Source organism: Myotis nattereri (assembly GCF_964212035.1).
Source record: "Myotis nattereri genome assembly, chromosome: 20".
NCBI lineage: Eukaryota > Metazoa > Chordata > Mammalia > Chiroptera > Vespertilionidae > Myotis > Myotis nattereri.
Window position 1 is genome coordinate 2,625,635 of NC_138096.1, and position 288,358 is coordinate 2,913,992.

Sequence of the window (288,358 nt, forward strand, 5' to 3'; positions counted from 1 at the left end):
GTGCGCCCTGCCCTTTGTAAACAGGAGGGGACGTTCACAGCGCCAGCCATAAAGATAAACATCCGGGTGCGGAGGGACTTTCTGGAAAGGCGGTGATGCCCGTTCTCTGGGGACGAGCTCTCTGACTCCAGGGCGTGTCCAGGCTCCAAGCCAAGAGCAGCCACAGCAGGTGTGAGCGCCTCCCCCCAGCGACTCCCCGCTGGCCACGTGCCGGGTCGTGCTGTCCATCAGCCACTGATCCGAACTGGAAGCAGATCTGACTCCCGATCCTGGACTCTTCCCACCGTCCTGCTCATCTTCTTGCTGCCGCCCACAAACATAAGGCCCGGCCGGCGGGGCTCAGGGCTTGAGCGTCGACCTATGAACCAGGAGGTCACCGTTCGGTTCCCGGTCAGGGCCCAGGCCCGGGTTGTGGGCTCCATCCCCAGTGTGGGGCATGGAGGAGGCAGCCGATCCATGATCCTCTCTCATCACTGACGTTTCTAGCTCTCTCTCCCTTCCTCACTGAAATCAATAAAAATATATTTTAAAAAAATATTCCTATAAGGATGTCACCTTCTCCCGAGCTGAAGACGAGCCCCTGCGCGAGCTCCTCGCTCTCCTCCGCCCGCGTCTGAGAGGCAGTCCTGTTGCTAGTCACACCCTACAATCTGGCCTCCATCCTCAACCTCGAGAAATTGTCCTGAAAATCACCAGTACTGCTAAGTCCACTTCCCTTCCCTGGCCGCACCTTCCCACCCTCCTTGGGGTTGGGCCCTGCGAACTACATTTCTTTTTTCCCCTGAAAACTCAAACCCGCTGGGTCAGCACAGATGAAGGCTCCGGAAAATTAAAGGATCCAGAGACTCTCAGGCTCGAACAGCATGGCCAGCTATGGTCGAGATGCTTTACCGCCGTCTTGTTTCCTAAGCGAGGCCGGATGACTCTGCGTGTTCGGTCCCCTCCTATTTCACCATAATCCTGGGAGGCGGACCCTGCCATCTCTATTTTATACCTGAGAGAAGCTCGAGTCAGAAAATTGAAAAGCTGCAGCCAATGTAACAAAGTTATAGGCAGCCCTCGTCCTGATCACGGTGTGTCCCCCCCACATCCCAGCTACACCCCCTCTGTAACCAGGGAAAGAGATGCTTTATAGAAATTTATTTTCCAGCGAACAGAAGTTTACCAGGAAAACAGACATTTTAAACAGGCTTTTTAAAGTCAGTTTTTCACAGCTACCTTTCCTAAACCGTGTTCTTGTTGAACAATCGAGAATATAATTTTCCTTCCCCTGACGCCACACTGCACTCTGAGAGCCACTGGAACACACAAGTGAAAGCCTGTCTGGGCGAGGCGGTCGGGTGCTGTTTGCTTTGGTTGGGAGCTGCTCTGAGATGCGTGTTCTGGGGTGATTGGGGTTGGATTGGGTTGGGCTGGGTTGGTATTTGGGGAGATGTTTTGCCATCTGGCGTTCCTGGGGCACTAGTGGGTATTCCGCTACCAAAGAATTGCACGTGCAGATACATCTGACAGTGCTGCCTGCTCTTCCTTGGCCTTAGCTATTCTCGAGAGAGCTGATCTTTCTTTAAACTGTGAAGAATAGCCCAGTATTCCCCAAACATACGGAGCAGCAGGGCCCTGTCCCATCTCCCAAGAATCGCCTAGAAACTGCTCTCCTACGAAGGAGTCTGAAGCTGTGGGGAGACCAAGTTCTGGATACAAAGGATATAAGCCGTTCAAGTAATAAAGAATATTGTTAATGGTATGTTCTTTCTAAGGGGAAAAAATTTTAAAAATATCTTTCAAGCTCAAGTAACGTTTTCTTACTATAATCAGAAAGTTTTATAAGATTTTGTTCCTATTCTGTCCATTCTCTTGGTCTTTACATGTGTAGTTGTATATGACTATCTATCTAGCTTGTTAATAGCCAAATAGACGATGGATGCGGATCTAAATGCAGGTATAGTTGTAGTTATCAGGGTTCCTGTCCGACTCTGGCTTGGGAAGGGTGTCTTACACGTATTTTTAGTCAACGGGTGTGAGTTATGAATTCATATTCCATCACCACTGAACGACAAATAGTTAGACAAACTGGTGTGTTTTTTTTTTAGAAAACAGCGAGAACAAGATGAAAACATGCTCTGGCCATCAAATGTTACCAGCTCACAGCACTCCCATCATCTCCTTCAATACTCGCCATTATCGTAACGATGTGTGAGGACTGCTACATTCAGGCTTCAGTGACCAGAATAACCATCATCATCATCATCGTAGGAGTAATAACACCAAATGAATCAGAGTATTGACTTCCCACAAGCCAGCTTTTTAGATCTGATCTGATGAAGTTCATGATTTTTTTAATTAAAATTAAAACACACACAGTAGACAGGAGGCAGAGAGGAGTTGGGGCGGGAGGGGGGGATGTACTCTTTATCCAGAAAGATTTTGGTGCCAAAAATTCCCTAAGCAAGGAGGCCAATTCCAGGTAAAGGAAACTGAGGCTCAAGAAGCTGAGAATTCCCTAAAGTTAAACCACGAACGAAGAGCGAAGCCGGGACTAAGACCCACACTGCCGGAAGGAGCCGACAAGCAGAGAGTGGAATGAGGCCGAACCCCGGCCCACAGCAGGCTCTACCCGCGTCCCCTCTGGCACTTCCTGCCCGTCAGCACTCGGTGACGAAGATCCTCCTTTCTGCCCTAAACCTGCAGATCCAGGTAGAACATTGAACTGTGAGGAGAGTTGCTGGTATCGAGGGTTTACAACAAAAGGAAAAAAAGACAAATACAGGATCAGACATGAATTGTTCTTAGTCCAATTGATGTGAAAACCTTGCAAAACAATGTTTTTGCAAAGAACATGAATCAAAAAGAAACATCCTATTTGCACTTCAAAAGGCATTTGATCCTTTCTCTTAATTTTTCCCGGTGAGATCAATGTTGGACTTGCTTTCATCTCCTTCCACGCAGCCTTGTGAGTAAAAGCAATTCCATGTCCCATGAACGAGAGTGCCTCAGACTGAAGGGACTGTATTTATTAGCTTTCTTTACTGAGGGGGGCAATTGGAAAATTTCAGGTTTCAGAAAATTCCAAGGTTAGTCTCCGAGGATGGGCCAGAGTTCAACCGAACGCTCATGAGTCCGCTCCTAGTTTTCTTTCTCCCCCCGCCCTCACGGGTGTTTGCGGCCCAATCCCGGTGCCAGCCCTTTCTTTTCCCAGAATCTGCACAAGGAGGGAGGAGTGTGGTAGAACAGTGGTCGGCAAACAGCGGCTCGGGAGCCACATGCGGCTCTTTGGCCCCTTGAGTGTGGCTCTTCCACAAAATACCACGTGCGGGTGCGCATGTACAGTGCAAATGAAACTTCGTGGCCCCTGCGCAGAAGTCGATATTTTGTGGAAGAGCCACACTCAGGGGGCCAAAGAGCCGCATGTGGCTCGTAAGCTGCAGTTTGCCGACCACTGTGGTAGAACCCAGAGGCAGGTGATGTTTAGGAACTGGTAACACCCACGTGGTGGCCACGGCTGCAGCCTGGGTCCCATCCATGGAGAATCTGATGGGGGTCTTTTTTTATTTTTAAGTATATATTTTTATTGATTTCAGAGATGAAGGGAGAGGGAGAGAGAGGTAGAAACATCCAAGATGAGAGGGAATCATGGATCAGTTGCCTCCTGCACACCTCACACTGGGGATCGAGCCTGCAACCCGGGCCTGTGCCCTGACCTGGAATCGAACCGTGACCCAAGTTGACACTCAACCACTGAGCCACGCCGGCCGGGCTGGAGCGGGTCTTTGTAAGACAGTCAGTGACTTCCCAGGAGGGAGACGTGGTGAACACGCCACTTTCCAGATGGGGAATGAGGTGGCTGCAGGTCTTGGAGGCGGCATCAAAGGTGGCCTTGGCCAGGCTACCCCGGGTGACAGGGCAGTGCCCTGGGCAAGGCGGCGCTCTCATCAGTAGTAGAAATAAGAGGAGTCTCCAACTCAATCCCAACTCCCCAGAGAGTTCTTTAAAAGTTAAGTCAGGATCAGATGAAATGTAGTTCGCATTGTTGACAGACACAAGAAACAAGTCAGCCACCTCCACAGTAGTTTTAGCTCAGACTTAAACCATGAAGAGCAACCTTCCCTGTGTCTAAGCATTTTGCTTAACTTTTCTGGGCAGAATGTCAGGATTGTGTAGCACATATAAAACTCCCCTGACACCAACTTCATTTTCTTTTAGTTACTTCACTTTTTAAAAATGTGATGCAGTTCTCACTTGACAGAGTCTATATATCACTCCCAGCCAATTCTTCATCTCCAAGTTTTCTTGGGATTGGTGTTCCGACAGCCAGATGTATCAGAAGCCCCGTTAAATTAGAATCTCAGATGAACAACAAATGATTGTTTAGGATAAGTATGTCCCATGCAATCCCTGGGAGGTACTTATCCTAACAATGTCCTCAGGTGGCTTCAAACAATAGAAATGTATTCTCCCCCAGCTCCAGAGGCCGGAAGTATGATTAGGGAGGACGGGGCCTCACCCCTCCAAGGCCCCCGGGGAGGGTCCCCCTTGCCTCCTGCAGCTTCGGGGACTCCAACCCCTCCCTGCCTGTCTTCACTCGCCATCCCCCTGTGTCTCCCTCCCTACTTCCAGGGACATTAGTTAATGGACTTAGGGGTCCCCAGTTCACCCAGGATGATCTTGTCTCGAGACCCTGAACTTACAGACATCTGCAAAGACTCTTCCTCAGACACGGTCACGTTCACGGGTCCAGGCACTGGGACACAGAGTCACTGGGGAGAGGATGGCCACACCGAGAAACACCAGCTGCGGCTGAGAACTTCGCGACTCAGATGCAACAGATACCGAGTCAGAAGCAAGTGGAGGGGGACCTACATGAGGCTCTTTCACCCCGTCTCCCCCCCCGTCCCCCGACCTTTGCAGCCACCACATGCTTATCTGTAAGAAGCACGTGAAACCCACCCAATTCATCCAGTCGCCCGCTCAGCAGTGACTGGGCTCAGGACTGGGCCCTTCTGAAGTGCCAGAATCTGAGAATCCGGTAGACCAGCAGGCGGCTCTCCTAAGGATTATACTTTCTAATGAGAGGAGACAACTGATCGATGGATCAATAAGCAAGCAAACAGGGTTGTTATATAATCCAATTCGTGCTATGAAGGAAATAAACAAGGTGTGTGAGAAGGAACAACTGGGAGCACGGCCCGCTGCTCAGAAAGGGGGTCCGGAGACCGTCTCAGGACGGACCCGTTTGCGCTGAGCAGCGGGGGGCGGGGGCGGGAGGAAGCCATGCAGAGACCCAGGAGGAGTGGCCCTAAGGGCTGAGGCTGGAAGAGGTCACGGTGCCCCAGAAAGAGGTGGGGCAAATGGGCAGGGCCCAGTGACCAGGCTAAAGCACAGAAACGAAGCCGGACCTATCTTCGCAGGTAGGATGTTCCTCAAAGGACAGCGCTGTGCCTGATGAATATTGGTGAACATTACCTAAGAGTCCAACCTCACAGGTGGCAAGAGCCCTCGTACATTCAGCTGATCCTTACACTGGTCCTGAATCCCACCATCACTCATGCTCGTTAGGTAGGAGTCGAATGAGGTTACATGAATGGCCCACATTCACTTGTGTAGCAACTAGAAAGGCCTGGGCTTAGACTCAGATCTAAGTCCAAGTTCATGCTGTTAGCACGTCCCCCTGCTCAGAGCCTAGGACCCGGCGATGGTGCAGTGAGGTTAGGATGCAAAATGACGAAGACAGGCCCGTTCTGGAAACATCCACAGCCTCCTTTTCCCACCAACAAAGTCTTTGGAAAATCTCCCAAGTTTGAGTCTACTGTTCACTCCCATTATCTATCTGAGTCCCATTTTACCAAAAATACTGACATCACTAGCCTCAACATCTTCTAAACCCTCCCACCCCGTACGGATTCTCTGTATGTGTCAGGGTTCTCCAGAGAAATCGGACCAGGAAAATATGTAGAGAAAGAGCAAGGGGTTTATTTTAAAATGTTGGGGCTGATGAGTCCAAACTCTGCAGGGCAGGCCGGCAGGCAGGAGACCCAGGGAAGAGCTGATGCTGCTCAAGTCTAATAGGGAAACCCCTTCTTTACGGGGAACCTCAGGCTTTGCTCTGAGGCCTGCAACAGGTTAGATGAGGCCCACCCACTTTGTGGAGAAAAAGCTGCCTTACTCAGAGTCTGCTGGTTCAGTGTTCATCACATCCAAAGGAAACCCTTCATAGCACATTCTAGACCAGCGGTTCTCACCCTGTGGGTCGCGAACAATGAAAATACATCCTGCAGATCAGATATTTGCATGACGATTTATAACAGTAGCAACGTTACAGTTATGAAGTACAACGAAAATAATGTTATGGTTGGGGGTCAGCACAACATGAGGAACTGTATGAAAGGGTCGCGGCGTGAGGAAGGTTGAGAACCACTGGTTGAGGTCAGGAAGGCCTGACCTCATCTGAGTCTCTCCAGAGGTGCTCTGCCTCCCTGCCCCATGGGTTCTTCATCTCCCCTTCTATCGCCTGCAAGCATTTTTAACAATTCTTCTTCTCTTTGGGATCATCATTTTCACTGGCTGCTTCTTCCCGGTCAACTTGCTCAGATCGGCACTGGCTTTCAATAACCTTTCCTCACTCTAATCCACTCTTCCATCTCCTCAACAGCTGGGCGATCTGCATCTGCTGCTTCTCCTCACCACCTGCTCATGCCCCTTGCTTTGCTCGCTGGCTTCCCATCACCTCTTGAGCCTGCTTCCTCTTCCTGGTGGGGTGCCCTCAGGCCAATCTCACGGACATTCTGTCCTGTGCTCTGATTTTACACCCCCGTCTGTCTCCAAGTTTCATTTACCACAAGTCAATCAAGGGTGGTAGAATCTGCCATCAACTGACTTTGCACATGGACGGGGAAGGATCAGGAAAAGATAAATAAATGGCTCCGAGCTTGAAACCCAGTAAAGCCTGACTATATCGCACTAAGTAGCACCACGTGTACTAAATAATACTTCAGGAAGAGAGGCAATCTTTCGGTCACTGAGTTAATCTTTCAAAGAGATTACACAACACATGTTTCACGGAATTATTTACAAGTCGTAGTTATGACTACTCATTGAAGGTCTTTGCATTAGGCTTTTCCAAAGCATAACCAAGGAGGGTTAGCTGCGAGCTGAGCATCTGCGGCCTGTGATGGAGAGGGTTGCTTCAGACTAAGGGAAATCTCCCCAGAAAACACCTTCCTAAGAGATACTCCTCCGTAAGGGAGAGTCCTCCCTAGCTGGGACAGAAATACACAAACAAGAGCATCTCCGGGCAAAAGCCGATTACAACCAAATCGATATACATAGAACAAGAACAAAACACCCATTTCTTCTCCTGGAAGATCACGAATAAATACGGTCACGAATGTGAAGGGAACGGCTGGCTTGCTGACGTTCCCAGGCATGCAGTTAGTTTTTCTGTCAGTTTTGCAGTCAGTGTGACAGACAGAATGAAAAAAGGTTGGCCCCCGAATTGTCCCAGATGGTTCTGGAAAGGGGAGCTACTGGAGGAGAAAACCAAGTTCGGGGAGACAAGTGTCCCTTCGCCAGCAGACCCCCAAGGGACACTCACGAATGCTTCAGCCACAGGAAGCCACTGGACTCCACCCCATTCCGTTTCGGGGGATGTGGCTTGAAATGGCTAGATCTTTGCAAATGAATAATTTATAAAAGCTCCCGTAGCCTCTGAATAACATGATTTAAACCAAAGTCATTACTGACTAAAAGCAGAAAGAGCTCCCTCTGAGTCCTTCTCACTGCAACCTGAATTATCACACGGTTCTGATGGAAGGTAACCTGAGAGCCGCTGGCTCGCTGCACAAACCCCCGATAAACCCCGCGATGCGGCCAACAGGCCTCACAGAAGTCGGAGTTCACAGGAGCTTAGTGTGAACAAGCTAAGCCGAGCCAAGACCTGGTGCAAGTCCATTTATAAAATGAGTTTCATCCTATGTTGATCCTTTTTTTTTTTCTAGGACACATTCTGGTTTCAGAACAAAAGAGAAGGCTTAAGTGCAAACAAGAATGAAAGCTGACAAACCAAGGAAAAAAATAAAATAAAATAAATAAAGACACACTCACATAAAAACAATGGCCTACCATTTCTACTTATTCTCTCAGAAAGAACCCCTTTATGTCACTGACTTTCCTAGTGAGATCTCTACCAGAACTCCACAGGTACGACGGTATTAGCATTGGGTGAGAATTTTCTCTACGGGGCCTGGCCAAGAAATGACTAGAACAGAGCTGGACTCAGCAGGCTCCCGACCCCCTGATAAACAGAGGAAACCAGGCCCAAAATAGAATCAATCGGTCCAGGCCAGCGCGTCGACAGCCCTCCTCCCAAATGCATCTAAACATCCCTTTTAACACCTCACACGGTTCAAGCGTTTTCCCCATCCATGCTCTCTCTGCCCCTTGAACATACTGAAATCATTCTACTGAAATGCTGCAGACAATTACAGTGCTGACATGGACAGTTACCTGCCTAGAATACTTAACTATCTTGAGGTACACGGTGTGTGCACCCAAAACCGTGTGTGAACTGGAGAGCTTTCTCATCTTTCCGGGGGGGGGGGGGGGGGAGGCGTGGGAAGGCAGCGCGCGCGGGGCGATCCTGAAGAGGCAGAGGTGCCCGTGCAGATGTGAGTAATAAACTCCCTTCTAGACCGTCGCTCACTAGCCTAGCTCACAGCTGGCCGCCGTGTCCAGGCCTGGGCTCCAGCCTCCATTCAGACCCTTTCTCAGTCGCAGGAAGGACCACGCAGGCAGGGCCCTGGTCCTGGAGGGAGAAAGCCGGGCAGGCAGCCTCCCTCCCGCTGGAATGATCTGGAAATACAGGCCGTGGCCGGGGGTGGGCCCTGAGCGTGACCTCCCCAACCCTCCTGCCTCTCCAGCGCTGGCCGCGGAGGGAGCGGGCTTTCTCCTTCCAGGCCTCACTGGGGCTCTCCCTGCACTTAATCCTCCCCGGGGGCCGAACTCTGATTAAACCAACACATATGGCTTCTAGGATTCTGAAACTGAGCCCCCTGGGCAAGAAGCTACTCACGGAGTAAACCAGCCAGCCCCCCACCGGCCCCGTTTTCCGCGCCTGAAATAGAGAGGGCAGTGCCCGCCGGCACTCAGGGGCCCAGACTCCCTTGCACTTTGTGTCCTGAGCAAAGACAAGCCAAACCCCTCTGGCGACTGCAGGCTGGGTGTCACCTTACAGCGGCTCAGCACATTCCCAGCTAATGCACTGAGCTTTTCGGGGGTGCGGTGCTGAGCTATTATTTACAGCTCAGCGATCACCTTGCTTGTTCAAACTGAACTGAAACTTGCACTTCTTTTAAAGAAAAGGCACTGGTTGCCACTAAGTAAGAGTTATGAAAAGTGGCCTTTCCAAGCCGATACCCTAACGTCTCGGGTCTGGGAGAAACGGCAGCGGCAGGAAGGCCGGACGCGGAGCCTCGCTGGTTCATAGGAACAACCCTCGCACCTGGCGCCCCTTCTCCTCGAGTCCCGGACGCACAGAAGGCGCCCCCCTCGGCCTTGCTCCCAGTGCGCCCAGAGCTCGAGACGCCATCCGTCTCCTTTCTTGTCTTCCGGGCCACTGGGTAGTTTGAGCAAATGGAAATGGAAGGTGAAGAAAAGTAGGCAGACAGAGGAATTCCCTCAGAGGTAGAGCTCTTTGGCCTAATGGCGGACTGCACACAAGGAGTGGAGGAAAGAAGAAAACGGGCATCAGGTAACCACGTAGGTGAGATGAGATGCCCAAGGCGAGGGTTTGACTGAGAGCGGATTAGGTTTAAGGAACTGAAGGTGTGTTGGAGACATGTTAAATCTGAGACTCCGGCCCGGCCGGCGTGGCTCAGTGGTTGAGTGTCAACCTATGAACCAGGTCAGGGTTCCATTCCCGGTCAGGGCACAGGCCCAGGTTGCGGGCTCGATCCCCAGTGTGGGGTGTGCAGGAGGCAGCCGATCCATGATTCTCTCTCATCACTGATGTTTCTCTCTCTCTCTCTCTCTCCCTTCCTCTCTCTCTCTCTAAAAAGTTAAAAAAAACAAAAAACACACACACATTATTTTTAAAAGTTATCATTTGATGGGAGGACACATAAAAACAAACAAGAGCATACCGTGAAAAATGTCATGATAAAAATAAGCCATAGTGCTAGCCCACCTCACGATGCCTCGTGCGCATGCTCCTTCATGCGAATGCCCGAAAGGGGGGGGGGGGGGGGGCGGGGCGTGGAAAGGGCTGATGTCTGCACAGCAAACGCAGCGGCGAGCTCTTCGGGCACCTGGTGTGGACCTTCAGGTGAAACACGGGGGCTTCAAACGCAGAGACACTTAGAAGGGCGTTTACAAGTAGAAGAAGTAAAACGAGGAAAGGCACCTGCAAAGCAACTAGATTCGGCCTAACGAGGCCGTCAGAGCCCGTTTCGGCGAAGGCGTCATGGTCCCATCTCTGCCTTGGGCTTCCAGACAGAGAAGCTAACACGCTGCGACATTCTTCCTGCTGCCACAGCGACTGTGTGTGACACCTACGGGCAGCCCTCCCCGTCTCTGCCTGGGGCCCTGGGCATCGCTTCTCCCTCGTTTCCCTCTCCTGCTCCTTCAGGTTCAAGTTCCTTCGCAGGGGGGGGTAGTGTGGAGCCTTCCCTGTCCCTGCGAGAAGGACAAAGGCCAACGCTAACACAGCTGGGGCTGTGAGTGAGAAGAGCCATAGAAGGTCTCGGAGTCAAAGAACAAGAGGAAACCGGTAACGCGGAGGCTGCCGCACAAGCGACGCTCCCATTCCATCCCCCTGCCCGTCCGCCTCCCGCGGGGACAGCGGGGCTCAGGCCTGCAGCAGGACGCCCGCCACATGGACACTGTCGGCTTCCCATCCGAGGGCTGTCCCGCAGCCATCATGCAGAAAGCTGATGGCGACGCCCATTCCATCTGTGAAATCATGTTGTTCTAATAAAAAACTTCCACATAAAAAAGGTGAGTGATGCTCACCCGCCCCCAGGGTTGGGTACAAGGGCCCTTTGATCTCGGGCTGCGACGTGCCTCACGCCACGAAGTCAGAAATAAGACTCCTCCAACCTGAGGGAACCTCGGCAAACCACCTTCCCGGTAACACAGGCACCACCCCTGGGGCCACGCAAATACAACGACCGTTTACCCGCAAACCACCGTCACCAAAAGTGACCTTTCTGGTCACAAGTTCAAGTTGACGGTAGTGAACAGCTCCTACCCCAGATCCCACACCAACTCACCCTCTTGAAACAGTCGGAGACACATCCCCCTTGGGAACAGAGACGTGGACTTTAAGTCAGAACCAGATCTCGATTATCACAGAGACGGTTCTCGCAACTCGCTTGGAAGGGAAGTGATGACGAGTACATCGAGGAACTAAACGAAGCTAGTGTCCCCTGAACTAAGATCAGCATCTTGGAAAAGTAACATTTACTCCTGAGGATGTGTATCCATCGTTCCACTGTAAAGTTTAGATTTACTTAAAAAGTCAACAGGATCCATTCTCAAGATATTTTGCAAATTTCTCCATTTTCTTAATATTCCCAGATAGAATCAGAAAATAAGAAAATTTCCTTCTACGAAATATTGTCCTTTGGCAAACAATCTGTATGCGCTCATTTCTCAGCTTCGTCGACTGAAGCGATTGTCTTCTTTCGTTTGCTTCTGGGCGAAGCGGACCGGCCTTAGAGCAGCGGTTCTCAACCTGTGGGTCGCGACCCCTTTGGCGGGCGAACGACCCTCTCACAGGGGTCGCCTCAGACCATCCTGCCTATCAGATATTTACATGACGAGTCATCGCAGTCGCAACATGACAGTGATGAAGTCGCCACGAAAACAGTCTTATGGTTGGGTCACCACAGGAGGAGCTGTATTAAAGGGCCAGGAGGCTGAGAGCCGCTGCCTCAGAGGAACACGACACGCTGCTCCAGAACACGCGCATGCCTCAGCTGCGGCTGCAGGAACATGAAACGCAATCTGCCTAATTGATAACCGAGTACGGAGCAGCGACAGGCATTCTGAAGGGCCATTCATCTGCCGCGTCACGATATTAACCAACTTGGAAACCAAGATGTTCACCATCAGCCGACACTAAGTAGATCAGAACATCATTAGTTTCTGTATCTCCTTTCCTTTCATTGAAAAGGCCGGGATCCTGCCCTGGCCAGATGCTCAGTGGTTAGAGCGCTGGCACATACCTGGGTTGCAGGTTTGAGCCCTGGTCCTGGTCAGGGCACGTGCAGGAGGCAACCCATCAATGTCTCCCTCTCACATCACTGCGGCCCTTTGCCCGGCACCGTGGCCGTCAGCTGCGCCATCATGGAGAATGTGGGCGGAGTGCACACAGTACCTGTCACACGAAAGCACCCTGATTTACAGGGGAGTCGGGAGCACTTACACCTGCAGTGCGATGGAACGCGATACCAACAGATGGCGTGTTTTGTGGTTATTGCCACAGAGAAAAAGAAGTTGAGAAAAGAAGTAACTATGTGAGAGCAATCAGCGGCACAGCACAGACCCTCCCAGCTCGGGACGTGCAGTGGGTTGGTCAGTCTGACCAGCAGAGCCTGGGGCTGTGCCAGGCGCAGGCTGCCGCCCGCGGAGGGAAGCGGCCTCTGACGCTGTGCTCGCAGCCAGGCTCCTGCCACCTGAGCCCAGGCGAAGGCCGCACGCAGGCAGGAGCCTCCATCATGTCGTCTGTCTGTCTGTCTGTCTGTCTGCAGGTCTCGCCTACAGGACAGCAGCTCCCTGTTTAGGACTAGACCCCCAGGACTAGGAGAGCTCCCGGAGCACAAAAAGGGGAGGCAAATATTTGTTGAAAAAACTTGGTCGAGCCTGGCTGGTGTGGCGCAGTGGTTGGGCACCGACCCATGAACCAGGTCACGGTTTGATTCCGGACAGGGCACGTGCCTAGGTTGCAGGCTCGGTCCCCAGGAGGGGCGTGCAGGAGGCAGCCTATCGATGTTCCTCTCTCATCACTGATGCTTCGATCTCTCTCTCCCCCCCTCCCTTCCTCTCTCTGAAATAAAAGGAAACACATGTGCCTGTCTGCTCTGCCTCCTCCACTAACACGAACGCAGGCGGACAGGGCTCGCTCCCAGGCCCCCCCATTACACATCGGAGTGCGTTCTCCCGCCCATCAGAACCACGTTCTCCCCGTGGCTGCTCGGCCTGTGAGTGACAGACGACACTGTCATCTCATTGGACCAGAAACACACTGCAACCCTCCTGTGAGCTCAGCAGCAGAGGCTGTGTGTGTGGCTGTGCTGAATCTGTGCTGCTACGGCTGTTGTCCCATACGTTTAAGCCCAAAAAATATGAGCGCGTTCCATGTACACTCGCTGAGTCCCACCTGAGGTGCGTGAACATCTGACAAGGATCAGTCTGCTGGGTGAGCATGTTGGCGTCAGCCCGATATACATATTAATCTTGTAATTCTATAGAGTAAAGGCTGGGGTGTTCAGTGGCACTTTAGCACTTCGTTCAGCAACACAGAAAAGATAACCTGTGGAAAGGGTACATTTTATACTGCAGCACAGAAACGACACCTGAGTTCAACAAACCCGACAGGCCAGAGGCCTGCCCTCCTGCTAGGTCCGGGTTCACACCACCATCTTGGGCGACGGGTTCGCGGGACGAGAGTAACAGGGCAGCTGTGTAGAGCTGACCATCTACACAGACCAACCCACACGCGCCTGTGGGCGTAGTTCCACTCTCCCGTGGAAAGGGACCGCACGAGGGCCTTTCCTTAGGGGCAGATTGTGGTCACCACCCGCGGGGGGTAGCCTGGTAACAGGCACTAGCTGGGGAGCAATGGCCAGTCACACCTGTGCACAGTCACCTTTCCCCGTCACCTCGACGTCAGTGTCGGCTGGTGATCGCCTTTCCCACGTGCAACATGCTGACTGCGTCTGCCCTGCCGGTGCTGCCAGAATCCCTCGCTGTCAGAGAGAGAGATGCCGGCAGGGCTGCTGAGGGGCTCGGCCCGGGGTCTCTCCTCAGACTCAGATGATCCCAAATATAACTGAAATCCGAAGTTCGCTAAAAAAGTCATTTCCCTTAACGAGACAAAACCCTAAGGCCTAGGTCCGCGAAGCAGTGTTTTACAGACACACAGCTTTCTGAAGATACGCTTTACACGCTGCTGTTTCTTGGGTTAGGAAATGAGGAGCTGACCCCTGCTACAGTCGTGAATGAGTTTTTCCTGCATGTATTTGAGTTGTTTGGGTGAATTATCACCGATAAGGGAGGCAATGGGAGACACTTCTGAACAGTATAATTCCACATTTGATCGTCACATTGTATACTTGAAATATTACAATGTACTTGTCGATTCCACCTCAATAAATCTAGGGGACGAAAGAGAGAAAACAGCCCAGGATCGTTAAAAAAATTCCATGTTGAAATGCCACCCAAAACACCAGCGACCTCGTTGTACAGTGCACCCTCGGCGGCGGTCATCACGAGGTGAGTGTCGGGTAACACTGAAGGCCAGGACCCGGGACAGCGCTGCAGCCTGGGGCCGCCCTGGCTGCCCTTTGGTTTCTGTCTGTCTGTGCTGCCCTCTGATTCACTGGGACACAGCCACTCCCTGCGCCCCCTGATTAGACCTGCTTCCTGCCACCAGGGCAGAGTGGAGTAGATTCGACAGACACTGCGTGATACTCAAAGCCAACACTAGTTACTATCTGGCCTTTTTCAGGAAAAAAACAAAATGCCGACCCCTGCTCAGGAAATACAGCAATGCTCTGGCTAAGAAAAGAGGCCATCTCTCAGGGCTCTTCAGAAAATAGACACTTCGTGGTGACCTCGAAAGCCAAGTCAAATTGAAGGGCGATCGAGTGTAGGCGCAATATTCAAGCTTTTAGCTGTCAGAGACGTCAGTCAACGCACCCACTGACAATTACAGTGGCTACTGGCTGTGCCCCCACCATGCTGCAGGTACCCCTGGCATCACCTCTGCTGTCCACAGCAGCCTCCACCACTACCGGGCGTGTCCGTTTCACAGACAAGGAAGGTGAGGCAGAGCACTTACTGAAGGTCACGCAGGCCCATCCAGCCCAAGGCTGCCTTCCGTCCGGGAGTGTCCTCGGCTCTTACAGAAAGCTCATCGGGAGCAGGGCCGGGCACGACCGGACGCCACAATTCTCTCCAACCAGCTTCTGCACCTGCACCTAAAAATATATATATTTAAAAGGACTTCTGGTTAAAAACAGACAGAAGTCAAGTCATTTCTGCCCCGCCCTTCCCTGTGAAGCCATTGAAAAAGGAGACGCGTAATGAACCACAAAGAGAAGACACAAGGCCACACCGCAATTCCCGAGGGAGCGGTGCCCACGGCATGACACTCACTTGTGTCTGGGTGGGACCCTAAGAGCACATGCGGGGGGAGCCGCTGCCAGACAGCCCCTGGCTCACCCATCTGTTCGTTTGACTCCCTTGGAGTTGTCTTTGCAGACGGGCTCATCTTCCCCATGACCTAACCCGCTGAGTGGATCGCATGGGTCTACGCAGCAGGGGAAGGGGGGACGGGTAAAGAAGGTGAAAGGGAATAGGAGGCACAGGCTTGCGTCGGTGAAGTAAGTCTCGGGGCTGTAACATACAGCGCAGGGAACGCAGTCGATACCGCAGTGACTTTGTGCAGCGACAGACGGTGGAGAGACTGCTGGTGGCCGTCACACCCTAGGTGTACAGATGCCAGCTCACCGTGCTGCAACCCGGACACTAATATAAAAACGCAGGTAACTGTAATTTTAAGAGGCAAGAAATAAACTAGCTGATCTTAGCTCCTAATTCCCTTCCATACTCAGCTCCCTGCCAGCTTCAATCCCTGCCCCGTTAAGATGACCTCGCTCCGCCTCCGCCTCCGATAGGAGAAGAATGTAGCAATAAACACCGCCTGCATGCCCTTCGCTACAATTATACTGAAATCACGGGGCTGCCGTCGGCCCAAAGCTGAACTCCAATGTTTTTTATACAAGCAGCACTTTATCGCGGTGTAATCCAGGGTGTAATCCAGAGATGGAAAAGGCGTAAGCGCCCCGTGGACTTTGACTAGCCCTCACCCGGGTGAGACATGGGCCCTGCCACCGCCCCGCGTCCTCCCACCCCGTGCCAGAGAACTGGCGCCCGGCCTCGGGCAGCGGCCATTCTGAGCCCTGCCTTCCCGCCGACAGGCTGGCTCCGTCCCTCCTAGAACTTCATTCGAGCAGCACCACTCCGCACGCTCTCGTGCCTGACTCACCCATAGACCTCCCAGGTATCAGCAGCGCCTTTACACTGATCTGTCCATACAGACTCTCCTCCTCACCAGCTGGGCCGGTGATTAACAAGCCAACAGGAATGTGCTCGAGTCTTCTTGCGAACACAGGTGTTTCTGCCTTACACGCTGAGTGGGGGTGGGGAAGGGATCCGTTTATCGTTGTTAGAAACGGACCAACAGGTTGTCGAAGGGATTCCGGACGAACTGGACTCCTCACCCACCACACACCTGCCTGCCCTCGCCCTCGCCCTCGCCCAGTGACTGCGTCCCCCTCGCACTCCGGGAGGGTGGGTGCCTCCACCCCTATGGCTGCAATTCACTGAGCTCATCTTCCATCAAGTTTTTCTACCCCAACTATTGTCCTAAACAACCGAAATTCCTTCCTTCATTTTCCTGCTTAATCTCTCAGCATTTCCTACGGCCTTTTCCACTCAGCTCTCTCTACATGGCACCTGGGAAAGCAAGATCACACTGCGGGCAAGGTGCTACGCTGCAGCCGCAGGCCGCGCTCCCAGACAACGCCGAGCACCGCACGTTCAGGCCAAGGCCTTGGAACGAACGGACCCACGGTTACTTCACGTGGATTCCTTCACGGCAAACCCATGTTTCGTTCATGTCTCCAACACCCAGAATTCCGCACTGAAATAACCCAACACGTATCTGCACATCGGATGTTTGCTCATAATTTGTGGAAATTATAATTAGAGTTGGTGGATATGCAAAATAACCGGTTAATTTAAACCTTATCACATTATCCTAACAATCTGAGTTCCTCATCTGATTGAAGAGCTGGCTTTTGTTACAAGGGGGACGCGGAGGCACAGAAAGGCTCCCCCCCAAATGTCCACTTGGAACCAGAGCTGACCTCATGCAGTGTCTTCAGGACGCACGCGGTACGCGAATGTCTTCCCTGGGTTTCTTAAATATTATTAATCAAGATGAATTAGGCGTTTGGTTGTTCCAACTGATTCTTCATTGGATAGGAAATTTAATTATTTTGAAAAGGCTGTTGAATTCCATATTAGAGTCGTATTAACGTTCTTAATTTTAAATTGCCAGGCATTTATTAAATGCCAACAATGAAGTGAGTGTGAAACTGGGTGAAGGCGACTACATTTTAAAGTAAAAGATTTCTTTCAACGTCACCTCGCCGCAGGCACTGAACCTCCCGGAGGGCGGCTTCCGGGGGAAGAGGGGGCACGGCGACCGGCGGGATCGTGGCTCCGAGACCCGGGGCAGCACCGCCCCGCCCGGCTCGGGGGGGGGGGGGGGCCGGGACCCCTCGCTGAGGCTGCCGCCCTCGGGCCGCTTCCTTTCCCTCCGCGCCCGCACCCACGGGCAACGCCGTCCATCCTCGCCGCCGCCCCGTCCCCCCCGGCGACCGGCCCGCTCGTCCCCGACCCGCAGGCCACGCGCAAGAGCGGGTGCAACGTGCCTGCTGCCCAGCTCCCCGCACGGCGCCTGGGCCCGGGGGAGCCCCTGGGACGGGGGGGTGGGGGGAGCCCCTGGAACCGGGGAGGAGCCCCTGGAACCCGGGAGGAGCCCCTGGGACAGGGGGCGGGGGGGGGGGCGGGCTGGGACCCGGGGAGCCCCCTGGCAGCGGGGAGCGGCCCCCCTGGTCTTGGCAGCTGCGACTCCGGCCGCTCGCTGTCCTCCTGGGGCCTCCCTCGCTTTTCTGGAGCCACCACCGCACGGCGCCAGGCCACCTCCCTCTCCTTCCACCCGTTTTTTTTCTTTTCTTTAAAAAACACTTTCACAGATTTCAGAGGAAGGGGGAGGTGGGGGGGACATCCGAGGTGCGAGGGACGAGCTGCCCCGTCGAGCTGTCCCCACCGGGAGCGGCCTGGCAGGTGCGGCCCGACCCGCAGGCGATCCCGGCGATGGACGGAACCTCGATGGACGGAACCCGGGCGGCCCGCTCCCTGCGGCCGCGGCCCTGCCTCCATCGCGCGGACACGCGGACACCCGTCCTGTCCGGCCGGCCGAGGGCGAGGCGCTCACGGCATCCAGGGCGGCCTCACCCCGCGGCCTCCGCGGCCTGCAGGGCGCCCTCCGGGGGTGTCGCTAAAATCCAGAGGGGCCTCCAGCCCGGACCCTGCACCATGGAGACCCAGCCTCCCAGAAACCTAAGAGGGAGACGCTTCTGCGGCCGCGCGCTGGGATTTATATCCTAGCACCTTCTAATGTGTGTGCATACACATACACATGCACATACGCATGCACATACACATGCACATACACATACACATGCACATACACATGAACATACACATGCACATACACATACATGTTGTTACTGATTTCAGAGAGGAAGGGAGCGGGAGATAAAACAGCCATCAGCCCCCCATCCTGGACCGCCTGCCTCCTGCGCCCCCCCCACCCCACCCCCTACCCCGCTCACCTGGGCGGCCACGTGCTGCAGGACCCGAGGCGCGGCCGCACCCGCGGGGGGACCGAGGCCGCTGTTCCCCTCGGAGGGAGCCTCGGCTCTGAGGGCGCTGAGCTCGCTCGTTTTGGGGTGAAAACGTCCTCTGCGTCGGAGGGGACCGCGCAGCGCCCGCACCCACCTTCCCGGCTCCGGGGGCCCCGCGGGCTCTGCCTGCGCACAGCACCGCCGCCGCCCGAACCGCTGCGCTGCCCAACCGCCCAGCCCAACCGCGGGCGCGCGTGGCCACTGTGTCCACGTGCTCAGCACGCATCCGCTCAGCGTGCACGTCCACGTGCGCTGGCGTGTCCACGTGCTCAGCGCTCATGTCCACGTGCTCAGCGTAACCACGTGCTCAGCGTGTCCACGTGCTCAGCGCGCGTCCGCTCAGCGTGCATATCCACATGCTCAGCACGTGTCCACCTGCTCAGCACGCATGTCCACGTGCTCAGTGTGTGTCCGCTCAGCGTGTATGTCCACCTGCTCGCGGCGCGTGTCCGCTCAGCGTGTATGTCCACATGCTCAGCACGTGTGTCCACCTGCTTAGCGTGCGTGTCCACGTGCTCAGCGCTGGTGTGCACGTGCTCAGCGCACGCGGGGGATGTGCAGATGCGTGAGGGCGACCAACCGGCCGTTAGGAGCGCCCCGCCCACCTCCATCCCACCCCCGCCCCAAGTTCAGTAACAACTGTCTCCAAAGCAGAGGCCTGTGAGCCTGAGGAGCGCGTCACCCAGGCCCCGCCCACAGCGCAGCTCCCGTCCTGGGGCTGCATGTGGGTTTCACAGCCCGGGACTCAGGAAGGACCAAGTGCTGTAGGCACAACGCCGCCCCGAGCGTAAAAGGCCACTCAGGGGTCAGAGCAGGCCCGCGGCCCAGACCTCCCCTCCGCTCAGGAACCACGTGGCTCCTGCCCGGCCGGGCGGCTCAGTGGTTGAGCGTCTGCTCGGTTCCGGTCAAGGGCACGCGCCCGGGGTGTGGGCTCCATCCCTAGTTTGGAGGCAGCCGATCCATGATTCTCTCTCAGCATTTATGTTTCTCTCTCTCCCGCTTCCTTGCCCTGAAATAAAATATGTGCATTAAAAAGAAAAAAGCACTTTTCTCAAGAGAACAAACTGGAAGCCAAGTAGTCACTTACGGTGCCCACACCACGGACACGCGAAGCTCTCGATCAAACGTGGAGGTTTAGTAGTTTCTTAGTCAATTTAAAGTGGATAAAAAAGGAGTGCCATGGCAAAAATCATTTAAGTTTGACTATCACCCCCACTTTAAATTTTGGTAATAAATGTAGTTCCTTTCATTCGCTTTCCTCATTTAAATGGCACATATCTGTAACTCCCAAGATACCGTTAAAAACACTACCGAAAACGCTACATATGAACCCACAGATGAAAACCCTGGAAGTATGTGCATTTACTAGAGCAGCGGTTCCCAACCTCCTGGCCCTTTAATACAGCTCCTCATGCTGTGACCCAACCATAACATTATTTTCGTGGCGACTGCATCACTGTCATGTGGCTGCTGTGATGAATCGTCATGTAAATATCTGATCTGCAGGGTGGTCTGAGGCGACGCCTGTGAAAGGGCCGTTCGCCCGCCAAAGGGCCGCGACCCACAGGCTGAGAACCGCTGGCCTAGACAGACCTCTTTACACACCTGTTGTATGGCCTCAATTTTTCCTTATTACCACCGCAGTGTATTGATCCAAAGTCCACGCTGGGGTCCATGGGCACCCAAAGGCACCAGGGAACAGGTCAGGATATGGCATTTCAAAATCCGTAACCCACATCTTGATTTTAAGTCGGTCATTTCCCCTTTTTACTTCTACAGCCAATGTAATGGAGTAACCAGTTGAGTATCGAATCTGGGTGAATAAGAAAAATTCAGTCCAATCACATTAAGGCTAACATGATTAAACTTGTTCATGTTTTTATCCTGACCAGCCTCTGTAACTGTGGTCACTGTAATGCTGTCACACACCCACTGGTCACAAAGCACCTTATGGACGGACTAGCTTTACCTAAGGCTCAGGTCCCAGGCCGCTGGCAAAGTGGCCCTTCTTTCCGGCCACACGTGCGTGTCCTGCCATCGCTGTGCCCAGTAAGAGGGCATTGTCACAGAGTAAGGAATACAAGCCCCCCTCCCCGCCCTCCAAAAAAGGACAATGGCGTCGCTTTACGTTTGTTAGGAGTCACAAAAGTTTTTATTTAGGAAAAATATTTCCTTCAATGTTTATTAGATAATGAATTTTATTTAAATAATTTACTTTTACTTTTTACTGTGCAGACCAATCAAAAAGTATGCCTCTTTCCTTTCATAAGCAAACTCTAATTCTGCATGGCAGATAAGAAATTAACACTCTGCTTCCTTCTACCTTAAAAATTACCACGCTTTCCTCGTCATGAATTTGTTATTTCTGCATGGGTTGTTGTCATGCTGCTGGTAAAAAAAAAAAAAAAAAAAAAAAAAAGCCAGTGAAAGATAGGGACACATGGGAAACAAATCAGAAACTATAATACTAGTTTATCATGAAATATATTAAACATTGTTTTGTTTAAATATTAAACAGCAAAATACTCCTATATTAAATAAATAAAACTTGAATTTGTCATGGGGAACCAGAGGCCAATACCACCAAGATGGGATAGAGTGCAAAGGGTAATCCAAAAAAAGAAGAAAAAAAGCAAACAACATTTAATACTGGTATCGTTTTCAGTAACAAATTAAACCAGTGATTCTCAATCCTTTCTGAAAAATGTTTAAGAAATACTGATGAGCAGGTCTCATCCCAGACTAATTAAATCAGAACCAGAACTTAGGCAGCGGTGTTTCTAAGAAGGTCCCCAACCGAGTCCCCCCTGGGGTCCGGGCTGAGCGCTCCGGCGGAACCCTACATGCTTCTCGCTACAAGTGCCCCCCGAATAGTGAGACGGAGCTTGCTTTTACCGGTGGGACAAGACAAGGGGGGCTCCTGCTGACGGTAGCTTATGGGTAAGTCAGGTTTATTAATGGGCTATTTCATGTCCATTAAAATATTTTCCTGCGCCTCTTCTTTCCCTGCAATTCTGTATTTTTAAACTCTACGACGAAGTACAAAGTTCTTTTTTGGATACATCAGTTACACTGAAAATACATCACTGATTCGTGTATGTGAATGCTGACTGAATGCCTACTGCGTGCAAGGCACTGTGGCAGGTGCTGCTGGACTGAAGTCGTGAGAGAATGAGTAATGATTGGCTATGAGGTGGGTGTGGTGTTTTTTGTTTTGTTTTTTAGAATTAATGGCTACAAATTAATTATATGGACCTAAACAAGGGACTGAGCTGCGGAAAAAAGAAAAAGGCAAAGGAAATAAGTACATACTATGAGTCTGATTTTAAAATACACGGCAGAGCACATTCGTGCTTTTCCTAATATTCCTTACAGTATTTCCAGAAGCCTTCCAATACATATAAGGCAGATGCAAGATAGAAAAATAAGTCCTGTTTAAAGGAGATGTTCCCAATTTTAACCACACTCTATCAAGTATATTTCACACATAAGTATAAATACTAAAAATCTTTATAGAAAGGTAGTTCATGGCCACTTGTAGTAGTCTCAATAGGTAACCTTAAAATATTACAGACTCTAGACCTTGACTATTTGACCATGGAGGAAGGTGATGCAATACATAATTTAGTCTGGAAACAGACTTCTATGCTGATAGTCTAATGTGAACAAATTTAAGTTTTCTTTTATTTCCAAGAAGGGAGGATGCAGAGAAGAAAAAGCAAGGGGGAGGAGAATCTGTTCAAACTTCATCGAAACCCTAAAATCCAGTCATTTTAAACATGGACGCTTTTCTCCTGAAAAGCCCAGTGAATTCCATATGGATAAGTACGTTCCCATTCCCTGTTGGTATGGATTTTCATGGTTATTTAGAGAATAAATAAGTGCTTTCTCATTTTTATGACAGCGTTCAACTTCAAAATGAGGTTCGGTAATGGCATCTGAACATGAGGGGGGAGTTAAATGTTTACAAAAAAAAATACGTCAACCTAAGAGAGATGACGGGGGGGGGGGGGCGGGGGGGAATAGAGGCGGGGTGAGATGATACAAATGATCGGCAACGATTCTAATGGTAAAAACTCTCTAGGGGAATAAAGGGTCCAAGTTACTTTAAGTAGCAAAAACGGGGAAGTTAAGACTCAAGGGAAATGCTCATTCATTGTACACGGATACAGCACTGTCTGAAGTAGAGAAGTAGTAAAATATCTTACTTACTAAGTTAAAATATAGGCTTTATATTTCATACGATATCGAATGCGCACATAAAAATACCAGTGTTTTTATCTTGTTTCTGTTCAGACACTTCTTAAGCAACTGTGTTCTTTGGTGCCGGGAGAATTCATCGGCATTTAGGGCTAATGGAACAGAAGACTCAAAATCCCACACCTCTAAGGGGAGAACCAGAGTGGGCGCAGGAGAGCAGTAAGGAAGCGGAAATGGCACTGCAGGAGGCGAATGCACTTCTTCCCCGAGTCACACTCTGGCTCCCAGCTAGAAAGTCCTGCAGCCTACTGGGCTTTCATCGGTTTTGAGATTTTCCTAGTGGGAAGGTATCCCAGAGAGAAATAGATCCTCCTAAGTTGTAAAATCAGCAAAGTCAGTGAGAAGAACGTACATTCACTCAATGTATTCGATATAAGTAAGGAAGTCTCGAAAAGGCTAAGCAGTTCCACCAGAGCTGAAGAAGTGTTTTGATTTTTCATTCTTCCTTGTTAAGTAAAGACTAAGTATAGATACGGTCTGCATACAGGCTGACATTCTGAGTCATTCACAATAGTCACATCCCTTGGCTTGGCTTTGCAAGTTCCAGAAACTACTATTTAATACCATCCATAACACAGCATTTCCAGTGAGTGGAATTATAGAGCAATGAAAAATCAGAAGATGGCTCCTGGAGCCTCAGAACCTCTAAATATACACACATTAACAACCTCGGTTTTCTAAAGAAACAAGTTTTAAGTAATGCTAGTTTAACCAATGGAGAAAAAACTTCTATCAAAATATACAATTTCCATTACAGACTAGAAGGCTAACATTAAAAAAATAGTTGTAGGCCAAAAAGTTTGCTTCTATGAATGACAGGCGTCATATGATCCCTTTGAAGACAAAAGCATCGGATGAGATCGGCCGCTCCCTGTGACCTTCTTCCTTGGTGAGTGTTTGATGAATTCATAGACACTCAGTCTTTAGATGAAGGTGCATCCACGCTTCCTCACCCAGATTTCCAGCCGGGAGACCACGCACTTCAGAACCTCAAGTGGGATTTATGCTTTACCATGTACCTGAAAAATAATATGACAACACGTTATAATGACTAAGGATGTTAGAACTTTTAGAAGTTACATGTAAAGACACTTAAAATCAACAGCGAGAGGCTGTCTGTCTCCTGGAAGCTTGCTGCCTTCACCTTGGGGAGAGGGGCTGCTGTCACCTTGGGGAGAGGGGCTGCTGGAGGAAGCGAGCAGCAGCGTTCCTCGTACTGAGTCTGTAAGACGGCCGGGCGAGGATGCTAAATGTCTCTCCGCACTACATTATACATTATAATCATCGGGTTACTTCAATCACCTGACTTTGAGGAAACCCGTAATAATCAGTGGGGGACTTAAGACCAAGGAAGTTAGATTCTAAAGGGCGCCTCAAAGAAAATACCAGGTTCAGGGGTATTAACTGTGACTGTAGCTGTTCTTACAGTTCCCAGCTGTAAAACTCCTATTGCTGTAAAGGACCTTAACTCCTCTACACTCGGAATGAAATACATTCAGCAACTAAGCTCCTTTCCCCGGCTGCCCACAACTCGAACACAGCCAGAGACCCCTCTGTGCTGCCAGAAAACACAGGGCTCTGGTCGTCCGCACTCCCTAGGTGGACAGACACCAGGGTCAGAGGTCACCCAGCCCCCCAGCCAGACCAGGGGGTCGAGACAGATCAGGTCTTCGGGCTCGGGGGCTGGTGCGCTTTCTAGCGTTTAAGAAGCCCCTTCTCCCCCGGAATCAGCATCAGAGGCAGCTGCAAGTTACCGGCTGGAGACCCGCACCCAGGCAGACGAGGTGTGAGAAGAGGACACGGGGAGAAACGGCCCACAACTCTAAGGAACTTAGACTCTGACGAGCCAGGAGTCCCTACAATACAGCAGAAGGAGTGCATCTGAGGAGCAGGAATACCTGTCCAGTGTTTCCCAGAAGCGTAAGAAAACCGGCCTGTCCAAGTGGCGCTTGTGGTAGCTGAGCTCCAGCACTGTCACGTCCCACTTCTGCACGTTGGGGTCTAGACGAACTTCATCGTATTTGAGGTGGAAGGCTTTAACTATTTGGGGGAAATAACATTCTTTACTCAAAATGCAATCAAATGAAAGTACTTTAGAAAATAAATTAAAATACCCAACACAGACATCAGCAAAAAACAAAAAAAACCTAAACTAAAACATAAAGCAATTTTTCTTCCACCAACCGAAGCTATTATAACCAAAGTGATCTTTGCAATAGATGCTAAAACTGTGGCATCCTCAAAAACATTCAACGGACAAATATTTCCTAAGGGTTCATACATGCCAGCCACCCGGGACTGACAAGAGGACTGAGGCACAATGCAATGGGCCCCTGGAAAGTAAGGCTGTTAAATACAATACGATAAATGATAAATGCAGGGCAGCAGAGAAACACAAAAGCGTACCTTACCCAACCATGGAATTCAGAAAAGGCTTGCATAGGCAGTGGTGTCTAATCTAAGACCTAAAGGTGGAGTAAGAATTAGGCTAACACAGAACCAAAGTGACCCAGTTAGCAGTAAGAGCATGCGCACAGAGACAACGGTTCACTCTGGGGCCGAAGAGAACCGAATGGACCCACACGTGCCACGTCGCTCATGGGGGAGCGAGGAAGCGGTGAGACCACAGGGGCCTGGAGCGATGCTGGCTCCGGCCGCAGGGAGGAGTCTGGACTTTCCCCCACGCAGACTCCTGCCAAGTGCTGAGCACAGCGATGGCACCACACACGCATCCAGAGGAGACAGGCGTGGTCAGCTGGGGAGAAGGCATGCGTGGCAAGAAAGACATCCAGAATCAGAAAATTAAGGAGGGAGAACTCATGGGACTTGTAAGAAATGACGGCAAGGAGGAGACACACGAAGGCCTGTCGAGGTTCCCTGGAAGGAGATGAAATGCTGCCCCCTCAGTGCGGCTGCCCTTTCACAGGTGCACGTGACATGGAAGGTGTTTAGCTTTTCTTTCCATTTTTCTAACATAGGATGTGACTGCTGCTCTCACCAATACTGTCTAGTATGAGGGGTCTTGAGAGAATCTGATTAACTGTTAATTTCTGATAGCTACTTTATGGATTGTACAATATTGCTTGCTCAAGGCCCAATTTTCTATGGAAATCCCAAGTGAATCATCTGAGCCCACAGAAAAACAAACTATTTATAAATTATTTGCTTTTATATATAAAGGACCTTTCATTGGACACATTACTTATTTTGAATTGAATTCAAGTTAATGAATTTGAACCAATTCATTATAGGAGCTTCAGGAAACCCATTTGCAAAATGGTTTTTATGGGTAAAAAATATTTTATTAAGTTTTAAAATTAAATAAATCAACATCTCAAGACCTCCTTATGTTTCACTTTCTAATTTTCTCAGCATGATTGCTTTAAGTCATTCTTAAAGATACAGTTTATATTTTTTAAAATAATTTGCCTAAAGCCACAAAGGCATACAGTATATAGTTCCCTTTGATAATTTCAATGGATTTAGTTTATACAAGACTTATTTTTTCAACAGAAGAGACAACTTAGTAAATTAATACTGAAATTTCAGAGTCAAAAAAGTTTAAGCCGCAATGAAGAAACATAAGGTTTCTCTCATCATACAAAATGTTCTATTAGCACAAAGCAATTGTGGTGAGAAAACGTACACCACGACATGACCACAAACAGCTTTCTTATTCCGAAAAAGGCTGAAAGGATTAAGCCTCAGCAAAAAGTGAAGAGACTCTCTACACAGAGCCAGGTGCCTGGTGGCACAAGGACCACCAGAGCGAGACCCTGCACACAGTGCAGAGCGGCTCCTTTCTGCAACTGCATGAATCTTGTCAACTGTTTTTTGTGGGAACAAAGAAGCAAAAAAATTAAAGAGGTGCCCTTGAATAATATTTAGTAGGTAGCATGATGGCATGTCAAGTGACAAAGGGACAACATAATACAAACATTTATTAAATTTTTTAAATTAACTAGAAAAAATTTGAAGAAATCCTCATTTAAAAATCTTGATTACAAATGTACGCATATGCAGCCAACTCAAACATAAAGAAAATAACAATTTAGAGAAGTGATATCCAGTTATAAGTTCAAATTTCTCATAATTCTGAAAAGGTTTTATTATACAATCCAGTATTTAATATCTCCTCCAAAACTTTGTATTTTATTATTATGCAATATACAGAAAATATAATTTTTGCCAAGGCCCATACAGATGCTCCCAAATACCCCGTTTCCTCCCCCTACCCTATACAGGTATGATCATTTTCAGTGTGTGTGTGTGTGGGGGGGGGGGGGGGGTGCAAAAGCAGCAAGAACAAAATCAGCAAGGAGACAAATTAAAAGCTAAGAGGTAATATGTCCTTAAGTTTCTGGCTTTAGGCAAATTATTTAAAAACCTAACTGAGGAAGAAACGTTTGGGGCTCCGCTCGGAATAGGTTGAGCCTGATGTCCCAATGGGACCTCCCTGGAGTCACCTGGTCACCAGTGAGCTGTGAGGCCCAGGCCACCAGGCTAGAGGCGTGGCTCCGGAGCGCCATCAGCTCCCTGAGAGAGTATATCGGTAAAGGAGACAGGAGACGAACAGAAATAGGGGCTGAGCGCCAGAGGAAGAGGAGCCAGGGAGCCTGGGAGGCCTAACAGGTCACAGGAAGATGACTTTAAAAAAAATGAATTTATTGATTTGAGAGAGTAAGAGAGAGAGAAAGGAAGGGAAAAAGAGAGAGGGAGAGGGAGGGAGGGAAGGATGGAAAAAGAGAGAATGAGACAGAGGGAGGGAGGGAAGGAGGGACATCGATTTGTCCCACTTATGTATGCATTCACTGGTGGATTCTTGTGTGTGTCATGACCAGGGATGGAACCTGCACCCTGACATCAGGATGGTGCGCCAACCTACGGAGCTACCCAGCCAGGGTGAAAAAGAACATTGTAACAAAGAGAACATTTGACTCAAGGAGTCCAATTCTGATAAGGGGGTCCAAAGCATCCAGTATCTGGGTCACTAGTGAGTTTGGTGGGAACAGTTTCGTGGAAGGCAAGAAAAGTGAGGCTACAGTAGACTGAGAATGGGATGGAAGACAGTGAGTTAGCAGAGAGAACTCCTTCAGAAGCCTGGCTGTAAAAGCTGAAAGGCAGGAGCCAGAAGGACAGGCAAGGTCAAGGGAAGGGTTTATTTTGTTCTGTTGGTTTTAGGACAGAAGGGGCAAGAGGCTTTCACTTTAAACGCTAACAGAAAGGAGTCAGTAAAGGATGACGAGAAAGAGATCAATTCGTGGAATTGCTCATTACTAAGCTCGCACCTAAATTTCAGAAACTAAACCTGAACAAAATGACAATGAAACCCTTATTCTTTAACCCTTTGTGGTCCAATGTTATTTTTGGAATTCAAACAGCCTGGTCCAAATTAATTGACGGGATTGAATGTTGAACTTTTTAATGTTCTTATTGCTTGACGTTGGACCTGCTCCTAGCACCTGGTCTGTCGAGTCAGCCTCGAGGTTGGACCAAAAAGGGTTCATGAAATTGAGAGGGCACTGACATCTGGACACATTCTAATAACTTTTTACAATACTATTCCCTGAGCACGCAAGCCGTAAAGTAAAGCACAGCGTTCCTGTTCACTGACGTCCTTTCACTAAAATTCTCCCCCTCTCTGTACCTTTTAGCTTTACTTATCAACTCTGCACATGACTCAAGTTTCAGGAATAGCAGAGAAAGCCACCTTCGTGGTGGAAATGCTAGAATTCATCACGTGAGTACGTCTCCCCCGGGTGCCACTTTAGCCTGGAAGAATGGTGGACCCACCAACAAAAGCAGAGGCTGCTGACAATAAGCTGATTGCACAGCAGCACAATCTACACTCATGCAAAAGTTGTCATTTCTAATAAACATCTGTTTCGTGAGAATGCTTTTTATAAAGTAGTTCTAGTACGCCACTAACTTCACTGGGTACTCGGATTTAAATAATTGAAATATCCCTACCAGCAAAAAAAGCCAGCTCAACTCATCTACTTCTTAAGGGCCAATGCCCGGTCTCTGAGGGGAGAAGCCCATATTTAACTGACGTGTGGAATGCCTCCCCCTCACGCTCTGTCCTGTGCGGCCCACAGTGACCCAGCAGAGGAGGCCCCTCCACCAGGGAGCGCGCACTCTGTCCTGTGCGGCCCACAGTGACCCGGCAGAGGAGGCCCCTCCACCAGGGAGCGCGCACTCCAGGCAGGGAGCCCTACAACACAGATATAAACTGGCCGTCGGTTTTCATTAAAACGTACGGACCAGCAACAATACGACTGATTTTAAAGCAGCCTAGAAAGTAATTATTAATGTCGGAGGACATGTGTGATGTTCAAAAAAAGGCTTTAAAAATATTCCACAGGTGCTTAAACATTAACATTATGTATGTGACTTGATAAGGATCATTTGACAGACAATTCTCATCTGCAGAGACACAGATGGCTCTTCCTCCTACATAAAGCCAGACCATTCCTATGCTAGATTCGCAGTACAAAGCAGAATCTTACTTTTAGCAAATATGTCAACTGGTGATCCATCAGGCAAGAGCCATGGCCACCCTTTGAACTGCCACGCAGGACCCTGCACGAAAACGGCCACGACCCGGTCCCTGTAAACAGAAGAGGGGATGGGGGGAGTCAGAGAACAGGCGGCCACGAGCTGTCATTGCTGTGCATCTGAGGCTCACAGCACACGGCCACAGCCTTTCACCGGAGTACTTCCGCCCCTACTGGTACCCTGCCTGGGTCCTGCACCCAAGTCCCTTACATATAATTACATGCACAACCTCAGGGGATCTCTTAGCCTTTTATCTCGGCCCTTCTCGTAAGGACAGAAAGGGCCACTTTTCCAATGCAGCAGGAAACAGTAGCTGATCTATTACTCAAAAAAGCTGGTTTTAAAAGGAAAACATTTAACATTCAAACAAACATTATTCACTTTATATACAAACACCAGACATTATAGTAATTCACCAACCATTTCATAAAGCTCCAAGGCCTTATTTTTAAATTCTGATTATGTGAAAGTAACCTCAGTACAGAAACCAGCTAGACTTTTCTTACACTTTGCAATTGTTTTAAAACTGTTTCACTCACCACACATCTGTAAGTTTTCCTTAAAGCAACTTGTTTTACGAACCATTTAAGTTTCTTTTCCCAAAAAAAGAACAAATCTCCTTCTAGGCCCTCACATTCCATTACTTTAAACAGTAATTAGCCCGGCTGGCATGGCTCAGTGGTTAAGCATCGATTTATGAACTAGGAGGTCCCAGTTTGATTCCCGGTCAGGGAACATGCCCCGGGTTGTGGGCTCAAGCCCCAGCAGCCGATCAGTAAGTCTCTCTCATCACTGATGCTTCTTTCTCTCTCTCTTCCTCTCCCTCCCTCCACCCCTCGTCTCTAAAATCAATAAAAATATATTTAAAAATAAAAACAATGTAATTAAATTAAGAAATTATAATAAATACAACTGCCATAAACCGTTTAAGCCCACCACTAAGAGGCGGGAACAAAGTCCTAACGCTCACATTGGTGAGGTTTCCTCGTGCCTTTACCCTGTGCAGTGCTGGTCTCGGCAGCTGACACGTGACTTACGTTAACACACTGCATCTTCTAAACAGCCCCCCAGGTGAGTGCCACCATCCTTGCCCATTTAGGGAGGAGGAAACACAAGTGTGGGGGCAGGCCAGAAGCAGGGAGAGGGAGAGGGAGGAGGAGCGCGGGAGAGAGATGATTAATCTTGTGTACTGAGTGTGCTCCTGTCCCGTGTGAGGACTGATAAGTCATGAGAACGGCATTCAGTGTCATCACGTGACCTCACGCCTCCTGGAGAGGGTCCTGGGAATGCCCTGAGGCCCACAGATCACTCTATACATCCACGGAAACAGCAAACTTTCGATTCAAGTAAGAAACCTACAAGAAGGATCCGTTATTGTGAAAAACCACAGCTAACAATTCTTAACCTGCTCAAAATCTCCAAGACTGAAATTATATCTTAAATGGAAAATGCCCGCTTTCAAGGGGCCTGAGCTGCATCGGCCACACCCACCCACTCACGGAGCACCACACACGGCCCTTGCTCTGACCAGGCGACGTGCCCCTGCAGCAGCTGGGAGCTCCGGCGCCTGCCACCTCAGGGAGTCTGCTGGCCAGAGCCCCCGACCCCTGCCAGGTCCCCCTGGGCCACAGGACAAGAGGAAGACTCGCCCCAGGGAACTCCTGGAAGGACAGGTGGAAGGGGGAAGGGATGCTACCCCCAGGCTACGGCGCCAATGGCGAGGAACCCAGTGAACAGTCACACGCGGGAGGCGTTCTGTGCCGCAGACCTGGCACCTGTGCACGCTGCTGGCTTCCCTCCCTGCAATAGCTCCACACATATATGCAAACAGGTAACATTCCTACTTCCTGCACGCCTTAGCCTTGATACACATGAAACCTCTTCTCCTTCCCTTCCTGTGTGCTCGGTGTGCCTGGCTGGCTATGGGGAGAACTGTCACACAGGAACGCTCTGTGCTTTAGTAGATGGTGCACACACTGACACTGCCAGCAGCCGACCTCCTATGTCTGAGACCAGCAAACACTCTGAAGGGAGAGTTCATCCACTGCACCGATGCAGTAAGGGCTCCATGTCACAGAGATGAGATGCACTCTTGGACTTTGTATTTTCACTCCAGCTTAGATTAACAAAGTAATTTAAGATTAATTCCTGTATCTTCAGTTATAGTCTCTTTATATTACACATAGCTCAGTATTTTATTAAAGAACACTTCAACATAATAAAAGAGCTAAACCAGGGTGATCGCGTTATTCTTTTTATTAAATTATTCCCTTGTAATAAATGTAGCAATGCCTTCACTTACCGTTTCTTACCAGGAAATCTGAATTTTCCAAATCTAAAATCTAAAACATAGGCCCTCACAACATTAGTCTGCTTACAGTTCTACTCTAAAAGCTGATCCAGAACCAATGGACGGGTGGAAAGAATTTTTACTAAGTTTTCCAGAAGTTAGTGTTTCTTCTTTTAAGTGAAATAAAGTGTAGCTACCTAAAACATAGGTTTGATTAAGTATCACTAGACTATATATTTTTTAAATATATTTTTATTAATCTCAGAGAAGAAGGGAAAGGGAAAGAGAGATAGAAACATCAATGAAAAAAGAGAATCATTGATGGGCTGCCTCCTGTTCGCCCCTTACTGGTGATCAAGCCCACAACCCAGGCATGTGCCCTGACAGGGAATCCAATCCTGAACTCCTGGTTTACTGGCCAACACTCAACCACTGAGCCACACCAGCCGGGCACTGGACTATATTAATGATGACCAAATTAGGCATTAGCAATGGCTTCACAAACAGGTTCTATTTATACCTCATGATAAAATCCACGATCCCAGGAATGACGGGCCAGGTAGGAAATACAGATATCTCACCAGTCCTGAGGCATGAGTTTCAGGGGCTGGTCTACGACTCTGTAGGGAACCGTGACGCTGAGCGCGGTGCCCCCCGGCTGCATCTGGTCTTTCCTTCTCTGTATCAGCGTCTCGTTTTCTCGCTGGCAGCCCTGTTTCTTCTTCTCGTCTGATGGGACAAATCTTTGAAAACACAGAGAAAAGGCCAAAAGGTTCAATGTGATAAAAATAAAAAATAAAAAAAGAAGTTCTATTTTGAAGTGATTTTTTAAATACTGAGCTTTAAACCAAAAACATTGGTTTTTAAAATACACCTGTTCTGCATGTCCAGGTGATGCTTGAAGAGCAAGGGTCTTTCTTCCCCCTGCATGTCGAGTGGAGTGAAAGCTGGCTTCAGCCATAAGTCAGCATGGGTGTGCCTCTCACACACACAATGTCTGTTCACCCGCACCCAGCATCTTCCAGGCTACACAGAAAACCGCACTGATCCTGATTTCCCAGGCGTCATTAGGGAGATTGAATTGTAAACGGAAAGGTGGCTTCAACTGAAGGTGACGTGGCTGGCGAGGCTGCCTCCCAGACAGGTGACTCAGCCCAGCCAAGAACTTCACAAACCACCCGTCACGGTGTATGCCTCCGCAAAATCAGGGAACTGCCACCCAGTTTCAGGGCTGCTTTGCAAATTTTAAAGAAAGAAAATTCAATCTGTGTATGCCCGTTGTCTGTTTTAGTAAACACTGCTGCTGGAGTAAAGGAGCAAATCTGTGTAGGTCAATGCTCTACTGTTCCACCAACCCTGTTCTCCAAAGTACCGCAGCGTCTGCAGCGCTGCTGCCAGCTCTAGGCTTGGTAGTGATCGCCAAGCGCTTCACAACAATCTTTTAAAAATATACACACATCTCCTAAGTCTATCGGCACATTTTCCTCGCTCTGGTGCGCCCCGCCACTGTAGGGGGTGGTGCCATCAGCGCACTCAGGGTGGGTGCTTCTGCTTCTACAGTTCAGGGAGACACGGGGAGGGGACACACGAGAACTTGCACTTGCTAGAATCCTCTGAAAATGTTAACCCCACACACTGGCTTCGCCATCCAGCGATGCTACTGTTGTGACCTGAAGGCTGTCGGTACGTGGTGACTGACAGTGCTGAGCTGCACTGGTGAGCTGGCTGTTCCACATCACGTCACATCTGCTGGGAAAGTCAAGAATGCCGCGTCATCTAAAACTGTCGCCCAGATAGTCACTTTACGGCCTATGGATTCCTTTGGGAAACTATGTTTTCCGACCTATGGGCACATTTATTCGTGTACAGACAAATATGGGAGTGAGGTTACTGCACCGGCGGGAAAGCAGTGAGCCCAGGAAGTTAAAACAGTGCAGATTCTCTCCACTGAAGGTGCTGGTAAATAGTTAGACTCAAGCTCTGCTTTCTACTGCACTTCACCAGGTTCCTGGAATAGGGAACAAAGCCCAGCTTCTGCGGGCAGGGCACCTCACAGAAGTTTCTCCCCCATAAAGCCAGGGCGCTCAGGAGGGAAGTTTGACTTTAGGGTAAACCAGCAATAAGCCCACCGCCCGCCCTTTCCCCCCGCCCCTCACCCCCAGTCGTAACCAACACCATGGCCATTGCCAGGAGAGGCAATCTCACCATTTCCCACTAGACCCCTCTTGGACCGAATCAAGAGTAACAGCCCCGAGCACAGTGATGGCTCAGAATAAACGTTCTCCCAGCCCCGCCTGCGAGCCCTAACCCCGGGGTTTGGGGGAATTACTGGGAAACACACTGTCTTCGCACAGTGATTGCTGGCCTCAAGCTTCTGCTAATCATGTGTCCCTGAGGGGGAGGGACCAGCTCCTGATGACATCGCTCCAGCGCTGAGCCAGCTGTGCCCAGAGCCACGCTTTCAGTGACGTTGCGCCAATGAATTATTCTTTGGTAACGCTACTTTGAGTTGGTTTTTACCACTTACAACTAAAAAGCATTCTAACGAATACAACCAGAACTGCACAACCAAGGCGGTGGATGGATACACATCATTTGGAGAAATACTTTGATGTCCACTGATTCACCCATTTCGTGCTGCAAGGATCGACAAGTAATATTGTCAAAGAATGAAATGCACCTGCAGAGGATTATGCTCCGTGAGATACGGCAGGCAGAGAAGGACTGGTGCCATATGAGCCTGCTGACGGGGAGCTAATGAACAACTGAACTCACACAGTGGACAGACTGACGGCTATCAGAGGGGACAGGGTTGGGGTTGGGGGCTGGGTGAGGAGGGTGAAGGGATTAAAGAAAAAACAGAAAGACAGGCTCATGGACAACAGTATGGGGACTGGCGGAGGGGGGACGGTGAGGGGAGGTAGAGGGTAAGGAGGGGAGGCGGTAAACAGAGATGGAAGGAGACTTGACTTGGGGTGTGAACACACAATACAATATACACATGATATATTATAGCATGAAACCAATACATTATTAGCCAATGTCACCCCAATAAACTCAACAAAAAAATAAAATAAAGAATATAATGCAAGTGAGATATAACTAGGTAAGTTAGGTTATTTTTCCTTTCTCTTAAATAACAAAAGTTGAAATTTAAAAAATGCGATAAACGAATGTCTGGATGTGAAGCCCTCACCCGAAGTGTAAAGTGGTGCCTCGCAGACGCCAGGTGCAAACCTTCCCCGAGTGCCCACCCTCCTTTGTCAGTCAGAGAAACTCCAGAGAAACAGTTCCCAGGAAATGAGCAAGTGAAAGCAATGAAAAACATTAAATAAACCCTAAAAAACACACAAGGAAATGAGGTGTCATGAATGAAACAACCATCAAAAGACAATGAAGGACTTCTTTGATGCACTGACCAAAGATCATTGCTTAATTTTTAAAAAATGAAAAAAAAAGTATCGATGTTTCTATTTTTCCCTCTTCCTTCCTCTCTAAAATGAATAAAACATTTCTGAAAAAAGAGACATGGTAAATGAGAGGTCTGAAGTAGAGCTAACGTAAGTCCCAGAAGGAAGAGGACAAAACAGGGGAAAGGCAATATCTAAGAAGAACCAGAACCGATGACAAGCCTCCGATTTAAGTCTAATGACTCCCAGAGCAGGATATAAAGAAATCTATGGCGAGGGAGAGCAGATGAACAACTGTAAACTGATCTTTAAAACCACCAGATAAAGCCGCCTTCCTTCGAGGACGAACAGCTGACTTGCCGTCATCAACAGTGGAAGCTGGAGGCAGTGGGATGTCTTCCAGGGAAAGAGAAACCAGCACCTCCGGCCGGCTCCACAGCGGCTGAGTCACGCTGCGTGCTGCTGGGCCTGGACCACTCCACCTTTCTGCCTGGTTTCTTCCCCCACAACCCACGTGCTGAGCCAGGCGAGCCCCTGGGGCCCCTCCCCAGCCATCGCTCCTCTCTGGAACTCTGCCCTGAGAAGCTACATCTCGGCCAGAATCGTGAATGCCTTCCAATCAGATTATTTTGAACACAGTTCCAGTCCCACCCAAGCATTTCTCAAAATCATGTTGATCAATGTACAATGTGCTACAGCATTAATTTTGCTATTTAGGGTGTTAAAGTTATGGTGGATTTTACTTTGTTTTGTCTCTTTTACTTACTGTAGGGCTAAAAATTGAAGAATCCGTGCCAACATGAGCTATGGGTTACAGCCAGTCCTGTAATTGTGTGGAGGAGGTTTCAATTATGCATTAATTACACAGCCAAGCCTCCAGCTGACTCACGCTGTAGGGGACATGTCAGCTGCAATGAGGTGTTAAACAATGAAGGGAGTGTTCCAAACTTGGGAGGACCATTAGGCCTGGTCAGCCCTGGGAATGTGGCTGTTGGACTGTGGGCTTCTTTGCAACACGACGAAGGAGAAAGATACTAAAATTCACTGTGTGGTTTTCTTTGCACTATTCGCTGCCGTCTATTATAAAATAATATGTAAGTATTAGATCTGTAATATATGCAGAGAGGCACCACAAAGACTCAGAAAATGAAAAATTAAAGGCAGAATTTCCTTTGTAACATTCCAAAAACTTACTGTAAATTTTCTGTAACCATGCAGACACATTTATGAAAGTACAGTTGTCAATTACTAAAAATTATGAGAACTGTAAATACCAAATTCACAAATCATAAAAACAAAAGAGCTAGAAAAGACTGTAAAGAGCCAAATACAGTAAGTGCAAAAAGCCCACCCCAAGTATGACGACACCTGCTGGGAACTGATCCAGTCACAGGTGCAGGCGTGACTGACAGGTACTGAGAAGGAGCTTAAACCCAGAGATGAGTCCGCTAATAAATTCACAGCAAGCACAGTGTCAGATGCGGAGTCTACCACGCTCCCATGTTCTCGGTGCGTCTCCCTCCTTCCTTAACACTTACTCAGCGCCCGTGGTTAGGCAACAACTGTTTCAAACAGTAGAGACACACAGAAGAACAAGACAACGAGTCCCTTTCTCTGAGGAAATCACAACATCGCTGGAAAGACTGGGTGCCGGACGGCAAGACACGGAGCCCGCACCAAACAGAACCAAGAAATAGAGGCGTTTCCTATTTCACAGAGAATAGACGATGCACGACCCATTCTCGCACACTGATTAGAAGGTGAAAAGCAGACGCATACTCAAATAAAAACAACACATTTTTAAAAGGTAGTTAATCAAAACCATGTTCACGTGGGTCTAACCGTCTCATACTATCAGAGCTATGTCAAGAGGTGGACGAAAATGATTCTATTTCTTATTCACCCAACTGTCGATAATGTGAGGGATGGTAGATTACCAGAGTAATCCACACACGGTCAGAACAGCCAACTTCACTATACAAGCCCAATAAAATATAAAATACAAAACATAAATGTTCCTTCTGTACCCTTAAAACCTGTAATTTTATTAACCAATGTTGCCCCAATAAATTCAATTCAAAAACTCCTTTATTCCATACTGTTAATGGAAAGATCATTGAAAATTTCATTCAAAGGTATAAGGAAAAAATACTTAATGAATGGGTAAATTTGTAATGCCAGGTTACACGGATTGTTGTACGTCTAATTTAAGTCGCAGGCATATAAAAGTCAATTCTGCAGTTGGTAAAACCTAAAATCAGCAAGTACCTCAGCTCATTTTGCTTCTGGCTTTTAATTAGAAGCAGTCTGAATTCTGTTTTGGAGGTGAGGTTACTTCTTTTTCCTTCTCTAAGAACTGTCATTCATCGTTATTTTACTAAGAAAGATAGAGCATTCACTCACACTCCTCCCATAGATATGTGACTGAGTGAATATATTTTCCTAGTTACAACTAAAAATATTTAACAAGAATTTTAAACGTAACACCATTCAAATTATAAAATATTACTGTCATTCTCACAGTGAATGGAAGGATCCTGATATGAAAGACTATATCATGTTTTGAAAATTATATTTCAGACTACCGGTAGAGCAGAAATTGAAATTTGGTATTCTCCAAATAAGAACTACCGAATGGTAACTGCTAATTCACAGTGTCTGCACACTCGGTGGACAGAGAGCTGAACAAATCCCTTACTTCAGGTCCTGCAGCAGGTCCTTCGCGTTCAGCATGGTTATTAAAGAGGTGGTGGCGGCAGGGATTATGATAATGGGTGTGCGAGAACCTGCAAAGACAACATTTTTAAAGGTAGTAAACATGTTATTACTATGAAAAGGAATTATAATTGCTTTCCCAATCAAAAGCTTGTAAATGTATAATTTTCGCTCTTTTGACCTAAAAGTCACTTAAGTCAGCAGCAATATTCAAAATATTTAACAATCAGCCGGCCGGCATGGCTCAGTGGGTGAGCGTCAACCTATGAACCAGGAGGTCACGGTTAGACTTCTGGTCAGGGCACATGCCCGTGTTGCGGGCTCAATCTCCAGTGTGGGGCGTGCAGGAGGCAGCCGATCCATGATTCATTCTTTCATTCATTCTCTCTCTCTCTCTCTCTCTCTCTCTCTCTCTCTCTCTCCCCCCTTCCTCTCTGAAATCAATAAAAAAAATTAACAGTCAGTATGACCTATGCACCTACTAACCCGAATAGATACCGAACACATTCGATACAAGTGCGCAGGCAGAATACCAGCCCAGCTTTGTCATCTCGCTTATTCACAGTCACTTTATAAAATACATTTAGAATCATTTGCAGAATCTTACCTTTCTTCTGATTAGGAGGAGGTCTTGCTTGAGAAACTGTTGAAAGAGAAATAAAAAGCAAACTTTTGAATGTTATAAAAATCACATTATTTTCAAGCTTAAAAGGCAAGTAAAGCCTGAGAATTATTTGTGATTATAGATGACTAGCTCAGTCGCGGCTGTTAACCAGCCTGCACTGCTGCTACTTCAAGTGGGGGGGGGGGGGGGGGCAGGATGAGGGCTGGTTCTGAAATTCCCCGTCCAGGGTCCTCTGAGTAAATGCCGAAGCCACACCCGGGGAGGCCGAGCAGCACTGCCCGCTCCGCCTGCACATGCTCTGTGGGGACCAGAAATCCCAGCCACAGACGAATCCCGGAGGCACACTGCTGAGAGGCAGCGGGGGACAGCCAGCCGGGGGCCCTGGGAGGCCCAAGGAATCATGTGGTCTGGCCCTGCCAAGGCTTAGAGGGGTGAGTTCATTAAATGTCTGACCAGATATCGCAGCTAATGTTTAAGTGGATCATTCTGTGTGGCCAGCGAATGAGGTAATAAATATCCAATGGCCCTTGGCAGAGCAGCCGATGTGAGGAATGAATACCTCCTAAGAAGGTTCTGGCTTAAGAAACAGAGTTGATGGTGGTGCCCTTTATGCACGAAGCAGGAAGGGTGAAGTCAGCCATCGGGGGAAAATATAAGGGAACAAAGGTTTTCCATCAGTTTTAAGACGCCTGTGCAAACCCAAATGTTAGCCAGTTAATGTAGGATGCCAGACCTCGGAAGAGATGTCTAAACTGGAGACACAAACTGGAAAATCACCAGAACATCAACTTAAAACTACGGTGAGGTACTGCGGCCCACATGTAGGTGATGAAGTGGATGCCTGCGCCGCGTGGGAATCTGACACACACAGAGGGCTGTCAGTCTCCCACGAGCAATGAGAGGTAAACGAGCCAGAGGCGGCCGGCCCATCTCCGAGACCCTGGGAGTGAAGGCAGGAGGGACAGCTGGGGCCGGGACTGCGGTGTGCACCACAAAGGGGGCGAGGGACAGTGGTATGTGCGAGAGTTTCCCCTGGTGAACAGGGAAGGGCTGGCCGGGTGCAAGCTCAGCTGAGCAAAGGCCTGTGCCTCTGTGTCCACTGGAACACGTGGGCCTCGCCAGGTACAGTCCCTACCTTTCCTTAACACATTTTTAAAAAATGATTACAGAACCTTATGTGCTAAATAACGCAGACATCTGAAGTCCTAAGCATCAAAGCTGTGTACACCAATCTATTAAAATTATGGTTTTCTGCTCTATGACTAGGGGAGGTGGGAAATCGCATCCACATGCACCATCACGGAACTCAAACAAGGAACTGGTGAGGGGTGCCACGTATACTCTGCTTTTTAAAACATTTTTCTGAAACATTTAAAATCATTTACTTAAAATTTTCTTTAACTCCTCAACTATCCTACTGTCAAGTAAATGCTCTGTAAGATGGCTTTAGAAGGATCTGAAGTAAAGTTTCAGGCCCTGGAAAGCATGGTCACTCTTGTGATCATCTGGGGGAGGACCTTGTTTTTACCTGGTCTCGGCACTGGCTGTGCCGCAGGAGTCTGAGTCTTACGGGCCGACGCCCCCTCCTTTAAAACAATAAAACATGATATATGACGTTAAAGTTTCTTTATAAATTTCACATCTATTTGTCTTTCAATCAGTCACTCTACCAAACATGCTCTGATCAATCCTAAGAATGTAAAAACAAAACACCTTTCCTGATTTTTTATACTGTTGGTCATGATGTGGGAAATAGAAATCTTAGGTGGAAAATGAATTAAAAATTCTTACCATACAGCAGTTATGAGCATGTGGTATTTCTCAAATATCCAATGATTTGTGTAATTGCTGACAATTTTAACATCTCAGAAATGTCATCATTTTTAAATCAAGTCAATCTTTTTCCCCTTAAACAGTCTCAAAATGAGTAACACATAACCTCAGGTTAGAAAGATGTAAACAACATAACTTTGCATTAAAAACCACAAATACTTGACATTAATTGCCTTTAAAATATTCAGGGAAAATAAATAATCCCATTTACAAAGATGAGATTTTTTTATTTAAGAGTGATTAAAATATCTTAAAAATTGAATAACAAATCTCAACTCATTACCAAGCTTGTGATATATACAAGAAAATGTGCTGAATGTTGAATTTTATCAACTATTTACTCAGTAGATGACACTGAAATACTTAAGACACTTTAAAAGTTATCTATCTTTAGTGCATTGGTTTTGATAATTTTCATGCTAAATTTTTTTTTTTTTAAATGTACACAATCCATTCTTTCTTTCTTTATTTTTTTTAAATATATTTTATTGATTTTTTACAGAGAGGAAGGGAGAGAGATAGAGAGTTAGAAACATCAATGAGAGAGAAACATCGATCAGCTGCCTCCTGCACATCTCCTACTGGGGATGTGCCCGCAACCCAGGTACACGCCCTGACCGGAATCGAACCTGGGACCTTTCAGTCCACAGGCCGATGCTCTATCCACTGAGCCAAACCGGTTTCGGCTAAATTTTTTTTTATTAAAGCATTTCCTTTAAATAAATTGTTGAGGGAAGGGGGAAAGAGACCAACCAAAGGACTTGTATGCATATATGCATGACCCAAGGACACAGACAACGGGGTGGTGAGGACCTGGAGTGGGGGGTGGTGCTACACAGGGGGATGGGGGGAAGAAGAGGACATAAGTAATACTTTCAACAATAAAGATTTTTTTTAATTTATGATAGCAATATGTATTTCCACCTGATCCTCAGACCTGATTATTCCAGGAGACTAATGAGGTAATCAGCTACTAGCACCTGCACTTAAACCAACGTGGATGTGTCAACTGCAAGTGCCCGCAGACAGGTATGCTGTGCTGGCGCCTGAAACGGCCATGCTACTGGGAAGCCAAAGACTCCTGCAAGCTTGCTAGCAAAGTAGGGGCCACATTACTGCTGGTTTTAAATGCTGGCAACTCCCCTTAGGATCATGGGTAGCTTCTATGAACTAAAACAGATAAACGTGTCTGCCCTTCATTAGTCCTGGAAGAGACACTGAAACTGAGTTCCGCTTTCAAGTCAAGAAACTTCACTTGCGGCGCACGGCGGGCAAAGCGAAGGAGAAGGCCAGGCAGGCGCGCTGGCACCCGCATTCTGAGATCGCTCCTTGGAGGTGGGGAAAGCGAAGGAGAAGGCCAGGCAGGCGCGCTGGCACCCGCATTCTGAGATCGCTCCTTGGAGCCGGGCTAACTCCCGCGTTGGGAGCTCAAAGGAAAGTAAAACGGGTTCCTAATCACCTGCTCCTCAAAGGAAAACGAAATTCTGAGCAAACAATAACCTTCCTTCAAAAAGGGAACACTAGTGACTGAATTTAAATAACCAAAACACAGGCCATTCATCCAAATATTTTAATTTAATAAAGAAGATTTCATCTAATTTTAAGTCAGAACAGTCCAGAGATATAAACCACAAGCAAAATTGTTGATGGAGAGCAATGAGACTAGAATCTGGCCTCTAAAGAACCGTCAAATGGCACTGTTCAGAGACTAGGGGAAGTCACATGTGATCCAGAACCGCAGGGTGTGTCTCCAGCACAGGGAAAGACAGCTGGCCCTTCGGGGAGCAGAAGTGGAAATAAATGCCGTGCATTTACGGGGCCAACCACTCACGCTGAAGCACAGAGAGGGATAGAGACCAACGCAGGGAGGACCGGACCCCACTCCCTCCTCCAGGGATGCGAAGACATGCGACAGGTGCAAACCACCACCAGGGCTGAGGTGCTCTCCCCGCACCCCGTTCTCCCTCGTTCTTCCTACCAAGGACATGTAGCTGAATGTACCTACATAGATAAGCAGGCAGTATACTAGTAAGTCCATAAAATGACTTATCTCTACTATCAGATAACGAATCAAGTTACACCTGACTCATCACATAATGATCACTCAAGAGCTGAATAAACCCATTACTTCTGAACCAGGAGAAACTAAAGGTTAGGAGGTGTGAAACGCTAAAGGCCCTACCTTTAGCCCTGGGGAGGGGCCCTCTCCCACTGCCACCCACATGCTCTCCCCGGGGCTTGTGCTGAAAGCGCTCCCGCCCAGCCCCCCGCCCCCCTTTCTCGGTAAAGGCTCCTCTCCTTGTCCTCTGGACATGCCTGTGGTTCGTCACAGCTGCCGTGTCCCAAATGCCACTCCGCTGCCATTCCTGAAGACGCCCATTTCTGCTGATGAAATAACTCCTGCTTCATGTTGAAGGTTGTCAGGGGCTTGGCAAACCCGGCTTTAGATTCTGACTCCTGGAGGGCTATTCTAGACAAGCCCAGGGAAAACCCGAAAAACAGCGGGACAGCTCTGCTCTTCCCTTCAGGGTGTGTGACAGATGTGAACGCAGACCCATGCAAGTAGTGTTGCAGTGTACCCCGCAAATCACACAAGGACGCCTCAAGAAGTCGAATTAAGGAGCCACATTTATTTCAAAGCCGGGACTACGAGGGGGCAAATGCTCTCCAAATCTCGTAGTGCCTGAGTGAGAGCAGCAGCCATCTTATAAAGGCCAAAACCACATCCTGCTAGACCAGTGGTTCTCAACCTTCCTAATGCCGTGACCCTTTAATACATGTTGTGGTGACCCCCAATTTCACGGTTACAAATTGAACATAACTAAAGCATCGTGATTAATCACAAAAACAATATGTAATTAGATCTGTGTTTTCCAATGATCTTAGGCGACCCCTGTGAAAGGGTCGTTCGACCCCCAAAGAGGTCACGACCCACAGGTTGAGAACCGCTGTGCTAGACACTGGAATGTGGAATTATCTTGGGAAAGCAGTTTTACAGAAGCAGAATTGAGCCAAGTTAACAATCTTTAAAGGTTCTATAGTTTCAGTTCCCGGAGCCACTGAGTTAAGGAAAGTAATTTTGTGGTTCTGGTCCTCGGACACAGGAGAAGAGCCTCTGTGATGTGGGCTGGTGACATAATGGGGGGGGGGGGGGTGAGTTTCCAGGTCCCGCTCTAATCTGGAAACTGAGGCAACTGCCCTATTGTGTAAGCAAGCGGGCGCACAGAAGCCAGGACAGCAGGGTTAAAATCCAAACAGCAGTTTTTACCCGAGATGAAAGATACTACGCTCCATGCTTCAGTAGAAATTACCAGACAGTTATGCAGAACTATAAAACTTCACAAAACAGCTGCCAGTTGCTGAGTCTGACAAAAAACTTGTCACATTTCCTGAGAAAGTTTAAGCATCGAATTCAGATGTTAAAAGACACGAAACTAAAGGGAGAACGTCTACAAGCCTGCCTGTCAGGATTTCTACAGATTCCCGTGGCTGGGAACATGAAGGTGCTAGAAAGAGCCACTGGGGGAGCTTTCATCTCTGCCTGCTCATCTTCTCCACCAGCGTCACTTGAACTTAGGACAGAACGCGGGTGTGGCCTGAAAGCGGAAAGTTAATTCCGACGATGTGCACAGGCCCGTGAGGAGTCTGCAGGAGGCTCTGCTTACAAACACGGGCCCCACTGCAGAGGGATCGACAAGCCTCTGGAAACTTCGGGGCTGCGGACAGTACCGAAGGCTCCCTCCTGGAGCGCTCTTCATCATCCAGATCCAAAGTAAATCCAAGGGCCCATCAGAGTCCAACCAAAAGAACTGGCCCAAAACGGTGGATCTCTGTGCCCTAAGGTGTAACAAGCTGCGCCCGCCTGCAGATGTTGGCGCGCAGTGGTTGGTCCATACCTATTTGCTGGACAAATGAATAAAGTGAAAATATAAACAGCCACTCATGCTTCTGTGAGTGACTTCTGGGTATGCTGCCCCAGGGGCAGAAAGAGCGCCATTTCCCCGGCTGCGCCACGCACGCCATGGCCGAGAACAGAGCGCAAGGACTGAGAGAACCTTGCTTTCATCCCTCGACACAGCTTAGCTACCAGTGCGGACAATCATTTTACGACTCTAAGCATGGTTCCTCCTCTTCCGATGGGCACTGCAATGAAACTGATGCGCAAAAAGGCCGTTTACGGAATATCTCAGGCAGCATCCACGCCGACCGGGTTAATCCTCGGCAGTGGCCACTGCTGCTGGCTACATAGTCAAAGCAAGGAGCTCCTGATAAATATGATCTACTAAATCCAACTTCTCCTTCTGTCAGCGGAGTGATTTTAAGTAGACGCTGAAGCATTACTCCCAATTAAACAAGAAAACGGAGCAGGGAGCATGTATATGGGTGGACAGAGAACTAAATGCCCCAAAAAACGGGTTGAGCCTGGCCGGTGTGGCTCAGTTGGTTGGGCGTCCCTCCCATGTACCGAAAGGTTGGTTTCACTGCCAGTCAGGACACATAACAGTCATAAGCTCCTAAAATGCACTAAAAATCTAATGGACAAAAATAAAAAATGTTAGAGGGCCTGGCACTAAATTTAAAAGTTAACACGAGCAGCTGGCTAGCTTGGGATACAAAACCAAATCTGTCCCTCAGGCTGCCTCCTGGGCCCCGACTCCACGGGCTCTGGCCTGGGCGAAGGCAGGCGGTGTGGACAGCGGGCTGCGTGAAGGGCAGGGAAGGCGGGTGACCCAGCAGCACGTTTCCCAGTGGGGTTATGTTAGTAACATTGGTTAACCCAGGTTCAGGGGAAGGAGCCCTTGTTACAAGTTGGAAAGATTGAAACTGTGAAAATGAAATCTACACCAGGGCTGGTGTTGCTCAGTGGGTGGAGCATCATCCTGTGCATGGAAGGGTCTTGGGTTCGATTCCCTATTGGGGTTTGAAAAGGAGGCAACTGATCAATGTTTCTCTCTCACATGGATGTCTCTCTCTCTCCCCGCCCCGCCTCCAATCTAAAAAAATCAATAAAAGCATATCCTTGGGTTAGGATTTTAAAAAAGAAGAAAATGAAATGTAGCGAAAGCAGGCTTTTTCATGTCCCATTGTCCTTCCTCCATGTCCGCACTTCCCGACCACTAATCACCACCCTCTGATGTGAAATTCACAAGAACAGTTTTCAGATTCACTTGGACATTTCTCTGTATTTGAGTTTTATGTTCATGAACAACATATGGGAAAGTAATTGTGTAAATAAATAGCGTGCGGACTCTGGATCCTTCTATGATCCTGGAAAGTAAACAAGTGACTAGAGTTAATCTCTAGCATCTCTATTTCCTCCATAAACTGACATGTGATAATCAGAAACTATTATAGGAAATGAAAGGCTATATTTGATATAATAGACATTACTGGGGATATAGGACCGTGAACATATAGCTTAAGTCCCAAAACTATACATTTCTGGGAGTCAGTGTCCCTAAAGTCTGGGAGGGAAACTGATAATTCAAGCTATTTTTAAAAAACACAATGCCCCAATACTCTGCAGAAAAAAAGAAGGTGCCCAGGAGACTAAATATACCAAGAAATATCCAAGCATCTAGTGCTTACTAAAAAGCTTGCTTGACAGCAAGTTACCATCCCATCCCGAAACACTGGGACAAGTGAGTCTGATCAGAAAAACCTAACTGCCCAAAAGCAAGATCCTCTGCATGTGTGCTGTGTGTACTCTATCATTTTGCTGAATTTTATCATACATGGAATTTTAAACAAAGGGAAAATAAATAAAAATGCAAAAGTGGTTAAAAATAAAGTTTTACTGCCTTCGAGAACATCAGACACCACACAGAGAACAAAGCAGGTGCGCTGTAGCACGCTGTGTCAGTAAAGCCCAGGCAGCTGGCTTACATAAGCCCCAGAAATTGGGGGTGGGGTCTAAGTTACAGATCAAAGAAAAGGGCCCTCGAGCCTGAACCAGGTGTTCGTAAAAGGGAGGCAACTTGAGAAAAAAAAAGAAAAACTTCAAAGGAAGGGGTGCATTGAAGGGATGGAGTCGGATCAAGTTACATATAAAAGCTTATATTGTAGAACCCTATAAAACCATGTCTCTCTCACACACACACAGGAAAAGCAACATCTAACCCTGAAAACATTTAGAAAGCCTGTGCTCAAGCATAAAGTAAAAAAAAAAAAAAAGAAAGAAAAAGGGCGCAAGATAAAGAAAATAAAATTATAGCCCTTCATTTCCTAAGCATCCCTTTTCTTATTCTTCACCCATCACCACACTGGGACTGAGTATCACACAGAAGCACAATCGCTAAGCTTCTCCCTACCTTCGGCTTTTAGTCCAAATTAATGCACACGATCACGTGGGCTCGAGCCAAGCAGTGACGTGCGATTCTGCTCTGTCAGAGGGAACATCTGTCAAGCCCACATTCACAGTGCTGCCTGCCTGTGCGGCAGGAGGAGCGGACCTCACATTCCACACGAGCCCGCCCCCGGGACGCTGCCGGAGCCTCCCTGCAGCTGCCAGGCACCCGAGAGGCCCGGCCTCCTCCCAGCGAGGCTCTCCCCCTGCAGCTCGGCCGGGAACATGGATCCTGAGCAGGGAGGACAGCGCTGCATTGTCCGGCCGGGAGCGCAGATGTAGGGCTTCCCCGCAGCAGCCGCCGGGCCGAGGCGGCCCCGCTGCACACGGAGCGGCGGCCACAGCTCTTTTGTTCCGGAGCAGAGGAGATGCCGGCAGGGAAGAGCCCCCGGAGCCCGGCGCCCCCATGAAGGAGGAGGCGCCTGGAGGCAGGAGACAGGTGGACACCGGGGGCCCGTGCACAGCAGGCGCAGGAGGCAGACCGTGGGGGATGTGCGCATGTTCCGTGGCACCTTTTTGCTGAAGGGCTGGAGCCGAAAGTCTGCTCCGTGGGCATGATCCTCCGCACACCAATGGCCTGACCCGGGAAGGTATGTCGTGTCTCGTGTGTGATGTGCTTTTAAATGTCTCTCCCGGGCTGCGCGGCCCCGGGCCGCTCTGTCTGATAAACAAGTGCAGCCGGCTTACTGCCCTTGAAGCTGGGGCAGGGTCCGAATGGGGGATTTACGTGTCATTGTTTGGAAGGCACTGTCCCCGCTCTCTTCCCGGGAAGCTGTAGCTCGGAGTAAGGACGGGTTACGGGAGAGAAAAGGCAGCCAGGACAGGGTGTGCTTAAAGGATTCTCTGAGAAATTAAAACTTACAAAGAAAATCTGTCGCCCTCTGAAGAGAACATGGCAATCCTCTGCCAAATTAGGTCAAATGGAAGCCCGTCTCCTGAACTACAGGCTCCCTCTAAAATGGCCATCGAGAGACAATGCAGGGAAGTTACATTCTAGAGTGTCAGCAATCTCTCACACCAAGAGCTTTCCCAAAGTCCTTTGAGAACAGAACCTTCATCTGTAGCAGCTTTAGTAGCGCAGCCTTCCCTCCAAAACCCATCTGCCCAGATAGAGATAATGAGCTGAGAGCACGGGCGGTGTTAAGCATCGCCATGCGATGGAGACTACGGGGAGCATTCGCACAGATCACATGGGCGTGCGAGTTTGTGCACCGCACACACAGCAGATTAGCATGTTCCCGTGCCCATGAAAACAACTCTGAAACAAAGAAATCGCAATGGTGGCTGCAAATCCCCCATCTAAATTAGTGAGCTTAAATTTCAGGCAACAGACTGGTTCTCAGCGACCAAATACGTGAGGCTGCTCTTGGTGGTCATTTTTAAAGTGAAATTCAAAAACATAATATGAAAACACTTTGATAGAAACATATCCTTAAGTAGCACTACAAGGTCAAAAATTAAATATAATTCTAGCCACTGTGCCCTCAGGCTACCATACACAGGTAACAAACTACTGCCAAGCAGGTGTGGGCAGGGCGAGATACATCTAATAGACGATCTTAGCAACAATCCTAGTGGTCGTAACAGCTCATGACTCAGGAACTCAAGGATATTTCTAAAAATTTTTAGAGGTCTAGCAAAGATCTTAATTTTTGCTCATTTTCACAGCAAAAGTCAATAACCTATTATTTCATCATCATCAAAGGCAAACATTTTGAAGACATGGAAGCATGCCATTCTAAAATTAAGATTTAACAATTTATTGGGACCTATTCTTCTTACATCCCAACATCAACTCTCATTCATACCATTAATTTTTACTCCACTTAAGAATAAAATCAGATGGTATTAAAAAAAATATGGTTGTGAAAATCTCAAGTCTCGCTTAGGGGCTTTATCTCTCAATGTTAAAAGCACCAACTAAACATTTTTATAAGCTAGATGTCTCAAAAGTGTAGAATTTTTTACTCAAGCACCACTTAAATCTAGAACTGTTTCAACAGACTACAGATACCAATACTTTTAAAAGACCAATGATAAGAACAGTGTGTGTGTGTGTGTGTGTGTATACGTGTGTGTACGTGTGTGTGTGTGTGTGTGTGCGCGCGCCAACTGAACATTAGACAGTAACATTCTCTCCAAGAACTTCAACCCATAAGAGGCGCACACACAGTCACAGCTCGGCAGTAGCACCCCAACACTGGGGGTGAATCAAAGCTCTCTCTGCTGGGGCCGAAGCGCACAGCTATTCACATGCCGAACCATTTCAACTTTCTTGTCTCATTCCCACTTTTTAAGAAATAAAATCCAACAGGCAGTCATTCAAGAATAATTGTACTATGTAATAAAAGGGGGTAATTCTACTTTTTTTTTTTAGTGGAAAAATTTTAATCAGAGAAACTTTTAATAAATGATTCTTAAGACTAGACACATACGCTTTTATCAATAAGAGACTAACAAATGGGTGTCTGATTTCAAGCCTGACCAGCTTAATATTTATAAACATACAGACACCATGAATTTAAATTCGGATGCACCTCCATCACCCACTGCTACAAAGCCATAGAGAACCAGAAGCCACATATTTATGCTGGGTCACAACACGTAATACTTTGCGTTTTCTGTAACACTGAAATACTTCAGAGATACCACTTCAGGTGTATTTTCATAAAAACACCACAATTTATTACTCTATCTTCAGTCACTCCTTCAGTCCTTTATTCAAACATTCCTTCAAACAGCTGGCCTTGTATTTATTGCTTCTTAAGCTACCAAATCTAAACTTGTAAAGAGCTCTGTGATGGGGACTTCAATCACAATCCCATCATTGTTATGGCAACAGGAAGCTGACATGTTTCATCTAGCTGTGCAATATGTAAAATCCATTACCAAATAAATTTTAAAGGCAACTTTTGTTTCTTCTACATTTAAACCCACACCACTTCTAGCTACTGGCTTCTCTGTGGGATGGAGGAGGAATCGTGACTGCTTATCAAACACTCCACTTGGAAAGAAAGCTTAGGAGGAGTTGCCCAGTGGGTACAGGAAAGGAAGCGTGATTTCTAAGTCGGAACACTCAGCTCTGTTCCTTCCAGCTGAGCTCACCGCAGAACTGTTCTACAGGTAAAATGAAGAGCCCTGGTCTTCACTGTAGCCATGTAACATTCAAATTCATGTCAATAAACTCCAACAAATAGCACACTAGATTGTTTTTACACACCCCAAACTTAAAAAAATCACCATCTCACAAAATGATTAATTTTCCACATTTGAGAAACACTGTAACTCCTCAAAGTACCACCTAATTTCAGATCACTGAACTCATCCAAAGCTGGTGCCTATACTAGATCCCATTACACTTTATTCAAATTCCCAGCTACTTGCACCCTCTAGTGGTTGTTACTAGAATAGAAATACTTTCATTCACATATACGCGTGCCTAACACTTTCAATCAGTGTTTTCAAATACTTCACATTATATATGCTAATTCTGCTCTATAATTATTCAGTTATATAAGAACTTTGTTTTCCCCAAAATAATTACATTTCATGTCAGAGCTAAGCAAACTTGGTATTAATCACGAATCTCTCAACATCACAGGCTAATGACCGCACATGTATCTATGTATACAGATACATGTGTGTTCATTTCAAATAAAACTAATGGTCCTACTAGACTGTTTTTAATACATTAAATTTTTAATTGATTAGTTTTATTTTTCTTAAAGAAGTAATTTGCAAAATAAAAACTTGAAGAAAATTAAAATGACATATTAGTCTTCTACTGAAAGTTTTTTCTTTTACTAGAATTCAAGCTACAGCAGCTTTATCTACCTCCACCCCCACGCCCTGATCCAGAAAGACTAAGAGCAAGCTGAAAGCATGAACTAATCTGTGCTTTCACGGAAACACCTTGATTGAAGATAACACAGCCAGTTCTTAAGATGCGGTGTCAGGAACCTCCCGCAGTGATACCCAGGATCGTATTAAAAATCTCTAAATGTGGTCCTAGCAAGAGTCCTAAAAATGTAACAAATACTCAACATACAAATTTAGAACACAGAGTGACCTGAGGATCTCGAAAATGCATTTTGTGACGTTTGAAATTTTGAGTATTTGGATAAGATAGTAAGTAGTACCTATATTTTGTAAGAAATCTGAAAAGACTGTTCAAAGTAGTTGTTTGATTCTAACATGGAGACTGACTGGGACATGTGATAGTCTGCCAAGGCCACAGATAATTAAAGACAACTGGTTGCTGCTTTTTTTTTAAGTCAATCTTAAGTCTCAGTAAGGAAAATCATCTCCTAATACCTCATATTTGAAGTGCAAGGTTAAAATTAGGAAAGAGTGCTTGAAACTGCTCATCATTTAGTCCTTAAAATCCTGCACTGAAGTTACTGGAGCCTGAAAATTGATTCTGACAGGTGCATCTTCTCATTGAGTTTCTCAACACAGTGGGGGCGATGGACACATGCCAGGCAGCTCTGTGACTAACAGACTCGGCCATAACCGCGCCGTCTGCCCCACGAAATGATGCCTGGCCGTTTGACACCGAAGGCCGCTGACAGTGCACAGCCCAATAGCGTGTCAAGCCAATGCTAACGCACGCCAACACCTCCCCACCTGCCCCGAGGCTCACACGGCCTGGCAGCACTCTGACACTGCCTTCCCTGCATGCACACACTGTTCAACCTTCCACTTGGGCCCAAGTGCACCTGGCCAGAGCCCCCGAGACAGTGAGGGAAGTGACGCGTCCCCTTTCAGGTGCTCACGGCTACCAAGGTGTGCTGCTAAGGACGTTACTGAGGGAAAACAAGGCATGAGCTTTGTTCCGGGCGATCTCTCCCCAGCGCCTCGGCTCCCAGCTGCCCTGGTCTCAGTAGCCTCTCAGCCTCTTTCAGGCAGTTCGGGGACAGTGAGCATGTTGTAAACCCGTGCTTTCCCTCCACAGAATGACTGCACGGAGACGCCGAGCCCGAACCGGAAGATGGTGACCAGGGAACAGCGCTGACTCCAGAGGAAGCGTCCAGCCGCCTCCTCCCGGGGTGTCCAACATGCTCCAGTGGCGGCGGCGGCACTGCTGCTGGGCCAAGCGCTCCCTGTTCCGGGCCCCCCTCGTCGGGGCGCTCTCCCTGGCCTTCCTCTTTGCCATGTTCTTGTTCTTCCACCACCACGACTGGCTGCCAGGCAGAGCTGGATTAAAAGAGAACCCTGTGATCTACACTTTCCGAGGATTTCGTTCTACGAAAAGCGAGACCAACCACAGCTCTCTGCGGAACATCTGGAAAGAAACGGTCCCTCAAACGCTGAGGCCTCAAGCGGCCACCAACTCCAACGACACAGATCTGTCGCCGCAAGGAGTGACGGGGCTGGAGAACACGCTCAGTGCCAACGGGAGCCTTTACAGTGACAAGGGCACTGGACACCCACATTCTCACCACTTCAAGTATCTCATCAACGAGCCTGCCAAGTGCCAGGAGAAGAGCCCGTTTCTCATCCTGCTAATAGCTGCGGAGCCTGAGCAAGCAGAGGCCAGGAGAGCGATTCGGCAAACGTGGGGCAACGAGAGTCTAGCCCCCGGCATCCACATCACACGGATTTTTCTGTTGGGCATAGTACGTACTCACTTAAATGGCTACTTTCAACGCGCGCTACTGGAAGAGAGCAGACAACATCACGACATAATCCAACAGGACTATTTAGATACCTACTACAACCTGACCATTAAAACGCTAATGGGCATGAACTGGGTTGCCACGTACTGCCCACACGCTTCGTATGTGATGAAAACGGACAGTGACATGTTTGTCAACACTGAATACCTAATACACAAGCTACTGAAGCCAGACCTGCCGCCCAGACATAACTACTTCACTGGCTACCTAATGAGAGGCTACGCGCCCAATCGCAACAAAGACAGCAAGTGGTACATGCCCCCAGACCTCTACCCAAGCGAGCGCTACCCTGTCTTCTGCTCGGGGACGGGCTACGTGCTCTCGGGAGACCTGGCCGAGAAGATATTTAAAGTCTCTCTCAGCATCCGCCGTTTGCACTTGGAGGATGTGTATGTCGGGATCTGTCTTGCCAAGCTGAGGATTGATCCTGTGCCCCCGCCCAATGAATTTGTGTTCAACCACTGGCGAGTTTCTTATTCCAGCTGTAAATACAGCCACCTAATTACCTCTCATCAGTTCCAGCCCAGTGAGCTGATAAAATACTGGAACCATTTACAACAAAATAAGCACAACGCGTGTGCCAACGCGGCCAAGGAAAAGGCAGGCAGGTATCGCCACCGGAAACTACACTAGAAAACACGAGATTTTTCTGTTCAAACGTGCAATCTGTAAAATAGTGCTAAAAGCATGTATAGTTAAAACGGATGATACCATAGGACAAGTTTTAGTTAAAACTCATCACATACAAGAATTCCAAAAATATTTTTTTAATTTATGAAGATGGTAATTCTTAAAAGTACATTATATAACAAAAAAGGTCTCCCGAGGGGATCTATAAAGAACTGTTTAAGGGGATTCTGTGTATTAACATGCAATAACAAGCATGCATATGTCAATGACTCAAGTCTCATGTTAGGGGCCAGTAAGATGTATTTGCCTATATTTTCCTCATGAATTTTGATTTAAGAAATGGAGACAGTCCAAAGACCCTTCATTTTGGATTCAGCATATAATTAAATGTAAATAAAACATCACTGTTAATTTTAAGAAGACTTCGTAATTGTGCAAACGACAAATTTTGTGACCTGACTACTCTAGGGATCTAAAAACTGTATTCCATGCAATAAGATTCAGTTGAGTTATTCCAGAAACACATTTATAAAGTTCAGATGATTCATCAATGCAGTTCTCATCTAAGTACTTATTTTAAAAAACAACAACAATGGAGATACTCATTTTCTTTTACTAAGACTCACATATATCGGGGGAAAGTCTTTTGACATGACGTGATAAAATGTGAAAAATCAATGTGTCTCAGGCTCAAGTTTTTATAAAAAGTAAAGGTTTCAAAGTCGACAGATGTGTTCTCTGGGTGGTGTGAGGGCCACGCTGGTACCTGAGTGAGCCACTCCACCAGCCGGCGACTGCGCTCTGCAGGAGTGCTTGCACTTCGCGCACGCACATCTATAAAAATAGATCATGTCCCTCTCGCTGAGGCAGAGGTGATTACTTACAGGCACAAAGAGAATGTGCTGCTGGAAGCAGATAAAAGGTAAAGAGCGCACAGCCGCCCCATTCAATCCTTTTCTAAGATGCGTGCCTGCCAAGCGGCAGCATCTGGGACTTTACTTCCTGACAGCAGGTGTACACACGCCAACTCTTAATCACTCCATGGCACCACTTCTCGCCGAGCGCCAAGTTTACAAACCTGCAGTTTTTAATCCGCTAGATGACAAACAGTGTGCATTACCTGTGAAAAGCCTTCTAGGGGAAGAGGGGGAAAACTACCCATGTTGGATGAAGACTTGATTCTAGGATGAACAATGTATACGATGCACTTTTATCAGGTTTTTAATAAAAAGGGTTAAAACATCTTTACTGAGTGTTGTGGTGCAAATATTTTTCACAGTGATTTTGGTTGGTTCCATTATACATTTTAAAATCAGGAAATACTAAACCTACTAGCTCTAAAACAGTGTTTCTATTTCACACAAGTAATTAAACTTATTAATCTTAATTTCGTCAGGATGTTAGTTATCCTTATTCTAATAACGATCATTTTTACCTTCAATTCTGAAGATATTATATCGAAACAGAATTGTAACATTTGTAAATTTCAGAATCACAGAAACTGCACTTAGTATTTAAGATGCTAAGTACTTAGTATTTAAGATGAATTCTGTTTATAAACAATTTACTGCTCATTTTCAATTCAGTACTCGTTCCTATTCTACACAGAGTAATTCTGAATGCTGAGCTAGCTAATTCCACGGGCTCTTAGCAAAATCTGTTTTTAATTTAATTTCATTTCCATGTTACACAAAGACTACCAGAGCACTAAGTAAAAGTCACACATAATAGGACAGGAATGCCAAAGTAGGTAAGTTTGATGAAAGGCAAAAGGAATCCTTCCATGAACATATGATTCCACTGATTTGGATATGGGCTCATCCACCTTGAGAGTAAATCTCTGCTTTCTACTCCTAAAGTTAAAAAAAGGTGTATGTGCACGTGCGCGCAGTTGTGTGCATGCGCACAGGTATACGCGTGCAGTGTGTACAGAAACAGACACCAGCACCATCTGCCTAGTGTCTTCTAGGGTCCAAGTGCAGGATCTTTAAATTCTTAACAGAACATCTAAATTCTTACCACAAGCATCAATTTAAAATTATTTCTATATCAATGTGATCTTGAAAACTAATGGTAACCGGACGACACTCTGAGGTCGCACAGAGCGCTGGACTAAATGATAAGGTTTCTGAGGGCTGCTCACATCCTTATTTTAAAGTTAACATCCTACTCTTCATTTATATTTGACCTTCCACTGTCAACAATATGCAAGCTGGTTTCCTCAGCAAAATATGAATTTCTACATTATAATATTTTAAAATATTTAAACATTTCACCAAGTACTGTGCCTTACTCATGCCCAGCACTATGTAATTTTTAGTATACATGAGAATATAATTTTAAATAACAAAGCTGCATCAGGCCAAAGAAAAAAATTATAAAATAATCTTTATGCTCAGTGTTAATAGATACTTTAGAAGATAAAATACCAAAATCTTCAATATTTACACTAGTTTATTTTGATCAAGATTGTAAGTAATGAAATTCTAATTCAAATACATCATTTAAACTTGTCACCTCTTACTATACAGCACACTCATCTATAATCTCAACTGGAACATTACTAATATCTATTACCGAAAACCCCTATGAAACAGGGACAGGGCAGCAGGAGCTGTTTCCTGACGAGCATACAGCATATGCCTGGTACTGTGTTAAAGCACTTCACATGCATGATCTTCTCTGAACATCCACCACACTGAGAAATAGTAACGTTTCTTTGTGGTGTAAGACTCCACTGATTTGGATATGGGCTCATCCACCTTGTAAGTAAAGCAACGACGAAGTATTATGGAAATATGACCACCATCAGGGACAGACTCTAACCCCGCTCCGTCATCTTGGACTGTAGGAACATGGGCTCACACACCACCTCTGAGAACTGCACCATGAACAGGGAAGCCATGGTCACAGCGCTGACGGCAAACTCATCAAAAGCCACCTCTGCTGTAAGGCCCTTGCTATCACAGCGCAGTCTAAGCAGGCGGATGCTGAAGAGGAAGCAGGGAGGTCTAACTTTCCTCGCTGCGTTCAATGCAGGTGAAACTGCGGGCACCATTCCCAAAAGACCAGGCTCACCGGGTTCCACTCCAGGGCCTCGCATCAGGCTGCAGGAACCCTGAGCCCGGGCCTGCTCAGAGCCGAAGGAGCAGCCGGAGGCACTCACTTCGTAAGCATGTACCGAGCTCCCCAAGCCCTGAGGTATGAACTGCAGACACAACCAGGAGCGAGAATAAGCACACGCTGTGGAGATAACACTCCTTCCACAGAGCGCCCAGATCCCACCTTCGCGGACACAGAAAGGGCAGCGGTGATGCCTGCATGAAGGCGTGGGGCAGGGGATCTCACCCAACCGTGTTCCCGGGGTCAGAAAAGCCCTGCCTGGGGTAATGCTCAAGCCAACATCTAGGAGATGCTCACTGGCAAAATGGGAGCAATCCAGGAAGAAGGAACCGGTACAATAACCCTGAGGTGGGAAAACCACGGCACAAGATCAGAGGGGAAGACTGGTATGAACTGATGCCAAAAGGTAAGAAGAGAGAGGGGCAGGTAAAACCCCATGAGACTTGCAGCACGTGGTAAGAACGATGGTTTTTAACCCCAAGACTAATGGGGAGCCATTAAAAAACAGAAGGACTCGGAAAACAGAAAAAGGCAGAGGCTGGTTCACGCCTATGGCTTCCATCCCCCTAGGTTTGAGGCAAAGCCGCATGCAGAACAGATGAGGAGACATGAGTGGCGTGAGAAGGCGAGTTCTGAGAGCGCTGCGCAACCAGGGAAGATGTGAGAAGTCTGGGCCGGGAAGGGGGCAGTGGCAGAGAGAGAAGGAATTCCAGAGATGGTGGGAAGGCCACCGGGAGGGTGACATCCAGACAGTGCAGGGGAGGGGAGGGAAGTAGTGGCAGGAATGACGCCGAGGACCCTGGCCGGCACTGAGGGGAGGGTGGTACCATTTACCAAGAGAGAAAACCTGGAAGAACCTGACTCACTAGGGGCGATGTAATGAAGAGCCACCAGAAACACAGAAAAGGACTGTCCGGTGGCACTGAGAACCGATAGATTATTCAGCACCAATAACAATAGCAATTTTAACTACTCTCTGCACATATCAAAGTATGGCAAGCAACGGGAAATATAACATATAATACGGGCTTAAGAGCCAGCCATTTGGCCCGGCCAATGTGGCTCAGTTGGTTGAGCGACTTCCATGCACTAGGACAGTGATGGCGAGCCTATGACACGCGAACTCATTTTTTTGGTTGATTTTTCTTTGTTAAATGGCATTTAAATATATAAAATAAATATCAAAAATCTAAGTCTTTGTTTTACTATGGTTGCAAATATCAAAAAATTTCTATATGTGACACAACATCAGAGTTAAGTTAGGGTTTTTCAAAATGCTGGCACGCCGAGCTCAAAAGGTTCGCCATCACTGCACTAGGAGGTCCCAGGTTTGATTCCCAGTCAAGGCATATGCCCAGGTTGCGGGCTCAATTCCCACTAGGGGGCATGCAGGAGGAGTAGATCGATGTTTCTCCCTCACATCGATCTTTCTCTCCCTCTCTCTTCCTCCTCTGAAATAAATAAAAACGTATTTTTTGCCCTGGCTGGTTTGGCTCAGTGGATAGAGTGTTGGCCTGCAGACTGAAGGGTCCCAAGTTCGATTCCGGTCAAGGGCACATGCTCAGGTTGCAGGCTCGATTCCCAGTGTGAGGCGTGCCAGAGGCAGCCAATCAATGATTCTCTCTCATCACTGATGTTTCTCTCTCCCTTTCCCTCTCCCTTTCTCTCTGAAATCAATAAAGAACATATTTTAAAAAATAAAATAAAACATTTTTTAAAAAAGAACCATTCATTTGATAAACACTTTTCAAGCAATGTGCCAAGTACTCTGTCCCCAGCGCTGGGCATACAGTGGGGGAAAGATGGAGTTCTTGCCTTCAGAGCCTCATAGTCAAAGGAACTCGTCAACGTAAATCAACAGACAAGAAGATCACCAGAAGGAAAAGCTGGGAGGCCTTGCCAAGAAAGTGACCTCTGAACTGAGATGCGAATGAGGAGGAGCCAGTCTTATTAAAAGAGAACGGATCCAGGCAAACAGACCTGCGAGGGCAAAGGCCAGGAGGCTGAGAAGAACCTGACAAGCTGGTAGGAAACAGGAAAGGCCACTGAGACAGAACGGTGGCAATAGCCTCTCCTAAGCCTTCACCTACAGCCGGGCGCTGTGGACAGAGTTCAGAGGGTCCCTGGTTTGATGTGAAATTTAATTTCACCAAGAAGTGAGCATTTCCATCCTTCGTGAATATAGGCAACAAATCGCAGAACTAGTAACAATGGCTGTGACTTTGTCATCAACAGACATCAGATATTTCCGTGTCACATTACAACTGTCACACAGGTCTTGAAATACTGTACATGCTCATGCTGTAAATTTCTGGCAATTATTAGATTTGACACTGGGTGTTGTTATATAATGCATTAGTAAAGAAGTATAAACTACCATGTCATAAATTGGCATTTTTAAAATACCTTGGTAATATTATTTCATCACAGTTAGTTTTCTTTGCCATCTTTTGTACTTCGTGCGTTAAAAACACTCAGCGAGAGGATCATGGGAGTGACCAGTCTCCCAATGGACCCATGACCTGAGAAGAGATTATGAACGTCTACCCACAGCAGAGGACACTGAAGAATGCTAACAACTGAACGCAACTTCTGGTGCCTGTTTGGATCCTATTTCCAACAAATGAACTACAACAGACACTTTTCAGAAATATCAGAGACACTGGACAATGAACAGAGTATTAGATGATACCAAAATGTGATTATCTATGCCAGGGGTCCTCAAACTTTTTAAACAGGGGGCCAGTTCACTGTCCCTCAGACCGTTGGAGGGCCGGACTATACTTCAAAAAAAAACCTATGAACAAATTCCTATGCACACTGCACGTATCTTATTTTGAAGTAAAAAAACAAAACGGGAACAAATACAATATTTGTATTTGCATGTGGCCCGCGGGCCGTAGTTTGAGGACCCCTGACCTATGCTGTCCTGTGCAAGAACCTCTGTGGCTGGGTTAAAAAAAGCCCAGGATTTTTAGGCACAAAACGCCAGTGTCTGGGTTTTGCTTTACAATACGTCGGGGGGAAAAGCAGATGAAGAGTGATTTAAAAAAATGACAGAATCTGTGTGACAGACAGAAAATCACACTAATTATAATTCTCTCATTATGTTTATGTCTGAAATTTTTCCAATTTAAGAAAAAAGGGGGGGAATAAAAGGCATTCAGTAGTTGCTTTGCAGAAAGCAGCCCCTCAGAGAAACGTCAATTCCAGGAGGGCTGCCTGCTGTGGAACAGATGGGAGAAAGACGCCCCCTTCTCCAGGCGGATGAGGTCCTCGAACAGGTCGCCTGACCTAAAAGGCTCACCAGGGAGTCTCCTCTTTCCCACCCTCACGTCAGGGAAGACAGTGGCATCATTAAAACCTGCTCTGGTGTTACTCACATCTTGCTGAGTATGCACTCCCTAAAGAACAGCACTCATTGCAAAGGGAAAAGAAACTATTTCTCATTATTCAGCCGTCTGGGCCTAAAAAATTAGTCTTTGATCAAACTCTCCTGGCATTAGAAGTAGCAGCAGTTTAGGAGAAATGCTAAGTCTTAAGGAAGCCTGTGCAAGCAGTGACCATGGGGAGAGGCTGCGTGGCCTTGCACCAGGTCTGTCTGTATTGAAGAGATGCAAGTATCAAGCCATCTTACTCCAATTAGACAATTGAAGGATATAATGTAACATAGGCTCACCTTGCAACCATATCATTATAACGTGATTTCCCAGGTAGCTTTTTTACAGAGAACACATATGTGCTAAACCAGCCGTGGGCAAACTACGGCCCGCGGGCCGGATCCGGCCCGTTTGAAATGAATAAAACTAAAAAAAAAAAAGACCGTACCCTTTTATGTAATGATGTTTACTTTGAATTTATATCAGTTCACACAAACACTCCATCCATGCTTTTGTTCCGGCCCTCCGGTCCAGTTTAAGAACCCATTGTGGCCCTCGAGTCACAAAGTTTGCCCACCCCTGGGCTAGACAGAGGATGAGCTCAGTGGCTCTGGCAATCATACTTCTCACGGGCATTTAGCCCTTCAAATGCTCCTCTCTCAGACTGAGCATGAGCCACAGCCTCCTGCCCTGTGCTCACAGCAGCAGGGCCGTGTGCTCTGACCTGCTCCGTACAGAGGGTGCTGAGGACTCGCAGGCACCTAGAAGCAGGCAGTACGTCTATGCTTTGGTCCTCAGGGAGCTACAGGAGGTCCCAATACAAGATATAAACGTAATGCTACCTGTATGCCACACAGAGCATGTTTATGTCACATCTACTGTCCTATGATCTTTATGCTGGTGTCTAGAGCTTTAGAAAAAAATTATACAAACTTTTTAAAATCACTAATGACTCTGAAAGTTTAAAAATAAATCAAATGTATATCACATGCCTCCCAAAAATTGATATTAATTTATTAGAAGGTATTAGATCAATTATATCTATTATGTTTAATCCAGATAAAGAAAAAAATGTTCCCCAAATCAATTTAATGGTAAAGTTTTTAATATTTTTCTATTAAAGCAACTCTTATAGGGAGAAATACATCTGATAATATATATCCACAGTTTTTGGTAAATTATAATGTACCCACAAATTTACTATCAGAATGATTGGTTATTATAATATAGCTCTATCTATGTTAAAACTCAACAGTTCCTAAGGACACTATGAAGTATTTTGTACAGCATTTTAAGATAAATGATAATATTCTAATTAAATTAGAAGCTGAATTTGGGGATTTTCTAATAAAGAAAACTAAAAGGCTTCTACATAACAGAAGGCTAAAGACCTGATTAATTTGAATTCTCAAGTTTAGTATATTAAAATATACATGAATTCAATTCCAGAATGTTTCTGACAACACATACATGACAAAAAGACATTGTAAGAAAATTGAAGCTTCTATCTAAAAATACCAAATTTAGAGAAGTCAATAACTAGATTGATAGTGTCCAAAATTCATTCAGCTTGTAGATAAAAAATTGAATAAACTTGAGTTAAATTATAATATGGAAAATGTGTAATTGATTTAATATCAAAATAATTACATATTAGATCTTATATGCCACGGCAAAAACCTAAATGTAAAGACTTTTAATGACAACGTAAACTATGACAAGCTCAATAGTGAGACAATTATCTGAGTCTATGGTTGCTGTGACCTTTGTTTTCAATAAAAATAAAAATCTTTAAAGTTTTAATTCCTAAACATTAGAAATAAATATATCTTCAACTTGCCAGTAAAACAGTATTCTAAAGTCTTAAATAAGAACTTAGTTTTATCCAGACCAGAAGCACTAAGAGTTTAAAAACAGATATTTTCAAAATAAAAGTGGGAACAGTCACTCACAGAGGAACATGAGAAGCAGCAAAGACAAGAAGAACAACACAAAAGAAACATCCATCAAGAAAGAGACCTGGAAAAAAACCAAAACTTAGAATTAAAGGTCAAATGAGGTTTGGCACAGCGGGGGAAGGGGCAGGGATGAACTAGCTAGACAATCCACTGAGTAAGATGGAAACACTAAGACAGCTAAGAAAATAAAATCTGAATGTTGGATTTATATAACAGATTGGAAATTCGTTTAAGATTTAAACCAATCTATGAAGACCTAGGAATTGATACAGCAAACTAACTCTGCCAAGAGCCAGCAGAGAAGTACCCAAGGAAATATCTAAGCACCCAATTACAGTATGTTATTAAATATACTACGTTTTCATATGAATGAATTCAAGTAATTTATCAATAAGTAAAAGGAAATAGAATCCTTTTTCCCTCTAAGTAATATCTATGCCTCAGTGACCAGCCGACCAGTCAACCGGCTGGTAGCTATGACACATAATGACCACCGGCAGATGCTCAACGCACAGGCATGGAAACATGGAACAGACTGATGAATCTCAGAAGGAAAGAAGGAGAGGGGAGGGCAGAAAGAGATGAACCAAAGATCTTATATGCATACTAGAGGCTCAGTGCACGAATTCGTGCACCAGTGGGGTCCCTCGGCCTGGCCTGCGGGGATCGGGCTGAAAGCAGCTCTCTGACATCCCCCTAAGATTCCAGGATTGTGAGAGGGCACAGTGCACCAGGCCTCTAGTATAAAATAAGCCCTACAGGCTGGGCTCAGAGGCTGAGCGTCGACCTAGGAACCAGGAGGTCACACAGTTCGATTCCCGGTCAGGGCACATGCCCAGGTTGCGGGCTTGATCCCCAGCGTGGGACATGCATGAGGGAACCAATCCATGATTCCCTCTCATCGTTGATGTTTCTATCTCTCTCTCCCTCTCCCTTCCTCTCTGAAATCAATAAAAATATATTAAATATATATATATATACACACAATAAAATCATATCTGTGTTAAAAACATGGTGGATGGTTAGTCTACAAAGACACTGAGAAAGAGTTAAAATTTAGAAGTGGTAAAACATGCTCAATACTGATAATAATTTTGTTAAAATTGAAGGGATTCAAGTTGTATTGATGAAGGTAAGTATAATTATAATAAGGAGCTGTACTGCATTATGCTTTTGGAATGTCAAATTACCTGCACTGTGACTCCTGGTACCAAGAGTGTCTACCACAGTGGTGGCCTGGAGGAATTATGGATCTGACAGTGATGCTGGCCACTGCCTCAGGAGCACCGTGAGAGGTGTGCCAACCTCCCCCAGACTTGGCAGAACTCAGCAATAGCCTTTATGCATCTACCTACCCACTTCCCACCTCCCACCTGGGTGACCCTGTTGGACGGAACTGGAAGATTACCTCTCACTGGGACAGGTGAATGTGCAAATGTTTCTGAAACATGGGAGATTATTTAATGAAGAGCTAGGGAATCCTTTTATCATAATTCACAGTATCTCACTGCTGAGAGCTGAAGAACATTCTACAGTTACCCTACTTCTTCAAACAGAGGAAGAATTAGACAAGAAAGGAAGTGGTTTCTTTGTTTCCTTGGAGTGGGCCACTCTCAGTAAGAAAAATAAAGATAATAAAACTATGAAGTTCTTAAGTGTGATACTCTCCGTGCAAAGTCAGGGCCACCTTATGCTGCTAGTGAGCCCGGCGGGAATGGTCTCATGACTGTCTCCCATCCTCCACATCACTGCCGCTTGGTCAGATAGAGAAGAAAATAAGGATGAAGAGATGTCAGAGAAACCAGAGCCTCTGCATCGCGGCGAACAGACCGGAGATGCCTGGACAGTCACATACGGCTTCCAGGAGACAGTGCTAAGAGGACCTTCAAGGACAGGTTTTGCCTGATCACGTCAACACTGTGCTGAAGGGTCAGAGGTTTTTGGAAGGAAATCTCTATTCACTGGATAATAACGAGATCAGCAGCCTGAAGATTTCCTGGTTAAGAAGAATGAAGGACTGGCCTGGCCAGTGCTGCTAGTCGGTGATAAACAAGGGGAACTTGCAGACTCAGCCCGATGTGGTGCAATAGCGGAACATTCGCTGCATTTGACCCCTGAAACTCTGAGCTTATCTCTCTCTCTCTCTAGTCCTGCTAAGTTCCTTGCTGCTACCCAACTAACAAAGAAAGCTCTTCATCACCTCCTCTTACTCACTATATATCGAAAAACATAACCCAGTGGCATTTTCTTAGTCTAATGTGGCCCCTTTCACAGAAGGAATCCATGACAATGTATTCAAGTGTTCCTGTACTGAACAGTTTCTACTCTCAACCCACAACCCCTATGATGGTCACATGAACGGATCGAGTGCCACACTAAGTCTACCAGTGCATCACAGGAGGGCGGAAAGGCAAACGCAGACAGATCAGCTTGGACACAGTGCGCACTCCTGATTCAACTATTAAAAACGATGAGATTCCTGTACCACAAAATCTGTTTAATCCAGTATTTCTTAAAAATTATAGAACCCAAGTAACACACTTTGGGGAAAGGCTCCCAACTCAAAAAAGACCCTAACAACCTACAACACTCACGCCTTTGGCCTCTGGAGCCTTCACCAGGAAATGCATTCCATGGCCTAAGTCAAAATTAATTAGCAACCCAACTATTCAAAGTTGTAATTCACTGACTTCCCCATTTGCACAGAAGCTCAGTAATGAAACCCATTTAAGGGCATTTCAGATGAGACCAAAGTAAAAAGGACAATAACCATAAAAGACTCACTCTGACAGCGACCAGAGGAAAACCAAGTCAGTCCCACAATAATGGGACTGGGGAGTGGCCAGTAGGCAAGTTCTGTTGCCAAGGAAACGTCAATAATAATGAATTTTGATGTCTTTTGAGTGTAAGGGATTTCACTTGAAAGAGCATAAGACACCATAGCAAGAAACTCCCAGTTGACCTTGCGACCCCTTTGTTGTCTTTAAATCCTCTCACCAGGTAGCACCCCACCTCCTTGCAGTGAATCGCAACAGGCTCACACACACTCAACTCAGTTAAAAAAGGTGACAAGGACACCTGTGAATCAAATCCCCTGCATACACATCTAGCAGCACAACTGGTCATGACAGACAAATGTGTGAAACAGGAAATACACAGAGTAAAGGTTTCCTCGGAGAGCGGCGGGAGCAAGGGAAGCTCTGTGCTCAGAGAACTTACCGTCACGGACTTCAGCGTCATCCCGTGGTAGGTGCCCATCGTGTCAATTTTGAAGCCTTCCGTTTCTATAAAGAAAGAGGGTTTTCTATTAGACGTCATGTATTTCATGATCAATCACAAATCTAAAGTAATAATCCATAATATATCTTAACAGGTCAACAGTATAATAAAACCTTGAATCTACCGTACACATAAAGTTAAATCACACACTTCCGAAGATAAAAATTTATAAGGGTATTAGTCTCAAAAATATATTCAATACACACCCTGTGTGCAGAAGCTGGTTAACACTGTGTCTACAACTGTGTTCAAAACTCATATTGGTTGAAAGTATCAAAAATTGAGATTGAGCCCGCTGGCATGGCTCAGTGGTTGAGCATCAACCTATGAACCAGGAGGTCATGGTTTGATTCCTAGTCAGGGCACACGCCCAGGTTGCCAGCTCAATCCTCAGTAGGGGGTGTACAGGAGGCAGCCAATCATTGATTCTCTCTCATCATTGATGCTTCTCTCTTTCTCTCTCTCAAATCAATAAAAATATATTTTTTAAAAATTAGATTGAATAAAATACTTCATAATTTAACCCCCAAGTTATTTACATCTAACACTCAATTACAGCACCACTAAAAGCACCTACTATCATAAGAAATCCTTAACATAAAGAAAAAGGCATGTTCAAAGATGACAATGATTAGGTATGTACACTGTGGAAAAGCAATGCTGTAAACAGATAAGGGTTCCAGGGCAGGGTCTCAATATGCCTTTCTGTAAAGCGCCACATGTTACACACTGCAAGCCAAACAGTCGCTGTCACACCAGTGACTTCTGCAGTGTGGTGGCAGAAGCGAGATAAACGAGGGTCAGGGTTGGTCTGTGGGCGGTAACCTGCCAACCCCTAGAGCGCACATTATTCATTCCACAAGAAAAGCATCGCAGTGAATACAAGAACGGACCGGTCTGCACCCTGTACTTAGTACATGCCTTTGTCCAGTAAAGGAAGTCAACACACAAAATTCACTGCATCAAGGTAACACATCCTTTAATGAAACTTAGAGGTTTCAGATTATGCAGAAAAAAAATGACAAATGTTAAACTTCCAGTTGCTACTACCTCGTTTTTTCATGTATCAAGTCAAGATAAATGAGAAGTTACACCGACATTAGTCCCACTTACTACCCACCTCACTAGCGCAGCACTGACCCTACCGAGTTAGTCAGTACCCCACGTGGGCTTCCACAAAACACAACCGCAGACGCTGACCAATCCCCGCCTCCCAAGCGCTCATTGCACACATTCATAATCCGGGGAACATGACTGATGGAGAACCTCCCTCTAAAATCAACTTCTGAGAAGCAGCACTAGCCTTAATAGCCAATGTAATATATACAGCATGGTTAATTACATACCAGTCATGGACTCCATGGACTTTATATTACCTAGTTCAATCCTCTTTCTCTCTCTTTCTCTCTCTCTCTCTAACCCTAACCCTGAGAGGCAGGCACTGCACTGCCACTGCTATCAGTACTGCAATGTCACAACGGGGGAAACCGACACACAACGCAGTTAAAGTCACTTCTCAAAATTCACACACAAAGTGACTGTGACAGAAGTAATCTGGGTCCAGAATCCATGCACTGAAGCAGGGGAGGCAAACACAGTCTGTAAAAACCAGATGGTGTCTCTAGGCTTTGCAGACCACGCAAACCCTGTCACAACTCAATGCCGCTGCCACAGCACCCAGGGAGCCATGAGAAGCACAGAATGGGGGAGCGTGGCCACTGCAGATGGGGCCTGCCAACTGCGGCTCCAGCGTCAGGCCACCTGCCTCTCACGTGGAGCACAACCCAGGAAAAGAAAGATAAAAACCAAGTCACTTGCCTTCTTTTCCTTTGAATCTTTCCTGGTCGTATCTGTTGTAGGCCGCTGGGATAGGCTGTTTGGTACGCAATGTGGGGTCCTGCAGAAAAATTAACCATGATTTACATGTTAATAGTCTATTGTTACTTAATACTCATCATAAAAACCACAATAATATTGTTTTCTAAGCTTTTATTCTTACCATGGCCAACAAGACAAAAGTGGGGAGGAGACAAAATGAACCATCGATGCTTATTTTCAAGATACTGTTTATGACCAGAAAACCGCCACCCTGTCAGGGCAAAGGACTCCAAGTAACCATGCACCAGGGCAGCCGTAACCGGTTTGGCTCAGTGGATAGAGCGTCAGCCTGCGGACTGAAGGGTCCCAGGTTCGATTCCGGTCAAGGGCATGTACCTGGGTTGCGGGCACATCCCCAGTAGGGAGTGTGCAGGAGGCAGCTGATCCATGTTTCTCTCTCATCGATGTTTCTAACTCTCTATCTCTCTCTCTTCCTCTCTATAAAAAATCAATAAAATATATTAAAAAAAAAAAAAAACGTGCACCAGGGCAGAAAGCAAAGCTTCTTAGAGATGCAGAAACAAGACGGCGTGTGCTAGGACTTTCCTCCCAACTCCTTACATCTCTTTATGAAGTAGTAAGCTTCCTCCAATTATGAACTTTTTCTTTAACAAAAAAACCCCCACACACCCTTTTAATTCAAAGTTTATGGAGCTGGCATTTTAGAGCCTCTTAACTGAATTATTCTCCAAATTGTTAATCTTTAAATGAATATAATGACAATGACAACTGTAACAATAATCCTATATAATAAAAGGCTATATAATAATATGCAAATTGAGTGACCGGTCATTCTGTTGTTCAGTCGATTGGCACATTAGCCTTTTATTATATAGCAGCAGTTCTCAACCTGTGGGTCGCGACCCCTTTGGCAGTTGAACAACCCTTTCATAGGGATCACCTAAGACCATCCTGCATATCAGATATTTACATTACAATTCATAACAGTAGCAACATTACAGTTAAGTAGCAACGAAAATAACTTACGGTTGGGTCACAACATGAGGAACTGTATTTAAAGGGCCAGAAGGTTGAGAACCACTGTTATATAGGATTATGGACTTGGGCAATTTCAACCTATGTCTCAGTTTTCTCACCTATCAAATGGGAATAATATTTTTGCCTCACAGGATTCTTGGGAAGACTAAGTGACAAAAAAGCTGGTATAGCTCTTAATAGCTGGTTATGGAAATAAAATATTGCTATAAGTACATTTATTATATTGTAACATTAAGCATTTATGTAATTAATAAAATATTATTATGGAACACTCTTCACAGGATAAAGATGATCTCTGTGATATTCTAATGGAGGCCTCTTTCCAGGTAGGCACATGACTGTTTATTATTCATTGACCTATCAACCAATTTCAAAGCCCAACCAGGAAGAAATAAGATTACTCTGTTACGAGAGTCAACACAGGTATGTCTCCAGGCAAGAATTACTGCTCAAGTAACTTCTAATGGTGAGAAGGACTTTCACATCCTTTAGATATGTTGAAGCTGCATAAGGTTTAGAAACTACTAACTGAAAACCTCTGATTACATGTCTTCAAAATTATAATCCTGGAAACCAAGCGTCATTTTCCATAAAACTACAGCGTAGGCAGTAAACCATTCTTACCACAGGTGCTGCATTGGGGGCCGGTCGCTGCTCAGGTGCACGCCCTTCTTCTCTGGCTTTCACAGACTGAAGAATTGCAAAAATATTCTTGGAAAAGTTCTAAAATAAAACAAGACAGATGTGTTGTCAAGAGAGGATTAATTCTGAATCAACTACTACAACAATCCCCTCATCCTCAGGGGACATGTTTCAAACTCCAGTGGATGCCTGAAACCGCAGAGTGTAAAAACCCTAATCATCTCTTCACCTCACTGGCAGGCACAGCTTCTCCGGGACTTTAAAAAAAAAAACACTTTATTGTTGCCGAAGCCGGTTTGGCTCAGTGGATGGAGCGTCAGCCTGCGGACTGAAGGGTCCCGGGTTCGATTACGGTCAAGGGCATATGCCTGGGTTGCGGGCACATCCCCAGTGGGAGATGTGCAGGAGGCAGCTGACCGATGTTTCTCTCTCATCGATGTTTCTAGCTCTCTCTCTCTCTCCCTTCCTCTCTGTGGAAGATCAATAAAATATATTTAAAAAAAAAAAAACTTTATTGTTGAAAGCATTACATATGCCCCTCCCCCATTTTTTCTTAAATATAGCTTTCATTAATTCTTATTTTTTACTTTCCTAATTTTAATTATTTTTTTAAGCTCCAGTAATTTTTATATTTTTCAGTCCAAACCTATTCTTGGACTGTGTAACCATCCCTTACTCGCAGTAAATGGCTTGACGTCATTCATTCCAGGGGATCCCTGGCTAAAACCTTAATGCTTTCTGGAGCAGCCCTTTGTTTGAAAAACTATCTTCCAAAATGCACAAAAGGTAAGGACAAGGAAGAGTGGCACTGTTTAAAATTTTTGCAAGGCTCAATGTCTGGCTTAATAGAAGAGAGCTGTATTTCTACAGTTAATAGTTGGTTTATCTTGTTTGGTTTTGGTCTAAGTATATGAAAGAAAATCTGGCCTCACACGGACAACTGGAGGAGGAGTATTACAAGAGCTTTTCAAGGGACTGGATTTTCTCTGACATCACACCAAACCATATAAATATCTCATCACAGCCATCATCAGTGGCAAAGAAAACACGGCTGGCCGCGAGCAGAGCGGCGCCAGTGCCTGTTCATGCCAAGAGGCCAGCAGTGCACCAGGCCCCCCATTCACACTGACAGTGCAAAGGTCAACACAGAGACACATGCAAATGAAGTCTTAATCCAAACTTATTATCACGTGATGAAAATCCATTCTCGCTACTGTAAATATTACATAGTACTGTGTGAGACACACAGAGTCTGGAAAAATCGGTCAAAATGTTATCAGCTATTTTTGTATGGCGGAAATAATCTCTCTTTGTCAATTTTTCAGCAATGAACACATACCAATTTACACACGTTTAAAAGTGTGTTTTTAATGGCATTATAAAATCTGGTTGCTTTATGTGGCCTGAAATGACCGTAAGAGTACATACTTACAATTTCCTATGGACTCTTCAACCTATCTTTTATTCCAAAAACCCAGAAAAAAAGGTCTGTCTAAAATCTTAGGATCTTGTACGGCTATGAGTACCTAGAACAGGGGTGGGCAAACTTTTTGACTAGAGGGCCACAATGGGTTCTTAAACTGGACCAGAGGGCCGGACCAAAAGCATGGATGGAGTGTTTGTGTGAACGAATATAAATTCAAAGTAAACATCATTACATAAAAGGGTACGGTCTTTTTTTTTTTTTTTTTTAGTTTTACTCATTTCAAATCGGCCGGATCCGGCCCGCGGGCCGTAGTTTGCCGACGGCTGACCTAGAAAGTTTTTGGGTTTAGCAGGAAAAAAAACAGTATATAGAGGAAAAAAGTCAAAATAGTTCTTATTTTAAAAATGGTAAAACAGAAGCAAACCTAGCTACCAAGCAATTCTTCAATTAACCTATTTTTCAAACTGTAACAGTGGTACCGACACTAAATTAAAACTCTACGTTTTCAAATGATGGTACAATCCTGCCACCTAGAGCTCAAAAAAATTGTTCATCTCAGTTATCTGAAAACGTAATGTTTGGTCTAAAAGGAAGGTGGGGCATATCACCTATGTTTCGTTCCATTCCTGTAAGATTCAGATTTTTCAGCAGTTATAATAAATGTTGGTAGAACAATGCAAGTCACAATATTCAACTATGAGCCCCACCTTAGGCAGTAAGAAGGAGTGTTAAACAGATCATTTACTGTACACACACAAGTAGAAGTTTACTCCCGTTGGATTATGGATTACTTCTCCATAATCCAAGGTCTGGGGAACGCGTCCTAGTCCTGAGTTCAAGTGCTCTGCACAAGTCAGAGCACAAGTCCTTCCTTCCCATTCTCTTTTCTAGCAGCTGTATTCCTGCTCCAATGGTGGAGGGAAAGTGAGGCCAGAACCCAACATCTGCAAATGAAACTCCTATGAAAGTCAGTAATCTCACACTTCTACAAACCTTACCACTCAGGGTTATTAACAACTGGGCATCAGTGGAGAATGAACATTTAGGAGAACACTGGGCGGTGGGGGAGGAAATGACAGCTGAAACTATGGAGCCCCTTAAGATACGGACACACCCAGCGTCTTCCAAAGTGTAAAGCACGCATCTCCTCAACCAGCAATTTGCTTCTGAAGTTTAACTTGTGCTGTATGCACATGAATGCAGAGGTTCATGTACAGGGTGTTTTTTAATGCATTATTTGTAATCATGAACAGGAAAGAGGAAAAGAAGGGAGAAGAGAGGGAAGAAAATCCCACAATCCAGCAGCAAAACAAACAAAGCAAACAAAAAAAAAGCCAAAGGAAATAGCCCTTGCCAGTTTGGCTCCATGAATAGAGCTCTGTCTGAGGACTGAAGAGTCCCAGGTTCGATTCCAGTAAAGGGAACGTACCTGGGTTGCAGGCTCCCAGTCCTGGTCGGGAGCATGTGGGAGGCAACCAATCGATGTCTCTCTCTCACATCAGTGTTTCTCTGTCTCTCCCTCTCCCTTCCACTCTCTCTAAAAAGCAATAGAAAAAAATATCCTCAGGTGACGATTAAAAAACAAAATGACTCCATTAATAAGGAACAAATAAATATTGGTATATCCAAACCAGAATATAATATATAAAATACATGCAATAAATGTTCACTGACTGATTTTCCCAAGTTCTCTACTTTGTGGAGACAAAAATTAATAAACAACCAGAGAGCTTGACATCAATATTCCCTGTTCACTGGGTTTACCCAAAAATCTGGTCAACAGGAAAAGTGGACCCCTACTGGGATTGACAAATTAGGGCAAATCAAGACAACTTTCTCATCAGCTTCTTTGGTGGCCACCAACCCACCCCAGGGTAGACTACAATGACTAATACGCCACCTAGAAACCCACCTTATCCTGATCCTTCAGAGGTAAGCGTGAATCTCCCAGAGTGAACTTGAACCACTTTTATAAGCAATCACAGGTTCAATCCGCACTCAGTGCACAAACACGTCAAACCTCTCACCTTGCCCGTGCTCTGCAGGATAGTTGTCCGAGTCCTCCACACTCTCTCTCTGCTGACAATATCCCGGGTCACATCTACCTCAGCATCCACAAAACTCCTCTGTTTAAGAGCAGTTATGTCATCATCTAAGTCAGTCTTGATGGTAGATCTTTTCTTGGCCATAATTTTGGCTTTGATTGCCGCAATTTTTTCCACCGACATAGCTTCAGACAAAGACCTGAAAGCAATTCATTTTTTAAAATTTTCACAGTAAGGATCTCTTGAGCACATCAAAATACACTGGGTTACATTTGTAAGTTCATGGCAAAAATACTTTAAGTGGCAATAATTAGGTTTTCTTCTTATCTATAAAAATGACATACTTCATATTTTATGATCACCTAAGATTTTACGGAGCCCCTGTAGAAATATTACTAATATCTTAGAAGGACCAATGCAACAGAAATCTTCACATTTTTTCATGTCTTCCCCACCCAAAATAGAACTCATTACTATGGGTGCTTTAATTTGTTTTCCTGATACTTTCATTTGTTTACATCCCTCTACCTATGCAAAGTGTATAAACACACACACACACACACACACACACACTTGGAAGAGACTGGGGGTGAAAAATTCATTCTGTAAAGAATTCAAAACTTAGGTTTTCCCTGAAATTTACTTCAAAGGTTTCAAACCTGTATGTCATCATGCATAATATATTGTAACGGGGCTTTTATGTACCACATAAACATACATTCCTTTTCATGTCTGGAAGATGAAACAATATTTTGATGCTTCCTTTTCTTTACTTGATTTTCAAATAATAGGCAAAACAGTAGAGACTTTCAGAACCATAAAAAAAAGACAACACCGAGTGCAGATTTCATTAAGATAACCATCTTAACCTTGGTGTCGTTTTCACAATGTAAAATGAGAGAAAGTTAAAAAGTGTTTGGGTACCTTAACAGCTGATACAGTAACTGGTTTATTTCTATTAGGATGCAGGTGCTTTACAGCAGATGCTGAAGATGCTTCTAGTACTTGACTCATTTTCCATAATACTGTGCAACTTTCCCTAAAACCCTAAGGCATACCAGCATACCTTCAGCCAAATCAAATACTTTGCCAAATTATAATGAAACGTGCATTAAACTGACTTTCCCATCCACTCACACACCCACACTGCCTTCTTTCTGCTAAAGGAATTCTTACCTGATCTGCTCCGTCTGCACAATCCCTTCTTTGTGGCCCTCCAAGCGAGCAGCCAGTCTCTCCTTGTCAAGGCGCACACACTCTTCATCCTGGAAAGTCGCAGCTCAGTGAGTATTTTAAAGCTTTAATATTTAGAACAAAAAACACTACACGTAACTTTCCCTCACAGATACTTCTGCCTACAAAGTTCCAGGCATCCCTAGTCCTCTGTCAACTTCAAGATTACTTTCACTTACATAAAGACAATAATAATAAATGTATGTTGGGTCACATAAGAGCAGAACTGACTAAACACTTATCAAAAACCTTCAGTTACCTTTTCCTATGACTAAGAGGTCTTCGCATGAGATATCATAGCTACCTTCATTCAGAAAGATAGCATACAACAGGTAAATTCCTATTCTTTGGGAAAGTTTATAACTACATTCATAAAAACTTTCACCACAGTCAAAATCTCATTTTGGATCTAGATTGTTTGCATCCGTTGCCACAGGTCCTGACTCCACCAGGACAGGTCAAAACACTAGAAGTGAACCTTCAATGGCTTTCTAGCCTGTTCCTCCGAACATTAGGAGTTGCCTACAAAGTGCCCTTGGGCCACTACTTGTCTGAATTCAACCTTTTACCTAATTTGCATATTAGATTTTCAGATAAAATTTCGTCTGAAAATGTTTGGTTACTTAAACACCTTTCGTACCGCTCACGAGTTTTCTCGTGTTTCGCGCGCCATCTGTTAAGGACCTTAGATGTCAACACACTGTCTTGTCCACATCGAATGAAGCGATCTCACTGGTGGAAACCGTGCAGGTCAATCTACGAAAAACTATGTAATTGCACGAACCCATAAAGCATTGCAGTTACATTGTATTTTGGTCATTCGAATAGTCTTCATCTTCAAGTTCCTGGCGCTTTTAGAAAATGTTTTACGCAGTACCATACATTAAAAAAGTACTAGGAGCCGAAACCGGTTTGGCTCAGTGGATAGAGCGTCGGCCTGCGGACTGAAAGGTCCCGGGTTCGATTCCGGTCAAGGGCATGTACCTGGGTTGTGGGCACATCCCCAGTAGGAGATGTGCGGGAGGCAGCCGATCGATGTTTCTCTCTCATCGATGTTTCTGACTCTCTATCTCTCTCCCTTTCTCTCTGTAAAAAAAAATCAATAAAATATATTTAAAAAAAAAAAAAAAAAAAAAAAAAAGTACTAGGAACTTTAATTGTTTGGTTTTGTAAATAAAAATGTTATAATTACTGAAAAACAACACCTAAAGTGCATTATGATCTGTAGTTATGATTTAGGTAACGTGCAGTTTGCCCAAAAACGTGCGGTCCCTGGCGTATGTCTTAGAGATTTCTATGCGGTACGCAATGTGTTAAAAAACAAAACTGAGTAACTCCGACCTAATTTAATCTCCTCAATCAACAAATGGAAACCTGAGGACCAGAGTCAGTGTATATGACCAATGGGATAGGAAACTGCATAAAAACCGTCAATGCATTTGAGGTCTGAAACGATGCCATGCTCCAATTCAGCTCTAATATTAATCTTTCACGTGAAACTCGTAAAACAGACAGGCTGCTGACATGACTGCAAGGATAGTATTTTAGGAAATGCAATAAATGTTTGCCATTTGTAACGAAGGCATAAACATACTACCACTCAAGTTCCACAGGAGACTCCTCGCAGATTTTAAAAACAACTGCAGCCCAATTTTACTCAGACCAGAACCCACCTCAAGGTTTTTCTCTCCCAGAATAGGGCCTTGCAGGCTCTCAATCTATAGCCGCTCAGTGAAAACTGCATATGCAGTGGAGCTGTGTAGATATTAACTCTATAAATGCTCTGGAAGAAATTTTGTTATGCTATTTCCTGCTGATTTTTCAAATTACCAGAATCCTAGAAAATTAGCATTTCTGACTTGTTCAATTCTTTTGATATTTATACTGTGGTTTTAAGGTTTTTCTAAATAAATAGTATCCTTAAATTCATTCATTTTGCATAGAGTGTCACCGCCTCCTTTCATACAGAGAAATTTGGGGAAATTTCAGTTTTCGTGCCACAAAATCTGTAACCAGTGAAGAGGTACAGGTATGAATCTGTACCCAGAGTCCTAACAAGGAGCTAATGACCACTGTTATCGGTCCTAAAATACAGAGCCATGTCTCAGAGTAAGCTAATTAAAATTATATTGTTTTACCATCAAATATTGCCCATAATTTTGTTTATACTTACCACCCAACCCTATTCCTTTAACAGTCACCTTTCTTATCCTTACTACAGACGTTCTGCTATATAGCTGGCAAAAGGTACAACCAGTTGGCAAGTGGGAAATAAAATATCGGGTTCCTAATGATGCTAACACTAGTGATGGCTACGGTATCATTCCTGTATTTTTCATTGATATACAACCAGCTTAGTCATTTTTCAGATCTTCTGTGTAGCCCTGCTGTACAATCCTCCATTTTCAGTGGGATTTACACGTGACTGATCTGGAGCTTGTGACAACTTTAAATAAATAGTATCATAAAATTCCCAGTCGTAGGCAGTACACTAGCTAGTCAACAACTGCTCTTCCCGAGGGTAACCACCTTTCTTAGGTGACCTCTGTTGCAGGCGAAGAACTACCTTATTTACCAATATTAACCGTCCACTTAGTGGCTGTAACATGCCAACCTGAAGTGTCGATACTTCAAGAAATAACTGTAATAAGCGCTTTATAGTCACAGCTCCTGAGAGTGAAGCCAATTGCCACAGCATCTTACCCAGGTTAGGCAAACTCCAACCCGAAGGCCCAATGTGGCCCCCCATCTGTTTTGTAAAATTGTATTAGAACATAGGGAGTGGCTGAACAGAAACTAAATGACCCAAAAAGGCTAAAATATTTCCTGTCTGACTCTTCATAAATTTGCCAACCCCTGATCTATTCCAACACTTTCATCAATAAGGAATATAAAGTCATTTGTCCACCACGTAGCTTTATTCTAAATCCCAATTTCTTTAACAATACGAATCGTCTTTACAATAAAACTCTACTACCTCAATTCGGGGTTTCTTTGCTTCTGCTAAAACTTCATCTGCAGCTCGTTTGACTGTAAGAAAAAGAAGCAATAAATGTATAGTTTGGGAATAGGTTCTTAAAAGTTCAAGATAAACGTTCAAAAGACATACCTTGAGTAGATCGCTGAAGACCGATTTCTAGAGGGGCACTTCGGTCTATACTTGCCGACGTTGCTGAAGATTTAAAAAGATTTGTGTGAGGTCAATATCTGAACATATATAGTGGATGTTATTACAAATGAAAAGCTCAAGGAGTTTTGGGGTATTTTTTGTTATATTTATATAAAATGATTTCCTAAGTAAAATATAAGTTTTAAAGCAGCCTTGTAAATGCATTTTATTTTATTTTTATGATCTTAGAGGGATGCAGGGAGGAGGAGGAGAGGGAGGGAGGGAGGGAGGGTGAGTGAGTGAAAGAGAGAGAGAGAGAGAGAGAGAGAGAGAGGGGGGAACATAGATCGGTTGCCTCTGGCATGCACCATGACTAGAAAGCAAACCTGCCACCTTTTGGTGAACAGGACAACACTCCAGGCTCATGAATAGAGCGGTGGCCAGTGGACTGAAGGGTCTCGGGTTCAAGTCCGGTCAAGGGCACATGCCCGGGTTGTGGGCTCGATCCCCAGTAGGGGGCGTGCAGGAGGCAGCCGATCAATGATTCTCTCTCATCATTGATGTTTCTCTCTCTCCTTCCCCCCTCCTCTCCGAAATCAATGAAAACGTATTTTTTTTAAAAATTTGTATTAGAAAGCCTATTAGTAGGACCATCTATAGTTAACAATTTAACTTACAAATGATTGATATAATCTGACTAAAATCAATTGGTCAAAGCACACACTCCAGTATCACAGCACGTGCACGTAGCAGCAGTCAGTCAATAGTAAATACACATACATACACATATGAGAAGTGTTAGTTAACATTCACTTTGTAATGCAATGTTTACTCATAATTGGTAAACAAGTTATTTTAAACTAAACTAAGCCATTTTATTTTGAATGGTTAAAAATAAAGGCAGGATAACCCAGGGGTGTACCTGTCCCTTCACCTAGTCCTACCCCCTCATGTGGCTACTGCTAATCTCCTAGGCAGCTTTCTAGAGTTTCTTCTGTAGACACAAGAAATACACAATCATACCTTTTTTTTCCCTGTTTTTACACAAAAGATAGCATACTACACATTGTTCAGAGCTTGCTTTATGTGGAGCATTTAACTTTTTTTATAGCTGCACAGTGTTCTACTGTATGGATTAATTGTAATTTCAAGTTCCCTGTCAATGGGTAGTTCAATTCTCTTTTGCCAATACAAGCAAGGGCACAATGAAAACTTTATAAATACCCTGCTTCCTCCATTTCCAAATACAGCTCAGAATAACGCCCCAGATGCAGGATTTCAATGTCGTTTTGGAAAGATTACTGCAAAATTTCTTCAGTGGGGATTGTATCAATTCACATTAAAACCAACACTGTTTGAAAATATATATTTCCTCACAGCTTCAGAGTGTATTATCAAGCTTCCATATTTTAATCGATTAAAAAAATGCTTCTCTGTATAGTTTAAGTTTGCAATTCTATTATTATGAGTGAAATGAAGCATTTTTCACATTATTTTATTTCCTTTTCTGTGAACTGTGTGCACATAATCCACTGGGGTTATGTTCTAAGACCACTTCAGAGCATTAGTGAGATTGGCCCTTTTACTTTAATATGAGTTGAAATACCTTTTCCCAGTTGGTCATTTTTGTATAATGCCACAACTTTTACTTTTTACCAACATACTAACTGAATACTCCCACCTTTTGCCACTAATTGGAAATGTCTTTTTAATCACATTAAACTCACACACCTTAACATCTAACAAAGAAGTTGTTCTATCAGCTGATTCTTTCACGTTTGAACTTATTAGGGCTTTATTGTAAGTTCTAAACTCTGAAACGGCAGGTATTTGCTTATTGCTCTTTTTCAAATTTGTGTGACATTTTATCAAGTGAATTTTAGAATCATCTTTGCTAGTTCCACCCAGCCCTCCGGATTTTTATTGGGATCACATTAAATACGCAAATATGTCAAGAACTGATATCTTTCAGCTGTTATGTGGTCCTCTGAGAACATGGAATGTCTTAAGATCAGGTCAACTTTTTCATTAAACCACAAAATTAGCTTCTTTTTTTTAAAATTAGCAATGCACTTGAAGACCAAAATTCTCTCCCACAGAAACGGCAGGAAGCGAAGAGGATGGATAAAGGGCAATTCTGTTCTGGAAAACAACACCATTTGCTCGAAAGCACTGCCCCGAACGAGCCTGTTCATCCGACGGCGCCCTCGGTGAGAGCCCGCCGGGCCCAGTGAGGACAGTCCGGGAGGCCCACGCTCCCGATGATGGTCTTTCCACAACACGGGGGACTGTGCAGAGCCACCCACTGGCACGGCCGTGGAGCAGGACGGGTGACAAGACACCGACTAAGGACTTCAAGAGCAAACCACAGCGCGGGAAAGGTAAGACCAAACATTTCCCAATCACTTTATTCATGCTCTGCAGGATGCAAATGAAAACGGACTCACTTTTCCAGGTGAGCACTTCCTATTAAGCATGTTCTAAATGCTGGGTATTAACTGCCTGCCCCCTAGAGTTACCCTCACGTGGGGAGACAGACAATATCTAAGTGAACAAATAAAGGCATAACTTCAGGTCAACCTAAGGGGTGTGATGAGAAGTAAGTCAGGGAGGTGCGTACACAGACGAGGGGAGGAGGGAAAGCAGGGCTATATTCAGTGTAATCAGGTGAGTGCCCTGACAGACCACAGATCGGAACGGAGTGGGAGAAAGGGAGAAAGTGTCACAACTGAGCAACAGAACGGAACGCAGAGGCAGCACGTGCAAAGGCTCTCGGGTTAGAACAGCTGGCAGAGCCGGCAGCACTGGGCCAAGATGAGGTTAGCTTGAGGCGGAAGCAAGATGGTGTCGGGCAGGGTAGGTGTGAAGCGAAACCACAGGGTGGCCTTGAACAGGGGAGTGACAGAAACAGGTCACTAACAGCAGGCAGAGCAGGGGGGGGGGGGGGGGGGAAGAAAACAAACAAAGTGGGGGGACCCGGGAGGGCCAGGCAGAGGTCCGGAGACAAAGCGTGGAACCGGGTGGGAGGAGGCCAGCCAGAGGCTGTCAGCCTGTCAAGATGGAATGGAGGAGCAACTACATGAACAGGCAACCCCTGCCCGGGGGGACCCTGCGAGTGAAGGTGCTGTGTTAGTTCTGTTTCCAGGAGACGGAGGAGGGTCACACTGCATCAGGATACATTAAATTCCAGATGCCGGCCCTGGCTGGCTTGGCTCAGTGGATAGAGCGTCGGTCTGCGGTTCAGGGTTCAATTCCAGTCAAGGGCACATGCCCGGGTATGGGCTCGATCCCCAGTAGGGGCCATGCAGGAGGCAGCCAATCCATGATGCTATCTCATCACTGATGTTTCTCTCTCCCTCTCCCTCTGCCTTCTTCTCGGAAATAAAATAAAAAATAAAATTTCCCAGACATCTGCCTAGAAATCTCGGAGGGAAGGTGCTGAGAGTGGCCCCGACCCTGGCGGGGAGGAAGTGTGCAAAACAAAGAGGTGGACGGTGAGCAGAAAGACACCAGCAGCCCCGATGCCGAGGAACACGGGCTCGGAGCGGAGCGGGCAGCAGCACCAGGTGTGCGGAGGGGAGCGCTGTGGGGAGAGAGACCAGGGGCTTGGCCGTCCCTCGGGCAGCGCTGCCCTTTGGCGGGGTGGCGGGGAGGAAAGCCAGGCTGGAGTGGACTCAGCGAAGCAGAGGTAGAGCAGCAGCAGCAGGGCTACCGCACATGCTGGCAAAGGTCTCTGCGGCAAAAAGGGTCAGACCAATGGAGCAGCAGAGAGTAGGAATGTAGGGGTCAAATTCATTTTCACCTGAGCCCTTACTGTCTGTATTCTAAAGGGAACGATGCAGAAGAGAAAACTGATGATACAAGAGGAAAGCAAGAATTTTCAAAGGCAGCCCTGGCCGGTTTGGCTCCGTGGATATAGCGTCAGCTGCTGACGGAAGGGTCACGGGTTCGATTCCAGTCAAGGGCACGAACCTCAGTTGCTGGCTCAATCCCCGGCCCCGGCTGGAGCGTGTGCAGGAGGCAACCAATCGATGTGTCTCTTTCACATGGGTGTCTCTCTCTGTCTCTCCTCCTCCCTTCCACTCTCTCTAAGAATCAATGGAAAAATACCTTTGGCTGAGGATTAACAAAGAAAAATAAATAAATAAAAGGAGAATTTTTTAAAAAGGATTTTCAAAGGCAGAGCCTGTGAGAGTGCGCGAGGTGATGGAGCCCGTTCCCGTGGGTGCCTGGCCTCGGGAGCCGGGACCACGCACTCGCTCTCCCGGGAGGGAAAGGGAGCCGATGCACACAGTGCAGGTAGGTCAGGCAATGTAAAAAGGACTCACATGCTTCACCATTGAGATAGCCAAGCAGATCTTTTCGGTCGGGTCTTCTAACCACAGGAATGTTTTCAGTCTGAAATCAAAAGTTTAAGTTAGAAATCAAATCAGTAACTATGATAAGAAACTTGGTAAAGATACATGCCATGCCCTAGCTGGTGTGGCTCATCGGATAGAGCGTCGGCTGCGGACTGAAGGATCCTGGGTTCGATTCCAGTCAAGGGCACATGCCTGGGTTGTGGGCTCGATCCCCAGTGGGGGGCATGCAGGAGGCAGCCAATCATTGATTCTCTCACCATTAATGTTTCTCTCTCTCTCTCCCTCTTGCTTCCTCTCCGAAATTAATAAAAATATATTTTTAAAAGAAATTGAAACTAGGTATGTATTTCTTGTTCAGAAAACCAGTGTTCAAACACTGAAATGCAGAAATCAGGCAAAACTGAAAACAAATTAATGTATCAATAAGTGTGAAAAGTTTGATTAAACATTCATTTTAAAGTTGTCTGTTACTTTTAATTCTTTCTAATGTCAAAAACGTTTTCTAAAGATTAAACTAGAGTTCCGAATACCAGGGTTCTTCCACAGACAAGTTGTTTTTTAAAAACATCCCTACAAATAACCTCAAAACTGCTGTTGTCGTAACCACCACCCCCACTTTACATGTAAAAAAATCGACATCAATCACCATGTTGTCATGAGGACACGCTAGGAGCCCTTCGTCCTTTGGATCTGAAACCCACGCCCAGTGGTAGCCACCAATTAAATAAAAACGTTTTAAAACGAATTCTACTCACGGCTGCGCGTCGGACATACACAGGATGAGAAAGGTGCACATTATTGAGGAGGAACAAGATGGAATCCAAGGTGTAGTACTCCCGGGGCTGGCCTTCCTTTCCCGTCCTGAAACACGACAGCAAGAGTTTACTCAACTCGAACTCGGTTCTGTGCACTTCGCTCTGCGTGCACCCGCAGAGACCGTTAGCTCTCCCACAGTGGATTTCACACGGCCAAGGAAGACAGCATGAAGCACCTCGTAAGTGGCCCTGTCATTTGGGCCAAAGGAACCAAAGGCAGGCAATGACAAAAAGCCAGACGGAGGGAAGCACACAGGTGCACCCTAAGGTGCCTGCGCTTTTAGGATGTGGCCCAGTTAGGTTCTGGGCTTTGCCAGTGGAGATGCGCTCAGTCAGGCACTGAGGACCCCGAGAATGAGTGGCACTGACTCCCAGCACACTGTCACCAGGTGCCAAATACAAGACACTGGCTCCACGTCCCCTAAGCGACATGCTCACAGCAAGCACCACAATGAGCTTCGAGGTGCCGCTCTTAGGACCGCCCTCACAGGAAAGCCATGATGTAAAAGCCCAAGGAATTCTACCTGTGATGAAACATCGCCATCACCTTCCAGAGCCGGGGGCGCAAGCTCTTTACCGCCCAACGTCAGCAACCAACCCCGGCCTCCTGCGCCTCTCCCATCCACACCAGGGTCTGAGCACGCCAGTACCGTCAGCCCAAACCCAGTTTCCTAGCCACACATCACCCTCACTCACTGCGCTGGAACCTAACGTGTGGGTAACCCAGAGGCTCGCTCCGGACACAGAAAAACCAAGTCCAGAAGGCCCGCCTGCACCAAGGTGGGAACGCCATGGAGACGCGCAAGTTTACACGCGCACGTGGGGACCGGCAGGAACTGGGCGAGTCCCTGCTGTGCGAGTGCGAGTCGCTGTGCGAGGCGCCCCCTGGCACTCCCCCCACCCCCGCCCCCGCCCCCGCCCCCGCCCCCGCCCCCGCCCCCCGAGTTGCTGTCAAACATTTCCGCTCGGCTCGGCTCTCAGCCTTTTCGGCGTCCAGCTCCTTGGTCCTGGAAGAGCCGCCCCATCCTCTCGCCCTCAGCATGCCCACCCGTTCCTTCCGGCGTATTCGTGTGTCCGTTCGTTTACTCAGGAAAAAGCCTGCAGCCCAGCGTGTCTACAGCCAAACGGAACTCCTGAGACCCCTCCTGGCCCCCCAAGATCTTGGTGACCGAGGAGGGCACCCTCCTCCAGCAGGCACCAGGGCCCTGAGAACTTCCCCATCTCCCAGGTGGAACCCGAGGACTCTAACCACTAAAAGAAAGAAAACTTCAAGCAAACGTGATCATCACTCATTCTCTTTCTGAGAAGAGAAAACGCGCGCAGGGGGTGGGAAGAGCCGCTCCCGTCACAGGTCACACAGCCCCGGGGCCACCAAGGCGAAAACCAGAAACCAGCCGCACACGCCCGTCACCCCGCCCCCCCGCTGCTCCGCGACTCCCCCCAAAGCCCACGGCTCCCTCCCACCCGAACCCCACGAGCCTGCAAGCTCCGGCCGCGGGCCCCTAGGACCCCAAGTGGACCCTCCAACGGGAGCGACAGACGCCCCCGAAAAGACCCGGGCGACGGCCAGGCCGGGGCCTCCGCGCTTTCCGCACGACTTCAACCAGGACGCCCCACGTGGACCGCCCCCACCAGCCCCCCAACCCGGAGGCCCCCGCCCCTCCCTTCGGAAGCCCCTGCCTCCACCCGCAGCCGCACCACCTGCAGCCGCACCACCTGCGGGGCCCCCCGAAGGGGCCCGGTCCCGACCCCAGTCCCGACCCCTCCTCTCTCCAGGGAACCCCGAAAGCGCAGGAGCCGGGCCGGGCGCCGCGAGGGCAGCAGTCACACTCGCGACGCGGAGCGAGGGAACCGAGGTCAAGAACAGACCGGGGGCGTCCCGGAGGCGCCCCCGCAGCACCCCCGCGCCTCGCCAGCGCTCCGTGCAGGGAGCTCCGGGGAGCGGGGCAGGAACGCGCCGCCCGAGCACCCACAGGGGTGCACGGCGCCCCCCTCCCCCCCGCAACCCCCGCGAAAAGTGCAAGTTTGGCCCCGGAGAAACTTTTCACACACCCCCGCCCGCAGCCCCCCGGGCCCCCACCCCCAGGGGCCCGGGGGGAGGGGCCGGCACCCAGGTGCCCCGAGCGCCCGACTCGGCCCGGCCCCCCGCACACGTACCCCCACACCACGTAGTTGGTCTTCACGTTCTTGGGCCAGGAGAACTCGCCGAAGATGACTTCGTCCCCCTTCACCACAATCTCCTTCTTCTGGATGTTGTACTGTCGCAGGACGCTGAGCACGTCCGCCATCTTCCGCCCCTTCGCCGCCGCCGCCGCCGCCGCCGGCCCCGCGCACCGCCGCCGCCCTCGCCTCGCCCGCCTCCGGCCGCGCCCGTCGCCTCGCTCGGCTGCCGCTCCCCCTCCGCCGCCGCCGCCTCCGTCACCGCCGCCGCCGCCGCGCACCCACTGAGGCCGCCGCGCTCGCCGTCGCCAGTAAAAGGGGCAGGAGCCGCCCAGGCCGCCGAGGACCCCGCGCTAGGAGGCGAGGCCCCGCCCCCGGCTGCCCGCGGAGAACGCCTGACTGCGTGCCGCCAGCGCCACGCCGCTCCGCCGCCGCCGCCAGGGGGCGTGCCCGTCGCCCAGCAACACGCCCCTCAAAGACTTCCGCTCCGCCAGGTGCCGACTCCCAGCGCGAAATTCGCGGCGCAGGGGACGCCGGCGCGCACGTATGACGCACAGACGGGGAGCGCGGGCGCGCACGTACGGTGGGCGTACAGGGAAGTCACCGTCGGGCGCACGCGCAGAGCAGTACCTCATGCCCCTGTCCGGCTCCACGCCCCCCTCTCCCGCCCCCACACGGTTTTTGCTCCAGGTTTGGGTCCTGGCACAGCGCTCCTAAAAGCCTTGGAATTTACTGGGTGGCTGACGTCTTCTGCTGCTCATAACAAGGCCCTTCCTGGTACACATGAGTGCAGGTTAATAGGGTGACTCCTGGGAGGTCCTATTGCATAGGCCATCTCTACTAGAGTGAACTTAGGACATGATTGTTTTGCCTCCTAATGGTCTCTATCTTGTAAAACAGTTTGAGGCCAATGAGGTGAAATTCGACTTCAAAACCTAAGAAAACAGTAAATTTCCATAAGAGATATATTTTTAAAAAAATTTTTTTTTTATTATTTCAGAAAAGAAGATAGAAGTATCAATGATGAGACTCATTGATCAGCTGCCTCCTGCAGGCCCCTCACTGGGGATCGAGCCCGCAGCCGGGCATGTGCCCTGATGGGGAATCGAACCGTGACCCCCTGGTTCATAGGTCGATGCTCAACCCCTGAGCCACACTGGCCCAGCCTAAACAACTACCTTTTTATAAAAACAAAACAAACCCCACAGCACTGTCAGCAGCATGCCTTCATGTTTAAAGGTAATTGTGGATTTAGGAAGATGACGTCACGCCTTTGGGGATAATGGTTTTTGCAGCTCACTTCCACCCTTTTATGAAGTCATGATGCATAGCCCACTTGCAAAAGTAGAAAGAGAACTGTCAAAAGTTCTAATTTTTTTTACCTTTGTAACTTGAATCTTAAACTTAGCTAGTGGAGCATGGAGGATCAAAAAAGGCCTGGATTGCTCTAATAATTGGTCAGAGATTTAGGCAGGCCAGTGGACCTTTGAATTTAGCAGGTTTCCATGTCCACAGTCAATTAAAATAAAGGCCCACCGTGTCCGCTTACATAGCCGCACCCAGGGCCATTATGACCATGACTGTGCAGCAGGCTTGTCATTAGAGCGCTGGCCTACTTTTAAAGCCATGGCAACACGCCGCTGGGCTCTCTTAAGTTTTACCTTCTCGTGACTTTTATTTTGAAGCCTTTGGAATGAACGTCCCACAATTTTTCATTGTGAATGTAAAGCCCAGCATGCCCATGACTGTGATGGGTGGGTTCCCAGGGAAGGGCCTTATCTTTAGATGACGCGTGCAGGCTGTGATGTCACCGACTCGGAGACCTGTCCGACAGGAAGCGGTGGCGCCGCTGCCACCCTTAGGCAGGCACCCAGACACTGTGTGGGACAGTCCTTCTTCTCCCTCTCTGCTCACCGGGATGCCGGCCACAGCCCCACGCGCTGCGCCCACCTGCCTGTGAGCCTGCAAGAGCCGCGCCCACCCTGACAGAACCAGGTGCGGGGCTGGGATCATCGGGGCTGAGACCACACATGGAGGCCGACAGGTGAGAAGCTGGCCGGCAACCAGGCGGCTGCGTACAGGTGGGAGGGCGCGCCCGGCGTCCGCGCTCCCGGCCGCCTCACGCGGGCCACTCGGGAGGGAGAAGCCTCCCTGGGGCGCCCACCACACCTGCGGCGGGGCTGTCAGACCTGGGGGGCGGGGCCCGGAGTGCGGGGGCGGGGCCTGCAGGCAGAGGCGTGACGGACGGCGTGGGGGCGTGGCCTTGAGCGGGGAACGTGGTCGAGTGTGCGGGGGCGGGGCCTGCAGGCAGAGGCGTGACGGAGCGTGCGGGGGCGGGGCCTTGAGCGGGGAAAGTGGTCGAGCGTGCGGGGGCGAGGCCAGCTAGCGGAGGCGTCGCGGAGCGTGCATGGGCGGTGTCTTGCGCGAGGGGGCGGGGCCGGGCGTACGGAGGCGGGGCCAGCCGGCGGGGGCGGACTCTCCTGGGTCGCGTTTTCCTGTGTCCCCTCCGTTCGCTGCGGCCCCGCTCTCTGACCATGATCTGGCGCCCCGCGGTCCTTGCGAGGACGCGACTCGCCTGGAGCGGGAGCGGCTCGGAGGGGCGGATCGGGGGGGCGGCCTCAAGGTACGGAGCGCGGCCGACAGGGCGGGCTCAGCGAGGGGAGACCTGGCGCCTCTTCCACGGCGCCACCTGGGCCCCAGTCCCATCCAGCCGGGCCCCCAAAGGGTGCGGAGAGGTGGGGCCCTGAGCGCCTGAGGGTCCTGGAACTCAGGTGGAAAACACTGCAGTCGCGTCCGCTTGGACACTCCCTCCCCCAGTGGTTGCGTTGGGATTTCAGACATTTTCAGACCGACAGGGGATAGCTGTCCCGCTACGTATGTCCCAGACGCTGCACGGGACGACCTCGGGCTGAGTTACTGGCTGGTGCGTCTGCTTGTCTGTTTGCTGGCGCTGCAGGGAGGGAGGGGCGCTTCCTGCTCAGTGGCCTCGGCTTGGAGATCGGGGCTGCACCGGAGATCGGGGCTGCACCGGGGACAGTGCTTGCCCTGCGCCGCTTCCCATAACCACTGGCTACCGGCTGGCGTGGAGGCCCGCCCCGCGGTCCTGGCCGTCCCTCCCGCTGGCACATCTGTGCGGCCGCTGTGCCTCCTCCATCCGCCTGGGATCCCTTCCCACCTGCTTCCTCCAGTGGCTTTTACCGGTTTTGCAAGACAGGGAGCCCTGGAGCTTTCTGTGCGGAGCTAGAAGGTGCTGGTCACCCGGTAACTAGGTGGCTGGCTGGTCCCCGAGGCCCCTGGCCCTGTGTTTTCCCAGCTCCATGGATCCCTGGGGCATTTCGCCTTTGGCCTGCTCAGCTCGTACTGGGCGCTCCACGCCGGGGGCGTGACTCCAGGGCGCTTGGGGGGCTGTTGTCGGAGTGAATCTCACCTGCAGCATTGCCCTTACTGTCTGATGAACCGGCCCCTTTAACAATTCCTCGTAGGATGGGCAACAGCACGTCGTCGACTTGGGGGAAGCCGGCAGCTGCTCCCGTGAATCAGATCCAGGTGAGTGGTGTGGGGCCGGGGTCGGGGTGCTGTGCACAGCCAGGTCCAGGGAGTGCCCTTAGGAGACCCCTCTGGTCTGCATGTTCTCCCTCGCAGGCAGCTGCGAGACAGCCCTGTTTCTCCTTCCCTGTCCACCACTGACCACGGCCACATCCATCACGGTTCTGCCTGCATGCCTTTGGCTGAAACAGTATTCACGCACAGCTGTAGGAACGCAATGGCAGAACCTACTGTGAGGGAGCTGCCTCCTAAAATAAGGACAGAGTCACAGCTGTTCAGCAAGCACGGACTTGAGGAAAGGGGAGGAGAGTTCCGGAATGTTTGGCCCTGTCCTGTTTCTTTTCACTCTGGAATCTCCTCATCCACATTTCTTTGTGTTTGTTTTTTTTAATTTTTTAATTGATTTGAGAGAGGGGGAGTAGAGATAGAAATATCAATGATGAGAATCATTGATCGACTGCCTGCTGCACACACCACACTGGGAATCGAGCCCACAATCACTCATGTGCCCTGACCAGGAATCGAACCGTGACCTCCTGGTCCATAGGGCGATGCTCAACCACTGAGCCACACTGGCCGGGCCAAAGCCTTCCGTTTAAGAGAAATGTGCATCAGTCCTCACCACTGACAGTTGAGGCAGGTGAGGCGTTACCTCCTGAACATGCACTGAATGTCTGAGAAGTAGAACAACAGGGTGAAGTGCCCGGACGGTGGAGCCAGACTCCCTTGGATCAAATCCCGGCTCTGCCGCTGAGTAGCTGAGGGCCAGGAGTAAGTTATTTCCCTTCCCCGGCCTCACTCTCCTCGGCGTGGAGTGCAGAGGGCGGCAGGACGTCTCTCAGGACTGAGGGGAGGCTTCCCGGAGCTGGTCAAGGTCACGTGTTGAGCGTTGTGTCCCGCACACAGGTGTTTGCTGTCTATGAATTGGCTGCCGCTGTTAGGACTCCATGCCAGCATTTCCCATCTGTTGCACCCTTGGTTCCTAATAGTGTTCCCTGGAAATGAATACTATTACCCTCAAGCCCCGATGAGAAGGGAGGCGATGGAGACTTAGTTCCAGCCCTGAGTCAATCCTGAGACGCCAACATTCATATCCTTCCGCGGTATCATGATTTCTTTCCAAAAGATAACGTCTGGCATTAAGATGATTTGTTTGCTCGACTCCAGGAAACCATTTCCGATAACTGTGTGGTGATTTACTCAAAGACATCCTGTTCCTACTGTAACATGGCAAAGAAGCTGTTCCACGACATGAACGTAAACTACAAAGCGGTGGAACTGGACCTGCTCGAATATGGAAGCCAGTTTCAGGACGCGCTTGCCAAGATGACTGGCGAGAGAACCGTGAGTCCTGCTCTGTGGTGCTTCCCCCCCAAAGTGGGTGCTGGCCTGGGGGGGAGGGGGCACCCTCGTGTTAGGAAAGAGGACCCGGGCATTCTCCGAAAATCTTCATTGATAAAGAAATGGCAGATCCAGGAACCAGATTCATAGACTAGGAAAGAGGGGAGTTAATTCGTTTTATTTTTATCCTTCATCATGGGTGCGTGTGTGTGTGCGTGCATGCGTGTGTGTGGACAGTACAGACTGTTTCAGCAGGAGTGCTTTAGTGCTCCATGTGCTTAGAGTCTTTTTTTTTTTTTAACTCTATTTCAGAGACAGGAAGAGGGAGATAGAAACATCAATGATGAGAGAGGGTCATTGATGGGCTGCTTCCTGCACGCCCCACACTGGGGATCGAGCCCACAACCCAGACATGTGCTCTGACCGGGAATCGAACCATGACCTGGTTCATTGGTCAGTGCTCAACCACTGAGCAATACCAGCTGGGCAGATTCTTTAAATTTGTGGATTTTTCCGTAATATGCATTATCAGAAAAATACCCAATGTTGCCACTTTCCTTCTTATGTGCATGGAAGAAACCTGTGTACTCTTCCCCTTTAGTCAACAACTGTAAGAAAGTTAAACATTAGTAATAATTAGAGACTTTTATGTGTCAGGTGATTAGGAGGAAGGGCTTGGAGAGTCCAATGGCCCCTAAATTTAAATCCCAGCTCTGTCATTTACTGATCACTAAAGAGCTTCCGTAGTGTTGTGCCCGGCCCATAACGGTACCCAGACGTGAGCATCTCCATCCTTATTACTCGAAGTGCTGTTCTGCTGCTGACACTCGGTGACACCTGATCTTCTGTGTATCCGACAGGTGCCAAGGATATTTGTCAATGGGACTTTTATTGGAGGTGCCACCGACACCCACAGGCTCCACCAGGAAGGGAAACTGCTTCCACTGGTTCATCAGTGTTACTTGAAAAAAAGCAGCAAGCATGTTGGCGACAGTGTTTGAGGATGTCTCACTATGTGACCAGTCTTCATGAAAATGTTGTTAAAATGATGAACAATAAATCGCAGTGGAAACCTCATCTTCCTGCTTGCCATTTTTTGAGCAAAAGAGATGGTGTTTAGAACTGGAGGAAGGGAGTTGTGTCAAAAGGAAAGGAAAAGATGTGTTTTATTGGGAATGTATATGTGAATTCTACAGACTTGGTGTTCTTTATTATGTATACTGTTCTGAAGGAGTTAACACCTTACCTTTTACAGGGTTTAGTGATGAGGACTGATGTGTAATTTCTCTTTAAAATGTAAGGCTCTCACTGATATGGCTGTGAATGTGGCCAGGGACGTGTCCTTGTCCTGTATTGGGACAACAGGCCCTCCCACTTTGTACTCCTGGAGTCAGAGAAGTATATGACATTGGTAGGATGGAACGAAACTTATTCCAGAAAAACAAAATCAGAACTGTACCTGTGGGCAGTGTAAAAAAGAGAAAGCAGGCCCACAATGGAGTCGCATGTGCTAAACCTAACACCTAAGACCTAAACTAACTGCAGCTTCTGCCCCTCCCAGGAATGCAAAGGTAGCCGGTCAGTCTGGAATCTCCTCTCAGCACATGGGGAGGTCCCCCCTGGAGACCCTGCTCCCCCAACTCTCCGCTGTAAGCTTCCTTTCTCACCCCTTCTGCCCATCAAAGGCTTTCATTTTGTGCAGCTCTTCAACAGAAATGAGGAGGAAACATCAGCCTCCTGTGAAACAATTCAGAAACGTCCTGGAGTTACTATTGGTGCCTAGGAAGCGTGTTCCCAGACGATCCCACAGTCCTAGGGACCGATGACCAGATGCTGGGACGAGAGAAGCTACCCAGAGAGAGGAAAAGGGATTTTAAGAGAAGTGGGGTGCTTCTGCCCTGGGGTCAACGTGGACCAGGGGACCTTGGGTCAGCCCGGAGGGAGATAGCTGGGGGCAGCTTGGGCTCCCTACGCGGGTTTATGAAATTGCCGCTGGGGGACCCCGATGAAGCAGGAACTGGGACTGTTTCATTCTCACGTGGTACCTTCTAACACTGGAATGCAACGGAGGGGAACCAAAGTCTGGCCACCATGGAGCTGCCTTTGGGGTATTGATTTTCAGCTGCTTATTAGGAAACAAAAGGCTCAGAACTTTCGACTCTCCCCCACTTTCCTGCTCAAGAGATTCAGGGAGACATGAGCATGCCACCTTCGCCGAATCTGCATTAAGTGTGGACGCAGAACAGGGCTTCGCGGGTGCCTGTCAGCCAGATGCCCCAGGTCCCACCGTTTCCCAGTCGCCAAGCGGGGATTTTCCCGCCACGTGTGTGCAGCTCTGCCTCAACTCGTGGAAACGCCCATCCTCGCTTCTGAAATCTAAGACCCCATTCTTCTCTGTGCAAATGTCCGGCACACACAGCGAACGGTGCCTGTTGGGGGGTAGGGGTTCATGCCTACGTGAGTCCCCGCGCGGGGGTATTAAACTCTGATGCTCTCCCGTGGACCAGTCCCTGTGCATTTGCACGGTGTGGAGGAGGTGATTTCTGCAAAGCCAGGAAGGATGGGGGGCGGCCAGGGGAACCAAGCAAGTGGGATTGGGCTGGACCTTTGCGCCCCATCCCCACCTTCAGGGAGGGGGAAGGGCTGGACGAGGGACTTCAGGGATGACTTACGTCTGTGGGGTGAATCCCCCATAAAAACCCTAAACAACGGGTGTGCAGCTTCCGGCTGGTGCACCCCGGAGGCACCAGGCTTCCTCCTGCACATGCGCACTGTGCTCGCTGAGGAATCGGCACAGGGAGGCAGGAACAAGTATGACAAAGCCCCGTATTAACAACACACGGGGGGCTGGGCCCGCTCTCAGGCTCAGGGCCTCACCGCCCTCACTCACCTCGTCACACACGAGCACGAGCGGCACTTCCCGGCTCCTCTCGGGCGCACCCCCATTCCCAGCATCACTGCTCCCGCCCATGGGGCCGCTAGTGACTGAAACAAGGGGGACCGGCAGCAGCACCGAGCCTCCGCCACAGTCCACCTGCCCACGGCGCGGCCACGACTTGACGCACGGGCAGGAGCGTGCGTAGGGGAGGACCTCGCGAGACTTCACCACGAGACTTCACCACGTGAGACTTCCTCACGCGAGAGTTCACCATGCGAAGAGCTTTCATCGCACGCCCCAGACCAGCGCGCAGGTGGCCCGGTGCCTGCGTTCTTCCTGGGGTTTTACCATTGGATGTTTCCGGGTGCGAGGTGACCGTGGGTAAGTGGAGCTGCAGGTGAGCGTGGGGCTGTCGCAGGGCCCAGTGGTGGACCCGGCCCGGGTTTGCCCAGGTCCCCGCTCGCATTGTATGGGCGACTTCCGTTTCTTCTCCCTCCCCGTGCCTTTGCACGCTGCTAGACGTTACGTCCACAGGACGGGGGAGACAACAGATGCTTATTCCCCGCTCTTCTGGAGGCTGGGAAGTCCGAGATCGAGGTGCCGGCTGATTGGGTTCTTGCCAAGGCCTTGCTGTGTCTTCGCGGCAGAGAGAACGCAAGCTCTCAGCCACCCATCACCAGGGCTAAGGCCCGGTTACCTCCCAAAGCCCTTCTCCTCTAACACCATAGCATTGGGGGTGAGGGTTTCAACAGTAAATGTTGGGGAGACACATTCAGTCCGTAACACCTTCCAGCTTGATGAAAGTATAGAATGTAAGGAAAACAATGGGTGTGAACCTTTTTTTTTCTTTTCAGAACCCGAGGCTAGAAAGAATGACCAGTTTAAGAAAAGTGTTAACTTTTTTTCTCAGTCCTCTTATGTGTAATGGTAAGATCTACAAGGTAAACTGTCTACTGAGGCCCACTAATAATTGTTTAAAAAATAGGCCATTTGTTTTCTCATTGTATCACGAATCAGTTTACACTTAAACTTCCAATTTTCTAATTGGGAAGCTCGAAATCTGTTGAGCTCAGAAGTTGTCTTTGGTGTAAGTGTACCTGGGTTTTATTGTGTTCTAACGAATGTATATCATAAAAGACACCAGATAAGCAATATTTTTAAAGTCAAGGGTTCCTCAGAAGGTTTAAAATGGTTACAATGTTTTAAGTCATTTTTTTTTTCACCTATGGAGAAATGTGTGGTTTTTTATCTCCCTTTCTCCATGCAACTGTTGACTATCATCTCTAAATAGAGAACCTAATGTTCAAAGGTTTGGTGGGTATATTCCGATGTTACGATTTCACCCTCTGCCTCGATTCCAGACATTAAATGCAACTAATAAACGGCTTAACTTATTTTTTTTTCTACTTGTTCCTCGGGCATGTTTACATTGAGGCTATATGACATTCTCTAGAGAAGATATTGCCTTACGTCAGTCCAAACCTGTGGTATTCAAGAGTAGAGTTTTTCATTTTTGCGTACATTCTGTAAGAATATCACTTCTCGAGAAATTTGTACTTGTGGGTACAGTATACTTAGGTACCATCCCTCCGTGGTTGACCCTGATTTTCTTTGATCATTTCGATGTGGCTTTATTGTGCTTTTTGAATGATGCTTCCCACTTGTCAAGATCCTCAAATTCATTCAGGGGTTCTGCCTTAACATTTCCAAAATAATTGTATAGTTTTTGCAAAATCTCGGAAAATGAGGGGGGAGGGAAGTCTCATGAAATGGTATTAGGTCATTTGTAATGTCCCGCTTATTTTAAAGGATTAAGGTTTGTTTGTAGCATCTTAGCATTTAGAGTTTGAGTTTGTTTTTCTGGGTCCATCTACCCGTGGAGGAGGGGTGTTGGGGCGGGGCCCGGAGTGCGGAGGCGGGGCCTTGAGCGGGAGGCGGGGCCTTGAGCGTGCGGGGGCGGGGCCTTGAGCGGGGAACGCGGTCCAGCGTGCGGGGCGGGGCCTGCTGGCGGAGGCGTCGCGGAGCGTGCATGGGCGGTGTCGTGCGCGAGGGGGCGTGACCGGGCGTGCGGAAGTGGGGCCTGCAGGCGGAGGCGGGCTCTCCCGGGTCGCGTTTTCCCGTGTCCCCTCCGTTCGGACCGTGATCGGGCGCCGCGCGGTCCTTGCGGGGACGCGGCTCTCCCGGAGCGAGAGCGGCTCGGCGGGGAGGCCTCGAGGTACGGGGTGCGGCCGACAGGGCGGGCTCAGCGAGGTGCGGAGACGTGGCGCCACCTGGGCCCCGAACCCATCCAGCCGGGCCCCCTAAGGGTGCGGAGAGGTGGGGCCCTGAGCGCCTGAGGGTCCTGGAACTCAGGTGGAAAACACTGCAGTCGCGTCCGCTTGGACACTCCCTCCCCCAGTGGTTGCGTTGGGATTTCAGACATTTTCAGACCGACAGGGGATAGCTGTCCCGCTACGTATGTCCCAGACGCTGCACGGGACGCCCTCGGGCTGAGTTACAGGCTGGTCGTCTGCTTGTCTGTTTGCTGGCGCTGCAGGGAGGGAGGGGCGCTTCCTGCTCAGTGGCCTCGGCTCGGAGATCGGGGCTGCACCGGGGACAGTGCTTGCCCTGCGCCGCTTCCCATAACCACTGGCTACCGGCTGGCGTGGAGGCCCGCCCCGCGGTCCTGCCATCCCGCCCGCTGGCACATCTGTGCGGCCGCTGTGCCTCCTCCATCCGCCTGGGATCCCTTCCCACCCGCTTCCTCCGGTGGCTTTTACCGGTTTTGCAAGACAGGGAGCCCTGGAGCTTTCTGTGCGGAGCTAGAAGGTGCTGGTCACCCGGTAACTAGGTGGCTGGCTGGTCCCCGAGGCCCCTGGCCCTGTGTTTTCCCAGCTCCATGGATCCCTGGGGCATTTCGCCTTTGGCCTGCTCAGCTCGCACTGGGCGCTCCACGCCGGGGGCGTGACTGGAGGGCGCTTGGAGGGCTGTTGTCGGAGTGAATCTCACCTGCAGCATTGCCCTTACTGTCTGATGAACCGGCCCCTTTAACAATTCCTCGTAGGATGGGCAACAGCACGTCGTCGACTTGGGGGGAGTCAGCAGCTGCTCCCGTGAATCAGATCCAGGTGAGTGGTGTGGGGGCGGGGCCGGGGTGCTGTGCACAGCCAGGTCCAGGGAGTGCCCTTAGGACACCCCTCTGGTCTGCATGTTCTCCCTCGCTGGCAGCTGCGAGACAGCCCTGTTTCTCCTTCCCTGTCCACCACTGACCACGGTCACATCCATCACAGTTCTGCCTGCATGCCTTTGGCTGAAACAGTATTCACGCACAGCTGTAGACGGAACGCAGGCTGGGGAAAATTGTTCTGGCAAAGATTAGGGAAAATACAGGCTCTCTCTAGCTCTGTTAGAAAGAATACAATATGAGGAATTTTGTGGGGGTTTTGGCGGGAGACTTCACATTGCTTAGCTCCATTAAAAATGTATAAATTCTTTGTCTTAGAAATTTTAGAGGTTACTACTCCAGGAAAATATTGGTATACTTTGATAAAGACAGATCCGCTGTTTGTAGCATAGGTTTGATCTACTTTGAATTAATTTATATATATATGCATATGGATATCCAGTTTTCCCAGCACCATTTATTGAAAAAGCTGTCCTTTCACCATTGAATCTTGGCCCTTGAAAATGCACCTATTCCAATGTTAGAAGTGTTATTTATGTAAATACATTTTAACATATGCGCCCAGGAATTTTCTTTCTTAACTTATTCCTAAAAAAACACACATGCATATGTACATTCATGTAAAGATTTGTTATAAATACATTTTCCCTTCAGTAGACTTATTCTTTTTGCACTTAAATATTTTAGAATGCCAGGTGTTTTACTGAATCAGTGCTTTTATAACAATCTGGTTGATTCGGTTGAAATAGTCTCATGTTTCCACCATGAGACTTTGAGGGTGGGTGGGTATGGAAAAGTCTCTGTCCAGCTGTCCTAGAATCACCCACACACTGTATTGGGCCTGGGAATATTCCTTGTGGCAATGTGCTCATCTTCTCCGGTCTGTTTCCATAAACACAGTGGAGCACACATTTCTTAACGTCTAAGCTCACAGTCGCGTATAGTTTCATTCAAATACTAGTTGTCTTAAAAACAGGAGTTATACAGTTGTATTCTGTTCATTATTTTGTGGGACATTATTATACCCATTTTTCATTATTGAATTTTCTGATTGGGGGAATATATATCTATTGTTCGTTTCCAAGAAATTAGAAAATATGTGAGAAAGCATTTAATGACTTGCTTTAGTAGAGGCTTGTGTCCTAATAACAAGTCAGGCTCCACTGGATTGTAATTACTGTTGCATGAAATTACTTTCCTCTTAATATTGTTTACACTTGTATTTCTTGAATTTTCTTGCACAGAAGAGTTCCAGTCACAAATGCATGTGTGATGCACTTTGACGCGTACTGCTAAGATGAAATGCAGAAATGAAAGCCACACGTCCGTGTTAGTACTCTCAGATGCGATTAGATGTACTTTATCGTGTTTTTATGCTACTGACCTAGAAAAAAATTAAAAAGGGTAACAGCCATCTAAGACCTGCGGCCTGGATTCTTCTGGAACGACCTGGGACTTCACAAGGAGAGATTTTATCACAGCCCATTCACACCTCGTCTGAGCCCTTGCCTGGATTCATACTCATTTCCTTCATTGGCACTTGTCACCACTTTACTCCCAGGATGGCGGACAGTCTCCCTACAGAGTTTGACGTAATTATCATAGGGACAGGTTTGCCTGAATCCATCCTTGCGGCTGCATGTTCAAGAAGTGGGCAGAGAGTGCTACATGTTGATTCGAGAAGTTACTATGGAGGAAACTGGGCTAGTTTCACCTTTTCGGGATTGCTCTCCTGGTTGAAGGAGTGTGAGCAAGACAGTGATGCTGGGGACAAAAGCAGTGCTGCCTGGCAAAACCTGATCCAGGACACAGAAGAAGCCATCGCTCTGCGTCGGAAGGATGACACCATTCAACACGTAGAAGTGTTCTGTTACGCCAGTGAGGACACAGGTGACAGTGCCGAAGAGATTGATGCTTTGCAGAAAAATCCTTCCTTGGTAGCGTCTAGTACCCTCACCAAACCTCTGGATCCTGCATGTCTGTCTGAAGAAACACACTCAGACAGTACTAGCCCCGAAATGCCTGCCAAAGACACTCCACAACACGATGGAGAAATTTTACCAGAAGTAACCGATAGAGAGGAAACTGAGGTGAAAGAAAAGGATTGTGGAGAGAAAACTTGTGTACACACAGTTTCAGACAGAGCTGAGGATGAAAATAAACCTGTGGTAGAAGACAACGTGGGTCAACCAAAGAGAAATAGGATTACTTACTCTCAGATAGTTAAAGAAGGCAGGAGGTTTAATATCGACTTGGTCTCAAAGCTGCTGTATTCTCAAGGCTCGCTGATCGATCTTTTGATCAAATCCAATGTTAGTCGTTACGCTGAATTTAAAAATGTCACCAGGATTCTGGCATTTCGAGAGGGGAAAGTAGAGCAGGTGCCTTGTTCCCGAGCAGATGTCTTTAACAGCAAAGAGCTCACCATGGTGGAAAAGAGGATGCTGATGAAGTTTCTGACGTTCTGCTTAGACTATGAGCAGCATCCTGGGGAATACCAGGATTTCACACAGCGCCCCTTTTCCGAGTACTTAAAGACTCAAAAGTTAACCCCCAGCCTACAGCACTTTATACTACACTCGATCGCAATGACAGAGCCATCCTGCTTGACTGTAGACGGCCTTAAAGCCACAAAGCACTTCCTTCAGTGTCTTGGACGGTACGGCAACACTCCCTTCTTATTCCCCTTGTACGGCCAAGGGGAAATCCCCCAGTGTTTCTGCAGGATGTGTGCTGTTTTCGGTGGAATCTATTGTCTTCGCCACAGAGTGCAGTGCCTCGTGGTTGACAAGGAATCTGGAAGGTGTGAAGCAGCGATAGATCATTTTGGTCAGAGAATCCGTGCGAAGTATTTCATAGTGGAGGACAGCTACCTTTCCGAGGACACCTGCGCAGGCGTGCAGTATGAGCAGATCTCCAGGGCCGTGCTCATCACGGACCAGTCCGTGCTCAAGGCAGATTCCGACCAGCAGATCTCCATGTTGACGGTCCCTCCAGCGGAGCTAGGTGCGCGTGCCGTTCGGGTCGCGGAGTTATGTTCTTCAACCATGACGTGCATGAAAGACACCTACCTGGTGCATCTGACCTGCTCATCCGCCGGCACAGCAAGAGAAGACTTGGAGCCCGTGGTGCAGAAGTTATTCACCCCCTACGCGGAGGCAGAAACAGACGAGGGAGACCCCCCCAAGCCGCGGCTCTTGTGGGCTCTGTATTTTAACATGAGGGATTCCTCAGGGGTCAGCAGAAGCTCTTACCATGGCTTACCCTCCAACGTGTATGTCTGCTCCGGGCCTGACTGTGGACTAGGAAACGAGCACGCAGTCAAGCTCGCCGAAACCCTTTTCCAGCAGATCTTCCCAGGAGAAGACTTCTGCCCGCCACCGCCCAATCCAGAAGACATTATCTTCGATGGGGATGACAAGCAACCAGAGGCTCCTGGGACCAATACTCTCATCGTGGCCAAACTAGAATCCTCCGAAGGAAGCCAAAACCTAGACGGCCCAGGACAGCATCTTCAAAATTAGGAAAAAAGAAAAGAAGGCTGGAAATGCTACTGTGGGCCTTCATCCTAGCGTCCGAATATTCTCATTTAAAGGACAGTTTCCTATCTGAGGAAGTTGAAGTGGTTATGTGATGCGTGCTATCAGTCACTGGATGTCTGTTAACCTGTCAGTAACTGATTCATTAGTTATTGGACTGTTTTTTGTTTGTTTCAGAATGTACTCCGTGATCCAGAATCTTAAACAGGGTTAGCTTTATTTTAGTATTGGGTGTATAAGTGAGGGTTCCATATTAGCGACTGTGCTTAAAGGAGGATTATATTGTATCTGCTAATGACTTTCAGATTTTATTCTTGTCTACAATGACAGTGTCTAAAGGGTATTTTACTTTGCAGCTAAGATAGTTGCTACCACCTCTGAGTTAAACACACACACAGTAAATTATGTGGGTCTTTTGTATATAATATAAACATTTATGGTAGCAATAGCAACTAATGCAAGTGCCAATATAAAATTGTCTAATTAAAAGACTAGCTTTGCATGATCCTTTATTTGTGAAGGTCTGATGTTTACAAATGTCTCACTATTGAGTTCTCCTAAGCTACCCTTGTAACCCAGAAGGCAACATCACCACCACAATCTTCTAACATTAGAACAAGTGCCAGAAAGTCCAGTTACTTGTTGAAGAGCTCATTCTTGGGAGGTTCCATCAGAGAAAATGTAGGGGAGAAGATTCGTTCTGATTCAGTATTTCAGAAAATGTCTGCAGAACCCTGGCACCGAAAAGAATTTCCAACCAGTAACTCAGGCAAAAATAAAAAACAAATGACTCTAGACTTTAGAAGGACTGTTTTCAAATCCCCAAGGAGGAACCAAGTGAGTCCGTTTGAACCAGGGGTTCCCTTGCCCCGCCTTCTCGGTGAGGGTGAGCCTTCCTCCACTTTGGCTCGAGCACTGTAATTCACAGCATGAACTGCAGCTGACAGGAGTGAATCTAAGCAGGACTTCCCACATCCCTTTGGTGTGTCCCACCCCACAAATAGAGACCCACCTTCATCATCGCTCTGCCTCTTGGCTGGTATCTATGTAGGGGATAGAAATACACAGTTTCCCAGACCCACCAGGAGTCGTGAAGCTGTTAGTCCAGTGATGCATCCAGCTGTGGAGCCGTAACAAGAGGTGAACCTCTCCCTTCCAGTCCCCTTTGCATTCCTCAGTGAGAATGAGCTTCCCGTAGGGAGAGAGGCCATCAGGAGAGTTTCTGTTCCGGAAATGAGCCTTGACTATGTGCTGGCCACTTACCGTGCTCTCTCATTACGGCTCCTCGACCCTGAGAGGCAGATGTTGAATACATTTTCAAAGCAGAAATCAAGACTTCGTTCATCCTTTTCTCCGAGTCTGGTAGGTAAAGAGCCAGCGTTGGGATCCAGGCTTTCGTGATTTCAAAAAACTTCCACGAACGTTAACGTAGAAGAATGCAGATTCCGGAGGAGGAGGGAAAATGCCCCCAAAAAGTCAGTCTGTTGTTGCTGGTGAAGGAAAGGAGATAGAAATTGGTCTCCGCTCATTACCGAATTGGAGAAATGGGAAGATTAGGAGTAAAAATAAAGATAGCTTAGAACTGTGGACCTCATTGAGACAGAATTTGGCTAAGTTTTAACAAAAGAATGCTTTCTAATCATGTATCTTTTGATCTGAACACCATGTCATGAGAAAACAGATGTACTAAGCCAAAAGATGTTCTGAGTAGTCTTTTGTTGCTGTTCTATGTGCGGAAAACGAAACAAGAAAGATGAAGTCATTTATGCCTTCCTGAACATAGAGAAGTCATAAATTGGTTTTATATGGTTTTTGAATATAGCAAAGTAATATTATTGGATGGATCCTAAAGTTTAAATCCAGCCAAAATGCCTGAAATAGATCTAAAAATTAGTCATTAAAACGAGAAAGAATTTAAGATGATAAATAAGATGGAGGTGAAGGTAATCCAGACCTATTGAAAAAAAATTTTCAATTTCAATAAGAATATTCATAAGAATTTGAGAAAAGGAACCGTGAGAAGTTGCAAAAAATGTAGAGCCAAACATAATGGAAACAGAAGAAAAGTGTTAAGCTAGTCCAAAATAGGGATGGTTTTGAAAACTAACAATGAATACATTACTTTCTACTGGAATGCAAAATAAATCAGAAATGAGAAAAGTTATGACCAATACAAAGCCTTAAAAAATTAGGGAATATTATAACATAGTATAATTTTTGGATGACTTGGAATCTTACTCTAATGGACTTATTGGTGTAGTTTTTCAAATGTTCAAAGAATAAATAATATCTGTATCATGAAAGATGATATGCTGATATTTGCATTTTGAGGCAATTGTGGCCTCCATACTAGAAGTCAAACATTTTGAAAAGGGTCTCATTCTGAACAGATGTGAAATATTGTCAAATAATACACAACAAATGAAATACAGGCATACCTCATTTTATTGTACTTCGCTTTATGGCACTTTGTGGATGTTGGGATTTTTTTTACAAATCGAAAGTAAGACCCTCCACCAGCGAAAAGATTATGACTTGCATTATTTTAGCAATAAAGTATTTTTGTAGACATAATGCTGTTCACACTTAATTGTGTGAACATAGTGTAAACATAGCTTTTATATGCACTGGGAAACCAAAAAAATTCATGTGACTTCACTTCATTGTCATTTACGCTATATCACCAATCCCACAACATTCTCAGAGGTATGCCTGCAACTAGTTACTATGACTCAGGATTATAACAGAGCAAATTAGTAAAAAATTCAAGCTATTAACTACAGATAACTTTAAAAATCTGGACATTTATCATGCATATTTGATTTAATTATCTCTGGTAATGATTTTGTTGGTTTCTCATAGTGTGATAAATAAAATCAAGAACTAACATCTTCCCTATTGGGGCAATTTATAGGAAATATTTCTCAAGCAGAAATCAAACAATCTTGACACAGTTTTTATGTACCTATGATTTAAGGAGCTTGTAATGAGCATTCACAAAATGAGAGACAACAGAAAGCAGCACAATATTTTCTGGAACATGGCTTTGAAACTAGTGAAACTTACGTAAACATACTGACAATAGAAGACTAATTCAGGAAGATGCGGGATGTGCATTCATTTAAAACGAATCTCATTGCTAGATTCCCACAGTGACGAACTAAAATGTAAAAAGTTTGAATATTAATATATATGAACCATTTAAGGAATATTCTACAACTATATTGGGATAAATTAAGACCGACGCTTATATAGAAGCAGGTGGAAGGAACTGCACCCTAGTGCAGTGGAAAAGAAGGAATAGGGCATCCAAAAACCAAAATTCCAGTCCTCCCCTCACTACTTGCCAGTGGTATAATCTTGGAGAAATCACTCCTGGCTTCTATTTCATCATCTATAAAATAGCTACTTTGCAGCAGCATTCTGAGGATTACATTATATGTGAAATGTCCATAGGAATGGCAGTAGGTGGCTTTCATATGTAGCTTTACCATACTGCCACTTCACACTCCTAGTGGATGCCTTATAATTTGACAGAATTGTGATAAATTATTTAGGAAAATAAGCACGCCAGGATAAGTTTTTTTAATTTAGGGGAAAAAACGGGAGTCTCATACTTCAAATTCTTAAAACATGCTATTAAGCAACCTTTCTAAATATACTATGTACTGAGTAGAAAGTTTAAGACTAATAAGCCAGTTGGAAAGAAGTAAATACTAAGTGCTGTTGGAAAGACTAGCTGGATGCTAGAATGGAAAGAAATTAGATCAGGTGAATTAAAATGTTAAATATCAAGATAAAAATAAAAACACTGCATTTCTCATCCCAATAATGGCACAAAGGAAACTTGATGGCAATGAAAATCATTATTGACAGGTAGATGAGATTAAGTAAATGAAAAATGTACTAAATAGAAGAGGAAGACAAGATGGGTTTTTAAAAAGCTACTTGCATTTTATATATATATATTTATATATATATATATAGATAGATAGATAGATCAAGGGCTTAATATTTCTTAAAGGGGAGATGCAAATCCATAAGGTTTTCTACTCTACCAGGCAAATTCATTGAAAGGATTGGTACAGATGAAAAAATACAAATAAATTCTAAGGATGATATTCAGATTTCCTGGTATTAAAAATGAAAATTGAAACAACTTTGACCTAATTTCTACTAGTTCATGCTAGTAGCAAAAGTTTTCAACTGCATGTTCCACATACCAGTAGTAGTATTCTATTAGTAGATTTTAAAAGAACTATTTAGAAAAACATAATAAGAGCTCTATAACCAATATCTTTTGATAGATCTCATTTTGAGAAGCATATATCCAGGAAAATAAAATTAAAGGATTAATTGTTTAAAGATATTTCTAGTAATTCCATTCATTTGAGTTTTTTTAAAGCCCAATAATTGGGAAATGTATAAATAAGATTTTGTGTATTGCTATTGCTATCAAAAACTGTTATGTAGACATTAAATAATATTTATATATGTAAAATTGTATGGGAAAATGTTTAAATGAGACTCAAAAGTGTTAGAACATAAGTTATATTTACTGATTATATTCATGTACATTGAGAATCAGAATAAAACATGATTAATTGGAATTTAACATTAAGAGGTCGTTATTTTCTGTAAAATATTGATGTGTGCAATGAAAAAAGATTATGGTATACTGATTTGGTGAGAAATTATTGATTCCTTGGAAAGTTCTAAAATTCTCCTTTAGATGAAAAAAATATATATTTAAATATTAAATTCAAAGGATAATCTCCAAAAATGTTGATGTCAGGTTTTACAACTCTTGTTGTAAATACCTGTTTGAAGTTCACTCGGAAGGAAATGCATCTTTAAGCATTTTGCAGTGTTTTTTTAAAAAATACATTTTTATTGATTTTATGGTTTTAAAGAACTAGGCATCCTTGGGGACATTCATGCAGTGGGTTTATGCCAAAAGTTTTAAAAAACATATTTTTATTGGTTTCAAAGGGGAAGGGAGAGAGAGAGAAACATCAGTGATGAGAGAGAATCATGGATCGGCTGCCTCCTGCACGCCCCACACCGGAGATCGAGCCCACAACCTGGGCATGTGCCCCCACCAGGGAATTGACCCTGACCACCTGGTTCTTAGGTTGATGCTCAACTATTGAGCCACGCTGGCTGGCCTGTGCCAAATTTTTTTGTAGGTCGTAACTAAAGGCCTTGAGCACCCCATTTCTGCTTGAGACTTTTATTCCTCTATTCACCCCCATACTTAAAAGTAAGAACAAAGGTATTATATTCCTGCTCCCCTTGGATTCATCCTTCCCAGACACCAGGGTTATAGCTTCCACTGCCACCCTCTCCTTGTTGAGTAACTGTAAGTGCTGCTCCGCGAGGGCACAGCCAGTACCCCTTAGCCCTCTGAGACCTTCCAGAACCATCTCCCATCCCCCGTCTGGCCCAAACCCAACCCAGGGATGTGGGAAGCAGACCAGACAGCACTGCCTTTTTGTGTTTTCTCGTCTCATTGATTTTCTTCCTGGCTGCTCTTTTGAACTCTCTATCCTTTAGATCACAGCCTTCCATGACTTTGAACTCGGTTTCTGGAGAATCGTCGCTTCCTTTCCGTGTTATCATGTTACCTTGGTTGTTCCTAGTGCTTGATGGGCTGTTCCTCGGTTGGCGCCTTTGAAGTAGTGAGCACTCTTCCTCTTTAGGTCCTGTTTCGGTTTTAATAATTCAGCCCTTTGATGAGATGTTTTTCTTCTGCTTCCCAGCAGATGGTGATAGAACGCAAGTTTTCGTTTCCTTTAAATAATTTTAAAAAGCAAATGTTCAGTTACCGTTCACACTCAACATGATTCTGTGTTCGTTTCGGATGTACAGCATAGTGGTTAGAGACAGGCATGTCCTTTAAGTACCCACCTGGCCCCGTACACCGTTATCACAATATCATTGACTCTATTCCCCATGCTGTAATCTACATCTCCGTCACTGGTCTGATACTTCTCATTCTTCCCCTTTTTCACCCCCCTCCCCTAACCCCCCTCCCCCCAGCCTCCCTCACCTCTGTCAACTGTCAGTCTATTCTCTGGGCCTGTGGTCGTGGGCATCACTTCCTGGGTGACCAGGGTGGTGGGTGCCCCTATGGTGTCTGAATCGCCTGGCTCTAGAGCAGCGGTTCTCAACCTGTGGGTCACGACCCCTTTGGGGGTCAAACGACTCCTTCACAGGGGTCGCCTAAGACCATCAGAAAAACACATATATAATTACATATTGTTTTTGTGATCAATCACTATGCTTTAATTATGTTCAATTTGTAACAATGAAATTGGGGGTCACCACAACGTGAGGAACTGTACTAAAGGGTCGTGGCGTTAGTAAGGTTGAGAACCGCTGCTCTAGAGGCACCGCCTGCTTCCCTGTGGCCTCTGGTGCTGCCTGAGGCTGTGATTGGTCATTCCCAGCTCCCCAGCCATTGGAGAGTAATCTGTCCTTCATCCTTGTTCCGCCCCCCCCCCCCCCCCCATCCAATTATCAGTCTTTATCTCTTCAACCTCAAAGATGTTTCCATGTATCGTTTCCCCCCTCACCTCCTGCCACGGACACAATTCCTAAGGACCTTCGTTTTCCTTCCTTGATTCTTGTTTTCCTCCGGTCCATTTTCTTCACGCTGCCACCAGCGTAATTGTCCCCAAATATAAACACTCTCATGTCACTGCCTCGCTTAAACTCCTGGAGCCGTCCCATTGCCTGCATGATCGAAAACAAGGTCCCCGGGTGTGACTGCCAGGGCCCGCATGGCCATCCCTCGTCCTCCTCGCCAGCATCCTCTCCTGACACGCCCACTTTCTCGCCACTTGAGGGTTCAGCCAGCTGCAATGTTTCTTGTTCCTAGATCTTGCCACCACGTGTCCTTTGCTTTAATGCTCTTCTTTTCCCTGGAACATTCTTCTGTCTTTCCTGCGACTCACCTCGGAAGGCTAAGCTCAGGATCTCCTGCTGGTCTGAACTGATCACCCATCCTGTGCATTCCCGTAGCCCTCCCTCCTCCCCTCCCCCATGGCATGAATCCCTCATGGAAGCAGTCCGTGTGCGTGTCACCCTCACCAAACAGTGAATTAATTCCTCAGGGCAGAGACCCAGGCTTATTTTCTCACCCACAGCTGAACAGCACGTGCGAGTACTAGGTCACTGGTCGGCAAACTCATTCGTCAACAGAGCCAAATATCAACAGTACAACAACTGACATTTCTTTTGAGAGCCACATTTTTTAAACTTAAACTGTATAGGTAGGTACATTGTTATTCACTTAATTAGGGTCCTCCTAAGGCTTAGGAAGAGCCACACTCAAGGAGCCAAAGAGCCGCATGTGGCTGGTGAGCCGCAGTTTGCCGACCACGGCACTAGGTGATCAGCGACTGTTTGGAGTGAGAAACCAAGGGCAAAGGAAGGGGAGGTGGTGACTGTGGGAAGTGGGCCTGTCTGGTAGCTTGGGTTTTCTGTGGGTTCAAGTTCAAAGTCTCTAGGGGGCGCTAGAGATTGTCATGCGCCTAGGCAAGCTGAGGGTATTTGCAAACCTCAGAGATCCAATCTGAGCATGGAGACCTCCTAATCCTAGTCTAAGAGGAGTTATCTGGGTCGTGAGAGGTTCTGGTCAATAGGCAATAGACCAGTGGTTCTCAACCTTCTGGCCCTTTAAATACAGTTCCTCATGTTGTGACCCAACCATACAATTATTTTCGTTGCTACTTCATCACTGTCATGTTGCTACTGCTATGAATCGTCATGTAAATATCTGATATGCAGGATGGTCTGAGGCGACCCCTGTGAAAGGGTCGTTCGACCGCCAAAGGGGTCGCGACCCACAGGTTGAGAACCGCTGCAATAGACCCTTGGTTGGTATCCTTGTTGGAGTCGTGATCTGTGTAATGTTCGGGAAAATTACGTGTGAGAAAACGTGCCAAGTGTAAGTGTTTAGGTGATGATTGTTTATGTGATTAGAAGATTTTTAGATTCCACAAACTCAAGGGAGAAGAAAAAACCCCAAGAGAAATTATCTTTTGTATCTACGTGTCTGGTCCCTCTACTCTAAAAAAACAAAAACAAAAAAATCAAATGTTTTAATTATTCATGTTACTTTCTATTCTTTGTCCATATGAATACATGATTTTAATAAGCATCTAGTTTCTTAAATATAACTTTAGATAGTATCAATAATTTAGATATGTTAGTTCAAATATATTTTTAAATACTATAAGCACATGCTCTAATTTATTTGGTAATTTTTCCTTAATTTTCATAATAATGCTAGAAATAAAAGGAACCCTTAGAGTTTGTTGAACTGCAATACATTTTCCAGTTTAAACTTACATACTAAGTATCAACAGTATGCCAGGTACCTTTTTTAAAATCAGTATTTAAAGCATTTGTATTTTTGTAGCATAATGAGCTTAGTATAGTCAGAAATAACCAGTTTATTTAAGAGCATATTTTTGATATACGGGAATCTTTTCCCTCACCTTAATAAAACATGTATAATAATAATAGGAGGAACTTCTAAGGAGCATTTTATCTGAGGAACTTTGTCAAAGAACTTTACAATGTAAGCCCTTACTCCTTAATAACTCTACTGGGAACAAAGTAGGAGCAAATATGCTGATTTTATTTATTTTTGTTTTTAAATATATTTTTATTGATTTCAGAGAGTAAGGGGGAGAGAGAGAGAGAGGAGAGAAACACCAGTGATGAGAGAGAATCACTGATCAGCTGCCTCCTGCATGCCCCACACTGGGCATCAAGCCTGCAGCCCAGGCATGTGCCCTGCCCTGGAATTGAACTGTGACCTCCTGGTTCATAGGTGGATGCTCAACCACTGAGCCACGCCGGCCGGGTGAGATACGCTGGTTTTAACGGACTGGAACCACTTAGATTTCACCAAGTGCTCTTACCAGCAACCAAGCCCCTAATGAAACCAATCACAGATTCCTCATCAAACCCCACTTCACAGTCATTAGCTGTGAATTGGAAGTCACAGCAGTTTCCGGCAAGAGTTCCTTTGGGAAATCAGTTCTCATTCAAGAGCAGCTGTGGGCTTAGCCGTGCAGAACTCTGCACATCACATGTTTGCTGCCTGCTCTGAGAATCTGAGGGTTATAATCTGAATAAAAGAGTTTCCAGGATCGTGGAGAAATGGTCCCAATTTATCATGATTCTCTCAGGCTGTCTTAGCGATTTGACGATCTAGGTAAAATAATCCATTTTATACTTCTTTAAGTAAATTAGAAAACATTAAACACCATTAAAGGTTCTACGAGACTACACAGGTCAATGGACTGTATTAAAGATGAGGGGACTGAGGCTCCTAGTGATTAAGGGCTGAGCCCAGAGGCAAGTCCTGGGTTAGAACTTAGCCTTCTGGATTGTGGGCTCGATCCCCAGTGGGAGGCGTGCAGGAAGCAGCTAGTCAATAATTCTCTCCCATCACCGATGTTTCTCTCTCTCCCTCCCTCTCCCTTCCTCTCTGAAATACATAAACTTAAAACAATTTTTTTAAAGTCAGTTTATTCTGGTTCTGCCGCAGCATGCAGTTCAAAAATAAGTCAGTACATTGCTTCTAAAAGTCTGAAATGGAATAAAATACGGCTTCGTGTTTATATGAATACCATCTCCCTTGGTTTCCTTTCTATCCTCTTGTACATGCAGATATTTAATTTATAAACACAACCCTTCCCATCCTTCACTCGGCATGGCATCCATAGACTTTGCTGGTCTTCAGAAGGTAATACTGACCTTTGAAGACTGGAAAAGAATATCGATTCATTGTGATGAGGCACAAATCCACTAGCAAGCCCCTAAATTCCTCATTTACACTTCTAGTTTCAAGTGCGTCTGAGCCCTGTGCTTAGGTCAGTTGCATCTAAGCGATGAAAAGTGCCCTGAACGTGTTAGGCAAATGGTGATCTTTAGTCCCAGGTGTTGACTAAATCCTCTATTCTGCCCTTTAAAGAAAGAGTGTGTTCAGTGTCTTCCTAGACACCCCACAGCCTTCCTCTTCGAGAAGTGAAAGAGGTATCAGTTCACTTTTATATTTACAAGGACATGACGTGAGCATAGCGTTGTAGGAAGCTACTCATGGCAACTTGAAATGGTGGCCTTAAAAACATTCTCAGTGAACACACGGAAATTCCACATTGGATTTAATTCTAAGCCGACAAACATCTTCCATGAGTGACTTAAATATGATGATGAGAGCCATGGCTTGGATCCTGAGATTTGGTTACAGAGAAATCAAGTGTATTTGTTACTTCAGGACCTTTCTGTCACCTGCTGATGACAGTGGAGATTTGTTCTAGTGACTCCAGGGAGTTTTCAGGGAAACGTGTCCTGTATTCTGGAGGTTAGTGACCCAATCCCATGGTCTTCTGAAGTAGTCCAGGGGCCTCGGGGCCATGGAGCGTATAAGGAAGTAGGTACTGCCGGTGGCTATCAGTGTTCCGAAGATGAAGAACCCTTTGTTTATCACCTGTAAACACAGCAAGAATTCTCATGTTATTCGTCCAGAGATTCAAATCTTTTTTTAAAATAGATTTTTATAGATTTCAGACAGGAGGGGAGAGGGAAACATCAATGATGAGAAAGAGTCAGACTCACAGCTCAGCCCCTGCACAGTGTCCATGAGAAGAGCATGGTGATCGCGTTGCAGTATATACAAACATTGAATCATGTTGTACACTTGAAATCAGTGTAATGTTATATGTCAACTAGAGGCCCGGTGCACGAAAATTAGTGCACTCAGGGTGGTCCCTCAGCCCAGCCTGTGCCCTCTTACAGTCCCTCGGGGGATGTCCACCTGCCAGCTTAGGCCTGCTCCCCGGGGGGATTGGGCCTAAGCTGGCAGTGAGACATCCCTCTGACAGCCTGGACAGCCTTAGCGCTGCCGAGGAGGCGGGACAGGCTCCCGCCACTGCACTGACCACCAGGGGGCAGCTCCTGCATTGAGCGTCTTCCCCCTGGTGGTCAGTGCATGTCATAGCGACTGATCTTTCTGCCGTTAGGGTCAATTTGCATGTTACCCTTTTATTATATAGGATTACACCTTACTCATTCAAAAAAAGATGTTGAAGACTGCTTACCATTCTGGCTCCTCCTCTAGCCACTTTCACATGGATTTGCTACCTTCCAGCTCCCCTGAAATCCTTGCCATTTCCACTTGGGCCATGTGGGGGGCGGGGGTCTTCAGCTTCCAGTTGCCTGGGCCCACCCCCATTCTCTCCAGGGGCAGTTTATGTCTTTCCGCGACATTTCCCCCACTCGTCTCTGAGCTCTGTGAAGGGCAGGGGCTAGTTCTTGTTCACCACCAGGCCCAGCTCAGTCTCTACACTAAACAAAACCATTTGTTGGGTGAATGAAGTTGTAAGATTTCCAAAGTGGAAGATGTGGAATCTGAATGTCCGTTTATTGGCTTCTCTAGGTCCATTGCCCAAAATGAGTGTGGCATAGCCATGCATTGGACTTAGACTATGTTTTATAGGTGATTAATTTTTGCCCAGTTTTACAAATGAAATCCCCAAGAGTATTACATGAAGCAGAACTCCATTGCTTTTAAAAAAGTCAAAAGTCACTTCGCTAAAATAGTCAAAAGTGTAGAGTTAGCACCAAATTCTCTTTTTGTTTTTTAATATCTTCCCTTCCAAAGTGTGCTCGCTCGCTCTCTCTCTCTCTCTCTCTCTCTCTCTACCTTTGGCACATTGCATTCTGTGTACCCAGGGCACTTTTTCATTATTTGGAAGGCAAACATTTCATGTAGCACAGCATTTCTGCGCTTGCCTAAAGTATGCAGAACCAAAACACTACCCATCTGGACACAGCCAATTAAGAACAAACCAAAAAAAAGTCTTTCCCGACCTTTTTTTGCCAACGCCAGCGCAACATCGCCTCATGGTACCTTATTCTGGAAAATGTGACCTGTAAGAAAGTTTAAAGAGCATTCTGTGTATTTTTGTTTTTAAATAGATTGTTATTGATTTCAGAGACGAAGGGAGAGGGGGTATGAAAGAGAACCATCAACGATGAGAGCAATTCACTGATCGGCTGTCTCCTGCACACCCCCCACTGGGGTTGGAGCCCTCAACCTGGGCATGTGCCCTTGACCGGAATCAAATCTGAGACCCTTCAGTCCGTAGGCCGTTGCTCTATCCACTGAGCCACACCAACTAGGGCTGTGTAATTCTTTAATGGCTGAACAGAAGCTTAAAGTGAGGCAAAGTCTCACATTCAGACCTTACCATGGTGTAGAGGGGGATGAAGGTCGATGGCATGATCGCATGAAGAAATCGCTCCACGTTCTTATGGAAGATGAACCATCTTGAGTTGACATGTGCTCGCATCTGCAATAACGCAAGAGTTCTAAAGAATACCTTGAACCATGCACCCTTACTCCTTTCCTACAACTTACTACTCTCTTCGTCTTCATCACAAAGCCAGACACAAAGTAGTCAAATCAATTCTTGTTTCCCAACCCCTTTTAGTCATTCTCAACAGTGCAGGGAGGACATGACCTTGAAGAGGTCAAGCATTGGGATAAGGGCACATATGTAATAACTTAATCAATAAAGAGATTTTTTTAAAAAAGCGGTCGACCATTGACACCAACCTGTTGGAGAACTCTGTTTTGCTCAGGGGTCAATATGGGAACTGTGTGGAGTTTGTTCAACTGCATCTGTTGGGTAATCTGGAAGCCTGGTGATCTGACTAATTTCTGTTGCTTCCTGGTTGGTTTGGAATATTGTTGATGGTAGGAAGTGATAAGATTAAACCTACTCTATATTCAGGACAAATACTGGATTGTAGCTGCCTGGTTTTGAAAGACACAGGGAAGATAGTCATGAGCCTTTGGGTATTTTTTTTTTTAAAATATATTTTTATTGATTTTTTACGGAGAGGAAGGGAGAGAGATAGTCAGAAACATCGATGAGAGAGAAACATCGATCAGCCGCCCCCTGCACATCTCCCACTGGGATGCGCCCGCAACCCAGGTACATGCCCCTGACCGGAATCGAACCCGGGACCCTTGAGTCCGCAGGCCGACGCTCTATCCACTGAGCCAAACCGGTTTCGGCGAGCCTTTGGGTATTTTTGTAGAACTTCCTTCATTGCATATGGAACCACTCTGCTCAAGGTGGAGGCCACGTGACTACTCTCTGTCTTATGAAGCCAGGGAAAAACAGCTACACTCTCTTTACATTTGTCTTGTAAATTTTTTCTTTGGCTTATTTTTAAACTAGAACCACAATAAATGGTTGTGAGCTTTTCATGTGATTGACTCAATATGGAATTACGTTTTCCTTCAGATGATTCATCTTCTGACCATGAATTGTTTTGGTGTTGCCTTTTTTTTTTTTTTTTTGAAAGGCATAATAGCCCCAAGGGTATTCAATGCTACCCTAAGGGTGGAGATTATAAGGTTAAGAGTAGAAAGGCGATTTCTTAGATTTTTCAAATGTATTAACACATATCAAAGTTCTGTGTTCATTAAAATAGCATGTTACTAACTCTAGTAAACGTCTAAGGTTTGAGTCTGTGAATGATCCGAGTTTGAACTGGCATTTGGTACTTTATCGTCTTCGTCGCCTCCTAAATGTCACTGAAGCGTAGATGGAGATGAGGTGCAGGGATGATTATCACCGTCTACATAGTCACAAACCACCGATGTGTAAGGAAAGGTGTGTGTGTGTGTGTGTATTCTTTTGTTACCTATTTTCTTTAATTGTTTACAGTTTTACAGATGTCTCCCATATTTTCCCATTTCGCCCCCTTCGACCCAACCCCTGCCCCACCCCAGGCCTTCCCCATACTATTGTCTGTGTCCATGGGTTATGCATATATGTCTTTGTTTAATCTCTTCCTGTCCCCTCCCACCCCACACCCCACTGAGGTCTGTTATTCTGTCTCACGCACCCATACCTCTGGTCATATTTTCTTTATCTGCAAATTTTTAATAAAAGTTTGTTAGAGTGTCAGCGAATGACCTCATAGAATAGAACCAAACCCTCTCACTAACCTCCACATAATTGTACATGGACAGGTCTGAAACCGCATGGTCATCTGGAATTCTAAATCTTGAGAATTCAGGAAGACACATACCTAGAAGCCAAATTAAAGAATACATCGTTTTTGAGACAGTCTATAAAAATGAGCTGGACTCTGCATGGATAAAATTATTCTCTGACCTTTTATTCTCTCTAACCTTTTATTTTTTAATATACTTTTATTGATTTCAGAGAGGCGACTATTGGCGACTTCTTTTACAGATAAAAATTATGTACATTTCATTTTAGAATTGCGTATAAAATGTTTAAACTTTCATACTTGTAAAATTGGCATATTGGTGGAATCAGTTTTAATCAAAAGGCAAATGGAAGTATCAGATTGAAACCTTCGATGGGGCAAAAAGTGAGAAGCCACCAGAACTGCTGCCAGTGTTTCTGGGGCCGCTGTCGGGGCACAGGCAGGGTGGCACCCAGGTTGAACGGGAGAGAAAGGAGCATACGCCACCAGATTTTGGTCTCAGAACTTTATCTTATCTTAAAGCAAACTAGGTTTCCCTCTCTGGCTGCTCCTCATCTGATACGGTCAACGAGCGTGGCAGGATCTATGAGCAGAAACATTTATCATCCTGAACAGGAACTGGGCAGAGGGGGCCTGTGGTCATACAGGATTAGAAATAGGCCCACCGTCAATCAGCAGGGCTGGTCCGCGTCCACCTGAGAAATTGTACTTACTGAGGTCATTATTGAATTTCTCCATTAGCTCATCAAATACCAGGCAGTCTTCAAACCCCTAAAATAAGAAACAAATGGGGAAAAATGAACTGGAAATCACCAACGCTTCTTAGCAATTTTGAAGAGACCTCCCATGGGTAGGTCATAGGATATTTACCCTCAACCAGCACACAACACTGAAGAGCCACACCCGGCATTATATGAATCTTCCAAGAGTATTAGAATTATATTGGAACTCTCCAGGTCTTTAAGATTCACATTTAATGACAGGATAGAACTCTCATATAAATTTAGTTCCTATAAGCCAAGAGCACAGCGAATTTCCAATATGAAGAACTCCACAAAATTAGGAAGGTGCTATGCTAACTACAGTGGGAAAGAAGAAAATCAAAAGCTATATTTCCCGCTTTCTAAAAATTCAGACTACAGTTTTAGAGGCGATCTAAAATATGTAAAAGTTAAAAGATAAGTTTTCACATCAAATATAGAAATTACATCTGAAACAAATAGACTTGCCAGTTATATAGACTGTTCATTTCAATGTGACAGAAACCCTCTATGGCAGAGATAATAACACTTTTAAACTCTTAATTCATTTGCTTCCCAAGGATCTCTATGAGGTAGTTACTAATAAAATCCCAATTTTACAGATAAGGAAATAAAGATAAGTTAGCTGTGCAAAGTGTAATTGTAGAGTGAGGGTTTGAACCCACGCCTTTTGATGCCAGAGCCTTGGGTACTTATCCACTAAAATTGGTGTGTTCTTAGGTTTTCATAAAACAAAATATTTACCACTGCTTTGTAGAAAATACAATTGATTGGATTCACCACCTGTTTATACTTGGAATGTATCCCAGTAACCAAAACAATAAAAGACTATGATTAGAAAGCTATTAGTTATCAAACACACACGTGATATTTGAACACTATTTCTTTTCTGAAATATTTTTCTAGCCAGAATGATAACATTTCCCTGAAAGCAATAGTATTCAACACCTAATCTGTTTCACAGTTTTATTTAACCCCATCGATTGTGGTTTCCATTCCTTTGGGGGGTCGGAGGGGGAGAAGTGAAGGGGAAAAAAGATAATTTGAGATCTTTTCTTTCTTTGCGCCTAACTTTATATTCTTATGCATGATATCTAGAAAATTCTAGAAACGAAGTTTTGTGTTGCTGGAAGTCAAGTCTCCAAATGTTAAATTACCAACACAGTTTGTAAGTGCGCCCATAACTATCTTAGGCTCCATGCTTCTTTTTCTACATTAAATTGCTGGATCAAGTAATTCAAGACTTGCCTATAGTTACTGATGCATCTAGTTCAACAGCTGGTATGATGGTTGCATTGATTGTGTTCTCGGAGACTCTGTGAGGATAGTGTTAGTTACGTTTTATTTTTTCTGGGTTTTTTTTTTTTTTTTTTTTGCTGCTGTTGTTAATCCTCACCGAAGGATATTTTTTTATTGATATTTAGAGAGAGTGGAAGGGAGAGGGAGAAACATCGAAGTGAGAGAGACACTTGGATTGATTGCCTCCCAACCAGGGCCAGGGTTGGAGCCTGCAACCAAGGTATGTGCTCTTGACTAGAATCGAACCCTGGACCCTTCAGTCTGAGGGCTGATGCTCTGTCCCCTGAGCCAAACCCACTAGGGCATGTTTGGTTTTATTTGAGATATTATTACCTGGGGAAGGTGTGTGTGTATGTGCCAGGGGGGACGCGGAGAACTTACTGCGTTCATTCCTTGCCCAAAAAAGGGCACAATGGCGTGAGCTGCGTCTCCCATCAGCACACAACGTGACTTAAAGTGAAAAGGGGAGCACTTCACAGAGATCATGGGCTGGGCGGGCAACAGGAAGAAGTCCCGTGTCAGGGCTTGCCTTCGGAGAAAGAGAAACGGAATGGAAAGATGGTAAACTAGGCACTAACCACTGCCCCATCCTTTCACGTCTATTGGCTTTGTTACCATAGGACTTTATTGACGGATAAATACACAAGAATGGCAGGAGAGGGAGAAACTGAAGTTTCTTCTGATCCCCACATTTCATTTCTTAAAAAGATATATTCTTGTTGATTCCAGAGAGGAAGGGAGAGAGAGAGAGAGAGAAACATCAATGATCACAGAGAACCATTGATCAGCTGCCTCTCTCATGCCCCCTACTGGGCATGTGCCCTGACCAGGAATCAAACCATGACCTCCTGGTTCATACATAGGTCAGTGCTCAACCACTGAGCCACATTGGCCAGGCCTGATGTTCATTTTAAAGATGAAAACCCTGAGACTCAAGGAAGTCAGGGGCAGAGAAGTCCTAAAACCGTGCTCTTTCTGCAGCCTTGTGTGCCTCTGTGAAGACATCATCAGGGGAGAAAGTGAGCTGGACTCCGGGAGGGAGGGACAGTGGGACACAGGCACTGAGTGAGGCCAGGGGACAAAGGCCCACAGGGAGGGTGATGCTGACATGGGCCCGAGGAGCCAATACCATCACTTGCTATGGGCCAGGCGCTGTGATGAATGATTCAGGGGCACAGGGCCCTTCAGTCCTCACGGTAAACCTCTGGGGCAGGCACCATTGCTATCGCCATTTTACTGTGGGGCTGAGACGAAGGAAAGCTTGCACAGCTGGTACGTGAACTTGGGGCTGCTGGTATCTGCTGGGGCTCAGAGCTGCTTGTTCACCAGGGGCCTGAGAGCCCGCACAGGATATAGACAGGCCTGGGGACACCTGTGACTTGTCTTTCCCAGAGAAACTGGCTGTGGCCTGCGGTTGTTCAACTCACTGCTCACAGCACAGCGTCCGCTTTTGCTCATGCAGGCTTCATGTCTAGGTCACTGCCCAACTGGGCAAGTATAAGCAACACAGATAAGGCGCATAATCTCCATTCGATTTTTGAATAACTCAGACCAATGGAGCAAAAGTCATGATTGCATATCTTGTTTGTTTGTTTGTTTGTTTGTTGTTGTTAATCCTCACCCGGGGATATTTTTCCATTGATTTTTAGAGAGCATGGAAGGTAGAGGGAGAGGCAGAGAGAAACATCGATGAGACACACATCGACTGGTTGCCCCCTGCATGCACCCTGGTCGGGGTCGGGGAGCCTGCAACCAAGGTACGTGCCCTTGACCAGAATCAAACCCGGGACCCTTCAATCCGCAGGCCAACGCTCTATCCACTGAGCCGGACTGGCTAGGGACGATGGCACATCTCAAGACTTACTCTCCCATGAGAGGGACGGCGTCTGGGAAGTACTTGTGGAAGAAATCCAGCACGTCTCTGCTGGTGGGAAGTTTCTCGAACTCTTCGAAGGGCATGAACAGAGTGCAGGTGAAAGTTTTGTTCTGTGAGGAAAGGAACAGGGTGAGCGGGACTAGGAGGCCCATGATGTGGGCATAAATGTGAACCCCCAAATCGCAGGGCTCCGGCTGTGGCAGATGGCACCTGGGAGGAGTGTCCAAGCAGAAAGGAGAGGCAGCCTCGCGCTCCCTGACGCCCAAAGGAAAAAACTGCTGAGGCTCCAGCTACTCCTCTGCTTCTCAGTCATTAGGGGAATTTCTACCTTGTGAGTTTCAGACATTTTCACCAAGCAAACACCACACCTTGGATTACTACTAGGTGGGCTGGATTTAATATCGCTTCCCTGTTTTCCTCTATCGTTCGTCTTATGACAGTATGAATAGGCATTGGACCCAAGATTGATACCAAGAGAAAAAAAGATAACAGAAAAAGACCAACAGATACCGATATCGATCTACATAGCATAATAACAATAACAGCAACCACAACAATGAAATAACAATAATACTATACATTTTATATATAAAAACGTGGAGAGTCTAATGAAAGAACAGCCCTACTCTTTTTTTGATAATGTATATTCCAATTTATATATATACAAGCCTAAGTGACTGTTTCACCATTTTACCCTTCAGTTGGTGGCTATGATGCACACTGACCATCAGGGGGCAGACACTCAATGCACAGGCATGGAAACATGGAACAGACTGATGAATCTCAGAGGGAAGCGGGGAGGAGGGAGGGAGGGAAGAGATTAACCAAAGATCTTACATGCATACTAGAGGCCCGGTGAACGGATTCATGCACCGGTGGGGTCCCTTGGCCTGGCCTGCAGGGATCGGGCCTAAATCAGCAGTCCAACATCCCCTAAGGGGTCCCAGATTGCGAGAGGGCGAAGGCCAGGCCAAGGGACCCCACCGGTGCATGAATCCATGCACCGGGCCTCTAGTGTTTTTTAAATCTTAAAAACTGAAAGTACTTCCTAATGCACAACCTAAGTCTCTTTGGCTTTTGGGGGGCCACTTCTTCCTTCACTCTCTTGGGAAAGATAACAGGCTCCACAACACAGAACCCCCATCAGTCATTCATGGATGCCGACTCTCCTTTCCAATGTAAATGATCGGAATGGCTTCCGTTTTCCCTCCGTAAGCCCGGAGTTTCAAAGATGTGATCACGCTATAGCCTCCCTACACGATGCTGAGGTTAGTTAGGTATACACATGCTCAGTGCAAAAGTGAATAAAGAACAACATTGGTTGTAGGCGCAAAATTACAGGAGCCGAGAGATGCCATACTACCTTGTTAGGAAGTGCAATCATCATGAAGGTGTTTCGAGGCCAGATGTGCAGATAATTCGGTTCCATGGCAAACTGCAGAGCAATGTGTATATACCTGATTAGTGTGTTAATGCAATGCACCTATAAAACGGGCTGTGCTGACCAGTATTTTATAATTTTCCCACAGGAACTTAAATCAGTGTCATATTCATGATGATATCTATTATTAAAAGTAGAAATAGTCTTAGACAATACTTTGTCTCTGTCTTTATAAACTCAACGTTAGGTTATATATATATATATATAAACGATTGCCTTTTATTAAAAATGTACTTGATCACTTGACTTCAAAAAGTTTAAAATCAATACCCTATCAATACCCAGTATGGAGGTGTTAGGTATAATTGAAGATTTGAAAACAGGCTATAAGATGTTCTCTCTCTCTTCTCTTTATTACCATACACAAACACACATAAGCATTATACATAAATATATATATTGACTCATATAAGCTATATATGTATGGATACACACATATTATAAGGTATCCCAAAAATGTTTGCTCATACTTTGAATGATTTTAAAGGCAGTGTTTATTAAAATACATTTCACTTTCAAAATTGAACTATCAGCTGTTAAAGTGTATATACATTTTTTTTTGGGGGGGCACCCTGTATATGTGTATACAATATTTTTAGATTTTATTTTTCACCTTATTTGGGGACTTACTTGTATGAATGGAAGGGTCCTGATTTAAATTTCATGGGCAAAGCCAAATTTTACAAACTAGCCCCTTATCACTTCTTTCCTACAACATAAATAGTAGAGAGGTCTGGCCTTTACAGCAACATAGTAAGTATTGATTATTGGGTAGATCAATGGACCCAAGAACTAATACAACCCCTATTGCTCCCAGGGATATTTTATATGTACAAGCATAGCCAATCAATTTTCCAACTATTTCGAGTTCCCATTGCTTTTTACAATTGTTTAGAAAGTAGTTACCATGTGTATATTGCACACAGTAAGAACAACACAGAAGCACAGAGCCGTCTCCTAGGTAACATTTGCATACTTTGTGTTAGGAGAAGAGAATATTCCTTCCTGGCTTTTTAATCCCCAGAGCCCCAAAGAAAGCCCAGTACATAGACATAGCAATGAATCAACGCATAACTCTTTGATCTCAAAGATCTCACGGTTGCCGAAACCGGTTTGGCTCAGTGGATAGAGCGTCGGCCTGCGGACTGAGAGGTCCCGGGTTCGATTCCGGTCAAGGGCATGTACCTGGGTTGCGGGCATATCCCCAGTGGGAGATGTGCAGGAGGCAGCTGATCGATGATTCTCTCTCATCGATGTTTCTAACTCTCTATCTCTCTCCCTTCCTCTCTGTAAAAAATCAATAAAAATATATTAAAAAAAAAAAAAGATCTCACGGTGTAGTTGAATAGGCAACATATATCTATACAGAAAGCCAAATAACTTCCCTTTAATAGCAGTTCAAATGGGAGAGAGACAATAGATGATTTGGAGCTAAATTAGAAGTATAGGAAGTAAAAGCTGGGCAGGTAAGAAATTTGTGGGGCAGGAGAAGTTAAAACAAGGGATTCCTGGCCCTAGCTGGTTTGGCTCAGTGGCTAGATCTTCGGCCTGCAGACTGAAGGGTCCCAGGTTCAATTCCGGTCAAGGGCACATGCCCAGGTTGCAGGCTTGATCCCCAGTAGGGGGCATGCAGGAGGCAGCCAATCCATGATTCTCTCTCATCATTGATCTTTCTCCCTCTCCATTCCTCTCTGAAATTAATAAAAAATATATTTTAAAAAAAAGAATTAGTAAACACATTTTTTGACCAGGAAGAAGAAATAGAAAGACAAAATCTTAAAATATGGACCTGATTGATGATACATTTTGGTATATAACTGGTATATGCTACCACTATCCCAAATTGACCAGTTATATTGCAGATAGCTGCATTTCAGACAGACAGATTAAATCAGTACCTTGAAAAATGGATGTTTTGTATGCAAATCAAGTATTTAACTACGCTGTTTATTGTCCTTACGTATAAGCCAAGATCCTTCTTCCTTTTGTGGGTACTTTAGTTTTCATAGTAAGTTCCTACATTTACTTGCTTATGACAATATAAAATGTACATATCACATATTTGCCTCAGGACACATATGGTTCAACATGGGAATAAGAAAACTCTTTGGCCAAAACCGGTTTGGCTCAGTGGATAGAGCGTCGGCCTGCGGACTGAAAGGTCCCAGGTTCAGTTCCGGTCAAGGGCATGTACCTGGGTTGCGGGCACATCCCCGGTGGGAGATGTGCTGGAGGCGGCTGATCGATGTTTCTCTCTCATCGATGTTTCTGACTCTCTATCTCTCTCCCTTCCTCTCTGTAAAAAATCAATAAAATATATTTAAAAAAAAAAAAAAGAAAAAAGAAAGAAAACTCTTTGGAGAACATTCACAGTGATACATCTGACAAGGGGTAGATATCCCATATTGCTAAGGAGCTTTAAAACTTAACACCAAACACTCCAATTGAAAAATGGGCAAAGAGCCCTAGCCAATTTGGCACAGCGGTATCAACCTATGAACCAGGAGGTCACAGTTTGATTCCTGGTTGGGGTACATGTGATCATGATCCCCAGTGTGGGGCATGCAGGAGGCAGCCAATCAATGATTCTCTCTCACCATTGATGTTTCTATCTCTCTCTCCCTCTCCCTTTCTCTCTGAAATCAATAAAATGATATATTTAAAAACAAAAAGATATTTTTCAATAGAAGGAAGGGAGAGACAGGGATAGTATTAAAGAGATATCTGTGCCCCCATTTATTTTTAGTGACAAAATACTTGTGTCAAATCTCAAAACTGACCAGGACATGCAACTGAGCACAACTTCTATGCCGACCTGAGGTGGAGTGCAGGGCTCGGGGGAGGATAAGGGGGATGAGAAAGGGAAGGACTTACATCCCCATTCCTCGGTGGGATGGTCAGTTCCATGTACCCGTGAGGAATGTACTGCTGACTGTAATCGAAGCGGGGTTTCTTCATGAGGTGACCTCTGACCGTTGAATAGGCTCCATCACATCCTACAATGAGGTCATAGGTGACGTCTTTGGGAACTTGGTCAGATCTGAAACATAAAATGAACCATCGAAAAACAAACAAACAAACAAGGCAGCTAGTGAGTGGGCCTACTCCTCACCTGGACACACCTGACCTCCCGCTCTGAGTTGATAGCTATGCAATGAAGACGATAACACGTACCCTGAGGACAGGTTTTCCTCTGAGAATGAGGATCGCACACAGCCGTACCGAGGAAGAAAGGCTCTCGAGGCCATGGAAGTGGGCCTGAGAGTTGAGTTCCCTGCATGAAGGGAGAGGATCTCGAAAAGAAGGCACAGCATTCCAAGTGGAGGGGATGTATGAGCCACGGCAGGGGTGTGAGCAGGGCTTTTCGGAAGCAATACATTCGGCTTGACAAAAGGGTAGCAGAAAAAAAATAGCCTAAGAAAAGAATACAGTGTGGGGAGGGGAACAGGGAGGAGAGACTCCTATATAATAAAAGCGAAGTAGGCAAATTATCCCCTTGACCGGGAGGTTATCTGGGAGTCTGACCAGGGAGCAGGGCTGGCCAGGGGAAGGGAGGGAGTACCCGACCGGCAGCTGGCAGCCACTAGGGGCCCTACCAGTGCACAGATTTTGTGCACTGGGCCTCTAGTTTCGAATGTTCAGACAAAAGATTTCAATACATTATCCTGGCCAAAGGGAAAAATCGCACTCGCAGGGGTTGCGTTGGAGTGGAGGCAGAATGTAGAAGAGAAGGGGAATGGGACCAGGTGAGCGAAGCAGCTGCCTGTACAGGTACGACAGCCAAGCACTGTGGTATTCAGGAAGAAGAAGGCATAGACTCTGAGGCCAGTAGAAAAGGTAGAAAAAAATGGGGAAAAGGGCCTGGCCGCTGTGGCTCAGTGGCGAGCATCAACCTATGAACCAGGAGATCATCATTCAATTCCCAGTCAGGGCACATGCCTGGGGTTGCGGGCTCGATCCCCAGCGTGGGGTGTGCAGGAGGCAGCTGATCAGTGATTCCCTCTCATCATTGATGTTTCTATCTCCTCCCCCTCTCCCTTCCTCTCTGAGATCAATAAAAATATATTTATTTTTAAAAAAGAAAATAGGGAAAGGGACACATGACAATAATTGTAATTATCTGGGTGATAGTACGAGGGATGTCAGGAATGGGACACACTTGGAGAAAAGCAGATGATCAAGGTTTCAGATGTGTTAGAGGTCATGGCAAGATGGTTTTGGATTTGGTTTTGGTTTTTGAATCCTCACCCAAGAATATTTTCCCATTGATTTTTAGAGAGAGGGAAAGACAGAGCGAAACATGGATGTGAGAGAAAGACATGGATTGGTTGTCTCCTGCACACGCCTTGACCAGGGCCCGGGCTGGGGAGGAGCCTGCAACCCAGGTACGTGCCCTTGACCGGAATCAAACCCGGGACCCTTCGGTCCGCACGCCGGCGCTCTATCCACTGAGCCACACTGGCTAGGGTGTCCTCTGAAGGTGTCTCAGGAGAAATTAACATTGATTAGGATTGAATGAAGGACCGAGGATGAAGGTGCAGGCCTGGGCTAGTGATGTGTGAGTTGACAAGTGGTTGTCGAATGAACTGGAAATCCATGACATATCGCAAGAGTGGGGCACAAGGCTTGGACCTTTAGGGGAAATGGAACTTTAGAGGAAATGGAACTTTAGAGGAAATGGAGCTTTAGAGGAAATGGAACTTTAGAGGAAACGGAACTTTAGAGGAAATGGAACTTTAGAGGAAATGGAACTTTAGAGGAAATGGAGCTTTAGAGGAAATGGAACTAAGGAGAAGCAGACTAGCAGCATCCAGAAAGGGTTGAGATGCAGGGTCCTGTAGAGTTGTCTGTTTCCCAGGAGGAGAGAAGTGGAAGCACAGTGTGGTGGACTCTAGAGCCTCGTTGAATCACCCTTTCAGTCGTCATTTAACTCTTTCCAAAGAGCAAAGTTTACAGATAAAGGTCGCTCGGACCCCTCGCTGCTCCCTCCGAAGCCGACAGGGGCGGGCCATTACCCAAGCACGGTGATGGTTCCTTCCTCCGGGTTGCATGTTAACAGCCGGTGGCCAAAGTACACCTTGGTGTTGGGGTATTTCTCCACCGCTGGGGGGACAGGGGAGAAAGCAGACACGAGTCAAGTTCTCATTCTGACTCACTTCATCCAAGTGAAATAGGGATCATCCTGACCACCGCATAATCGAGTAATTTATTCCTGTCCACGGCAACATGATTGAAGTGGCATTTTATTGGGTAAAAGTTCCAGGGTAATTTGATAGTAAAAGACATGAATAAAAATCAACCCACTCTCATCTCAAAAAGAAAAGAAAAGATCCGACTAATTCCATTATGCAAATTCTCACATTGCTAAGATTATTGGCAGCCTGGAAAGGAAATAATCATTACATATTTTAAAAGTTGCCAGTAACTGAAGGCTTTATTTGTGCTTGAAAATACTCAGCCAAATTCTTTCTCATATGATGCCTGCTGTAAGCCCTCTAAACTTCTAATTCAAGTTGTAACAAGTGTTGATTGTTGATACTAATGCTTCTTTTTTTTTTTAAATATATTTTATTGATTTTTTACAGAGAGGAAGGGAGAGAGATAGAGAGTTAGAAACATTGATGAGAGAGAAACATCGATCAGCCGCCTCCTGCACATCCCCCACTGGGGATGTGCGGGCAACCCAGGTACATGCCCTTGACCGGAATCGAACCTGGGACCTTTCAGTCCGCAGGCCGACGCTCTATCCACTGAGCCAAACCGGTTTCGGCGATACTAATGCTTCTTATAATCACACACTGAAACCCTTGGGGGGAAAAGAATTAAAATATTTGAAATGTCTCAATAAATAGAGTCAGGTTATTTTAGTGCTGTTTGTTTTTTTTCTCCTGCTAGTCATCTCTGGAATTTAGCCATTTTCATTTTCTGAACTATTAATTATGTTCTTGTCATAGTCGTAAAATATGTTTTTTATCCTTATGCGTTCTCAAGGATAGGGAAGCTGTCATTACAGGCTGTTTGTTGGTTTTAAAGCTACCAATCAGGATGTGGGGATTAGTTCACAACCATTCGCCTTATAAATGGAGTAAGGATGATGCTGGCAGATGCCTGCGACCTCAGGAAGCAAAATGCCAGGGAACTGATGCTAGAGCTTCTGACTTTCAACTCGGTATTCCCGCCTCTACTCCCTTCCTTTTTGTCTCAAATTTTGGATTCTTTTGTCCCATTTTTAAATTGTATTTTTATTGATTTCAGAGAGGAAGGGAGAGGGAGAGAGAGAGAGAGAAACATCAACGATGAGAGAGAATCATGGATCAGCTGCCTCCTGCACGCCCCACACTGGGGATCGAGCCCACAACTCGGGCCTGTGCCCTGACCTGGAATGGAACTGTGACCTCCTGGTGCACAGGGCGATGCTCAACCACTGGGCCACACTGGCCGGGCCCTTTTGTTCCATTTTTGAGTTTGATTTGGGGTTTGAAGACTTAAAGATTCTTGAACGTGGGATTGGACGTTTTAGAATATTGAAGTCTGAGCGACTTTAAACCAAAGACTCATTTACATATAAGAAATCTCTTGGCAAATAAATTTGGACAAATCAGCATTTACCTGAATCACTAAGGCTAACTTTTACTAGTGTTCTGTTTTCTTTGATTACAAAATCCCCATTATTAACCGGTACACCTCGTATATTTGATTGACTTCAGAGAGGAAGGGAGAGAAGGGAGAGGTAGAAACGTCAATGATGAGAGAGAACATTGTTCAAGTCACCTGTTTCTTTTCAGGTTTTTAATAGGGTTAACACAACATTCACAATGACACGTGTGACTGGCACTTGCGGCGACATCTGGGACAGCGCTGCCCTAGAGGATCTGCAGTGTAGACTCATAGAATAAAGGCCCTGAGAAGTACTGTAAGATTACCAGGAAGGCTTAAAACTTGCTTGAGGCAGGACTCGGCAAACTCCCTTGGCCCTGTGTCCTTTTCCTCTTGGTCTGGCTTAGCCATCACTAACGCCCCACGGATGAGTGAATCATGACAGAGCCGCTCACGAGACGCTGATGCAGGAAAATGCGTTAGTTAGAATGTCTCAGGGAAGGCCGCTCAGTCAGGAGGAAATGAGCGTTTACAATGAACTGTCCATGGAGAATGGGCAGCTCAGACAGTAGACTTGTGTAAAGGAACACAGCACGTTACATCCCAAACAAAGTGTAGGGGCCAAAAGGCCCCGCGTTCATTTTCCTAACGGATTTATAGCATGCATTTATTTATTTATATTTTGTTGTTCATTCATTTCAGAGAGGAAGGGAGAGGGAGAGAGAGAGAGAGAAACATCCATGATGAGAGAGAATCATGGATCAGCTGCCTCCTGCACGCCCCCTACTGGGGATCAAGCCCGCAACTCGGGCACGTGCCCTTGACCGGAATCGAACCCGGGACCCTTCAGTCCGCAGGCCGATGCTCTATCCACTGAGCCACACCAGCTGGGACGTGTTCATAGCATTTATGAGCTTGCGTGCTGCGCAGCACATGTCAGCGGCATTCAGTGAGGGGAGCTTCTGACCTGGGCACCGAGGCTGGGTCTTCCCTGCCTGTGTTAGCGCCTTGGTGTTAGCAGATGTTTCATATATCACATGGGAGGCGGCGACAGTTGCAGTTAAAAGCATGGACTTTGGAATAAACAGACTCCAGTTCAAATCCACATTCTGCCACTTATTAACGTGTTACCTGTTGCCCCGTGGGGCCCTCGAAGCCTCCTGCCCCATCTGTACAGCTGAGATGAAGGTAATTCCCACCTCACCCGGTTGTGGGGAGGGCTATACAAATCGCAGCATATAAAGCACTTACTAGAGTGCCTGGTGCCTCGATGCACGGTTGTTATGATTTTCACCTTAATAAATTCAGAGGGTACTAGAAAGAGATGGTCTGAGGTTGCCAATACTACGTTTTCAAAAGCTCATGTTGAAAATTACACCTTCTTAAGATCAACATGAATCTATCTAGCCACCTAGCCCCACCCTGCCCTTCTGCCCATCCAAAAGACAATCTGACAAATGTATGCAAAGAAACTGAATTAAGAATACGAAGCCCTGGCTCAGTGGTTGAGCGTCAACCTATGAACCAGGAGGTCACGGTTGGATTCCAGGTCAGGGCACATGCCTAGGTTGTGGGCTTGATCCCCAGGGTAGGGTGTGCAGGAGGCAGCCGATCCATGATTCTCTCTCATCACTGATGTTTCTAGCTCTCTCTCTCTCCCTTTCTGAGATTAAAAAAAAAAAAAAAGAATACTACACTCTGTTTGTTTGTTAGTTTCTCATTTTTCTACGCCTTATTTGTTAAGTCCCTGGTGAATTAACTAGAAGGACTTTCTCCATCACTCCTCCTCCCGGTTTAATTCAATTCCATTCAAAAGGCACATTGCAAATGGCATTGGGTAGGGAACTGTGGGAGAAACACAGATAAATCACAGGCAACCGCTGCTCTCCAAAGAACAGAGACCGCTGGTCTCCATCCAGACGGACGGACGGACGGACTCAGCAGACAGGAGGCGAACTGCAGGGGACGCATGCTGGAGGACAGAGAACTACTGTGGTCAAGGGGTGTGGTCGGATTGGTTAGCCAAGCTGCAGCTTCAGTGACCAACCCAGGCTTTCCCCCATTAATGTGTGGGCCTCCTTAGTTACTCAGATTAGAAACCCGGGGTTTCATTTTCCTTCTTCCTCTTTCTCAACCTCCCACGCCCTCTATCTCTGGGTCTCCCACAAATACCTTGAATCTGCTCCCTGCCCTCCCACCCTGTTGCTGTAGCTTTTAGTCCAGGGCCTCATTTTTGCACACAAGCATCACCCCAAATCTCTGAAGCTTGCCCCCTCCATTCGCCTCCACACTGCTGCTTTTTTAAAAATAAATATTTTTACTGATTTCAGACAGGAAGGGAGAGGGAGAGAGACATAGAAACATCAATGATGAGCGAGAATCATCGATCGGCTGCCCGCTGCACGCCCCCGACTGGGGATGGAGCCCACAGTCTGGGCATGTGCCCTTGACCGGAATCAAACCCGCGACCCTTCGGTCCACAGGCTGATGCTCTATCCACTGAGCCAAACCAGCTAGGGCCACACTACTGCTTTCTGTTTTTCTGAAATGCAGATCGAATTGTGTCACTTTGCAAATCATTCCAGCGTATCTGTTGTCCCACTAGACTGTGCATTATTCATCGGGGATCACCCTCACTCATTCCAGTGCCCGTAAGACAATAGGAATTCAATACGTTGGAAAAATAATCTGTATTTAAGACACTGAAAAGGTGAAAGAGGGATGCTTCACTACTACGTTTCAAGAAGGGCCTGGTATTGCACATAGTCCTGCTGTTAATAACGCACAAAAATAAATGGTAAACAAGTCCCAATAAACCACGTGACAAGACTAGTCTCATGTGCTATATTCAAAATGACAACTGGAAGATAAAGCTTTGGACTTACCAGTTAACAGATCCTTGTTTAGATTTGTTCTGCTTATAGAAAGAATATACTGCAAGAAAAACAGAGGAGATGCTGTTTGTTTCTGGAGAATGGGCACATGTAGTTCTATGTTACTCACTCAGCAATAGGACAAACTGATTATTTAGCGGAAAGTTGCAAGCTCCATTTTAAGACCATGGAGCGAAGTAGCCTTTTTTTAAGAAAACAATAAGCACTTTAACCAAATATATATACTACGACGCTTACGTTTAAATTTAGGCTTTTGCAAAGTTTGATGCTATAAAAACCAAACCCATCTCTTGTAGGAAAATATTTTCACTAAGATAGCTTTAACAACAAATCGTAAATTTCATGCGTTTATCTGAGGTCTCCAAATTGAGCTATTTAGAAAAGCTTACAAAGACAACACCACAAGAATAAATGTACTATTTCCCAAAGAGGTTACTCTGAAGGCCTTCATTTCAATGTGAAATGTGTGTGTGGGGGTGAGGGTCGGGGGGTGGGGATGAGGGGATGGCTATGGCCAGAAGGGAGTTGGTAGGAGTGGATCACCTGCCTGGGGCACATGCTGGTTATTTGTGACTTTGTAGGACTATTCAGTGGGACCGACTGTTCTGTGAGGTATGGCAGGCACAGTATGTGTCTGCCCACCATACTTTTTGGGGTACATGAAATGTCTTAATTTTATTTATTATTTTAAATATATTTTTATTGATTTCAGAGAGAAAGGGAGAGGGAGAGAGAGATAGGAATATCAATGAGGAGAGAGAATCCTTGATTGGCACACCCCACACTGGGGATGGAGCCCACAACCTCGGCATGTGCCCTGACTGGGAATCAAACCGTGATCTCCTGGTTCATAGGTCATCGACGTTAGACTCAGCTATAATCAACAAGTATCTCTAGCGTCAACCTACCTGTGACTTTGTCCCATAGGGAATTGCAGACTTTTTTCCTGAAAAAGAGTGAATCATTCTTGCTCTCATGGGAATTCCTTGAGATACAATCTGAAATAAAACCAGAAATACCCCTCTCAATTTCTGTAACATGGCATTATGCAAGTAAGATCGATATCAGTTTTAAAGTGTGATTTGTAAGTATTTTCAAAAACATTTAAAAAATAATGTCAAGGACCATGGAAGCACAGTATGGGGGAAACAATGAAAACGGTGTTCCTGCAAATTTCAGTTTTTGCTTTTTTTTTTTTGAACCGTTAGATTTTGGAATTAAAGTGCATTGGGTCCAAATCAAATATCACACTCGAGGGGAGTGTTTTATTGTCAGAGAGGGGAAATGATTTTTCTCACGGTCTCAAAAGAGAGCCATCCCTGGGGCCTCAAAAACCCAGGACTCCTGAAACGCAGTGTTTTCTACACTCAGACCTCAGAAAAGGGTAGAAATGGAGCTGGAATTTATATTGACTCATGTTATCATTTTGAAACCCATTGTCAACAGAAGCCCTATCAAGAAAAATGTATCATTTCTTTCCACATTTTCAAGCTGCACGGCAGACAGGGAGAAGTTGAGAGACACTGAGGCCATGGAAAGAGAATCTACTACAGGCCCTTATCCAAAACCACAAGGCCCATTGGTTTCAGAATTCAGAAACGTTCGAATTTTTGAGAATAGTTGAGTGCCTATGTGGCTATCCCATAGCTCCCAGCAGCATCTGGGGCACCACCTATAATCAAACAAAATATCTCTGTAGTAAAAGAGTCACATTAAGCGAGAGAAAAATCAGGCCATAAAAAGCCTCCCATCAGGTCACATTTTCTGCTGAGTGGGTGATGAAAAGCTTTCTATTTTCAGAGTTTTCTGGAGTAGAGAATTGTGGGTAAGAGATCATGGACCTGTATAGTCAAAAGAATGGGCCCGGCTGGCGTGGCTCAGTGGTTGAGCGTTGACTTATGAACCAGGAGCTCACGGTTCCATTCCCGGTCAGGGCCCATGCCCGGGTTGTGGTCTCCATCCCCAGTAGGGGGCGTGCAGGAGGCAGGCAATCCATGGTTCTCTCTCATCATTGATGTTTCTATTTCTCTCTCCCTCTCCCTTCCTCTCTGAAATCAATAAAAATATATCTTTAAAAAAACCAAATATATTTTTAAAGAAAAGAATGGAGTTGGCCTGCTTCTCTCATCCTAATGCCACATCAGATCCCACTTTCTGGGGGCAAAACTCTCCCATCCTATTGAGAGCCCAGATGGGGTTGCACCCCTGCCCCAGGTCGTGGGTCCTGCCCTGGATCCCAGGTGCCTCAAGCATCACATGTTCACCCTCTTGCCAAACTCAGAAGCTTGAAAGCCTTTGTAGATTGAGTCTGCGCGCAGAGGTCCTTGGCATTCCATAGCGCCCTGGACCAGGATGAACGAAAGCCATGCAATTGCTGCAAAAGAGCAGGTGTTATCGTCTCTAAGGGAAATGCGGGAACGAGGTACCTGGTCTTCTAGGCCAATGGCTTTCAAGGCTTGTCGTCCTCGGTGAGAAAGGGCCAAGTTAATGCTTCTTCCACGTGCCAGTTGAGCCACTCGGATATCTAAGAATCGCAAGGAGAGTCCACGTTACACATGTCTCCTTTTTTATTTTTTTAAATACTTATTTATTTTTATTGGTAATATAAACAAACGCTCTATCCACTGAACCACACTGGCTAGGGCACACACTACTCCTTATATCCTCGGACAAGATGGCCATGTAACACCTGTGCGACTGGTAATGACCAGTACCATCTTAAAAGACCTTGTTAACTCTTATAGAGAAAATGCTAATAATAGTAAATTTGTATGAATTGAATTTAGATAGTTGACATTTAAAAAATTCTAACAGTTCCCCTTTAAAAAAAAAATCTTTTAAAATCTGCCCAGCTTGCGTGGCTCAGTGGTTGAGCATCGACCCACGAATCTGGAGGACACAGTTCGATTCCCAGTCAGGGCACAGGCCTGGGTTGTGGGCTCGATCCCCAGTGGGGGGCGTGCAGGAGGCAGCCGATCAGTGATTCTCTCTCATCATGGATGTTTCCTTCTCCCTCTCCCTTCCTCTCTAAAAATCAATAAAAATATATTTAAAATAGGTATATATATATCTTTTAAAATTGAAAGAGATCACAGAATGAGAACCACATCTCATTTTTCGGAATTGTCTTACCTTCCCTAGCTTCATACACATCAACTTGGAAATTCCTCTTTGCAAGGAAGCATGCGTTTAACGATCCAACCTAGGAATCAAAGCAAGTTTCTTTTCACATTTTTATCTGATTCCACCAGTATAAAGAATTTTTACTGTCGTGCGTGGCTTGGTTATCACACCAGTTTACTTAGTCACTTCTAGAACGCACCATTTGCAACAATAATGGCATAATTCAAGATTAAATGTTATAATTTTAGAGCTAGGTTTCTTTTTTCTTTTTAGAGTGAGGTATAACTTTTATACAAAGATCATGTATACAGTTTACAGAATAATTCAAAAGCAAACACACACATAACCATCATTCTGGTTAAAAAAAAAAAAAAAGTAGAACATTGCCCCCTGGCTGGCGTGGCTCAGTGGTTGAGTGTTGACCTTTCACTCCTGCTCAGGGCGCAGGCCCGGGTGGCGGGCTCGATCCCCAGTGTGGGGCGTGCAGGAGGCAGCCGCTCCATGATTCTCTCTCATCAGTGATGTATCTCTCTCTCCTTCCCCCTTCCTCTCTGAAATAAAAATATATATATATTTTTAAAAGCAGAACGTTGCTGCTCTCCTAAAGCTGCCCCCACCTCCCCTTCAGTTTTGATCCCCAGCCTTTCACCAACAGGTAAACATCATGCTGAATTTTGTGATAACCCGTCCTTGCTTCTTTAGAGTTTTACCACTCAGGGTATGTATCTCTAGGCCAGTGGTCGGCAAACTGCGGCTCGCGAGCCACATGCGGCTCTTTGGCCCCTTGAGTGTGGCTCTTCCACAAAATACCACGTGCGGGCGCGCACGTACAGTGCGATTGAAACTTCATGGCCCGTGCGCAGAAGTCGGTATTTTGAGAAAGAGCCACACTCAAGGGCCCAAAGAGCTACATATGGCTCTCGAGCCGCAGTTTGCCGACCACGGCTCTAGGCAATTTGGGTTGATTTTGCTTGCTTTCAAATCACATAATTAGAATCACATGTGTATTTTTTTTTTTGCGTCTTGCTTCTACACAACAATATGCTTATGAGATTCATCCATTGCACGGGCATCTTTTTTTTGTTATTACTGTGTGAGTCATCATTGCATGACATCTCACAGATGACTTAGCTGTTCTACTGTGAAAGGGCATTCGAGCGTTTCCTGGTTGGGGACTATTATTAACAACTAGAGGCCCGATGCATAAAGATTCGTGCAAGAGTAGGTCTTCCTTCCCCTGGCTGCCGGCACCAGCTTCCCTCCGGCACCCAGGACCCGGGCTGCTGCGCTCTGGCCCCCACCACCACCCACTGGGGGCGTGCTCCAACCCGCGCTGCGGCTGCTGGGAGCAGGTTCCCACCCCTGTGTGTGTCCACTGGGGTGGGGGCGCGCTCTGAGCTGCGCCGGTCATGACTATTAAGGCTTGGAGCCGGTCGTGACTGTAAAGGTGTCCCAGACAAATTTGCATATTACCTCTTTATATATATAGATGCTACGAAGAATATTCTCCTAGTCTGTATGTGCATTCTTTTCCTCTACAGTTTTATACTCAGAAGTGCAATCTCTGTCCAAAGGTTTATTCATCTTCACCTTTATTAGGCCACGTGGTTTCCCATTTTGTACTAATCTGTTTTCCAACCAGCAGCTTCTGAGAGTTCGTTTTTGCTGGCGCTTGATGTTCTCAAACTTTCAAACATTCCCATTGGAGGGTCAGAGGGGAGGAGGGTGTTTCAGTCTGTGCATAACTGATTAACTAGAGGGGGAACGCTTTCTCCCACATTGATTGACTACTTGCAGCTCCTCGTTCATCAAGCACCTGCAAAGTCTCTTGCCTATTTTCTATTGGGTTGTAGGTCTTTTTATTTTCCTTCTATTGACCCTTTGAGTTGTTTGTAGATTTGAGTACAGAGTCTTTGTCATTTTTATTATTTATTTTTAAAATATATTTTTATTGATTTCAGAGGGAAAGGGAGAGGGAGAGAGAAAGGTCAATGATGAGAGAGAATCATGGATCGGCTGCCTCCTGCACGCCCCACACTGGGGACCGAGCCTGCAACCCAGGCCTGTGCCCTTCACCGGAATCGAACCTGGGACCCTTCAGTCCGAAGGCTGATGCTCTATCCACTGAGTCAAACCAGCTAGGGCTCTTTGTCATTTTTAAATGCTGCCAATATCTTCTTCTGTGGCTTGCTTTTGATTTATTTATTTTTAATATATTTTTATTGATTTCAGAGAGAGGAAGGGAGGGGGAGAGACAGATAGAAACATCAGTGATGAGAGGGAATCATTGATCAGTTACCTCCTGCATGTCCTCCACTGGAGATCGAGCCCAGAACCTGGGCATGTGCCCTTGACTTGAAACAAACCTGGGACCCTCCAGTCTGCAGGCTGATGCTCTATCCACTGAGCCAGACCATCTGGGCTGTGGCTTTCTCTCTTTCTTTCTTTTTTTCTTTTTTAACATATTTTATTGATTTTTTACAGAGAGGAAGGGAGAGAGATAGAGAGTTAGAAATATTGATGAGAAAGAACCATCGATCAGCTGCCCCCTGCACACCTCCCATTGGGGATGTGCCCGCAACCAAGGTACATGCCCTTGACCGGAATCGAACCTGGGACCTTTCAGTCCACAGGCCGACGCTCTATCCACTGAGCTACACCGGTCAGGCTGGCTTTCTTTTTAAACTCTAGAGTAACTTATAAGGATGGCAGTTCTTTAGTTCAGTGTAATCAGATTTATCAATATCTTACATTATTGTTAATGCATTTGGTATCTTTCAAAGAAGTCTTTCCCTACTCTGAGATTATGAAGAGTTTTTTGCCTATTGCCTTCACCAACCCTTATAGTATGGCCCTCCTACTAGCTTTGTGTAGGTTGCAGGGATTTACCTACTGCCGCATCACTAGCAACTGAAGTTTGGCAAGATCATCCATAGTCGCCGAAACCGGTTTGGCTCAGTGGATAGAGCGTCGGCCTGCGGACTGAGAGGTGCCAGGTTCGATTCCGGTCAAGGGCATGTACCTGGGTTGCGGGCACATCCCCAGTAGGAGATGTGCAGGAGGCAGCTGATCGATGATTCTCTCTCATCGATGTTTCTAACTCTCTATCTCTCTCCCTTCCTCTCTGTAAAAAATCAATAAAATATATAAAAAAATAAAATAAAGCCAACATTTAAAAAAAAAAAAAAAAGATCATCCATAGTCAATGATCTCACCTGCATTTTCAGCAGCATTCCATCCTGCTGCTCACCAGCCTCTCTTCTTAATCTCTCTTTTTTTTTTTTTTGAGCTCACACATACAGATGTCTAATTAACGTAGCTTCCTGCATGTCTCAACGCACCTCAGAAATCAACAGATTCAAACCAAAACATGTGATCCTTGGTCCCATCTTGTCAGTTCTCTGCGATATTCCTTATGTCAGTGAGTGGTATCCCGTCCATCTCGTTGCTCAAGCCCGAAACTTAAGAGGCATCCCTGGCACCTCTCTCCCCCTCATTCTCCATGTTGAATCCATCCCAAGTTCTGCCAATCCTGCCCCGTAATGTTTCTCCATCCACCCATCTCTTTCCACGTTCACCATTCCACTTCTATTAACACAACCATTACGCTTGACTGATGCCAAGTTTTCTGTCTATTCTATCAGCATTCACCTGGCCCTTTGCCAATTGGTTCTCCGCAAACAGCCATTTGGAGCAGTGGTGAAATCGATCATTTGAACTAACTCTTCTGCCAACAGGAAAAGAAAACACAGAGAGATGAACCTGGCATTGGGAGCCATGCCTAGGGGTGTCTACTGTTTGCAGAGCAGCCTGAGAATTTCAGCAGAATTTTATTGGACTCATGAAGCTATAGGGACAACATGTGGGCTTCAGAACACCCACCTGACTTCCTGATTAGGAGGATTTACTAAACCTCCAGGCTTTGGGTCAGGAACTCTAAATAGATACATCCCAGGAGAAGGGTAAACTGGAAAGAAATCAATGATCAAAGGGACTAAAGCCTATCTAGGAAAGTCCTCTCTAGTCCTGACTTGAGTACATTCATCTGGGCTTGCTGGTAAACAGCCATCTCCTAGGCAAACTGTGTCCTGAAATACTCCCTTCTACAGACAAATGGCATCACCATAAGCCTCGCATTTCCTTAATAATTTTCATATGTATTGTTCCTACCCAAGGATATGTTTGTTTTTTATTGACTTTTAGAGAGAGAGGAAGAGAGAAAGAGAAACATCAATGTGAGAGAGAAATATTGATCATTTGACTCCCTTATGTATCCTCATTGGGGATTGAACTCGAAACCGAGGTATGTACCCTGACCAGGAATCGAACCCGCAGCCCTCTGGGGTACATACAGGACAATACTCCAACCAACTGAGCTACCAGGGCCAGGGCTTTCATATATGTTTAAAAGTATATTCTTAATAATTTCATACTGCATGATTCTCTTGTAAAGACAACTAAAACTAATCCACAATATATGCATTTACATAATTTTAAAAGTATATATAAATAACCTGTGTATATATGCTACACATAAAACTTTTAAATACTTATATATTCAAGGGAATGATAAACACAGGATTCGGGGCAATGCTTATAACAGGTGAGAGAGGAGCACAGAGGTGGATATAAGTCTGTCAATGTTGTAATTCTCATGTTGAGTTCAAAGGTTACAGCTTCTGTTTATTGTTAATCAACAAACAAGCAAAAAAGTAAATAAAAATGTCTTCTCCAAGATGAGTCATAATAATGTGTCCTGAAATAAAGATTAGGATAACTCCGGTTTTGTGTAACTGAGGTTCAAATAAAACTAAAAGGAAAAAAAAAATTGGTAGATGTTACTGACATTCGACTAGAATGATTGGTAACAGGGCTGATAAAGAGCATTTTACTCTAACTTCATTTCCTCTGCTCACTTTCTGTAAAATGTGCTTAATCGGGAACAACTGTCTACATTTTCAGTTGTTACACTAGCAACAAAAAACCCCCCAAAAACATGACTGAAACTACTAAGATGTGAAGATATAAATGGAGAGGGAAATGTGTGTACACCACTCTGAACCCACCACAAGCTCTGGTTGAAAGCACAGCTGGTTCCTGAGAATGAAGAGGGAAGAAGGTGTAGAGAGAAGTGAAGACTTTGGGGGGAGGGGTTAAACTCCTGGGAGCAGTAAAAGCTTTCAGGAAGTCCTTGGGGTTAAGCCTTGATAGAGAGAGGACAGTTCTACGAAGGACATGGGCAACGCTGAAAAGTCTCTATATTTGTTTTGAAGCACCAAAAGTCCAGAGCACTCAACTGTTTTGATCATAAAATAATTTGTAAACATCAGAGTCTTATTGACCATTGCCTGTTGGTGCGTATGCGGAGCTCTAAGGAGATTCCTTGGTGACTTAATTCTGGATTTACCCAGTTTTCTGTTAGTCCATTTCTCCCACTTTCTTTTTCTGTCTCCCCCTACTGCCTTCTTTACAGGTCACGTGCTTTTCCCCCCGCCCCCCCCCCCCCCCGCCCATGCATGATATTGAGGCCTAAGTTACCAATGAAAACCACTTGAGACCCAACTGGTTTGGCTCAGTGGGTAGAGCGTCCGCCTATGGACTGAAGGGTCCCAGGTTTGATTCCGGTCAGGGGCATGTACCTTGGTTGTGGGCACATCCCCCGTAGGGAGTGTCCAGGAGGCAGCTCATTGATGCTTCTAACTCTCTATTCCTCTCCCTTCCTCTCTGTAAAAAAATCAATAACATCATATATTTTAAAAAAAAAAGTTTGAAAACTTTTTTTTTTTTTTTTATGAAATGATGAGGTATGTTCTCAAGGTGCTCAGCTGGTGTGGTTTGATATAAGAGGATTTGCTAAATTTCTGCCTATTCCCACGGGACCTCTCCGGCCAGGTGGGCAATGATCATGAGGAAACCGTAACTTTAAGTTTATAAATGCTGACCCTAAAGGGAAGGGGGACCAAGGTCATTACAGTTTTATGCACTTCATACCTCTTGATTGTAATGTGTTTGAAATCAACCTGATAATGTCATGTCAAACAGGTGTCAAAACTAAAATAAAGGAAAAAAAATAAAGGAAAAAAACAGGTGTCAACTTGTCAACTCCTCTTGACTTAAGGAAGCATATAAAACTCTTCCTTAGAATCCGTCTGAGCTGGTCACCACATGGCTTTTGAAAAGCCTGCTTCTACCTCCTACTCATAGAATTACAGCTTGGTCTCAAGAATGGGATCTTTGGACATATCCGTGGAGTGAGGGCGCAAGTAGAGGCTGAGGCTGACGTGCCAGAACCGGAAAGCTACCCCGACTCCTCGCAGCCGGAAAAGTAGAGATGGTTTTTCAAATCCCTTTTTCAAGTTGGTCCTTCCAAGGACTACATCCCACGTGACACATTCTGATGAGAAACATGTCTTGCTTCTGATCCACATAACTTCTCAGGAGAGGATTGCCGACCTGGTTCTGAAAGCAAACTCATGCAAGCAGAATATGTTGGTGTGTTTGGTTGGATAAGGGCACTGGGGTAACCTTTTTCTTTTTCTTTTTTAATTTAAATTCTTTATTGTTTAATGTATTACATAAGTCTCCTTTTCCCCCCATTGACCTCTCCCCAACTGCCCCCAACCACCCCCACCCCCGTGTCCATTGGGGATGCTCATATGCATGCATACAAGTCCTTTGGTTGATCTCTTACCCCCTCACCTCATAAGTTGGACAGTGGAGTAACCTTTATAAAAGAGAAGTGAGCAGGTCCCCAAGATAAGACAGTCATGAGCCCCATGAAGTTAAAAACCTTCTATGGGGAATGAACTATGCCAGTGGTCGGCAAACCGCGGCTCGCGAGCCACATGCGGCTCTTTGGCCCCTTGAGTGTGGCTCTTCCACAAAATACCACATGCGGGCGCGCACGTACAGTGCGATTGAAACTTCGTGGCCCTTCGTGGCCCATGCGCAGAAGTCGGTATTTTGTGGAAGAGCCACACTCAAGATGCCAAAGAGCCGCATGTGGCTCGCAAGCCGCAGTTTGCCAAGCTGCAGTTTGCCGACCACTGTTTGCATATTATGCAAATCAGTAATTTTCATAGAAGGCACCTCTGATAGAGGCAAGCACAGCCCTCGGGCATTTACAGAAGGGAAGAGAGCTTTCAGGGCGATCGCCCTGCTTCCCAGAGGTAATACCATTGCAGGGGAAGGGGTCGGGGAGCTGCATTTCACACAAGGAGGAAAAATCAATACAGTGAATTTACCAAATGTTCAGATTAACATTCTTGAAGTATTGTTTTAGCATCTTTTTAAACAAATATTGTTGTTGATTTCAGAGAGGAAGCGAGAGGGAGAGATAGAAACATCCATCATGAGAGAATCATGGATCAGCTGCCTCCTGCACGCCCCCCACTAGGGATGGAGCCCCCAACCCAGGCACGTGCCCTGGCCAAGAATCGAACCGTGACCTCTTGGTTCCTGGGTCGATGCTCAACCACTGAGCCACACTGGCCAGACTGTTTCCATGTCTTTTGTAGTGCTCACACTGAAATTATTTATTGCACTACTGAATCCCCAGCTTCTAAAACAATGCTGGCACACAGCAGGCACTCAGTAAGATTTTGTTTAACACATGCATTCTCATTTTATATGCAAAACTTTGATAGGAAAGAATTGAACCAAAGCCCAGCAGGAAGAAATGACAACATCCGTCACATGCATTGACCCACACGGCATGTCATGGTGTTTCCTTAGCATTTAGAAATGTAGAGCCAGCCATGTTAGAGGAACTGTCAGAGTATTTGGGGGAAAGACAATAAGGGGAGCAGAACTAGAAACTAAAATTAGCATATACTGTAGAAACACACGTATAGTATGACATACACTGCCTCACACAGTGTCTGGGACAGACTGGGCCCTCGACAGATTTTTCACTGAGCAAATAGATAAATGAATGAATATCTGTGAGCTGACTGCCTACAAATGGTTAACCCAAAGGTGAAAAGAAAATCGTTAAATTTTAACTAATGGGGATATTCTGTTGCATGGGGGGGGCGGGGGGATAGAGTTTGCTTGAAGCAATCCCATGTTAAACAGAACTGACTCCAGAGACCCCCTCCTATATCTGGCTACATGTGTGCATGTCCCCTCCAGGCCATCCCACCTGCTCAGCGAGGGGGTGAGCGCTCCAGTGCCGAGGTGCTCCATTAGATCAGCCGGGTAAGTCAGGGAACCAAGTAGGTATCATTCCCAATGGCTCAACTAACTAGCGGACGCCCAAAGTGATCATTTTTCACTAGCTCCATATTTCTTGACACTTGTTCTTCTTCGACAGTATATTAACCAAAGTGAGGCAAATGTTTTCATTAAAATATATTTACACAACTGAAGGACTTATATGCATGCATATAAGCATAACCAATGGACATAAGACACTGGGGGGTAGGGGAGGCCAGGGGATTGTCAAGGGCGGGGGGAAAAAGGAGACATGTGTAATACCCTTTGTAATACTTTAAAATATATATATAAATATTACCTTTCTATATATATATATTTACAAAGAGAAAAAATATATATTTACAGTAATATATATATATATATATATATATATATATATATATATATATATAATTTTTTTAAATGAGTGAACCTGGGCATAATTCAATTATCTATTTTATGTGTGTGTGTGTGTGTGTGTGTGTGTGTGTGTGTGTTTAGCGCTAAATCAAAATGACAAGGAAAAACAGACATTTGCATTTAATGGAAATAAAATACCTCCCCCTAGAAGAAAGCAAATTCACACTAACACCACCTTCAAGATACACGTATGTAGACATCGGAAAAGTCTCCAGGAGAAAACGAACCATTCGTACAAGTGAGTAAGAGTCATTGCGAATCATGATCGTTCGTGTAACACCACCACCAGGAATAACAGAGAAATCGATGCTTACCAGACCACCCCCAATGACAGCTACTTTTTTCCTTTGAGCGTCTGAGGAATCCATGGCTGCTGAAGTGCTCTCCACGATCACCGTGGCTCCTGTGCCAGAGGACACCAGATTCCTCCCGTCCTTATATACTGCCCCAGCCAGCCACAGTGTTTGAGCAGGCCTGGGAGGTAGCATTTAACCCCTTCGTAGCCCAAAGCACAGTCAACTCTGCTTCAAGGGGAAAAAAAAAAAAAGAAACCTCATGACTGTGAACCAAGACTGAAAATCCAGCCAAGCGGAGACACGCCCTGTCTGAAGGGCGGACACAGGCAAGTTTGAACCACAGACTCAGGGCTTCTCTTCTCTTTCTACCACATGCATTTCCTTACTTTCTTACTTCCGTTTTCCATTCACCGTTAACCAGGAATGAAACGCCCCTCGTCTGAAGTCCCCAAGCATCTTAAGCTTCTCTTAGAGAGTGAGATGGTATGACTCCATCACCCAATCATGAATTATTTTTGCCTTGAAGAGCCACATTTCAGGAATTTCACCTGAAGGCGCCTCGCCGACTGTCTTTAACAGACTCTTCTACCTGGGCACATGTTTTGCCTACTCTTAATATTCTCCCAGCAAGATTTCAAACTGCGTACGTGACCATACTTCCTTTTATTTTTATTTTTTGCATCAGACGCTAGAAACTTTAGGATCTAATGTGTGCATCATCGCTAGGGGCGATGATTAATAATATGCTCCTTGTAAACGCATTCCTGGCTTTACGTCATATCACTCGCCACTTCTTTGCCTTCTCTCATCTTATTTTAAATATATATTTAACATGAGGTGGTGTTAAATTAAGAACATAAAAGATGACGCTTCTTCACTTCCCAGGAAGAGCAGGGAGAATCCAGAATGGCTTTCCCCCTGGTTAAGAGCTAGAGTTGAGTATCATTCAATACTGGCCCCTTGTGGATGAGTATAGAGTTGTTAGAAGATTTGATGTTGGGTATTTCTTTAATTCATTCACAAGGTATAAAATTCAAAAGAAACAAAAGGGCGCACAGTGAAGAGTCATTTTTATAACCCTGTTCTTGGGCCACCTGTCTTTCCTGCCCATAGCAAACCACTGGTTTGGGGTTGGTTACCCTAGTCTTCTACAAGCATCTCTCTCTCCCTCGACACAGGGAATTTCTGGTTTTTGCAGGTTTGTCCTATATCTCATTGTCATTTTAATTTGCATTCTTTGTTAACAAAGTTGAGCACCTTTCACCTGTTTATTCGCAACTTGCTTTTCTTCTTTTGTATACGAGTGCTTATATTTCTTTGAATAGACTCACTTTTTAAAAATGCCATTGAATGTGAGTTTTATTCTTTATATGTGTTGCAAATATATTACATTCTTATAAGGATAGAGTTTTATTCATATATGTGTTGCCTTTTTGCTTTCTTAGTGGTGCCTTTACATGAAAAGATATTCTTAATTTTAACATATTTGAATTACCCAGTTTTTCCTTTGTGACTAGTGTTTTGTTTTTTTTTAATTTTTTTTAAAAAATCCTTCATATATATATATATATATATATTTGATTTTTTACAGAGAGGAAGGGAGAGAGATAGAGAGTCAGAAACATCGATGAGAGAGAAACATCGATCAGCTGCCTCCTGCACATCCCCCACTGGAGATGCGCCCGCAACCCAGGCACGTGCCCCCGACCGGAATCGAACCCGGGACCCCTCAGTCCGCAGGCCGACGCTCTATCCACTGAGCCAAACCGGTTTTGGCGTGACTAGTGTTTTTTAATCATTTTATCAGTTTTTATAATCATGAGATCATAAAGATGTTCTTCTATGTTGTCTTCTAAAACATTTTTATTTTTAGGTCTATCATCAACATGGAGTTAATGTTTATGCATGCTGTGACATAGCCCACATTTATTTTATTTTCCAAATGAATACCCAATTCCCCCCAAACTTCTGAATAAAAAGAATTTCCTTTTCCCATGACTGCCTTTGTCATAGGTCCAGTGTTTATATATTTATGGGTCTGATTCTAGGTTTCTGTTTTATTTCGTCTATTCTACACTTGCCTCTACCAGTGCCAATTCCACGGCCAAATTACTTTGGCTATACAATGACCCTTGATTGTGGGAGCAATTCTGCCTGCCAAAATATATTTTTATTGATTTCAGAGAGGAAGGGAGAGGGAGATACAGAGAGAGAAACATCAATGATGAGAGAGAATCATGGATCGACTGCCTCCTGCACGCCCCCTACTGGGGATCGAACACACACCCCACGTGAGTGCCCTGATGGGGAATTAAACTGTGACCTCCTGGTTCATGGGTCAATGCTCAACCACTGAACCACACCGGCGAGGCCTCCAGGAATGACTTTTGCCTTGAAGTTTAATTGTCTGATATCAATATTACCTTTCTATATTAAGCTAGCATTTAGATATTATATCATTTTCAACCATTTGATGTCAGCTGTTTTAAAAGTGGCCTTTTAAACAGCGTTCAGGTGAGTATTTTAAAAATCCAACCGGCGCATACTTCACAGCACGCTTTGCTTTCCAGGAGACACTGTGTACTTCCACTTCTCTCCGCCTGTATTTATAAATTTAACAAGCCAGCGTTAGTGGCGGAGGTTAATGAGTACCCAGGTTAATGAGTACCGTATTTGCTCGGTAGTTTTCGTCATTCTCCTCCTGCTGACATTGACAGAATATGGCCTCACTGCGCTCGATGAACTCACTTGCTCAATCCATGTTTGTTCATTTCATCAGGCCCTTCCCGCTGGCAGCTCTCTGCCTGGAGAGCCTCCTCTGTCTGCTCTCAGTGTTTAGGTCTCAGTCAAATACAACATCCTTAGTCTCATCACTCTACCAAAAAAACGCTATCTGCCCAGCTGGCATGGCTCAGTGGTTGAGAGTCAACCTATGAACCAGGAGGTCATGGTTCGATTCCCGGTCAGGGCACATGCTGGGGTTGCGGGCTCCATCCTCAGTAGGGGGCGTGCAGGAGGCAGCCAATCAGTGCTTTTCTTTCATCATCCTTTCCTCTCTGAAATCAATAAAAAAAATATTTAAAAAAAACACTCTGATAAAAGTCTATAAAAAAGAAGATGCTATCCCCTCATTCTCTAAATAGGTTCCTGTTTATTTCTTTTTATTGCGTTCACCATTATATGAAATTTACTGTTGTTATGAAACCTGACTTACTTATTTGAAGAACAAATAAATATTAGTGGACGTGAAGGGGAAAAAAGTAGATGGACTCCAGAAGTAGAGTAGCGAGGCTTTGTTGGAGAATTGGGCATAGTGTATGCAGGTGTTGGGGAATGGGGGGAGAATTCAGGAATCAAAGACACCCTCCCCCTGGCCCGGGTTTCTAGCTTAAGTAACTGGTGGTACCACATACTGCATGTGAAATAATGGTATGGAGGTGGTAATTGAGATTTATCCTCTGGGATATATTAAGTTTGAGATACGAATATTGAGTTAGGTAATTAAAATATATATACTCAACATACAGTTGGATATATGAATTTGGAACATAGAGGAGAAGTCAGGGCTGGAAAAATAAGTTTGAAGTCATCAGCACATCAACATAGAAATGGTATTGAAAACTATGAATGGCCCTGGCTGGTTTGGCTCAGTGGATAGAGCATCGGCCTGTGGACGGAAACGTCCCAGGTTTGATTCCAGTCAAAGACACATGCCCAAGTTGTGGGCTCGATCCCCAGTAAGGGGCGTGCAGGAGGCAGCCGATCCATGATTCTCTCTCATCATTGATGTTTCTATCTCTCTCTCCCTCTCTCTTCCTCTCTGAAATGAGATTTAGAAGAGAGAGAAGGAAGAGAAAACCATTGCCTTTTTTCTTTGGCCCTCATGGCAGGACATCAAGTCCCACAACTTGAACAGAAAGCAAAGTAAAAGGGACACATGGACAAACCACCCAAAAATCAACATGAAAAAAGCAACGTCAATAACTGTCATCAGACAAAGTTCAAAGTGGAAAGGCCCCCACACGCCTCTAAGCAAAATACAAATGTTATTTCGCAGAGGTACAAGGTTGCATCTGCAAAAGAAGATGTCCAGTGGCAACCACTGATTGAAAAGCATTCCCATTCCCTTTTTCAGTGCCAAGTGATGATTATTAAAAATGATTAATGAAGACAATATAGGCAATGCAAACGGACTGTTTAACTAACACGTCACAGAATACACAAGCTTCTTTTGGAGAACGACCAAATGGGGGACAAAGGCAGAAAGCTTTTATTGAAATCCTCACCCGAGGATATTTTTCGATTGATTTTTAGAGAGAGTGGAATGGAGGGGAAGAGACAGAGAGAGAAACATGGATGTGAGAGAGACACATGGATTGCTTGCCTCCCGCGGGGCCCTGAACCAGAGCTAGAGCCTGGGATAGAGCCTGCAACAGAAGTGCACGCCCTTGACCCAAATCGAACCCGGGACCCTTCAGTCTGGGAGTCCACACTCTATCCACTGAGCCGAACCAGCTAGGGCAGGCAGAAAGCTTTCCAAAATTTCTACATGTAAGATGTAATCTGGAAGTAATGAAAAATTTTAAAAAAAAAACCTCCAATACAAAGAACATGCAATGAGCGATTACATGATTAAAAAAAATGAATCAATAAACATTTCTTTCCAGGATATTTCGCCAACCAAGCACTAACTGATGACTCATTAGCTAATTCTCTCGCTTGCAGCAGCCACACACAGCAAGCAACCTGCTTCAAGGACTAACCCGAACTCCATTTCCCATGATCCCCTTCGAGCTGGTTTCCCATGAAGCCGAGGGCTTCAAACATCTGCTCGTCGAGGCAGTTCAGCCCGCCCTCTTTCTCTTTTATGGCCATTCAGGATTAGCCACGCCCCCACGCGATCGGTTTTCGGATTTCGATTGGCTCAGAGCGGAGTCCCGGGGGCTGGGCGTGGAGTGACAGCCGGCGCGGGGGGCGTGGCCACGGCCGCTCAGAAGCTCTACCCGGGCGCCCAGGCACCATGTACCGCGCACTCCGGCTCCTCGCGCGCTCGCGTCGCCTCGCTCGCGTCCCCCCCTCGGCCTCCACCTCGGCTCCCGGCCTCGGCGGCGCGGCCTCCCTCCCGTTCCGGCCCCCGGTCGCCGCCCGAATGGTGAGCGCGGGCTCCCTCGCCCCGGCCTCCCCGCCGTGACCTTCAGCCCTCGGCCGGCGGCCCGGGCGCCCGCGGGCGGGTGGGGAGGATTCCCCGGGGGGATCCCCGCGGAGGCCGGCCCTGGGCTGCGTGCCCGCGCGCGGGGGTATCGGGGGGCCGGTCTCCTCTGCTCCGGGCGCCTCCTCCAGGGCGAGGAGGGAGCCTGCACCCCGGTGAGCTCCGGGGCCGGGGGGGCAGCTCTTGGCCCCTCTGGACGCCCCACGGCGGGCCGGGCCCCTGCGTTTTGGGGTGTCCCGCGTCGGCCGCTTCCTGCGGGTGCGGATGCCTACCCCCCCCCTCCTCAGCCTGGGATGCCGCCTTCGGGACTGAGCCGGTTGGACGGTGTGTGGGGACCGGGCAGCCCCCGGCCCTGCCCGTCTAGGGGTCCTGGCTGGCCGGGCACTGATCTGAAATGGCCTGTTTGGTGCGCGAGGCTGCGGGTGGTTCCCCCACCGAGTTTTGGTGGGACCCCGACGCCCCACTTGTAGCCGAATCCGTCCTTTTTGTCCAGAGCGATCACTCGGGAGCGGAAAGGCCCCAGGGTCCAGGGGTGGGACGCTGGCTTGCACAGGCCCCTCTGCTCCTTGGAGGGTCCCCTTCCGTCCGTGCGTGAAACACCCCTGGACACGTGTACGCGTTAGGAGACGTCTGGGTGGTCAAGGGCCGTCTAGGAGGAGCGGCCGTTCTGCACGGTCCACGGGGCCGCCCCGTGTGCAGCCAGAGCTGTGAGTGCAAACCACGCGCTGCCACGCCAGGTTGGGGCGCACTTGGGCCCGGGTGTCAGGGTGCCTCCCTGTCCGCAGGGAAAAGGGAAATGCTTGCAGCTGCTCCGCAAGAGTGCACCTGGGACCATGTTTGGCCGGGAGCGAGAGCTCGTTAAATACTGTAAATGCTTCCTTGGTGGTGGGTGTTTCCAAGGCCAAGACATCTCTGGCCCATAAAGGACAAAGTCAGGGTGCTTTGTGTACCCCCTGGAACTCCTGGGCTAATAAATAGTTCCAGTGCCTGCGTGTGCGTGGGAGGGGCCATGCTGTGCACCCAGGCTGGCTGCCTGCCCTAGCTCTATATTCCCAAAGGGTTTCTTCATTCTAAAAGGTTACAACCTGAGTAACTTTTAGACCATTTTGTAAAGTTCCTAGTAAAGTAAGCAGGACCCTAAGAACATTGGATTGGCCAAAGCTTGACCACTAATAGGCATGCTGCTGAATTGGAAGAGATTGTTTTTCCCTCAAAAGCTTTCTTGGTATTTATCATCTGTGTAGGGTGTGAATGCTGTAATGTCTGTAACATCCTATGTCATAAAGTGCTAATATGCTAATTACACTGCATGGCGGAATGACCTTCCGGAACAACCTTCCAGGACGACCTTCTGGAATGACCAGTGGGCACAGCCTCGAAGGCAGCTTGGGATGCGAGGGCTGAGCCCCCCTGCACGAATTCCGTGCATCGGGCCTCTAGTCTATAATAATAAATTTGCGTGAGAACAGTTTCTCGAGGAAAGAGCTGAAGAGGAGTAGAAGGAGAGTCACGATGGAATGTTTTGTCTCTGTGGTACTGACGAAGGCTTCTTTGCCCGTACAGCTGATACGATGTTATTGCTTTGGATACCTGATTTATGTTCAAGCTGTAACAGTGTCTTCTCTTCCATCTTTAGGCGAGCCAGAATTCCTTCCGGGTAGAATATGATACTTTTGGTGAACTCAAGGTCCCCAATGATAAGTATTATGGCGCCCAGACTGTGAGGTCGACAATGAACTTTAAGATCGGAGGTGTGACGGAGCGCATGCCAGTAAGTGCACTCTTGGAAATGTTGGCTTATTTTGGGTGAACTAGGCTTTGTGCAAACGAGTCACGTTATGCCACGAATAAAATTTTACAGAGTTAAAATGCTATTATTGGAGACCTTTGTGAGCAATACAGTGTTTCTTTCATTAAACTGTCAAAGAACTTTTTCAATACTATTATTGGATTTTTATTTGATAGAACTAAATGATTTGTCTTTTCATTTCCACTGAGATTATTTGGATTTTTACTAGGATTTTATAGTTTTTAAGCATTTTTAATTTCAATACTTAAGTTTTATTTATTTATTTTACTAATTAACACTGAGTTTTAAAAAAACTGATTTAAAAGGGACTGAGTTTTCTATATTATACTTTCTATGTCTCTTGGTGTCAGTTCCCAGAAAAGTCTACCCCAGTGGTTCTCAAGCTTCCTAATGCTGCGGCCCTTTAATACAGCTCCTCAGGTTGTGGTGACTCCCAACCATAAAATGATTTTCGTGGCTACTTCATAACTGTAATTTTGCTACTGTTATGAATCTTAATGTAAATATCTGATATACAGGATGGTCTTAGACGACCCCTGTGAAAGGGTTGTTCGACCCCCAAAGGGGTCGCGACCCACAAGTTGAGAACCGCTGGTCTACACAAATACCTAAAACTATTTTTTACCATGTCTGACATCTGATGGATAATATATATGTATTTGTTCAGTGCCACATGAATGATTTAATGATTAGAACACTTTCTGTCGTGTTTCATTAAAGCTAAGATGACATCAGTTAGAAGATGCGCCGACATGTACCACTAAGAAAGAAAAGGGCTGTCAGTTAAAGTTGGGACGTGTCATCGATTGTGAGGTGCACCTCGATTTCAGAAATGTTAAAGTGGAAAGAATTGGTTACATATATCACATATCCGACTGAGACCAACCGGAGTATGAGCAATCGTCACTTCAGAGTGCAGGATGGTTTAACAGTGATGGCGAACCTTTTGAGCTCGGCGTGTCAGCATTTTGAAAAACCCTAACTTAACTCTGGTGCTGTGTCACATATAGAAATTTTTTGATATTTGCAACCATAGTAAAACAAAGACTTATATTTTTGATATTTATTTTATATATTTAAATGCCATTCAACAAAGAAAAATCAACCAAAAAAACGAGTTCATAGGTTAGCCATCACTGGTTTAGTAGCTTAGAAGTAACCAGGGCTCACCCGATGAGATAATGTTTAACAGTTATCTTCTAACCGAAACCGGTTTGGCTCAGTGGATAGAGTGTCGGCCTGCGGACTTAAAGGTCCCAGGTTCGATTCCGGTCAAGGGCATGTACCTGGGTTGCGGGCACATCTCCAGTGGGAGATGTGCAGGAGGTGGCTGATCAATGTTTCTCTCTCATCGATGTTTCTGGCTCTCTATCTCTCTCCCTTCCTCTCTGTAAAAAATCAATAAAATATATAAAAAAAACAACAAACAAAACAAAACAGTTATCTTCTAAATATACTTTTATTTCACAGCACTTTTAGCTTCCATAGGTTAGCTCATTCCTAAGCCTTCAAGACTGGATCTTGACAGGTTCCTACAGCTTGACAATAGGTAGCTGAATCTTCTGGAAGAAAATCTTTGCTATTGCCACCTGCAGCCAGCGTGGTGAGGGAGACAGACACAGGCTCAGATGACATGTGTGGGTGACACGGGGCAGGCACTGATCCTAAAACATTCTCAGATAGTCAGCTCTCGGGATGAAAGAGGTCAGTCTTAGAGTTCAACTCCTGGGATTAAGGAGGTCGGTCCCAACCCGTACTGATAAAAGTAAGCAGGGCTCATGTTTTGATTTGCTGGCTTTAGCCAGCGAGGCGTGGGGCTTGGAGGTGCAGGACTTGATTTCAGCTGCTGCTGCTGCTGCTGCTGCAGGAACAGGCCAGCTGTTCAGATTACGTGGCTGGAAACGATGGGCGCTGGGGTATCCATTTTTTTCACATTTACCTTCATCTGGATTAACTTCCTGAACCTTATTAACTATGAAGCGGACTGTGTGCACTTGAGCTGAGCAGTATGATTAAACCTGACCCTTTGTACCTGAGGTCCGAAGGAAAACAATTTAAAATGATGATGAACTTCTAATGGGAGTACATTAAGGATAATGAGAGCCTTCTCTCCTCTCTGCAGTGACACACTTCACCGTTTTATTTTAATAGCAGCAGCAGCACGCTGTGCTGCCCCTTCCTCCCTGTGTGAGTCCACAGACACAGGGTCATCACCCCAGTCAGATGGCCAGAGTCATTAGCATTCCCTTCCGACTTGGGCAGTGGTTTAACCCACCAAACGCCGGTAGAAATTTAAATTCCCCTTTGTTTTCAGCTTTTTTTTTTTTAAATATATTTTATTGATTTTTTACAGAGAGGAAGGGGGAGAAAGAGAGAGTTAGAAACATCGATGAGCGCCGAAACCGGTTTGGCTCAGTGGATAGAGCGTCGGCCTGCGGACTGAAAGGTCCCAGGTTCGATTCCGGTCAAGGGCATGTACCTCGGTTGCGGGCACATCCCCAGTGGGGAGTGTGCAGGAGGCAGCTGATCAATGTTTCTCTCTCATCGATGTTTCTAACTCTCTATCTCTCTCCCTTCCTCTCTGTAAAAAATCAATAAAATATATTTAAAAAAAAAAGGAAAAAGAAACATCGATGAGAGAGAAACATCGATCAGCTGCCTCCTGCACATCCCCCACTGGGGATGTGCCCACAACCCAGGTACATGCCCTTGACCGGAATCGAACCTGGACCCTTCAGTCCGCAGGCTGACGCTCTATCCACCGAGCCAAACTTTCGGCTTTTCAGCTTTTAAGTTTCTAATCCTGTGTGCCATTGTCTCCGTTCCAATTGGCTAAAACACTTCTAATGTTTTACTTTATTTTCTTAAGATTCAAAATAAGTATATTCTGTTTCTGTTTCCTTTTCTGTTTGCCCCTTGTTTATTCTCCTTGGCCTCGGTTTCATGTGCCTAATTCCTTAGTTTTTTGTTGTTTTCCACTCATTTCCCTGAGGATTGTGAGTTGTAGGACTTTTTTGTATATTTTAGATATTAACCCCTTACTAGATAGGTGATTTGCACGTATTTCTTAACATTTGGTGGTTTGTCTTTTTATTTTGTCGATGATTTACTTTTCCCGGGAGGAAGCTTTTTAGTTTGATGTATTTCCACTTGTTTATTTTGCTTCTTGTTGCCTTTGCTTTTGGAGGTGTTTTCGTTGAGAACTTTTATGGTTTCAGGTTTTACACTCAAATCTGAACCCATGTTGAGTTCATTTTTGTGTATGGTGTAATCTTTTGCATGTGGCTGTCCAGTTTTCCCAGGACCATTTTGCTACCCTTATTTTATTTGCCCTTTATTTTCTTTTAAGAGGAGGAAAGGAAAAATGATAAGGTAGATTGGGACCCAGCAAGGGAAAATTATGGTGATTGCTGGTGATATGATTGAGCACCATTTGTTTTTTTCATATCCTTTATAATTAAAGCCTGATATGCTAAGTGTCCGACCGTTTGACCAGTTGCTATGACGAGCACTGACCACCTGGGGGCAGACAATCCGACTTGTAGGTTAGCTTGCTGCTGGGGTCCAGCTGATCGGGACTGGCGAGAGGGGCCAGACATGCCCTAGAGCCCTCCCGCAGTCCCTCTCTGGCCCTGATCGTGCACCAGTGGGGTCCCTCAGCCTGGCCTGTGCCCTCTCGCAATCCTGGACCCCTCGGGGGATGTTGGAGAGCTGGTTTCAGCCTGATCCCCGCAGGCCAGGCCAAGGGACCCACCAGTGCACATATTCGTGCACCGGGCATCTAGTATGAAATAAAGCACTTATATGTTATAATGTATTATAAAGAGTAGGATGAATGGTACAGTGTATGTGTGTGAATATGTGTGTTTATATGTACAACTCTTGCACCTGCATAAAATAATAATCTTAAATTTTCACACTAAAGTCGCAAATCTGAGATATTTTTCTGATTAATTTTAGATCCCAGTTATTAAAGCTTTTGGCATCTTGAAGCGAGCCGCTGCTGAAGTAAACCAGGATTACGGTCTCGATCCAAAGATTGCAAGTGCAATCATGAAGGCCGCAGACGAGGTAGGAGGTGATGTGTGTTTTCCTAGCGGCCCCGAGCCGTGTCACCCACTGGACGATGAGCTCTGGCGGGGGGACGGGGCACTGTGAATGTCTGAGTGAATGCATCTCAGGGCAGGTGGCAGCATATCATTTGGGGAGGATATTAATTTGGTGCTTAATCTGTGGTGGCGAAATTTGTGTGTGAGCGTATCCCTTCATTTTTGATTCTCTTGACTTTTCCTTTAATTTATATAGTTTAAAGGAAACTTTGAAGAGACACTGTTTAAATTTATATATTTTATTTCCTATTTTATATATACACAGTTCATTTTAAAACTTGTCATTTGATAATCTGTATGGAGAAAGTAATTTCACTAACCCTCTAATAATATAATCTGAAGGAAGCAAAGATAACAGTTTGAAAACTATACATAATGTTGTTCATTGCAGTATCACTTACAATAACAAATTGGAAAGTATCCGACCATAACAGCTGCTTAAATAAGTTATATGGTGATGCTGTAGAAAAAATTTTAAAGAATATCATAGAACAACCCTACCATATAAGCAGCAGTGGGGGAAAAGGTAACAAATATGTGTTTTATGATCTTAATTTTGTTTAGAAAAAATGAACAGAAAACGTTTTTTTTTTACATACATACATACATACTCCCATGGCTTGGAGTGGAACCTGGAAGGAGATGCCAATGCTGATAATCATTATTTCTGAGGGCTGGAACTGTGATGGCTAACATACGTTTCTTAGTTCTCAATATTTTCTATCTTGGTCTCCTATTATTTTTATAAAAACTCGGAAAAAAAGTTTTAAAGTGAACCAATTGTTTAAGGTCAAATAGATTTCTAAAGTGCATGTTGATTTTTTTTTTAAATTTATCTTTATTGTTGAAAGTATTACAGATGTTCCCTTTCTCCCCCTGAGACTCCCCCACCTCGCTCCTGCCCCCCCTCCCCAAGCTAAAACCATTCCCGAAGATGAGGTTAAGCACCCACTGTCTTAGAAAGCATGCAGGCCCCAAACTAGCACATTCACTGAAGGTATAAAACTATGACGAAAATAGGGACAGATCTGGACTGCGTCTCTGCGCTTGGCAGTTGCTACTCATTGGACGTCTGTGCGCTCACGTAGCTATTAGTGCACTCACTCCAGGTCACCAGGTCACTCTAGGTTGTGCTGACCCCACCGTCCGTCTGTGGGACGTCCTGCTCGCACCGGCACGGAACGCATCTGAACACTGAACCCTTCGCAGCCTGAGCAGGTGGCCCGCCTGCCTGTTAGTGGGGGAGGCAGTTGGAGAAATAGAAGAAAGAAGCCTTTGCTTCAGTTTAGTTGGTTCACAGTAGTTCATCTTTCACTTTATTTACTTATTTATTTTTATTTTTTAAAATATATTTTTATTGATTTCAGAGAGAAAGGGAGAGGAAGAGAGAGAGATAGAAGCATCAGTGATGAGAGAGAATCATAGATTGGCTGCCTCCTGCACACCCCCTACTGGGGATCAAGCCCGAAACCCGGGCATGTACCCTTGACCGGAATGGAACCTGGTACCCTTCAGTCCACAGGCCGACGTTCTGTCCACTGAGCCAAACCGGCCAGGGCTCATCTTTCACTTTTTAAAGTAACCGTGGTTGGACAGCCACAAGCTGTGTGGTCCCATCGGCAAGTCACCTCGCATAGGGTCAAGTGAGCATCTTTACTCTAGCACTGCAGACGCTGCCACCTTACTCCTAGCTGAGCACAGTGGCTCAGTGAGTATCGCCGTTCTTACTGTAAGCAATCCCTTCTGTGACCTTCTGATCTGCAGGTAGCCGAAGGGAAGTTGAATGACCACTTCCCCCTCGTGGTGTGGCAGACTGGGTCCGGGACCCAGACGAACATGAATGTAAACGAGGTCATTAGCAACAGAGCCATCGAGATGCTGGGAGGCGAGCTCGGCAGCAAGAAACCTGTGCACCCCAATGACCATGTCAATAAGAGCCAGGTCAGTATTTCCTCGCGTCTTTTCTGTGTTGGAAACGGTAAAGGGCACCTGAGATTCGTCCTATCAAGCAGGTGCTGGCTTTTGGACAAGGAGGTTCATCTGCTTACATTCTGTAATGGAAAGGACTTCTGAGATGTTCTTATGGCTTTCAGGAATCTCGGGTCAAATGTCTTAAACTTCATAAAATCACTGTTAGGGGAAAAATTATTTAGGACAGCTGACTTTAGTATATATGTATGTTTTTATTATTTTGGTTTATATTTGACACTCTTTATTTTGAAATAATTTAAACTTATAAAAATTGCAAACGTCCTTCAAAGAGTTTCTGTATACCCTCTCCCAGCTTCCCTTCATTTTAAGCATTTTGTGTAAACCTGCTGCACTTACCGCTCTCAGAGATAAACATTGCTCTCTCCAGACTGCGTTAGGGTTGCTCTAGTTTTCGGCCGATGTCCTTTTTGTCTGCGGGATTCATCGTAGTCCCTTAGTCTCCTCCACGTAATGGCCGTGTGTCTTCTGTCGCTTTTCACAGTGGCGGGCAGGCACTTTGTCCTTTAAAACACCCACTGATTTACTTTCTCGCACTAAGAAATGCTCCTGGTTCGTCATGTATTGTCCCTGCCCCAGCCCCGCAAGCACCCATTCTCCCAGGGAACTGCAGTCCTAAATATGTTGGCAAGTCACATGATTTCTTAGACAGCTTGGCTTTCCTATTTTGTTATTTGGTTAATCCTCACCCGAGGATATTTTCCCATTGATTTTTAGAGAGAGTGGAAGAGAGAGGGAGAGACAGAGAGAGAAACATCGATGTGAGAGAAACACATCTATTGGTTGCCTCCCGCGTGCACCCCAACTGGGACCAGGGATTGAGCCTGCAACTGAGGTACGTGCCCTTGAGTGGAATCGAACCCAGGACCCTTCCGTCCTTGGGCCGATGCTTTATCCACTGAGCCAGCCTGGCGAGGGCGATGGCTTTCCTGTTTTTTAAATGGTGCCCTACCTCAGAAGTCTCCTGAGGTTTCACTGATGCCGAAATGGTGATGAGAGGCTGTATGCACCGTGTGGCCGTCAGGTATCGTCGCCATCCTCACGTCACTGTGAACGGGACGCCTCTATCCCGTGCTGGCAGGTGTGCTGATGGATGAGGTGCCCATTGCAGGTGGGATTGGCACAGTCCATGCAGGGAAGCAGGCTGCTGCTCCTTTGACCCTCAGCGACCTTAGACTTGGCCTTGGGCACTGAACCTTTCTGAGTTTCGAGTAGCCATTTAGGGAGGTTTTTACTCCAGTTCGGTGCTGTTGCCTCTGCTCTAACCGTCGGCCTGTCTCTGGAAATCCGCCCACAGAGCTCCAACGACACCTTCCCCACCGCCATGCACATCGCCGCCGCCGTGGAGGTCCACGAGGTGCTGCTGCCGGGGCTGCAGAAGCTGCACGACGCGCTCGAGGCCAAGTCCAGAGACTTCGCCCAGATCATCAAAATCGGGCGGACCCACACCCAGGACGCGGTCCCGCTCACTCTTGGGCAGGTAGAGGGGTGCGCTTAGGTTTGATTCACGTTGGGGGGCGGGGCCCAGGGCCAGCGGTTCCTCCCCAAGTGACACGGGTCTCCGAGGCCAGGTGTGTAACTGTTCAGAGACAGGCTGTTCTGCATTCACCAGTCAGCAGCGGTTCTTAGTTATCTTGTTTAAAAAAGACCTTTATTGTTGGAAGTATCACGTGGCCCCTTTCCCCCCCACTTCTATTTCGTGCAGTTGGAGGAACGTTTACGTCATTAGGAAATGATATATTCTCACCGTAGCGTCCTTCTCTTTTCAGGAGTTCAGTGGTTACGTCCAGCAGCTGAAATACGCCATGACGAGGATAAAGGCTGCCATGCCCCGGATCTACGAGCTCGCGGCCGGGGGCACTGCCGTGGGGACCGGGCTGAACACGAGAATTGGCTTTGCCGAGAAGGTGGCTGCGAAGGTGGCCGCGCTCACAGGTCGGGAGATGTGACTTCTAGTCCTTTCCTTCTGCTGGTCTGTGTATGTCCCAGGTGTTCTAAGGCCAGTGAGGTCTCTCTCTGTTGTCTTCATTCAAGCCAGCCACACGCCAGGTTTCCTGACCAAACAGGCCTCTGGCTCTGCTCCGGGCGCTCAGCTCAGCCCGGCCATCTCCGCCACCTCTTGGCCACCTCTTGGCCACCTCTCGGCTTCAGTGCCCTGGGCCGCACTGCCTCCAGGAGTTGTCACCGGCCTTTCTGGTCTGATGGCCTGGAAGATACTCTACCCAGGGGCGGAGGGGTGCTGTATGGTGGGGGGCTATGACTGATGTCGCTCCTTGCCTGGGCATGGGCAGACCAGACTGGGGCTGGCAGCACTGTACATTCGGGAACATCTGCGCTCCCCTAGTTCCCTGTCAGAGTGCGCCCCTTCTTTGGTTCCACAGATGAGCACAGCCACTGGGTGCGGTTACCAGGCGCTGTAGGTATGAACCCAGTCGGCCAAAATCTGTGCTGGTTGTCGCCAGCTCCTTCCCCCTCCGTCACAGTCAGATTTCTGGTGGCTGAGCCCTGCAGAGTCCCCTGCAATCCCATGGTGGGAGGTCAGAGTAGAGGCTCCAGCAAAGCGACCTACAGTGCTGGGGGTGCGGGGGGCTAGTTGTCCTCCTGCTGGAGGAACCAGAGGCTCATGGGAGATCACCGTGTGGCCACTCCTCTCACCCCTAATGCAGTCTGTTCTCTGGTGCAGGGTGTGTCAGCCTCACCCTTGTCCCAGCATCCGCCAGGGTGTCTTGTGCTTGAACAGTTAGCTGCTCTGTTCTGGTGAGGTGAGCAGAGTCACGGACAGCCTGTCCCTCTTGGTGACGTCACTCCAGCACGCAGTGAAAATCCGCCAGTGCCAGCTTTGTTACCCTTGAAAGGTGTTTCAAATACTTATTTTGAAAACAGGCAGAATCAACTGTTGGTTGAGAGATTCTTTTGAATGATAAATATGTTGTCCAGATGGACAGACTTGATTTTTCCTGTGGCATATGCTGTGATAATCCTCTGAACTAAGGCCCTTTGGAATTCTGTCTTCTCTTAGAGCACTATATTCTCCATAATGGTAACTAGTATTGGAGCCAGGTTATCATGTCCAGAAAATTCTTATTAAGATGCAGGTGTTAGGAGAGGAGTAGGGTAGAGATAATTGGACAATGCTTATGATGGCTTAGTAGCAGACATTTGGTTTTTAACCAAGAAGAACTGCATTATAATACCTAGACCTTCAAAATTTTGAACACAGGACAGACCGACCGAGATGGTCCCATTCATTTTGGCTCTCTCTTTCTCCGGGGATCGGTGGGCCCTGGTGGGAGAAGAGAACAGAACAGCCTGAGGTGGAGGAAGACTGTCCTAGGAAAGGAGCGTGGACTGAGCAGAGTGACTTTTGCCTCCTTCTCACCTTCCCTCGAGTAGTCGGGCATCACACATGTTTGCAGTGGGTGGAGTTCTCTCTTCATGATGTTTCTTGTACTCGTTTTTTCATCCTTTAAATGTGCTGGAATCATTGATTCCACTCCTTCAGCACCTTTTGAAGATATGTAGACAAAACTCTTGTCTTAAGATACACTTGTTTATTTTTCTGAAGTGAAGTTTTTCTGTTGTTTCTGGTTTTCATGTGCTGGGTGTTCTGTTCAACTTGCTGACCTTAGGAAATCACGCCCTTTCGCCTGCTGACTCATGTGGGCTGTCACCCCCTCTTCCTCCAGGCCTGCCTTTCGTCACAGCCCCGAACAAGTTCGAGGCCCTGGCGGCCCACGATGCGCTGGTGGAGCTCAGCGGCGCCATGAACACGACCGCGTGCAGCCTGATGAAGATTGCCAATGACATCCGGTTCCTGGGCTCCGGGCCCCGCTCCGGCCTCGGGGAGCTGATCCTGCCGGAGAACGAGCCGGGCAGCAGCATCATGCCAGGTACCGGCCCCGCCCGGAGCGCCAGCGCTGGTCCTCGCAGAACTGGCCATCCCCGTCCTCAGGGCACATCCCCTCCGGTGCGGGATCCCAGGATCTCAAAGATGGACGGGGGTGTGGGCGGCACCCTTGTTTCAGATGGTCGTTGGGGCCACCTGTGATCAGGACTCCAGGGGCCTCACTCCATCGTGAAGGAGAAAAGCGTTTTAGTGAGGAGCATGCATACTGGTTCCCACACTGGGGGATGCGTCATAGTTCTGCCTTCCGCAGCCCAGAGCCAGGAGGGTTTAGCACAGGCAGGAGGGGGATCCGCATGGGTTGGAGGAAAGGGATGTGCCAGACGCCTCCTTCCGTTTCTTGCTTTGGGGAAGTCATTTGACAGAAGCACACGCTGTTCATGGAAACCAGCGGAGAAGCGTGGCAGGACCGTCAGGTGGCCGTAGCTGGAGCACAGGGACATTTACGAGTGACTCGTGAGTGGACCTGAGGCTGGAGGAATAGCTGGTGGCAGGCTGACTGCTGAGCCGAGGTGAAGGTAGAGCGTATGTGCTGACCCCAGGAGCAGGTAACGGAGTTGAGGTAGCACCACATCAGGTGACAGGATCAGATCCGGAAAGGCCTCTGTCGGTTGGACTAAAGCCGACAAAGTGACTTTTGATGGTGAACAAGAAAGACCCAACTGCAGATTCTTTTTAACTCTGCAAGCACAGGGTGAGAAGAGATCTGACTTCAAAGTATTTCATGTTGAAAAATGACATGAGTTCAGCTGATTGCCAATTCAAGGCAATTGCCTCAAAAAGAGAAACGCAGAGTCACAGCAGTCTTCCCAGTGCGTTGCTTTATATCCATGAGCGGGGTCTGGGATCCGTGTTCACACGTGAGCTTGTCAGAGGAGGAGGGTTCTGGAGAGTCATGTGATGCATAGGAAAAGTCCAGGTGAGTGTCACCACCCTCTGAGCAGCCCCTGCGTGTGGTGAAGTCCCGCTTGTATACGTGTTCCCATGGCAGCCTGCGCTCTCGTCTCTCTTGTCATGGCCAGCGCGCTCTCCCTAGCCTCCAGTTCTGCGATGGTGCGTAGCACCTTTCTTACTCACCATTGTGTATTCAGCGCCTGGATCTGCAAACGTTCTAGAATGAACGGAAGCCATGCAGATGGAGAGAAATGTATTCAACTCTGTTTAACTCATTACTCATTAGCCATTGAATGGCTCAGTGTGGCTACCCACCTTCCTTTCTCTGGCTGGTTGGTTTCCTTAAATCGGCACTGATGGTGGGGCCTTGCTGTATTACATGTCTTTCTTCATTTAATGAAGTTAGACTCCCTTCCGGTTTGGATTATTTGACTAACCCTAACCTTCACGGGCTTGAAGCCGTGCGTGTGTCTGACCGGAGTCCCCCGGCGGTTTTCTTGAAGGCAAGGTGAACCCGACGCAGTGCGAAGCCATGACCATGGTGGCCGCCCAGGTCATGGGCAATCACGTCGCTGTGACCGTTGGGGGCAGCAACGGACACTTTGAATTGAACGTTTTCAAGCCAATGATGGTAAGTGAGCTGTGCGTTAGGGTTTGAACCCAGGGCTAACTGTCTTGGTTTTTCTTTCATGAGGTTTTATAGATCTCACAGCAGGTAGCTGATGATCTGATCAGCAGTTGGAAGTCAAGTATGTATGACCATTGGAGGGTTGATCCTGGATGTTCAGTGAGGAGACTTTTAGCCTAAGGAATTCGATGGTTTGCTTTTTAATAGAAAAGTTCTAGAAGGTAGGGTACAATTTTCTTCCTTGTCCCTCACCAGGGGAGGGACCAGCGGCCAGAAATCAGAAGCCTCCTCAGTTTAAACAGCCCTGCTCAGTCCCGGCTCCTCACGCTGCTGCTGCCTTCTTCCTTCTTCCCTTTCTGTCTTTTTAAAGGAGCGACGACCCTCAAGGCCCCTCCCGCCACACTCACTCCTGGCGCTTGATTGTTCTCGAAGTCACTGTACCTCCAGGCTCTTCGCCCACACCTCCCTGGCTCTTCCTCCTGCACCACCTTCGCCCTGGTCTCTGCAGCATTTCCTCTCCCCTCCCTTCCCCTCAGTCTCCCTCTCACTGGCTTCACTCTTCGCATGCTTTGCAAACATCATCCTGCCCCCTAGCACTTCTTCCTCTTTATGAAGCTGGAACAGGATGGCATCATCTCTCCTTTCCCCAGCTGCAGATAATGCATCCTCCGAGGCCTTTATTTGTGTAAAATGCTGTGTCTACAGTCTTGTGCAAAGTCTGCTTTTAATTTGATAAGAATGCACAAATGACAACATTACGTTTGCCCACGCAGTGTGCTCATCACATACTTACTGTGTCCTGCCTGTTTAGCTTAAGGCAGTGGTTCGCAACCTTCCTCATGCCGCGACCCTTTCACACAGTTCCTCATGTTGTGGTGACCCCCCAATGTCATTGTTACAAATTGAACATAATGATAGCATAGTGATTAATCACAAAAACAATACGTAATTATATATGTGTTTTCCGATGGTCTTAGGCGACCCCTCTGAAAGGGTCGTTCGACCCCCAAAGGGGTTGCGACCCACAGGTTGAGAACCGCTGTTCTAGGGGAATAGGAAGGAGACGGCCCATAGTTTGTTTTCAGGTCACTTTGCAAACAGTAGACCCCCAGGCCTGGCAGATACAGGTCCGGGCAATAATGAATGCTCATCTCTGTTTTTCTTTTAAACAAGATCCCTTTTGTCTTTAGTAGAAAATAAGTCAAGAAAATCAACATTTGCTCTATCATACTCATTATCGCCAAGTGAATGAATCCTGAAGTTCTGTGACTTCTACTAGAGTCCATTGTTGAGAGTATAATTTTCAGACCCTGGGGTTTTAGACCAAAGGAAATTAGGACCGAAAGAAATTAGGACATGGATACATATCCTAATACATGTTGGGATGTTACCAGAAAGAAAGAAAATGCTGAAACAAACAAATTGATTTTATACTGTTTTTTATATGTTGTATGAAAGGTTATTTTAAAGTGACTCTGGAATATTTGTTTCGTTAACCATAAAAACACGTGTGATCATTAAGAGCTGGATGCCCTGACTTCCCTGATTTCCTCGAACACGTGCTGAACTCTGACCTCTGCTTCTCTGCTCCCTCTGCAGGGAGGGGCCCCTCCCCCCTGCCCTCCCCCCGGCTCTATGCGGTCTCCCCCCAATGAGACTTCAGTCCTGCAACTGGAACTCATTCCCCTTCTCTGAGCCCTACCCTTCTATACCCATGCTCCATAATATCACAGGCTAGCTTGTATTGTAGTTATTTGCATTTGTTACTTATTCCTCTTTTAGATTTCTGTGCCCTCAAATGTTTACTTCTTTCCTATTTATTGTCCTGGGGATGGTGCCTTAAAGGTTGTAGGGGTGCTGTCTGTGTACTGGATTCCGTGTTCTCTTATGAACCAGTAGATGATGCTATGTTGTTGGACGAACATAGCGAGGCTCACGAAGTCTCTCTCCCTCTCGTAGATTAAAAACGTGCTGCACTCGGCCAGGCTGCTGGGGGACGCGGCCGTGTCTTTCACAGAAAACTGTGTGGTGGGAATCCAGGCCAACAAAGACAGGATCGCCAAGCTGATGAACGAGTCCCTGATGCTGGTGACTGCTCTTAACCCTCACATAGGTAAGGCGACGGAAGCAGAGGCCATTTTGAGTTCAGAATTAGAGCTAAAACGATTTAAAATGCTCAGAGACAGCAGGTTCCTTTCGGACACTGTTTAGTCGAATCTTCTAGAATATTTGAGTGTGTGTTGTAAGACACTCGATATGACCTGTGGTATCAGTCTTTCCAAAATTGATCGATGATTATTCATTTTATTTGAAAATGTGGTCAATTCAGAAGGAGCAGTTAAACTGATTTCCGGCTCAGTGGAGTCAGGTGCCCTGTGTTCTAGGCGCTGGTAGGAGCCTCTCCACCAGGTGGCGCCGGCGACCAGCAAAGGGAGAGAATCCGTTTTCTACCTTCTCCACCTGCTGGCCTGCGCGTTGGCTTTGTCCAGTTAAAAAAGAGGAAGTTACCAGTAGAAGGAACAGGGTTATTCGCTGCTTTATTTTGTCTAGAACCATGGCTTTGGTGTTGCAAGCCTCTTCTAGAATTGTGAATACTTCATTATGTAGATTCAGGCTGTAGACCTGGGTTGCAGGCTGAGCACAGGGATCCCCATCCAACCCCCTGCTGGCCCCATGGGTTCTGGGGGTCTGATGACCTGATGACGCGCCAGCCCCCGTCCCACCCTCCCCTGCTGCGCTGAGTTCCTGTCAGAGCAGGTTCGGATGCAGCCGTCGGGCATGTACGCTCCCTGCTCGCCAGCACCCTTCTAGAACCCTGACCACCCAGCGCTGGTTTGAGATCTTGGTGTCGCATCCAGCTTTCATTTCAGCCTTAGAGAGTTAGAGCCCATCTGCCTGCCCAGGTGGCTCTGGGCCCAATCGGATGGCCACTCTTCGGTGCACTGTTGAGACCACAGTGCGGTCCCCCCAGCGCCTGGCTGGTCCCCACAGCGCCTGGCTGGTCCCCCCCAGTGCCCTGGCTGGTCCCCACAGCGCCTGGCTGGTCCCCCCCCCCCCCCCAGTGCCTGGCTGGTCCCCACAGCGCCTGGCTGGTCCCCCCCAGTGCCTGGCTGGTCGCCCACAGCGCCTGGCTGGTCCCCCCAGTGCCTGGCTGGTCCCCACAGCGCCTGGTGGGCCCTGCAGCGCCTGGCCGTGCGGTGCTGCAGCACTGAGCCCGCTGATGCTGATACAGAGATACTTTTTCTGGTTCAGCATGTTTGAAACCACACGTTCTACTCCTCAGATGTACACTTTCATGTCTTACTGCTATATTGCATTTTTGTTTTTGCCCTTCGTAAAACATCTGAGGGAGTGGGCAATTTCAAGTTAGGAACAAAAATATTGTAGAAAGTGAGTATGCTTACGTCTGCATTACATAGGAAAAGTAAAGATTTTATTCTATATAAGAAATGACAACTATTAGGATAATCACTGTTAAATATTCTTAAGATGAAAAAATATTACTCAAGAGCACGGTAGCACCAATGTCTAGTAAGTGATGATGGCCTTTGCTTTAGAAAGCCACCCTCACTTCTTTATGTTGCCTTTCTGCTTTTCTTCAGGGTATGACAAGGCAGCAAAGATTGCTAAGACCGCACACAAAAATGGGTCCACCTTGAAGGCCACTGCCATTGAACTTGGCTACCTCACAGCCGAGCAGTTCGATGAGTGGGTGAAGCCCAAGGACATGCTGGGCCCCAAGTGATCTGAGTGAATTTATAATAAAATCTGCTACATAAACACGAAACAGCCTCCTTATGTTTTTTAAACAAAACTGGGTAAGTGTGGACAGAAGCTGCTATTGAACTCGACTCCAGCGGAGCAGTTTGGACCGTTTATAAAACCCAGGACGTGCAAAGTCCAAAATGAATTTAAAAAGCGAATAAAACAATTGTGTAAAATATGAAAGAAAATAGACTCTTTTATGTGAACTGACATGTGTATTGTAGTTGGATCTGATTTTGTGTTTATCACTCGTATGTTTTATAAGAGAAGTCTTTCATCCGAACACTGTTGTGTGTCTCAGCCACCAAGAAAGACATTCATGGACAATAATTGGGTTAATCGAGGGTATGGACCCCAGAAGAAACTGTGTCTTTTAACAAGAAAATCGTGGTTGGTGAATGTTGGGGTTTTTCTGAGTAACCCCGATCATCCTTTAGGTAATTATCATTTGCTCTGTATTATGTCACACTTGTTTGGGTTTGTGGCTTTTATGAGTGAACAAAGTTATTTTATCGTCCTTATTTTTAGGAAGAGATTCACAGCATGGCAATACTTCAAATGCCAGTGATGTCAAAATTCTTGAATATTTTCCTTTTCTGGTGCCCGATGAGTCATTGGACTATCATTCTGTCCCCAAAACATTCTGGTGGCACCAGTCTTAGTCACAAAACCTTACTGTGGCGGCGGGCGGGGAGCAGGGAATGGGAAGAAATGGACACACTAGGAAGAAGCTGGCTTAATCTTCACGTTGAATTATTACCCACATTTTAAACGCAAATTTATTTTAAAGTAGATTTCCAAATCTAGCAAAGCTCAGCTGCCCTGTTATCGTGCTATCCCCAGATGCATAAAAATACTTCAGCTGTCAGGGACCTGCCATTTAGATGGTATGGCTTTACAATTCAATTTTCTTTTCGGCGGCATGATGAATGGGGATCGGGCAGATTATCCTTCAGGACGGCTAAGTCCACTCATTGAATGTAAGCCTTGATAGGCATTTACACAACAGACCCACAGGGCTGGAAAACATCGAAAGCTTACCTGGAGCAGTCCCTTATTGAAATAGGAAACTCACAGGAACTAAGCTTTCCTGGGAAGGAGATAGACAGACACTAAACGGTGGTTGAGTAGTCAGTCATTTGCATTAGTTGAGCATTGCAAACCGTTGAAAAGTCTAAACAGAAGATCTAGTTTTCAAACAAGATAAATAGCTCCAATAGTTCTCTGAGAATGAAAAGACAGAGTTTCCCACTCAGCCGGCATGGCCCGGTGATTGAGCATCAACCAGAAGGTCACAGTTCGATTCCCAGTCAGGACACAAGCCAGGTTTCGGGCTCGATCCCTAGTGTGGGGCGTGCAGGAGGCAATCGATAAATGATTCTCTCTCATCATTGATGTTTCTATCTCTCTCTCCCTCTCCCTTCCTCTCTGAAATAAATAAAAAAAACCACATATTTTTTAAAAACATTAACAAATTAAAAATAAAAGATACAGCTTCCCTAGTTATGTTATAACACATCAAAATATAACACAATATTGTGACTTCTGTTTCTCAATGGCAAATGAATTACAAATGGATCCCTTCAAGTAGAACTGACTTTGTTTTGCACAACATCTTAGAGCTGGGGCGGCTAAGGGTTTGATAATGAGCAAGGAAGATGACCTGAATGCGGAGTGCCATCCACCTGTCTCCTTTATGAATAAACAAATCCAAACCCAAGGGAGCTAGTGAGGAATAGCTATGCTATTTAACGAACATCCTTGCAGCGATGTATTTAACACATACTCTATCTTTAGCTCTTCATTAAGCCTAAGGGTAAGATAAAACAGTCATAAACTAAAAAATAAGAATTTCTCAGGGCATTGTGGGAGACAAACACAGCTTGAAAAATATCAGAAATACCTTAGGATGCTGCATCATTTAAAACTTAACGAATGTTTCCTTCTGAAATTTTCCATTTAGTCATTTGGACCTCAGTTGGCTACAGGTAACTGAAACCACAGGAAGTGCTCTCCCTTCCTCTCTGAAATCAATAACAATATATTTTTCAAAAAATCCACAAAGAGGACTTTCTTGCCCAACTTACAGAGAACGATTTCAAGGTCTAGGAGACCAGGGTCCTGGTCTTGTCTCTGTCATTCAAAGGTGTTGATCTTAGCCAGGCCATTAACATTTCTTTTTAAAAGAAATATGTTTTTATTGATTTCAGAGACAGCATGGGAGAGGGAAAGAGAGAAACATCAAGGATGAGAGAGAATCATGGATCGGCTGCCTCCTGCACACCCCCGACTGGGGATCGAGCCCCACAACCCGGGCATGTGCCCTGACTGGGAATCGAACCGTGACCTCCTGGTTCATAGGTCACCGCTCAACCACTGAGCCGAAGCAGCCAGGCCATGCCGTGAGTATCCCTGACCCCTGCTTCCATCCCCTGTAGAATGGCTCCTGCTAGCTCGGCATTTGAATCTAGGCCACTCGGTGGAGCAGGGCCGGGAGCTGCCGGGGTAATCCACACACAATGACGTTGCTCTCTCTTCTCTCTCTCTCTCTCCTCTGGCTGAGCAGCATCCAGGCTGTTCCCAAATAGAAAAGGCTGCTGAGTAATTACAAGCCCGCAGCGTCCCGGCCAAGCTCCGCCTGACAGCGCAGAAGCGCAGGCCGTGGGGTTTGCGATGACACGTGTTACAGATTTCGGCTCTACCTTGGGCTTTCATGTGAATAGAAATGAAAGACTTCTGAGTTTTTGAAAAGAAGTGTTTCAGCTTTGATTTGCCTCGGAATTATACTTAGAAATAAGGGGGAGCTAGCTCAGTCTTTAAGGCAGCCTCCAACTCTCCATCTGCCTTCTCACCCCCGACCCCCACTTCCCCACCTCCATTTCCCCCACTCCCCCCTCCCCAACTCCTCCTTCCTCCTACCACCAGGCCACCGAGCATTATTCCCAGGGCCCCTCCTCCACGCATCTCCCCAGGCCTCCAGTTTCTGCACACACGTCTACACTCTGCAAACTACCTTCCCCACCTCAAGCCACGTGGAAAGTTCCACTCCATCCCTTCACACACACACACACACACACCAGCAAGCAGGCAGACAATACTCCAAGCATCTTAGCTAATATCACAGGCCAGTAGGCCCCCTTCAGAGTCCATTATGAAACCCTCGATTTTGTTTCCTGTAGTCGTGATGTGTGAGCAAATGAACAACCTCAGAGAGACGGCTCATCTTTTCTCCTTGCTTGTATGCGCGTGCTGTTCATCATGGGATGATTATTATTATTTTTAAATTTTATTGTTTAAAGTATTACACCTTTAAGCAAGATGGTGGCATGAAGAAAGGCATTTTTTTTTAATTGACTTTTTTTAGAGGAAGGGAGAGGGAGAGGGAGAGAGAACCATCAATGATGCGAGAGCATCATCGATCAGCTGCCTCCTGCACGCCCCACACTGGGGATCGATCCCCGCAACCCGGGCCTGTGCCCTGACTGGGAATCCAGCCGGGATCTTTGGTTCATGGGTCAATACTCAACCACTGAGCCACTGAGAGAGATTAAAGGTGAATCGATGGGGGAAGTCAGAATATATATCTGATCTCATTTTAGTAATAACACTACCAGAGCTAAAGCAGCAAAGACTTCAGTTATAAATCATTTTCTACCCCCAAAGAAAGTTGGAATTCATTTGGTTATGCTTTCTTCCGTTCCAACAGCTTGCTCAGGGAGCCGGCCCTGTGGCTCAAACCTAGTTTGGCGCTGACCCCAGTGATGCTGTACATTTATTAAATACATAAATCTTGTGTTTTCTAAAGCACTGCTTTATAGGAACCAACCACCTCAAGTTCTTCGTGTACTTTTTAAAGGAAAAAAGAACTTTGGGGAGTTCTAAGAATATATTGGTCTTGATTAGAAAATAATATTTGAAGCATGGACGTGGGTGGTCACAGCCTTAGAGAGGCCACCCTCCCAGCCCCCCAGGCAATGTCCAAATTCTCTGTTTATAGAGAAAAATCTCAGGGTACCAGCTCTGTGAGCATCTTCTCCCGGCCTCCCCATGAGGGCCCCAAGTCACGGAGGAAAGTCAGGTGCTCCCACAGAGGGTTAAGCTGAAATGGACTCATCCTTCCGCACTTGAAAAGAATTACTTTTTCAACACGCAGTTAAAAAAAGAGTGCCTTACACTTGCCTGGAATTTCTACTTTACAAAGTGCTTTTAAAAATACCCTCTCATGGAATTTCACAACAATTTGGCAAGAGAGAACTGAAAGGTCTATTTTGTTGATGAGTAATAAGAGCTATTATCTCTTTCACACTCATTTCGTACCAGGCCCCAGGCCAAGCACCCGCTTCATCCTCACAGCCATCTTATGGCGTGTGGGCTGTTCTTAACCCGGGAATACACGGATTGAACGTTAGGCTCGGAAAACTTAAGGAATTTGCCTGGGATCAGGCGACTAGTAAAGGGAAGAGTGGAGATTTGAACTCCCGGCTTGGACTTCGTGTTCTTCGGAGTCATGCCGCTGTAAACCTATGGCCTGCCTGTCATGTTGGCCACACAGTTTTTAAACTTATCTGTGTACTGTTGTACGCCCATGTGCACGAAAACACATGCAAAAAAGAAATTCAGAAAGAGAATATGATAAAAATAAATGCAAATAGAAGTTCTTTTTTGGTTTTTTTTTAAGTTCATTTATTTATTTATCCTCACCCGAGGATATTTTTCCATTGATTTTTAGAGAGAGAGGAAGAGAGAGGGAAAGACAGAGAGAGACATCGGTGTGAATGAAACACATGGATTGCTTGCCTCCTGCACGAGCCCTGACCAGGGTCTGGGCCAGGGAGGAGCCTGCAACTGATCGACCGGAATCGAACCTGGGACCCTTCAGTTCACAGGCCGACGCTCTATCCACTGAGCCAAACCATCTAGGGCCAAATAGAAGTTCTACAGTTTCTCCTCAAGCCCTAGCAGACTACCCTGTACACCTCATAAACTTAATTTTGCTGAGCCCCTATAGGGACTGTGCGGATGAGGAAACCAAAGCCCACTGTGTCTTGGTAACTCATTTGTTTATTTTTTAGATATATTCTTATTGATTTCAGATATCAGAAGGGAGGGGGTGAGATAGAAACATCGATGATGGGAATCATAGATCGGCTGCCTCCTGCAAGCCCCACACTGGGGATAGAGCCCACAACCCAGGCATGTGCCCTGACCGGGAATTGAACCGTGACCTCCTGGTTCCTAGGTCGATGCTCAACCACTGAGCCACGCTGGCCGGGCTCATTGTTTTAATTTGGCAATCTAAGGGAAAAGAGGTCAGTGCCCCCGACTAAACAGTCAGGGATTGCAAGCTTTTAAGATGTTTGTGTCCCACTGGCTGAAAATCGCTGCAGTAGAGAAATGAGCGAAGTAGAAGGCAGCCAAGTGCCTGCATTTTAGATGACATGATGGGAGGGAGCAGCCATCGCCTGGGTCAGATCACCTGCAGCGATTTCAAGGGCTCTGGGAACTTAGGACATACATCTTTTAAGAGCTTCCACGGGATCGTGTTTCTTTTGCAGAAAATCTTGCGATTCTCCCCTCGCAGGCCCAGACGCAGGCCTGTTGGGCTCGGCCCCCTGCACGGCCAGGGGCACTGGGCTCTGTGCCGCCTCCCTCCCTGGGAACACCAGGCAGTTCCATCTGCGAGATGGAGGCTTACTGGCTCTTGGCACAGCCCTTGACTGGAATCAAACTCAGGACCCTTCAGTCCATAGGCTGGTGCTCTATCCACTGAGCCAAGCCCATTAGGACCACTTCTAAATTCCAATCATCAACAGGTAACTCTAAGCGTGCATTGGCTATGTTTACAGCAGTGTGCTAAGCCCTTTATATGCATATCAGCACACACACACACACACACACACACACTCTCTCTCTCTACCATTATTAGCTCTATTTTACAGATGAGAAGATTACACACAACAGTGTCGCAAGCTCATCAAGACGACACTGCTAACATATGCTGAACCGGAAAAGCAATCCCAGCTCTTTTGGGTTCGAAAATCATGTTTGATTCATTGCGATCACTGCTTCGCTTTGTAGTTCTAAATCCAAAGCTGACACATATGCTGCTGGCAGGTAGCATGTGACAAGACGAAAAGTGTCTGACGGTGGCCACCCCGGCGTTTCTGGAGACGCTTCAGTGTTTTCACATGGATGATGACATGGAGGAGGAGGAGGAAGAGGAGGAGGAGGAGGAGGAGGAGGAGGGGAAGGAGGAGGAAGATGCGGACGAGGACCATGAACCCCCTCGTCTGGCTGTCCTTATAAAAAGTAGGGGATCTCTGGGAAAACATGCCATTTACCCCGAGAGGAACAGATGGCTGGAGCTTATAAGAAGCTCGGCAAACACAGGGAGGAAGCTCAGGCCCGTTCGTTCCCCAGCATTCAGGGGCCAATAAAAGGAAAACAAACATTTACTAACCGGTGTTGAATGAGATAAGGAAAGGGACCGCAGCCGTAATCCTAGGACTCCGGGCAAGCCAGGGAGAGCCTCTTCCCCCTGAAACAGCATGGGGAGCCCCCATTCGCCCTTCCTGAGAACTTCCGTTCTCCTCGTTGTCACTGTGACTCGCTGAAGGCAGAGACTGGAGGGGAAGGACCACAGGCTCCGGGGCTGTACATCCTTGGGCTGCATGCCAGGACTTTGCCAACTTTGGGGAAGTTGCTTGACCTCTCAGGCTTAATGTTCTCATCTGTAAAATGGGACTGAAAAGATCTGCTTTTCTGGGTTTTTGTGAAGGTACGTGTCTGGAGTTGGTTCCTTGACAAACATGATCAATGTTCATTTGCACGCGAGAGTTTTATTGGGCTGTTCTCAGAATAACCTCTGGGGGTTGGTGGGGCGGGGGGGGGGGGGGGGGGGAGGGGGGGAGGAGGAGGGATGGTGGTGGTGGAGGAAGCCAAATAGGGCTGCCCTGCTGTGTAGTTGCCACAGAAACCTCAGCTGACCCCGAAGGAACCCTGGAACCGGGTGACCCGCCAGGATGGTCCTCCTTGAGGCCAAGGGCCTGGCCTTTGAACCTCCTCCTCAAGGACCAGCCGTCGGACCTGGGCTGTTCCCTGAACCGGGCTGGGTGGCTCTGTTTAGCTTAAGCCAGTGGTTCTCAACCTTCCTCACGCCGCGACCCTTTCATACAGTTCCTCTTGTTGTGGTGACCCCCAATGTCATGGTTACAAATGGAACATCATGAAAGCATAGTGATGAACCACAAAAACAATATGTCATTATAGATGTGTTTTCCGATGGTCTTAGGCGACCCCTGTGAAAGGGTCGTTCGACCCCCAAAGGGATCGCGACCCACAGGTTGAGAACCGCTGGCTTAAGCGGATGCTCTGAGAACTGATCTTCTCAAGGGCTGGAATGAGCGCGTCGGCTGTGAAGGGGGGTCCGGGCTGTGTCTCCCCGTGTCCACTGGACTAGGTTCAGCCACAATCCCCTGGTTCAGGAAATGCTTCTCCCCTTACCTCCTCTTCCCAGAGGCCCCCCACGCTTTTCCTTAAGACGCCGGGCAGCTGCCACCCCTGGGGTCCCCCCTCGGGTTCCTCTGTCTTCCTGGCCCCCCTTCCAGCTGCCTTTCCTGGTGGCCATTCCCTGAGGTGACAGGAGGCATGTCCTCCCGGCGAGACCCAGCCATTCATTGGGAGATGACGTGGGAGAGGGTCCTCAGAGCGGTGGCTTCTGCGGGTGCAGGAGTGGCCCACCTCGCGGGGCCCGGCACAGCTCTGCTCACCTGGGCCTTTCTCCAGGGATCGGAGCTGAATCTCCAGATGGGGATCTGGCGCCATTTAGACGGCAGCACGGATCGCCCATAGCCAGGCACCGGCCCCCGACCGTCAGGTGGGAGTCAACAAACCACCCGTTGAAAGTATTTGCAATCGGAGGTCAGGCCTTGCTCCGCGATGGGGTCAGGAGATGAAAGGCCTCGCTGGGAATGACAAGCGAGCGGCCAGATGGCGCTGGGCACACAGTGCAGGGACCTGTGAGTCCCTTTGGAGGTGAGGGGACACCTCCCCGAGCATCCGTTCGGGCTTTGACTCATGACAGCTAATGTCCCTGGAGCCCTCGCCACCTGTCGCATGCGGGGCTGAGCCCAAGCACATGGGAAACTCATGCTGCTGCCACGGTGACCACCGGTCCTGCTGTCAGTGGTCAACCAGCCTCCCACAGCCTCCCTGTCCCCAGGGCAGCTCCGGCCTCCACCTCTGGCCCAGCTGGACCCCGAGAGGCTGGCTCCTCCCCCGACTCAGGAGGCAGATGATGTGCTTCGCTGGGAGGTGGGTTTCCCTGTCAGCTTCCCATCGCCTGACGGACCCTGAGTCAGCGTCCGTGTGGGTCATCTCACCAAGAAAAGATAAGGAGAGCCAGCAGATCCCTTATTCTTTTTTTTTTTTTTAAATATATTTTTTATTGATTTCCAAGAGGAGGGGAGAGGGGATAGAGAAGCATCAGTGATGAGAGAGAATCATGGACCGGCTGCCTCCTGCACGCCCCACACTGGGGATCGAGCCCGCAACCTGGGCATGTGCCCTGACCGGGAATCGAACCCTGACCTCCTGGTTCATAGATGGACGCTCAGCCACTGAGCCCCGCCGGCCAAGGGGCCCAGATACCTTATTCTTTCCTCTTTTCCTCAACGGACTGCTCCCCGGGGCAACGGGCCCAGCATCCTCTCTGCAGACACCTCCTGCGAACAAGCAGCGGACAGAGCTTTCTCGGAGCCGGCGGCAACTTGACCGTGTGCCGCTCTCTGCTGGTTCTCCCTGTTTCCGTCCCCCTGGGTTTTGATTTCCCGGGTTGTGCCTCCCGCCAGAATAAGGCCCTCCCTCCCTGTAGAGCGTGGCTGTGACAATGGCTACCAAAACCAGGTCTGGATGTGCTCGCTTCGGCAGCACATATACCAAAACCAGGTCTGGAAAGCGGACGCTCAGCATGGGGTTTTGACAGTCCTTTCCCACCTGGGGTAAGTGTGATGGCAAAACCTCTCTGGCTGGCGAAACGTAAATTCTAAAGCTCCCACACGCATTTAATTGGGACAAGGCGCAGGTGGAAGGAGGAGAGGAGATGCTCTATCAGAGCAGCTACTTGCCTCTTCAGGTTCCAATGTTGTCTCTCAGCTACTGTGAGACTTACATCTTTTTTCTCTTTTTTTTCTTTTTCCTGATTTCTGTCCTCTAGCTGTGGCCCTCTGCTTGGGAAAATCCCAAATGATCAGCCCCGTAGTTTGCAACTGGAGTTGACATACGCCCTCAGTTATAAAGTAGGTTCCAAACATCAGCTTACCTTTCGGCAGCTTTTATTTGTTTATTTATTTTTAAATATTTTTTTTATTGATTTCAGAGAGGAAGGGAGAGGGAGAGAGAGAAACATCAAGGACGAGAGAGAATTATCAATTGGCTGTCTCCTGCACATCCCCTACTGGGGATCGAGCCCACAACCCGGGGATGTGCCCTTGATCAGAATCGAACCCGGGACCCCTCAGTCCGCAGGCTGACGCTTTATCCACTGAGCCAAGCCAGCCAGGGCCTTTCTGCAGCTTTTAATTCCCTCCAGAATTTTGGCTCCTTTTATCCTTTCTCCTTTGGCAACTGTATCATGCAGTTAAACAGATTTTTTTTTTAAAAATACTGAATTATTTTAGTCATTTTCCTAGGGACTTATTGGTGTGCTGCAAGCTACTCTGTTCTACCTGGCAACAGACATTTGAGTCACCTTGTGCTTGACTGGAACTCTACGTGCCTCATTTAAAATGGATTTTGTGGTAATTGCTTGAAGTGGGAAGTGTTGGTCTGGGATGTCTTTAAGAAGATCTCGGACCAGCGTGGCTCAGTGGTGGAGCGTTCACCTATGAACCAGGAGGTCACGATTCAATTCCTGGTCAGGGCACAGGCCCGGATTGTGGGCTCGATCCCCAGTGTGGGGTGTGCAGGAGGCAGCCAATCCATGATTCTCTCTCGTTGATGTCTCTCTCTCTCTCTCTCTCTCTCTCTCTCTCTCTCTCTCTCTCCCTTCCTCAGTGTAACGACAATCTCCTTAACAACCTTTCAGACCAGGGTCCAGGGACATGCAACTCGCCGTCTCATGACAGCTGTTCTGAGAAGCCCTAATTGCTGGAAAGCAAATCCTTGTGCTGAGCTGAAATCTATCTGCCTGAAACTTCTACCTATTAAATTTAAATTTGTCTGGAGCTTGAAGATCAGTGAGGTCTTTTTCCCCACATGAGAGTCATTTAACATTTTAAGATAATTATCACAAATCACCCAAGCTTTCTCTTTCATGGTCAAAATATCTCTCGCAGGCACCACGGTAGCTTGAGCAGCTTCCTCTTCCTGGCTGTTTCCCTCCAGATTCATTTAGTTGGTCCTTCAATGAATAGCTAAGTGCCTGGCAGTAAGAATCATGGATCGCCTGCCTCCTGCACGCCCCACACTGGGGACGGAGCCCGCAACCCGGTCCTGTGCCCTGACCGGGAATCGAACCGTGACCTCCTGGTTCACAGGTCAATCAATGCTCAGCACGGAGCCATGCCAGGCGGGCAAATGCATAACATTTGAGAAGTGTGTCCGTTGGGAAATAATCTAAATCAGAATTTAAACACTTCAACAGGAAGGAGAGAGGAATAAGCTCCCAATGAGGAGAATTTTTGCTTCTCCCTTTTTTTTTCTTTGTCCGCCCTCTGGCATTGATGTGGGAGTTCCAATGAGCTGGGAAATGGTCATAAAATGGATAAAAGGATGGGGAAGTGGAGAATAATTCATCAAGGAGGGCCTTATGCTATAACTAATTGAGAATTGATGGCAAAGAAGGAGGTATTTTTTAAAAAAAATCTGTCATTTGGGGTAAGATTTCTCAAACCAGTTTTTTTTCTTTTTCTTTTTACTCTGCTTATATTTCAAATCAATTATCTCAGGAAATGCCAACGTAGTACTGTGAACAGTATAATTCCTCTAACATTGTTCTCGTCTCTGTACTTGCCCCTGTATGGTTCACAATTCTTTCACACAATAAAAGCCTCAAATTAATGAAATGCTTTCTCTTGGAAATTCAAAATGCGTTCTCCACATTACTGTTTAATTAATTCTCAAAGCATTCCTCTGTGAAGTGGGCGTGTGGTGGGGAAAAAAAGTCACTCTTCCCCTTTAAGACACAGGAAGCAGCTGTGAAGGGCAGATCCGTTCCATCCCGGTGAAACTTGATGCTAATTCAGTGTTATTTTGAAAATTTTTATTTTTCAATCTTTATTGTTGAAAGCATATTATAGGTCCCCTTTTTCCCACCCTTAACTTCTTCCAGCCCACTCCTGTCCCCCCACCCCAGGCCCTCACCACTCCATTGTCTGTGTCCATGGCTGATGCATATCTGCACACAAGTTCATGGACTGATCTCTTCCCGCCCACCCTCCCCTTCCTTCCCTCTGAGGTTCAACAGTCTGTTCATGCTTCTCTGTCTCTGGGCTGATTTCTGATCATCAGTTTATTTGGTTCATTAGATTCCGCATATGAGTGAGATCATGTGATACTTGTCTTTCTCTGACGGGCTTATTTCACTTAGCATAATGCTCTCCAGGTTCACCCATGCCGTTGCAAAGGGTAAGAGATCTTTCGTTTTTTACAGCAGCGTAGTATTCCATGGTATAAATGTACCACAGCTTTTTTATCCACTCATCTGCTGATGGGCCCTTAGGCTGTTTCCAGATCTTAGCTATTGTAAATTGTGCTGCTATGAACATAGGGGTGCATATGTCCTTTCTGATTGGTGTTTCTGACTTCTTGGGGTATAGTCCTAGAAGTGGGATCACTGGGTCTAATGGCAGTTCGATTTTTAATTTTTTAAGGAAACTCCAAACTGTTCTCCACAGTGGCTGCACCAGCCTGCATTCCCACCAGCAGTGGACTAGGGTTCCCTTTTCTGACGCTAATTCAGTTCTGTCCAGCGTTGTTGTCTGTGTGATTACAGTTCACCCAGTCTTTCCACCAGAACCATGTTCATGGATTTATTTACTCAAGAAATCAGCAGCTACCGAGCGGGTGCCAACTCTACGTCAGATCCTGTTCTAGACCCTGGGGATACAGCAGAGCAGAGGAGGGAAAAAAAAATCCTGAGTCGGCAGAACTTAATTTCTTCCAGGGGAGACAGACACTAAACGTAGCTAATAAGTAAGTTGTTCACTATGTTAGAAGGTGATCAATGCTCTGAGAGCAAATAAATCACAGGAGTTAAAGAGGAATGGTATTCAGAGGGGGCTGCATGGAGAGAGTGCCATTGGAGTAAAAAAAATGAAGAAGGAAAGGGAGTGAAATCTGAGGGAGGGGCCTCAGGCAGGGCAGCAGCCAGTGCAAATACCCTGGGGTGGCAGAGCGAAGAGGCCTTACCAGAGAGCACACTGGAAATATTTTGGGAGTTGGGGAAGAGTGGGAAATGGGTCAGACTAGGGTGTATGTAATGTCGATTTAGATAGTAGTATTTAGAACAGAAGGTAGGGACTACCCACTTATCCTCCCATCCATCCACCCATCCACCCATCCACCTATCCACCCATCCATCCATCCATCCATCCACCCATCCCCCACCCATCCATCCACCCACCCATCCACCCATCCATCCATCCATCCACCCATCCACCCATCCATCCATCCATCCACCCACCCACCCATCCATCCATCCATCCACCCACCCACCCATCCATCCATCCACCCATCCACCCACCTATATATCCACCCATCCATCCATCCATCCATCCACCCATCCACCCATTCACCTATCCACCCACCCACCCACCCATCCACCCTCCCACCCATCCACCCACCCTCCCATCCATCCACACTCCCATCTATGGCCCTTCCTCCCTTCCTCCCTTCCGCCTTACACTGGATCTCCAGGCCTTGAGCGGCGCGCACACCGGGGCGGGCGGGGTGTGCGAGAACGCGGGCAGGTCTCCCCCGGGGCGGGAAGGTGGGGCGGCGGGGCGGCCGGGCGGCGTGGTCCTGCCGCGCGGAGCCCAACCGGCCGCCACCTCCGGCCGCCGGGCGCCACGTGACCGCCTCCTCGCAGGCGCGCGCACGGGCGGGCGTCTGGGCTGGGCGCGCGCCCGGCGGTCCCCGCGCGGCAGCCGGAGCGGAGGAGGCAGCGGCCGGGCTGGGAGCCGCCTGCGCGCGGCGGCGGCGAGGGTGGCGGTCGCCGGAGCGGCGGGGGCGCGTGTGATGCAGCGGCCCGGCCTCGCCGCCCGCTGACGCCGCCCGCCCGGGAGCGAGACGCCGCGGGGCCGTGACCTTGGCGGAGAGGTAACGGGGGGCGCGCGGAGCGAGGAGGCGGCGCCACCCAGCCCGCGGCCCCCGCCCCGCACCCACCCGCGCCCTGCGGTGCCGGGTCCCTGCGGCCGCGGCGCGGGGCTGCGCCCTCCTGTGGGCTCGGGGCGCCGGGGCGGGTGGCTCCCCGCGGCGAGCGAGGCGAGGGCGGGCGGGCTGGGCTCCCCCGGTGCCCGCGGCCGGGGTGTCTTCGGATCTTCTCTGGGGCCGGGCGGGACCGCCCTGCTCCCCGGGGCGCAGCGGGGACGGAGAGGCGCGGTGGCCGGCGGCGCGGGCAGGTGAAGGCGCAGGAGCCCCGGGTGGGGGAGGCGCGGGGACCGGGGGGGGGGGGCACACCTGCCCTGGGAAGGGCATCGCCGACGCCCGCGCGTGGGGGGGGGGGCTGGGGGGCACGAGACCGACACCCGGGACGGAGTGTGCGCACGGGTGGCGCCTCTCCCCCTTTGGGGGAGGGAGCGGACAGGCAGGTTTGGGAGAGAAAACTCCCTGGCGTGGCCATGGGAGCCCTGGGATTCTTTTCAACTGAGCAGCAAACTCTTAAAAACGAGTTTCCAGAAAACCAACTGCATGTGAAGCTATAGCGCAAGGACTGCTTTCACCCAAAGGTGTCACGTCTTACAGTCAGTCCCCTGGGCCTGGGGGGGGGGGCGGGGGGGGGTTGTGCTGTGGATAGAAATCCAATTAGGAAACAACAAACTGTCCCTGGGCCTGGGCCACCCCCTCCTGGAGCCCCGGCAGGTGAGCACCGTCCAGGTGGATGGGCGGGTGCGGTGGGTGCTGAGGGCGCATCGAGCACCGGCCGCCTGGAGCGCTGCCCTTCGGGGCGCACTGAAGTCCCCCTGACCTTTCCCTTGCAGGCGGACTCCTGCACCCCAGAGCTGACCCAGTGTGGGGGTGACATGGCCCAGGGGAACAACTACTACGGGCAGACCAGCAACGGGGTGGCGGACGAGTCCCCCAACATGCTGGTGTACAGAAAGGTAAGGCTGTTTTGGAAAAAGGGGGGGAGCTGGCTTCCTGGGAATTTTCCCGGCGATGAAAGTAAAGACCAACTTTCTGGCCCCGGGTGGGCTTCCTGAACCCCAGCGCCTGCGCTGGAGGACAAGCTGGTGTCCTCATCAGAGATGCAGATGCAGCCAGCTGCGTCCTCACACTTCTGGGCGATTCCACAGCCTGGGATCTGTATTCAGCCATAGCAGAACATGCGAGCGTCCCCGTAGTCTTGGGCGGCACGCACATGATTTTGCAGCATCCTTCTTAACGTTTAGCAGCGTTCCCTCTACTGTCCTTATAAGCATTTGTGTTATAATAACATAAAAGCTCACCGTGAGAAATGAAAATAAGCCCGCTGTGCTGTCCTGTGGCAAGAGTGTGGCTGTGAGTGTATGGACGGCTTAATGGTTTTCCTCCTAACCACACAATTCTGCTGGTATTTGTCTTAGCCTAAACTATTTTTTTATTTGGTGTTATTTTTATAATTTTGCTTGTGGGTATTTATGTTATCGTGCCATATGCCCAATAAATAGATCTTTATATAATAGAGGGTTTTTTTGTTTTGTTTTGTTTTTGCCACAAACCAATCTGAAAGCATTCTGCATTTGACAACGGTGCTATCAGCAACACATTTCTAGATACTGAGCCACTCCAACAAAGGTATATTTGAATATTGTGCACGCTTCAGAGTGATTGTGTAGGTAACTTCACTCTGGTGCCAATCAGTATTATTACTAAAGTTAAGGAAGCTGTGTTCTTTATGCAACTTTCGTACTACTTGTTTCTATTGCCTTTTATGCTGGGATTATATTTTTTTTCTTTAGCATGTGATCTGTAGTGCCTATTGGGCAAGATTTCTTTAGTTAACCTTAGCAATGGTTAAAAGGAAACCATACTTTGAAACCAGGAACATTTTTAAGGACTTTGATTAGCATGAGTTCCTTGAACAGGCAGGGCGAGTTTCCATGGATGGTTCAGTTAGAGCAGGGGATGGGGGACCTTTTTTTTCTGCCCAGGGCCATTTGGATATTTCTAAGATCACCATAGAGAGAACGGTCAACTGAAACACTAGCCTGCTGTATCCGGGCAGACATTTCATTCACTCACCCCTAATGCCTTGGCAGGACCAGGCCAGATGATTCTGTGGGCCTTGGAGGGCCCGAGGGCCGGATGTTCCCCACCCCCGAGTTAGAGGATCAGGACAAATCCAGACTTCCCTTCGGTGGGGCCCAGGATCAGGCAGAGGTGATGATGAATGTGCGGAGGGAATATTGTTATTGCTTTGCTGTGGAAGTGCATGGGCACGTCGACCTGATGAGCTGGGTTTTTTTTTTCTCTGGCCTCAAGGACAGCGCTATGCTGTGTACCTGTGAAGACAGTTTTATGTGTCTGTGACAGAGTATTATGATAGAAAACAAGAAGAGATTAATTGCCTGGTTTAGCCTTAAAGCATCCCAAATGGATAAAGCAAGAAAAGAATCCACTTGAGCCCAAATGATTGCTATTGTATTCCTACATTGATTGAAATAACTGGATATTTGCTCATTCTATGCAGAGTTGGTTCTGAGAAGAACTATTTGGGGGGGGGGGCAGTTGTGTGTTTTAAAATAATTTATAAGACTTTTATTGTTTGGTGTGATCCTGAATTTTGTATTATGCAAGATATGAGCATGAATGCTTCTATCTTATAGGTGTGTGTCTTGTGGAGAGTTGAACTTTTGGGTGTGAAATTACAGTGGCTAGATAGGTCAAACTACATTTTTTCTGTGTTTCACAGAACAGATTGGGGCTGAATTGATCAGACGACTGAGTTATCCTGATTAGAAATAAATTGTACAGGACATCAACCCCTGTGTCTTATTTAGTCAATTATCATGAAGACAAAGGAGGCGAGGTGTTTTAGGAACAGTTACTGGATTATTTCGTGGACCTGCGCTTCCGGTTGCTAATTTTGAATCTACTGCATAAATTGCCTAGCGCCAAATTGTGTTCAGAGCTACTTGTAAATGAATAGGCTCTAGTGACTTCACCGAGAAAGCCAATGCCTCGTTCTTTTAAGTGCTATTTATTTTTGCTGGTTAAGTTTAGAACTGCTTGTGCTTCTCGTGTTGACCTCCTCTTATTAGCTCTTTGCTTAGGTTTCATGACATGTATAATTTATTTTTAGAAAAGATTTCCCTGATAAACCGTCATTGGGGAAAAACAACCCAGTTCGGTACAGATAACCACCAGATAATTTATATTAAGAAACGCAGCGTCCGTGGTTACCATTTGCTAGTTACCAAGTCCGATGGTCCGTGTCTGTGTGCACATGCAACATGGCATCATGGGTTTCCTGTGACCATGTTGCCTCTGATTTTTGTATCACTTGTGGTCTTTGCATGGAATATCCTCTCAGTAGAGGCCGCGTTTTCTTCTTCTTCTTCTTTTTTTTTTTTTTTTTTTATGAATCATCAAATTTTATTTTTAACTTTAAAGGGTATTCAGGTTAGGCAGTTGTCAATATTCATCTGGAGAGGGGCGTAGGCCAAATAGATGTATTAGGAGAGTCCATCTGCTCCCCGGAATCAAAGAGTCAGCCCTGTGTTACAAATGCTTATGAATCAGGAAGTCCATCAAAGGTTTAGAAAAGACCTTCGGTCCCCCAGAACATTGCTCAATAACTGCTGAGAGGACTCATGGAGAACTTGCTGTTCTATCGATTCTCGCCAGCTTCCCACCTCTACGCCACTATTCACAGCGTCCTTGCGAGTGGGTTCTGAACGACGCCTCCCCCTGCCCTGCCAGGCCGCCTCTTGTTTACTGCCAGGATTCCGATGACTTCCACACCCTGAAGATCTTCATAAACTGTGTCCGTTTTATCCCGGTAGCCTGCGAGTGATCCTTAAGAACATCCTTGTGCCCTGGCTGGTGTGGCTCAGCGGATAGAGCGTCGGCCTGCGGACTGCAGGGTCCCAGGTTCAGTTCTGGTCAAGGGCACATGCCCGGCTTGCAGGCTCCATCCCCAGTAGGGGGCGTGCAGGAGGCAGCCTGTCAGTGATTCTCTCTCATCATTGATGTTTCTATCTCTCTCTCCCTCTCCCTTTCTCTCTGAAAACAATAAAAATCTATTAAAAAACATCCTTGTGAGGGATAGGAAATAGTGAGTGGTTCCCCAAGTGGAATACACAGCAAAGAGCTCAGATGTGTGGGTTTATTTTGTTCATCTGATGTCTCTCTCTGTTTGGATCATCATCATATGGATTATAGGAATTCCTCCCAATAGCAGGAGAATTCCAGGGATTTTTTTTTGTTTGTTTTATGAAGAATTCCATAGTGATGTTAGGGGAGACAGTGGGTGGAGCTGTGTGCTCGTCCAGGTGGAGCGAGAGCCGCCAGAGTGAAGGATACAGGCATAGTGATGCTACCTCCCAGTCAGGGTGGTACCTGCCCCGTCTCAGATGTTTGCCAGTAGCTTTTTCACTGAGTGTGAAGCATATTGGATGTCAAAGGTATTTTTAAAAAATCCATATGGACAAAATACTTGCCTTACCAAATTTGTTGATTTATACTGTGGAGAGCGGCAACCGCGCTTGGACAGGTTCAAGCCTGAGACTGATGAGAGGGCACGATCCTCTCGTGGCAAAGCCACATGCAAGCCCAGCACAGTGGTAGCCAAAGGCTGTGGTTGTGAGCTTGACCTCATGGTCCGAACCTGCGGGCCCACGTGGCTGAGTGATATGGGCTGCGGGAGGTGCATGTAATTGAGTAGATTCGAAACCCCCGAGATCTTTGTAACCTCACCCTTGCTTTGCCTCGTGGAATCTGGCTACAAAATAAAGACTCGCTTGCAGGCCGTGATGCTGTCTCTCCATCAGAGAGGGCAGTGTCCCACCTAGCCCCAGCTTTATTCTCTCGTCTGTCTTTTCTAAATCCTTCACCGCCCCCTCTCAGGTTCACCCGTGGCCGTGCCGGCTCGGCACAGGCTAAGATGTTGCTCATATTAGATGGAAAAGAGAGAGAGCGGTGCCTTTTGGAGAAGAGACCTCGTTGGACACTCACTGAGACAGGTGCCTTTAAACTTGGTATCCGCTGTGCCAAGGGGTCCAGGATGTTGGTACATATGAGCTCCTGGCAGAGGTTAGTCTTCAAGGGTTAACACTGCTTTGTCCTTAAAGAGCAAGATGGGACCCGTGGCCTTTCTTACCTGGATGCCCAACGGGGCCTCTCACCTTAGTAGGAGGACCATCTGGGTGGGTTGCCTTGACCTAGACATTGTCAAGGTCAAGCCTATTCTGTGAAAACAGACACACCTGTACGAAAGGGGCGTAACTCGTTTCTTTGGAAGAGATTGAGGGGCAGACATGACTGGCCTCTTAGGGACGCGTTCTCTGACATTTTCTACACGAATTCGGTGCGTTTGTTCCGTCAGAATTATCCCATCTGGTCAACCGTGAGGGTGTCCGTAGCGCCCCCGTTAAACACCGTCATAAAAAGTAACCTTGGGCATTTTGTGTTTTTTTGTTTTGTTTTTAAAATATGTTTTTATTGATTTCAGAGAGGAAGAGAGAGGGATAGAAAGATAGAAACATCAATGAGAGAGAATCATGGGTTGGCTGCCTCCTGCACGCCCCCTACTGGGGCTCGAGCCTGCAACCCGGGCATGTGCCCTTGACCGGAATTGAACCTGGGACCCTTCAGTCCACAGGCTGACGCTCTGTCCACCGAGCCACACAGCCAGGGGCACCTTTGGCACATTGAATCTTAGTTATGTTGATCTGTCTGGGTTCAGGGTGTTGACGTGAACAATAGTTACAGGCGATAGCAAGAGCAAGTCCCATGAGACAAGGAAGGGATGTTTGCAAACAGATCATCTCCACGGCCTGAGCTATTGGCCTTCAGGTTTCTAAAGTCAGGGTCTGGGAGGGGAGGCAGGCACCGGCAGAAGGAGAAATGTCTTACCATTTTTGAACGAATGTTGAACTGGAATGCCTTCTCTGAACCAGATTGTTTAAAAGCACCCCTCTCTGCCGGCTGGGGTGCCGAAAATATCGAGGGGAACACGATGCACAATGTATATGATTGTCTAGACCAGGGGTGGGCAAACTTTTTGACTCGAGGGCCACAATGGGTTCTTAAACTGGACCGGAGGGCCGGAACAAAAGCATGGATGGAGTGTTTGTGTGAACTGATATAAATTCAAAGTAAACATCATGACATAAAAGGGTACGGTCTTTTCTTTTTTCCCCAATAGTTTTATTCATTTCAAACGGGTCGGATCCGGCCCGCGGGCCGTAGTTTGCCCACGGCTGGTCTAGCCACTAGGCTGTACACCAGAAACCAGCGCGGAAGAAAATAAAAATCAAATCAAAAGGAAATTGCAAACAAAAACAAACAAACAAAAAAAGCACCTTTCTGGACTGGGGTGTCGTCTACTGTAAATACTGTAAGCCTGAGTCTGAGTCAAGTGCAGACCTGTTTGTCCCTCGGTGACACACACACTGACATGCGCTTTGAGGTAGAATAGGAGCATCAGCTAAGATATTCCCACCGAGAAGCACACACAGACCTGTCATGAGTAAGACGTTCGTGATGGACTTGGGGTGATCATGAACTTGAGTCTCCCACGGTTGAGCTGCTTCCTCCCCAAGTTGCTGTTGTCAGTGCCGTTTGTGGGAAAGGTGAGGATGGGGCGGCCTGGATTTTATTGCCTTCGTTTTCACCTCCAACCTTCCCGAATCTGATTGACGGGAAGAACGTGCGGGCGTACAAAGCAGAGGCTACCCCGGGGACTTCATTGCCTCCTAATAGCCCCTGTGGTTGCACTGCTTGATGGGAAACGGTATTTTTAGGCGGCGTGGGTGATGGGATGTGACCACTGCCGAGAAGACGGGAATATTTTAGATTTGGACAGTTTGGCGGCTTAATAAATGTTAAGTCTTCTTGAAAACAGGATTTTGCCAAACAGGCGACACAAATAATTGGTCTCTGCTCCTTCTTTCCCATCAGCGAAGAGCAGGCGTTTAAATGTCAGGGTTACAGATTTCTGTGTTGCAAAATATCAATCTAATTATAAGATAATTGTAAGTGATAACGTGGGTAGCCAGATCCTTAGGGGAAAAAAATCCTGCTTTTCTCTGCCATGCAGCCAAAGCAGTATAAATATTTAGCTTATTCTCCTTCAAATTCCCCTTGTTTCCTACTCAATTAACAAGGGGCTCAGGGCATTGGAACTCTAACAGACAACCATGAACTTGAATCTTGCTCCATTAAAATTGCCACCTGGCCCAGGCTGGACAGGTGTGGCCACGGGGCCCATCTAGAAGCTTCTATTTCTCCATAGCTAAAGGGTAACTTTTCTGGATATATTATTCTTGGCTGGTGATTTCTTTCTTTCAATAATATGAAAGATGTGCTGTTATTCTTGTTTTCTGCAAAAAATGTCTGGGGCAGTGGCAGCTTTGCAGTGTTGGCTGGGTTCTTAAGAGTTGGTGGAGGCCCTCGCCGGTGTGGCTCAGTGGATAGCGTGTCGGCCTGCGGACGAAAGGGTCCCAGGTTTGATTCTGGCCAAGGGCACATGCCCAGGTTGTGGGCTCAATCCCCCCCCCAGAAGGGGATGTGCAGGAGGCAACTGATCAATGATTCTCTCTCATCATTGATGTTTCTATTTCTATCTCTCTCCCTTCCTCTCTGAAATCAATAAAAAAAATCTATATGTATAAAAGCCAAGCGACCAGAACGATGGAATGACCAGAATGACCGGTCACTATGACGTGCACTGTGGTGGCCAACCAGCCCGATCAAACTCCCTCGACCCCTCCCCACAGCCAGCCTGGCCCCCGATCGGCCCTCACCCCAATTGGGGGCGGGGTTGGCTGGCCAACCTCCCATGTTCCCTCCTCCCACCCTGCTGGCCCAGCCCTATCGGCCCCCATTGGGGCGGGCCGGCTGGACCCTACCTGTGCACAAATTCATGCACTGGGCCTCTAGTATGTATGTATATGTATGTATGTGTATGTGTGTATATCTGTATCTATATCTATCTATCTATCTATCTATCTATCTATCTATCTATCTATCTATGAATCGGAGCCTTCTTAGTTTAGGTCTTTTCTGGTGATTATCAAGTACAAGTTTTTTTTAGGACTCAGTATGCTGCAAGGGGAGAGTGTGGGCATTGCTGTGGGCGTCTTGGTTTCAAACCTTGCTTCTGCTGCTATTCGACTGTGTGGCTGTGGGTTAGCACCTCACTTCTTTCACTTCAGACTCCCTGCTTATAACATGATGGAAAATAGCCCAGCCGGCGTGGCTCAGTAGTGGAGTATCGACGTATGAACCAGGAGGTCATGGTTCTTCGATTCCCGGTCAGGGCACATGCGCAGGTTTCAGACTCGATCCCCAGTAGGGGGTGTGTAGGAGCCAGCCGATCCGTGATTCTCTCCCATCATTGATATTTCTCTCTCTCTCCCTCTCTTTTCTCTCTGACATCGGTAAGAATATATTTTTAAAAGCGGTGGGACATAAAAATGTTTCCTTCGTACAGCTGTCTGATGGTAAAATGAGATAGCCTCGGCAAAGTTTCCTGTGTAGAACCTAATGCATATTAGAGCCTCACTGAATGCCTACGACTAATAATTATTAATACTGACACATGCTCTAATCATGATTATTATTTTCCTGTTATTGTTAAGCACCTTGTGTGTGCCTGGGGGACCCATATGTTGAAGATAATTGAATAAAGAGAAAAAGGTGAACAGCTTTGCCGCCATTACGGGAGCCTTCCTGGTAGTGGAGAAAGCAGGTTCCGTAGGAGGCTTTGGTAACATGTTTTTATGACACTTACAATGTTCTGTCTTGTATTAGTCCTGTAGAGCTGGCTGCTGCTTTTTAATAAGCCTGTTGAGATGTTATCTTATATATCTTTCAAGTCTGTCACAGTTTCTTCTTGGATATTATGTAAACGACATGAAGCCTTTGGTTCCAGGAATTGGCGAGATGAAGAGGAACGCAGAACACATTATTCCTAATATTTTCTCTGGCTGAAGTTTCCTGCAGGCATTTCCTCTGGAAATGAATGCCTCTTGTCGCTTGCTCTAATTTGTATGCGTAGTATTTTGTGTTTTGACGTTTGGATTATTGTTCGTTGGAATCGTTGCCATTTGTTGAGTGCTAACCTTGTGTCAGGTCCTGGACGTATGGGGCATGTCTTCCTTGAACTAATGTTGCGTGTTGGTCATTAGTATCCTAGTTTTATAATGAGAAAGCTGAAATCCGTGACTCATGCCAGCGGACTCATGCCCAAGCTTGTTTAAGAGGGGGCAGAGTTGGTGGACTCCGTGAAGGGGAGAAGGCACCTGTCTTTCACTGCTGTGTTCCCAGCACCTAGAAAAATGGCACAGAGTAGGTGTCCCTGAGTAGTGACTGCATAAATGTACAAGTGAGTGAATGAACCGGCAGTCCGGCAACCCCCGAGGGGTCCCGGATTGCGAGAGGGCGCAGGCCAGGCTGAGTGACCCCACTGGTGCAGGAATCCGTGCACCGGGCCTCGAGTTATTAATAGAAATCTGGAAAAAGAACTGGATTTCTCCATAAAGGGAAGTGACAACATCTGAGGAGCACTTCCTTTAAACATTTTCTTTTTCGTACAGAAACGTTAGAATCTGTTGGTTCTCCATGATTTTGTTTAAAACTGTTTCACGTGGTAATGTACAATAAGTAGTCCTTAAACATGTGTAATTATGGCACAGTTCAAACAAATACCAGAGGCAGGAAAATAATACAAAGGACCTCATGTACCCATCACATAATGTCAACACTTACGAACTGTGGATAAATATTGTTTCACTTGTACTTCATCACTTCTGCTCTCCCCAGTAATTCTTTTGAAGCAAATATCAGAAAATATGTATCACTTAGGATATAAATTCTTTAGTATGTATATAGGGCAGCGACGAAGCTATTATTCATAAAATAATAGATGTGGAGAAATATATGCAGTTTTATTTTTATGAAATGACTGCTTATTTCATAATGGTCAGCCTTCCAACCCGGTCTCGCTGCATCGAGTTTTATGTTAGAAAAAAATCAACTTCTTTCTTACTCTTTTTTCAAGATTTCACTTTTTAGAGCAGTTTTAGGTTTACAACGAAATTGAGAGGAAGGTACAGAGATTTCTCATATACACCCTACTCTTCCATGGGCTCCTCCATTATCAGCATTATTCAGCAGAGTAATATACTTTTATCAAGGCAGGCAGTCCTACATCTTTTAAAGAATCTTGTAAATGCTTCAAAAAATATCCCAGACTCTCAAGATGAGAACATTCATTGTCCGTCTTTGACCTTTATTTCATTCCCTCACCCTTTTGTTCCCAGTGCGCTGAAGTTTGGACAATATTAGTGAAGATAAGAGTGTTCGCTGTATGCTGAAGGTTTAAAAAAAAAAAAAAAAAGAGAGGTTTATTTGAATATAACCAGAAACGTTTCTATTCACTTAGATCAGGGTGGAAAGATAAATTTCCAACGAATCCCCCCTTTCCTCTGAAATCTTGGTTTTGTGCAGTGATTTGCGTGGGTCCTTTGGGATGGGAGTGTTAATGGCTTCAATCAGAAGCGGTTTATCTGTTGGGAATGGATCCCAGCTCTCCTCATTAGCCGGCATTGTGTTACCGCCTGGAAGCTCGTGTGCGGCTCTTACTCTGGAAGTGTATTAGCAACGACCTCACTTACGTGTGCCCATCTGGATTTGTGTGACTCAGCGCTCATTGTCACTTGGTAAGCCGCGGTAAACTTCCCCCTCCCCCATCTTCCCTTTCCTCCGCGTCTGTGATCATCTCATTTGGCATTTTCACCGGGACACACGGCCGCTGGAATGAAGATGGCCTTTCCCAGGCTCCCAGGCCCGCCCATGGGGTACATTCTGGACAAAGAGATGGGAACAGAAGAGGTGTGGCTGGGGTGTGGGAAGTGCCGTTTGAAAAAGGGGGTTATACGTTCCTCGTCTCCTTTTCTCACTCTTGCTTCCGGGCAAGCGGTCATCGGGGCCAGGAGGGGGAGGCTGGATTGCGGAGCCACAACAGGGACTGGGCCTGGGTCCCCGATGATTGCGGGCCAGCCTTCCGACCCCGTCTCGCTGCATCGAGTTTTATGTTAGAGAAAATCAACTTCTTTCTTACTCTTTTTTCAAGATTTCACTTTTTAGAGCAGTTTTAGGTTTACAACGAAATTGAGAGGAAGGTACAGAGATTTCTCATATACACCCTACTCTTCCATGGGCTCCTCCATTATCAGCATTATTCAGCAGAGTGATATACTTTTATCAAGGAGGAACCTATAAATATACATATTTTAAGTGTGTGTGTGTGTGTTTAAATGGATTTCAGAGAGGAAGGGCGTGGGAGAGAGAGATAGACACATCAATGATGAGAAAGAATCATGGATCGGCTGCCTCCTGCACACCCCACACTGGGGATGGAGCCCGCAACCCGGGCCTGTGTCCTGACCGGGAATTGAACCGAACCTCCTGGTTCATAGGTCGACACTCAACCGCTGAGCCATACCGGCTCAGCAAGAGGGAACAACAGACAATACTTTTGTTGACTCATGTTTTATTATTAAGTAGTTCTGCAAACCAATACAAAAATGGCAGTTTTGCACTTTGCCGTGTAACTTGTTGAGCTGTTACCAATCATATTTGCTCCGAGTCCAGGAGCATTAAGCAGCCGTGCCTGCCTCCCCCCCCCCACCCCCCCGAGCCGAAAGTACCCTTTGGACTAATCCAGAGTCTCCGGTTCTGACTTTGCTCATCAGGACTAGCTGGTTGGCTTGGATACTCGGTCTGTCTTAATTTCTCAATGTGAAACGTGCCTGTGTTTATGCCTGTAGGAGGCAGTACAGTTGACAGAAAGCTGACTTCGAAGCAGAGCTAGGTTTTTAAGATATGACCTGGGCCCGGCTGGTGTGGCTCAATGGTTGAGCATCGACCTATGAACCAGAAGGTCACGGTTCGATGCCTGGTTGTGGGCTCGGTCCCCACTGTGGGGCATGCAAGAGGCATCTGATCAATGATTCTCTCTCATCATTGATGTTTTTTTCTCTCTCTCCCTCTCCCTTCCTCTCTGAAATCAATAAAAATATGTTAAACAAATAGGATCTGGGTGCGGGAATAACTTTTCCCTCTTGCCCAGTAACCTGAGAGATGTTATTCATCTTTCAACTTTGGAGACTGTCCTTTACAAATGTCGTTAGTTGCTTGCTGTGCTCTTTAATTTCATTTGGTTTAGCCCTACTTATTAGTTTGGAGATTGGAATAATCAATGTGCTGAAAATTAATTGCCCCATGGATATTCTTTTTGATTGTTTGGATCACCAGACTGGCAGAACCCAGCACCCTGCCTGCTGATTGTTAATGACTCCTAATATGTCATAATTTAATAATGCTTGTGGAAATAAGTGTTTGCTTTCTTTGGTGTTTGTGTATATTACAGAAGCATTGAGGAACAATGATTCTTGAAATGACTTTAGAACTACTGGTAGGGCCTTTTGCCAAGACATCTCCCTTTTTATTGTCATTTCCTCTTTTACAAAAGATATAGAATGGCCATTGCATTCAAAGAAAACCGAAAATTCATGGGCTTTCTTATACTGCTTTTTAAAAAACTACAGTATGGAACCTGGCCGGTGTGGCTCAGTGGGTGAGCGTCGACCTATGAACCAGGAGGTCACGGTTTGATTCCCGGTCAGGACACATGTCCGGGTTGCGGGCTCAATCCAAGTGTGGGGCGTGCAGGAGGCAGCCAGTCAATGATTCTCATCCTCGATGTTTCTATCTCTCTCTCCCTCTCCCTTCCTTTCTGAAATCAATAAAAATACATTTTAAAAAATACAGTGCATACCTTTAAATAATTGTTAAATTATCGAGATTTAAGGACTCGATACAGTTGTTAAATTATCGAGATTCATGACTATTAGGCATAGTGAAAGGTTTGCCATAGTCTAACATTTAAGCAGTGTTTGCAAATGTACAAAGTGCCTTTACGAATATTCTTCATTTTAGTCCTCACAGTTATCCTGTGGGGGTGATGATCCTTGTTGTGGGGGGCAGATGAGAAACCTCAGTCTCAGACGTTGTCAAGATGATGGATGAGGACCCATGAGATGCGTTATTGTTTCAGATCCTTCCTAAGCTGGGTGTGAAGAGGGAAGGGGCTGTGAAAACGGCCAGTTTGCATCTCCCTCCCCAGCTAGAGCCGGAACGGTCTCCCCTCTGTCTGACCTCCCTCAGGAGTTCCCGTCCTCAGGAGGAGGTCATGGTCAGACGCTCAGAGCACAATAAGTTCCTTCTTACATCGATGTAAAATCTAGTTTTCTGGGGCTCTTTCCCACGGTGCGGATTCATATTCCTGGGTTTCCACGGCCTATGTCTAAAGACTTTTAGGCAGCGGTTCTCAACCTGTGGGTCGCGACCCCTTTGGCGGTCGAACGACCCTTTCACAGGGGTCGCCTAAGACCATTCTGCAGATCAGATGTTTACATGACGATTCATCACAGTAGCCACATGACAGTGATGAAGTAGCCACGGAAATAATGTTATGGTTGGGTCACAGCATGAGGAATGGTATTGACAGGGCCAGAAGGTTGAGAACCACTGCTTTCAGGGACGAACACGTCACCGAGGCGAACACCTCAATCCTCGCTTTCCCGGCCTTCTCTTCCCGGGATTAATGCGTCTGTTTCATTTCGCTCTGTCTCACATGACAGACTCATTTTCCTACCTGTCAGCCCTCTCTGGAAACGCTGACAGGGTGATGCTTCACTTAACTCCAGCCCTATGCTTGCAATTTCCTTTACTACCCATCATATTATTACTTTTTAAAACTGCATGGGCCCTAGCTGGTGTGGCTCAGTGGATAGAGCTTCGGCCTGTGAGCTTAAGGGTCCCGGGTTTGATTCCCGGTCAGGACACATGCCCGGATTGGGGGGCTCGATCCCCACTGAGGGCATGCAGGAGGCAGCCGATCCATGGTTCTCTCTCATCATGGATGTTTCTATTTCTCTCTCTCTCTCTCTCTCTCTCTCTCTCCCACTTCCTCTCGGAAATCAATAAAAATATATTTTAAAAAACGAATAAAACTGCATGATACTCTTACAGATGTTGAAAAGTCAATCCCACAGAAATGTCGGGACTGGAATGGAGGCTGAGGGTGCAGTAGGAGGGAGAGAAGATCAGCGAGAAAGTCGCCCAAGAACAGTTTCCGACACTAGATTGTACTCCCCGTCCATGACAGTGTTAACCTTCCCGGGCCCAGGAAATCCCTCCTCTTCCCGCCAGACTCCCTGCATGTTATTGATGCTTCTCCGCGATGCTCATCATTTTTCCTCTGGGCATTCCCATCCATCTCTGTGCCGAGTGAATGAATGGAGAGGCACTTCACGACTCCCTGACTCCCTGACTCCAAGCTGTACGGCTCATTCTGTTTCTCTGTGAAGCATTGCTCGCTGGTCCAACTTCTGGCTGGCTTCTAAAATCGCCCTGAGGCCCCCTCACCCCCCATGAGTGGCTGTTTGTTTATATTTCTCCTGTTAGAACAGTGGTTCTCAACCTTCCTCATGCCGCGACCCTTTCATACAGTTCCTCATGTTGTGGTGACCCCCAATTTCATTGTGACAAATTGAACATCATGAAAGCATAGTGATGAGTCACAAAAGCAATATGTAATTATAGATGTGTTTTCCGATGGTCTTAGGCGACCCCTGTGAAAGGGCCGTTCGACCCCCAAAGGGGTCTCGACCCACAGGTTGAGAACCGCTGTGTTAGAAAGACGATGGATTAATCAAAAGTAATAAGTAAATGCAGGAATAAAACAGCAAAAAGGATTGCCGGATCTAAAACTCAGTCTTAGTGTATGTAAAAGTGGATAAGTCATAGTAAGAATAAGGAGAGGAGTAATAATTTTGTTGTTGTTAATCCTCCCTCGGGGATTATGTTTCCATTGATTTTTAGAGAGAGTGGAGGGGAGAGGGAGAGACAGAGAGAAGCATCGATGTGAGAGAGACACATTGATCGGTTGCCTTCTGCACGCACCCCAACCAGGGCCGGGGAATCTGCAACCAAGGTATGTATGTGCCCTTGACTGGAACGGAACCCAGGACCCTTCAGTCCTCGGGCTGACACTCTGTCCACTGAGCCAAACCAGCGAGGGCCGTAGTTCAGTACTTTCCTTTTGCATATGAGGAGGTAAAACGTTCTAGACCAGCCGTGGGCAAACTACGGCCCGTTTGAAATGAATAAAACTAAAAAAAAAAAAAAAGACCGTACCCTTTTATGTAATGATGTTTACTTTGAATTTATATTAGTTCACACAGACACTCCATCCATGCTTTTGTTCCGGCCCTCCGGTCCAGTTTAAGAACCCATCGTGGCCCTCGAGTCACAAAGTTTGCCCACCCCTGTGCTAGATGCTGAGTGACTAACCCAGGGTTGCTAGCAAGTTGCAGAGTCACGACTCGGAGCACAGAAACCCACGGCCTATCAGATGTTAACATGAATACGTTGCTGTGAAAAAGTAGGGGTCTCCTTTACTTATTTTTAACAGCCTGTAAGTGAACCCACCTTCAGCCAAACCGAACTTTAGATGTTTGGAGTGCGGCAGCCCTGACTTCATACACATTTTCATCAAAGGAGCCATTGAGTGCAATATGGAATTTAACACACATACGCCTTGCAGTCTATTACACAAACACGTCTCCAAATGCAGACAGAATTTTTCCAGCCACATGTCCTTATTTCTGCTTTGAAGAACGCGGCCACTTTAGCTTTACCGTCGGTGCTGTAATGTGATAATTACACCTTAAGAAGCCTCTTCCGTCAAAAAACCTGAAATGATGGAAGTAATTACTTGTGGGAAGAGGATCTGAAAGACATTCAGATCCCGAATTCAGAGTTATTTTCCCTGTAGCGATTTCAGTCATAGCAGCTATCAAAATACCTGTCAGCGTGTAGGCTTGGAACCTAAACACATCGGAGCAAATTTATTTGGGACGACGTCTGACTTTTGCTCAGGAGTCCGTGGCCTTTTATGCTTCCCACCGTGGCACTGTCGCTTTCGTGTTCTTGTCACATTTTACCCCCGAAGGACGCAGCTTCTCAGACAAGCGTTTTGTGGGGATCTGGTTTGTGATCCTGCGAGTCCTGTCATGACCGTGATGACTAACATAAGGGGACCCATGTCATGATTGACGTCCATCCACGTGGTTTCATGGTGAACAGGGATGCTGTAGCGTTCTCCTCTGGCCCGTTACGCATTATTGAAGGCAGAATTTCAACAGCAAAATGGTTTTCCTCTTCAGCCTGTTTTGTTCACCTCCTTCATTCTTATAATATGAATGTCCCCATACCGAGAAGATTGATCCTCACACAGTTTATTCGTGACTCATATGTCCTACAGGCTGTTGTATTTCCCCTCTGAGCCTGGGGCGTCCAGGGGTCATGTCTGTGGCCTGGCACGTATTACAAGGACCTACCTGTACCTATGGCTCGATGCCACTTTTTCTACTGTTATTTTTTTTTGCTTCCCTGGGAATTCCTAATTATTAAAATGTAATGCATCTCTGTAAGAAATAAATAAAACGTGAGCCCGGCCAGCGCGGCTCAGTGGTTGAGTGCCGACCTATGAACCAGGAGGTCACGGTTCGATTCCCGGTCAAGGGCACAGGCCCAGGTTGCGGGCTCCATTCCCAGTGTGGGGCGTGCAGGAGGCAGCCGATCCATGATTCTCTCTCATCATGGATGTTTCTACCTCTCTCTCCCTCACCCTTCCTCTCTGAAATCAATAAAAATATATTTAAAAAAAACCCATGCCATGAATAGTTTCAATGAACTCCAAATGCGTATTTTAAATAACACGGTGAAATATAAACCATAAATATATGTAGAATTTGGTAGAGCCGCTGTGGGCAGACGTGGAGCAAGGCTGTAACAGTGAAATGGAGAGAGGCTGAGACTAGCTGGAGGGTTCCGTACATTTAATCAGCGGATGTTCAAATGGGGAAGAAGCCAGATGCGCCCCGAGACATGCTCTGCCTTATCCAAGCCTTCCCGGGGACCCCAAGAGGAAGGCAAACGAAAAGAGGCGCTTCTTTGCTTCTCCCTCGGTTGATGTACTCACACCACCAAGGGATTCCTTCTCCCCCGCAGCCTTTTCCAAGCAGCAGCGAGACCGGAGCTGAGGCTCCTGGGGGCACCTCTGTCTGGGTGCAGATCTTAAGGGGAAACTGAGGTTGCCAGGGCTTTGAACAGTGTCATGGCTTTTCCGAGGTAGCTAATTGCTCTTGGGGAAGCCACCCTTGGCTGGGTGAGGTGGCAAAGGGATTTCTTTGTTTTATCAGGGCACATGCCAGAGTCAAACAGTGAATGCATAAATAAGTGGAGCAATAGATTGATGTTCCTATCTCTGTATCTATCTATCTATCTATCTATCTATCATCTATCTATCTATCTATCTATCTATCTATTCATCTATCTATCTATCTATCTATCTATCTATTCATCTATCTATCTATCTATTCATCTATCTATCTATTCATCTATCTATTCATCTATCTATCTATCTATCTATCTATCTATCTATCTATTCATCTATCTATCTATCTATCTATCTATCATTTATCTACATTTATATCTTTCTCTTCTCTTCCACTGTCTCTCAAATCCATAAAAAATAGTAATGGCTTTTTCAAATCATCCTATTTTGCATGGAGAGAGGAGAGAATTTACTAGTACATTTTTCTGTATGACTAACATATATATTCTCTATCTTTCCCCCTCGCTCAATGCTTTTGCTAATTCAAGGGAGGTAAAGGGATAGGCGCCCGTGAGCGGGATGTCGTCCTACAACACAAGGGACACGCACACGCACGAGCAGCAAACCCAAGGTCTGTGCGGGATGCCGTGGAGCCTGCCCGTGGTCCCTGTAGGAAGGTGGCCAGTGACCGCAAAGGAGAGAGCGCCTCTTGCCAACGGGCTCTTGTTTGCCTCTGCCTCCTTGCCGCAGGGGTCTGTCGAGAGCAGTTTAAGTGACGTTATTATGAATTTCTGGAGTCTGCCCACAGGATCTGGGCAGATTATGACGGTTGTACTGGAGTTTGGGTTCTGTTTCAGGATAGTTGTCAGCAATCCTTAGCTTAGGGCTTCAGGACCTCGGCCAGCTCCCAGGCCAGCTCCGTAAAGTAGCATCTACTAGGACTTGTCTTTGGCATTTTCATTTGCTTTTTTTTTTTGAAAAATTTGTCTTCACCTTGTACTTCCCCTTTTGTACTTCCTCAGAACATTAAAGGACACTGCCTCCCCTCTGATGGTCTAATTCCAAATGTTTGAGATTGGAATCTGATTACCTAGTTTATCTTTCAGTGCTTGGGCAGAGGTTTGTCACTGCCTAATGAGCGCCTTGGCTGCCCTGAGTGAGGGCCCAGTTTTTATTCTTATCACGGGACCGAAGGGGGAAGGAGAAGGTTGTGGTTTTAGACTTGATCCCCCAGGCTGGCCTGTTCAGCAAGGTGGGTGGGGGAACACAGGGTCTGACAGGTACCTCTCTGGTTCACAGGAGGGAGGTGTATTTTGCAAATGCATGGCTGGTGGAGAGAAAGAAATTATCATAACATCTGTTGGTATCTAAAACTAGAGGCCCGGTGCATGAATGCATGGACACCCCAAGGGGGGGGCATTGGGGGCAGGGCTGTGGCCGACCAGGGGGAGACCAGGGCCATGGGCGGTTGGTGGGTCAGCCCCGCCCCCTGGTCAAACTCCGGTCAAACTTTCAGTTGAGTGGACAATTTGCATATTACCCTTTTATTATATAGGATATGGTGCATTAGCCAAAACCTGGTGTATTTACTGGCACTTAATGTAACCACAGAAACATATTATCAAGACATTTTATCACATAATCAGATGCTTCGGTTCTTAAACTTCTTTTTATTTCCAAATAAAATATCAGAGCAGTTTGAGGGTTGCACTGCATGAGAATAAATCCGGTATTTAAATGACTACATTAACAAAAAATGCCGTGGCTTTCGTTTGCTACTTCGATAAGATTTACATCTTGTTCTTGCTGTCAGATGAATTCAGTAATTATTTTCTCTCTCAGCCCTACCAAATTGATTTCTCTTTTTCAGAGTATTCCGAGACCCGTAGCATAACAATGGAAGGCCTGCGCACGAATTGTGATTCTATTTGTATTTGTTCCTCTGGTGGGAATTCATGAGTTATAATACCTTTATCTCACATTTTATAGAATATTTTTGCTCGAGGAAAGGAAAACTATTGACAATATGAGCATATGGCACTGATAGTTAGCTACTCTATAATGTAGTGGCCTAGCGTCTTTAATAGTAATCCTGTTGGTATTACCATTTAATGCCATAAGGACCTTAACATTTTCTGTGGTCGGATCTTAAAGAATGTCCGAGGGGTTGCTTAGCATCATGGCTCAGTTCACCCATTAAGGGCAATGCATGCAGCTGAGAATTAAATTCAGAGTGGCAGATAGTAGTAAACTGTTTAACTTGAATTTATTCAAGCAGGATATTCAAGCATCGGAATTTTTTTCATTATCATTTTTATATGGAAAGTAAACAAGTGGCAGATGAAGTGCTATCTGTATTCACTCAGACAACTCTTGATATCAGTTATAGGGTGAACGGAGTCAACCAGTATCTTCCAACATCTAAAACTATCAAATAATGATAGTGGATAGGTGTGATATGTGGAGAAATGAAATAATCCTTGAGTCTTCTGGATAAATTTTTCAAATATATTTTTATTGATTTTAGAAAGGAAAGGAGAGGGAGAGAGATAGAAACATCAATGATGAGAGGGAATCATGGATCGGCTGCCTCCTGCACATTCCCCAACGGGGACCGAGCCCGCAACCCGGGCATGTGCCCTGACGGGGAATCAAACTGTGACCTCCTGGTTCATAGGTCGATGTGCCACCACTGACGCATGCTGGCTGGGATCTCTTTCTTTTCATTTATTCTAATTAAAAATAGCACTTGTCTTTCTCCATCCCAACGTGACCTTAATGGAAACTTGGACAACATAGAAAAAATAAAATAAAACACTATTTATAATCCCCGCATTTAGACACACCAGTGACATTCCTATTTTGGTGTATTTTCTCATAGATCTAAAAAAATGTCAACATTTAACTGATACCAATGATATTTTCATGGGTTCTTGTATTTTCTAATGTATTTCATGTCTACATTCGAGGAATGCAGAACATGAAGAAAATGAAAGAATATGACAATAAATCATCATTAAATGGCTCTTCTTCTAGAAATGGAGGAGGAAGTTAACATTTGTGGAAAACCTACTAGGTTTCTCATATTAAATATTCTCGGTCAGTGACGTTCAAGTTGTCAGGGGGACTCAGACTCCAATCTCTAGGAGATAGGAGGTGCCTGTGGGTGCTGTCCTGTCTGCATGGTTTTCCTGTGGCAGCTTTGGCGTTTCACATCATCATTTTAACAATCCGATGAATCACTTGGGGGAAAAAAGAATCGCTAATGAGCCCGATGTCTTACTGGAGTCATGTACGCCTCATTGCCCTTCGTCTGATCATCTCTTTTCACTTCGGTGTTAGAAAGTCAAATGCCATATATTTTTAAAGGGTTGAGCCCATGCAGCCTTTTAGGCAGCTCATTGAATAGCCAAACACTTACTGCTTTATCACGATTTAAAAATAACACAGATTTTGGCTATTTCTGTTTTTAAAACAGCAGTCCAATCCTGCAGGTGTTCATATGGAAGCACTTAAATGTTGGCAAGTGCCTCATGCATCTAAGAATACTTTAAAATGCTATCGGATCTGGCTCTTTAAGGTGGAGAGCGCTTGGAGGCCATCCACCCGATATAGTCCATCCAAGTCTTATTTTACTCTTAAAAGTGAGCCCGGCTGCTGTGGCTCAGTGGCTGAGCATTAATCTATGAACCAGGAGGTCACGGTTCGATTCCCGGTCAGGGCACATGCCCGGGTTGCGGGCTCGATCCCCATTAGGGGGCGTGCAGGAGGCAGCCGACCCATGATTCTCTCTCATTGTTGAGGTTTCTCTCTCTCTCTCTCCCGCTCCCTTCCTCTCTGAAATCAATAAAAAGAACATTTACAAAAAAGTGGCCCTAGCCTGGTTGGGCAGGTGCAGGAGGCAACCCATCGATGTGCTTCTCTCACATCGATATTTCTTTCTTTTCCTCTCTCTTCCACTCTCTCTAAAAATCAATGGAGACATACCCACAGGTGAGGATTTAAACGAAGCGAAATGTTATAGATGTGTATAATTTTATCTTAATTTTATTGTCAAAACGGAGATCTTCCATTTGTGTTTGCTGTTTGGATTCCAATACTGACTTAGTAATTTTAACCCATTGTCCACATGTAGGTATTGTTTTGGCCCTTTGCAATCAGAATTATTGCTCTTTGGTTATAAAGTCTTGGTGGTAGGGGATATGCTTGTAATACATAGACCCGTGTGTTATACAAGGAATCAACATCATACTCAAACTCTCGATTGAGAAGGAGAAATGGGTTAGACATTGAGAAGGCAGAAGGCGGTTTTTTACGTGGAATTCACAGAAAGGGATTTAGTTCACGTAGGAGAGCCAAGGCCTCGATGGCCTTTGAATCAGTGTCTCCTGCCAAGTACTATCTGGCAAAGGATATGATGATATTATTGTCCTTGTGAGTTACATTCAGGTCCTAAAAATATAACCAACAACTGCAGCAAGAAGTCTGAAACCTTGATAATCCAAGAAGGGACACCCATGATGTCTACAACCGAGGTGTTTGCCCCATGATATTTTATAGAGGGTGCATACTTCGTTCTGTGGAGAGCCCCTGATGGTCTTCTCCCCCACCCCAAGCCCATCACCGGAGTCCTGGGTGGCTGGGAGTGTGGTTCTTAGTATGGTGGGTTCTCAGGGTCCAGGGTTGGATTCAGGGTTTGACCCAAGAAAAGGAATCTTTTCTTTTTTAAAAAAATATATTTTCATTGATTTCAGAGAGGAAGGGAGAGGGAGAGAGAGAGATAGAAACATCAACCATGAGAGAGAATCATGGATCGGCTGCCTCCTGCATGCCCCACAGTGGAGATCAAGCCCACTACCCGGGGCTGTGGCCTTGACCGGAATCAAACCCGGGGCTGCAGGCTGACGCTCTGTCCACTGAGCCAAATCAGCTAGGAAAGTGGCAGGAATCTTAAAGATTACGTAGCTACGTAGCCCACGCCCTCGGATGTACTTACTAGGTGAGCACAGACCTTCCCGGGTCTCTCAGGAAATAGACCAGCTGATGCGAGACTCCCTCTGTCCCAGGGCAGATGTCTACTTCATCCAGGCGCCCTACACACCTTCGTGCAAAAACACCAGGTTGTTTGTTTTCCCCCATAATCCTTAGCAATGGACAAGTTAAACAAAACGGAAGCATTAGAATATAGCTGAGTTGGAAGCTGATATATATATATTTTTTTTGGGGGGGGGGGCGGGGGGCGGTTTCTATTTTAAATACCAAAATGGGATCACAGCTACTTTTCTCCTCCATGGACTAGACGGGGTTTGACCGGGCGGCCGGGCTGGCCTTGTTTCTCCCTTCCGGTCACTCCGCCCCGGGCTGCAGGCTGCAGAGAGCACTCGATGCCTCCTCACCCCTTCCTCTCATCTCCCTGGCAACCGCAGCAGCACTGTGTCTGGTGGCATCGCTGTCTGAAGGGGCCCTTGAAAGAGAGTCAAGTTCACTGTGCTCTCACTTGTTCCTCAGGTCCCTCAGGTCAGGATGTGCCCACGCACACGCACCCCTGGAGCCTAGCACCGTCACCGTGAGCTCAGTTGTTGGAATGAGGTGGAGAGCGGAACACATTTCCCCGTTGCTTCCTCTGTCTGTACGCTGAGGCCCAGGGAGCCCATGACTTTCACCAAGGACACCTGGGGAGCATTGGATCTTGGAAGGCATCCCATTCATCAGTAATTCATTCAGAAATATTGACGGGCCATTGAAGTGAGTCAGACAGTGCGGGTCCTGGGAGACACAGCACAGACACAACACAAGCGAGGATCCCACGTGGATGGAATTTCTATTCCAGTGCAGAGACGTTCGCGCCTTGATGTCGGTCATGGACGGGGCCCCGCAGAAGGCTTGCCGTACAACGGGTGATGGCTGGCCTGTCCCTCTCTTCTCCGTCCTTAGATTTTCATTTCCTAAAGGACACCCGTGTCTGTTGCTTGGTTTGCATGAATAACGAAAGCTCTCTTAGCATCCGCGGCGACCTTTGGGTGAGTTAATAGGAATCTATTGAAAGCCTCTTGTCTGCTGTGGCTCGTAGGAAGGACCAGGATAACTGATGCTCTCCGGACCTGATGCTTCTTTCTGTACCGTGTGTGTGTGTGTGTGTGTGTGTGTGTGTGTGTGTTCATCTCCCTTGGCGGTTGGTTGCACCGAATTCCCATTAGATTAGAATCTTCCTCCGGGTGGCGGTACTAATAGGTCAGTGAATTGAGTAAGTTTTCCTTGACCCACTTCTCAATTCATCAGGGGCAGAGGAGGGCGAGTGCACTGTTGGGGCCCACTCCTGGGGTTTGGGAGGTTTTTCACGATCCTCTCGAAATGACTCATTCAGGAAATTGCAAATAGAGATTGGAGAGGAACAAGAACTCTTTCGCTGGCCACGCTCGGAACAAAGCTGAAAAATACAATATCTAAATCATGAGAAACACAATAGACTCTTTCAGTAAAAACCCATTCAAGCCAAACTCCACACTCAAGAGGGGAACAAATCCTGATTTGCCTGCCAAGGGCTGCGATTTTATTTTCACAGCCTTTCTCCCTCACAAGGTTAGGGGGAAAAAATGAGCGGCTCCTCCGTCGCGCTAATACGTCCTCGACTCGGGTTGCTATCGATTGGTTATTTGCAAATGTGAGCATCAGGAGATGTCAGGGATGGAAACTGACGCTGTATTTTGAAATTGAGAGTGGATTAAGTCTCATAATCCTCTCTGTTTCCTGCAAAAAGATGCTGGGTCTGTAGTGATACTCCAAGTCGTTTTCCGAAATATTCCTGTTGCCATAGCAGCCAGAGCCGCTGATGGAATTTAGATACAAAGCTCTCAGGAACGAGGTTGGCCAAGAAGTCTTCGGACAGTTGGCTTTCTCATCGCTTACCTTCACGTGTTTTTTTTTTTTTTTTTGCTGGTAAGTCCTCTGCATTTATTCTAGCAGCTGGGATAGTGGTATTTTCTGAGCTAAAAATATGGACCCAGCATTTAAGTAACACACATGGCATGGTCATTGTGGCAACTGGGCAGAATAACTCAAAACACTTAACTTGCCTGGAAAACAGGGAAACTGTTAACAGGCCTAAGTGGGTCAGAGGTTAGAAAGGAACACTCTGGAACTGTATTAGCTCCAGTGGGTTATCCCTTCTTTCTTTCTTTTTTGAGATATATATATATATATGTATATATATATATATATATAAATTGATTTTAGAGAGGAAGGGCGGGGGAGAGAGAGAAACATCAATGATGAGAATCATTGATCTGCTGCCTCCTGCACGCCCCCTACTAGAGATCGAGCCTGCAACCCGGGCATGTGCCCTTGACTGTAATCAAACCTGTGACCACTTGGTTCCTGGGTCAGTGCTTAACTACTGAGCCACACGGCTGGGCTTGTATTCTCTCTCTCTCTCTCTCTCTCTCTCTCTCTCTCTCTCTCTCTCTCTCTCTCTCTCTCTCTCTCTCTCTCCTCTCTCTCTCCATCCTCACCTGGGGATGTGTTTACTGGCTATAGAGAGAGAGAGAAGGGGAGAGAAGACTCCGTCAGGGAATGTATGGAAAACCCTGATTTCATTTCGTTGGGAGGAGTGAGCTAGGGAAGGTGGCTGAGGTGAGCTGTTTAAGCTGCGGCTGAAAGAATAGGTAGGTGTCGATGAGGCCAACCCTACTGGGACTCACTGATTTTATTTCAACGTTTCAGACATAATGTAAACTCCCTCATCAAGGACTCCTGACCCTCTCCGAGTTTGTAATTAATTCTTTTTGTGATTAGACATTTAATATCGGTCTTCCCTAGCGATCCTCAATCAGGAGGTGACATTTTTTTTTTTTGTCATCTGGACTTGAATGACTTTGAATTATTTTGCGAGCGCTCTCCTATGTCCCACTGGATGCGGTCCGACCAACTTCTCCTTGGAGGGGAGCGAATTTATTTCAATTAATGGGCTGGTGGCAGGCCCAGTGGGAAACGAATGAGAGAGACTTGAAGAATTTTCGGTGCTGTTCCCATTCCCTTTAATACATGATTTTGGTGGTTTTTCTGGTTGACCTTTCCCCAAAACTATTAATAGATTGCTTTGCCATTTACAGTGGTAGCACACCCGTGTTTCAATGCTTGCTTCAGGTCTAGTGGTAATTAAACTTTGCAACGCGTTAGAGTTCTTCCTCCCCCATCTCCTTGGGCACCTTCGGACTGTGGTGGGCGCCACTTCTGCCACTTGGATGTTACTTTCTCCGACGCCGTTCATTAAAAAGGACCGCCGTCACCCTCTCTCGCAGGAGTAGGACACATTTCAAATGCTGCAACTCCCTAAATCCAGATTACAGAGGGACTTGAAGATTTATGAAATCAAGCTATTGATCATTTACTACCGTAATTGTTCCCATGTCAAGAATTTAGCCCTAACGTTGATAGACCCACGACAGCTCAAGCTTTATGAGGTAGTTCTTCCCAGGACTGGCCAGTTATCCTGGTGGCATTTCACCTGGAGGGAATACCCCTGGTGACAGGGTCCCTGTTGTTGGCTAATGAATTCTTAAATTTCTAAAAAGAGGTCTTGAGGATGGCAGAGTTTGTTACTGGTGTGTTTTTTTTCTCTCCCAGTTAGCGCTGAATAATCAAAGCTAGATTTAAAGAAAGCGGATTGGTTATATATGTCTTGACCTCATTACAATAATGCACATCTTCTCGCTCCATTTGGTGGGGCATTCTTGTAGCATCTCTGAATTTAATCCCTTCACTGGACTCATTTTAACTTAGTTCTGCAGTGGTGCTGCTCTCCTCCTGCGATTATTTCTCACAGTTTAGATGTTCTTCCCATCGCTCCTTGTACAAATTTATCCCGTAAGCACCCACTGAGCGCGTTCTATGGGCCAGATGCTGACTGACTAGAAGGTTCTGAGGACACAGCAGCCAATCAAAGATGCCATGATCACTTTCTTATTGGAATTCACATTCTAATGGGGTGAGACAGTGACTAAGAGAAATAAGTAAAATAGACAGCATTTTCATTGGGGATGAATGCCATAGGGGAAAATAAAAACAAAAAATGCGGTGTTGGGCGGCCAATCTATATATATAAAAGCCTAAGAGACCGAATGACCAAATGACCGGTTGACCGGTCGCTGTGACGCACACTGACCACCAGGGGGCAGACGCTGAATGCAGGAGCTGCCCCCTGGTGGTCAGTGCGCTCCCACAGCCAACCTCCCACAGTTCCCCCCCCACACCCATCCCCCTCCATCCTGCCCCGATCAACTCCGATCGCTGGCCAGGTCGAGTGACCCCACCCATGCATGAATTCATGCACCGGGCCTCTAGTTGAGATTTTAAATCAGGTGGCCAGGGGAAGACCTGACTGAGAAGCTAACCTGTGAATACAGATGTAAAGGGAGCGAGAAAGGTGCTGTCAGGGGGTAAGTGTCCAGACAGAAGGAGCAACGAGAGGGAAATTTCTGGAGAGAAAAGATGCCTGGCAGGGTCAGGGGACCACAAGGAGGCCAGAGGGGCCAGGTGGAAGGCCCAGCAGGAAGAGGAAGAGGAGGAGGAAGAGGAGGAGGTCAGATTCGTAACAGGGCCTTCTGGGGCTGTGTGGGCTGCCTGAGGACACATAAGGAACAGGAATAAAAAAAAAGAGAGAGAGAGAAATAGACTTGTTTATTCAAATGGCTTTTCTGCTGGAGCCTGAAAATTCACCATGAGATTCATTTTCATTCAGTGCCTTCCATTTTAAAGATGCAAATATTCACAGGGCAGGTAGGAAATTGTGAGTCTCTGGGGAGAAAGGGACCATTATAATGCCTCCGTTTTTTCTTCAAAACACTTTTTATCGGAGGAGATGCTCAATAAACACTGATTGTCCGCACATTCACGAAGCAGACATGAAGCAACAAAAGAGAAGGCTGCGTGATTCATAGTGTTGCTTGAGTATGCAAATCTCACCTAATTGCCAGAATTGCTTCTGAAACCCATTTAGCCAAATGAAACAGGGAATTGAGAATTGGAAATAAAATTAGCACTTCCCGGCCATTTCTTAACTCTGTGGTAAGAACAAGAGTTGTCATTTTGGCCAGAAAGATATATCTGTACCTGCGAATAGAACCATATTAACCTTGCAGGCTTCATCAAGAGCTAAATGTACGTACCCCTGGCAAGTATTACCCTAAGTCAATTGTGTTTAGGCTAACGCTTTTTATAGATTCTGTTTGAGGTCCCCAGAGTCTTCTGTGCTCTGATCCCTTCCGAGCTGATCTTAAAGGCACTTTAATCGTTTCCGAGTTCTTTAGGACAAATCTCACTGTGACCTCTGGGTTCCTTCTACCAACAGGAAGTTAGGACATCACAAAAGCTCTAAATGGGGGAAGGCCATACGTATAATTGGATGCCCTCAGTCTCTCATATCCGACCTCATCACTGATTCCTGGCCATTAGTTAGTATGGGGCATTTGCATCATAATTTAACCCACACAGAACTTACTAGATTCAGTAAAAGTTTCAAATGACCGTCTCCATTTGAATTATTGGTACACACACCCATGTCCTATATAATAAAAACGCAGCAACCGAACAACGAAACGACCAGAATGACCGGTCAACCAGTCGCTATGTCGTCCACTGACCACCAGGAGGCAGACGCTCAATGCAGGAGCTGCCCCCTGGTGGTCAGTGTGCTTCCACAGTGGGAGCGCCACTCGGCTGACCAGGATGAGCAGCTGCTCCCACAGTGGGCCAATCCCCACAGGCCACGCCCCCCAACCAGTGCACGAATCCCATGCACCAGGCCTCTAGAATATATATAAGCACAAATGGCATATGTACATGCTTTAAAATAAAACTGTATTCACCCTGTTTCTGAAGTTTCTACCGAGTGCTTAGAAAATGTTAGGCGTGCCACAAGTAAATAGGAGTTGAATGAATGAATGACTAAATGAGCGTTTCAGACATGAACCTTAGTCGCACACTGTGTGGACCAGCACAGAAGACCGCCCACATGCTCTGAACTGAGGGAAGATCCCTTGCAGGCGAAACAGCCATGACTCTATAGGAGAAAGCTCCGGAAACGCATGAGTGGGCAGCAGCGACGAAGTACTACATGGAACGTTTACATGAAAGGAAAAGGGATGGAAAGATCCATCCAATCACGAGCCAAGGTGATGCCGATAAAAGCCGCTTCTAAAAATCAGATAATGGAGTCCGTGTGTGGTCCAGACAACACCCACTCCCCCCGTCCTCGGGGGTTAGCGCGCAGGTGTAACGAGGCGCTTCCAATTATTATGAAAATCACGGAGAGCTGGCGGGATACCGGCGCTCTGAAGCTGCAAAATAATTTTTACAAAACTGTCTTCCAGGTTCGGTCGTTATCCTCAGAGCAGCACCAGGATTAAAACGAGACAAGGGCACCAGGATGGCAAATGGCCTGGGCCTCTCAGATCCCAAGTCGCGAATTCTGAAGTTTGTCCTGACTCACAATTCCCTGCGAGCTCTCTGCAAAGTCCCTCCACATCAGCTCTATGTCAGCCTCTGGGAACTGTGTGTGTGTGTGTGTGTGTGTGTGTGTGTGTGTGTGAAACCAGCCTCTCTCGTACACTGACGGGCAGGGCGGAAAAAGAGGGAGCTAAATATATATATTGCTCCAGTTCAGTGCCTCTGATCAGGGTGACCTGGATGCTCCTATTTGATCTCATGATTCCATCCAAGTAATGGAAGTTCCGTCGTTTCCCTGAGACTCAGTGTCCATCCTGAGGGTACCACTGACTGGTCTATTCTTGCCTCCCTGTGCCCCAGTCCTCGCCTTGTGGCTGGTCCAAGTCCGTTCTTTCTTTTGCTTGTCCAACTCATGCAAACCCATCTTGGAGCCCCATCGCCAACCCCACCTCTCGCACTGACTGTGTCCCCCTGATACCAGATGCTGATCTTGTAGGCCCGCCTCTGGCTCCACCTCCTATGGCCGTGCCCATGTCCTATGGCCATTCTCCATCCGCCCACTGAAACCCTGCCTGCATCCTCTTGACCTCCGTCCGCTGCCTTCCCCTCTCCTGGACGCCCGCTACCACATTGCCTTCTGGCTGCTCAGAATGCACCGAGTGTTTTAACTTTGCCCATCACAGGCCGGTTTTGATTGCCTTCTTTTCGTCTCAGGGGTCAGGGGTAGAGTCCCCCATCTTAGGGTTGTGGATGTGGCAGAACACACAGCATCTGGCACTGGCTGGATGAGACCCAAAGCCGTTTAGTAAGCGGATTCACTCCCAGCCCCGGGGAGACACCGGGCCAGGCAGAGCCACCGGAGGCGGCAGGTGGGAGCAGCATGAATGAGTAGGGCCCGTGGGAGGCAGCCCTCGTCATAGCAAGAGCTTAGGGTGAGCCCTGGTTCTGTGGGAGGGGCTGAGCGCCTTGCCGGGATAATTCATGGGCTGGCAGGGAACCGAGCCCACTGCTCGGGGGTCAGCAGGAGCTGCTTGGTGAGGAGGGCCCTTTCGCAAGGGGACCTCATCGGTGGGAGCGCCATGGGGAGGGGAGCTTGTAGTTAGGACATTCCAGACCCTTGCTTTTCCCAGATGTCAAGACACGCATAATATTGGGCCTTAATTTCAGGCCTTAATTTTAGGGTGCTTCCTCTATTTGTGTGCTTACGTCACCTCTATCCTTTCCTGCCCCAACCACTGCATTTAGCTTTCCATCTCTGGTGGCATCATGGGAGAAAGGCAACTCACATCGAGCTACTGAGGGTTGGGAAGTAATATAGCTTGATGGGAACATCAAGATTGGCTACTGGAATCACTTCATTTCATCGCCGAGGGACTGAGCTTGGCCTGCTGTGATCATGGTCATATATGTTAGCTATGACCAGGAGGCGTATTCTCAAAGGATGACTGGCAAGCCTCAACATTTATCCATCAGCCGAAACCGGTTTGGCTCAGTGGATAGAGCGTCGGCCTGCGGACTGAAAGGTCCCAGGTTCGATTCCGGTCAAGGGCATGTGCCTGGGTTGCGGGCACATCCCCGGTGGGAGATGTGCAGGAGGCGGCTGATCGATGTTTCTCTCTCATCGATGTTTCTAACTCTCTATCTCTCTCCCTTCCTCTCTGTAAAAAATCAATAAAAAAACAAAACAAAAAAAACATTTATCCATCAATAAATAGAATGAATGTCATACTATTTTTAAATATTTGTTTATTGATTTTTAGAGTGAGAGAAAGAGAGAGAGACGAACCTCGATGTGAGAGGGAAACATCGATTGGCTGCCTCTTGCATGTCCCGACCAGTGATCCAGCCCCCAACCCGGGCATGTACCCTGACCAGCAATCAAACCTGCAACGTTTTAGTGCCCAGGACAACATCAACCAACTGAGCTACACAAGCCGGGGCAATGCCATAGCTTTTTAAAAATATTACTTTTATTGATTTCAGAGAGGAAGGGGGAGAGAGATAGAAACATCAGTGATGAGAGAGAACCCTTGATTGGCTGCCTCCTGCACACACCACTAGTTCAGATCCGTGTGGTCTCCTCTGTCCACTGTGCCCTTGAAAGACACCAACAGATGGCCAGCGATGCTCTACCGTGTGTTCTCGCAAAAGGGACAGAGAAGTGCCAGGGACCAGCTGCGGGTTTCGCCCGCCCGGCTCTGCCCGTGTTCTCTGGAGCCATTCCAGGGCGAGCGATAACTCCCTGTGTGGTCGCTGCGCGCTTCCCAGGCACAGGGCTGCTGGCCTGAAGCAGTTGGAGAAGTTGCAGGACATGTACCCCATATCAGACGTTGATATTTTCTTTTGTTTTTTTAGTAGATGTTTTTATTGATTTCAGAGAGGAAGGGAGAGGGATAGAGAGAGAAACATCAATGATGAGAGAGACCTATTGATCGGCTGCCGCCTGCACGCCCCACACTGGGGATCCAGCCCACAACCCGGACACGTGCCCTGACCAGGAATCAAAACTGTGACCTCCTGGTTCCTAGGTCGACGCTCCACCACTGAGCCACACCGGCCAGGCAGATGTCGACACTTGGAATGAATGAGATAAATGTGGTGATGTATTGGTTTTCTCCGTGAAATGGGAATGAAAGCAGAGGCTGCCTGAGGCCATGATTCTCTTGAAGAAGTGTAGTATCTCTGTTTAGAAATTGAGCCATAAAATCCAGGGAGGTACCAGGTGGGAATAAGCGACCTACAAATTCTCAACTCCAGGATCTTGTAATTATGTTGTGACTAACCACAGCGACAGTGTACAATCCCGCCGCGGTTCTGAACTGCCGGTGCGGAGGTTAAGCTCATGTGTGGTTTTGTTTCGTGATATTTTGCTGCAAAGCTTACCCAGGGTTCTCTATTCCCACGGGGCTGTGCATTGGGGACAGGTTTAAAAAAACCTCTCTCTCGAGGCCTACTGAGGTTACTTCCAATGCCCATGAACTTCGGGCCGCTTTTGCATCGAAAGGGATTACTCTATTGGGCATGTTTTTGTTTTTTTTTAAATATATATATTATTGATTTCAGAGAGGAAGGGAGAGGGAAAGAGAGAGAGAAATATCAATGATGAGAGAGAATCATGGATTGGCTGCCTCCTGCACGCCCCCCACTGGGGATTGAGCCCGCAACCCAAGCATGTGCCCTGACCAGGAATCAAACCTGGGACCCTTCCGTCTGCAGGCCGACACTCTATCCACTGAGCCAAACAGACCAGGGCGGGCATGTTTTTATGAGGCTAAAATATTAACTTATTTGAGTGACGGTATGATTCTTGGGGAGATTCATCCAGCAGCCATGGGATGCCTGGGTCTCCAGCAGCTGGAAAAGGATCCTAAATGGTTTAAGAATGATAACAGCGGGAACCTTAGCCACGGACACATGTCTGTCCTGTAGCCCCCGCAGGAGCCACGCCACCTGGGCCACTGAATTTCTTTACAGGTTTCTGGGTAAGAGCTTCTATACGAACTAAGAACGCACTATGTGGGACCTGATGCCCAGTTACTGAAATACACGAAGTGATGGTTCTCTGAGAAAGGAAACTCAGTGCATGGGGCAGGAGAGTGCTGGCTTAGGGGCACGCTGAGTTATTGGGAACTCGGGGCTCTGCCGCTCGTCATGAGCTGCCAGCATCTGTTCCAGTTGCTTTCAGAGTCATTAAGAATGAAGGTCTGGCTGGCCAGTGTGGCTCAGTGGTTGAGCGTCGACCTATGAACCAGGAGGTCACGGTTCGATTCCCAGCCAGGGCACAGGCCCGGGTTGCAGGCTCCATCCCCAGTGTGGGGCGTGCAGGAAGCAGCCGATCCATGATCCTCTCTCATCATTGATGTTTCTATCTCTCTCTCCCTCTCCCTTCCTCTCTGAAATCAATTAAAAAAAAAAAAAGATGGCTTTGGTGTCATCTTATTTATTTCTTTAACATGATTGTTTTAAAGAAAGATGGGTACGTAGATATGAGAGTCTCAATCAGGAACACACTGAGAGCCAGGAGTAAGGGTTAGGGATGCAAAGATGAGTTAGGCTAGTCCCTGCCTTCGACATGAGCGGAGGAGACACACATAAAAGTGACAAAACAGCAGAATCGCTCATTCCTCCACGGACCTTCGAGGTAGCCGGAGGGCTCGGCCTCCTCCTTCGCTGAACTTCCTCCTGCCGCCAGCGTGTCTCGGGGTGAACATTCCTCTCGGGGAATAGAGTTTTTTATGTACTCCCTGACACATGACAGGCACCATCTGACAGGTGGACGAACACTCCCGAGGAGCCATTTGTCAAAACGACTGTTTCTGTCAAGGCCCGTGCCCTCTCCCAGGTAGAGGCGGTTCCTGCAGGAGAGAGGCCGGGAACAGCGGGCGAGGCTGGGGAGGAAGGTCCGGCCTCCTTCCTCTTCCCTCCTAGATTTTCCCAACCAGCAGCTTTTTTGCATTTTAAAGTGCTTTAGTCCTAACTGGTGTGGCTCAGTGGGTAGAGCGTTGGCCAGAGGAGTGAAGGGTCCCAGGTTTGATTCCGATCAAGGGCACGTTCCTTGGTTGCAGGCTCGATCCCTGGCCAGGTCGGGGCGCATGCAGGAGGCAACCAATCAATATGTCCCTCTCACATTGATGTTTCTGTCTCTCCCCCTCCCTTCTCTCTCTCAAAAAAACAACAACAACACACAAAACAATGGAAAATTATCCTCACAGGAGGATTAACAAAATTAAATAGCAATAAAAACACGTTTAAAAAAATAAAGTGCTTTGGTTACTTTGCAGGAGGTGGGGTACAAAATTATTAGAATATTTACTCCTGGCAACTAGTTAGGAATTATTTAGGACAGCATTTCGCAGTTTGTAGGTCAAAAGTAGAAAGTGGAAAATAAAGGATTAACTGCACAGTTTTAAGAGAAAAAGAACTGTGTTTGTGATGGACTGAATGCCTGTGTCCCCCAAATTTATACATCGTAATCCTAGTCCCCAATGGGATGGTGTTGGGAGTTGGAGCCTTGGGGAGGTGACTAGGTCATGAGGGTGGAGTCCTCACGGATGGTATTAGTGCCCTTATAAAGGAGTTCCCTCGCCTTTTCTGCCAGGTGAGGAACTGCCTGGTTCTCACCCCGACACTGAATCTGCTGTTGCCTTGCAGTTCCAGCCGCTAGAACTGTGAGAAATAAACTTCCATAGTTTCCTCACAAGTAATGTTCACACACACACACACACCCCTTTATATGTGTACGGTGTGTGACCATGTTTAAAGAACTTGCTCTCGACTCCATCACACTCTTCTCTTTCACAGTTTAATAGGATAGGAGGTCTTTCTTGTCTATGACCAATGTGTTTATAAACTAGAAATATAAAATAAAATATAAATAAACATCAGCCTGGCCTGTGTGGTGCAGTGATTGAGAGTCAACCTATGAACCTGAAGGTCATAGTTCTATTCCAGGTCAGGGCACGTGCCTGGGTTGTGGGCTCGGTCTCCAGTGGGGGGCGTGCAGGAGGCAGCCGATCAGTGGTTCTGTGTCATCATTGATGTATCTATCTATCTCTTTCTACCTCTCCCTTCCTCTCTGAAATCAATAAAAATATATTAAAAAAGAAATATACTATGCATGTGATGGGTGTTCTTACTTACGGTCAAATGACAAGGTATTCACAAGAGAAATTAGCATCGTTGAGAAGTTTAACTGAGTCATTCGAAATCCATAAATTGGCTTCACAGCTAACTACACACCGAGGGAAAATAAAAGCCTTGAGTTGTGAAATTGCATCTTATGTAATATTTCTGAATACATTTCACTCTTTGTTAGTTTCCACAGGAAGAGGCAAGGTGACTGCTTCCCTCTGAGGGTTTCAATGTGTACGTTCCCGCTCCGGCCAGCGCGCTTTGTGGCAGGGATGCGTCCAGTTATGTTTCTAAAATGCCAGCCATTATAAAATATAAAAGCCAGGGACAGTCGCTGTCTTGGGGTTCTGTCTCCTTCTCCCCTTTCCCACAGCAGCTCAATGCGGAGGCAGATCACGGTTCCTGGCTTCATTCTAAAGAAGCTGGAGGCTGCCCCACTGGCGTGGCTCCGTGGTTGAGCGTTGACCTATGAACCAGGAGGTCACAATTCGATTCCCGGTCAGGGCACATGCCTGGGTTGAGAGCTGGATCCCCAGTGTGGGGTGTGCAAGAAGCAGCTGATCAATGACTCTCTCTAATCATTGATGTTCCTCTCTCTCTCTCTCTCTCTCTCTCTCTCTCTCTCTCTCTCTCTTCCTCCCCCTCATCCTTCTCCCTCTCCCTCTCCTCTCTGAAATCAATAAAATCTTTAAAATAAAAAGAAGCTGGGGGCTCCCAGAGGCTCCCTCCACTGCACCGTTCCTCTCTCTGCCATTCCCACTCAGAGGCAGGCTCCGAATCCACAGCTGCCCATCAGCCCCTTTGTCCTTGGACTTGACATCCTGGGTGATGTATCCGTTGGGATGTGTTGTGGCAGAAAGCAGGAAATGAGCCGGCTCATCGTGGCTTAAGCAGTAAATGTAGGATTTCACACCAGGAGAGAGCTGGAGGGAGATGGCGGTCGGGGCGGGGCCCATTGGCTCAGTATCGTTATAGGAGACACGGGCGCTTTCCTGTCCCTTCAGCTGGCCTCCCAGGGCTGCCTTCTGGTTCTCTGGTTTGTCATCTCCCGGCCCCTGACTGCAGACTTTGCATAGTCACTGTAGATTCACACAGGCACACAAGAGCCTGGAAACACAGAAAGGGAAGCCCTGGCCAGTGTGGCTCAGTGGATAGATCATCAGCCTGCGGACCGAAGGTGTCCCGGGTTCGATTCCAGTCAAGGGCACGTACCTCGGTTGCAGGCCCCTCCCCGGCCCGGGCCCTGATCGGGGCTCATGCAGGAGGCATGTCTCTGTCGTTCCCTCCCTTTTCCACTTTCCTCTAAAAACACCAACGGAAAGATATCCTCGGGGAAGGATTAAAAAACAACGCCTCAAAACACCAAACAAAACCAACCAAAAGGAGAAAGTGAAGGTGAACCAAGAAGCCAGAAAACGCTTTCAGAAAGCAAGTATTTCTCGGAGCACCCACAAGCCTTCCCCTTCTGCCTTCTTTTCCTGCTTCGATTTAAGAGACGCGGGGGCAGTGGGTACCTGGTATTCTCAGCCACAATCCTGGGAAGCAGCTTCCGTCACAAGGAAGGGAGGAATGGGCAACGCATCTCCACACCATCTTCCACACTGAGCATGGCTACAGAGCAGGGAGCATTTGGAGTGTTTGCATGCATTCCAAGGGCCACACCACCATGGGACCTGGAGCTGCTATCGCCATGGGAACCTTCTGGCGCCGCCTGCTTCCTGCCTGTCCCCAGTCTGGGATCTTGCACATTCCCAGGCTCAAAAGTCCTTTCCCTTTTTCGCCTAAGTTAGCCAGTTTGCACTTCACAACCCAAGGAACCCCGGCTGATTGAGAAAAACACCGAGTTTGCGGTCGGAGCGTCTGGGTGCTGCCACCAGCTCGGCCGCTCGGGGTTGGTGTGACCCGGAGTCGGTCCCGCTGCCTCGCCGGACCCCAGCTTTTCATTTGTGGCATCAGCTTGTTTGACAGCTTGCCTGCTATTGTCACCAACAGTTCTGATTTTCTGAGATCTATTATTATATTCAATTACGGGCCTTCTGTCTCTTGAATATCCATGAAATCATTGAATAAATTTGCTTATTTCTGCTACAGGGAAAAAAAACAAACAGCTTATTAGCATCATGATGAATACATTAGAATAGAAATTAGATCTGAAAAGCTGAGAGGCTTCTGAAGGCCAAATGGAACACCTCAAATATTAGGGTTTTGGTGCCCCTGGGAATGGACTTGGTAACTCTATGGTGCAGCCTAGGATTAGATCTTTGCCTTCCATCATATAAAAATTAACATAAAATGGGTCGTATAATCCTTTATAATAAAAGGCTAATATGCAAATTGTCCCCTCGACCAGGAGTTCGACCAGGGGTTGGGGCTGGACAGCCAACTGCCCATGGCTCCTCCCCCCGGCTGGCCCAACCCGATTGGCCCCAATCTGGGTGGCCCGGCCAGACCCCACCCATGCACGAATTCGTGCACCAGGCCTCTAGTTAAATATAAGAGCTAAAATTATAAACCTTTAAAAAATACAACCGGAAATCTTTGTGATCTTGAGTTTGGCAAGTTTAACGGAGTTCTTGGACATGACACCAAAAGCACGACCCCTGAAAGAAAAATTGATAAATTGGATTTTGTAAGAAAAACAACTCTTCTTCATCAAAAGACATCATTAAAAAATTGAAAAGACAAGCCACAGCCCGAGAGAAGAGATGTGCAAATCATTTCCCTAATAAAGACGTGGATTCAGAATATATAGAGAAATTGTACAAATAAATAGTGAGGCACTTCATTTAAAAAATAAGAGCTGAATAGAAATGTCACGAAAGACCAGACATGATATGAATAGCCACTGAGGCCGTGGGAAGATGCTCAGCGTCATTGGTCATTAGGAATTAAACATTAAAACCCCCATGGGGTACCATTCCTCACCCACCAGCATGGCCATTTTAAAAAAGAGACAGAACCAGTGCTAGTGACAGTGACGAGAAAAAGAAAACCTGGGAACGTCCAATAATTCCACCACTTTGGAAAAGTTTGGCATTTTCTTGAAAAGTTAACCATGAACTACAATGCAGCTAAACAATTTTATTTTTTGAGTGTTTTTTTTTTTAAAAATATATTTTTATTGATTTCAGAGAGGAAGGGAGAAGGAAAGAGAGAAGCATCAATGATGAGAGAGAATCATGGATTGGCTGCCTTCTGCACGCCCCCTACTGGGGCTCGAGCTCGCAACCTGGGTATGTAACCTTGACCGGAATCGAACCTGGGACCCTTCAGTCCACAGACCAATGCACTCTCCACTGAGCCAAATCAGCCAGGGCCAACTAAACAACTTTACACTGAGCTATTTACCCAAGTGAATTGCAAATATATATATCCACACAAAAATATGTGCCCATCAGCAGAATGATTCAGAGTAGCCAGGGTGGCAGGTGCGCTTGTAGGTGGGGAGGGGGTGGATCTGGTGATGGAGACGGGTACTCTGGCTCACCCCACTGGGTCTGCTGACCGCACTGTGGTCTGGGAAGGAGAAAACAGATTTGTGGGCCTAGAGGGGCACCGTCATGACCATGGGGGAGCATAAATTCTTATTTCCTACCTTTTCAAATTTTCCCTCTGCTCATTCATACTTTTATTTGTTCTTAGTATCCTCTCCAGATTCCCTTGGTGACTAGTCTAGAAGCCACTACTCCTTAAAGTTTTCTTTTTTCTAGTCCTCACTGGAGGATATTTTTCCATTGAGCTTTAGAGAGAGTGGAAGGGAGAGAGAGGGGGAGAGACACAGAAAGAGAAACATTGATGTGAGAGAGACACCTCTGTTGATTGCCTTCCGCATGCGCCTGGACCTGGGTCAGGGTTGAGGTTGCAACTGAGGTACATGCCCTTGACCGGAGTCCAACCTGGGACCCTTCATGGCATCTTAATTTTTTTATCTTTTCCTCTAAAAGGTCAAACTTTCTCAAGTTGTCTTTGATGGGACTCAATCTGAGATGGCTTCTATTTTATTAATTATTCTAGCAATTCATTATTCTAATAGTTTATTAATTCTTCTGGCCCTTGAGGCCGGACAGGGAAGACTCTGCCAATATGTTTGCGTTTCGTAAAGCAAAAAAGCATCTATTTATTTATCCCATTTGAGGACATAAAAAATAATAGGCAATTTGATGACAATTAATAGTACCCCCTTCAGTTCTAATAAAAAATTCATTCATTACCATAATATCTTTATAGATATGAAGTGTCTTTCTGTTAACGATTTTGTAGAATTCCAGCGAAAGAATCACACTTTTGTTTCATACTAACCTTGGAGCTAGTTGGGGACAAAAAACCAAAGCAGCTGGATCAGGTGACTGTGGTGCAGACCAAGACGGACAGCTTCCAGGGGTGGACATCTTAGGGGAATCATCAAATGTGATCTAATTTCATAAATAATAAAGTGATGGAAGAAAGAAACATGGAAGGGAGAAATAATTCCTTCATTTAAAATATATTTTTACTGATTTCAGAGAGGAAGAGAGAGAGAGAGAGAGAGACAGAGACAGAGAGAGACAGAGAGAGAGAAACAGCAATGATGAGAATCATGGACCAGCTGCCTCCTGCACGCCCCCTACTGGGGATCGAGCCCAAAACCTGACAGGGAATCAAACAGTGACCTCCTGGTTCAAAGGTGGATGCTAAACCACTGAGCAGTGCCAGCCGGGTGAGAGAAATAGTTTCTCCCAGAATATAAAGAAGTGAAAATTAGCAAGAATTGATAATGTTTGCATAATAAGTTACTTTATATAGAGGGTGGTTGGAGAACAGTGAATTCAAATTATGTGCGAATCTGATGGAGCGATTTCCTTCCAAACCCAGGAACAACTAACTTTGAAGGAATCAGAAAAAAACAACAACATTTGACCCTATGTCTTTATTAAACATAATTTAATTAGACCTAACGATTCAGAAAGTGCCCACTCAGAGGACAGGCTGCAAGTCAACGGTGCGCCCATAGTTTGATGGCTCTATGACAGGCCCAGAAATTTGTTTCTAGAAAAGTGAGGTTTTGTGCCCCCCAAATTAGGTGTGTTTTCCCACTAGCTGGAGTCACATCAGGTGGGAATTTCCAGGAATGACGAGGCAAGGCCTTCAGGTGGAGCGCCAGCCTAATATTAGAGAGACATGTAGGTCCAGTGAGAAGAACCTTGACCGTGGCTGGCTGGAAGTCATTGGCTTTGTCAAGTGATGAAGACTGTCTTGGAGCTCAAATTCTGCGTCTTGAGCAGCAGCCCTTCCCACTGACCTGTAGAGGTCATCTGCTTCCTGTAACTGGTCCACAGCAATATATTCTAGAACTGTGGTCGGCAAACCGCGGCTCGCGAGCCACATGCGGCTCTTTGGCCCTTTGAGTGTGGCTCTTCCACAAAATACCACGTGCGGGCGTGCACGTACAGTGCGATTGAAACTTCGTGGCCCGTGCGCAGATGTCGGTATTTTGTGGAAGAGCCGATATTTTGTGGAAGAGCCACACTCAAGGGGCCAAAGAGCCGCATGTGGCTCGCGAGCCATGGTTTGCCGAGGCGCAGTTTGCCGACCACTGTTCTAAAACAATGAGTTCCAAGCATTTCAAGAGAGGAGGCCACACCATTGCTATTCTCTCTGTTCATCGCCTTCATCTTCATCGATACGTTTCATGACTGTCCCCAGGATTGGAGGATGTGCATTGGCAGGATTGGCTTGGCAGTGGTTGGGATGATTTTCCAGAACTTTCTCCCGCGCTCTTCCTGCCACGATGATGGCAGGGTTCCGAGACCAGCCAGGTTCAATTCTGGCAACAAACCGACACGATGCCTGTTTCCCCGTGGAGAAGGCGAGAAGTGGCCTGCCACCTCGGGAGAAGAAAGCTCTTTAAATATTTTATGAAACCATCTCTGGCGGAATCCCATTTCTGTCTCTTCAAATATTTAGAGCAGATCAATTATCTCTGGGAGGCCGTGTCCGAGGGCTTTCAGCTCGTGCGTGGCCACGGACAGATGGCGTGGGATGCCTGTCATGCAGAGGGCGTCTGACCTCTCCGTGGGGGCGGGTAGATGTGGCGGCTGCCTGCGTGAGGCCTCTTGATTAGAACACAGCTGGTGGCTGCCAGGAATCCCAAGGTCAGAGAAGAGGGTTGGAGATGTCACTACTGCGGGAAGTTGTCCATCGTCTGCTTCCTACGTTAATTTCCTCCCACACGTGCTGGCTGCAATGTGCCTGACTGTAGCTACAGCCTGTGAGGGCAAGGCCTGGACGGGGAGTCTGCGGACCACCTGTCTGGCTTTATCAGCGCGTGGAAGTGGGGGTAGCAAAGGGCCATGGTACTGGGGTGCTACCTAAGGACCAAGCATGGCGTGTTCCGAGCGGTGTATTAAAAATCCATACTTGCCCTAGCTGCTTTGGCTCAATGGATAGAACGTCGGCCTGTGGACTGAAAGGTCCCGGGTTCGATTCCAGCCAAGGGCACATGCCTGGGTTGTGGGCTTGATCCCCAGTAGGGGGCTTGCAAGAGGCAGCTGATCCATGATTCTCTCTCATCATTGATGTTTCTCTCTCTCTCCCTTTCCCTTCCTCTCTAAAATCAATAAAATATATTTTTTAAAAAAATCCATACTAAGTGGGGATTGGTTTTCCTTTTATCTTTTTAAACATGTTATTCAGATCCCATTTTAGACTTACGGAAAATTGCAAAAGCAGTACAGAACATTCCCATGTACCCCTGACACAGTTTCCTTAATATCAGTATCTTATATATAGTCATAGCTTAATAATGAAAACCAGGAAATTAACATTCATAGAATTCCATTCGGCATCATTTAAATCATAGTGGTTTTTTTCTCCACTATTACCCCTTCTCTGTATTTTTTCTGTTTTAAGTATAAGGACATGGAGACATGAAGTAAATTTACCTAAGGAGCTCTGACCGGTGTGGCTCAGTGGAGAGAGCGTCGGCCTGCGGACTGAAAGGTCCCAGGTTCGATTCCGGTCAAGGGCATGTACCTTGGTTGCGGGCACATCCCCAGTGGGCGGTGTGCAGGAGGCAGCTGATCGATGTTTCTCTCTCATCGATGTTTCTAACTCTCTATCCCTCTCCCTTCCTCTCTGTTAAAAAATCAATAAAATATGTTAAAAAACAATTTACCTAAGGATATAGTCAGCCCAGTCCACGGCATGTGGTCTTTTGCCTACAGTAAGCTTGATCCACTATTTGTTTATTTGTTTGTTTGGTTACTCCTCACCTGAGGATATTTTTCCATTGGTTTTTAGAGAGAGCGGAAGAGAGAGGGAAAGACAGAGAGAAACATTGATGTGAGAGAGACACATCGATGGGTTGCCTCTTGCACGCGCTCCAACCAGAGCCCGGGCCGGGGAGGAGCCTGCAACCCAGGTACATGCCCTTGACCAGAATCCAACCCAGAACCCTTTGGTCGCAGGCCGACGCTCTATCCACTGAGCCAAACTGGCCAGGGCGATCTACTCTTTGGAATGAGCTCTGGCCTCTGGGAATCTCCAGGAAATCGAAACTCTTTTCCTGCATCTGCCTGTAACTACCCACCTTCATTCCAGTCCTTTTTCTCTGGCTCTCCGGGGCACCCCGAAGAACTTTGGGTGATCATTTGATGGCTCTGATTGGATAATTCCGTTTATGATTCTCTGATCTAATTGGCTCAGCCTCCCTGCACCTTGGGCGTCTCATCTGTTCCAGGGGCCCGATGCCAGTGAGAACCCTCATAGAAACAAAACAAAACGTTCGTCTCAGTGACGTATTTCTGTGTCAGCAGCCCTGCTAAGCCTGGTGGCTTGTATTTCTCTTTACACTTTTATTACACACACGGTTTCTGTGAGTCAGGGCACGGTGGGCTGTCTTATTCTTCTCCTTTATAAGGAACTAGAGGCCCGGTGCATGAAATTCGTGCAAGGGGCTCGGCCCTTGCAGCCCTGGCTACCTCGGCCGGTCCTCGCAGCCCCTCGCAGCTGGCCCTCACAGCCCTGGCTTAGTCTGGAAAGTCGTCCAGATGGTCGTTCTGCTGTTCGGACTAATTAGCATATTAGCTCTTTATTTTATAGGATTTGTCACAATTATAATGGAATAACTCAGGGTTGGTTATCTTTCACTTCTGTAGACTCTCCATGGTGGTCTGGCTAATGCATCCTATTCCTCACGCCCAGTGGGCTGCCTGCCGCTACTAGGGCTCCTGACACTTTCACTGTATGAATAAAGAACGGATGTGTTCTCAACCCATCAGGGATGGGGAACGTCCGGCCCGAGGGCCATGTAAGGCCTGAGAAATCATTTGGTCTGACCCTGCGAAGGCATTCGGGCTGAGTTAATTAAATGTTTGACCAAATAGAGCAGGGTACTTTTTTTAAAGATATATTTTTATTGATTTCAGAGAGGAAGGGAGAAGGAGAGAGAGAGAGAAACATCAATGATGAGAGAATCATTGATCGGCCGCCTCCTGCACGCCCCATACTGAAGATGGAGACCACAACCCGGGCATGTGCCCTGACCAGGAATCGAACCGTGACCTCCTGGTTCATAGGGCGACGCTCAACCACTGAGCCACACCAGTCGGGCAATCGGTGCCCTCCTGACCAGGTGAAAACTTTCCGTTTCAAGCGTTGTTGCAAATGTCAGCCCCCTTGACGAGGTTTCGAATACTTAGCCCAATGCATCAACTTCTCCTTCCTCTCGCCACCGGGAAATGGCACCCTTTTCTCAGCGGCAGCAACACGGAGCCGACTCCACAGGGAAGCTGCGACGGGGAAGCTGGCACCCGGCTCTTGTTTGCATCTCGCTCGGGCTGAACTGTTGTCACTGTTGATGTCTGCACCTAACACGTCAGGAATAGCTGAGCTCAAGAAAGGATCCGTACGTTCACCCCCCTCCGCCAATGTGAACTTTAAGATGCTAAGTAAGTCAGGCGCTCAGAGAGAAGCTGGAGGAAATGTCAGAGTCCCTCGAGGGCCCGTGGTACCTCTCTCAGAGGCGCGTCCAACAGTTCCCATCCACGCCTGCTCACTCATTCATTCACTCACTCAGCCAGTGTGTGCGGAGCAGACACGGAGTGCCAGGTGCTGGGGGGCAGCAGTGAATGCCAGGGACCCGCCCTGCCCTCGGGGAACCCGCCTGACTTATGAGAGAGGAGGCTGAGCCTGGGATTCGAAGATCTGTTGGTCTGACGATGTCAGCAATGAAGTCAGGCATGCTATCTATGCCTTGAGACAGTCGGTATATTTTCTTTTTTAAAAAATATATATTTTTTATTGATTTCAGAGAGGAAGGGAGAGGAAAGAGAGAAACATCAGTGATGAGAATCATGGATCGGCTGCCTCCTGCACACCCCCTACTGGGGATTGAACCTGCAACCTGGGCACGTGCCCTGACCGGGACTCGAACCGTGACCTCCTGGTTCATAGGCTGACGCTCAATCACTGAGCCATGTAGGTTGGGCTGGTATATTTTCTCTCTGTGTCGTTTTTGAAGAATTGCCTGAATTATTTGGGTAACTTAAGCCCAATTCTTTTACTTTCCCCTGAATGATAGAGACCTGTCTACAAAGTATTTTTCCCAAATTGCACATTTTTCTCAATTCTCCACTATGCTCAGGGCAGGACCATAAAACCGCTTTTTATTTTTTGGTCTAGGTCAACTCCCAACCGAAAATTTTTATTGAAAACATATTATGCTTCACTCACTCCGCTATGCACAGTGGGGGACCCAAAATGATCGCGGGCCTGTTTGGGAAAGCTTGCCATGGGGAAGATGAGACATTTATTTTCTCACAGTTTGAGGCTAGAAGTCCATGGTTAAGGTCCCAGCAAATTCAGTTTTCAGTGGCGACCGCCTGGTTTGCAGACAGCCTTCTGCTCACGGTGCCCACACACGGTCTTGCCTGGGTGTGTGCTCACAGGGTGGGGAAGGGTGGGAAGAGGAAGATGATGGCGAGGGAGAGAGTGTTTTCTGATGTCTCTCTCTTTTGTTAATGTATTTTTATAGATTTCAGAGAGAAAGGGAGGGGGAGAGAGAGACTGAAACATCAATGAGAGAGAATCATCCGTCAACTGCCTCCTGCACGCCCCCTACTGGGGATGGAGCCTGCAACCGGGGTATGTGCCCTGATTGGGAATCGAACCCTGACCTCCCGGTTCATAGGTCGATGCTCAACCACTGAGCCACACGGGCTGGACTGATGTCTCTTCTTTTAAGGACACTGATCCTGATGGATCAGGATTACAACTTTCTGACCTCATTTTACTTTAATTCCTTCCCTAGAGGCGCCATTTCCAAATACAGCCACACTGGGGGTGAGGGCTTCATCATTTTCACTTAGGCCAGTGGTCAGCAAACTCATTATTAGTCCACAGAGCCAAATATCAACAGGACAACGATTGAAATTTCTTTTGAGAAACAAATTTTTTAAACTGAAACTATACAGGTAGGTACATTGTTATTAACTTAATTAGGGTCCTCCTAAGGCTTAGGAAGAGCCATACTCAAGGGGCCAAAAAGCCGCATGTGGCTCGCGAGCCGCAGTTTGCCGACCACGGATTTAGGGGAACACAGACGTTCAGTCTATAACACCAACTCAACGGAAAACGTCTGAAGGGCAGTTGAAGAGGTTGAAACACCTGCGTGTCTCGATGTATCTGTCAGGGTGCCTGGCTGTGGGTTTAAATGAAGCTGTCAGGGCGCTGTCCTTACTGGTTCTCAGCGTTGATTCTCATTCTCAGGCAGCCTGTCTCCACGAGGCAGCAGAAGGGCCACCATCGCTGAGCTCAGACCCCACCATTGATCTCAGCCAAAGCAAGCTTCGCCTCCCCAGTTGCTTTGTGCGGATGCCCAGGGGCTGTGTCTCGTTCGGTTTACATGGGCCACAAGGTCATCCCTAAATCAATTGACATTGATCTAGAGGTCAGTGACTCAGACCGGGCCTGTGTGGCCAGAGTGAGGTCTGGGGCAGACTCGTCTAGTCGTGTGGATAGAGACTGAAGGCGGAGATGCTACACACACAAAAACCACATGCTGTCAAGGAAAAGAACTCAGTCATGCTAAGCAGACAATAACAGCCACCACACTTCTCACTTCCCGCCGCCACTGAACTATTGGAAAATATGTGTTGCCACTAAAATATTGGAAAAAATTTGTGACAACTAAAAAGGATTATTGTACTGACTCAAAGAAAAATAAACCACCTGGTTTTCTCCCTAAAAATTAGATGATGATAATAAATTTTTAGAAGGGGTAACATGAAAAGTTGATAGAAGAGTGTTCTGGGAGTGACTTTGTTAGCAAGTTGATGACACGCCCTAGGGATGGTGAAACAGTGAGATGGTAAAATGGAAGGAACTGAAGGGAAAATGACCATAATAAGGCAATGACCAGCCAGCAACCCTACAGCTAACACTGTACTTCATGGTTAAAGACGGAATGCTTTTCCTTGCAACTAGAAGCGAGGCGAGGACGCCTGCCCTCACCGCCCCCCCACCTAGAGTTGGAAGTTCTCACAAATGCAGAAAGTCAAGAAAAGGACATGAAAGGCACGCCAGCCAAGAAGGAAGAAATAAAACTGCCCCCTTGGACGATGCAATGATGATCTACAGAGGACTGGACCGGAGGGCAGAACTGAACTCAGAATAACCAAGCACTTTTCCCTCCATCCTTGAAGTCAGCGTGGAAAGAAGTAAACAAAGTAATAACTCAGGTTTTATAACAGAGTCCTGGCAGATTTAGTGTTTCCAAAGCTCAGTGCCGATACAATCATTCCCCCCCTCCCCCCAAAAAAAACAAGCCTTCAAGGCTTCCTATCGCTTAAATGGTCTATCTTAGGACAATGCTCAAAGGCCCCTGATTTCAACCATGACTCCCTTCCACAATCTTCTCTCCCAACAACTCTCTTGCTTACCCTTTGAAGATTGCTCATGATTGCGACGTGTTCTGGCTTTGGATCCACCACAAACTAGATGTTTTCCGATGTGTAAAATGGGATTTAGTCCCAGCCCCACACAATAGAGTTTTAGAGATGCATTGAAATACTTCATACGAGGCTCTTGGCCCAGAACCTGGTGAAGAGGGTGGTTGAGCCAGGATCTTAAAATTAAAAGTGTCCCTTGGGGGGGCCATACAAAACATGGAGTTCTCATCAGTATGAAAGGCTCGTTCTAGCTCTGTGGATCGGACGAATCCATTTCTTACCTGGTATTGGCTACAGGAGAATCAACTTCCAACACATTTGCATGTTCGGCGGAGTAAAGATGGTTAATTCTGAAATGACCTCTTGCTTTCTGACTCTGATTGTGACACGTAGAAACTGTTGTTTGTGGCCTGCAATGAAAAGGAGTGGAATGTTAGGTTTTACATTTTCTTAACATGGCACCTCAAGCCATGCCCCGAGTTCACCATTTTATCTAAAAAAAGGATCCTATCTTATTAATTTCTTAGGATTATTGAAAATGTTGGAAAACTCTACTATGTTTTGATGGAAAACGTGAGCTCATGTTTGTCTGTCTTTCAGGGACTAGGCATAGAAATAGCCCATTTCTCAAAATACCCAAGGCACTCCCACTTGTCACTCAATGGCAGGTGTCACAAGGTGATTTAGAATCATCTAGAACTTACTTATTCCTATAAAACTGAATGCTAGAGGATTTCTGAATCATCTTATACTATGATTATAGCTTGAAACCCATATTTAAACCTTCTGACATTTTATGTAATGGAATTGTGGGTCATATTAATGCTCAGTAAAGATGTGTCCAATTGCCCTGACTGGTTTGGCTCAGTGGATAGAGTGTTGGCCTGCGGACTGAAAGGTCCCAGGTTCGATTCCGGTCAAGGGCATGTACCTGGGTTGCAGGCACATCCCCAGTAGGAGGTTTGCAGGAGGCAGCTGATTGATGTTTCTCTCTCATCGATGTTTCTAACTCTCTATCTCTCTCCCTTCCTCTCTGTAAAAAATCAATAAAATATATTAAAAAAAAAAAAGATGTGTCCAATGAACGAATGGATGGATAAATGAAAGAACACTTAGAAAAGTTCCAAGAATTGAGTTGTTGACATGACTAAGACCAGTGGCTGCGTCTCAGTTGAGTCATTGGCACAAGGAGAATAATGGCTGCCTCTTGGGATAATGGTGAGAAATGAGGAAAAAACTCTACCAAGTCTATTCTAATGGGATGTTGCGCTATTGGCCTGGTAACATTTGATTTTTCCAACCTTATGACATGTCTGATGAATGAAATCTCAAGGCATTTACCTATTTAGGTGGCACTAGAAAGAACTAATTTGACAGAAATGCTTCTAAAATACGGTGCATGTTTCCTCCTTGAATAGAAAGTGATGGTCCTAATTTAACCTTGCTTTGATGACTCACGGCTCTTATGACAAAATGAGCTGCAAAGCAACCATTTTCTCTTGATTATTAGAGTCTGTGGGACTGATGCGCCTACATGAAGTGGCTCTCGAGTGCTTTGCTAGTCTGATCGGGTTATTTCTATCACCGTCACTTCTCACGCTCCTAAAAAAAAAGATGATACTCTTGCTTCTGATCTTTAGTTCTGGGTGGGCGTGGATGAGATAGGATTAACAGGGGGGAAAAAAACATAGGAATGTCAGCCTGTGAAGAGTACCATCAGCCTATCTAACATGCAAAGGAAATATTTTCACCCCTGGACCGGAGTGATGGCCGGGGCCATACGCAAGCAGATGGCAAGTAGGATGTGGCCCAGGGACAGTGCTCTGCTGACCCCACGCAAAGACGGTGGTCCCTGCTTCTAGAATGACCTCTGGATCTGCCCAGTGGATCTACTGCCAAGACACAGGGATGAGAAACATCCCTGGTGAAGCCCGCGGAAGCCAGCTTGTACCTGAGCGTTGAGGAGGAGGATCCTCACACCAGCTTCGCACCATTTCTCACAGCAGGTGGTGGCCAGATGGAGCGCACGCACCGAGGGCCAGATTGTGAGTCACGGAGGGAAGGCGGTGTGGAAAGTCCCCGCACCTCCTTTCAGAGTCTCCCCGCCTCAACTCCTCTTCCTTGTGCTCTGACTCACATCAGAGCAGCCGATCCCTCAGGAGCTGGTGCCGGCCGGGGCTCCTGGAGGCCGGCAGGAGCCACAGACGGGGCCACGCAGCGGGAGCAGAGAGCCACTTGTTGGCAGCTTCCATGTCGGCTGTCTTTTCCTTTTTGATTTTTACAAGAGCTGCCAGGGACATAGGGCTGTAAGTTTTCCTGTTGGGAGCCCCAGTCCTAACAGCTTAGAGACCGATAGCCTGCTAACCCTTGGTAGGGATTTTAAATTTAAAAAAAAAATGTTTTTAAAATATATATTCTTATTGGTTTCAGGGAGGAAGGGCGAGGGAGAGAGGGCTAGCAAAGAAACCCCAAATTTGTTGTTGTGGCTGTGGCTTGTTTGTTTTTTTCTTTAAAAAAACCAGTGAGGTACCATTGGAGGTTGGACATCCTCAGCTCTAGCTGGTATGTTTTTGTGCTGCTTAGATTTAGAATAATAGAAATACAGAGGAAAGTGACGGCTGTGATGTTGTGAGAGGATATTCTGGTAGACCTGTGATGGTTAAGGTGTCTTTTTAAAAATATATATTTTTTCTACTCTGTTCCCAATTTCTGCGCATATATCTAAAAAAACAGCCGCTGCTCACTGTCACCACGTTTTCAGATCGTAGCTCTCCAAGTGTGGTCCCAGACCAACCACATCAGCCAGCATAGCCTAGAACATTCTTTTTTTTTTTTTTTAAATATATTTTTATTGCCCTAACTGGTTTGGCTCAGTGGATAGAGTGTTGGCCTGTGGACTGAAAGGTCCCAGGTTCGATTCCGGTCAAGGGCATATACCTTGGTTGCGGGCACATCCCCAGTAGGAGGTGTGCAGGAGGCAGCTGATCAATGTTTCTCTCTCATCGATGTTTCTAACTCTCTATCTCTCTCCTTTCCTCTCTGTAAAAAAATCAATAAAATATATTAAAAAATATTTTTATTGATTTCAGAAAGGAAGAGAGAGGGAGAGAGAAACATCTACAATAAGAGAGACTCACTGACCAGCTGCCTCCTGCACGCCCCCCACTAGGGATCGAGCCCACAACCCAGGCATGTGCCCTTGACCAGAATTGAACCGGGACCCTTCAGCCTGCAGGCCGACGCTCTATCCACTGAGCAACACCAGCTAGGGCCACCTAGGAAATTCTTAAAAGTACAAATTTTCAGATGTACTGACTTGGAAAGTCTGGGGGTGGCACCGGCTGGCTGACCGGGTTCTCCGGGGGACTGTGATACAGCCTTATGCTGGAGGGTTACTGCTCTCGCAAGAATGAAATCACATTCTCATTTTGTTGATTAGATTCAAGTGTACGAGCAGAGATTCAAATGCCTTTACATTTCCAAATAGCCACGCGGTCTCTTTCCCTGGGTGCCATGTTTACTAGCACTTTGAGAATCTGCCTGACTCACGCATGGCCCCGGAAAGGTGCTCTTATTTTATTTTTTAAAAAATATATTTTATTGATTTTTTACAGAGAGGAAGGGAGAGGGATAGAGAGTTAGAAACATCAATGAGAGAGAAACATCAATCAGCTACCTCCTGTACACCTCCCACTGGAGATGTGCCCGCAACCAAGGTACATGCCCTTGACCGGAATTGAACCCGGGACCCTTGAGTCTGCAGGCCGACGCTCTATCCACTGAGCCACACTGGTCAGGGCAAGGTGCTCTTATATTTAAGGTACAGAGTGTCAGGTCTAAAGGAGAGAAATCCCACGTTGCTCAATTTTCAAAGAAAAGTGAATTATGTCATTGGCATAAAGACGTCATTCTTCAAACTGGCGTTCAATAAATCGTCTTCCATTGAATGCTGTTTCTTGAATCGCCCCTGTCACTGTCAAGTCCAGCCAATGGATCTACTGTTAAGACACATGGACCCCTTCCAGAGCAGAATTATCCTGGCCTCCTGTTTTCTTCCACCCTGTCATTAAATCTGTTTTTTCCCCCCTCCCATTATTTTGCATTTAACTGCTGTTCCCACCTATCTCCAAAGATGGATGGGACAGACACTGTAGTTGTCACCTTAAGATTGATTATATCTGGAAGGGACGATTCGAATCAAAAACGCCCCATTGGAACCAAAGAGTGCTCAAGGAAGTGAATGGCTGACCACCTTCTGCTCTGCAGTGGTTTAGCTGAGTACGTTTTCCACCCTTTGCTGCTAGCGTTGCTTTCACCTACTTAGAGGAAAGGCTTTAGAGTTGCTAAGAAATTGACCTTTGGGGGCATAAATCATTACTGAATTGCAGCTTTGTATTTTTCTCCTCTTCCCCCTTCTTATGAACAGACCTGAACAATTGCAAGCTTCCCGCATGATCTGCAGAAGTAATTACTGCTCAGATGTTGCCAAGCAGAATAGAAGATTCATTCCGGAACTGTTTTTATTTTTTTTTTATTTTTGCATGTCAGAATGATTGTAGTTCTTAAAAATGGAAATGAACAATGGTCCGTCGTACAATTAAAAGCATCAGTACCGAACTCAGAGCTTTTTTTGGTGGTTGTTGTTGTCCTTGTTGTTAATGACTTAACATGGATAATTAACTCTCAGATTAATCCCTGGAAACGGAAAGGAACATCTGGTGAAGTGCATTATTTTGGACTTTTTATATAAAAATGATTAGCAAGTGGGTACTTGCTGGGCTGGAAAAATTTTAACGTCCTTAAATTTTTTTCTTTTTAAAGTCAGCCAAACCATATTCATTTCTAAGTAGGAGTTTAATAGCTCCTTCCACAATGATACTGGCAGTCTTGAAGGCCACGGTGGCTGAGCAGTGATAGCAACTTTCTGACTCTATTCCTGTCCTAGATCCACAGACGTGGATCCGTGAGGATACAAATCAAAATTCTAAAATGTCATAAACTACAGGGTTCCATCATTAATTTGCTATGCTGATCATTTCTGAGAGGCAGTCTTAATATTCAAAGAGCCCGGCTGGCGTGGCTCCGTGGTTGAGTGTTGACCTATGTTCTAGGAGGTCACAGTTCCACTCCCAGTCAGGTCACAGGCCTGGGTTGTGGGCTCGATCCCCAGTGGGGGACATGCAGGAGGCAGCCGATCCATGATTCTCTCTCCTCATGGATGTTTCTAAGTGTCCGGTCATCCAGTCGGCCGTTCAACCAATCAGAGCGTAATATGCCAATGATATGCTAAGGCTGCTCAACCGCTCACTGTGACGTGCACTGACCACCAGGGGGCAGACGCTCCCACAGGTAGGTTAGGTTAGCTTGCTGCTGGGATCCGGCCAGTCGGGACTGAGGAGACGGGCTGGACATGCCCTGAAGCCCTCCCGCGGTCCCTCCCCGGCTGGCCAACCTCCCGAGTCCCTCCCCGGCCCCATGGCTGGCGAGCGCAGCAGCGGTGGCAGGAGCCTCTCCCGCCTCCACGGCACTCAGACATCCCCCAGGGCTCCCGGACTGCGAGAGGGTGCAGGCTGGGCCGAGGGACCCCCTGAGTGCACGAATTTCATGCACCAGCCCTCCAGTAGGTCTATAAAAAAGATGGAAAGCTCTAGGGAAACGTTGGTAGCGTTCTTCTCTCTGCCCCTTTGCTGACACCTCCCCTCCCCCCTGATGGGATGTAGCATTCCCGCTCTTGCGTGCTTTGGGGCAGTGCCAGGCGTGCTTAGAAAGGACCAGCATCACCGGGGCCAAACCAGCCCCACCCACCCCAGACCCACTGGCTTCTGGGTGGAGCCCAGAAATCGGTGTTTCATAAGCTCTCGGCCTCTCTGGTGGGCACTCAAGTCTGAGAACACTGCTGCCTTGGGGGCTGATTGTCTCTGCTCCAATCTCTCTGCCACTGATTGGCCTCTGCAGCACCCAGCAGGAGGAGCTCAATGCCTGCTGATTTGACCTAAAGGGAGTTCTTCCGAGCAGCTGCTAGGAACCCTGTGTTTTTGTGTGTTTCTTTTTTCTATTTAAAGAAGCAATGGTGACACATGGACCCCTCCCCCCACTTTTATTTATTTTTTTAAATATATTTTATTGATTTTTTACAGAGAGGAAGGGAGAGGGATAGAGAATTAGAAACATCGATGAGAGAGAAACATCAATCAGCTGCCTCTTGCACACCCCCTACTCGGGATGTGCCCGCAACCCAGGTACATGACCTTGACCGGAATCGAACCCGGGACCCTTGAGTCCGCAGGCCGACGCTCTATCCACTGAACCAAACCGGTTAGGGCTATTTATTTATTTATTTATTTATTTATTTTTTGGTCTTTGAAGAAAACAGTGTAAATGTCGTGCCTGGAACTGCTGAAGCCACCTGGGGACTGTAGACCACACCCTGATGGCGTAGCATAGAGATCTGTTTCAAGGAGACTTCTCATTCTGGGGTTTTTTTTACAACCAACAGAAACCCTACCCCTGCCTAAAGCAGCGGTTCTCAACCTGTGGGTTGCGGCCGCTTTGGGGGTCAAATGACCCTTTCACAGGGGTCGCCTCAGACCATCGGAAAACACATCTATAATGACATATTGTTTTTGTGATGAATCACTATGCTTTCATGATGTTCCGTTTGTAACCATGACATCGGGGGTCACCACAACATGAGGAACTGCATGAAAGGGTCGCGGCGTGAGGAGGGTTGAGAACCGCTGGCCTAAAGCATCCCGCGTTCCGCTTTGGGTTGATCTGCTTGTTTGTGTCTGACGGTGAGGAGCTTCTAAGGTGGACTTGAACCCACAGAGTCACGTAGGAGCACTTGGCAAGTACAACTCACGGTCCATTCGGGTGTCAAGAGGAGGGATGGAGGGTAAAACCACTTCTGTTTTGGAAAAAAATTTTTTAAGAAGTTCTTTAAAGTTAGGTCTACCCCCTCCCCACAGTGCTAACTGGCTTCGACACAGTAACTGCTCTTCTGTGAATATTTCTGGGGAGGAACGTAGGTATAATTATTGGTTGGCTCATCTGTTGTTTAATCGGCCTTCTTTCTGGCACCGTGAAAGCAGAAAAATCATTAAAGTGTTACTACCCCTTTCTATAAAATTCCCTACTTCCTCCTCCAAGAGCTGGGCGTTTTGGGTCCCCCTATATATATTACTTTGGATTGAAATGTATGCATTTATGGGCATATCCCTCTGAGATTGTAAGATCCTAAGGTCAAAATTATCTTGTAATTTTTCTTTACTGCTGTACCTGATCTCATACTGAATCATGCCATCTAGAAGGCATTCAGAAAAGGGGAAGGAAGGGAGGGACGAAGGAAGGATGGAAGGAAGGAAGGAGGAAGGAAGGAAGAAAGGAGGAAGGAAGGAAGGAAGGAAAGGAGGGAAGGAGGGAAGGAGGGAAGAGGGAGGGAGGGAATAATAGAATGGTAATATTGCACTTAATCATACGCTTCGGAATCTGCAGTGTTTGTTTCTGTAGTTAGACAATGCTGTCACCCCGACAAAAACCAGCCCGTGGTTGCTAAATAAGGAAGGTACAATGCGAAAAGAAGAAATAATTATAGCTCACATTTAGGCGGTGTTTTTCTGTTCCAGGCACTGGCCCAAGCTCTGTAGTGGGTGTACGGGGCGGCTGGGGTAGGAAGGTGTAAACTCGTTTAATCCTCAAATAGCCCCGTGAGGCGGATACTATTATTTATCGTCTCTAGGTTCCAGATGCTGAGATGGGGGCACTCCAGCGTTGGCTAGCTCTCCCAAGTTCAGAAGCTAGACTAGCAGAGCTGCGATTTTTACCCACGAAGCCTTGTTCTAGAGCCTCTTTTCCCGGATGGAGGCCACCTTTTTTTATGTCCTCAAGGGTTCCCGGGTACTCATGGGAGTAGCCGTCCTGGGTGCCAGACACCTCTGATGACACAAAAGTAAGGATTATTTTTTATTCATTCATTCAACAATCATTTATCAAGCTAGACACTAGGCATTTGGATGGCAGAGAGCAACCTGCATGCTAAATAAGAGGTACAAGTACCAACTAAAGATCATATATTCATTCCATTTTTAAAAATGATATGTTTTTATTGACTTCAGAGAGGGAGAGAGAGACAGAAACATCAACGATGAGCCCCACACTGGGGATCAAGTCTGCAACCCGGGCATGTGTCCTGGCCGGGAATCGAACCATGACCTCCTGGTTCATAGATTGACATTCAACCACGGAGCCACGCCGGCCGGGCTATTCATTTCATTTTTTTTTTTACTCTTTATTCATTCAACTTGCCAACAAGATGAATGGAGTGCCAAGTGGTTGAATTACTTTCGTGTGAACCCACTGAACAGCTTCCTGGAGGGCGGCAGCTGTGTTTGCCTACCGCGAGATTTGCCAAACACGATACCATGAGTGGTTTTTTAAAAAGTCCTGGAACGGAACTCTATAATTACCCTTGGAAAAATAATTAGCAGTTACAGCACGGGGGAACTGGCACCTAATCTTTCTTCGCTACACCTCAACGTTGCAAGTTGACCATGACTAGAATGGTATAGTAGCATAGTCTTCTAGAAGCTTCCAAAAAAAGTTGTTCACCCCAGATTTTTATGCTGGAAAGTCAAACCATAGTTTGTCACACTCGATGGATGGCTGGACCAATGACAGGGTTTATTTTTAGAGATAGATTTTCAAATGATAGTGTTATTATTGCTCCTTCTGAGGGACTTTTTTTAGCTCCCCTTTCTTCTTTTCTTACCCTAACTGCGACCCGTACATACCTCAGGGTCCCTCCCAGTGTCTTCTATTGAGCACTCGCCCTTGAAATCCTCCTACAAAAGAAGGGGCTAGAGCTCCACATACCAGTGCCCTTTCTTGGAGATCTTCGGTGCAAGTTAGAAAAGTAAGACACCAGAAGCCTTCCTTTGGAGACAACTGTTCAAAATTCCTTTTTCACCTGATATTTCACAACCAGTGTCCCGGTGCACGGATTCGTGCACATTGAAAGGAAGTTAATTAGAAGAAATATTTTAATACCGCTGTTCGTGTCTTGCTAATGAAAAGAAAATAGGATTCTACCGAGTCTCCTCTCTACCTACTCCAGGACTTCTGTGAGGATCAAATGAGATGAGGCACGGGAAAACGCTTCACAAACATTTGGCTGAACTGTAAAATGTTTGCACCTGGCTATAAAGCAAGTCGGGTTCCTGGGCTGAAGAAACTCCAAGGAGGCTAATCGATAGGGAGAGGAAGAGAGGCGTTGCTACATAACGTCATTACCTGGTGCCCACGGCATCCGTTTCCAGGCTGGTCTGGGCTGTGGGCCGCATTTTGCTCCATGGGGTCTTGGCAGCTTTGGCTGCGATTTGGTTGGGTATCGCTCTGGGGTGGTGGCCGGGCCTGTGTCCCACCTGGGGGAAGCCGACAGTTGGTTTGTCGGCGCCAGGTCCGTGGTGCCGTTTACTTTTAAATGGCCTGTGCGAATCATGGCAGCTCCTGCATTGAGCGTGTGCACCCTGGTGGTCAGTGTGTGTCATAGTGACCTGTCGGACGGATAGACACTTAGCCTTTTATATAGATAGATACGGCCACTGGATCCCTTTTCCTGACACCATCTGTGAACTGTCCAGATGACTACTGTTCTGCTCCCTGGGCATCCTTCAGAGCCTAGGCGAGAATATTTAATGAAATAAGAAATGCCGTGTCATGGGATGACGATCAAGACAGCAGCGTTCATGAGCATGCATTCTCCTGGGATCCAAGCCTTCTTCTGGGACCGAAGCATGTAGGTAGAATCCCTGCCTCCAGTCGTTTTCCCATGATTATTTACTCTGTTTAACGTGTGCCTCACTTCTGCACCTCCACGCTAAACCCTCCGTGTCGCTGTTTCTCAAATGAGCACAACGAGCCTGTTGGTTCAAGGAAAACAACTGGCCGTATTCATGCCAGTAACATAGCTCAGGCTTTTGAGTGAAAGTTAGAATTTTGTAAAACGTATGGTTGTGGACATGGTGACCTCCCAATAGTGAAAGACTTTTTGTGTTGGGTTGATGGTGATGTTAGCGGATGTCATGTTTGACAGTAGATAATGAAATGGGTCAGCATTTGAGAGATCTGTGTCACTCCGTGAAGCAATGTTTTCCGAATGACCAGTCTGCTATATTAAATTCGAAGTTCAAGGTAGACCGATGGATGTTAATGTCATAGGGGATGAAAAGTTGATTGGTAAGGTTTTAGATTCCTCAGCTCAAGTAACCATTAGAAACTACCACCTGTAGAATCAAAGAAGAGTACCCTCAATTGTCTGAAAAGCTATTCAACTATCTCTTCCTCTTCAAAGGATTTTCTGTGTGAGGCCAGATGGTCTTCAGCCACAAGACATGTTACAACAGATTGAATGCAGAATCGATAGGAGAATCTAGCTGTTTTCTTTTAAGTCAAACATTGAAGAGATTTTCAAAAATGTAAAATGAGCCACTCCTTTCACTGAAAACATTTGGAGAAATGTAGTTATTTTTAGGTGCAACGTTTCTGTTAACATGTAATAGATTCATTATTATAATTTTAATGAAATAAACGTATGTACGCACATATATATTGTAGATGGCTCAGTGTTAATTTCAAAAATGGTAAATATTAATAGATACAGCCCATTGGATCAAAAACTTTTGGGTTCTCAATAATTTTGAAAAGTGTGAGATCAAAACGTTTAAAGACTACTGGGTTAGACAACTCTTTCTAGAAGACAAGATATTTGGTCTACAATGAAATGAAATAAGATGGTGGGTAGAGGAAGACAGGGAGTTTTTTTTTTTTGTTTGTTTAATTATTTGATTGGGTAGATCTTGAGGATAAAAACTACTTGATTATATTTATTTCCTCATGGAATGCATCCAATAGAATAGTACTTTACAAGTTGCCAGTTAAGTTGCATTCCAGTAGTAGCTTGTGAAAGCCATTGAGAAGTTTGTAGCTAGTACTTTTATTTTAAGAGTAGAGGCCCAGTGCACAGGTAGCGGCTGCTGGCTGCCTGCCGGGACCTTCCTTCATTCCACGCCACCCCCTGGTGGTCATCACATGTCATAGCAAGCGATTGAACTCCTGGTCAGTTGAACTCCCGCGGGGACACTTTGCATATTAGCCTTTTATATATAGAGATAATGGAATAGGATGGAAAATGCCAGACTTCATTACCCATCGTATGGATGAGTGTTGTTTCATAAAACATTTGCTTCAATTAAATCTTCACATGTAGGAATATGCTGATTTGTCCCGGAGCGTAATGAAAAATGTTTATCTTACTGTAGATTGCGGTAAAAACATTGGCAAACCCTTTCTGGAGAGAATCTTCTGTTACTCTCCCAAGCGGTAAAAGGTTGTACTAGCCCATCCTCTGCCTGGATCGGACCTCACACTCTCTTGATTCTTCCCAGCACTGGCTATTATTCCATGGACACTCCCGGAGTTCTTACCCAAGGTCCTTTTCACCTTTGTTGGCGTCTCCATAGCGACCTTAGATCAACCTGATCGGAATTATATCGCAGCTTTTCCTCTCCCTGTGGCGGCTTCACCTCCGTGACCCCTGCCCTATTTCCACTGCAGCCTGCATGTAACACTCACGAACTTGGCCCCGCAGATTACCACTCCACAAACCACCTGTTCTGGTCCAGCTCACCCGAAGCTTTCCCACGGCTGTGCTTCTGCCTGCATCCCTCCTCTCAGCTTCTCTGGTTTGTAATCGGTGTTCGAAGCGCAACTCGGAGGATCCCTTCCCGGGGAAGTCATCCCTCACCTTCGTTCCTGTCACAAACCACAGACCGCAGTAGGCATTTAGCATGCTGACATGTGGAGTCACAAGAAATATCAACTACATTAATGAGGCAGTGAGAGAGAATCACTTAACATTTGTTTCAACAGCTGCCATATGGATAGAAAGACGTGGGTCCTGTACAGTTTCAAAAATTCTAGAAATTCTAGTAGCAATTCCCAGCAAATGCATGAAACAGCCGAAACAGATGTGAGAGCATTTAAATTCGTGGTTGAGCTATGAACCGGGAGGTCACGGTTCCATTCCAGGTCAGGGCACATTCCCTGATTGCAGGCTCCATCCCCAGTGTGGGGCGTGCAGGAGGCAGCCGGTCCATGATCCTCTCTCATCATTGATGTTTCTGTCTCTCTCTTTCTCCCTTTCTGAAATCAATAAAAATATACTTTAAAAAATAAATAAAGTCGTGGTTGAAATGCGAAGGATTGTTCTCATTGCATGCCGTCAAATGGAAAATTTTCAGCGTGGCCTAATTCTCATCCCCTGAGAGAACACTATATTCCAGGGACATTTACATTTTATTTAAAGGGGAAATGGACGTTGCTTTCTCTTAGCAGGATGTTTCTTTCAAATATCATTTTCCATTGCCATGCGAACCCAAATAGAGGGTTTGCTTCTTAACATCTGTGTCAGCTTGAGTCCGTCACTTCAGTTTTCCGGTCCTTAATTCTGTCATCTCTAAAAGGGAGTTGCTGTGAATTCCATCATCTCTAGCACATGGCGGTTAAGAGCAAACTAAAGAATGCATGTAGCCCTAACCGGTGTGGCTCAGTGGATAGAGCGCCAGCCTTCCAACTGAAAGGTCCCGGGTTCGATTCCGGTCAAGGGCATTTACCTTGGTTGCGGGCACATCCCCAGTGGGAGGTGTGCAGGAGGCAGCTGATCGATGTTTCTCTCTCATCGATGTTTCTAACTCTCTATCCCTCTCTCTTCCTCTGTGTAAAAAAATCAATAAAATATATTTTTAAAAAAAGAATGCATGTAAAAGTAGAATGTAAATTTTTGTTAGTGGCCTATGAGCCATTCTTTTTTGCTCATGAAAGAAGGGCAGATCTGGTGCCCAGAGTATCCACACACTAGGAGGACAGCAGCCGGCGCCTGTGAAACGCGCCCAGTAGCTTCTTAGGGGGGAAATTCACGTTAGTTTAAAAATCAGTATCTGTTTTTCCAAGTAGTGTCTTCTGTAGAGGAAGCGTATCTTCGTTCCTTTGGAAAGACGAGTTGGCATAACCACTTCATGATCTCCACAGCCCGCTGATGAGCTCATGGGGCCCAGTGGATTCCATTGAGCTGTGTGTCTGTTTCAATTTCTCTACAGTAAACGTTTAGAGAATTCCCTGTGTCATGCCCGTTTTAGACGAGTTTAAAAACAGATCGCGTAACATCTGGTTTCATAGGATGCCACTTGCTCACCCATTTCCTAGACAGGCCAAGTTCATTCATTGTCTGCCATGTTAGTCAGCGCCTAACACCAACTAGAACGTCGCAGGCTGGCCCTTTAGCAGGCGGGTAAAGAGCGTTTATCCTCCCAGAGGAACCCAACCCAGAACAAGGGACTGGGTCTGGCAAGAAGAAAAGAAGCCAGACTAAGCCACACAGGACAGATCCACTGTGGGGAGGCGGTCGCGTTCTCTCACCGGGGCTGCGTTCCTTGCCGATGGCCCTGCGAGTGATTAGTTGAGAATTCTTAGTTCCCGGGGCTCTCAACAACCTCAGGGCTGCTTCTGCGTCTACTGTATATGTGCTTATTTTGTTGGACTGCCCTTCGTAATAATTCCCATTAAGGATCTCGCCGTTTGTCCGATAGAAATTTGATGAACCAAACCATGAGACAGAAATAGTGCGTGTGTGTGTGTGTGTGTGTGTGTGTGTGTGTGAGAGAGAGAGAGAGAGAGAGAGAGAGAGAGAGAGAGAGAGAGGAGGAGAGCTAATGAGGAGATAAATAGATAAATTAGGGCTTCGAAAATCTCAAAGGGCTTTATCTGAGTACTTGTTCCAGTATGTGAGCAGATGCAGCTCTTTCCTCTGGAAAGGTGGGATCCGTGGCCCTTCATCTATCATTCATAGAGCCCATCTCCACCCAGGAGGAGTGCGTGACCACTCTCACCAAATCCTCAGTCACCTGCCCTGTCCGAGAAAGAAGGGGGGCCAAGGCCTTCAGCTTTCACGTGGAAATGTCATATTTTCTGTGGCTTCTGGTGGGTGCGCAGTGTCATTATTGAAGTTGTAGTGTGACATAAATCTCAGTCTGAACCACATTCTCTCTCCAGCTCTGTGGGTTTTACTTCGTTGTATGTTTTTATTCATTTACAAAATAATAATAATAATAATAATAATAATAATAATAATGCTGTCCTGACCGGTTTGGCTCAGTGGATAGAGCACTGGCCTGCGGACTGAAGGGTCCCAGGTTCGATTCCGGTCAAGGGCATGTACCTTGGTTGCGGGCACATCCCCAGTAGGGGGTGTGCAGGAGGCAGCTGATTGATGTTTCTCTCTCATTGATGTTTCTAACTCTCTATCCCTCTCCCTTCCTCTCTGTAAAAAATCAATAAAATATTTTTTTTTAAATAATAATAATGCTTATGCCACAGCTTTCATTGTGAGAGGCAAGCTGGACGATGTTCTCTGTAGGCCTATGTTAAGGGATAATATTCCTCTTCAAAAAACAGCAGCCATAATATCACACCAAGTTGGTGGATTCTCAGAATAAGTCACTGCAGGACTTCTAACTAATAAGATGCACAAAGGGTGTGGGTAGGATCATAGTACCACTTCTCATCCCTTCGCCTTTGCGAGCTCACAGCGTCCTTCCATGTGCATTATCCTGTTGGGTATTTGCAAAATGCATTAGATAGATAAGCTGGCAATTATTATTTGCTCTATTTTGTAGATGAATTACTCCCCACCCCCCTTAGCTCATAGCTTCATCCCAGACCTTCTGTTCTAAATGCCTTATTCTCCTTCCATTATATGCCTTGCACCCCATCTTCAGCAATTGTCTTCTACTAAACAGGGAATCATCACATCTAATGTTTTGGAGTAGAAACCCAATGAAAGCTTCTTCAGATGTGCTCTGTCCGGGAAGCAAACTGTGACCTCCTGGTTCATAGGCTGACGCTCAACCACTGAGCCACGCTGGCCAGACCTGGCATCCATGTTTCGATTGTAAGAGAGTAGACACCAGGCCGAAACCGGTTTGGCTCAGTGGATAGAGCGTTGGCCTGCGGACTGAAAGGTCCCAGGTTCGATTCCGGTCAAGGGCATGTACCTGGGTTGCGGGCACATCCCCAGTGGGAGATGTGCAGGAGGCAGCTGATCGATGTTTCTCTCTCATCGATGTTTCTAACTAACTATCTCTCTCCCTTCCTCTCTGTAAAAAATCAACAAAATAAAAAAAAAAGAGAGTGGACACCAGCTCTCTAGCAGGAAGGCAGGCACATCCTTCTCATTTTCTCATGAGATGGCTGAGAAGTATTGTCAGGAGGACAGCAGCCAGTTCCCTTGGCAGGGGAATCTTGTTTTCCTAAGAAAAACAAAATCATCCTATCTAACAAAAGAGTAATATGTAAATTAACCGTCATTCCGCAACAAAGATGGAGGCGCCCATAGTGGCTGGGGCGGGACGCTGGCGGCGTCGCCCCGGCAACGTGAGCCCAGCATCCAGAGGGGAGGGGCCTCGGGCCGGAGGCTGGGGCAAGGGACACTGGCATCGTTGCAGGCCAGGCTGAGGGACACCCCCCCCCCCGTGCACGAATTTCGTGCACCGGGCCTCTAGTGGGAGATATAAAAAAAGAAACCGTTACTGGGCTGGAAGTTACACATGTGCATTCTGGGCTAGGGCCTCCTCTGCGTAGGGATTTTCTGTGAACTAGCCCGCCGTGAGTTCGAACTTTTTCTCCCGGGAGCTGAGCAGAAGGAGGGGCTGGTTGCACAAAGCCCTCTGTGGAGAGCTTGCTTTCAGAGATGATCAGCAGGAAGGTGGCAGGCGGTTTTGCACATCCCCGACTCTAGTCTCCCGTACGTGAAGGGCGAATCAGAAAAGTCACGTTGCCTTTCCCTTCCTTTACAGTTAGCTGTTCAGTGGGTTGGAAAGATCAATAGAGCTGTTCAAAGGCTCCTGAAAGTAAAATCCATTTTCACGTTGTAGGGGCCTCGGACGGGCAGCCCCAGCAAAGGCACAGTAACAGGGGACATTCTTTTCCTTTCGCCTTTCTAAAATTTACTCATCGGTCTCGGAAAAAATCCTAGGAAATTGAAATTTAAAAGTCAATCTTTGAAATACGGAAACCAGAGAACGTCACGCCGAGGAAGAAAGGTCAGGCTCCGCAGCAGCAGAAACCAATTTAAAACTTGGGAAAAGCATGAAACACAAGGCAAATAGCCACCTCATCACACGTGTTCTGACTCTGAGTGTGTGCATCCGAAACAGATCAGCCTTCATCATCAGTGTGATGATGCGTTTGTCCTTTTAAAGTGCTTTGGCCTTACCTTCATGTTGTAATCCTTTCTATCCACATTTTAAATGAGGGTCGGACATGGTATTAATTCTTAGACTAAGCAGGCTGGATGCACGGAGGATTAGCACTAATCGAGGTGGTGACTGAAGGTCAGCCTTGGGACCAGTCCTGATAAAACAATACTAACATCATCTCAGGGACCAGTCTGAGCCTCCATTTACAAAGGTAGCTATCCTACAGTAGATTAGTTAAGTCATACATCTGGGTATCACATAATTAAAAACATGTGTGTGCCTAGCCGGTGTGGCTCAGTGGTTGAGTGTTGACCTATGAACCAGGAGATCACGGTTCGATTCCTGGTCAGAGCAGATGCCTGGGTTGTGGGCTCGATCCCCAATAGGAGCCATGCAGGAGGCAGCCCATCAATGATTCCCTTTCATCACTGATGTTTCTCTCTCTCCCTCTCCCTTCCTCTCTGAAATCAATAAAAATATATTTTAAAAAATACTAAAGTAGAGGTTATATTGCTTGAGATGGATGAGAGATGCTGTATTTAAAAACAAATAAAACCAACATCCATAAATCAGAAAAAAAATGCATCTTCTACCTTCTCTAAAATTGCCAGAGCCTAAAATCTCAGTGTCGCCAAATTAGTTACTGCCTTTGAGAAGGTACATCTCCTAGTTCATTCAAGATGAACAAGGTCAGCTTGGAATGCAACTAGGTTCTACAAGTGTATGTTTTTTAGTCATAATTAGTCACGTAAACATGAGGTTTTTCACATGAAAAAGAGTAATTCTGGGTTACGATACTATTGCCAACTGTAACATGGGGGGAAATTACACCAATTAAAGCAGCTTTAATTAAATCATGGCAAGCAGAAAACAGTTGTGGTTGCAAATTTTAAGCTCATTGCTATTCTTATTTAACCTTTTTTAGAAAACTATTCTACTTTGCCTGTTTTCACCGCCGAGCTCAGAAGCGCCAATCACATCTTTAGAATGGCTTCTTGAAGAAAAAAGAATTATAGGCAGGTTCTAAGTTACGTGATAAATGCCACCACCGAATTGTCTGAGGTATTCAAGAGGCACTTCAGTGACCCCTTTCTCTCATGTTTAATTTATTTTTTTCATTTCTCCCACTTTTTTTTTTCTTTTTAGCTCACACTTAACATGATGATTACACACAATAACTTGAAAGCATGCCCCACGCATACAGTCTCTCATTTCTGTTTCTAAATGCCTGTGCTTAAGGGCAGATTACCATACGAAGTTGGAAAAACTTCCTTTGAACTTTTGGTTGATTCATTTCTATTTCAGACCCACAGAGCACAAAACCATTAACTTTATTTCATACAAATGTTTCGCTTACGGTCAGGGTGTCCGTAAAGTTATTGGCTTCATGGTATGACACAGTTCTGGCAAGTATGGCTACAAGTAAATGTAATTAGCTTCTCATCATCCTTTTTTTTTTTTAAAAAAAATTAAATTCTTTATTGCTTAAAGTATTACATAAAGTCTCCTTTCCCCCTGCATTGACCTCTCCCCGACCACCACCCCCCGCACCCCTTCCGCCCCGTCTGTGTCCATTGGTCATGCTCATATGCGTGCATACAAGTCCTTTGGTTGATCTCTTACCCCTCACCCCCCACCTTCCCTCATAGGTTGGACAGTCTGTTCGATGCTTCTATGACTCTGGTTCCGTTTTTGTTCTTCAGTTTATGTCGTTCATTATTCTTAAGAACATTAGGGACCTAGCTAGGCTTCAAGGCGGTGGATTTTTATTTCATCAGTAGTTGGGCGTTCCCTGTCCGGGGTTCCCTCTCGAATCATTAGTTCCTCTCCTCAGAGGTATAGCTGTGCTGGACGCGTCTCTTTCATTTCGCTGAGTGCACGGGTGGAGACCCTTTCCCCAGAGCCGCGTTAGAAATACATCACAAGCACCCAAGTGACAGCTAAGCTGTTTGAGCGAAAAGGCTAATTATGAATTCCTGGGAAAAGAGCCGTGTGTTGGAGTCCGGTAGCCTGTCTTTCATCTTGGGAGCTGACACATGACCGTGAACTTGAGCGTCACATCTACCAGCGGGAAGACAGGCTCATAAGAAACCACTGCTTGACCCTCAGGGTTTGAAAGAAACAATTCCTCTGAGAAGCAAGCAGAGGAGTCTGTATTAAGTGAAGAAAATCATCAGAATGTTTTAGCTTATAGCACAGGAAGCTCTCCTGTGCCACCATTTTTGACTCGGCCTATTTTTTCACCAAATGTTAGATTTTTTTTTTTTTTTAAGTATTTCCAACATCTGAAGACAAAATCTTAAATCAACTTAACTTGGATTTTTGCTCTGGATCGCTCAGAAAAATAAAACGTGTGCCATTAATTAAAATGTCATGTCTCTTTTTTTATTCTTGAGCCTCCCTGTGGGCCAGCACTTTCTGTATTAGCAAGACAAAAATGGGCAAGGTGAGGCTTCTCTCCCCCTGAAGTTCAAGTCTAAGGGAAAACAGATAGTGACAATAACGGCAATGTGAAGAGTTCCATAATAGAGGTATAAAACATTTTAAACAAATTGAGCTGCAGACATTCTCCAAATTACTTTGCAAGAGAACATTGTTTTTACATACCCTTTTCAGAGAATAGCTCATTAGCTTGCCTAGATAAAGGATTGCTTTTGCAAAGAGGATTTCATCTCAATTCAATTCAATATTGGGATCCACTAATGAACTTCAAGAGGCAAATTCATCAAGCAAATATGAGAGCAGACACATTTTCATTTTGTCAAAAACGGATGCAATCTCATTTCCCCTTTCTTCTAAATATTATTTTTTTTCATCGTTTTCGTAGTCCTTGCTTAGATGCAGAAATTCTTCTTCCTGACATGTCTTCTAGTCGAACCCCCTATCTTTCAGAGGCCAGCACACACTCCGTCTTCTGCAGGAAATCTAAGCTGGTCCCTGGGCATCTTTGCTCTGCGACGGGCAATTTTACTCCTCCAATAAATGCCTGGCATTTGACCACAGCTGTCTTTGCCAACTGGATTATAAAGGAAAGCGTCTGTGGCATTCTAGTATAGTGATGAGGGAAGACTCTGATGATGATGATGATGATGATGATATGACGGCAGTGATGATGATGAGAGCATTATGGCAAGTATTTAATGAGCATTGTTCCATTAATTATCACCTGTAATAAGATGCACAGTATCATTATTAACCCTCTGTTACAGATGGAAGAAACGGAGTCTTAGAGCAATAGCGTAACTGACCCATTTCATTCTGTTTGCACTGATGTTACAGCGCGCTGACAGGTGCAAACTGATAGATTAGTAAAAGGCCCTGTTCAGTTTTATCCACTCATCTCTCTGTCTCCGGTTGGGAGATAGGTAGATAGATAGATAGATAGATAGATAGATAGATAGATGATAGATAGGTAGATAGATGATAGATAGATAGATAGATAGATAGATAGATAGATGATAGATAGATAGATAGATAGATAGATAGATGATAGATAGGTAGATAGATGATAGATAGATAGATGATAGATAGATAAATGATAGGTAGATGATAGATAGATGATAGATAGGTAGATAGATGATAGATAGATAGATAGATAGATGATAGATAGATAAATGATAGGTAGATGATAGATGATAGATAGATAGATAGATAGATAGATCTATTGCTCGTATCTAGGTAATGGGTAATTTACATCCTCTTTTGAGATACTGGAATCTTTTGGACTTAAATTGTCCCAAAGAGCCCTAGCCAGCTTGGCTCAGTGGATAGAGCGTCAGCCTGCGGACTGAAGGGTCCCAGGTTCGATTCTGGCCAAGGGCACATGCCTGGGTTGTGGGCTCGATCCCCAGTGGGGGGTGTGCAGGAGGTAGCCGATCCATGATTCTCTCTCATCGATGTTTCTATCTCTCTCTTTCTCTCTTCCTCTCTGAAATGAATAAAGAAATACATTTAAAAAATGCTTATTTAAAAAATGCTTATTTAAAAAATAAATAAATTGTCCCAAAGAATTTGATCATTGATTAGAGTTACTTTTTATAGCCCCTCATCCCCGTTGCTGCCCAGCTTGCTCTGTGAGTTGGTCTGCTTTGAACATTCTCCTCATCCAATTGGCTATTGCTAATAGTGAGAAAGCAGGTAACCCAGTGAGTAAAAACCACGCTTGATAGGAACATCGTCGGAGTGAACGCGTAAGGGAATGTCAGTAAATGCAGGAGATGCATTTTTATACGTGGCCCTTGTAGCTGATTTTAGCTTTTAGGAACTAGATTTTTTTCGTCTGTCTTTGCCTCCAGAGGAAACCCTAACCGTGGCTTTCAGGGCTTCTGTTTTCCTTCTCAATGAGTTCAGGAGAGATAATAACATTAATGAAGTGTGCATTTTGCTGTGACAGTGGTTTCTGACAGTTACAGAAATAAGCACTTTTATCTCAACCTTTCCAAGCAGAGCATGTACAGCGAGGAGAGCGGCATTATTCACAACGCCTCTTGGTAGGTTAATGGAGCCTGAAATGGCCACTCTCCCTGCTGTTTTCTCCATCATTTTTAATCAAACTTAAAATATTAATGTTTCAGAGTCTGGCAAGGTAAGAGTATCCCATTATTCTTAGTTGAGCACGACGGATGTACAACATTGTTATGAAAAAACTGGTTTTTATGAAGAATTCAACTTCTGAAAGGTTTTAATTGTTTTGTCATTGTCATTTAGATGGAGGACGTCATAGCACGCATGCAAGATGAAAAAAACGGAATTCCCATTCGCACTGTCAAAAGCTTCCTTTCCAAGATCCCTAGCGTCTTCTCTGGTAAGTTTGCCTCCGATGGCTCTGTGTCGTCCGGGTCTTCCCCAGAACTACTTACAATCTCGTCTAGCTTTTCACTCTGGAAACTCTCAAATTCATGACTTATCGCTACTGAGAAAATGCTAACGCCGTATTTCACATCATGTTGGACACTTGAGATGATGATAAAACAAAGAAGCAGAAGTCATACCCTATGCTTAGTTGCAAAGACATAGTGAACAAAGGCGCAAGGACAGAAAACAATCTCAAAATAAAGATGTATGGGGCATACGTGATGTCAACTGTATATAGGAGTTAGGAGAGTGAAAAAAAATCAATTGCGGGGGAGTCAGGAGAATGTTTGTGAAGATCAGGGATGAGCTGAGTTTCAAAAATGAGCCCAGCCGGTGTGGGTCAGTGGTTGAGCATCAACTTATGAACCAGGAGGTCACGGTTCGATTCCCAGTCAGGGCACATGCCCGGGGTTACGGGCTCCATCCCCAGTAGGGGGCGTGCAGGAGGCAGCTGAGCAATGATGCTTTCTCATCATTGATGTTTCTATCTCTATTTCTCTTTCTCCCTTCATCTCTGAAATCAATGAAAATATATTTAAAACGAAAACAAAATCTTTAACAAGACTCCCTACCCGACGGTCACACTAGCCTCATGGTATGTTCCCTCTTGCTTTCTTGGTCCTCGCCACAGAGGCCACTGTTCATTTCTGATACTTTACTCCGCTCTCCGTTGCCATGGCCACCTGCCACCCCAGAGCTGTTTCTTCTATCTGGAAGGCTTCCTCCCCTTTGCTGGGGGCGGGGTTCCTCCATTCCCTTTGCTCAACTTAGACCTACTCATCTCAGGGCTCCCCCAGTTTCCTTCCTTAAATACACTCATCCAGCCTCAGGTAGTACCTCCAGAAATACCCACCGCCACCACCTTACGCCCTGCAGATTCACCGAAAACGAGACACGTGTATTGGCGTGCCGCCCCGTGACTGTTCAGGGCGTGTGGGGTGTTCTCCTATCCCGGACATTCAGTATTGGGATGATTCTAGATCCTGGTGAAGCAAGCCTTCCCCTGTTGGATGCATTTCCTGTCTTTCAGTGGATTGACCGGGAGCTGGCTGTGTTCCCCATGTCGCCACAGCAGGCAGTGAGCCGGAATTCTCTCTTCGGTTCCCTGTGAACGGTGTCGGTTTTCATTAAAATTGAATATGCCGCGGAGATCAGACAGGACTGCCGGTGGCAGCTATCAAAGAAAACGGGCTGATTAGCGTTTCTGAAGGTTGAACTTTTAGGGCATGAATTCTCCGGAGCCAGAGGGGCTGGTGCGCGCTCCACATCGCTCAGCACCGTCCTTGGGGAAGATGGTCAGAAGTGAGGAGGGAGTCCGGCCGGCCATTCCTCTAGTTCACGCAGAGCTCTTTTCTGGTTTTTTATGATTGGTCTGAAACGGTGCTCCGTTCCAAGAATGTAGGTGATTATGGAGTTGAATCTCTTTGCTCCTTTTCTTTTGCAACTTCAAACGATTCCTCACTGACTCGGTCCTCAACTAGAAGGAGCAGAATTTGTGGTCTCTGTGATGCAGGGTTGTTCTCAGCCATGAAACCCGAGGGGTACATCTGAACTTAAAAAATCAAGTTGCCTTGCCCTAACCGGTTTGGCTCAGTGGATAGAGCATCCGCCTGCAGACTCAAAGGTCCCAGGTTCGATTCTTGTCAAGGGCATGTACCTTGGTTGTGGGCACATCCGCAGTGGGGAGTGTGCAGGAGGCAGCGGATCGATGTTTCTGTCTCATCGATGTTTCTAACTCTCTATCCCTTTCCCTTCCTCTCTGTAAAAAATCAATAAAATATATTTTTTAAAAAATCAAGTTGCCTTGAGTTCTGGCCAGTTTTCTCAGTGGTTAGAGCGTTGGGCCTCAGACTAAAGGGTCTCGGGTTCGATTCTGGGTCAAGAGCATGTGCCTCGGTTGCAGGCTCGATCCCTGCCCTGGTCGGGGTACGTGAGGGAGGCAACCAATCAATGTGTCTTTCTCACATCGATGTTTCTCTCTCTGTCTCTTCCCCTCCCTTCCACTCTCTCCAGGATTACCAGAACAAAACAAAAAATCAAGTTGCCTTTAAATGTAATAATTTAAGCGTGTCCTTTATTTCTCGAAGGGTCGTTTGGATAGTTCTCAGTGTCATGGAGAGATGATCTATGTAGATTTAACCTTATCTTGTGGGTCGAGGCACAGGTAAGGAGGGAACGGAGCAAGCTTGGTGACGTGGGCTGGGCCAACGCAAGTTTTAATAGCTACATAGTTTGCATCTAAATGTTTTTGAGAACGCTTTCAAGATGCCCTATATGACTTAAAACTGATTATTTTTGGAGTCAGTGTTGAGACAGTAAGAATAAGGAAGGTGGAATAGATTTCCTTGGGAGACTCTAAGACTAGGTACTTCTGAGATGCTTTAAGAATCTAAGACACTCCTTTTTACTGTGAAATATTTGCTATCTACCCTTGGGATGGCTATCCTGGATCTGACAGAAATTCAGAGAGAGACAGATTGCTTTTTAAAAACAATTCTCAAATCTCTGGGCAGAAATGGTGCTTAGAATATGTTGTTTGTGTGCCATCCCAAAGAAAACTCAAGAATGCAGAAGGGAAATGTATGAACATTTCCTAGGAGAAAAAAGTGCCTTGACTATACTGGCAGTTCTTCAAGTCCAGTTCTGAAACAAATAAATTCAGGGGCAAAATAAGAAATGTTAACTAGATCGGCAAGTGACGTGAACATTTGCCACAAAGAAAAAAAAAAAAAGTCTTATTATATTTTTGGTCATCTGTTCCACCTCTCTGGTAAAATGACAGGGCAACTGGCGTCGAGTAACTACACAGTCCACCCAGCTGGGAACACGAGAGGCTGAGCCGCCACATAATCCAATAGATAATTTAATTTGTCTCTGCTGTGACAGTCTTCACCCCTCTCCGTTGTCATCCTTTCTTTTTTTTTGTAAAATAGCAACACGCATGATTAGAAGCAGCAAAGAACTCCCAGGCACCGGTCCTAGATCATGACCTTACTAATGGCTAAATGCTACTGAGAGATGAGACGCTTAGCTGTTTCGTGGGCTCTCGCTGCATTTGTCGAGAAATGATTTACTTTCAAACGCGGCTGCATCAGTTTGATCTGACCAAGCTCTTACTCATTTTGTGGCCACCAGAATGCTAGGCGAAACGGCAAGATTTCAGGGATCTTATTTTTAGCGTTAGCTTTCTTTACCGCCATGTGGACTGGGCCCAGAAACTCTTTTCTCTTTCATGGGAACTGTAGATGCTGGTCTGCTGCGTGCAATGCTTTCTTAGCATCTAAATTTGCTACTTTATTTTTATTTTTTTTTAAATATATTTTATTGATTTTTTACAGAGAGGGATAGAGAGTTAGAAACATCGATGAGAGAGAAACATCGATCAGCTGCCTCCTGCACACCCTCTACTGGGGATGCGCCTGCAACCCAGGTACATGCCCTTGACAAGAATCGAACCTGGGACCCTTCAATCTGCAGGCCGACGCTCTATCCACTGAGCCAAACTGGTTAGGGCTATTTTTTATTTTTATTTTTTTTTATTTCCGAGAGGAAGGGGCAAGGAGAGAGAGAGAGAAACATCAATGGTGAAAGAGAATCATTGATTGGCTGCCTCCTGCACCGTCCCTACTGGGGGTGGGAGATCGAGCCTGCAACCCGGGAATGTGTCCTGACAGGGAATCAAATGAATGACCTCCTGGTTCATGGGTCAATTGATGCTCAACCCCTGAGCCACACCGGCTGGGCCATTCCCGTCTTTATGGTTCCCAGCACTGTGTTCTTCTTCATGGGATTTATTTCACCTGGCCATTCGTCCTCAATGGACACGTGACACGATTCTTACCAAAGGCCGTGCACATCTGGAGAAGAAAAGAAATGGCGCGTTTCAATGCGTAGCCCCTGTGGTGCGTGCAGTGTCCGGCACATCCAGACACTCAGCCAGTGTTAACGACTTCTCTTAGGACAGCTGATGGCGCGGGCATTCGATCACACCCACGGCACATCTCACTTCTCAGTGTCTCGGCAGTGGAAAGAGCACACATCTCATTATTTGCTCTGTCGGCATCCGGCGCTGCACGATGCTTTTATCTCTGCGGGGAGCACTGAAAAGATGGCAGCTCTGCTCCGTTAGCGATTACTAACTTCGATGGGCCGCGGAGTGGAGCACCAGGAAATTGAACGCAATTTTCCAATTTCTCCAGAGTCCAAACACACTCTCTGTTTAAGTTTTGTTATTGGGTTTACGCATCGGCTCGCAAAGATAGACTCACCCCTTGTGTGCCCTGCAGCACTGTTTGTGGGGGCCGTGGCAACAACCAAAGTGCCCTTCGATAGAGGATTGGACAAAGAAGCGGTGGTACATATGCACCAGGAACTGCTCCTCACTCGCAAGAGAAGATGCAACGCTGTCATCTGCAAAAACCTGGATGGATCTTGAGAATATCGTGCTAAGCGAGAAGAGTCAGGCAGAACAAGCTAAGAACCATCTGATCTCACTTATATGTAGGATATAAAACTGAAACTCATAGACACAGGCAGTAGAGTGGTGGTTACCAGAGGGAAGAGGGGGTGGGGGAGGGTAGTAAAAGGTAAAGGGGGCCAAATATATGGGTGATGGAAGATGATTTGACTTTTGGTGGTGGGCACACAATGCAATATACGGAGCATGTATCATTGAAATGTACACTGAAAGCAATTTTATTAAGCAATATCACCCAACAAATTTAATTTTTAAAAGTTGATTTTTTTTTAGAACACTGGACATCCCCAAAATGAATGTCAATATTTTTCAAAGTCTATCTGAAATAGTGAAGAGGGTATATACAGGTTGGAAAGAAACCTGGATTTCAGTTTTACTTCTCATGATGCAGAGGAAAACAGGAAATCTATATATATAAAAGCCTAATAAGCTAAGTGTCTGACTGATAGGTCAACCGTGTGGTTGACTGGTTGACCAGGCTCTATGATGTGCACTGACCTCCGGGGGGGCAGACACTCTGACTGGTAGGTTAGCTTGCTGCTGGGGTCCGGCCAATCGGGACTGGGAGAGATGGGCTGGACATGCCATGGAACCTCCCACAGTCCTTCCCTGGCTGGTTGGCCCCGATCGGCCCCAATCGCTGGCCAGGCCGAGGGACCCCCCACCCATGCACGAATTCATGCACTGGGCCTCTAGTGTTAAAAAACAGCTCGGGCTCTGGCGTATAAATGAACATGAATGTGTTTGGGTCTAACAACTACTGACATTTATTGAACGCTTACAATATAAAAATGCTTGGCATTCAACAAATACTAGTTCTTCAGATATATTATTTTACATGTTAGTGTTCCTACAAAGATAAGTAAAATTTAGAGAAGCTACATAGCCAGGTGATACTGTTAGTAAGCAGTAGAGGTGACATTTGAATCTAGGTAAATCTAGATTCCATAATCCGATTCAATAATCTGATTTTATAAAATCACAAAGAAGCACAGGTCACTGAAATACACATATGAATATATTATATATCATATAGATGCCTATTGTATGATAAAACCTATCATACTATGATTCCATAAAATAATCCTTCCTTGTTTCATTCTGCATTTAGCATGAACAATGCCCCTTTCTTTACAGAGAAATCAGTCTAGTAAGAATGTTCTCAAGGTGACATGGGTAGGAACCAAGTGTCTATTTTTGTTTTAGGGACTTGGTTACTTTATTTTTATTTTTTTTATTATTATTTTAATTTTCACCCAATGATATTTTCCATTGATTTTTTTAGAGAGAGTGGAAGAGAGAGGGAGAGACAGGGAGAAACATTGATGTGGGAGAAACCCATCATTTGGTTGCCTCCTGCATGCACCCCAGCCCGGGTCCTGGCCAAGGAGGAGCCTGCAGCCGAGGTCAGTGCCCTTGACCGGAATCGAACCTGGGACCCTTGGGTCCGCAGGCCAACACTCTATCCACTGAGCCACACCAACTAGGGCGGGACTTAGGTTCCTTTATCAGCCTGGGGGCGGGGCGGGGGTGTTCATTCACCTGAGCACACCGGTGCGTATCCAATGGGAGAGGCCGCGTTTATTGAGGCGATACTTGCAGACGAGGAGGAGAAGAGAACAGCAGGCTGAGCTGCCCTGAAGGGCACCGGTGCAGTGGAAGGGAACAGGACAAAATCCGGATGAACGTGGACAGAACAATGGCTAAAGGGCTCCGAGAAAGAACTGTGCCCGCAAAAGTGGGGCGGTCGCGGGTGCAGCTCCGCCAGGCAGCGCGTGGTGATGTGTTTGCTGGAAGAGGGTCTGACCTTCACTTTGTGGAAAAAGCGACATCTGTGAGGCATCGAGGAGTGGAGCGCAGTAGAGGGGGGTCTGCCGCACCGAGTGCGCTGGGCACCCCTCCATTTCTGATCACCACGGGGCCTATCTGTATCCCAATTAGCCACCCCCCCCCTCACCCCCCTTTTCATTTATTCTTTGGTTCGGATTTCTACGAACTCGGATCATCTGCATAACTGCTTGGCCGGTTTCCATGGAAACAGTTGAGCTTTCTGTGTAAATATAAGATTTTGTCCTAACTCCCCTTTGTCACATTTTGGCACAAAGAAAATAATTTAGTTGTTGTTTTTCAATTTCTTCTTTGAGACATTTTCTTGTGGGAATCATGCACAAAATTGGTTTTTGGTGTTTTGTTTTTTTTTTCTGAGCCTGTCCCATTTCCCTCCTGTAAATAGTACTCTACAGAGAAAGGAAGGGAGTTGATTTAAGATGCTCGGCCCAGCCCGGCTTGTGTGGCTCAGTGGTTGAGCATCAACCTATGAACCAGGAGGTCACGGTTGGATTCCAGGTCAAGGGCACAGGCCCGGATTGCTGTCTCCATCCCCAGTGTGGGGCGTGCAGGAGGCAGCCGATCCATGATTCTCTCTCATCATGGATGTTTCTATCTCCCTTCCTCTCTGAAATTAATAAAAATATATATTTTTAAAATAAATGATTAATGAGTTATAGGTATGACATTTTTTGGTTTTTAAAGCTTTTTGATACCAGACCTTATGTTCCTCTTCGCCTAAGCCCTCGAGAATCCAAAAGGGAAGTAAAAATAGAACGAACATTTTCTTTAAAAACTTAAAGAACCATCCTTCTTTGGACGAGAGCAAGGAGGTTTCCTTTAATATTTGACTTTTCTCCGCTCCTGGGTTTGGCAGCATCCGGAAGCACAAATCTTATTGAAGTCATTCCTGGCTGAAAGCATTTCTGATCAAACACCGGGAAACTAAAAATAAGTATTCTACCCGGTCTCCAGCGGTGATAGGATATTTCTCTGAACCTTTCTGATCCGGTGGCCTGCTAGCAAGAGGGCTGGAGTCATTGAAACAACGGCTCTAGAGCAGACGAGTCCCCAGGTCCCTCGCCAATCCATGCAACTCCTAGTGGAGTCACTGAGTTTATTCTCTGGAAACCCTGGGAAGCTCCTGGTTGGAGAATTCCAGGCAGAAAAAGCTACTAAGTGCAAGGCTATATTATTGAACTTGGGGACCGTGTCCACCTTTCCCAGCCTAATTCCAGGGCCCTGACAGTCACCTGCACACTTCCTGGCTGAGACCTGAGGGCCTTTGCTTCTGGAGAAAGTCACTGAGTCCAGAGCAATGACCTTCCCCTACCAGTATCTGTTTCATGCTAAACGGATTATCCTATATAACAAAAGCTTAATATGCTAAGTGTCTGGTCGTCCATTCAACCAATCAAAGCGTAATATGCTAATGATATGCTAAGGCCACTCAACCGCTCGCGATGACATGCACTGACCACCAGGGGGCAGACGGTCTGACTGGCAGGTTAGCTTGCTGCTGGGGTCTGGCAGATCGGGACTGAGCAAGATGGGCCAGACACGCCCTGGAGCCCTCCCGCGGTCCCTCCCCGCCTGGCCAACCTCCCAGGTCCCTCCCTGGCCCTGATTGTGCACCAGTGGGGTCCCTTGGCCTGGCCTGAACCCTCTCGCAATCCAGGACCCCTTGGGGATGTCGGAGAGCCGGTTTCGGCCCAATCCTGCAGGCCACGAATTCGTGCACCAGGCCTCTAGTCTATTAATACTAAGCTCAAGAAAAACTGGAGGTTAAAAGAAGGGAATAGGATGGATGTCCCTCACCTCCTACATGAGCACTGCTCCATGCTCTCTGAATCATTGTCGATCAATAACATAGATGCTTGTGAATTGATCCCTCATTGTGCTGGTTGTAATTATATTGCCCCTTGTTCGGTCTATTTAACATTATTCTACTGGCTTCCTCGCTTCTCTATATGGCTTCAATAGATCCTACCTGAATAATAAAAAAAAAGACAGAACTCATTTTGCCACTCGGGGCATGATGTTACAAACAAGTGCTAATTACAAAACGACTTGTGTTCTGTTACGTAACTGGCACACTTTGACAGCAGGGAGTATAGTGTTGGTATTTTTAAAGCTGTTTATTGTGTGTTGTTGTTGATGTTGTGTATTGAGGGGAGCTAGTGAGTGTCTCCTGACTGTCGTCCAAGGGACCCTGTGAGCTGTAATTTACAGGCACAGGGACAATAGCTTTGTCACAGCCTGTCCCTTCGCACGTCTCCCCGCCTTCTGCTTTCTTCAGCGCTTGGTACCTGAAGAGAGATTTTTTTCCTGCCCATCCCTGCCCGTGATACTGGATAGTTCCTCTGGCAACAGTCACATGGCTCCAATACAGATCTCAAGATGCTTTTTAAACTCACACAATGGGTTGACATTTTAAAGTCCTTTGGGGAAATACAAGCGTGTGAGTCGGGATCATTTTTCACACGTGTGCAGGCTAAGCGAAGAAAAGAATATGTTGAAGATGCCGAAATGGTAACCGAGGGCGACCTGACAGTATTCGAGTTTACATCTCTCTTTCATTTGCGGTCTTTGGTTTTCTCGATCCGTGAAAAGTGTGATGGTGTGTTTATCCTTATCAGCAAACATCAGGTAAAGGGGCAAGCTTGATGAGTCTCTAGATCAGCGGTTCTCAACCTGTGGGTCGCGACCCCTTTGGCGGTCGAACGACCCTTTCACAGGGGTCGCCTAAGACCATCCTGCATGTCAGATATTTACATGACGATTCATAACAGTAGCAACATGACAGTGATGAAGTAGCAACGAAAATAATTTTATGGTTGGGGGTCACAGCATGAACTGTATTTAAAGGGCCAGAAGGTTGAGAACCACTGCTCTAGATGAACGGTTCCCAGGACAGATCTGTTATTATGATTCTTCATGAGAGAATTCTTTGGTTGAATAATTGTGGGATATAATGTATGCTGTATCTTCTTTTTTGGAGTTCACACAAAAAATGCATTAGTATTCTTAAGGTTCTGAGAAGTTCTGAATAGTTTTTTTTTGTTTTGTTTTGTTTTTTTTTTTTAGGGAGAGAGAGAGAGAGAGAAACATCGATTTGCTATTCCACTCATTTATGCAGTTATTGGTTGATTCCTGTGTGTGCCATGACTGGGATTGAACCTGCAACACTCCAACTAACTGAGCCTCCTGGCCAGCGCAGGAATATCTCTTTTTTTTTTAATATTTCTTAACCCAACACTTGTGAGCATATCTGACTATAAACTCCCCATCCTTTTTTTTTTTTTTTTTTTAATTTTAATTTTTTTGCAGGCCACCTCAATTACATTAGCTTAGAATGCACTATGGAGATGCGTGTTCTAGATTAAGAATTCCCAGAGGTTTGGATTTAATGAGCAAGTAAAATTAAATAATATATTAGGGGACTGTCATAGAGTCGCTAACTTTATTTTGCCAAATAAAGACATAAAAAATACTGTAATCTGATATTACTCTAATTTATTAAAAGGAAGGACATTTTATTACCGAAAAAAATTAAAAGAGGCAATGCAAAATAAACTTTGGAAAAAGTAGATATATTTAGCTTCATAAAAAAATGTCAACGTATCTTTTTTCTTTTTCTTGCTCCATTTTTAACTGATGAGGATTTCATCAGGAACATATGACACTAGACATTGATGTTGCCTGTGGAACATTCTTTCCTCTTCCGTTAGGTATCAGAACCCCCACTTTTCTAGAAGAAGAATTCATTCAATGTGGTTTGTTTGGGGTGCTGTGGGGGCTCCCTGTGCTCCCTGGTCAAAGGGGTGGGGGTGTGACTAGGGCTGACCCAGCTGAGCCCACCATCCCCTGATCACAGCCTTCGGATGTTAGTTCTGTGTGGAGAGGATTTTTTTTTTTTTTTTTAAAGGAGCAGTTTTGAAAGACACTGGCTGCCCGGCCGGCGTGGCTCAGGGGTTGAGCATCCACCTATGAACCAGGAGGTCGGGGTTCGATTCCCGGTCAGGGCCCATGCCCTGTTGTGGGCTCGATCCCCAGTAGGGGGCGTGCAGGAGGCAGCCGATCCATGATTCTCTCTCATCGTTGACGTTTCTATCCCTCTCTCCCTCTCCCATCCTCTCTGAAATCAAGAAAAATATTTTTTAAGAAAACAGAAGATGACTAATAAAAGAAAGGGAGGGAGGGAGGGAGGGAGGAAGGAAGGAAGGAAGGAAGGAAGGAAGGAAGACAGTGGCTGCTATGCGGACCGCGGCTTTAGGAGGAAGAGTGGGCGCAAGGAGGCCGAGGAAGAGGCTCAGGGTTCGTTCCAGGGGAGAGATGCTGAGATGACGTTCGTGCAGAAGCGACAAGAATGAGTCAGGTTTTGAGATTCTGCTGACAGAGCCAATAGGACGTGTTGATGGGGACGGCGAGGAAAAGGGGGCGATCAGGGAGACCCTACATTTGCATTTTCACAACAGGATGGAAGGTGTGGAGTCTGCTGAGCTGTGTGTGTGTGTGTGTGTGTGTGTGTGCCTGTGTGCGCGTGTGCGTGTCCATGCGTGTGTCCATTTTTAATACATTATCTATAGCTTTTGGAAAACTAGGCCAACTTAAAATAAATGTCTTCCAATGCTCATGGAGAGAGGAGCAACAGTCATCTACCGATAGCATCTTGCGTGCCTGCTGACTCAGCCGACCATGGCTGCTGTCAAAGAGAAAAGAAACCCCTGGAAGCCTCACGGTCAGTCCAGTCTCACCACTGCCCTGAGAGAGGAGCCGGTGAAACACCACAACTGGCTCACTCTCTCTTTTTTTAAATATACACTTATTGGTGCCAGAGAGGAAGGGAGAGGGAGAGAGAGAGAGAAACATCAATGACGGGAGAGAATCACGGATCGGCTGCCTCCTGCACGCCCTGCACTGGGGATCGAGCCCACAACCCGGGCATGTGCCCTGACCGGGAATCGAACCCTGATCTCCTGGTTCATAGGTGGACGCTCAACCCACTGAGCCACACCTGCCGGGCCAAACATCAGGGAGGCAGGGACAACCCAAGAAGCATGATCTTTCCGCTCAGCGTCCCGGTTGGATCAGATGCTCTTGGGCAAATGAGGCAGCTGAGTGTGGTGTCACATGGCGCCTGAGGAGGCCTTCGGGACAAAGTCACAGACCTGGCCCAACAGAAGGCTGGGGCATTGTGCCTCTCGCTTTCTCCTCGGGCCACAGCCATCACCTTTCCAAGCTGAACCCTCCCACCCTCACCCCCCCACCCCAGGAGAAATGAAAGGAGATGAGGCCGAGGCCGTGTTTGCTGGCAGCTGCTGTTTCCATCCGACCTGATGCCCGTGTGCAGCTGGCGCTGGAGGTCTCTCTGCCCCTCAACGCTGTCACATCGGGGAGGGTGGGGACACCCTGTCACAGGAGCACGTCATCCCCTTTTTGGGGTGGAATTATCCAATGTCGCGGCAAATAGATCCGCGCCCTGGGGAACCTGGCGGTGAGCAAGAGCCTGGGATGCGAGGTAATTGAGTAATCACGGGGCTGATTCTCCTGCAGACGCAGCAGCCTTCGTCTCGGAGGCTTAAGTAGGACGTTTCTCGCTTCGCACCCACCGCTGCTCCGGCCCGACCTGCTCCGGGGGCCCCCAGGCTCCGGCAGGCTGTGCAAACTCCTTGCCAAGGTGTTAGACTTGCCACCGAAATGGCCCTCAAGCACAATTCCAAACCCCAGCGTAGCCTTTTTTGGTTTTGTTTTTTAAAGGAATAAATAAGCCAGCTTAGGGGGCTCTATGTGAAAGGAATGGGAATAATGACGTGGGTTTTTGAAACGTTGCACTGAACACGGGCACTGGCACCTGTGCCCGCAGGGGGAAGGACTGGGCGCGAGCTGTTTTGCTGGGTGGCTGTTCTTTGCTGCCTGGGGACTTGGTGTCGGCGAGAAACGTGGATTGGAGCCGCCTCGTCGTCCATCCTGCTCTGCTTTCTGCTTTTATGTCCCCTCAGCCCGACTGAGCCACCTCCAGAAATCTTAGCCCTTCGACCTCCCTCTACCCCTCTCTCTGTCTTTTTAAAAATATATACTTTTATTGATTTCAGAGAGGAAGGGAGAGGGAGAGAGAGAGAGAGAAACATCAATGATGAGAGAGAATCATGGATCAGCTGCCTCCTCCACGCCCCCTGCTGGGGATCAAGCCAGCAACCCTGGCACGTGCCCTTGACCGGAATCAAACCCGGGGCCCTTCGGTCCTCAGGCCGACACTCTAGCCACGGAGCCACACCAGCCAGGGCTACCTCTTCCACCTCGTCCTCCAGCAGAGCAACAGATTTCTCCCACCTGCCCACGTTGGTCAGCCCCTTTGCCTGGGACAGTCTTCTTCCCTCTCTCTGCGGGTCTAATTCCTACTTTCTCCCTCTCTCCGCGGATCTAATCCCCAGTGTCTTCACAAGACAGATCAAGCCCTGTACCCTTTGAAGCTCTCTGTGGCTGCCCCAGTGCATTCTGGGTCATGGTTGGGTGGCACTTGACTGTAATGCCCATTTTATGATAGATCTTGTTAAGAATGTGTCCTGTCTTGCCCTGGCTGGTTTGGCTCAGTGGATAGAGCGTCGGCCTGTGGACTGAAGGGTCCCGGGTTTGATTCCGGTCAAGGGCACATGGCCGGGGTTGCGGGCTTGATCCCCAGTAGGGGGTGTGCAGGAGGCATCCGATCCATGATTCTCTCATCATTGATGTTTCAATCTTTCTCTCTCTCCCTTCCTCTCTGAAATCAATAAAAATATATTTTAAAAAGTTCATCCTTTGGCCCTGGCTGGTGTGGCTCAGGAGGGGAGCCGAAAGCTCGCCGGTTTGCTTCCCGGTCATGGCACACGCTTAGGCTGTGGGTTTGGTCCCTGGTCGGGGTCTGCGCACAGCAAGAGGCAACCGATAGATGTTTTTCTCTCACATCGATGTTTCTCTCTCTCTCTCCCTCTCATTTCCTTTCTCTTTAAAATCAATAAAAACATATTAAAAAAAAAAAAAAAAGATGAACCCTTGGTCCAAACAGGTTGACCCAGTGCAACATGTGTATGGGACTGGATTGCATGTCATTTTCATTGCAGAGCTTGCCTTGTGGGAGCTATGGAGCCTGCTTTCCTTCACGTGGGAATCTCACCTTTCACTCCAGTGAAAACCTACTCACCCTCCAAGGCCAGTGAAGCGCCTTTCCCAGTCGCCAGAGGCAGGAACGATTTCTTTCTTCCCAAGATTTCTATCGTCCTTTCTCCCACCCATATCCACATTCATAACACTTTCCTACTCTAGTTACTTATGGAAATGTCTTTCTGCCTTCACTTGATTGTGGCCTCTTAATATCACAGTGCTTCCTGGAACATCATAAATATTCAAAGGATTTAATGAATAAACAAACCAATTGACTAGTTTCCCTATTTAGGAAGTGACTGCATAGTCACGTGGTTGGACGAGGAATTTTCGCTTGCCTATTCCTGTGACATCATTTGGGCCACAGCCGAAAGGACTGGAGACAGCCTACCAAAACTTAATTCTGTAGAAACCTATAGGCAAATAATAGAGAGTGTATTTATTAGAGAGCCTGATGAATTTAGAATCGATAGAGTGCTGTGGCCCGTTGATGTTTAAAATTTGATATTTAGATAGCATTGCATTCAAGGCTAACATCATAAGTACATTCGGATTCTATCTAGACAACGCTATCTGATGGTTGGACAGTCTCAAGTTTCATAGCTTGAGGGGTGGATGTAGACAGAGAGCGCATGCGCTGACGGAGATAATTTTGGCTTTCTATATTTGTTGCTATCGTGTGGTCTAGACTTTGCATTTTAAGACCTACAGCTCAATAACCATTGGAAATGTAAGCGTGTGGAAGAAAAGAGCAATTATTTCGCAAAGCAGAGAAGAAGAAAACGCAGGCTTGATGGTGTGAATCTGGCATCTGGCAGCGAAGGCTCTTGTAGAAACAGCGTTTGACAGCCTTTTATCTAGAGCCGGCCATCGCCGCCATTTCCCAGGTTCATGTCCCGACACCAGGGAGGTGGCCTGCAAGGAGGTTCTCTTTCTGTCCCCTCCTTGGAATTTTCCCGAGAGTAGGACTTCCATATCAGGCCGAAATGTCCCGCGAATATGCCAGCTGTCCCAAGTGGCATTACCTTGCATTGTCCCCTCCTGCCATCATGCCTTTTACTAATACGATAACGGCAGAGACAGGTCCATTATGTCGCGACGCTGAGGAACTGTCATACTGTAAGGGACGTCTCGATGCTTCCATTTTAAGGCGACAGCTTCTGAGGCCCATGGACAAGGTCATTTCCTTTGGCGCTGCCCCAGTGGGAAGCAGCTTGTCTCTGGAGCTGCATTTTCCCATGAGCAGGGAGGAGGCCGCCGTTCATCTGAGCTGCGAAATGCAGAGGAAGGTTCCTTTCAGGTTCCCCTGCGGCTTTTTAACATTAACCATCGCCACTCAGCATCGTGACGGGGGGAGACTTGACTTGAGCTGGTGAACACGCAATACAGTAGACGGTTGATGTATTGTAGGATTGAATACCGGAGACCTATGTAATTTTTTTTTTCTTTAATCCTCACCCAAGGATATTTTCCCATTGATTTTAGAGAGAGTGGAGGGAGAGAGAGGGAGAGACAGAGAGAAACATCGATGTGAGAGAAACACATCGATGGGTTGCCTCCCGCTTGCACCCAGACCAGGGCCCGGGCTGGGGAGAAGCCTGCAACCCAGGTAGTGCCCTTGACCGGAATCAAACCTGGGACCCTTTGGTCCGCAGGCCAACATCTATCCACTGAGCCACACCGGCTAGCGCGGAAGCCTCCGTTATTTTATTAACCAATGTCACCCCAATAAATTCATTTAAAAAATAAAGTCCAATTAGAAAACGATCAAAAGTTATTCACCAAAGAGCGTAGCCGTACATCAGATTAGCATATGAAAATATGTTCAGTATCATTCACCGCTGGGAACCTGAGTCTCAGGCATTTGCTGGGGGGAATGTAAAATGGTGTCGCCACCGTAGGAAATAGTTTGGTCATTTCTTTTTGTACAAAAGCAATTCTATCACAGCGATTCCACCTGCTGGCATTATCCCAGCGTCATAAAGATCCGACCCCCAAAATCCGCACAGAAATGTCTGTGGCCTCAGCATCTTGACCCGTGAGAGCCCAGACGGACAGACTTGTTTCTCAGCAAAAAAAGAAAAAAGAAGAGAAAACTTAAAAAAAAAACTTTCCCTAAAAGCATTTTTAAATCCCTTTTCTCACCATGACAAAAAAAGTAGTCCTGTTTGGAATGGTCGGCTTTCTTCAAAAGCGTGGACACCTTCCGGGGGCTGCTCACATGGGCTCCCCAAATAGATGTGCAAATGAGGACATGGCGCGGGGTGCCTGGATCGTGCATAAGTCGGGGTACAGAGAAGTCTACCTTCATCAGGGTCACCTCATACATATGTGTAAACCTAGTTCCCCTTCTCTTTCTTCGGCGGAACACCTTAGGCTATTTTGCACACAACACTTGGCAATCCCTGTGGTTTTCCTTCCTTTCCTCGGAGCTTCCTGAGGAGCTAAGTAAATCCATCTTCTCAAAATGCATTTAGCCCTGGCCCGGTTCGATTCCGGTCAGGGCACATGCCCGGGTTGTGGGCTCCATCCCCAGTAGGGGGCGTGCAGGAGGCAGCCGATCTTGCATCATTGATGTTTCTCTCTCTCTCTCTCCCTTTCCCTTCCTCTCTGAAATCAATAAAAATATATATATTTTAAAAATATCCCACTCAGCCCTCGCCAGTTTGGCTCAGTGGATAGAGTACCGGCCTGTGGACTGAAGGGTCCTGGGTTTGATTACCGGTCAGGGCACAGGCCGGGGTTGTGGGCTTGATCCTCAGTGTGGGGCGTGCAGGAGGCAGCTGATCCATGATCCTCTCTCGTCATTGATGTTTCTATCTCTCCCTTCCTCTCCCTCCCTGTCTGAAATCACTAAAAATATCAAAATGCATTTAAATCAAGGGCAGCTGTGAAAGGAACAATGGAAAAAGAAGAACTCTCAACACTTGAAGTTATTTTTAAAATGCATGCCTGTCGAATTCGATGGTGGGTATGAGTGCACTCGAAACTTTGAGGACATTATGGCCAAGTTGGATCACCAAGTTAATTTTGAAATTCGTTTTGAGCTCCTTTGCAGCTAGAATTACTCAGCCCTGGTTAATGTATGTAACTCACTTGTCAGATTTCAGGTGGGCAGGCTCCAGGAGAGGCTGACATGGGATTTCAGTTCACACGAAATTTCATTCACGCCGCCCTGATGCAGCCTATCATGGATGCTCAACTATTTCCATTCATATTTTTGGCATTTTGTGTGGAAATGAGAAAACCAAATTTAATAGGAATGAAAATCCCAGGTACATCACTCCTCTTACTTTAATTCCCATTTCTGCTCATGTTTTCTTTTTCTAAAAATATATTTTTATTGATTTCAGAGAGGAAGGGAGAGGGAGAGAGAAACGTCAGTGATGAGAGTGAATCATGGATCGGCTGCCTCCTACACGCCCCACACTGGGGATCGAACCCACAATCTGGGCATGTGTCCTGACCAGGAGTCGAACCGTGACCTCCTGGTTCCTAGGTCGATGCTCAACCGCTGAGCCACGCCAGCCGGGCTCTGCTCATATTTTCACCATTCATGCGATTCACAGTGCCACTGGCCTGGGAAACCTCGAGTCCTCATTTAGTTAATTCTCCAACTCACCAAAGGCCTGAAGCAGGTCTCAGACTTAGTGTTAATTCACTTGCACACTGAACTGGTCCAGAGCCTTATTCTTTCCACCCTGGACCACAGCCCCTAGGAATATTGACATCCTGCTTTCTTTCTCTCTGGTCTGAGGCTTTCCCCATGCACGGCCAGTCAAATTCCTTGACCTTGCTTTGACAAGGTCATCTTCTGCTCAGAAACAATATGTCTCTTTCTCTGACTGATTTATAGAAAAATAACCCAAATTCTTTAGCCTAGAATTCAAGGCCTGCAGTATGCATACTTACCAGCTCCATGTTCCTGTTACTCCCAGTGTGCAGTGTACAGAAAGCGTGCAGTGGGTGGTTTTTATGGACTGCTCTCCACGTTTGAACTGACACATGCCCCTTCAGCAACTAAATTTCTGTCTTGTTCATATTTCAAAATTTACCTCCAACCTAACATTTCCTGCAGATTCTACGTCATCTCTCCTATATACTAGTATGAGTGCCAAAAGTGAAGAATTCTTGAAATGAATTTATATATAGACAAATGTTTACATATATTTGTGTTTTTCTTTTTTCTTTTTCTAGGGTCAGACATTGTTCAGTGGTTAATAAAGAACTTAACTATAGAAGATCCAGGTAAACAAATCATTTTCCCGTTGATTATTTTTGTGGTTTTTAAGAAATATGTTTCTACTCTGACAAGCAAACAAACCTGAAAAAGTTATAATCACACTTAACTATGATGATAGCATTTATGCAGATTTAATGGTAGTCAACATATATCCGTCTAAAATGTATTTGGTCTATGTTGACCATTTTTTATGTATTTGACATTCCATTTTATAAAACTTGACTTGGGTGGCGTGGCGATTGTTGGAATGGAGGGATTGTGTACCTGTTCATGTACCAGTGGTCGGCAAACTCTCTAGTCAACAGAGCCAAATATCAACAGTACAACGACTGAAATTTCTTTTGAGAGCCAAATTTTTTAAACTGAAACTATATAGGTAGGCACATTGTTATTAACTTAATTAGGGTACTCCTAAGGCTTAGGAAGAGCCACACTCAAGGGGCCAAAGAGCCGCAGTTTGCCGACCACAGTCGTGTACTATTGAACATGGAATTTATAGCAAATGATCAGGAGGTAATGAGATTTCTCTTCGTAAAACGCATAAGAGTAAATCTCATTATTTTATAATGGCCTTAGCTCCCATTTTCGCATGAGGCCTGAGAATGTTGTTAGTTTCCATCATGCCCACATGATTCTTTTTAATGCTCTTATTTAAATCGCGGATCCCTTCCCTGTGGTGGGCAGAGTGTCCACTCTGCAGTTCTGATCTGATTTCCAGGGCATGGGGATAGCTCTGCATCGCCTGGGACAAATTCCTACGTATGTGAGGAATCCTTAATGCCTTTTAAATAGTATCTTGTAAGAGCCTTCACAGGTGGCCAACAGCTCACATCGCTGAAATGAAAATAAGATGTATTTGTTTACAAAAGATGCTGAGAAAACAAACAAAAAAACAACAACAAAAAATTGGGATTACAGTGACTGAGATTGCCGTGGCAGAGAAAGATGGAAATACACTAACTACTCAACCCATCTTCCCCTTGATTAGAACAGAATTCTGCTTGGCTTTGCTCCTACCTCTTATTCCACTTTAGAACGCTCTGGAAATAACAGCACATGGAGATGCAGACATTTTATTTTTCTTCATTTTGAGCTGACTTTATAAAAGCCATGTTATCATAAAGTGTAGCTCTCATTCTAAACGCCTATATGCATCCCCTGTTCCTTTGGTACATGAGCTTTGAAAATACTGTACTTATCCTAGCAGGTTAAGTGGAATTAAAACAATTAAGTCAAGATGAAGTGGCCCTTGCCAGCATCATATTATTACGAGGTGAAAAGAAGTGATAATTATTGGGAAAGGAAGCCACAGTCATACCAAGATTACACTGTGGCCTCAGTTTAGTAGCATGCCTGACTTTATTATAAGCTGTGGCACCAGCCGTAGCCGGTTTGGCTCAGTGGGTAGAGCGTCGGCCTGCTGACTGAAGGGTCCCAGGTTTGATTCCAGCCAGGGGCACATGCCTGAGTTGTGGGCTCAATCCCCAGTAGGGGGCATGCAGGAGGCAGCCAATCAGTGATTCTCTGTCATCGTTGATGTTTCTATTTCTCCCTCTCCTTTCCCCTCTGAAATTAATAAAAATATATTTTTAAAAATAAATATAAAATATAGCACCAGACGGAAGACCCCAGCACACACACATCCATACACACACACACACACACACAACCAAAACCAAACTAAACAGGCACAATCATTGATAACCAGGAGACTGATTTTCAAGGAATATTATTGCTCAAAGAATGAAGATGATTCAAAAGCATATGTTTTTGTAAGTTAAGATTGAAAGTGTACTTCAGTGACAGTATGAGAAGCAGGGAAAATATACAGATACAATAAGCTAGTAAGAGGCAATTATTGCTTATAATTTATCCATGAGATATCATTATAGCTATAATGAGTATAAAACTGATTTTATTTGCTTGTTTGGCGGTTTACGGATGCTTTAGAGCTCCATTTGAAGATACATAAAAAGACAATCCGTCATGTCTGGGGGGCACACTATCCTTTAGTCATACGTGTGACAGGCTGCAAAATTAATTTTTGTTTGTCTGGTTGTTTTACTTTTTAATGAGCTAATTTACCCTCTCCTGAGTGAAGAGTTCTGTGCTAGATTTTTAAGAAAAGCAAGATGCACTGATGATTGTTCTGAAGATAGAAGAGACTTTGCGTATAGAAAATGAATCCGTCTGGCAGCATGGTTCTAACGAAATGTAGCCAAGAACATAGGTGACATTCTGAAAGTTCCTCTCACGGTGGCATGGGTGAAACCAATCATACCATTTGGAACTGTTCCTAAAGAGAGATTAAACCATTATTAGAAGGCCGGGTCTAATTTGAACCCTGTAAATTCTCTGAAAATATTTAAAAATAAGAGAGGAGACGGGCCGGCGTGGCTCAGTGGTTGAGCATCGACCTAGGAACCAGAAGGTCACGGTTTGATTCCCCGTCACAGCACGTGGCCGGGTTGCAGGCTCGATCCCCAGCGTGGGGCGCGCAGGAGGCAGCCGATCCATGATTCTCTCTCATCACTGATGTTTCTGTCTCTTTCTCTCTCCCTCTCCCTTCCTCTCTGAAATCAATAAAAATATTTTTTTTTTAAAGAAAGAAAGAAAATAGAGGGACTTTATGGTGGGCTTTGCTCTGGGAAAAATCCTTCCTAGTTTCCCAGGACCCTCATGGCACAGAAGGGGCTTCGCTGTCGCAGAGAAGATGGAACGTCCCAGGGCTACCCACCCATAGGTTCCAGGTCATTCGTTTTTCTCTGAGTAAAGGCCACGATGGATGCCAATCAGCTTCAGGGAGGTGCTCTCAGTGTTGTGCAACAGCCTAAGAAGGGTGCTTTTATTCTGGGGGGAAAAAAGAGTTTATGAGCAAATAGAAGCTCCTGTTAGAGACAAACCGTGATATATCGGTGGAAATAAGCTCACCCTAGAAACGCAGGCAAGCACAGCCAGGGCATAGCCAGAGTCTCAGAGAAAGATAAATTCATCGGCTGGAAATGTTATCTCAAGGCCTAAAATAATAGCATATTAAGTGAAATAACACCTGTCGGTGATGCTCTTTTCTTTCTGGGAGCGTTCCAAACATTTTCAAGCCATTAACAGGCATCCGGACACCCTGCCGATACCCTCTCTGGTTGAACAGGCTTCAAGGGCAGGGCGCTGGCTTCCAGCTTAGAAAAGCAGCAGGTTACAGACACTTACTTTCTGGAAGTTCAGGCAGACTGAGTAGGTCAGCTTTTGGGGAATCACAGGTGTGTGTTGGCGAATAGTAGGCGATAAGACCAGCGGTTCTCAACCTGTGGGTCGCGACCCCTTTGGCGGCCGAACAACCTTTTCACGGGGGTCGCCTCAGACCATCCTGCATATCAGATATTTCCATGACGATTCATCACAGGAGCAACATGACAGTGATGAAGTCGCCACGAAAATAATGTTATGGTTGGGTCACCACATGAGGAGCTGTATGTAAAGGGCCGGAAGGTTGAGAACCGCTGGATAAGACAAAGATGGTGGAGGTTTGGGTCACACCACACCCTGCCTCGCTCTTCTGGGCTATTTCGACTCAGCCAGGTGTGCGACGGAAGGAGAATGTCTGGTCCTTCCACAGTAGGTACATTCAGCTGGCCTTGGATTTTTATAAACATGCACCCTCAGTATTATTCATTGCTTCCCAGCTGTCCACGGCGCCCCCAAATTTGATACATATGCCTAATTTGCCAGCAGATGTGCAGTGGCAGCCGAATAAATTTTTGGTCACTGAGGCAGTACCATAAGCAGGAATAAACCATTGAAAACATGAAAGTCTTTTTAATCCATGAACCTCACTTGCTTTTTTTAAAAAAAAAAAATATTTTTCTTGATTTCACATTTCTGGAACTACTGTGAGAATCCTTGAGCTAAAGAACCATAGTAGCTACTTGTCGAAGAAACATAAATAAATCCATAAATGAATTGCATATAAATATACACAAACATAAAGGAATCTCACTCTTTTGTGTTTTCTGTATACATATGCACTTGTTAGAATAAAAAATTTATTCTGCACAGTTTCATATTGCCCAGACGTCAAGTTAGCAAACTTATGTCATCCCTGCACAAATACAGCGACAGCTCTCCTAATCAAATTGGGTTACTCCTCTGTTGGAAGCAGTTGTTGGCTGCTGTAGACCGAGTATGACAGTTACAGTGTTATGTTCTGTTTTCCAGCCTGTTGAGAAAATACAGTGTTTTCACTGTCAAATAAGCCTCGTCCTCGTCCATGTCTAGAATACTGTGTAAGTAAAATACCGTATATAGTAAAGGCGAGAGCAGTTTGAACACTCACAGGACTGGAGGCTCACTTAGTACAGCATAAGCAGTTTAACATTCCCTGCTAAAATCACCGTTAATGATCCATTAGATACAGTCGTGGGCAAACTACGGCCCGCGGGCCGGATCCGGCCCGTTTGAAATGAATAAAACTAAAAAAAAAAAAAAAAAAAAAGACCGTACCCTTTTATGTAATGATCTTTACTTTGAATTTATATTAGTTCACACACACACTCCATCCATGCTTTTGTTCCGGCCCTCCGGTCCAGTTTAAGAACCCATTGTGGCCCTCGAGTCAAAAAGTGTGCCCACCCCTGCATTAGAACGATCACTGATAGTATTTGATATTTATGATATAAGCCAGGGGGGGATGCAAGTGGGAACACTTTTAAAAGCTTAAAGTGCTGCCCAGCTGGTGTGGCTCAGTGGTTGAGCATCCACCTAGGAACCAGGAGGTCACAGTTCGATTCCCGGTCAGGGCACATGCCCCAGTTGCGGGCTTAATCCCCAGTAGGGGGCGTGCAGGAGGCAGCTGATCAATGGTTCGCTCTCATCATTGATGTTTCTCTCTCTCCCTCTCCCTTCCTCTCTGAAATCAGTAAAAATATATTTAAAACAAACAAATAAAAAAATAAATAAAAGTGTAAAGTGCTATATACATGCAAATAGAATTGTTTGTGGGTGTGTGGATCCACATGAACATATAGCAGAACACGCCCCATCTATAACATGAAGGAGTCAGATTCTGAGATTTCGGAAATCTCTCTGCGTTTCAGTATTCCATCCCTTTGTGTTGCGTTCTTGTCATCACGGGGTGGGGTTCGCCCCTGCACAGTCACTGCCAGCAACCAGAGCTGTCTTCCTTCCTCCTGGGAAAGAGCTGAACGAAGACAAAAAAGTACAAAGCAAGGCTTTTTGGGTGCGAGAATGTGCTCAAAAGGAAACATGACGAAGTGTCTCTCTCACATCGATGTTTCTCTCTCCGTCTCCCCCCCGCCCCCTCGCCCTTCCACTCTCTCTGAAAATCCGTGGAAAATGACCTCGGGTGAGGATTAACAACAACAACAACGAAAGGAAACATGACAGAGCCCTACTTCTGTACATCAGTCATTTTAAAAGGTTTTCACGCCTTTTTGTTTGTTTCCGTGCAACAGTGGAGGCCCTCCATTTGGGAACGCTGATGGCTGCCCACGGCTACTTCTTCCCAATCTCAGATCACGTCCTCACCCTCAAGGATGATGGCACCTTTTACCGCTTTCAAGTAAGTTTAAGGAAAATATTCTTTTTGGGCATCTTATTTTGTTTGTTAATTGTTTTGACAGGAAATTTGAAAATTATAACTTATTTAACTTAGGCTAGTTAATAACAGCCTGTTAAATTTAAGACATAAGAGTATTAAACAAAGAGAGATGGCTTGTGCTTAGTTTAGATGATTTGTGAAAGCTAAATTCTATGGTGACGAAAGTTATATTTTATATCAAAGGCTTGAGAGATACCCAGAGAGGAACATGATGGGATTCAGGAAGATAGGAGAGTTCTTTATCCGTGAGTTACACTTTAGCTTCCAAATTTAGGATACTCTGGCCCCCACCTGTGATCCAGAATCATCTCCAGTCCAAGCAAACTTTCATGGAATGGTTGTAGTTCCAGAGTATAACCTAGCTAATTATTCAAACCCTCTACATATGGGTGCCCTCGACCAGGAGTTTGACCAGGTTGTGGGTCCGGCCCGCCAACCACCTGCGACCCCTCCCCCAATCGACCCCACCCCCACCCGGATCGGGGGCAGGGCCGGCCGGACGCCACCCATGCACGAATTCGTGCACTGGGCCTCTAGTATTCAATATTAAATGGTAACAATTTTAATGGCCATCCACATTTGAAATAGGATCTAAGTATTTGTAAATCTAATAATCATCAAATCTTAAAACCCAGATTTTAAAAGACAAAAACAACAGAAAAGCCAGGAAAAACTGAATCCCTACTATGGTGTTCACTTCCATGTCAGGGGATGGCTCCAGGAAGCAGAAGGCTCTGTATTACATTGAACTGAAACTCAGCTCCTTGGAAGGATTTTAAAAATCATGAATTAAAATGGAAAACTTGTAATATCATGTTTACAATTGTTCCACTGAATGATTGAGATTCTAGCCATCATTACAAATCTGAAAAAAAGCTTCAGGGCATGAGTTTGAGGCAAACAGAACCCTTCATTTCATTGGCATGCAACAATATGTAAATCTGTCTCAATTTTTAGTACATTTTTAATCATGTCATTTTGTATTAATGTAAACTTGCAGTTGTCTAATTTTCATCTCGTCGCTAATTGGAATTGAGGTCTGACATGATTTTCCCGGCCTGTTTTATGACTTTCACTACATTAAAAATGTGCCAAAGATTATTGAGAAATGGCTGGACAGTTTTGGATCAGTTTTATCATAGCTAAAGAAGCCAACACTCACACATAAAAATGTCCTAACACCTGTGCAGACTGTAAAAGCATATTTTTTAAATTCTAGCAAACTACAAGTTTTTGCTAGTTATTAAATTGCCTTTTACTATAAATAAAAAAAAATTTCCTAGGGAAAAAATCTTACAATATTAGTGAAGAAGGCTGCTTTTATGACATTTCCACATAATATTAGAGAATAGAATAGTTTCATTCTTTCATTTTTATAGTCAGGAAGTTTCTAATGATAAAAGAATAAAGAAAAATTGGAAGAATGCGGCAAGAAGACCTTGTGGTTTGCAAAAAATAAAAGAATATAATCTGGCCAATCTAGCTAAAATAGGTACTTTAAAAGTTGAATAGATATTGTGTGCGTACACACACACACACACACGCACACGCACACGCACACGCACACGCACACACACCTCTCAAAATAAAGAAACAATCCGAAGGGAATAATGAACTTTAAGAGAAGTGACTCAAAACCCACATGAAAGCAAGATTTTCTTCCCTTTGTTCCCCAACAGTGTCCCCAGAGTCTTTACCCAGTTGCATTTCTAAGAAATTAAATCCTCAAAATGAATCCCCTGCAGAGTCAAGTGGGATTCCGATGAGGCGGGGCCCATGTAAAGCCTTCCTGTCCTCTATGTCTCATGGTTCAACCTTTCCGCCCTAAATTTCCACGGCCCCTTTGTTCTCACGTGTACAAAAAACTCTTTATCGGTAGCTTTCTCTATAATACCGCAGCAATTGCCAAGGAGCGGAGAGGAAATCAGAAAACCCTGGGGAGTCCTGAACAGCTTGGGATGCTCTCCCCCAAAACACACCATTCTCCCCAACACTCCCCTCCTGGAGACGCCTCTCCTAGAAGGTAGAATTATCAGAGAGGCAATCAGAGATGGCACACATGTGCTGGTTACACATGGATAGTTAATGTAATCCTATATCATAAAAGCCTAATGTGCTTAAGTGTTCTACCCTCCGACCAGTCGCTGTGACGCACACTGACCACCAGGTGGCAGACGCTCCTACTGGTAGTTTAGCTTGCTGCTGGGGTCCGGCGGATAAAGACTAGGCGAGATGAGCCAGACATGCCCTGGAGCCCTCCCACGGTCCCTCCCCGGCCCCGGCCGTGCACCCGTGGGGTCCCTCGGCCTGTCTTGTGCCCTCTTGCAATCTGGGGCCCCTTGGAGGATGTCGGAGAGCTGGTTTTGGCCTGATCCCCGCAGGCCAGGCCAAGGGACCCCACCGGTGCACAAATCTGTGCACCAGGCCTCTAGTTGACCAATAAATAAGACCACAAGGCTGATGTCCACAGTCACTGTTCTGTTGGGTCCTGGTATCACCATCATCTGAGAAAACAGAATTTGATAGACAGGTGGTCATTGATTTTCCTCATGGTCTGGAGCCAAGCATGTCCAGGTAGCAGAGCTAGAAAAGCCCTTTTAGAAAATATAGTGTTGACCATGACAGTAGGGTCCTTCTGATCAGACATTGGTTTTGTAGTTTTTTTCAGTTTCTAGAATTTCACAGAATCAGACTTCTGTCTGTTGTTAATCATATCAATCAACTAAGATATTATAAGTTAAAAACATGATCTCTGGTGGGTGCAGTTTAGAGCAATACATGTCTGTATTAAGAAATGTTTTTTAAAGTGAGGTGGGGGTGGGGAGTGGTTTTCATCCGGTTGGATAAAGTTAAGAGCTGTAGTATATAATTAATAAAACCCAGGCCAATGATGGCCAGACCGCAGGGAGAGAGTGGGACTCAGGGTGGAGCTTGGGATCTGCCAATGGCCATGTTGAGATACATGAGTCATAAAACAATTTATGATATTTAAACGCGTTTTATCCCAAGTCATCCTCTGCTGTCAGTCTTTGTGGATGCAAACGTTTTATGTCGGCTGACATAAGATGGCAGCAAATGTGGGATATTTTGGGGGCTGAATCATTGCTCAGCAAAGGAAATGTAGAAGAAAAACCTTCCATCGCCTCTCTGGTTTATAAACAGATCTGCACTGGACTATTCTAGAATCTAGAGGACTGCTAAAGATAAATGCCGCTCATAAACCAGTAACTCTGGTCATTACTTCCGTGTCTAACCTGGGTCCCACTTCTTTTCATCCCTCAGACGCCCTACTTCTGGCCGTCCAACTGCTGGGAGCCGGAAAACACGGACTACGGTCAGTGCAATGTCTCTTCTTATGTGGGGCAGCCGTGTGGCTGCGTGAACACGTGCTCGCATGTTACTGCTCCTGTGATGGAGAAAAGAACCGACCCTTGTCAGCATGGGGCTCACGTTTCTAACACGGAATTTGCGAATGGCTGTGGTTTTTGGAAAGTTATACCAAACCCCGTGGCAGCTCTTTCCATGGACTAGTGTCCGCTGAGGCTGTTAAAGAAAAATAGATTTTTCTTCTGAAGAGGGTAAAGGCCGATACGCAAGCTTTAAAGAAAGGCTCTTAGTATTTTTCCATCGCACGTTGGTCTGCTAGGAAGAGTTATTACAAAGGGGCCCAGAGGGCCAGAGTTCTGGCTCCCCTCTCCCTCCAGGCTGTGAGAATTGTGGTAAGCCCATTGACTCTCTGAGGCTTAATTTTTCTCACTATTTTTAAAAAGTACATTTTTATTGATTTCAGAGAGGAAGGGAGAGGGAGAGAGAGAGAGAAACATCCATGATGCAAGAGAATCATGGATCGGCTGCCTCCTGCACGCCCCACACTGGGGATGGAGCCCGCAACCCGGGCCTGTGCCCTGACCGGGAATCGAACCGTGACCTCCTGGTTCATAGGTCGGTGCTCCACCACTGAGCCACACCAGCCAGGCTGATGGCACTGTTTCTCCGGCGGTTAAGTATACCGAATGAGCTATGCCACTGTATTTCCGTCATTGTCACGGGACAAATTCTGGCAGGCTGTACATTCTGTGACGGCCTGGGCTGTGCTTTTGTGTTAAGTGTGAGGTGTTGGGTTCTCGTTACAGAAGCTTCTGGTCAGGCCAACAAATGTTTTTCTGAGCCTGCGGAGTCCCCTGCTGTTGCTCTCTGGTGTCTCGGTAAAGCTTTGGCCCGCTCCCAGCTGTTGTAATAAAAGTGACGGTGGTAACACAGGGTACCCACAGGTCGCTGTGCTATTTGTCAGGTTCCAGTATTGTACCTCCCGCTGATGCCTGGAGCTTGCAAAGCCTTCCCAAACATACTTCTGTTTTAAAATAGACATTCTTACTGATTTCAGGGAGGGAGTGAGAGGGAGAGAGAATTGGAAACATCCATGATGAGAGAGAATCACGGATCGGCTGCCTCCTGCACGCCCCACACTGGGGATGGAGCCCACAACCCGGGCACGTGCCCTGAGCGGGAATGGAACCCTGACCTCCTGGTTCCCAGGTCGATGCTCAACCCACTGAGCCACGCCGGCCAGGCCGTATTTCTGTTTTAAATGTATTTTACCAGCTGGACAACAGTGTCTCTGCTTAGGTTGCAGGAGAATGTAGGATTTCTCGGCCCAACTGACTCAATTCTCAGTTTAAACCACCGGATGCAATACCTGGTCGCTAGCATCTGCCAAGAGTGACTTGTGGGAATTGGAATCACCAGGACACTATTTTAGCCTTGAATAAATTCATGAACAAATAAGCACATTTAATTGAAGTCACATCCTACAGTTGAAAAACTGCATCCACTTTAACTTCTTAGTATATTGTGGCTAACCAACGCTTAGAGGAAGGTGTGCATTACCGAGAGGTTCTGAATGGAAACTGCTGTTCAGAACGTAAGAAGTGAAGTTATTGCCCTGACTGGTTTGGCTCAGTGGATAGAGCGTCGGCCTGTGGACTGAAGGGTCCCAGGTTCGATTCCGGTCAAGGGCATGTACCTTGGTTGCGGGCACATCCCCAGTAGGGGGTGTGCAGGAGGCAGCGGATCGATGTTTCTCTCTCATCGATGTTTCTCTCTATCCCTCTCCCTTCCTCTCTGTAAAAAATCAATAAAATATATTTTTAAAAAAATGAAGTGAAGTTATTGCTAAGGTTATCAAGCCAAATACCAATGTCTTAAAATCACGTTCTTTTATTTGTGTTTTTTGGTTTTTCTGATTCTTCACTTTCTATTTATTGATTCCCTTTTTTCCCCCTAATTGTTGAACGTATTACAGATGTCCTCTTGGTTGGTGTGTATGTTTTTCCCCAGTGACCCCCTCCACCCTGCACCCGCCCCTCCCAGGCCTTCACCATTCTATGGTCTGTCCCCCACCCTCCTCCTTCCCCCTGAAATAAGTCAGTCTTTCCGTGCACCTGTGTCTCTGGTTCTATTTTGTTCATCAGCTTCCACCTGAGTGAGATCATGCGCCACTTATCTTTCTCTGACTGGCTTATTTCGCTCAGCATGATGCTGTCCAGGTCCCTCCATGCAGTCACATGTCCTTTGGATTCTGAAGTGACCGTTTTATAATCAGTCCTGACAAAGGAGCTGATCATCGGCCCTCTGCACCTCCATTTGCATGATGCGTTATGTTTCCAAAAGGCTTTACGTTGAGTGTTTCCTTCACTGTTCACAGCCATGAAATCTGAAAAAAAAAAAGGATGTTAAAATTTTTATTTCTCAGGAACCTGGCTCAGCGAGGGCCGATGCCTTTACTTACCTCTCTAGGACCAGGCATCCGCTTACTGATTTGAGAATGATTCCTCCACTGTTCGTCTGCGGGAACTCTGACTTTTACCCGTTGCATGTTTTTCTTGGGTTGGTGGGAAAATTTGGCCCACTTATTCCTTGTATTGATTTTAGAGGGTCCCTAGGCCTGGCCGGCAATCAGGGCCAACCTGTGGGGTGACCAGCGGGGCAGTTGGGCCCCCCCACCCCCCAGGCCCCCGCTGGTACATGCCTTGGCTGGCCTGGGGGGAGCTCCTGCATTGAGCGTCTGCCCCCTGGTGGTCAGTGCGCATCATAGTGGCTGGTCGTTCCACCAGTCATTCCGCCGTTCGGTCAATTTGCATATTAGGCTTTTATGATATAGGATAGGATAATCTTAACCAGGCGAATTCTAAGCCCATTCACAGCCCTCAAGTGCTGCTCGGTCACCCATCACTTCCCCTCTCATCCTTTAAGGAATCCGGAAACCATGCTGGGAACCTCTGGAGCAGATCCAAAGGAAAGGAAGGGATGCAATAATCAGGTCAAGTTTAAGGCTTAAACATTAAAGGTCAGCTTTTTAGAGGTCAACGAAACAGGTCCTTCAATATCTTGGCAAAGTTCTGGCTCACCCCAGCCCTTTTTCTTTCTGCATCAATTAGGCTATTTTAATCCTCTCTCCTTGTACGTCCGGAGTGTCCTTAGGCGCCTTATTTCAGCAGGAAGATGTATGAAACTGCTCCCAAGGTTGCCTTCCTTTTAGGATCTACCCTTGACTCAGTCTGAGTATTTCTCTAACTGGGTTCAGATTTCAACTCCGCGGCGGATTAGCTGTGTCCTTGACAACTTGTATCCTCAGCCCAGCCCAGACTTTGAGAGGAGGGAATTACACATGTTAGCCCGAGGGTCGACCTAGGAACCAGGAGGTCACGGTTCCATTCCCGGTCAAGGGCACATGCCTGGGTTGCCGGCTCGATCCCCAGTAGGGGGCGTGCTGGAGGCAGCCGATCCATGCTTCTCCCTCCTCACTGATGTTTCTCTCTCTCTCCCTCTTCCTTCCTCTCTGAAATCAATACAAATATATTTTTTAAAAGTTGTATAAACACTCAGTGCCTCTCTCCCCCCATCTGTAAGACAGACAGTAGCCTCTGTGGAGGGTTAACTGGCTAATTTATAAACAGTGCCTGACCTCCAGCAAGTGCTAGATAATCATTAACTTATTCTTATTTTCAAGCTATTATTCATAGTGTCATTATCTTCCAAAAAGAAGAGGCCTCGGAGGCCCTCTGTCAGCCAGGAAACAGGCTTTTATTTGATTAAGTCCGCTTGATGGCAGAGCTCAGGACAGGGGTGCAGGGTGGAGGCGGGGAGGGCAGGGAACCAAGATTCTGCAAACCAGCTTTTCTTGTGGGAAACGGGAGGAGTGAAGACACGAGAGATGGAAACTTGGAGAAGAGGGACATACCCACACGTTAGCCACGTCTTTTATTTAAAATCAGCCTTCCCACCCGGCCGGCGTGGCTCAGTGGTTGAGCATCAACCTACGAACCAGGAGGTTGGGGTTTGATTCTCGGTTGCGGGCTCCATCCCCAGTGTGGGGCGTGCAGAAGGCAGCCGGTCGATGATTCTCTCTCATCATTGCTGTTTCTATCTCTCCCTCTCCCTCTCTCTCTGACATCAATAAAAATATATATTAAAAATAAGTAAATGAAATCAGGGTTTTTTTCCCCCACTGTACCGCCTGCTTCCCTGGGCGCCGCCGTCACCTCCGGTGTAGATTAGGTATTGGGGTCACCAGGTATTGGGGTCACCGTCCAGCAGACCCAGAGCTGTTTTCAGATTTGCCGTCGCCTGGGCGGTTCTGTGCTCAACTTTCAAAAATCACCACATGAGTCATATCAGCTTGCATTCCGTTTAGATCATAACAGGAACCAGGTGCATTAATTTGGAGCAAAACAGAATGCGTTTCAACCATCAGCAAGAGAGCAGCTGTATTGTGCTCTTTTCGGTGGTATTATTATTTTTTTAAATTGTGCAGCTCACCCCTTTTTTTTACAATCCATTTGCCTCATGTAAGCTTGAGTGATTTTTTAAAAATACATGTGCATTGATTTTAGAGAGAGGAAGGGAGAGGGTTAGACGCAGTGGTTCTCAACCTTCTGGCCCTTTCAATACAGTTCCTCATGTGGTGACCCCACCATACAATTATTTTCGTGGCTACTTCATCACTGTCATGTTGCTACTGTTAGGAATCGTCATGTAAATATCTGATATGCAGGATGGTCTTAGGCAACCCCTGTGGAAGGGTCGTTCGACCGCCAAAGGGGTCGCGACCCACAGGTTGAGAACCGCTGGGTGAGAGAGATAGAAACATTGATCAATCAAGGTACATGCCCTTGACCAGAATCCAACCTGAGACCCTTCGGTCCAAGGGGCCGACAGTCTATCCACTGAGCCACACCAGTTAGGACTCATCTTGAGTCACTTCTTATTTATTTATTTTTTTAAAATATATTTTATTGATTTTTTACAGAGAGGAAGGGAGAGGGATAGAGAGTTAGAAACATCGATGAGAGAGAAACATCGATCCGCTGCCTCCTGCACACTCCCTACTGGGGATGTGCCCGGAACCAAGGTACATGCCCTTGACCGGAATCGAACCTGGGACCCTTCAGTCCGCAGGCCGACGCTCTCTCTCCACTGAGCCAAACCGGTTAGGGCTTGAGTCATTTTTTAAATGTCAGTCACATCCTATCACACTGCTCACACCCCTCAGAGGTGCCCATGACACGAGGACCACACCCCAACCCATTGCCTGAGCCCCCAATCCCCCCAGGACCCACCCTGCTCTCCCGATTCTGGCAGCCCGGCTGGTCCCCTGCACAGGGCAGTCCTTGCTGTGCTCTGATGGGAACGCTCTGCCCTCAGCTTAACTTGGTCCCTCCATCCCCATCTCTCTCTATCCCTGCCCCCCGTCTCTCTCTCAACCTCGTGCTTCAGTGGTGTGGGTTTTATTGTCCAAGGCCCGACTTCAACTCTTGCCTCCACCAAGAATCACTTAATCTCATCCAACCTACCCGGCCTCATCTGCAAGACGGGGAAATTAATAGCGCCTGCTCGAAATAGCACCGCGCAGTTTAAACCGTGCAACGTATAGGGAACACTTAAGTAATTCTTGGCACACGCCGAGCGTTCAGTAAATATCGACATCGTTGCTACACTGTGTTTAGCACTGCCCGTTGTCTGTCACGCGCTAGAGTCTATAGACGGATACGATGCCAGCTGAGAGCAGCGATGGCCCCCTGGGCTCATCATGGTGTCCCGGGGGCTTAGGGCAAGCTTGGCACAGGGTAGGCACTCAGGGGCCATTCACTGAACAAACGAATGCAGCCACTCTCCATCCACACCCCTCTCACTTTTTCTTCTTCTATTTTCTCCCCTTGGAAGCAGATATTCGGCCCTTTTACGGGAATCCGGATACTTTGAAGCTCCGAGCAGTTACTTGACATAGGCCCTCGCATCCCCTTAAGACGATGAAAACCTTTATTCTTAGAAGATGGTAAAGCTACCATCCTTTAGTTTTACTAGGACAGACTGAAAGAGTACTTGATACGATGGCGCCCCCTTGAGGTAGAGGGTGGGATTACAGTGTCCCACCTCCCCTCTCCAAGCCATCACCCCCACCCCCCACCCCCTGCAGGGGAAATTGGAAGCGGTGTTCGCTGCCTCCTCCAGGCCATCCTTGCTTTGACTTTCTCATGGCGGACAGAGCTCGCATCTGTTTTGTTTACAGCTGTACTTCCCTCACTGAAGTCACAGCCTGGAACAGTGATGGCGAACCTCTGACACGCGAACTCATTTTGGGGGTTGATTTTTCTTTGTTAAATGGCGTCTAAATGTACAAAATAAATATCGAAACTAGAAGTCTTTGTTTTACTATGGTTGCAAATATCAAAAAATTTCCATATGTGACACGGCACCAGAGTGAAGTTTTAGGGTTTTTCAAAATGCCGGCACGCCGAGCTCAAAAGGTTCGCCATCACTGCTGTAGAAAGATGTGTTCTAAAATCATCGCTTCGGTTCCCAGTGTTTGCAGTCACGGTAGCGTCATTCCGTGGTTGGCTGTCCTTCGCCTTGACCTTCGTACAGGAAACCTTCGGAGGCAGACAATGAAGAGAGAGCACCCATGTTTGCAGTGGCCTCAGATTTTCTGTGTTTCCCAGCTGTTTCCTCGGTGATGCCAGGGAGACTTCATTATCAAAGCCAGCGGGGGGTGCAGCTCGGTACAAAGATAGTGTTCCTAAGGCCCCCCCAGAGCTAGCCTTACAGAAAGTGGATAGTTCTCCTCCAGTGGCTTAATCAGCATCTAGAATAGACAGGGCGTAGGTTGAATTTCATGAGACTCAAGTAGCATAGATTATGGAAGAATGAGAAACGTATTCTGGTCATCGGGACTGTCCCAGAGGGCTCGGAATGGCCTGATATTATGGAGAGTCACTGGTAGTCCTGGAATAAATGCTCGATGGCCATGCTGGTGTCGCCGTCCTTTCTCCATCTGTCATCCCAGATGGACTGTCTCTGGCAAGGAAGGAGACGCCTCCCCCAGGGAAATGGAATGAACAGGTAGTTGCATTGTCGCGAGGTACGATGTCAGGCTCTCTTCTCTGGTGACAAAGCAATTGGTTGATGGTGGACGATTAAGAAATGATGTAAAGAAGATGCAAGGAGCCTTCCGTTTACATGAATAGATTTTTTCCAGTTGAGAGTGGAATACAGAAACGATTGAATGTGCAATAGTGATGCCTTCTACAAAATGGTGCTGATTGTACATCTAGATGTTTAAATTCTTTTGATGTCTTATTTAAAAGCTTTATCCTTTCCCCTTATTTTTGGAGGATGCTAAAATCGTGGCAACTAAATGAATAAAAATAAAGACATGGTTACCAAGTTTCTAAACATGTTTAATTTCTTACAAACACCACCATTTGAATCTCAGTGATAATGGTACAAATCCTTTATCTAAAAAAGATGAGGAGTCCAGCTGGCGTGGCTCAGTGCTTGAGCGTCAACCTATGAACCAGTCCCGATGGTTCCATTCCCAGTCGGGGCACAGGCCCGGGTTGCGGGCTTGATCCCCAGTAGGGGGCGTGCAGGAGGCAGCCGATCCATGATTCTCTCTCATCATGGATGTTTCTCTCTCTCTCTCCCACTTCCTTCCTCTCTGAAATCAATAAAAAAAAATGTTTTTTTTTTAAATTTAAAAATAAGGAAATTACAACCAACTTTTTAAAAAGTGGCGAAGACCAATACGTCTTGCTGCGAAAGGCTGTGTTTTGTTTTTTGTTTTGTTTTGTTTTATATATTTTTATTGATTTTTTACAGAGAGGAAGGGAGAGGGATAGAGAGTTAGAAACATCGATGAGAAACATCGATCAGCCGCCTCCTGCACATCTCCCACCGGGAATGTGCCCGCAACCCAGGTACATGCCCCTGACCGGAATCGAACCTGGGACCCTTCAGTCCGCAGGCCGACGCTCTATCCACTGAGCCAAACCGGTTTTGGCGAAAGGCTGTGTTTTTGTCGCCGGTGCCTCGGTGTGAATAGGCAGGGAGGAGGCGATTGATTTCTGATTTGTTTCCTTCCAGCGGTTTACCTCTGCAAGAGAACGATGCAGAACAAGGCCCGGCTGGAGCTCGCCGACTATGAAGCTGTGAGTACGAAGGACATGCTACCCAAGAAAGTCACAACATGAACAGGAATTAGGCTCACAGTCATTTCAGGCCTCCATCAGCTCCCTCCGTTCGTGGGTTGTCAGGGTCAGGTTTTCAAGGGATCAGGTAGCGTCAGACTTCATAAATCTCTGACTTGCTTGCTTTCTCTCATTCTCATTGAAGACAATGACATTCTTTTTCTTTTTCTTTTTTAATATATTTTATTGATTGTTTACAGAGAGGAAGGGAGAGAGATAGAGAGTGAGAAACATCGATCAGCTGCCTCCTGCACATCTCCCACTGGGGATGTGCCCGCAACCCAGGTACATGCCCTTGACCGGAACCGAACCTGGGACCCTTCAGTCCGCAGGCCGATGCTCTATCCACTGAGCCAGACTGGTTTTGGCATGAAGACAATGACATTCTAAGTGCACAAACTCAAGAGTAGAAGGGGGAGCATCACTTATTTGCAAAAATGGCTTCAGCCCGGCCGGCGTGACTCAGTGGTTGAGCATCAACCTATGAACCAGGAGGTTACAGTTCGATTCCAGGTCAGGGCACATGCCTGGGTTGTAGGCTCCATCCTCAGTGTGAGGTGTGCAGGAGGCAGCCGATCCATGATTCTCTCTGATCATTGATGTTTCTCTCTCTCTCTCCCTCTCACCCCCCTCTCTGAAATCTATCTATCTATCTATCTATCTATCTATCTATCTATCTATATATATTTTTTTTAAATGGGCTTAAGTGTAAACACTTTAGATACTTATTTATTATAGTGAAGATATCCAAATTTAGAGAATTAAAGAGCATTTACACCAGGAAAATAGATTACACAAAACTTTCCGGTTGGTCACCATCAGCAGATTCAATTACTCTGATGTCATCTGTTCAGGTAACTGCTGTGTTGTGATTGACTGGGCTTGAAACACTTGTCTGGAAAGGGTAGCAGGCTGGCAGGCACTTTCACTGTTGTCGAGACCTGGGTGACTGATGGAATCAGCAGTAGAATCTGCAAAGTGGGCACAGATTCTACTATATGATTCTTAAGGCTCATGAAATTGGGTACATGCTCTGTCTATTCTAGATGCTGAAGGAGCACTTTTTTTTTATGCAAGGGAATTTTAGCCTTTTGGGCTTTGAGCTGTGTTCTCTGAAGGCAGTTACTCATAAAAATTAATATTTGTGACAGGTCTCTCTGTGTTTCTCTATGGCTGGTAATGATAGGCTTGGCTGTATTCAGGAAACGTGACTTATCATTCACACCAGAGTGCATTTTCTACTTTAGAAAGTCTCTATTTGTTTTCTTTATTTTTTTAAAAGATACGTTTTTATTGATTTTTAAAGAGAGAGGGAGGGAGAGGGAGATATGGAAACATCCATGATGAGAGACAATCATGGATCAATGCCTCCTGCACGCCCCCTACTGGGGATCAAGCCCGCAACCCGGGCATGTGCCCTGACCAGGAATCAAACCGTGACCTCCTGGGTCATGGGTCGATGCTGAACCACTGAGCCACCCCGGCCGGGCTATATTTCTCTTCTTGATGAATACATATGGCGGGTAAACTAGAAGGGGAGAGGGAAGATGAACAGCGGAACGTCTTCACCGGTGCTGTACTTTTCAGGAGAGCCTGGCCCGGCTGCAGAGAGCATTCGCCCGCAAGTGGGAGTTCATCTTCATGCAAGCAGAGGCACAGGCAAAGTGAGTCCTTGTGAGTCTCCTGGAAGTTTCGTTCCGGTTGCAAGGGAATTTTAGCTTGTTGGGACTGAGCGAGATGGGCTGGACACGGCCCTTTGTTCAGGGAGGCACCGTGGTTAGCGCTACTGATGGCTCTTTGTTCCGCCTTTGGCAGAGTGGACAAGAAGAGGGACAAGATTGAAAGGAAGATCCTCGACAGCCAAGAGAGGGCCTTCTGGGACGTGCACCGCCCTGTGGTAAGCCATCGTGCCCCCACGGCCTCCATGCATCACCCCCACCTTCGGAAAGTGAGGGTTGCCCCGGGAAAGTGAGAGAAGACGATTGTAACCCCATAATTTCCCCAAAGTCTTGGAAAATTACTTAAACATTACCACTTTTGTGTAAGATGACCAGGGTTTAGTGATGCAGAATCTATATACATAAAAGCCTAAGCGACCGTTCGACCTGTCGCCTGGTAGCTATGACACGCACTGACCACCAGGAGGCAGACGCTCCAACCGGTAGGTTAGCTTGCTGCTGGGGTCCGGCCAATTGGGACTGGGAAAGATGGGCTGGACACACCCTGGAGCCCTCCCGCGGTCCCTCCCGGCCCTGATCGTGCACCGGTGCGAGGGCCTCTAGTTTAATTTATAAAACTGCATTTTTTCCACCGTGATATCACTTGCTTACTTACTCTCGGCATTGGAGTTGCCTGATCCTTGCAAACACTCGAAGGAAGGAAACACATGGGGAGCGGGCCTAAGCCGTCAGTCGGACATCCCCCGAGGGCTCCTGGACTGCGAGAGGGCACAGGCTGGGCTGAGGGACAACTCCCCCTCCCCAGTGCATGATTTTCATGCACTGGGCCTCTAGTTAGTAGAATAAATAACAGGTTCCTGCCATCACAGGAATCAAGATTGATGAGAATCCCTTGAAATTGTCCTCTTGATTATCTTCAGGTTCGGACCAAAATAGGTCTGCCTTCCAAAAATTTGTTTCAGACGCAGCTATGTCAATTTCAGATAGCAGTGCCGTTGTTAAATTCCCTGTTGAGTTTTTTTTTTTCTCTCTTTCGAATTCACAGAAGATTGGAACTGAGACTTAACTGCCTTTCCTACTCAAAATTCAGCTTGAGTTTTATTGCAAACAGTGAAAAAGGATTATGAGTTCCCAGGCATAAGGACTGCAAGGCTGTGGAGTAGGGTTTTGCTTATTTGTTGGTTCATTTGAAGCCATCTCTAGAGGCAGGTCATCGCTCTGGCTCCGTGTGTGTCCACTTTAGGCCCCTGAACCTCGGATGCTCCTGGGAGCCCGGAGGACTCCCCATGCCGGCTCCCCAGCACTTTCAATTGCTCAATTTTTCTGTAAGCCTAAAACTGCTCAGAACTAGAATTTTTTTTTTTATAAAAAAAAGCTTAGATAAAACTCTTTTCATTGTTCTTAATATATATTTTTTATTTATTTCACAGAGGAAGGGAGAGGGAGAGATAGAAACATCAATGATGAGAGAGAATCACGGATCGGCTGCCTCTTGCACGCCCCCTCCTGGGGATGGAGCCCGTAACCCGGCATGTGCACTGACTGGGAATGGAACCATGATCTCCTGGTTCATAGGCCGATGCTCAGCCACTCCCTTCCTTTCTGAACTCAATAAAAACATATTTTTTCAAAAAAAACATGTACTGTGTCACAAAAGGAAAAATCTTTTCCCATCGTTTAATTGTACGTGAACCCATAAGTATGTCTGTTACAAACCTTAAGTTTCCAGAATCCCGTCTTTCTGAAGGATTTCCAGGAATATGCATATATCTTACTGTCAACTCTGTTTGCCACCTCATTCTGAAATCTCCCTTCCTTTCTCGTGTGGGGCATCATTGTGCTCAGTCACACATCAGCTACAGTGATTGATTGTATTTTATTATTATTTTTTTAATCCTCACCCAAGGATATGTTTCCCATTGATTTCTCAGAGAGTGGAAGGGAGGGAGGAAGGGCGAGGGAGAGAGGGAGAGAAACATCAATATGGGAGAGATTGATTTGAGAGACTTGTTCTCCATTGCCGACTCAGAGCTCTGCCCTTCTGAAGAGTCCTGTTATCCCAAGTCACTCAAACACATGTGCCTCCCGCTGCAATGAATAAAAACGCATTATGCCAAGAAAGGAATTAAGTGGCATTGACATTCCTTTAAATAAAATATCAACAATAAAACCAAAAAATTCCAGCGTCTGTTTCACAGCCCATTAAGGCATGTCCATGAACACGGCGGCAGTCATATTTCTCAGTAACAGGCACCTTTTTGCTCCTTTGGGAATGGATTCCGAGGCGTTCAGTTCTGCCTTTTAATAAATAGTATGAAAGTAACGTGACGGCACAGCTTCATTCTGTTGAAAATAAATGCAGCTTTAAATCGCTGGGAATAACTTACGATTCTTTTCTAGGCCAATGTAAACACCACATATTATTCCTTACATCCAATATTATGTACTTAAATATTATATCTAGCAAATAGGATACATGTTTGAACATTTTTATTAAGTGCCTACTGGGTCATGGAAATGTTATCTCTATCTTACTGGGAAGATATGTTTAGCAGTGTAGGTCACCAGCGTATGTATAACGTTTCATGTGAGTTGGTGCCAGCTCCTGGTACATAATATATATGCTTCAAAAAGATACCTGCCTTTCTGTGCCCGGCCAGTGTGGCTCAGCCGCTGAGCATTGACCTATGAACCAGGAGGTCACTGGTTTGATTCCCAGACAGGGCACATGCCAAGGGTTGCAGACTCAATCCCCATGTGGGGCGTGCAGGAGGCGACCGATCAGTGATTCTCTCTCATCACTGATGTTTGTCTCTCTCTCTCTCTCCCTCTCCCTGCCTCTCTGAAATCAATAAAAATATAATTTTAAAAAAATATAGTAACTGCCTTTTTAAAATAACAACATGATTTTATTGAAATCAAAGTGCTTAAAAACAACCCTAGCCAGTTTGGCTCAGTTGATAGAGCGTCAGCCTGCAGACTGAAGGGTTCTGGGTTTGATTCCGATCAAGGGCATGTGCCCAGGTTGTGGGCTCCATCCCCAGTAGGGGGCATGCAGGAGGCAGCTGATCCATGATTCTCTCTCATCATGGATGTTTCTTTCTCTCTCTCTCTCTCTCTCTCTCTCTCTCTCTCTCTCTCTCTCTCTCTCCCTCCCTCCCTCCCCCTCCCTCTCCCTCTCCCTCTCCCTTCCTCTCTGAAATTAAAAAAAAAAATGTATTTTTTTGAAAAGTGCTTAAAAACAAAAAGTAGTTCGTACTCCTCAGATGTATAAAGAAAATTCATTTTCCGCATTTTCTGTAATTGCTCTATTTTCCTCAGACCCATGTAAAGGGTAGGTTTCAACGTGTGCGCTTAGCATGTTGCAGTCATGTAAACCACGGGTTAGGTAACTGAGCCACTTTTAGGTAAACGATCAGACCCTCAGATTTAGTCCCACTTTGCAAGATTCCCTAGGGATTAGAAATTTGGTGAGAGAAGGCTTGGGTGTTTTTTAAAGATATTTGTATTGATTTCAGAGAGGAAGGGCGAGGGAGAGATGGAAACACCAATGATGAGAGAGAGTCATGGACCGGCTGCCTCCTGCACGCCCCCCGCTGGGGTCTGAGCATGTTATGAATAGCCACAGGGCCCTGGGCAGAAAAACAGGTTCCCCACCCCGGCTCGAGGTGAAGGGGGCCAGCTCTCCCACCCCCACATTCACAGGCTCCCTCTTCCTTGTCTGGGCACTTCTCTCCCTCTCTCCACCCGCCTGGGTTTCTGCCTCCCAGGAGAAGAACGGGACGGGAGGCCTGTTGATCTCCGCCTCTCGCCTTTATTCCTCCTTTTCTCCAGGTTCTGGGAGGATAGGCCTTCCTTCTGCGTGTTGCACCCCCACTGTTCCCTCCCCATGGCTTCTGGGAGGAGATCTCTGTGACCCATCTTGCCTTGCTTGGCTCTGGGTGTGTGGACAGAAGCCTGAAGGATCTCAGTGCCTCCCCTGCCCTTTACTGAGGGACTCGGACCCAGGGGCGGGAGGCTGCAAGGAAGTGGCCACTGAGTAGGAAATGAAAGCATGTTGCTGTCATATGTCCAGGGCATTATCCCTGTTACATCTAGCTCCATGGGCCTGCATCCCGGCTGGTTATTAAAAACCGCTGAAGGTCTTGTACAAAGTACGGATGCCAGGCCGCCACAGACGAATAAAATCAGAGCGTCGGCCATCAATCAGCCTGAAGCTGGGGGGTAGGAGGGGGGTTAAGTAAATGGCTCAGCGTTGCTTCGTCAGTGCGTCCCCCTCTGTGGTGCCCTGCCTTCCGCCTGCACTGCCCAGCGCCCCTCTGTGCCCAGCCTATGAACCAGGAGGTCACGGTTAGATTCCCGATCAGGGCACAGGCCCAGGTTGCGGGCTCGATTCCCAGTGGGGGGCGTGCAGGAGGCGGCCGATCAGTGATTCTCTCTCATCGTTGATGTTTCTCTCTCTCTCCCTCTTCCTTCCTCTCTGAAATCAATAAAAATATATGTATTTTTCGAAAAGAATGTAACTGATTTTGTCACCGACCACAGCTGATGGACGTGGCTGTGGCCTTTTAGAACGAGTGGCCATCAGGGCCTGTCATCTGGGCCTTTGCTCGGGTTCAGGCGGGCAAGTCATCCACTCAGGATCAAACACTTGACGGTCAAAGGTTCCTCTTTCTCTCTGCTCCCACCTGCAGCCCGGGTGCGTGAACACCACGGAAGTGGACATCAAGAAGTCGTCCCGAATGAGAAACCCACACAAAACCCGGAAGGTAAGACCCCCCCCCCCCCCCGGCGTCGTGCTAACCTCAGGAATGAGCTTCGCATGAACACCTCTGCCCCCCCTTCATCCAGAGTCTTCGAGTGTCTCCCCTGCTCGTCCCTGTTGCTTGGCCAGAGGAAAAGCTTGGCCCTCAAGCCCCCGTCGTCCTCCGGTGCCCCTCTCCTGAGGACCCAGCCCCATCCTGGGGCAGCAGGTGTCTGTGCCAGGGAAGGGGCAAGGCTGCCGAGGGCCCCCCCACACCCTCCATCGGGGAGAGGGACCATCAGCAATGGGAGGCCTCTCTTTCAGAGACCAGGCGACGAGGAAATGGAGACAGGGACTAGCTGAGAAAAATGGTGCTCATGAGAGAAAGGCATTTTAGTTTTTTTAATAACATGTTTTTATTGATGTTGGGGGGGGGGGGAGGAGAAGCATCAAGTTCATAACCTAACCACGTCTTTGTTTCAGAGCTGTGCTTCTGTTTTACATCCCTAAGACATTTAGGATAGCGGTGCCTTTTTTTAAAAAAAATATATATATTTTATTGATTTTTTTACAGAGAGGAAGGGAGAGGGGTAGAGAGTCAGAAACATTGATGAGAGAGAAACATCCATCAGCTGCCTCCTGCACACCCCCTACTGGGGATGTGCCAGCAAACAAGGTACATGCCCTTGACCGGAATCGAACCTGGGAACCTTCAGTCCGCAGGCCGACACTCTAGCCACTGAGCCACACCGGTTACGGCTATGCCTTTTGAATTTTGATCAGAAGCTTAAACAGGTCTGCCTCGAGGTTACTTTCCTGAATATATCACACAAAATTACCTGTCAGCAACTCCGCGACTGCCCATGCTGTTTTGTCCTAACCTGTTCCTTTTTTTTTTTTTTTTCATTTCATATAGTCTGTCTATGGTTTACAAAACGATATTCGAAGTCACAGTCCCACCCACACACCCACGCCAGAAACGAAACCTCCCACAGAAGATGAGTTACAGGAGCAGGTGGGTCAACCTGTACCATGGCCTGTGAACGGTTTGCAGAGTCGCAGCTATGAAAACCAGGCGGTGAATGTGTAATAGCAGGTGTTTTAAAAGCTTACTCATAGGGTTGACTGTTTCATAGGGAAGAATTTTCAGTTAAAAAGTAATGAAATTGGCTCATTCTAAGATATGCAGTCAAAACTCCTCAGTATGTAACTCCCCAGTCCTTTATCTCTACCCCATTTTTTTTAAAATATATTTTATTGATTTTTTACAGAGAGGAAGGGAGAGAGATAGAGTTAGAAACATCGATGAGAGAGAAACATCGATCAGCTGCCTGCTGCACATCTCCTATTGGGGATGTGCCCGCAACCCAGGTACATGCCCTTGACCGGAATCGAACCTGGGACCTTTCAGTCCGTAGGCCGATGCTCTATCCACCGAGCCAAACCGGTTTCGGCTCTACCCCATTTTTTAAAGTCACACGCACTAGTTTATTTTGTACCCCGACACGGGGTCTCATAGAATGAGAAGACAACATGTTGTCTACATCGCCATGGCTTCACCATGTCCAATCATGTGACATGATTTTCACAAATGAGTGATTATTCTTGTTTCTACAGTCTGGTCTCTAACTCTATAGCCTCTTGAAGTTTTCCCTTACCAACGCTGGTGTAAGGTCATGGTATACATCACATCTTGTTTTACCAATTGATCAATCATTTTGTCTCCGAGTAATATTGCAGTGCAATCACCAGTGTCTCCTATCTAAAATAATAAACGTGTAATATGCTAATTAGACCAGACAGCCTTCCGGATGACCTTCCGGACGAAGCTGGGGATGCGAGGGCCGAGGCAAGCCCCTGCTGCTATGAGGGCCGAGCCCCTTGCACGAATTTTGTGCATCAGGCTTCTAGTCAAATAATAATTAACCTCTTGGTTGAGTCAGTCATGGGACTTTTCACCTTTTTTATTCTTTTTTTTCTTATATCTGATTGTAATACGATTTATCAATAATATAATACATTTTTCTAGTATACTTACAGTCCTCATGAAGGAAAAAGTAATTCAGATAAAATCTTTATAGGTTTTTATTGATTTCAGAGAGAGGAAGGCAGAGGGAGAGAGAGAAACATCAGGGATGAGAGAGAATCTGTGATCGACTGCCTCCTGCACACCCCCCTACTGGGAACTGAGCCCCCTACCCGGGCATGTGCCCTGACCAGGAATTGAACCATGGCCTCCTGGTTCATAAATTGATGCTCAACCACTGAGCTACAGAGGCTGGAAAATTCAGAGAATTTTAAATGAAAGTTTCCCAAGTGTGATTATGTCCCTGTGGGTGTTTGAACTGTTGGTAAAATTATTCTCAAAACACATTATTGATGCTTTCATGGGATGGTATTAGGAAGTAGGTTATATTTTGAAATTATAATAACATAACAAACACATTTATACTCTGAATTCAATAGTGAGGAAGTAAGTGTGATTCTGATGTGGTTATTCACCATGAATACATGTTTAAAATCTTTATAACACGTTCGCCTGACCGGTGTGGCTCATTGGTCACGGTTTGATTCCTGGTTAGGGCACATGCCCAGGTTGTGGGTTAGATCCCCAGTGTGGGGCATGCTGAAGGCAGCTGATCAATGATTCTCTCTCATCACTGATGTTTCTCTCCCTCTCTGGAAACCAATAAAAAAATATATTTAAAAAACCTAAAATGTGTATAACACTTTAAAAGAAAGTTACATTTTGTTAAAGCAGGCAGAATATTTAAATTCATTGCTGTTCTAAAGCTATTGGTTATATTTACATTGAAGCAGATTTTAATTTTTTAGCTCTTTCAGATCTCTCTCATTTGATTTTTTTTTTTTAACAGACTTTGGAATTGTACTGATGTAGAACATGCTCTTGTTTGGAATTTCCCAGTTTATCAGAAATTAGAGCTGAAAATTGGGAGACTCTCACGACTTATGTAACTATTTCTTTAACTCTGTTTTCAGATAAACTATTGGCAAATACAGTTAGATAGACATCGGTTAAAAATGTCCAAAGTTGCTGATAGGTAAGTATTTGGAGATGCCCCTATGCACTTACACTTTCTATCTGACAATGAAATCTGATAAAAATGGTAACTGTTGGAAGGGGGCTGAGATAAGTGATTGGAACACTGTAATAAATGTTATTTTGTTTGTCCTCATTTATTTTTAAATATTTTTATGGACTTCAGAGAGGAAGGGAGAGGGAGAGAGAAACATCAATGATGTGAGAGAATCATTGATTGCCCCCTGCACGCCCCCTACTTAGGGCAGAGCCTGCAACCTGGGCATGTGCCCTGACTGGGAATCGAACCGTGACCTCCTGGTTCAGAGGTCGACGCTCAATCACTGAGCCACACCAGCGGGGCTGTCCTGTTGCAGTTTAAATTAATTACAGAATGATCCTTATTGTCTTACATCCCTAGAGGTCCAATCCTTGTGCAGCCAGAATCTGATACAGGAGATAATTCCAGGGCCCTGAATCTTCTCCCTCCTGCTGGGAGAAATGGCCCTTTCAACTCCTGAAGTTGGCCTTTCTTTAAATTCACACTGAATTCTTGCATAACCTCAAAATTGGAATTAAACTCAGATTTTATATTTTTCCCATTTCTTTATTTAAATCTGTTCTAAATATCCCTTGCATTCTGCACTTTGAGGCATTGTCAGATCCTACCTCTTCAACTTTCTTCCTCTCCTCCTCTTATTTTTACTTTTAAATATGGATTTTAAAAATGTTTTGCTCAGCGAGTCACTCCCCTTTTACCTAATTTCTATAAATACTTTAGAAAAAAATGACTTTTTAAGCTCTTTTCCAAGTTGGCTCAAATCACTTCAGCTGCGGGCGACTGGTCAACCAAGGATCGGAGCTGGCCCTTAGCCCCGCCCTTCACACACTGACCTCTTCTGTTTTGTTTATTGTAAATGGAGGGATATCAGCTCACATGGCGTAGGCATGGGGGGGGGGGGGATGGAATCCTTGGCACATTTGCCTTCTGAGAAGCACAATAAGTGAATGCATGTAAATTATTGAAATGTGAAAACGGCCATTGGATTTCATGCTGGAAACCAGCACGGATTCCTTGGCCAGACATTTTCATAGTGTTCCTTACTTTGGGCTGGTTGTAACCTCAGCCAGACAGCTGAGGGACATGAGCATGTTTCTTCTCTCCAGTCTGCTAAGCTACACGGAACAGTATTTAGACTACGACCCATTTTTTGTGCTGCCTGACCCTTCCAACCCATGGCTGTCTGACGACACTACTTTCTGGGAACTGGAAGCGAGGTGAGTGCCATGCTCCCGTCCCTCGAAATATTTCCCTGATTTCAGCATTTGGGTTCAACAGGAAGGATTCTATAGCTGAGTCGTGGTCCCCGTAATTTTACTCGGTGTCTACATTAGCCCGTGATATAACGTTCTTTCTATAAAGGCAATGGCTTTGAACCTTGGATATTTGAATTTGCATTAACATTTGCATTTCCAAAAGACAAGGGCAGAAAAGAGGTGTAAAGGTTAAGGTAGACCAGTCAGAGTTGGGATCTTCGGTTCTTTAAATTTAGCTTATTGTCTTAGCTTCCTTAAAAACCCACGTAGGCACAAGGGCCCATGTGTTCAAGTAAAACTGAATCCTAACTCCATACCTAAGTAAACTATATGCCTTTATACATTCAATTTGAAAACAAAAGGACCTTACTCTAAGAGAAATTGGCAAGAGACTGGCTTCTTCTTCTTTTTTTTTTTTAAATATATTTTATTGATTTTTTACAGAGAGGAAGGGAGAGAGATAGAGAGTTAGAAACATCGATGAGAGAGAAACATCGATCAGCTGCCTGCTGCACATCTCCTACTTGGGATGTGCCCGCAACCCAGGTACATGCCCTTGACCGGAATCGAACCTGGGACCTTTCAGTCCGCAGGCCGACGCTCTATCCACTGAGCCAAACCGGTTCCGGCAAGACTGGCTTCTTAAGAAAACCAAAGGCACCATTAAGGACTCCCTGGTTTCTTGCACGAGCCAGGAAAGAATCCTATTACCCGTCTAGACCGCGTGATGAAAAGAC

General features: G+C 46.6%; 7 protein-coding genes across 14 annotated transcripts in view; 5 read left to right on the forward strand and 2 right to left on the reverse strand.

Annotated features, from left to right (window-relative positions):
- Positions 1 to 21,811: 21,811 nt before the first annotated feature.
- Positions 21,812 to 83,738, reverse strand: CDC73 (cell division cycle 73). The gene is made up of 17 exons (XM_081114610.1): positions 83,506 to 83,738; positions 81,289 to 81,394; positions 80,501 to 80,570; positions 76,173 to 76,235; positions 76,041 to 76,093; positions 73,007 to 73,095; positions 71,813 to 72,029; positions 68,342 to 68,440; positions 66,659 to 66,737; positions 64,781 to 64,845; positions 40,142 to 40,199; positions 38,596 to 38,631; positions 37,972 to 38,059; positions 32,445 to 32,606; positions 29,525 to 29,625; positions 24,914 to 25,055; positions 21,812 to 24,034 (listed from the first exon to the last, which is right to left on the reverse strand). Exons 1-17 carry the CDS (start codon positions 83,634 to 83,636, stop codon positions 23,998 to 24,000), a joined length of 1,596 nt encoding a protein of 531 aa, XP_080970736.1. The 5' UTR covers positions 83,637 to 83,738; the 3' UTR covers positions 21,812 to 23,997.
- Positions 46,836 to 54,344, forward strand: B3GALT2 (beta-1,3-galactosyltransferase 2). The gene is made up of 2 exons (XM_081114612.1): positions 46,836 to 47,382; positions 51,747 to 54,344. The coding sequence occupies exon 2, from the start codon at positions 51,850 to 51,852 to the stop codon at positions 53,101 to 53,103; it is 1,254 nt and encodes a 417-aa protein (XP_080970738.1). The 5' UTR covers positions 46,836 to 47,382; positions 51,747 to 51,849; the 3' UTR covers positions 53,104 to 54,344.
- Positions 83,739 to 85,222: 1,484 nt separating the features above from the next.
- On the forward strand, positions 85,223 to 89,472 carry GLRX2 (glutaredoxin 2). 2 transcript variants are annotated; one of them, XM_081114564.1, is made up of 4 exons: positions 85,223 to 85,552; positions 86,991 to 87,054; positions 88,222 to 88,398; positions 89,256 to 89,472. In XM_081114564.1, exons 1-4 carry the CDS (start codon positions 85,539 to 85,541, stop codon positions 89,394 to 89,396), a joined length of 396 nt encoding a protein of 131 aa, XP_080970690.1. In that variant the 5' UTR covers positions 85,223 to 85,538; the 3' UTR covers positions 89,397 to 89,472. The 2 variants fall into 2 exon arrangements, with proteins under 2 accessions (XP_080970690.1, XP_080970689.1); XM_081114563.1 differs by lacking the exon at positions 85,223 to 85,552 and adding an exon at positions 85,948 to 86,131.
- Positions 89,473 to 93,330: 3,858 nt separating this feature from the next.
- CHML (CHM like Rab escort protein) lies at positions 93,331 to 100,269 on the forward strand. The gene is made up of 3 exons (XM_081114537.1): positions 93,331 to 93,488; positions 94,317 to 94,380; positions 95,681 to 100,269. The coding sequence occupies exon 3, from the start codon at positions 95,999 to 96,001 to the stop codon at positions 97,958 to 97,960; it is 1,962 nt and encodes a 653-aa protein (XP_080970663.1). The 5' UTR covers positions 93,331 to 93,488; positions 94,317 to 94,380; positions 95,681 to 95,998; the 3' UTR covers positions 97,961 to 100,269.
- Positions 100,270 to 107,514: 7,245 nt separating this feature from the next.
- On the reverse strand, positions 107,515 to 139,044 carry KMO (kynurenine 3-monooxygenase). Its single transcript, XM_081114625.1, has 15 exons — positions 138,952 to 139,044; positions 130,031 to 130,100; positions 129,325 to 129,422; positions 127,807 to 127,896; positions 126,890 to 126,938; positions 122,423 to 122,510; positions 120,282 to 120,447; positions 117,330 to 117,401; positions 115,955 to 116,076; positions 114,472 to 114,619; positions 112,744 to 112,801; positions 112,023 to 112,105; positions 110,248 to 110,349; positions 109,868 to 109,927; positions 107,515 to 108,485 (listed from the first exon to the last, which is right to left on the reverse strand). Exons 1-15 carry the CDS (start codon positions 139,003 to 139,005, stop codon positions 108,312 to 108,314), a joined length of 1,434 nt encoding a protein of 477 aa, XP_080970751.1. The 5' UTR covers positions 139,006 to 139,044; the 3' UTR covers positions 107,515 to 108,311.
- Positions 139,045 to 143,885: 4,841 nt separating this feature from the next.
- Positions 143,886 to 161,263, forward strand: FH (fumarate hydratase). Its single transcript, XM_081114538.1, has 10 exons — positions 143,886 to 144,085; positions 145,779 to 145,913; positions 149,913 to 150,023; positions 151,826 to 152,002; positions 153,348 to 153,530; positions 153,820 to 153,985; positions 155,737 to 155,940; positions 157,352 to 157,479; positions 159,436 to 159,589; positions 161,079 to 161,263. The coding sequence occupies exons 1-10, from the start codon at positions 143,954 to 143,956 to the stop codon at positions 161,219 to 161,221; spliced, it is 1,533 nt and encodes a 510-aa protein (XP_080970664.1). The 5' UTR covers positions 143,886 to 143,953; the 3' UTR covers positions 161,222 to 161,263.
- A 13,116-nt stretch (positions 161,264 to 174,379) lies between these two features.
- RGS7 (regulator of G protein signaling 7) overlaps positions 174,380 to 288,358 on the forward strand; it is a 127,880-nt gene continuing 13,901 nt past the window's right edge. For 3 of the 7 annotated variants that reach the window (XM_081114273.1, XM_081114275.1, XM_081114278.1), the window contains exons 1-13: positions 174,422 to 174,558; positions 175,440 to 175,562; positions 241,869 to 241,965; positions 259,657 to 259,707; positions 265,171 to 265,277; positions 268,599 to 268,650; positions 276,738 to 276,802; positions 278,429 to 278,505; positions 278,657 to 278,738; positions 283,215 to 283,289; positions 284,181 to 284,279; positions 286,265 to 286,326; positions 287,472 to 287,582. In XM_081114273.1, the coding sequence (XP_080970399.1) occupies positions 175,482 to 175,562; positions 241,869 to 241,965; positions 259,657 to 259,707; positions 265,171 to 265,277; positions 268,599 to 268,650; positions 276,738 to 276,802; positions 278,429 to 278,505; positions 278,657 to 278,738; positions 283,215 to 283,289; positions 284,181 to 284,279; positions 286,265 to 286,326; positions 287,472 to 287,582 (959 nt within the window). In that variant the 5' untranslated portion in view covers positions 174,422 to 174,558; positions 175,440 to 175,481. Of the gene's footprint in view, positions 174,559 to 174,711; positions 174,861 to 175,439; positions 175,563 to 241,868; positions 241,966 to 259,656; positions 259,708 to 265,170; positions 265,278 to 268,598; positions 268,651 to 276,737; positions 276,803 to 278,428; positions 278,516 to 278,656; positions 278,739 to 283,214; positions 283,290 to 284,180; positions 284,280 to 286,264; positions 286,327 to 287,471; positions 287,583 to 288,358 lie in introns of those variants that run through there. The other 4 variants (XM_081114276.1, XM_081114277.1, XM_081114279.1 and 1 more) reach the window with 3 other exon arrangements.

Coding starts and splice junctions, on each gene's coding strand:
- GLRX2 (XM_081114563.1), top strand. CDS start 86,043: ATGATCTGGCGCCCCGCGGTCCTTGCGAGGACGCGACTCGCCTGGAGC. Junction 87,055..88,221: donor CTCCCGTGAATCAGATCCAG/GTGAGTGGTGTG, acceptor GCTCGACTCCAG/GAAACCATTTCCGATAACTG. Junction 88,399..89,255: donor AGATGACTGGCGAGAGAACC/GTGAGTCCTGCT, acceptor TGTATCCGACAG/GTGCCAAGGATATTTGTCAA.
- KMO (XM_081114625.1), bottom strand. CDS start 139,005: ATGGATTCCTCAGACGCTCAAAGGAAAAAAGTAGCTGTCATTGGGGGT. Junction 127,897..129,324: donor CCATTGGCCTAGAAGACCAG/GTACCTCGTTCC, acceptor GTTTTATTTCAG/ATTGTATCTCAAGGAATTCC. Junction 112,106..112,743: donor GAAATTCAATAATGACCTCA/GTAAGTACAATT, acceptor TTTGGCTTCTAG/GTATGTGTCTTCCTGAATTC.
- CHML (XM_081114537.1), top strand. CDS start 95,999: ATGGCGGACAGTCTCCCTACAGAGTTTGACGTAATTATCATAGGGACA.
- CDC73 (XM_081114610.1), bottom strand. CDS start 83,636: ATGGCGGACGTGCTCAGCGTCCTGCGACAGTACAACATCCAGAAGAAG. Junction 25,056..29,524: donor AGTTGACATATTTGCTAAAA/GTAAGATTCTGC, acceptor TCCCCCAAATAG/TTAAAGCCTTCCACCTCAAA. Junction 24,035..24,913: donor TTCTGGGAAACACTGGACAG/GTATTCCTGCTC, acceptor ATTATTTTTCAG/GTACATGGTAAAGCATAAAT.
- B3GALT2 (XM_081114612.1), top strand. CDS start 51,850: ATGCTCCAGTGGCGGCGGCGGCACTGCTGCTGGGCCAAGCGCTCCCTG.
- FH (XM_081114538.1), top strand. CDS start 143,954: ATGTACCGCGCACTCCGGCTCCTCGCGCGCTCGCGTCGCCTCGCTCGC. Junction 155,941..157,351: donor GGGCAGCAGCATCATGCCAG/GTACCGGCCCCG, acceptor GTTTTCTTGAAG/GCAAGGTGAACCCGACGCAG. Junction 159,590..161,078: donor TGCTCTTAACCCTCACATAG/GTAAGGCGACGG, acceptor GCTTTTCTTCAG/GGTATGACAAGGCAGCAAAG.